The 288,358-nt window shown below is 42.0% G+C and overlaps 1 protein-coding gene and 1 long non-coding RNA gene across 11 annotated transcripts; one reads left to right on the forward strand and one right to left on the reverse strand.

The window, feature by feature from the left end:
• Positions 1–15,071: 15,071 nt before the first annotated feature.
• On the reverse strand, positions 15,072–108,187 carry ATP2B1 (ATPase plasma membrane Ca2+ transporting 1). 10 transcript variants are annotated; one of them, XM_059726160.1, is made up of 22 exons: positions 108,089–108,187; positions 70,664–71,084; positions 59,109–59,306; positions 57,901–58,155; positions 57,694–57,819; positions 56,143–56,286; positions 50,232–50,270; positions 49,811–49,972; positions 48,317–48,531; positions 45,937–46,179; positions 43,425–43,666; positions 37,043–37,280; positions 35,163–35,342; positions 34,856–34,943; positions 34,303–34,409; positions 28,261–28,452; positions 27,833–28,046; positions 27,437–27,648; positions 25,853–25,960; positions 22,253–22,435; positions 21,817–21,903; positions 15,072–16,547 (listed from the first exon to the last, which is right to left on the reverse strand). In XM_059726160.1, the coding sequence occupies exons 2-22, from the start codon at positions 70,866–70,868 to the stop codon at positions 16,236–16,238; spliced, it is 3,750 nt and encodes a 1,249-aa protein (XP_059582143.1). In that variant the 5' UTR covers positions 70,869–71,084; positions 108,089–108,187; the 3' UTR covers positions 15,072–16,235. The 10 variants fall into 10 exon arrangements, with proteins under 10 accessions (XP_059582143.1, XP_059582144.1, XP_059582146.1 ...); XM_059726161.1 differs by lacking the exon at positions 108,089–108,187 and adding an exon at positions 107,861–107,934; XM_059726163.1 differs by lacking the exon at positions 108,089–108,187 and adding an exon at positions 107,240–107,405.
• A 330-nt stretch (positions 108,188–108,517) lies between these two features.
• LOC109281500 (uncharacterized) lies at positions 108,518–150,863 on the forward strand. Its single transcript, XR_009461642.1, has 4 exons — positions 108,518–112,811; positions 121,639–121,721; positions 145,457–145,578; positions 149,411–150,863. It is a non-coding gene; the product is annotated as an uncharacterized LOC109281500 (long non-coding RNA).
• Positions 150,864–288,358: the final 137,495 nt, after the last annotated feature.

Raw genomic sequence — 288,358 nt, forward strand, 5'->3', positions numbered from 1 at the left:
AAATCAGCAATTAGACGTAAAAAACAAAAAAGGAAGACCATAAATAGCAAGTGATACAAGAAAAAAAAAGGGTAAGATGGAAAGTAGAACTAAAAAGCTCCGGGAAAAAGCTATGACTGTTGAGCTAAGGCCAGTAAGTAAGAGAGAAAAAAAAAAATTCTAGCAATAGTATGGTTCCAATTTTAGATAGATTGCAAATTGTTAGTTCTATAGACAAGGAAAAAAGTCTCCGAAGAATGTTTCTTTTCTGTATCCCAGAAGCAGGATGATTGTGCTTGTTGGTCTATACTGCACATTGCAATATAGTCTGGGTACAGTATCTTTAGTACTAAAGATAGTCTGGTAAAGGTAGTCTGGGTACTTCAATATAAAGCTCTGGGATGGGCAGAACTATCCCTAGGGGTTTGTATGGCCTAGGGCATATCAGCCTGTGCAGGGCCAGGGGGTGGCGACAGCCTGCACAAGCCAGCTGCGGCAGGGCCTGTACGGCACTGTGCACGGGGCCCCCCCAAAGCACAGGGCACCTGGAGCAGTCCCCCTGATTCACACCCCACAGGGATGGCCTTGTGGATGGGCTATTTATCACAGCTTCTCTGTACTGCTGTAATTACCATTTCTAATATTATACCTAGCGACAGTATTTCTGTAGGGCCCTTCACCACAGAGGATGTTAAAGTTATTAGCAGTAAACCTTTTTAAAAATCTGCAAGCCCAGATAACCTAAAATCTTCTTATCTGGCCCACTGATCAATTTACCAAATAAGAACAAAAGAAATTCCCCAATACTAGGAGTGCTAAGATTCTGCAAAGAAGCACAAGTAAATTGGCCTTCCCCTGTGACCTGATGTCAGATGAAACCTATTATTTCAACAAAATGCTTTTTAAAACTATCAAATACAACATTAGACATTGAGCAAAGAGGTACAAGTATGCATACAAAGTCTACATGAACATACTTATCTATGTGCACTGCAGGGGTTATAAAATCATAACCTATGCATAAGTGTCTAAAATGCTATACATGCAGCTAACCCCCCCCCCCCCAAAAAAAAAAACAAAACAAAACTAATCTTTTAGGCATATAAAGTAAAAGAATTCCACTCTTTTTTTGATATTTTGAGGATTTTTTTTTCTTTGCCCAAGAGACTTTTCTAGCTTTCCTTGCAAGCTTGTATCCTCTTCCTCCCATTAAAGGATGGTCCCTTCTTGAATACATTCATAGTCAGTGGATTGCTACAGACCCTGCTGTAGTCTCACCTATTCAATTCAGCATTCCATGAATGGTTCATTATTTGTGAAGTCCAATGATTGCTAATTATGAAGGATATTGACTACACTTTACTGTTTCCTTGTAGTCAGAGCTAGGATACTGGACATCACAAGTCACACTATGTATTTTAAGCACACCAAAACCCAGCTCATTTTAAGCAACATAGAAGTTATTTGGTAGTAAGAAGTGACTTTTCATCCAGGGTTTTCTTTACTAGATAGTTTTATGGGGAGGGGTTTTTTTTGGCTGATTTGCTAGTAGTTAAAAGGCTGATGTTTGTATAAAAAGTTATCCGAGTCTTCTTTTCAGGTATTCCCTTCTGAAACTAGCTAGTGACTGATTTTTTTGAAGTTACCAGTTTTCTTCATAGGTCATACATAGACATTGTTTGTGCTGGGAGAAAGGCTTCTCTCCCAGAATAGAGATGTACAGATGCTCAATAGCTTTCTTCCAAAAGAGAACTGAATCTTCTGTCTAGATTGGTGACTTCCAAGGAATGTTTTCTTCCTCCCTGATCCAACTTGAATACCTGTATGTCTCCTCTTGGGGGAAGACAGCCATACTCTCTCAGTCCACTGTTCTCCTTACCTTCATCCAAGAGGGAAGGAGGGAGAGCACTGGCTCCCTGACAGCTGTCAGATGCCTGGGGGGAGCAGGCCTGCTCCCTGTCCTACCAATCCGCTAATTAGTGAGACAATTCTCTCGGGGCCTTGGGATGGTTCCTACCACAGAAGAATTCACACTGAGGGAGAAGATCCCCGACCTAGCGAGGCCTCCAGTTCCACAGAGGCATGCTAGGCATGGGAGACAGCTATGCCACTGCTGCAAAGTTGCCCAGGCTCAGACAGCTCTGGAGATGCAGGAACTTCCCAGAGATCAGGCTTGGGGAAACTTTAGAAGTCAGGGAGCCAGGACCCGCAGGTGGGTTGGGTGTCCTCAACCACACTTCCCCATACCTCCAGCTTGGGAATTACCCAATGTGCAGCCCATCTGGACTGCACACAAGGCAATTTAAAAAGCAGGAAGGCTGCTTATTGCCAGCCTGGTCTCTTTCTGAAGCAGGGGACAGAACAAGCTTTCAAATAATGGGCTCCCTTAAAGGTGGGGGTGACCCAGGCAGAAGCCCTCTAGCGCTCCCTGGCTGGACAAATTGCTTATGTAGCTCTCTACCCAGGGACTGGAACATGTATGCTCCAGGTCTTGGTCCAATTTTCTACTCCCAAGAAATGAATGTCTGTACCCAGCCATATTCCTGTATAGCAATTTTGGTCCCTACAAGCAACTAACATTGTATTCTACAGTCCAGCAGACTTTTTTTGCCAACACATGGGTATGGATATGGATGAGCCAGATTCAAAACACACTGGGAACTTCTGTAGGGACAAAGTTCCAGCCATCTCCTCTTTCAGGAACAGGGAGAGGAAAACCAAAGAGCTCTTTACATTGCTTGCTCATCATCAACAGCTACCATCTTGTGGCATGAATGCATACTCTTGCCTTTATTGGGACTTAGTCTTTTAACACAGACTCTAAGTGCCATGAGAATACCTTGATCCAGAGAGGAAGGGGAGCCTTACTTTCAGATGCTGAGCCCCCAGTCTGGTATCCTTCGTGGGAGGAATCTATGGACCCTTTCAGCAGTTCCTCTGACTCATGCCTACTTCAGGACTGGTTGGATTGTATCATCCTTGGACTCACTGGTGGCAGCAATCCCTTGGTTTGAGGATGTCTACTACAGCTCACTGATCGGTCTTGAGGTGATTCAGAGTCCAATCCTTGAGCCACAGATCTATCCACAGAAGTTGCAAGTCTTTCTACAAGGAAGAGTAGGCTGCAGGTCAGGATTCCTTTTTCCTTCCTCCACCCGTCTCTGTTTCAAGGCTGAGACACTACCTCCAAACAGCTCCTCCCCAATTCTTGATTTCACAATCAATGTTCTTGATGTATGCTTCAAAGCATTCTTGTAGCATTTCTTCTGGGCACTTCAAGATCGCAGGCCATTACTAAGCTCCATATAAAATGCTTGTTTTGGGAGTTGAGTCAGGCATCAACACACAATGTCCAGTCCAGCAATGTTGGTAACTGAGGATTAATAACTTCACATTGGTAACATTGGCTTCAAAGATGCTGACATGCCTGTGGCAATCTTATTTGAAAAGGGAGGATTTTACAGAGGCAATGCTGGCAATTCCTTTCCTGGCTCCTGAGGTGATGGTAGGTCACCCACATTTTGCATCTGTAAAGGAGTAGAGATGGCTACTGCATTATAAACCTGGATCTGTGAGTCTTTCTGGAGATCGCAATGAATAAAGATGTGTCAAAGAAATTCTCAGAGGAGGCACTTGCACACCCAATCCTATGCTGGATCTCCTCAAAGTTCACTTATAGGTAGCTATCAAGTTAGGGAAATTGCTCAGCTACTTCCAGGGTCTATCCCTCAAAAGGTAATTTGGGAAAGGACAGTCATGGCCCAGAGCAGGCTGGTAGAACACTTTAGTCTTGATGTTGAGAGAGACCTGCCCAAAGTTCAGTAGGCTTCTTTGGAGAGGTCCAGAGCAGGCTGGAAGTTTTTCTCTATAAAAAAAGGCAGGCACAATGCCATCCTTATACTCAAAATGACCCTGAAATAGGCAGAAGCTGGTGATCAGGTTTTTCTGTATTGGAGCCACATCTCAGGAATGAGGAGGGGGTCCTCAGGTTAATTTAAGACACTGGGTTGTGATGCTTGCAAGATAAATCACCCTCTGTCCAGCAGTAAATAATGAATCTTCTCTTGGGTGTGTAAATGTTTCCTCATCTGGGACTACCACTTACTTATCCTAGTGGCTGCAGAACAACTTTGTCATGACTGAAAGGGAGTTGAGTTCAAGAGACAGCACTGTAATAGCAGATCCACATAAAGATACCACCCAGCTTACTGGGAAGAGAGAAAATAAGTTGCTATGGTACAAAAGCAAAATTTATAATTATACAGCAAAATCTTTTCTTCCCATCTCAGTCTAATTACCATAGTGTACAGTGGATAACTGCCCCTTAAACTTTCCATTGTGATGTTTTGCATTTCAGCCTAAAGCAGCTTGAGATCTGCTGCACCATTGTTTTATCTAACCATATTCCTGACTATGAATGTATTCCTGCATGGTCTGCCATTCTTAAAATCAGGTATTACCAGGCATCCTTTGTCTGCTACATTTCATATTCAGGCAGCCAGAGCTTCTATCTCACTGCCAGATCAACAATATTTTTCCATGCTCCCCCCCACTCTCCCCATCATCTTAATGACAGTTTTGTCAACTGGCCACAAACAATTTTCAAATATTTCATTTATAAAAGAAAGTCAGCAGTCTTTGCGCATTGGACTTTTGAAGGTGAACATCTCCCACTTAGATGAGTTTTAATCCCTGCTCTCTGTAGTAGATCTTCAAGGAAGATTCACATCTGTATTGTTTTTGGGTTGTAGCAGACGTGTCCTCTTCAACACCTGAGAAACTGCGACTAGATTCTCAACTAGACAGATGCCTATATTCCCCACATTGTGACACTTGAAAATGTTCCCTCCCCCCGCTACAGAAGGCCATGGGCTGTTTATCAAACTAAATTGCTGTTTGGTTCTATGGAGGAGAACTGACCTGTCTCTATGTTCAGAGAGGTCATTGGTAAAATTACAGACTGTTCATCTTCTTGCTACAGATTGTAATGCTTGTCTACCCCAAAGATGTTAGGCTAATTCAATTTTCAAGAAAAATTAGGCAGGTGGAAGATAACTGGTTGTCCCATCTCCTATCAGTCGTTATTGCAACCTGGTTGCTTAGTTCACAATTGACCAGGACTGGCAATGCCATCTCTTTGTAAAATGGTTTTCAGCAGAGCTAGCAGCTTTTTGACCACCTCAGAACAGCCCACATTTTTCAACCTCAAAACCAGTTAAATGTATTGTGTGGAACCATGGGCTTTTCTGTAAGTTTATACTCATCTGACCAGCCTCTAAAAATACAGGTTTTTCCAAGCCATTACTATATCTTTTTAGAAACTGGCCTGCTCCTCTGACAGGTTTTTGTTAATTTATTTTTAGATTCAAATAACACCTTTTTATTGATGAACACCAAGGTGGACTTTACTTTGACAGGTGATCAGCAAGATAGTGTAGTTGATGCAGTTGCATAAAGTTTTTGTGTATTGCTTTTAAGATTTAAAATTTCAACATTCAGGTATTTTTCACTTTCTTCTACGTATCTTTTGCATATTGTATGTGCTTGATAAAGTGATTATCACAATAAGCTCTGCCACCCATTCTGGAATTTATTTTCCTTCATCCTTCTGACCAGTCCATCTTCTATCAAGAGAAAAAACACTTTTTCCAGCTATGCTGGAGCTTTGATTTCTAGATCTTTGACCAGCTCCTTGTCTTTTGAGCCATCTTCCATGCAAGAGGTCCTGTAAATATTCAACCCACCTCCTGACAGTTTAACGTATATTTAAAATAGTGAGTGTTTCTTTTTGCTATAGTTTAGGCTGATACTTCCTGGAGAAAATAAAGGATGGTCTGCAAGAAGTTAGATACCACAACATAGCTAAAGACTGTCCTCAACAAATCTGAGCTGCAATGTTGACCTTTCCACAGACCTCCTCATATCCTGAGCATGACTGCTTAATAGAATCCTCCTGCATTTAGACTTCTGCTTTTCATTAGCCAGGTAAAGGGCATCTTGATATCTAGGCCTTTGCATCTTCCTTTCTGCTCTGCAACATATCAGTTAGCCAAATACAAGGCTTACTTGACTTTTTCTTAGCTGTTCTTCAGTATTGAGTTCTTGGTAACTCTCTCTTCAGTGCTTCCCTGTTGACCTCAGACTTTGGCATTCTCTCATGTGGTACTTGATTAGCCCTTGCACTTCACACTTCAGATGAGAAGAGATGAAACAGAGCTTGATGTTGCTGAGGACAGATACTGTGATCCAATAAAAATTCTTAGCACCGATACCATATTCCGCATTTATCAAAATAAAGTCAATCCTTGTCAGGGACATGGAGCTTCCAAGGTCCATTTTATACTCTGTGCTTCAATTTTGTATTATATGCATTAAGGCCACACAAACAAGGTAAATGAAAAAAAGTTAACAGAAAAAAAAACCAAAAAAAAGACCCACCAATGTTTCACTAGAGAAAGAAATACGAGGGTGAATTTGTTGCCTAATTTAGCAGTCTTCATAAGATCTCTGAATTACTTAACAACAATTAAAACAATCCTATCCTTCTATAAGCAATCCTTTAGATGAATAGTGCCCAGAAGACAATTCAGTGTATTTGAGTTTTTGGTTTCTTCTTACTAGGGGCATCTACACAAGACATTTACTGCAGAGTAGACTACTAATTAGCTCCACAGTAAACATCTTGTGTCTACATGTGCAGCCCTACTGGGCCACAGGAAACTAATCAACTCAGCAGCGGAGTAGTACTTGTAAATACTATCCTGCTGTGGAGTCGATTTTGTTTTAACTCTGCAGTGCTGCACTTCTGATACAGCTGGCTGAGATGAGGCTACTTCAGTGCAGGGGCTGCCTACTTGCTACCTTTGCACTGCAGCATCCTCAGGCCCAAGCCAGCCCCAGGCTAGCAGGTTGACCCCCTGGGTCCACTGCCAGCTGGGGCTGCTCCAACCCAGTTTATTGATACATGTTAATAGCATGTGTAAACACATACTGCCACTTAAAAGGAACAAAAGGGAAATACTTGTTTCTTCCAAACAAAAGTGTTAAAGAGTTGAGAGTAAGTATTTGAGGTTTGAAGAGTATAATCATTTCAAAGCAAGTTAAGCACTATGGACAGGCTTGACAGAATTAGATTTATTTTTGTAATTGACAGATAGTATTAATTTTCCAGCATTTATTTTGATTTTAGCAATTTAAAAAAAATTCTTAACAAAAAGATCTTCCGCCCCTGGTGTGGCAAAAAGGCGGCCAAGAAAAAAAACCGAACAAACACTAAAAAACTTGTATCCTGAGAGAGACTGAGAGAATCGTGCCTCACCAGTAGGCTGATTTGCCTCCTTTTACAGTCTCTCCCTGCTTCTCTGCAGCTGAATTGTCCCACTCATGTCCAGAATGCCCCCACTGCTACTTCCAGTCTGGCTCAACCCCACCCCCAAAAAACTCTTCTCCCCCCTGCCCTCCTGGGGCTTCAGGCAGGGGTTTAAGTAGCCCATTTTCTCCTTCCAGCCTGCTTTCCATACCTGTGAACAAATACCCAATTACTTAATGCATCATTAGGCTGCCCTCTGTTTTCTTCTTTAAAAAGACTGCCCCACCCCCCCACTGTTTTCTAGCTTGCAACTCCCTTCTGATATTCCCCTCTTTTTGACTGAAATATTTTTTGGCTAGTCTGCAAGGGGGGGGCAGTCAGTCAAAATTGATGTTTACTGATAAAAATCATATCCTACCAAGCCTAGCTATGGAATATGAAGTGACACTTTAAAGAAATCAAACTTTCAATTATAGCACCATTGCTTGGTATTTAGATATATACAAGTAGGTGATACCATGGCTGAAGATCATCCTTGCATTACAAGGTCAAATCATATTTGGCTCCAGAAAAGTATAATTTTAGCCACATACCAATCAAGAAACAATTTGCATAAAGGAAAATTGTAGTTCTTCATCAGAGCACCTAGAACTTTAAGTAGTTTTAAATTAAAAACCAAAATCAGGCAGCCAAGATAGTCATTTCTACTAGAAGGATTAGGTCATAACGGCTTCCTACTTTGTTTTTCAAAAGGAGGCATTCTACAAAATAGGGAAATATTAGTTTTCCTAGTATGAGAAAAATCAATGAAAGTAAAATTTAAGACAAATGCAAGTTTGAAGGGATAAAATTGAGACATTTTATCCAGAATCTTTTTAAGACTTAATATTTAGAACCAGATCTTTTCATTTGTTAGTTTTGCCTTGGAGGTACAACAAAGAACAAAACAGAAGTATGCTTCTATATTCTAAAATCATGCCAAGTTCACCTCTTCCAAATACCTGTTTAACACCACCACCACCCACCCCACCCTATAGACATGTTGCTTGTATATACCCTTTTGCTTCTCCTTCCATCTACTTTTTCTCCGTCACAAACAAGTTGTCTTAATTTAAAATTAAAAAGCCATTTACTGTTTCTCCAATCCATCCATCCTCTCAGTATTAATGGGTAACCTATCATCTTTGATCTGCCCATTGTCCATTTACATTTATTTTAAAGCATCTTCTACTCTGGCAGGATAACCCTTACAACAGCTGCCTCATTGCAACTATAAAAAGAACAAAAAACCCACAAGTGATTGGCACAATTGAGTGCAAGTAGTTTTTTTTTCAAACCAATTTGCAAATCTCTTCCTTTAGCAAAGCCATTCTATAGTAATGCAAACATCATTAGCAATGCAGACCATAATGACTAGGAGTCCTAGTGGGAGACTAGGACTCAACTGTTCTTTTTATAGCAGCCTCATAGTTTGTCAAAATTCCTCCTTTATTTATTAGTAGTTAAGCTTCTGATGTTTAACTACCAGTTAACATGCCTAATAATGTTAACACATTGTCCTTCACCTTCCCCCCACCCCCCTTTCAATATGTTTTTTCATAAAAGAATTGTAAGCTTTTTGGTAGATACACATTCTAATATATAAAATGCATAGCACAGTTGAGCCATGGTCTCTGACCAGGATTCCTAGTCATTATGGTAATGCAAACATTAGCCTTATAATGCTGCATTGCTAAGAATATAGAATGGCTTTGCAATATTTCATAATTAGTTTGAAAAACTTCTCGCACTTGGCTGTGCCCATCATTTGGGTGCTTTTTTGGTTTATTTGTTCTTTTTATAGCTAGAGTTGCATTTCTTGGGAACTGGTAGGTTAAGAGGTACTTTTAAAAATGAAAATGACATGGAAGACTTTATGACAAAAGGTAACTGCAGCAACATAAAACTTCTTCCTTGTCATTCTCTCTTAAGTGCACATCTGAATTATTTGTACAAGTTACATTCCACATGACAGGTAGGTGCGATCAGAGCTTTACTTGGCCTTAAAAACAGCAGACAGTGTAGAGGTCCATACAAGAGTTACAAGAGATGAACATTAAAAAGTCCTTCATAAGGACAGTTGAGGAATTAATCTAGTGTTATGATGGACTTAATCTTTGTACACCAGAAGAGAGAGACCATAGAAGCAAAACCAAAAAAAAAAAGTGACCAAAGAGAGAGGCCTGCATGATTAGTCATACTTCATTGCTTCTCCAAAGCAAGGCTTCTATTTTTGTACCTTGACCCATCAGGAGTTAAATATAATACACATTTTTGAAGTACAAGGCAGAAGAGATGACTAAAAACTTCAAAACCAGGCAGTCTTAGGTCACTGTAGCTTAACCCAAATTGGATCTTCACTGATCATCTGGTTTTACTATAGTCAGTGCAATAGAAGTTAAAGCAAATCAGTGACATCCTCCTTAAGAAGGCAAGCTTGAGCAATGGGCAAGCTTGTTGACTTCTGTGAAAAACAAAACTACAGATTTGTTTGTTGGCAGATAAATTTTAAAAAAAGCCGACCCATTTCTTTTGGGATCTGTTACAACATTATAGAATGCAGCAAATGTGTTTCTCAGGGTGCAAAAACAACCTTTCCGTTTAAGTGTCACTGCACTGTTACTTTAGACATCTGGCAATTCTGGGATTGTGGTTGGCCTGCTGCAATAAAAACAAAACCACATTATTTTCCTGTGTAGTCTAGTTCATTAGATTAAAGGCTGTATTGCGGTTGGGGAGGGAGTAGGAAGGGACCACCATCTGAAATACAAAGCTAAAGCTTCAGAAGCAACAATGGCTGCTCATATCCAAGAGAGGTTTTGCTTTCCCTTCTTGAAAATAAACCTTATCTCGGAAGCAGAATCTTATAGCTTCTGCGCAACCTTCATTGAGAGATCCCTTTCAGGGATCCTAGAGAATCAAACCCTTCTCTCATCCAGGCTGCATTCAGTATGTCCAGGGCTACCAGTAGTTTGATAGCTTTGGGGAAGTTAGTTTGTATGCCAATGTAACTTCGAGGGTGTTAAAAGATCATACAGTTAGCTTTCTCCTGTCCTGCCAACAAAACCCTTCAAAAGGAGGGCATCATTTCCCAGCAAAAAGGAGTCCCAGTATGTGGATTTCTTCAAGGGTAGAAATTCACCATAAACAAAAATCTAGGTCTTAACACAATAGGCACTAAACTGTCAGCTACACAATTCCAAGCACACTCACCTCTATTAATGGCAGTACTCATTAGAGATGCTCAGAGAAAAAAACAACTGAAATTTATTAAAACCTAAATGCTAAACCTCCCCCCCCAAAAGGAACCAAAAGAGATACCAAAAAACAAGAGCAAAAAAAGCCTTACAAAATTAGTAACTTTGCAATAACTAACTTGAGTGCTAAGGCAGTGAACCTCAACCAGGCTACTGCAGCACAGGTGCCGTGAGATTCTTTCAAGGGTGCCACTCACTATTAGCACCATTTGGTGTGTGAACACCTGCACATTATTCACAAGTGAAACTCGGATTCAAATAGTAAATTCACTGTCAAAAAACTTTGACCTACTGTGGTCTCCGAGTTGTTTTCAAGAGAACTGCTCTATTAGTTTCTCGTGGTTAGAAAGTGAGCAAAAGCTAAAGACATGGAATTTTCTGAGAAGTGACTTGAACCCAATGAGCTTGAAAGCCACTGAGCTAAAGAGCTTAGGATAGATATACAACACTGGGAAAGAAAGGGAGTTTAGGAGGGGAACAATTTGTCACCACAAAAATACTGACACTTGTAATTTCTCATTTCGCAATGGAAGAGGGAGTAAAAATTATTTTAAAAATCATTCATACCAGATGTTTAGAAGGGGGAAAAAAAAAAAAAAGTACTTTGTTACCAGATCTTCTAAAATTAGCAAGGTCACATACAAGGTTTCTATAAGTTGCATCAGGCATTACAGGACATACTGGGGAGGAGTTTGCTAAGGGGCATGTTTAATTCCCCCCACCCGACAGCATGTGCATGAACCTACAGATCCTGTTGATGCAAGGAAACATTCGTTCATTGATGGCCTCCTGTCCTGGTTTTGGATGAGGTTGGAATTCTTCAGTGTTCTGTCACTGCTTTTGCCAAGCAAATTTCAGAACATCTTAAAAAAAAAAAAAGGGACAGAAGTAGGCACCCCCCCGGTCTGCTTTCCAAGCAAATAGCTATAGATCCCTTCTCAGTGTAGCAGTTGCCATAAAAAAGGTTGTAGTCAACTTAAAAGCATTAGGAAGGGACAAAACTATGGAAGGTTTCTACAAACAGAGTACATGCTCTTACAATGGGCTTAAGATTTGTGCATTAAAGAATGACATCCTACTAAATCAGGAGACAAAAGGGAAGGTTTTGCAGGATGATCGCACTGCTTCACTGTGTGAAGATATACTGAATCAGGCTGAAGTATTAGTTGTTCAAGCTGCAATACTAGGTTATCATTTGAACCAGGGTAAAATATTCCTTTAGAGATTCTAGACAAAGTTGATTACTGTCTACCTTGATCCAGGGGGAAAAATATCCCTACTTCTTTCATTAGGGGGTGTTAGAGAAATAAAGAGGGCTGCTCCCTATGCAATCTGGGAACCCATAGTTTGAAGGGGAAATAAAAGGAATCAAGCGATTAACACTCCTCCTTTACTTTCTTTGGTTGACAGCAAGAGATGCTGGGGTAATAAGCCCAAAAGCACAAGGGGTTCCTGGAACCCTCACTATGCACCATACATTGTTTCTGGAAGTAGCTATGCAGTGACCCTTTGGATACAGACCAAAAGGGCTTTTCTGAGAGAAGGAGTGGGGGAGAGAAGGAGAGAGATGTTTATATCTTCCAGTAGTCATTTTTCCATTATGACACTTGAGCACAGAGCGGGAAGGGGGAGACGACGGCATGAGTACTAGGAAAGCCGTGCGCGAGACCCCAAGTCACACTGAGGAACGCACTTTACCTTTACTGCTAGGTTTCACTGTCCTCATTTCACTCACTCTAGAGTAGTGTTGCCACAGCTCCTGTAATCTGAGTCAAGTATTGATGTTGTCAGTCTCTGCCTGGGTTTTCAAATCCATCCCAGTTAGCTTGAGCTGAAGGAAAAAATAATGCCTGGCTTAGAAAAGGACCGTATGAGTGGACGAGGCCTTTACATAAGCAGTATGCTTTAGCTACAAGAGATAAAGCCATATTCTTGAGAGTTGTTGGAGCAAACTAAGTTAAAACAAACAAACAAACAAACAAACAAAGAAAAGACCAAAAACCACCCCTGTACTTCCTACACAACATGGAAGACAAAATAAGACAGGAAGACGTGCCAAGAATTCTTTGCAGCAGTTCTGTTGACTAGAAGGCTGAAGAGAAACAATTAGTCCTCCTTGCTCATCAGGGTCACTCAAGAGCTAACTAACTATTCAGACCAATCTCAGAAGGGACTCCAAGCAACAGGAGGATCAGCAGACATACCCCTCAAAAAAGGGGAGGTTCATCAGAAGTAGTTACATTCAAAAAAACACTGCACTTGACATTCTAGTCAGAAACTTCCTTGCCAATGGCTCCAGTTTCTCCAGAACTAAACACGTAACACTTAGTGTTATGACCCTTCAGACAAGCTTCTAACTGTAAATCTCTAACACGGTCTCGAGTCTGCAGAGACTTTTGAACAGTAAACCTGAAGTGATAACTGACAAGTATCAGTAGAGTTTGGCATTAAATTCACTGAATCATTTCAAACATGCTTAGTTCTAGAGGGGAAAAATTGTTCCGCAAGTATTTATTTCTGTTTTGGTGGACTTTAAACACTCCCCAGTATCCCCAATTTCTCTGAAGAGGCTATTCCATAACTTAGATCTTAACGTCAGGGCAAATGTACACAAAAAGCCAGGAGGTCTCATGCAGTCACCAACTCTACTTTTGCCCCAGTTAAATACCAAATTTTAGATCAAATGCAGCTTGCTGTCTTTATATAATTCTTTGCATCCTATTTACAATTATTTAGGTTAGTAACCACTCTTCAGTGAACAAAGATATAAACATTAAAGTAAGTCTTATAAAATGCAAATACAGTACAATATACAGAGTCACTGTTGCTTGATCATGGTACAATTCACATTTTACAGAATAACCAAATTTAAGTTAACATTTCAGATACTTTTAGTAAAGCTATGCATTTCAAAAAATATTACACAGTACTGTATTTGACATTCAGATATTCCAGTCCCCATTCAGACTGAGATGAACAGCACATTTATTTTATTTACAAATGAGCAAGACAAGTAAACCTTACAATCAGAAAGGTAATGAAGGGCTCAGCAGTCAAGTGATAACTATTTTTTCTTTTAAAATAACCTTAATAACATATTATGGTTTGTTGAAATCACAGCAGTAAAAAAGGAATTAGACTCCCTTTTAAGCAAGTACCCAATTTTAGGTTTCACTTATACTTGCTAGTGTTCATGTCCTGCATGTTAAACAGACTCAGACAGGATCACTGTGTACAAGGCCTACACAGCTGTGTTTTCCTCAAAAGGCATACGTGTACAATCCAGTCTTAAACAGTGTTTAACAACCATGACTATTAGACAGGGAGAAGTTACTTAGCAATACTATTAAGCAGTCATGTTCAAATGACATGATATTTGAGAGGTCAAAACAGCTTTTTTCCAGTTTAAGTTCATCACTTCAGGGGGAATTTTTGAAAGGCTCAGAAGACATTGCCAGATAAAAAGAGTACAAATCCCATGCCTGGAAAGGAAGGCTCTCTTTCCAAGTTAGATGCATTTAGTTGACTTAAAGTAAGTTGAAGGAGTGGTTGACAGTGGGATACAGTGGCTGAAGCCCCAGGATGAATGCAAAATTGCCCACTCAAGGTCTCCAAACCCAAGCTTATACACATTACCCATAGGAGCAATTGTCTTCTCACTCTTAAGTTTAAAGCCTACTAAAATGGCTTCTGCAGCATGTTTTAAGTTTCTTTCTTCCCCCAATAATTAAGTTAAATCATTCAAGGCTATCTTCAAGGCTTGGGCAAAAGATGTCCTTTGTGCGGCTAGTTTAGCTACTACAGAAGTCTACAATGGTTGACAAAGCTGAATCAAGCGTGAACTCCTATTGTACCTGTTTCCATGGATCTGCAAATGAAAGAGGAGAGAGGTGGGGAGGAGATGAAGAGGTAAAACTCAAAAAAGGTTCTCTTCCACTTGTCCACATCAAATGAAAATTGACAATTATCTGAGCTAATGAATATCACTAGAATTCAGAATGATTGGTTTCCCCAACAAAAACAAGCCTAGAGTACAAGGTAACTGTTACAGACAGAAAAAGCTAGGAAGAAATAAGATTATTCAAATATCCAATTGGTGCAGACGATGACAACTGTGGTGCTACTGAGACCAGATCAGGTTTTGGTGTCAAGGTTACTGATCAACTAAACATGCAAAAATACTAGTCAGATAGCTGCAGCCACATTAGTTAACCCAGTTCATCTGATATTGAGGAGTGCAATACACAACAATGCATTAAGTCTCTAGATACATTTTTTCAGTCAGAACTATTCACCAGAAGTATCCTTTTAGTTCAAAAGAAGATTTTTGGGACATCTTAAATTTACTTCCATCCTGTAGGGCAGCCACCAGCATGCCAGTTTCAAAGTACTACTTTTGATGGGGCTGTTACCATCTTGAAATTCAATTTACCAGTAATATAAAAAAGTAGTCTTTCAAGAAATTCCAGTGAAGGAGCTCAGAAAAATCTGTTAGAAACCATTGCTGCATATTTATTTTAATAAAAGGGCAGATTTATTCATGTTTACAAACAGTTCGAAAACAAAAAAAACAAAACAAAAAACCCCTATGTAAGCTATCCACTAATAGCCTTTCAAAATGCCAACAGCCCTCATGCAGTATGAAAGGTTCTAGAGGATTAGGAAAAAAAAAAAATCATCACAGTTCCACTCACAGTTCAAAAGACAGCACTAAGCTAACACGTTTAAACAAAAACAAAAAGGACTAAGTTTCTGATGTATTTTGATTTAATCCATTTTGCCTGAGATAACAAAAAGTATTTCAAGCAAGTTCCATCACACTGATGTCCTGCATTAAACAATCCTACTAAGTTCGAAACAAAAGTTATTCAGTAAGTTTCTCAAAATTTTTAAAAATTAAGCAGTTGTTGTTTCAAAACCATTAAGTAGTAAATGTATTTAAGAAACTAATTAGGACAGAGGCCATAACTTCATTAGAACACCACTGCTCATGTTTTTACAAAGCATTAGTGTCATCTATTTGGCTATTAGTATCAGCAATTTATCTACAATATTTAACAAGGTAAATTGCAGGCAAAATTTAGTACAGTTTCAATAGAAACACCCTTTTCCTGAAAATACAGCAGTATTTGAAGGACTATTTTTTTCTTCTTTTCTCTGCATCATTTATAAGGAAGCTTCCCATCTATGAACAGGAACAAAAAAGTATCTACAAACCTTGTAAACAGATCTGCATCATTTATAAACATAAATAATCCAAGTTATTAACAGCCAACAGCAGAAATTAAAGTATTAATTCAATGATCCAGGGCCTCCTTGCCCTTCCCAGCCCCCCGCCCCCCTTCAAAAGGATCAAGATAAACTAAAGCCCTGCTAACACACTGTTCAGGACCATTCTTAAGTACAACTGATGATCCGCAGGTCACTTATGCCGAGTTACTGTTTCTGTCAAAGTTCATTATTACCCCCACCCCCAAAAAAGCACCCTCCAGTCTGGCAGAAAGCTTCTTTAAAAAAATAAATCTACATTCATACAAGTGTCTTCTGTTGAAGTCCAGGACAAGAATACAATCTTGTCCATCACAATGTGTGAAAAGACCCAGTTTCAATTTCTTTACAATGCAGCTAGTGTGTTAACATTCAGCTTACAATCAGAGTGATGTTTCCAAACTATGTAGCGGGCTCCCTGGGGATGAAGAGGTAGCAGACTTGTTCATGTCTGTTGTAAGGTGAATTCCACTGTCAACCGCATTGTTATTTTTATTGGGAGAGGGTGGGGGAGTAGAGTTGCGTTTCGTTGGAGCATCATCTTCAGCATCAGTATCATCAATGAGGGGAATATGAGGCTCGGAATCTTCTATTCTAAACTCAGGATGTGTCATAAAATTGTGAATTGAACTTCGTGTCTCAGGCTTTTCTAAACCTTCATATAGGGAACTACGAAATGCATTCACCACTCGGATCTGTAAAGACAGGAAAACTCTATTAGTGGTCTGCAGGTTTGCTAGCAAAGAGCGGGGTTCTTATGAGTCTGAATCCACAAACAGCTAGACATGAGTGAATCGAATTTGTATGTGATGCAGTGGAACTTGCAATAAACTGTAAAAAATGAAGAGCGTTTCAGTAGAGCACTGCCAGTCTACTACAGGAATAAAAATTGTGTAAGTGTACTGTAAAAAATTAAAGAATCTAAAAATTCAAATTAGCACTAAAATTGCTGCATTACTTGATATGGGCCAAGACTTTTTTTTTTTTAAAATTACTCATTCTCCAATTTTTTTTGTTTTGGTACTTATTCACAAATTCAACAAGCTTTAAAGAACATTACTGAACATTAGGGAAGGGGGAGCTAAAATAAGTTAGAGCACACAGGGTTGCTATTTCTCATGCTAGGAATCACGTCACCAACTATGAAAAAGCCAAGCAAGTGTAAGCTGAATGTCACAATGATTGGACATTTACTCAAGTGTCATGCAAGCAATTCTACAACAGTTGTAAATATTCGAGTATATACCCGTTTACCACAAGAGACTCTTTCAATATTGATTAGCAATGTATTCTACAGTTTAACAAATATTTAGCTTGAGAGTTACACAATGGACAATGTAAGCATTTTCCCTTATGCACAGAAGTTTTTCTTGATGCTTTCTGGAAAGTCAAGTCAAGTCAGTCATCTGAAAGGCCTCCACAGAAGCCAGGCAGTATACATTTTCTTCTTGAGGATTTTTCATCTCTCAAGAATTCATCCACATGGATTACTGCATACACTATTAAAGCTACCGTAAGAAACAGATATACAAAGCAAGAATACAAAAGGAAAAAAAACAGGGGAAAAAAAGTGTCCAAGCAATCCTGGCTAAGAAAGTATGTCTATACATGGACACAGTCTTTTCCTCAGAAGTCAGTCTGCGAGAGATGTACACAAGTCCAAAAAGTATCACAAAGTGAGAACATACAACAACTTGTAGGTTGTGTTACGCTGAAGTGCATCAAATTGCATTTCACCATAAAAACCATGGTGAAAGTCATTTCCACCAATCATTTGATAAATTGAAAAACCTGAACACATTACACGCACATTTTCTTAATAGGTCACAACAATCATGGGTAACCCATGTTAAAATTCCAGAAGTTAGCCCTTGCATTCAGAAATAGAGTTTGAAATTGTTTTAACATTGCAATAAGTTGTTATACCCAAGGTTAGTGCAAAACTGGTAACCTTAGCTAGTAAGTGAAAAAAGTACAATAAGATTCTCATTAAGATCAAATGCTAAATCACACAGATAGAAGGCAGATACGTACGAAAAAAAAGTATTAGGAAATCTCCACACTTGAATTGTTTATTGAGGCTCTCTAAATACTGTAATAAGAGCTGGGTATTAACCTCACTTTATTGGCCAAAAACCCCAAAAAGCCTGAGGAACATCAGTTAAGCAATCTGTTTAGGACTACACAATAACATGTAGAATTTTTGAAGACCGAACATCTGCCCAACCCCAAGTCCACTGAATTCACCAGTACTGTCCAAGGATTTATGGCAAAACTACTGAATTGCTGTTATGCACTTTGAAGTCTCCCCCTCCCCCACCCAAGTTTAAAGACTTCAGCATCTGTAACTTTGCTCATGAACAAATTCCACTTAAGCATATTATTCTATTCTTTTCTTTGATGTTAGTAGTAATTCAGTAGTAACTTCCATCCCCTCCATTTGATTTGTTTTAATGTAACAAACCCAAACAAACAACCACTACTCCAGCTGTACAAGTAAAATTATACCTGTAGAACCCAAGACACAACTAGTGAAGTTGGCTAAATTTAAGAACTTTTGCCCAAATTGTTTTTTGAAATTGAATCTGAAAATAGATACCGGTTTAAAAATCTAATTGAAATTCTCAGAGGGAGAAAGTTTGGAAAAAGTGTCAAAATGCAATACTGACTACTTCTAAACTAGATTGTTTTGCCTGTGTCAAAGAGACTTTATATTATTTCAGTAAAAAAATTAAAGTTCAAAACCAAAAATTTTACCAACCCAAACAAGTTTTTGGATTTTGAGCTTACCAAAAGTTTAAAGCAGGACCTTTTTAAATTCAGGGAGCTTTTCAAGGTTAAATTTCTGTAGGATAGAACTAGCTTTAGAGGCACTGAAGAAATGCATGCATGAAAAGTCATTTTCTAAAGGACAAACACATGGGCAAGACTGACATTTCTTGCCCAGTATTATGCTCCATCTAGTTAATACTAAAAAAGGATTTTTACCTAACTAGAACAAAGATTTTCAGACAGCTTACCATCAAGTGACAGTATCAGTAAAAGCTTCAGGTAAAACCTTCCACCATTCAGTGAAGCTTTATTATTGAAAATTAAGGTATCAGGGCCCTTGAGATTCCTGTTACAAAAGCTTTAAGGAAAAAAAATCTGAGTATTTAAAACCAAGAGGCCAAAGACTGGAAAACACATTAATGATATGCCAAAATGAAACCTAGATAATTAAAAAAGAAAAGCATACACTATGGTATACCTCAAAAATAGCCCAAACATTTTTACAGTGTGATAATACATTTGAATAGAGGCAACAGTAGTGTTGCACACTGCCCGTGTTGAAACAAATGAAAAATATTGAACATGCTCCGTTTTAGGCTGAGGATTAATGCAGCTTCAAAACAAAAAAGGTCCTTTTGACAGTGACCTTTTCTTTCAGCTGCTGGGCCTAGATGGGGTTTTCAGATTGCAGTGTAACAATTAAAGAAGGGCCAAAGAAATATGCTGCCCCTTTATTTACCAGCTGATAAGGCCACACTAAAGGAGATGAAAGAAATGTTTGGCTATATGTAATGTAACTGGACCTAGATGTTACAATAACAATATTCAAAGTGGATGGGATACCTTTACAAGGCAACCTCTTTGCCACAATAAAACCCATAAATGTGAAAATAATCTTCTGACCTAGATATCAACATATTGTAAACATTTTTACATTGATCCAAGGTGTAGCAGAAAATTATAAAGCATTTAAGCATGATGGTACAAATCAGAGAAGATGTCAACACCTTCCTAAGGAAAAAATGGAATTTTGTACAGGCATGAATTGCCCAGATATAAAAGGTTGTTTACTTATGGAGGTATAGCTTACTTGAGAAGCATTTCAACACAAAGGGTTTCTGGGGGAACCAAATGCATCTCAGGCAGATTTCTGAGAGACATGCTGGAAGTAGTTGAATGCTGACTTCTCCATCCTTTAAGATGTAAAAGCTATCAATAGCTTACTGGAGGAAGTGCACTATACTCCTTAAGGGTATTGTAGGAAGGGATTTTTTTTTTTGGAACAAACAGAAAAGGTGTGTGTGTTCATCAACTAAAACACTACTCTGACAAAGCAAAGGTCAGCTTCCCCACACTATCACATACCCTAAAGTTACTTCATTATGTGAAATAAGAGGTTTTACCTGGCTAATAGACTAGAATCAAAGAACATTATAGTTATCCACTAACATTCTAAATAGCAAAGAGCAATCCTGCAGATCCCAATCCCCAAAAAAGTTAGGATTATACTTTATATAGCACCTTGTGAAAAGACCACTTTTTGAAACACTAAATCCATGATTTAAGCCTCACAACACCCCTGTGAGGTAGGGAATTAGCCTCATTTTACAGATGGCAGGTAACCCAGGCTCACATAGGAAGGCTGTGGCTGAACCAACGAAGCCAGAATAACAACCTTCTAAGACAACTCCTAAAAGCCTTTAAAAACAGTGGTTCTCAGCCTTTTCAGACTTGAAGTACCCCTCAAAGATGCCAGCTCTTAAAATTTTTTACACTTTTTTTATTGTTACAGAACCAAAGCAATTCTTCTGTTGCAAACAACTCAGAAAGACCACATCAGATCAGAATATTTTTAATACTATAAAAACCTATTTGAAGTATCTGGGTTTCTCTTATAAATTATGTTTGCACACTTAACAGTGCTAACTGTGTGGCACCCTTGAAAGGATCAAGACACCCTAAGGTGCCATGGCACACACTGAGAATCACTGCTTTAAAAAGATACCTTTCCATGAGTTTCACTATTAAACTGCTCCACTATAAAAGATACTTGGCTAACTAGCCACAATGATCATTTAGCCAGACTGTCTTAAAGTGACACTTTGTTTAAAAACATTAAGGTTAAATCATTAGGATGGAAACAATTCCTCCTCATACCCTCTGCCTGCCCCCCCACCTTTTCTTTTTTTTTTTAAATATACACACAGTTGTGTAAAATTTTTATACTATTTTATAGGCACAAAAAAGTTTGTAACAGTTGTATATCTTCAATTCCCCAAACTTCTAGATATTAGAGATTAAAATTAATGCGTTTTGTCTTAACTGAGGAAGGCTGAAACCACAGTGCCACTTGGTTATGACAAACATCGTTTCTCACTGCTGCTGAAAGAGCCTGGAGAAGAAGTCACTAAAAGTCTGAAGAAGGTTTTACCATGCAATGCTTGACATTTCTTAAAATGGTTTAATACATCCATAGTTTTGCACCAAGTTTGTAATTTGTACTACTGTTTTTAAGCATGCAGAGCAGGCATTTTACCAACCAAGCCCTGGAATTTCTTAAAATGTTTGTATCTAGTTAGAAAATCACACCCAACAAAAGCAAGCCACCATCCAGGAACAATTTTGATAGGATTTGCTCTTTTAGAATTCTTTAAAATATTGTCTATAGTAGTGTTATAAGCTTCAAATCAAATTTAAATCATAGCAAAAGTAGGAAAAGTTAATATTGTATGCATATTTTTTCGTGTTAGTTACAGATGCTATTGCTTACTTTTGTTGGCTCAGTTATGTTCCATCAGGTATAAACATTTTAAAATAATCATCATTAAAAGGCATATACTCGAAAATTTACAACAGTTTTCCTACTTTGTTTTTAAAACATCCCCCGTACACAAATGGGTGAAGGCACAGTATATGCAGGCTCACAGCTTTCATATTTAAGTCTTTTGTTGCAACTGTTCCACCTGTTCTCTAGCCCTCTAAGAAAAAGAATCTTGAGGACTCCACTTTGTGAAAAGAAAGCTTTATGAAAAGCCTGAACGATGAATACTAAGGAGAAAATGAGAAACGTTAGGTGCGTGAATTAGGAAATGTTAATTTCATGCACTTTAGGAACACACACTCACACCCCACAGTAGTAGAAGTAGTAGTAGAGGAAAACACTACATGTGTAGGGGTAGAAATATTTGTTACATCATGATGCTGGCTGGCGATGGAGGGTTGCCGCCTTAGAGCCCCCTGAATGGTACTTCCACTCTGGAAAGCATTCACTACATCCATCTGCAAGGAATCAGAGATTGTGACAGCTTGCTCAGCAAGAGAGAGAGAACAAGAGAAAGGACCATCCCATCTATGACACACAAAAAGTAAAAGAGAAAAGGCACTTTTTACAGAGTAGATATACAGGCAAGGAGTTTTATTTAGAGCTGAAGAAAGTGAAAAGAGAGCTTGAGGGATTACAGAGCCATCCATACCCAATCTTGAGGAGAAAAAGAAAGTCACATAGTTTAAAAGTCACCTTACTGGGTGAAAAGGAGGGAGGGGGCAGGTTTTTTTTTTTTTTGGTTTTTTTTTTGTTTTTTAAAGAAGTCCCTCAACCCCCAGGTCCTACCTTTTTCCAAGACCATACCTGAGTCTGTATCCTGTTCAGGCCCCTAAACCACAAGATCTGACCACGACGCAATTCTCTTTCAGCATGATCAATCTCTTCTACATCTTCTGCTAACTCTTCCTCAGGAATCTCATCCTTGTGTGTTCCGTGGCCAGCTTCTTTAAGGAATTTCAACCGGCTGGTTGGAATTGTTGAAATCAACTTAAGAGGGAAAGATGCATAAAGTAGTAAAACATTTTTTCCTTCAATTTAGTTATATCATAAAAAGTTGATTCAAGTTATACTGAAGATTACTTCACTTTTAAAGGCTTTGCTTGAAAAGATGCAGCTAGTTATAATATAAAAAGCTAACAGCTCAATACTATTTATTCAACATTGCTGTAAACCCTCCAGAGAGCTGTAAAGCTTATGACAGAGTGAGTTAAGCGTGTGAGAAAGCCACAAATCAGCTTGTGTGCAAGATCTTCCCTGACTTTCCCTGCATTTCAGTTTCTCATATTACTACATTAGCTTAGCATACAGCTGCATTCCCTGTTTTTACTGCAAGTGACCAAAGGCTAAAATATTAGATTCTACAGGTTGCACATGTTGGTTCATTTAATCTGGGGGTGGGGCTCATTTAAAGAGTGACACACAGGAAGTTTCTGGCAAGTGGTAGCTCCCTTCCCCCCCCTTTTTTTTTCCAACATGAAAGCTCCCCCTCCCCCCATTTAACATGAAAGCTCTAGTAGGGGGTAGTAAAGGAACCATACAATTAAAAAAAAAAAAAAAAAAAGATTTTCATTCCTCTGTAAACAGTTCAGAAGGTACTGAGGAAGCGAGACGCACATACAAGTTCCACTGAGAATTTGCAAGACATGACAGAGCCCAAAAGCACGGAACAGCCAGAATGGCTGTCCCCAGGTAGACTGTGGTCCACAGCAGGATTTGTATCAGATAGCATCCTGGCTGAATTGGACAGAGTCAGGAAACCAACTGACAGGGTGCTCTTGGCTTCTTTCCCTGCCCCAGACTCCCTCCTTGGACAGCTGTAAGTCTAGGAAGAGCCAGATAAAAATTCAGCCTGCTCTACTCTAGGCTCCCAAGCTCAGAAAGGCATGAGGCAGCCAGATGCTCCTTTCCTTTGCCATTGAGCTCTTCAGATATTGCACCAGACAATGCGACAACAGCTACCAGAACGTTTCCAACTCGCACTAAAACTGCAAGAGGACAATGGGCGATAGCTGGGAATGTAATACACTTACCTTTCCATAGGAATATTGGTGGGAAAAGTGATATGGGAAGAAGAGGTGACTCAAGTTTCAGTTAAGTGTTTCAAGGCACTCAAGAGAACAAGTTCACATTTGTAAATTGAGTACAAGTCACTCAAAAGCCACAATTTGATCAAGAAATTTAAGGCTTTGGTTAGACATGACTTTAAAAGTTGTACTAGTTACAAAGTTACTTTCAAGCAGATAGAATGCTCGTGTAGGCCAATTTTATAAAAAGATAATTATGTTCAAATTTGGCTGAATAGTTTTTGCTTTATGCACGTTTGCAAGTATCATTGGTAAATAATCAGTTTTGTTATTTCTGCTCAGACTCTGGACTACGAGCGCATTAGCCCCTTCTTGAAAAAACTGATGCAATTGTGCTACATGAGGTAAATCTTCATATCTCCACCCACTCAGTGTCAGCCAAGTAGCATCTATTGCCATTTCTTCCAGAAGTGGGCAAATGTAGTTCTCCCACGACCTCTGAAGAGCCCAGGGGGTGATGGAGTTCAAAGCCAAAAGTGTCTTGCAAGACGTAAGGTATACAGATCACTAAACCTAGGACGAGAAAAGGCTGAAGTGTCCAGAACCTTCATCCACAGCCACCATTCAAGCCCCAGGAGTGCCAGTTTATTATATGGGTCTTGTCAAGCTCATTCATATACAAGATCCTGTTTTGCTGCATGGGAATTAAGTTCTATGCTTTAAATGCAAGGGCAAGCCATTTGTTTCCACATCATGATTGTTCATGTACAATATATATATATATATATATATATATATATATATATATATATATATATATATATATATATATATATATGCACAGTTTTAATACTCAAGCACAAGTCTGTTGTGTGTGAAAGCGTCCCTCGCAAAATGTGATCAAAGACCTGATGAAGAATGTCTTGCATGACTAGTGGGGTTAGAGTTGTAGCTGTGATGTCTAGGACATGTAGAAGAGGCAAGATTTGTGATGCTTTTTAAATTTCACCAACCAGATAGTTGGGCAAGTCAGACAATAATCCTTTGGACATTTCTCCCAAACTATGCAGTTGGTTCAATAAAGATCACAAAAACCCTCACTTCTAATATATGGGTAGTGAAAAGTAGAAAAGATTTTCCAAGTCCAAAGTGTAGGTCACAATTGCAGTATGATGAGGGGAGGACAATTAGATAGGGCAAGTTTGCTCCGTCTCTCAAGTGAATTTATGGATATGTATGCACCATAAGAAAGCCATCTCTTCATTAAACATTTTGCTCATGCAAGAAGCTTCCAAGTACTTCATGTTGTTTATAGGTTTCAGTCCTTATAGCTGTTCCTGAAGTGCTGAAAGTTATTTTAGTTAATCATAGGAAACAAATTTTGAAAAAACAGTATCTGGCTATAAGCCAACTAAATTGTGTTGATATTTCCAGTTTAAACTATTCCTAATATCAGCACAGTCCCTTGATACCAGAGGATGGTGGTCTTGTAGTAGACAGAAGAGTAGTCCGAATTGATAGAGGACTAGGGAGACTAATCAAAGACCCGCATGTTAGGAGTGTACACATGGCAAGTAGTTCTGGAAGAGGCACAGAACCTGGTAATGTCTGGCTGCAGATTCCTTCCCTTTGTCTCTCCATAGTGATGAGAGAAGTTTGCTTGAAGTGATCATTGCTGCACCATAGGAGATAATTTGGTTCCCGAGTCTCACAACATTAATTCATATTGACTTTCAAGGCATCCTCTTTTTCCCACCTCCAGAGCAGTGACCATTGGCGAGTTGGGAGCATCTTTATGACATGTCCTGTCTAATGGAGCTGGTGCCATATGAACATATCCACATCTTGGTGGTGTTTGCTTAATCCAGAATACTGGTGTTAATTTTTCTGTTCTTCCAAAAAAAATGCTGATAGTAACATCTAAAAGCTTTCAGGTGTTTCCATGCCAGTCATGTTTTTAATATCACCCACTGTTAACTGGTATTGCCATTGGTTTTGCACACCCACTGATTACATTTACATACCTTGAAGCTTTGGTTCCTATATATTAAAGCTGTTCTAATATTTTTAGTAAATTTCAGACGTTATTTGAGCAAGACACTACAACCGAGAGGCACACTGTTCTAATCTGGCACTGGTAAAATTATGCTTAACTTAATACTTCAACTGTAACTAAAAAATTGCCATTTCTTCGCTCCAAGGCTATGTATATGTAAATGCATACAGTCTACTGCATTCCATGCAACAAGCTTTAGTTTTGTTTAGATGCATTGATGCTGTGCTTATATGCAGGATAACAACCTAAACATGTTTATAAAATAAAGTTAAAATTTAGTGACTTTTATTCTACCAGGATAGTTAGCTTGTACTAAAGGTTTACCTGGCCCCAGAGTAGTGTTCCCATACCCAGGAAAATGGACCACAGCCACTGTTCTACTGTAAGTTCTGAGCAACTAAAAGGTTTCCCACCAAACTGTACAATGATTATCTGTGGGGGGGAAAAGGCATAGTAAGAGACCATTTGTAGAATACTGGGAATCAGTAAATCTATGCAAGTGTTTTAAACAATGTCCAAAACTTTTTACATTAAAGTATTTGGAACCTTACCGCCAATACCATCTTCAAATGAAAAAACTTAAGTTTCTTAAGCTAAAAGATAAAATAATTCTCCTTCCTGTTACTTGTACTTTTAGTTAGTTTATTTACTTTACTATTTCAAATTAAAAGTATTTTTCTTCAGTCCTACATTTAGAAACAGTTAGTGGCCAACCACCACCAGATTTTAGGCAAGCAAAAGCCTTGTGATCAGTTTTTGTTCTTCATTTCTAACGTGACAGATTTATAGCACAGAACACAAGTTGACTCTTCTTTATATAAAATGGACTGTAGAGTGGACTTTGTTACTGTTACTTAGAATGAAACTGGTCTGGCTAGTTTACAATACCAGTCATAGTCCATAGGCAAGTACAAGCACTCAAACATCATTTCTGAATCTCAAACTTGAAGCTTACTGTCACTACACATGTACAAAAGGTTAAGGAGTTGGTCAAAAAGCAGTGGCAAACCAGAAACGTGAACTGTGGTAGTTATTCATGCATTGTTTAGTAAGGGCAGCCAAATGTTTTTGCTTTAACTAAATTTTCTACAAGTCCCTAAAGTGACAAAGATCAACATTTGCTCAACTGGAGTATCAGCATTTAGTTTTCCCAAATACCCTTATTTTCCCCCCTTAATCCTCAAATTTTAATTAAAAAAAAAATTACTGCATTTCAAAATCTTAAATTGCTAAAGAAAAAACATGAAATCATAGAATGATGAATCAAGAGAAGAGCAAGCCAGTTTTGGCCTTTTTTACTGTTACATGTATTAGTTTGGAAAGAACACATGGGACTTAGATGAAAATGTATTAAGATGACCCATGATAAAAATCTGACCAGTTCTCTATACAAATTTGTTCCACATACAAAAAATGCCTGTCATCATAAAGACCAGACTAAATTAACAGTGCTTACTATAACTGCAAGACACTGATTCAAATTTTCATCTTGGCTGGGTAATTTGGTTACCATTTATCAGAGGTGGTAAATAAAAAAAACTGCACATAAAAAGGTTGGATTTCAGCATTGTTCTACATAAAGACAATAGCCATAACCTGCCATTAAGGATCTACAATATGTAAAATTCTTGCGATTTACAAGAACACAACTAAGGCCTGAAATTACAACATTTCATTAAAAGGAATAAGTGGTTTTGGACAAAAACTCCATGAGAAAAAAAAAAAAAAAAGGGGCAGGGTCATTTATTCAAGGAAGCATTTGATACTAGCTTTCTTTCAAGTATTATAAAATTGGATATTGCATAAAATAGACACCTATAAACCTGAACAGTTTACCTTGGAAATATTAATGAATTTAAGTAACAATCAAATTGAAACATTAGCAATAAACTCTTTAAAATGACCTACCTGTACAATAAACGTGCCGAGAACAATAATACAGAAGATAGCATTGTTGAAAATTCCTTCAAACACATTTCTTTCACCATGGATTTTTCGAGCATTAATTTCATTAAAAAGCTGCATCATAACAAATGTATTAAACACAATAGTGTAATGCTCTGAAGGAGGAGCATGAAGAGGTGCATTTCTTCCACTATCAATATCAAACATTTTCTCACCTGTTTATATAAAAAACAGTATTGGAATTCAGGTGCACAAGTACACACACAATACTAGGACGTAACTGTCAAAAAATTGAGGTTCCAGAACAAGAGCTACACACCTAGTTTTTAGTATTGAGATAATCTAACAGCTTTAACCTATGGAAAGTTAAACCTTTACAAAAGAAAAAAATATTCTTACCAGCAAACAGAAGAGTAAAGACTACCACAAGTTGATAGAACGCATGACCCAAAATATTCTTCATCATCGTACGAGAAATCAGAGGTTTATTTCTACCATACGGTTTCCGGAGCAAGAGAGATTCAGTGGGTGGTTCCGTTGCCAAAGCAAGAGAAGCCAATGTGTCCATTATCAGATTTACCCACAACATCTGCACAGCTTTAAGTGGAGAATCCTATAAAAATATAAAGTTTCCTAATGGATAATAAATATCCTGAAAACAAACATGTTACAAGCAAAGACATTTACTAGAGAGAAGTTTGGTGGTATGCTTTTAGAAGAAAAGCATTCTTCAGTACAACACTCAAAAAAAAGGCAGTTTCAGTAGGAAAGTCTTAACTACCTAGTTATAATCTTTAAAATTATTTCAAACTACCATCAATACCTACTTGTGTTATACATGCTCCTGTGAAAGCAACAATTACTGCTACTACATTGACAGTAAGCTGGAACTGAAGGAATTTGGAGATACTGTCATATACATTTCGTCCCCACATAACTGCTTTAACAATGCTTGTGAAGTTGTCATCCGTAAGAATAATATCAGAAGCTTCTTTAGCTACATCTGTTCCAGCAATACCCTGTTAGGAAGAAGATACACAACATTGTTCCGTGTGTTGTCAATCAGCATGATTACATGCATTATTATTATTATTATTAAACTGCAATTTAACAAGAATGATATACTCATGCAGGCACTACATATACAAGAAATGAAGAATGTGTTGTAAAGAGAATCAGACTCAAGATCCAGAAAAGCTGAAAACTGTTAGTGTTCATATAGCATATCATGTTAAAAAGGAAATAAATTTGAACTTGATGAAGATTGAGGCAATCAACCTTTAACTGATTTACAGCCAGACTAAGGTCTGTAAGTAAATCCCCATTTTAGGCAACTTCAGGTGCTCAGAGTCATTAAATATTGTAACATGGCCCTAATGCATGTTCGGGGGGGGGGGGGGGGGGGGGGGGGGGAATGTACTTTATAAGTCTACTTCCCCCAACTGCTAAAGCAATGAAAAGGAAATAAAAAATTCTCTACCAAGATTCAGTACAAAGCAAACCTTACTTCAAGATTTAGTAAACACTTATTTTAAAAGTCAGTCTTCAGCATGTATGCCAGCACAAGTTTTCAAACAGGGATGACCAGTTAACAGTTTAGAACTACTGAAGAATCTTCAAACACCAAAAAAACCAACGAACTAAAAAACAAAACAAAAAAACCCCCAATATTACATCTTCAATTTACTGTCAATGAATTCACACGCTAAAAACAAAGTGTCTTTACAAATTCTAGATTTACCCTACAGCACTTTTATCAGGCAGATGCTATTGAGGTTTTGCAGTAACAATTACGTCGCTCCCATTCCTACTGTGCTATCCCTTTGAAGCATGGCATTACAAACTAGTTTAGCACAGTGATTCTCAACCACGATGTTGCTGCCAGACACTTCTATGATGCTGCACTGCTCCCACTCCCAGGTCACACTGTCCTGCTGCACCTCTATTCCTAGAAGACATGGAGCAAAGCTAGAGTAGGAATCTGCTGCTGCAATTCTGTGGACAGAATTGTCACTTTAGGCAAGCATTTCCCACAAGTCCTCTTCCTTTCTTGTAATAGGTTAAAAAGAGTTATGGCTGTGAAGGTAAGAATGGCAGGAGCTCTCAGCTAGGGAACCTGGCCTTTCTTCTCCTGCGTCCCAGGGAAGGCTGGGGGTCCTGCTACAAGGAAGTTCTTCTCAAAAAGGATTGTGACAAACTGTGCTGGATAGCATGGAGCTACACCACACCAGCTCAACCCTTCCCACAAGAGGGATTCTGTCACTCTGCAAAAGCACCACCATCCTGCAAGGAGAAGCATTCCCACCCCACCCCCCCACCCCCTTTCCCTTCTCCCACCCTTCCCTTCTCCCTCTTCAGGCAATATGTTGAAAATGAGCAATTTCCAACAAGTTGGGGAAGCCTGTGATCTTAACAAGTCTTAAAAGCATGATTGTTTACAAAGCCCTTTTTCCTAGACAATCATTTTGCATTAAAAAAAGGATCAAGATTTTTAGACCACACAGACTCATGATTGTATTTCACTCTGTCTAAATATCAATGTGATCCTTAGTCTCTGCTCATACTATTACTTAGCCTCAGGGTACTGCTCCACAGATAAATACATTACAGATCTGGGGTGTTCAGACACCATAACAGTATCTCTGTCCAGACCAATTATTTTCAACTGGGGCACTGTCAGTCAAGTGTCACGTTAATTTTAAGATAATTCATGTATTCTTCGCCCCAGACAGTTAATCAGAAAAATTATGGAGGGGTGCATGCTTGGGTCTTAAAAGGTCAAGAACTACTGGGTTAGCAGCTTAAAGTATACTATAATCCACCTGTGTGTAATACTGTAGGGGAGCACCTTTTAAGCATCAATGGGTAAAATGGCTACATTAAACTCAGAGCAGGCTTTCACTACTCTTTGATTCTAAAGAATGGAAAAAAGTAGTGATTTTTCTTCACAATATTAATTGATATTAAGAGCAATGTTCCTTATTGAGAAAATATTAATGTGTAACATAAGCGTACAGTTTCAATAACTTGCTAGTTGGTTAGCTATAGAAGTATAGTAACAGCATTTTAATAGCTGTTTAAAAGCCACCAGATGGTGCAATACCACAATGTAGACTGTGCTCTAAATCTGCTTATATGGGTCACAAGACATTAACTCCACGTAACCACGACAGGATCCTTTGGAATACAAGCTTGTGTTACTGCAACAAAACTGTTTAATGCAACCCAATACAAAATTTCATCTTTAAAACTCATACTACTCAAACTCAGAGGTTTGCAAAATTTTAAAGCTAGGGGTTTATATAGAAAAGACCATAGTTACTTGAATGCCATAACGGCATATGGGATTTCTGGCATCAACATTCAGTGACCTGTATTTGTACTTTTCCCAGATAAACTCTAGGTCAAGAGATTAAGTACGTAGATTACTATTTGTGCAGTCTAACAGATTGGAACATTTTTTAAAGTTCACGTACATGAAGCTGTAGAAACTAGGTTGTACCAGAAACCCATTATGTACAGGTTAACTATTTTTTAGTCAAAAAGAACCAAAATCTCATATGATCAATGCAATATTGAAAGCAATGATGAAAACAAAGGGAGGCCAATTAAAATGTACAAGCCTTTCCTTGCTCTTTAATAGAAAAACACTGCTCAAGTATCTCCTCTTCTGGGAGAGAGGTGATGATACTTTCAGCATTTGAAAAAAAATTAAAAGGTAAGAAAGCCCCAGGATCATGTAAATGATCCACTGATACCAAATTCTACAGACAGGTACAAAGATAAAGCAGTATACATTCTCATCTTTAAAAGGTGGTGTCAGGATTCTACTATAACAAGTAGCTAGAAAGACCTGAGTTCAAGTTTCTTCCAAGTACTTACAGAGTATCAGTTTTGCATGGTCCACATCTCATGGGGGTGAAAGGGGAGTACATGTGCTAGTTACACACACACACACACACACACACACACACTTAAGCCTTTATGCCCCTAAAAATTTCAAGTGCAGGAATAGCAAATATCCTATGCTTAAGATGTTCAGCAAGCCTTCCCTCCAAAACTTTTACAGCCTGCCTGCTTTCAGGACAATGACTATATTCCAAGTTATTTAGAAAAAGAAATGTAAAATATTTCATTTAAATGGAAGTTCATTATAAATTAACATAGCTGGAAGCCAATTAAAAGGAAACTTAACAAAGAAGGCATGGTGCCAGACAAGAGCAGGATGTTATTCCACAGTCAGACATTAGAAGTTCTATATCTAAAAGTTGAAGTGACTTTCTTCCTATGTAAGCACATTTAGTGTAGCTTTAGCTAAGAGGTATTAATTGACAGTCCTGGAAGTTAACACATTTGATCTACTGACAGAGCAGGTACAATGTCAAGCAGACCAAGTGCAGGTTTCTGTTCCAATGTTCCTTAAAATTAGAAGAGTAAGGCTTGCCTACAGGACAGGTAATTAGATCTGAATGGGTGCAAACTGAACTTTTTTTGCCAGGGTAACAGACTAGGACCAAAAATAGTTTTCAAAAAAAATATTATAACCAAAAGGTAAAGTGAAATTTAGCAGATCAGAACTACCCGCTTATTTGTCAACTAGGCCTAGCTCTACTCCACCCACAACGGGCAAACACCCAAAGATCAAAACTATCAAGGACTCAGCATGCACCAGGCAGCAATACAAATCCCATTCATTAACACAAGATAGAACTAAGATTCAATAATGTATGACTAATAGCTAATCCTCAAAGACCTTAAAAATCAGTATTTAAAAATTGGAATGGGCCTTAATTCCCGATCTTAGTATAAAATTGGTTATAGTCAGTTCATCTTAAGGAATTCAAGCCAAAAGAAAAAGAAGAGACAGTCTCTTATTCAGGGACAAACAGGTACAGACACCCACTTCTAATTAGTAAAAATGCACTGATACATTGTTATCATATTGGATCAGCACCAATAAAATGAAATTAACATCATCAGCTATTGGCTTTTTTTGGCTAGTGTAGCCAATAATGTACCAATAAGTATAATGTGCCTTCTGGCGGGGGCCCCGGACACCACATGCGTGCATGCAGCCACAGCATGCCTGTGGTCAAGGCGGCAGCTGGGCAGCCTGGAGAGCAGTGCCCTGCAGGTAAGTCTGTGGAGGGGATGGGGGAGGGGAAAATCAAGGTTCCCACTGGGAGGAAGTTGGGCAGGGAGCACTACCTAGGCAAGATGGTGAATGGGACCCAGGGCTGGGGCAGGGAGTGGGACAGAGCCACAGGCAGTGGCTCCTGACTGCTGCTCACACCCCTTGGTGAGCCATGGGGGACATGCGCCATCCTAGATTTGTGCAAGGGATGAAGGTAGATGTGGGCTGCCTGCTAAGGGCAAGGGATGAAGGTAGATGTGGGCTGCCTGCTAAGGGCTCGGGGCTCTCTGCCCTGCTGCCTTTACCCCAGGAGCTACGCATTAACCTACCCACCCAGCAGCAGGAGGCACAAGTTGCTGTTGCTATGGGTGCTGAACAGGTAGGGGAGGGCAGAGGCAGCAGGGTGGAGAGCCCCGAGTCCACAGCAAGCAGCCTGCATTCGCCCTTGCCCCACTCTGGTTAGAAGCATCCACACATAAAAAGGTGGCAGCAGTGCTTAAACTAAAGCTCATTTGACAAGCTTTAGTTCAAGTGCCCCCACTGCCATTTAAGTGCCAGGACACTGATTCCCTGGACGAGCCATCTGCACTTCCATCCTGCTCCCTGCCCTGGGCACAGGGTCTCATCTACCACCTGGGCTGGAGAGACCCCCAGCCTCAGCCTTACTCCCTCCCTCACCATGGGGGCTTTGATCTGCACCCCCAATGCCCCTTGCCTCCCCCACAGGGCACTACTCTCCAGTGCCCAGCTGTCCTTCTGTAAAAATCAGTTATCAGATCTGTATTAGCTGATTTTATTCACCAGGCACAGTGGCCATCTGTATCAGCCAGGAAAAAACTTTAAAAATAAGTGTACCCCTACTAATAAGGATGCTCTGAGTTGGAAGATTAAATCTCTCCCCTCCCACCTTCAAAAAGACACCAACATGAGTAACATAATTATTCTGATGTCACAAATTGCTATCAATCTGGCAATTCATACTCTTCCCCCCCTGTAAGAGCAGGTTATTTAGACAAGCCTGCAATTCAGCACAGAGCAGAGGTAGCTGCATTCAGTTCCTCACTTAAAACAAGCTTAAAAACAAGACAGTCCAGTTACTGAATCTCAAGTAAGGTGACAGGACACTAACATTATGTTTCAAGTTTTCCTCATGCCAAGTACTTTGTATTGCTCCACTTTGCCAATGACTGCAATCCAACCAACTTTCAGTTCACTATTTCAGGATGCTAACTATGAATTTTATAGCCAAGGTAAGCACAGTATTTAAAAGCTAGAAATATTACAACATCTGATTACTGAAAGAACTAGTCTTAAGGACCAGCTCAGGCTTTTGTTTTTTTTTTTTTTGGTGTGTTTGTTTTTTTACATTCATAAGCCGCACTATAGTATCAGAAGTTTTCATAACACAGCAGAAAGTAGTCGTGAACTTCTACCTAACAACACCTGACCTGCAATGACTAACCGACGATTGCAAGCATGGCATTAAGCAGGATGTCATTTCTCAGGTCAGTGCCACAGACCACACATCCACTTTCTCTGGGAATGAAAGCCTGACCTTCAGGTGGGAAAGGTCAGAAAGACTGAAAGGAAAAAAATGGAGTAAGAACTATGGGAAATGGCAACTAGGAACTTCTAGATCAGTGGGCTTCTAAAAGCTGAAAGCAAGTTCTGTTTTAGCTTAGTCAAATTATATTCATTAGGTTACTGTGAATACCGAAGGCAAAGAAATCCCTACCATAGCAAAGCCAACATCTGCTTTCTTCAGTGCTGGACCATCGTTTGTACCATCACCTGTTACTGCCACAACTTGCCTCTGTTCTGAGACAGTGCTGTCAATTATGCCTAAAAAGTAAAACAAATTTTCAATACTGAATTTCGTAAGTTTATGAGCTAGTTTAGATGATAATGCTCCATATGCTTTAGGTTGAATTTAGCATTGTTTCACCCTTCCTAGACCCTCCCCAATCCTAAAAATCTCTACTGGAGCTAAAAACCATGTGCCCTGAACCTCCAGGTTGGTGGTAATAATAATAATAATAATAATAATAATAATAATAATAATAATAATAGACATTAAAGCCAATACAATCAGCTATTGGCTTTTGTAGCTAAAAATCAGAAATAGTATTGATAGATACCCCAAACCCTTACCCTTGGATCAACGGGCTGTGAAATGGGATTAACTAGTGAACTCAAGACTTCAAGCAGATTACTGATGCTAAAAAGGGCAAGCTTAGCTTTATAGAAATGTAGGCTTTAAGTTACTTTGACTGATACACCACATTTACCTTTTACCAATGTATGTTTGTCAGTGGGGGATGATCTTGCAAGCACACGCAGCTTTGGCCAAATTTTATCTATTCTCTCTTGCTCTATCTGTACCCAAAAAAAAAAAAAAAAGTTACTTATTCCCGAGCTACAGATTAAGACAGGACAAAAGCCATCTTAAAAGAAAGAAAGAAAGAAAGAAAGAAAGAAAGAAAGAAAGAAAGAAAGAAAGAAAGAAAGAAAGAAAGAAAGAAAGAAAGAAAGAAAGAAAGAAAGAAAGAAAGAAAGAAAGAAAGAAAGAAAGAAAGAAAGAAAAAAAAGTGTCACCTCTCCTTTTTCGTTCCGTATTCGCCTATTAAAATCTTTGCCCTCTAAACATAGAAAATCTTCACCCGGATTCAAAATGCCACATTTTAATGCAATAGCGCGAGCAGTGTTAATGTTATCACCAGTGACCATACGAACAGTTATACCAGCACGCTGACATTTTTTTATTGCATCGGGTACCTGTTTATGCAAAAAAAAACAAAACAAAACAAATGACAGGTATGTTTTTAAGGTTCACATTTACCTTGCATTTGTTTTAGCACAACTAAAAGAAGCACTGTACTTAACATTTCCCTTAAAAAAATAAATTATTATTGACAACAGATGTCCTGAACTTCTGACATGACCCATGGCAAGCTTAACTTTTTACTCATTCAGTCCTAGAGGAGAACAAAGTTAGCACTATGCAACTGAGCTAATGGAATTGACCCTTTAGCACAAGCAAGACAGGTATAACTTTCTAAAAATTCAAAGGGAATTAGTTCAGTCCAAGAGATGACCTACCCAGAAGTATTCCATCATTAGAAATTTATCCATAGAGTCCTGTCCATACACCCTACCCCTATGAAAACCAAGTGAAGTGCTTCTCCCCACAAAAAACTTTCCCATTAGTTGCCAAGCTGGCAAGTTTTTAAGTACTGCAGTCTATGAAATGAATTTCATTACACTGGGCATAAGGAGCTTCATTGCAGATTGACACCCCTGACTGGAACTTAATGTTGTTGCTTAAAGATGCAAGCAATGGGCAGGAGCCATATCATCCAGAATGGCATTGCCCAATACATTCAGCTTTACACTGGCTCTAGCCCTGGGCACTGCATGCAGTGCAGAGACCATGTGCCACAGACTGTATGAAGGACATGGGGCTGGTCTGGGACTTTTACTGCATGTGGTGCCCACACTAGACCAACCCTGCACACTGGATCCAAGGCTCGTCCAGATCGGGTCCACAAACAAGACCTGCATCCTGGATCTGGTCTGCTGTGGGCATTGCATGGAGCATACACACCAGAACAGCTCCATGTGTCATGTCAGGCTAGAGCTGACATGACATGCAGTGTGTAGGGCCAGTCTGGAACATGTGGTGCCTACACAAGCACAGCCTTGTGAGCTGGATCTGGGGCCAGTGGAGATCAAGTCTGTAGACTGGCTCTGGATGCCATGCCAGTTCCAGTGCACAGGGCTGGTTTAGTGTAGATGCCACATGCAGTGTACCCCAGACCAACCCTGCACACTGCAAGTGGCAAGTGCAGCAAGCAGCACCCATGCTAGACCAATCTTATGGTCCCCATGGGGCCAGATGAATTGAACACCTCTCGTTTAGACCAATACCTGGTTCACATTTCAGGAAGTCATCACCCCAGTTGTCAGAATGCTGCAGCTTGTTACACCCACTTTCCAAAGAGGTAGATTCAATTCCCACATTGGAGTTGGTCTCCTACACAGTATCTACCACTTCATGCTACAGGAGACAGTCACACTACATTTTGGATTGACTATCTTATCTTTTTTCACCTTTTGCACTCTCCCCAGGTGACAGACCCCATACAATTAAATACAGGTCATTACTACTGTAGGCAATAATATTGCCTAAAGAGATGCTTCTAGTGTTTTAGCTAATGTACTAGCAGTATTTAGGTCATTCATGTGTATAGTGTTCTAACACAAAAACAGGACTAAAAAAAAAAAAAAAAAAGGATTTTTTTTTGTAACTAGCAGGCTTAAACTAGGTTCCTTGTATTGCTTGTGCTAAAGAGGTAAGTGTTAAATCCATACTAGTTATAAGAATGCCAACAAATTTGGACTGCTAACAAACTTAAGTGAAGATTTACTTTACATTAAGCTGTAAGCTTTTTATTTCAATTACTGGTTTTCCTTACCTCAGGCCTCACAGGATCTTCAATTCCTACAACAGCAATGCATGTAAGACCAGTAACAATATCATTTTCATTGTCCCATTCTGGCTCTGGTTCTCCAGCTGGGAAATCCCTGAATGCTAGACAAATGGTCCTGAGCCCCTCAGAGGCCATAGGTTCAATTACAGTTTTTACAATGTCATCACGATCTCTAGGTCTGAATACTTTTGGTTCACCATTAGCACTCAATATTTTGAAGCACCTGAAAAGCAAGAACAAAATTTAAGAGGCAGTTAAACTAGATAAAAAGCCACAGATTCAGCCACAGGAATTGAAAGACACTCGAGAGAGTGAAGCTAGTACTCAAACTAAAGCCAAGCAATTTCCTCAGTGTTCTTTCCCTTCAGTTTCCTTAAAAAAAAAAAGGATCAAGGTAAAGTCATGTTGGCTTCATTAAAAAAAAAAAAAAAAGTTCCATCCAACTACTCAGTACTGTGCAGGCCCTTAAGAACAAAATGTATTATTTGTGCATTTATAGCATAATGTACCTCTGGTTGTAGGTTCCACGCTTGCATATAAAAAAAATTGCAGAAAGTTAGGGTTGGACTAGATGACCTCCTGAGGCCCCCTACTCAAAGCAGGACCAGCCCCAACTAGATCATCCCAGCCACAGCTTTTTTCTAGCCAGGTCTTAAAACCCTCTAGAGGATAGAGAGTTCATAACCTCTCTGGGCAACATATTCTAGTGCATTACTGCCATCCTTGTGAAAAGTTTCTCTGAATGTATCTAGCCTAACCTTTCCTTGCTGCAGCTTGAGACTGTTGCTCCTGGTTCTGTCATCCACCACCACTGAGAACAGTCCAGCTCCATCCTCTTTGGAACCAGCCCTCAGGCACTTAAAAGCTACTAACAAATCCCCTCTCGGTCTTCTCTTCTGCATACTAGCAAGCCCAGTCCTCTCAGCCTCTTCTCAATTCATATGCCCCAGCCCCCTAGCCATTTTTGTTCCCCTCTGCTGCACTCTCCCCAATTTGCCCACAACTGGACACAATACTCCAGAAGGTGGCCTCAGTGTTGAACAGAGGGGAAGAATTATATTCCTCAATCTGTTAGCCACATGCCTATTAGTGCAGCCCAGTATGCTGTTAGTCTTCTTGACAACAAGGGCACACTGTTGGCTCATATTCAGCTTCTTGTCTACTGTAACTCCCCAGGTTCTTTTCTGAACAGCTGCTGCTTAGCCAGTCAGTTGCCAGTCGGAACAAAAAAGTCCCATGCATTAGTACAAAGTAGAGGACTTTGCACCTGTCCTTACTAAACCTCACGAGATCTCTTCTAGTCCATCCTCCAATTTGTCTAGGTCTCTGGCCACATCTACATGAGCGGCAGACTGTGCAGTCATTTAGTACTTGCATAACCAAGTACTAAATGACTGCATAGTAACCAGCATTATTGTGCGGTAGTGTTCCTGCACAGTTTCCACACCCCCTTCCCCCAACACTACTGTGCAGTACCTCATTGCTACGGTGCTCTAGTGTCTCGTGTAGACACGGCCTCCGAATCATAGCCCTACCCTCCAGCGTATCTACTAGTCCCCTCCACACTTGGTGTCATCTGCAAACTTGCTGAGGGAGCACTTCATCCCACCTTCCAAGTCTTTGACTACTGAACAAAACCAATGCCAGGACCAACCCCTGGGGCACTCCACTTTATACTGGCTGCCAGCTAGACAGAGCCATTGATTACTATCCTTTGAGCCCGACAATCCAGTCAGTTTTCTATCTAATTTTGTAGCCCATTCATGCAAACCATACTTCCTTAGCTTGCTTGCAAGAATGTTTAGCAAGAACAGTCTCTCTCAAGTCAAAGTAAACTGTAGCCACTGGTCTCCCTGCATCCACCAAGCCAGTCATCTTATTATAGAAGGCAATCGGGTTGGTCAGGCATGACCTGACCTTGGTGAATCCATGCTGACTGTTCCTAAAAATCACCTTCTTCAAGTTCTTAGAAATGTATTCTTTACCCTCTCCACAATCTTTCCAGGGACTGAGGCGAGGCCAACTGGTCTGCAGTTCCTTGGCTCCTTCTTCCCTTTCTTAAAGTTGGACACTATACTTGCCCTTTTCCAATCATCCAGGGTCTCTCCCAACCACCACAAGTTTTCAAAAGTTAATGGCCAAAACCTCTGCAAATCACATTGGTTAACTTCCTTAGCACCCTTGGGTACACTGCATCCAGCCGCATGGACTTTTACATGTCTGCCTTTTCTAAAAAGGTCCTAAACCTTTTCTTTCACCACTGTCAGCTGCTCCCCTCCTTCCCAAACTGCTGCTGGATGCAGCAGTCTGGAAGTTGACCTTGCCTGGGAAGACAGATTTAAAAAAAAAAATAAAAAAATGCAGAGTACTTCAGACTTTCACATTTGTCACTAGGTTGCCTCCCCCACTCAGTAAGGGACGCACACCTTTCTGGATCTCTTGTTGCTGACATACTTGTAGAAGCCCTTGTCACCCTTCAAGTCCCTTTCTGGGTGCAACTCCAATTGTGCTTTGGCCGTCCAAATTTCAGTTGTGCACCTGACGAATACTCTGAAACTCCTTCTTAGTTATTTGTCCAAGTATCTACTACTTGTAAAACTTCCCTTTGCGTGTTTCAGTTCACTGAAGGAGTTCCCTACTAAACCAAGCTGGTCTTCTTCCATACTTGCTAGCCTTCCTGCACATCAGAAGGGTTTGTTTCTGCACCCTCAATAAAGATTTCAAAGTTTGACTGGCTCTCCTGGCCCCCTCCCCCCCAAAACAAGCCTCCCAGAGAATCATGCCTATCAGTTCCCTGAGGGAGTCAAAGTCTGCTAGTCTAAAGGCCAGGGTCCTTACTTTGCTGCTCTCCTTCCTTCCCCTCTGAATCCTGAATACAAATCATCCTATCATTGCTGCTGCTCAAGTTGCCAACCTCTTCTACATTCCCCACCAGTTCTTCCGTATTTATGAGCACCGAGTCAAGAAAAAAGCATTGCCCCCAGTTGACCCCTCCAACACTTACACCAGGTATTTGTCCACAACACTAAAAAAAAAACAAACAAAAAACTTCCTGGATTGCCTGTGTACTACTGCAATACCCTCCCACTAGATGTTAAGGTGACTTAAGTCCCCCATGAGAACTAGGACCTATGGATCTAGAAAAACTTCTGCTAGCTGTTTGGAAACAAAAAAAACCCCCAAACAAACAAAAAAAAAAATCTTCTCATCCTGGTCTGGTAGTCTATAGAAGGTACCTACCCACAAACCCCGCTTCTTGCTCTCCCCTCCAACCTTAACCCAGAAAGTTTCAAAAGGCCTATTTCAAGTTTCCTACTGGAACTCTGAACAATCATATGGTTTTTACATAAAAAACAACTGTTCTCCCCTACCTGTCCTTCCTGAACAGCTTGCATCTAGTTATGTGAACTATCCTACTAAGTCTGCTATTTCAATCACGTCAATTTCATGACTGTGCAAGGACTTAATGCTTCCTGCTTGTTTCCCAGGCTCCGTGCATTCACAGAGCCCAGAGTTCACTAGAACACTGCCCTAGTTTCTAAGGAAGAATGAGAAGGCCTCACCTGTTGCCCTTACTTACTGAACACAGCAAAAGATGCCAGTTAATTATGACTGAGTGCAGGAGCCATTACTAGGGACCTACCGAGATCACAGGAGAAGTTAGCGATGCAGCAGCGCTTTTAAGCCTTGCTCTTCTCAAAAAACACATGCCTTCCCTTCCCTGCACTCCATGTCAAAGGCAAAAACCATGGTATTAATTACCTCTCTGCCACTCAGCAGTGAATTGGGGGGGGGGGGGGGGGGGGGGGGCGCACAAGGGCATAGCAAACAGTAGGATTAAGGGTGCCACCAACTTCTGCTACAATTGAACTATTACCAAAATATGAAAACCTGCTTTAACCCGATTTAGATTGGCCTGGTTGGTTTAAAAAAAAAAAAAAAAAGTCAAACCAGATGATGCAGAAATTCAAGCAGTCAACTGTGTTTATCAACTTGGTCTGACAAAAAGCATTTCAGGCAGGGCAGATCACTAGATTACCTGAAGCCTGAAATAAGAGTATGCAGTCACAAGGTCACAAATAGTTTAAGAGTTTTACATCAGAAAAGCAATAAGATGATATTTCCAGTATCCCTTTGAAGGAGTTTTGTTGGTTTGTTTTAGTTAAATGCTGCTGCCTGAAACTTTTTTCAGCCTAACCAAGGAAAACAAAAAATTAACGCATGACCTCAAATACACATTGCCTGCACTGCAAGATGCAAGGTATCCTTTCAAAGCCTAGAAGCTTAAATTGTCGACTTAAAAAACCAACATACAATATTTGGTATAAAGAACCCAGATCTTTCATATATGGGTCGTTTGCAACCTGCTTCATGTAGTGTCTGGCCAAATTAGGGAGGACTCTCTCAGCTGTTTGTAGTGGCTTTTACTCAAGAGGTCACCACTTTTCTACTCATCTGAAATTCATCAGCAGTCCCAAGCAACTAATTAGAAAACCAAATCAGTGCCCTTAAAAAAAAAAAAAAGAGGCCATAGCAAATAGCTGAAGCACTTAAACTCTCATTTTGGAGTTTTAGGTTCCTCAGCCCCACCCCTATCCTTCCACTCATGAAGTTACCTCGGTTTGCTCTCACTTCCAGAAGGTTAACCCAACTACATGTCAGTTCAATAGATGGTCTGCTCAAAATGAAGTAAGGTAAAAAAAAACAAGATACAAGAATATTCCAAGTCAAATGTTCTTTTAAAAGCATGTGGAAACTGCAAACTATACTCTTTGGGAATGTAGTCAACACCTCATTTAAAAACTTGACAGTTGCTACTGAACGTGGAGAAATTTGCAGGTCTCAACAAATGGTAAAAAATTTAAGCTTCAGTTAAATTGTTCCTCCTCTCTTCCTGTTAAAGTCTTCAAATACAACAACATATTTAAAAAAGGTACAGAACGCATTTTCTTACTTGCATTAAAGCTGTGAATCAATTAAATCCCATTTTAACTTTTTTTCAGAAATAAGAAAAAAAAGTTTAGCTCAGTGAAATTTACAATAATCACAGAAGGAAAAAAAATATTGAGTGGTTAAGTGCTGACAGAGAATCAAGTTTGTAAGAAAAAAAGTCATAGCAGAGTAGGCAGTCACCAACATAGAGCAATTAGATCCACATCTAGCACAGCCAATGGCTTTTCCTACCCATTTGCTTGTTACTTTTTCTACCTGCCCAGACAGTGGGGTAATTTTAGATTTTCAGCTACTTCAACATCCAAGTTTTGATGCTCTTACCAGAAGGCCCTGCCCCGTCAGTCGCATTTAAAGAAAAACAAGCAAGTACAATAAATTTTGGTGAGGAGTGACGAAGCTACCCGATTTCAAAAAAAGTTTGATAGATGTAAATGCTGGTAAACTAGCAGAGAAAGTACTGCAGTTGTTCAACAAGGAAGAGTCAGAAGCAAGCAAACATCTGAAAAAAAAACACAAAACACTTCATCTGTGTTAGCATTCAAAGTAGCTATGAGTTTGCAATACTTCAAATGGAAAAATTAAGTCATGTGTGTCAAACAAAGCCATGTAAATTGATACTTCCCCCCATTCTGTCAAAATGAGAGAAAAAGATGTTTTTGATGTTATTGACCCTGCAGTAACTGGAGAAAAGGATCTTGGTTTTATCTTTCACTATGAGAAATCTGGACCAATTACAGGAATACCATGCTGACCTGTTTATTCACACAACTACCCTGAGACGACAACAGCTTAGTCTGAACATCGAGACTATCCTGATCTAGCACCAACATGACAATAAGAATATTATCTGGGTCCCTAGAATAAGCAAGATTAAAGAGCCAATAGTAGAATAAAACTGCTAAAATCAGACTTGCTTTTCTCTTTAAAAAAAAAAAACAAAAAACAAAACCAAACAAACAAAACCTGGCAACAAACTCAATTTTCCTCTTCTAGTACAGAGAGCTCAGAATCTGCTAAGAAGTTCCAGAAAAAACCCCTACTTAAAAAGGTATTTACTGAGGCTATATGCACAAAGTACCTGGACATGAAACCAGTTTAGAAAAAAACTATTTAAAAAGTTCTGCTCACCTGTTCTGCTGAAAGGAGGAAACAAATATGCACCTACCACAGACCTCAGTTCTCAGAAGAATATGGAGTTTGTTACTATCTTGGCTAATAAGTGTAACCCACAATCTGCACTGGTGGCAGCCAATACAGAAAAGTCAGTCATTTTGCACTGTATAGCTAGTAGTTTGTCTTCTCCAAAAGCAAGGCAAAAACTGTCATTATATTAATTAGTTTGCTATTTATTTGGACAGTTTAATACATCTGCAACTTGTGACTAATAAGAACACAACTTTTGGATTACTCTTACTTTTTAAGTACTATCTCAGAGGCACCCTTGCTGAATATCCGGAAGCTGCCATCAGAGTTTTTTAATACGGTACTCATTGATTTTCTAACAGAGTTGAAGGTGTATACTTTGTATAGCGCCTCTTCCGGTATCTCATTTCTTACATCCTGATAATCCCGTTTTAAATCCAAAAGCCATCCCAACAAGGCACATTCAGTTTTATTACCAACATGACGTGGTAGGCCACCTTCTTTCTCAGGAGGCTGTAAACAAAAAAACAAAACAAAAAAAAAATATCTTTTAGGAGGAATTGTTTCAGTTTGCAAAGTACAGTCCTCCAATATTCAAAAACTGAAAGAAGGGCCAGCACTAAAAACTTACTCCCCATCTTTCTTTAATATCCAGGTACATATTCTTGAATAAATCTGAGAGCAGGTCATATTCCATAGGGAGAAAAAAACCTAGAAGCCAGTGACCCAACATCAAGGACTGTACAACCTGTTTGACCACCTTGGCACAGGGTCAAGAACTTCAACAAGTTTATTATTCAGTAAAGTTATGATTCAATATTTGTAATGGTATTTATTATCCAGTTATTTCAAAGTTCATCTTACCTTCCTCTTCCCAACCACAATCTTACTAAGCCTTTCTTCTACCAACTTAAAGCCCACTCCTACAAGGTGTCCTCCCCATAAAGAGGTGCTTCTAGACTATGATCATCTGCGAATCTTCTCTTGGAGAATGTACTTAGAAGTCCCATCATAAACCTGTTTTCCAAACCTTGACCTAGTTAGTATTTTAAAGCCCCTTTTTATTATTCTAGCATTTTTTGAATTGACATTTCAAGTGGATTCAGTGTTGCATTCCATTACTAGTCTCTTTGGGCATAAGCAATAGCCCTTCATTCACACTAAGAATATTGGAGAAGCACTAGTCTGCCCTCTTCAGCACTGCACTGTGAATAAGCTTTTATGCCATGATCCTTAAATACTTTGAATCATTGCTTTAGGTCTGGGCTGTAAGTGGGCTCCATTTTGTTGGTTCCCAAGGTCTTGTATTCAAGACATGAACATTATTCCAACCCCCCTTTAGGAAAGAAACCATGCCTTCCTTTGTAAGTGAGGGAAACCAAATCTGCATCAACATGTCAAATTTTTAACCAGTTGTATGTCTGCTATTCACCAACACCAACATTAAGTTGTGCTGAGAAAAAGATCACTTGGAAGTCCTTTAAGGTATGCATGCATTCAGTGCATGAAGACTGCATCTCCCTGTAACCACTTAAATGCAAAAAAGATTTAAATTTTGCTTAAGGCTATTTCTTACAACATTCAAGTCTGAGCTGGAAAATGTTTTAAGTGAATGAAGTGTAAGAGACTGGTTTTAAAAATTTTAGAGCTGCTCTCAAAGATTAAGGCAATGCCTCTAGTAGGTTAGAGAATACCGTTTACTTCTTGTAGTTTGACATCTGGCTATAAAGTTTCTCAGAGCCTCTGACAACTACCAAAATCAGAGCACTTTAAATACAGCATTTTTTTTTTTAAAGGACGTATATACACTATCCATAACTTAGTTTTCTACATCAGTGTAGAAAATGTTAATGTATAAGCTCCTGAATCATTCATACAAGACAGACTTGAAGCAATATACATTGCTGTACAATGTACAAGTTGAGGACCAAATGTGCTCACTTGATCTCTCTCTCATAGCAGTTATCATTTATTTCTAAAAATGTTTAAAAAATTCTTCCTACACAAAGTTTGCAGCATACTTCTAGATGGCCTTAATTCAAAAGTGGAGTTTAACATAGGAATACTGATACAACTGAAGTAATTATTAGAATAGTCAAGAAAAGCTATAAGTGCCAGCAGACTTCACTTTGTTGACTTAAGAGGGACACAAATTCTATATAGTATTGTGTAAAATGAGTCCAAGATGTCTGTATCCATCAGAAAAAGCACACTTTAGGCAAAGCAAATATAGTACAGCATTTATTCATGAGTTACATAATAAATTATGCCCCACACTATAAAAAGCTTCAATTAAACAGTAAAACTATTAACCCTGAAATACAGTATTAACACCTGGGAATAAAAAGAAAGAGGCACTATTTGTACTTGCATTTTTCATTACATTCTAGTAAACACTAAACTGCTCTCACATTTTTATATTGCAGTAGCACCCAAAATGCACTAAATTCTTTTCAAAACAGAGAAAGCCCTTAGCTAATTCTTGGATACAATCATGAATTTTGTTTTTTTACAGGCTTTTTATAGAAGAATTTAAGCATAATTTTGGCTATTCAGAAACATCAGGAAGTTAACTGCAAAACTAATATTTGCATTTTAAAGTCTGACTTCACACTTACCAAATTGGGCATTAACATTACAGTAGACTCAAGGTTCCCTAATTTCACTTCATTTCATGAAAATAAAAAAAAAAAAGGGACAAGTTTCTGCCATATGACCACAGGCTTATTTTTTGTACTGTATAACTAGAAACAACTTATAAAAAGTGAGGAAGGTCTACTTACCAGTATTTTGGAAGTATAAGCACAATTAACAGAAATTCCTGTTACAAGATAAGCCATGGAGTTTTCAGGAATAGCTTCTGGTTCTGGAATTTTTTTATAATGTTTTTCATTGATGTAAGCCTGGACTACTGTCATTCTGTTCATGGTCAATGTTCCAGTTTTATCTGAGCAAATAGCTGTTGCATTACCCATCGTTTCACAAGCATCCAAATGCCTCACCAAATTATTATCTTTCATCATTTTCTAAAAAGATAAAAGCAAATATGAACTAGCTATTACCCAGGCTTTAATTTTCAGAAAAACTTTCCAGACTTGGCTGCTTATCTTTGGGCACCTTAGACCCCACCATTTCATGATGTGGCTACCTGGCCGTTTCCAAATGTGATGCATGCACACACTGTGCACAGATGAACTGCATTTTGAAAACCTTCACTAACTCGTCTCCTGCAACTGTGCATCAAGACCATGCAGGTATACAAACAAGTCAGTGGCCCATATATTAGCAGATTACTAAACATGTTAAAAGAGGCTAGCTTCAGCTGGTTAAGCAGTGACTGAACATCTAAAAAATGGTGCCACCCTGGCCCAAGTGGTTCAGAGACATGAACTCTGTAGCATCTGAAAAAGTAAGTTATTGCCACCCTGCCCTACCTTCTGCCCAACTTTAGATTAAATAACCACCTCTCTGCTAGATTAGCCTAGTCTAGGGATGGTCTGCTCAATATTCAATGGTTCCCAACTGCAAGGAGAAATTCCCATTCCAGTTAAACTTAAAATGTCTCCCACCTAATCTTGTAAACCCTACTTGCACTAACATTTGTATGTCACATTTTGCTTTAGCTGATATTATATGCACTGCATCATTGGACAAAAGAGCAGGCATTTATTGCATGTTCCAGTTTTAAGACCCTACTTCTGACATGATATACTTATTTTGGGCACCTAAATAAGTGGAATTTAAATTCCAGTTCTTGGAAGATTCTGCAATATTGGACTTCTGGCCAAGGGTGCCTGGGTAGTGTAGTGTAAAAACCTGTCATTTGAGACATGGTTTTAAAAAAAAAAAAAAATCAAGCTTGGAACATTATCCTAACCTCCAAGGTGGCAGTTGAACAAGCCCACAAAAAAAAAAAAAAAAAAAAAAAAAAAATGGATTTGCAGCAGCCTTACTCTTATGTATTAGCAGAAGTGTAAGGAAGCAGCATACAAAGCTGTTAACTGTTGCAACCAAATTTCAAACTAAAGTGTCCAGTCCAAAAAATCCAAAAGAACTGCCAAGAAGTTTGATATTTTGAAATTGATCAGGAGTAAGACACCCCATGCCAAAACTGTAGGCTCTAGATATTCTGAAATATCAACTCAGATAGTAAAGGATTCAAATAAGATGCCTCTTCAAACACTGAAGGATTATCCTGCAACCGTTTGCCTAAATTTAGTTGTGGTTGTACAAGTATTAGTCATGGGAGAGAGTTCAGTGGACAACTTGCCTAGCTCAGTTTATAAAAACCTTGCATTACATAACACTTCTAAAAAAATTAATAAGGTAAAGCTATGTTATTTAAGTTACCAATAATATAGTTGTAGTATTACGTAAGCATACTAAAGTATTACACATTGGAATATGATTTTATCATCCTTGTACAAAAAAGAAAAATAAAATAAATCAGAGAATGTATTAGAGACATTTTGTCTCCAGCCTGCTGAAGTCTACATTGCCCTGCCCAAGACATTCATATGGTCAGGAATTTCAAGCAAATTAGATACCAGGACCATGTCCAGAGAAGTGCAGAGGTGTGGTATGTGGCACTACAGACCTGTGTGCAGCGCTATACACTGCACATGCAGGTGTAACATGGAGAGGGGATGACGCCAGGAGATTCCAGGGTCAAAACCCGCCCCCATGCCAAAAAAAGAAGAGCAGGGCGGCACATGTGGCAGTAGTATGTACAACCCAAAATCAGAACCTGGCTGGTTGGGGCCATGCTCTGGGTGCAAGCCAGAATCCCTGCTGCAGATGCAGCTCCAAAAAGGCCCCCAGATAAGAGTGCTGGGACCAACAGTTACTAGCCCCAGCCTCTCCTACCCCACCCAGAATAACCTGCTGCATACCAGGATGCATGGGGCATGGGCATTCCCTGGGGACAAGCAGCAGCATTACAAGGCGGGTTGCTGCTGCGACTTGTCCACAGAGAAACAGTATCCAAACTTGTGTGGACATGGCCCAGGTCCACAATGCTTCTCTGAACAACAAGCGAGAAGAGGATTTTTTTTAATTTTTTTTTTGTATTAGAAAAAAAGTAACCTACTGGGCACATTTTTAGCTGTTGCATTTGTACATGCCTGCCTTTATTCATGCTCGTGTTCCCCACCACACACCTACCTTTACAGAGTAAGCCAGGGATATAGTGACTGCAAGTGGAAGACCTTCTGGTACTGCCACCACCAGGACTGTAACTCCAATAATGAAGAACTTTACAAAGTACTGAATATAAATTGGTGTGCATTCAGCAAGCCAAGGTTGCTTCTTAATGCAGAAGGTATCAATTACAAAATACAATACAAGGATAATGACCGTGATTGCAGACATCAACAAACCTTTTGTTAAAAAAAAGAAAAGAGAGAAGCAATTTTTTAAAAACAGAAAAAGCTAAAAAGCATTCTTGTTTATAGTACACATGCTTAAAGTTAAATTTTCCTAAAATCCTAGTCTCAGTTTCCAAAAAGAACATGCAAGAGGTAATGTTTAAAAAACGAAAAAATACAATTGTATGGTTAAGAAACTGAATAGGAAGAGGCTTGTAGCTGATGTAGTTAAACTATGATTCAAAAATACCATTTATGTATTCAGGAACAAAAAGCTAGCTTTTCACATTGATAAAAAAAAAGTTTAGTTAAGGCTATTATGCTGAACAGCAAGATAATTTTAACATAATTAGTCTTCTGTTCCTAAATCTATCAAGATTAACTGGTAAATGCAGATTGATCAGGTAACTTAATGTGGGAGTGGCTGAAAAACACTGGTTAACACTTTCAGTGGACAGAAGAGAAGCCAGAATATAAGGGATTATGGCAATGATTAGGCATTAGGAGCAAGATGCACTCAAATTCAACCCTCTATTGTGTGGAAGACTGGAGTTTCTTTCAGGTGTGAAAGGGACTAATACTAGTGGAGGTGACATGCAATTATGAAAAGGAAGGTCCCAAAATAAAATTTAAAAAAAAGGAACATGCAGGTATACGAGCCAAAGAGGCTAACTGGCTAGCTGACGGCCTCAGAAAGATCAGGTAAAAACGTACCTAGAACATGAAACATTAGTATCTCTGTATGTGCCCACAATATACTCCCCTGAAGAGTAAGGAATTCCAGTTCCTTTCCCTATATTTCAGAAAACCAGCAACCATGAAAGCATGCTCTTCTCCAAAAACAACTTTTTGTGGGTTTGACCTTCAAAACAGTGGTACAGTAAAAGCTCTGTTATCCAGCATCCCCCATTCCTGGGGGATGTCAGATAACAAAATATGCTGGTTAACTGAGCGGCCCAGGCCGCCGCTTCTCCTGCAGAGTCTGGAGCATCCCTCTGCCCCGTGGGTCCTGCAGGACAGGAAGGCGGGCCCCGCACAGCCCGTTATGCCCCCGGGCTGTGAGGGCTTGGAGAAACCAGAAGTGCCACGGTGGACACTTTCGGTTGTACTTTATCTTACAAGCCGGAATGCCGGTTAATTGAGCATGCCAGCTTGCAAGATGTCGGATAAACAGAACTTTTACTGTACTTTACTAGTATCAATTTGTTGAAGTAGTATTTTCAGCTACCTTCTAAGTTACTTTAGAGCATAAAACACCAAATTTCTCCAGTGCACAGGAATGAAGTAATACCTGCTTTGCCAATCTGAACTGCCAGCTTAGTAAGTTTGCCTTGTAGAACTGATTTTTCTTTTTTTGGCAAATTAGCTCTCTTCTTGTCTTTCTCATCTCCATCTCCACCATCTTCACTCTTCAAAGGTTGCATTTCCATGGCTGCACCATCTTGAGCTTTTGCTACGTATAGAAATACAGAACACAGAAGTTTAAAATTAGCAGTCTCACCAAGATTACAAGGCAAAAGTCAGTAACCAACTGGAATGCAGTAAATACCCATGTGACATGTTTTTAAAACGCATGTACTTATTTGAATTTATCTGGGTTCTGCCTACATTTGCCTAGAAATCCTTTGTTTAGGTGTCGTGTCAACTCGGTCTTAAGTCATAATTTTCAGACACCCAAATTATTATTTTTAGTTTCGTATTCCTACATTTACCTTTGTTACGGTTCTCTAAAGCTCCGTCTTGTTTTTTACCTACAAGACAAAAAAAATAAAGTCTCTAAATGCATATAAAAAGAATTAAATATTCATGCCCCCCCCAAGCTTTATATATTCCCCATACAATTTAGTTTTTATTAGGGAAACTACCAAGTTGACAAGGACTAGCTTGTTTATCTTAAAAAAGATGTTACTTAGGTACAGGGGCATTAGTTTATTCTTAAAAAAAGTGGAGAGATTTATATTTACAGTGAACTTTTTGAAGTCAAGTTTTCTCTTGCAGTACTGCTGCAAAAAGCTGGCAAGGCAAAATGTCAAAAACCAAAGCTACAAGCTTTGGGAGATTTCTAGAAGTCTTCCTGAGAAGGGAAGTGTAGGTATTCCAGCCTGCAGTCACCTCTTCACCCTGCCGCCCCAGAATGGAATCATCCCAGGTTGGGGAACTTATTGGGAGCCTTTCCTTACTGCTCAGCTCCTCCTGCTCCTGGGAGAGGTTGAGCTGCCACTGCTACCCATGCATCCCCTTATCCTAGTCCTGGGAGGAGTCATTTGAGACTTTTCTCCAGGATTCAGTACATTTCCTGCAAGAGAAACTGCATAAGTACTTGTATACTTTCCATTTCAAGAGACTGGCCGTCTTCCCACTACAAAATATAATGCCTATCCATACTCCTATGGATGTTTTAACATGGAGGTAAAAATAAAAATCTACAAAAAAAAACAACTGCTAGTTTTGCACGTGTCAGTTCCCAGCCAAAGTAGTAAATGTCAGAAGTTAAATATCTGAGTCTTCACAAATGAAGTAATTAAAGAATAAAAGCCAAGACAACTTCATATGTGCAGGGCGGGGGGAAGAGCGAGTGAGGAGGGGCAGCTTTCGTTTACTTCATTTTTATAAGTTAAGGCTGCCAGCATAGCTAGACTGCAGATTCCAAAACCAACATGTCTTACTGTAAAAGCTGACCATGAAACTGTACAAGTTTTGCATTTAATACTTCTCTAATCAAAATTTTATGAGAACTACTACATTTAAGGATCTCTGAAAGATTCTGCATCATTCCAGACAAAGGGATCAGTGAGATCTATGGAGAGCAAGATGTATTGAGAGAAATCCAGTCTTGGAAATGCTTTTAACCCCAGCTTTTGAGAACCCCCATAAGACAGGGTGACCATATGTCCCTATTTGGCCAGAACAGTCCGATTCCATAGACTGTCCCAGTGCCCCAGACAGCGGGTAAGGACTGAAGCAGAAGTCCTGGACTGGTAAGGATTAGCCAAGGTAGGGAGAGCGTGCTGCTGCGAGCTTGGGCAGCTTACATGTACATGTCATCCCAGGGAGGGGCAGAGGAGGTGGTGGTTAGGGGTGTTTGAACCCCTGCCCTGAGGACAGCAAGGATCCCTCCCCACTCTGGTTGCTGGAAGGTACCCATTTGGGGGAGCGGGTGGCTCTGGACTCTATCCTGGGACTGCAAGCTGGGCCAAGTGACAGTGGCCACCATAGCAGCAACCACCTCACTGGCTGCACCTGCTGCCACATCAGGTACTTGCAAGCACTGCCTGCACAAGACAGGCATGGGGGCAGAGCTGTGTGCCTGACTATGATGCTTGTTGGGGTGTTATGCACCCAGGTCTGTATGGAGCCTGATGCCTCCTGCGTACCAGTTCCCACCTCCTTCTAGAAACTTCAGGTCAGGAACCAAGAGAGGTGCTGGACAGGTCCATGCCAGGCAAGAGGGTGCATGCATGCACTGGGATGGGGGAGGGGGGGGGGGCAGGGGGAAGAGAAAAGTTAGAAATCACAGAAGTCTGGGGGACAACCCAACAGGGAGACAGAGCAGCATGGTATGTGCCAAGCAGGTAGGCACCACTGCTGACTGCTGCAATATGCTTCTGTCTCTACCTCTGCCTGTAGTAGCACTGCCAAGCAAGGGGGGGGGGGGGGGGGGGGGGGTTGGTTGCAGTATCCCTTGATTTCCCATGTAGTCACCCTACCCATAAAATCAATGGTGCATTTATTTGCCAAAACCAGTTTCATGCAACTTAAATAAATATTTTCATTCCCAAGAAGGAAAAAAGATTTCTACCCCCTCCCCAGTGTTAGACCACAAGAGTTCAGGATTTAAGGATGCCCTCCCTTTTTTCAGACATGCCTTTGATAATGTATTTCCCATGATTAAAGAATGCCATTTTCAAACAGGTGGGCATCAAGATACAGAAAGCAAAGAATAAATCTGCTCTCCTAATTAAAGATGTTTATTGCAGCTTCCATTTGCTCGCTGCCATCCCAAGACAGAAGATCCAGTTCAGCAAGGCTTTTCTTACTTATGCTGTCATCAACTGCAAATTGAAGTGAAGTGTTTACAGAATTGATCACTCCAATTCTTAAGCTGTTTTTAACCAGTCTACAATTCTCTTTTCCCTAATTGCTGTTCTTTATGTAGTTCCTTTTAGCTGAGTAGTGCACAGCCACTGCTTTTGGAAGTTAAAGGCTACAGTAATGTGTACAAGTCAGCTCCAGTCTTAAGTGGAAGTACAATAATAGCTTCTAATGAGGATACATTCTTGCCGAAGAATGAAACAGATTAACTAAATTATTTGTGGTCTTGTTTGTTCTTTGAAGCAGTAAAGAGGAAGTGGTTCTCGTCATTAATGGAAAATTTAAGTAATGCACTAATAAAGAGAAGACAATATTACTTTTTTCTTTATGCACCATTACACAGCATGTTCAATTTTACTGCTGTTTTAAGTAGTAGATTGTGCAATTTTACTATGATTTTCACCAACAGCCACAAGTTAGGTAATTTATTTCAATTGTTAATGCTAATATATCATTTTAGCAACAGTTGTAAATAAACTACCATTAGAAATTGCTGGCTTTATGATGGTCATATGTACAGGCAGTCCTCAATTTACAACATTTCACGTTGAATTTGCACTTACAATGTTTATAAATTTGACATCAGTTTTTACTTTACAATGCTTGATCTGATGCCATGCCGGTGAACAACTTCACTGTTGCCCATCTCTCTGGAGAACCTGTCCAAAATTCCTTGGACAATTTTAAGAAAGCAGACAAAACTCCAGCAAATCTTGCAGCCAAGAATAAGATGACTCCAGCCGAGAACCCTTCAAAAAGTCCAGCAAAGTCACTTCAAAGAAGTCCTTCCAAATCAATGATTGCTATTTACAATATAAATGCATTAAAATGTAGCTACTACTCATTTATAAAATTGATAGAGTACAAAAATTCTGGGTTATTTTTGGTGTAAATAGGGTATCGGGCCTTGGTTCAGGAACCAATCCTGTATTTATAACATTGTTTCCTATGAGGGGAAGGGAGGAGGGGGAGAAATCTATTCCAAGTTACAATGTTTCAACTTAAAACTTGGTTTTCAGGAACCCAATTGTGTTGTAAATCTGATGACAGCATGTACTTAAAATCTTAAGGTTCTAGGATGCTGCTATCAAATCTTAGCAAGTTTATATACCAAGTCTTGCCAATTCATAACCACAGTTCTTCAGAAATGCAGAAAGTAATGACCAAAGTTATCCTGTTACAAGACAATTTTAGAAACTAAAGTTACTCCTCATGTTTCACCTATGTTTCTTGTATCTTTCGTCTTGTGAAGATTTAACATTAGCACTGTGATTATGGTTACAAAGGAGGTTGAAAAGTTAGTTTGTATAAGCACTGGAAGAGGGAGAAATGGAATTCTCTCATTTACTATGCTCAACAAGCTAGCTCAGACTCCAGGAATGAAATGAAGTACTTCCTATTGTTGCCCCCCCAAAAGCTTTGATGATCCACTTTATGAATTTAAAGACTGACTAGCCTTTACTCTGCCAAGTTCCAGGAGAAGCTAAGTTTGAATGAGCAAGTGCTGCAAACCTGTTGGCCAGATCTACTAGGTAAATTTATCCCTCAAACCTTTTCTCTGCAAGTACCATTGGAAAAATGTTTGTTTGTTTTTTAAAATGCAGGGAAAAAAAACAAAAAAAAGAAGTCAGACACTACCCTACTTGAGATCTTTGATTGTGGTGCCTACTCCTTCAATAATTTTCTTCTACTCTGACTTGTGGCAAGAGTAGGGATTAGACTCGTACACCAAGATAGAGGGACAAGAGTCATTGTATTTATTCTTATTCTAGAGCAATGGAATCCCGGTGTTGAGGCCTAAAGCAAGACATGTTCTTTAACAATTATACCCTACCTTAAAAAGTCTAACAAAAACAGCACTCAGGACTTGTCTACACAGATTCAAGATGGCAACTATTAAATCAATCATTAAAATGTATTAAAAACAATTTAAAAACTATAAATTTAAAACTTGGCAGCATCCAAAAGTCTAGGAGAGTCAGCTTTCCTCAGTTACCTGTCAACAAGTTTCCTCAGTCAACAAGTACAAGTCTAAAACTAGGACTGTCCAAACAACTGGATGCCTTTTTTTTTTTTTTTTTTTTAAATTTGCTTTCCAAAGTCATGCTGCCTTTTCAAAGGTTTGTTAAGTTTGTACTTAAGGCTTCAAGGATTTGAGTACATTTCTTGTACCAGCTGCTCTTACTTGCTTCCTTTCCCTCTTACTTTTGTTACAACGATGCAACTCTTGGTTTGCTCTCAGTACTGTGCCCCTTCTCAGCTAGGTCTCCTTGCCCTCTTTTAATGGGTCACCATTTAAAATTAAAACCTTTTCTGGATTAAGACAGAAGAGAAAAAGACTATGGGTCTCTGGTAGTTTGCACTCAACTATCTACTGTAGCTGAAGCCATTTTGGATATGAACCAGAGGAAAAACTTTTGAGTCAAGAGAAGTTTCCTGCTGTAGATATGGAAGTACACATCTCAAAAAAAAAAAAAAAAAAAAAAAAAATTAAAAATGGAATTCAAAACCAAGTATGCTTTCTGCCAGAGATTTCCAGCTAAAGTGGTATTTACATTAAAAAACTAAAAAAGATTCTTCCCACAGATTTCTGGAAAGACTATTTGGGTTTTCCACACACTTTCAACTGGTTGGGATCACATTTATTAGCTTAGTCCTTACATTTATATATCTGGCAGTTGGTTAACTGAATCAAGTAGTGCAAGACCTAGTTATGGCTCCGGGAAAATCATAAAAAAAAAAAAAGATTAAAAAAAAAGCTTCCTCCAAAGTTATTCTGTATTCAGTTTGCCATGAGTCTTGAGACTCCATTTTCCAAACCATCTTGTCCACAAAAACATTACAATATATTATCTATGTTTTGCAGAAGCCATGACAATGGCATGCCTTACTTATCAGAACTAATAGGATAATAAAAACTGATATTTGAGGATAGCTGGTAGACAGTGGGGAAAAAAAAAAACCTCATCTTGATCAGCACTTGGGTTGTTACCCAATAAAAGAAGAAGATTAAGCTGTCCCTCACCATGTTAAGTGAAGCACTCAGCTAAAGATTGAAGATCAGGAGGTTTTCCTTTCTAAGCACGCAACTGTGAATCACTGCACAATATTTCACTGCAAACCGGGCGGAACTAGAAGTTGTAAGCTTGAAGTAGGAAAAGGTAGAGAAATGTGTTATGATCGGTTCTTACTTCAAGACTGAAGACCCCATAGGGGAAGACTCTAAAAAGCACTAAAGAAAAAAAACTAATGCTCAAATTATCTGCAGCTATAACTCTAATTGTATCAATCTACTTTACTTGGCAGAATGAAGTTTATATCTATTATATAAAATTGAAGGAGTTGTTCAATCAGATTAATTGTGTATAGCCTTACTTCTGAAAGAGAATCAAGCTAGTGCCCAAAAATGGACAAGGCTTAAGAGGTCTTAAAACAAGGAAACATGAGGTCCAAAAAGTTCTGTAAATATGGAACTTAATTCCCAAAAGGCTTTATTATTGTAGTTGAGCAACTTAAAGTTTGTATGCCTACTTTTCTTGTCCTTTTTCTCTCTTTCCTTTTCTTTCTCTTCTTCTTCTCCTCCAGCCCCAAGTAAGGTAAAGATGATTCCAGTTTGAGAGTTCACGCCTACAGCAGTAACTACCATTCTTCCAGAGCCTTCCATCACATGGGTACCTGGGGTGAGGGGGGGGGGGGAAAAAAAGTGCACTTTTGTTTTCCTCTCAGAAGTGTCAAAGTGGCTAGCAGACTGAGACTAGCCCACCAGAGGAAGTTTCTAAAACTAGGACCTTCTCTAAAACCAAGCAGTCAAGAGTCACTCCGGTTCTTGGAACATGGGTTCATTATTGTGATAATCAATGAAAACTAGTCAACAGTTACTGCAAAGTAAAGAATGGGAACAGAGCACATGGAAAAAACAAAACAAAAGCCTATGATTAGTTTTTTTCCCCAAAAAGACTAGAAATGTTTGACTAGAGGCAGCTCACAAAAAGTTAACAAAAAAAGTTTAATTTCATCCCAAAACATTCAGTTAGAACAAGTTTGAAGAGATTAGATTTTCCTGAATTTTTTTTCCTACTATTCAAATAATGTAAATTAAAACAAGTGTTCTTCTCCAAACTGGTCTACAGCAATTTTAGTAATAGGTGTAAGCTGCACTACTACTGGGGAGCACACAAGCAGTTCAGAAGACTCTTGAAAGCAAAAAGTGCAGTCTATCCTGGGATCAAAGAGTCCTCTTAAAAAGGAAACTGAAATGGACAGTGCATATGTTAGTTGAGCAAGATACTATTAATTTTCTGAACAGTTAAGGTAAGGATGTATAGAAATTAAAGAGATCTATCCCCACTCATATCCTCCTTATGCTTACATACATTTCTCACACGTTACTACCATTTGCACTCAGTGACTTTAATCCAAGCAATCCAGTAATTATTTTCAATAGTAAGGGAGACCAATGTTGAGTAATTTGGCAAAATAACTCTCAGATCTGTGAATCCAGGCATTTTCCAATAGTCTGGAGTGAAATAATTTCTGTTCCCCTGGTGACCACCCTGGAATGACACTACTGCAATTTAAAATGATCAAAGTTAGTTATTACTACTGTTCTGTAACAAGGTAAAAATATTTGTAACTATAAGAAAGGTGAACATGTACTTATGAAACAAAGGAAGCTGTTCCAGATGAAGGACATTAAAGCTCCCATATCTATGTCATTAGGATATTATGCCTCAAACACTGTGGACCACAAAACCAAGAAGTCAGACCAAGTTTGAAACTACTGGCATCTCAAAAGTAAGCTAGTGTTCAAAAGGGTGCCTTTTCTATTGCAAGTGATAACAAGACTTAAGAAAAGAGAAGTTTCTTACAGGTCATTCTGAAGGTGAAACAGCACTAATAGCCAACACGTTGCCTCAGGTGGTACACACACACACACACACACACACACACACACACACACACACACACCCCCAACACTATATCCTGAGAGCTTGTGCTATAATAAGAAACCTTTAAAACTTCTGTATTTCAATTATAACCCATTGAAAAAATGTCCATTCTATGAAATACTAAGCCACACACCTGACAGCAGCATAGGATCTTTATCCAAAGACTTTTTAACATGATCAGATTCTCCAGTTAGTGAGCTTTCATCAATTTTAAGGTCATTTCCTTGAATAAGTACCCCATCAGCTGGCAGAAGATCACCTAAATTAAGAACATCAACATCTGTAAACTCAGATACTCATAAAAGTCAAAGAATTTTGCAAGTTGAAAATCCATACTTACCGTATTTTACTTGTGCAATATCCCCAACAATTATGTCGGCTACTGGTATTTGGATGACTTGGCCACCCCTGATGACAGTGAACTTCTGTTCTTGTTCAATGCGGCTTTGCAACCCCCTAAATTGTTTTTCTTTACTCCAGTCATTGAAAGCTGTTACTAGAACTACACAAACTACTGACAGAAGGATTGCAGCTCCTTCAATCCAACCTGTTTCACCTTCTTCCTCTTCTTCACCAACATTCACTACTCCACATACTGTAAGAGAAAATTTAGAGCTCAAACCAACTTATTAACCTTCATTAAAAACACAAACAAACAAAAAAAGGGGAAAAAAAAAAAATCAGCATCTCAGACTGAAAAAAAACAGTGTAAAAAGATTTCCTAAAAAAAGGTTCAATTTAGAAGCCGGTCAAAATGTTTAAAAAGGTCGTAAGAATGCACAAGATCAAGAAAGCAATTTTGAAGAGTAGCTGGGGAAACTCAGGACAGATTGGGAAACTAGAAGTTATGAATAAGATTTAAAAAGTTATTATGCCCATGTATAGGCATTTGTCTTGGCTTATGGAGGATTTCAGCTGTTCTTTGAAGGGCTGTGCAAGTTGCTACCAACTAGTAAACAGAATGAAATGTAAGAGCACCAAATTGTGGGCACTTCCTTGCATGTTGTCACAAGTCACCCTCAAGGAACAAAGCACAAGGGACCACATTAAAGAAAACGTAACTGGATGCACAGCAAGCCACCTTTTTTTTTAAAAAAAGGGGATCAGTGCAAAATTAAGATGTTTACAGGAAAGAAACAAATATGTCGCATCCCAATTGAAAATGGCATGGCAAACCCCAATTTAAGAAACCCAATCTGTTTACACAAAGTTTTTGAACACAGAGCTAGATTCATGTGAAAGTATATATTGCATTGTTTATAAAAAAAAAAGCAAGAGTTCCTGCTGCTTTTGACTTACTTGAAGCACAAGATTTTGTATACAGTATTTCAATCAATTGCCAAAATTTGACAACCTACTCTAGAAAAAACTGGTGCTGCCATTTAGGATGCAATCCTAACAATATTATCAGAGTAGGGAAGGAACACACAAATAAGGCAACCATACAATTTGGAGGCAGCTCTGAATGTCACCACCTGCTGGTTAAAAACTAAGTTTATACGGCTGAGTTCTGAAAACTGGCAATGCAATAATACGAGTTTTACTTACATGCTTCATTCCCTCCTGGAGGTTGGTAAAAAGAAAGGCCCAATGATACTATGGCTGCAATTTCTAGTATAATTAGTGTAACATCCTGTAGTGCTTCCCATACTAACTGAAGAAATGTTTTTGGCTTTTTAGGAGGTATAAAGTTCTTCCCAAACACTGTTTCTCTCCTCTCAATATCTGCTGGATTTCCACTTAAACCTAGAAAGAAAGGATCAGTGATGTTATGCTACATGAATATTTGCCTGCGTTTTACAGAAGTGAAACTTCCCATTCGTTAGGGTCAAAGAAGTTCATCAATGGCCCCACAGGTAGTATAAAGTAAGATGAAGCCAACACCATATTACTTACCTCCAAGTAGCAGAAGTTCACATTTGCAAGTGGGGCTCATTTATAACTGAACCAAAATAACCCCAGATCAAGTGGAGACAATCCCTTAAATCCCACTATACACCAAGATATTTGCTCCCAACTCGCCCAAATATGCACTCATTAACATTCAAGTGCAAAACAGTTTATTACAACAGTCACAAAAAACAAGGCAATTTCTGGAGATCAGTTATACTTGGAAGGCAACACAACCTATAGATGTTAATATCTGGTAAAAACAAAGAGCAGAAATATACATAATCTGCAGAGCCCTTCCCCTAAAGTTGTCTTTAGGAGCCAAACTTCTCAGAAATACTGGGCAGAAGCGGACCTAAACAGTACAAGCACTTATGCAGACCAGTGGCAACTTCTGGATAATCACTGAACAGCTGTTTTGGAAGTCGAGATCAATTTGAAACCTGCCACAGGAAAAAAGGAAGTTTATTTTATTGTGCATCACAATGTGGTCTATTGCTCTACATTAAAAAAAAAAAAAAAAAAAAAGGAAGTGCAGTGTGATGGGATACAACCAGTGACTTGTGCACTTCTCAGCTGCTTGGGTCTGAGAAACTGGCAACTGTTCCTCCAATTGATGTCTTAGCCTTTCTACAGGTGTAAACTACATTTGACAGCTATCAGCAATAGGACCCAATTTGTCCAACCACTTAGGCACATGGTAACCAGCATTTTCCAGCATTGGAGTTATCCTGTTATTTAGACATCTACCCTCCAGTCATAGAAAATTAGGGTTGGAAGGGACCTCAGGAGTTTATCTAGTCCAACCCCCTGGCTCAAAACAGGACCATCCCCAACTAGATCATCCCAGCCAGAGCTTTGTTGGGCCATGCCTTAAAAGCCTCCAAGGACAGAGGTTTCACCACCTTTTTAGGTAATCCATTCTAGTGCTTCACCACCCTCCTAGTGAAAAAGTTTTTCCCCCAATATCCAACCCAACTTCCCTTGCTGCAACTTGAGACCATTGCTCACTGTTCTATCATTTGCCACCACTGAGGACAGTCCAGCCCCATCCCCTTTGGAACCACCCTTCAGGCAGTTAAAGGCTGCTATTAAATCCCCTCTCAGTCTCTCTTCTGAAGACTAAATAAGCCCAGTTCTCTCAGCCTCTCCTCAGAAGTCCTGTCCCTCGGCCCCCTTGCCCTTTTCATTGCCTTCCCCCAGGCTCCCTCCAAATTTGTCCACATCCTCTGTAGTAGGGGACCCAAAACCAAACACAGTACTGCAGATGTGGCCTCACCAGTGCTGAATAGAGGGAAAGAATCACTTCCCTTCATGTGCTGGCAATGTTCCTTCTAATGCAGCCCAGTATGCCATTAGCCATCTTAGCAAAAGGTACATCAACTTGTAATTCAGTCCCATTTACTGTAACTCCCAGGTCTGTTTCAACTGGCTAAGAAGCAGCTCTGCAGGTCCCAAGCCTGGAACAATCCCATGTATTGGTACATCTCAAGCACAAGATTTGGTACTTGTCCTTGTTGAATCTCATGAGATCTTTTGATCCAATCCTTTAGTTTGTCTAGCTCACTCTGAATCCTAGCCCTACCCTCCAGCATATCCACTACTCCCCCCCAGCTTGGCATCACTCAAACTTGCTTAGGGTGCAATCTATCCCATCATCCAGATGGTTAATGAAAATATTAAAAAAAAAAAAAGCAGCCCCAGGACCGACCCCTGGGGCACTCCACTTGATACCAGCTAGGGTTGCACCAAAAGAGATTTTTGGGGCCGATACTGACATCTAATACAGATCTGATTTCTGATACAGCTGCTTCCAATTGGTAAGTCTGGTGTGGTGGGGGAGGGGGGGAGGCAAGGCCCCAAGCCTCACGCAGCCCCAGCTGCAGCCCACCCCACCCTGTGCAGATCCAGGGGGCCCATTCCTACCCCCCCCCCTCCCCACACAGGTGCAAGCAGCAGCAGCAGCTGTCCCCCACTCCCCTCCAAGCCATGCCTCTGCCTGCCTTGGGCAGCACCTGCACCTGCCCCCACACCTCAGTGTGGGGGGCACTGCCCCCTCCCCCCCCATGCCAGACTTATCGGCTGGAGGCAGTTCTCCATGCTGCTCAGTGCTGTACTGAGGCTGTGTGCAGCACGGGCATTTAGATCAGCCAAATTACTGGCCCCATCAGGCCAATATCCAATACAGCCAATTTTCTTTATAAATGGTACTGATCCAATAGTTGGACTGATGTATTGGTACACCTCTGGGGGGCAGATCAAGGGCCCTATGGTGAAAGGGGAGAGTGGGGCTGGGGCTAGCACTGCCCAGCCAGGGTAGTGTAGGGTATGGGACAGAATGGCAAGTGGCTCATCTCAGGGGGCATGTGCCCCCCAGATCTGTGCAGGGCAGGGTGGACTGTGTCAGGCTGGCTGCAACTACCCCCAAATTTGCTATAGCTGCTTAGACCCCCTCCCCCTAGCGCTGCGGCTGCGCACCTCAAGTGCAGCCCCCACCAGGAAGAGCCTCTCACTTCAGGGAGCCTTGATCTGTCCTCCCTCACTGCCCCCATGCCCCTCCCCCCCCCCCCCCCCCCACACAGACTTACCAGTTGCATGCAGTTCTCCAAGGTGCCAGGATGTGCTCCTTGCCACCTATGTCCTATGTGGTGGCTGCACGCATGCACGAGTTTTTGGTTTGTTTTTTTTTGTGGCTGGTTTAAAAAAAAAACAAACAAACAAACAAACAAACAACACCCCCCAACCCAGCACATCAGGCTGATTTCTGATAGTTTTCTTTATATCGATGCCGATCTGATATCAGATCAATGCACTGGTGCACCTCTAATAGAGGCTGCCTACTAGACAAAGTCATCAATCACTACCTGTTGTGCCCAATAATCCAAGCAGCTTTCTATCCACCTTACCAGTCCATTCATCCAACTCTTACTTCCTCAGCTTGCTTGCAAGAATGCTGTGGGAGACTATCAAAAGCCTTGCTAAAGTCTAGGTATAGTCGTGTCTACAGCTTTTCCCACATCCACAGAGCCAGTAATCTCATCATAGAAGGCAATCATGTTAGTCAGGCATGACTTGCCCTTGCAGAATCCATGCCAACTGTTCCCAATTGCCTCCTTCTCCTCTAAGTCCCTAGAAATGGATTCCTTGAGCACCTGCTTCATGATTTCTCTGGGGACTGAGGTTCACCTGGCTGTGTAGGCTCTGGCTCTTTAGGTGGGCATGAGTCTGCACAAATGCAAGTTACTGTGGAACAGTGACATTATAATTCTCCATCCTCTCAACTCATACTTTAAGGACAAATCACAAAGCATTAGACAGATCCTCAAAAGCAATACTTTAATATGAGCATCTCTTCTATGCATACTTTTTGGGGTTCCTGGTAATGATGTACCACCCTGTCCCTTTTTCAAACTCATGAAAGAAGCTCCTGAAATTCCCCCTGCTCATATGGCAACATTTGCCACTTTCCTAGCCATATGTATAAACAATCCAAGTAATTCTCCCTCTCCAACCTTTTGTCTCCCAAGTGACCAGGGTTTACAGGACCAGGTAGAATTCTATTATGTGTTGCTATTTCTCAACTATCACCCTAGCACAAGGGTAAGCATCCCCTGGCATGGGTGCCAGAGTATGGTATGTAAGAGGTATTTTGCTTGGTACATGTGGCTCAGGGTGGCCAGTGGGGAAGGGGCTTTGCTACTACAAGAAGGATCGAGCCTCTTAAAGCTTCCTTGCTGTCCACCCCCAGCACACCAACATCTTACAAGCTGAAGTTGTGGGAGGGTTTGGCACTCTGCCCAAAAACACTACTAACTCCTGCCCTAGAATTTAGTCAGAAGTAAAGTGGTTGGTTACTCAACAAAAAGTTGTACAGGAAGTGCCAGTGTTGCTCCTAAATGAAATCTGGAAAGTTTAAAACTTAACTGGGTTAGAGAGTGTGAACTAGCAATTAAGCAAAGAAGTTCATTTTTGCTGCCTTTCCCAAAACAAAATAAGGACTAGAATAGCAGTTCCCAATCTGTTACGCGTACCACCAGTGGTACACATTAACAGATTTATTATAATTATTTCATATGACAAATCCTTGCTGATGGTACTTAAGGTTGTATCATTTTAAATTGGTGGTGATTCTGTCAGTTTGGAAGCCGCTGGACTAGAGTACTTTTGCTAAAACCTGTAACAGTTAATTTTTAGAAGGATATATTGATTCCTTCCACTCTAATTATATGCTTATTTGAACCCATTTCTAAATTAGTTCCTGCAGTTTGAGAGGGTGGTGATTTATTACGTTAGTACTCTGTGCATAGGTTACTGCAGATTCATAATCTCCACAATAGCTTGGCCCCTTTCACTGAAGGCAGAAGGGGCACCCACAGTTGAGAGCATCAAGTAACTGACAGTACACTACAACCCATGCCTTGTTCCACCCTCTCCCTTTTTATATCTTGCAGTACTTAGTTTGTCTGCCTATAATCTTAAGAGTTAACTGGTCTTCTGTTTGTGAAGAAAAAAAAAAGCTAATGTTTTCCTAAGTTAGGAAATAATGGAGCAAAGTCCTGTCAAAATTAAGGCGTTACTTATTATGCATTTGTATATACAGGGCAGAACTGTTCAAAAGTCTTTACAAGAAGTCCAATGAAAGTCAGCAGTATTAAGTGCCAATGAGAAAATGATTGGTTCAGAGAACAATGACATGCTTCAAGTCAACACCTAAATTGAGGCAACTACAACAGCTATTACAGGAGCAATTTAGAAACTCCATTTTGGACTGCAAAATTTATCAAGTTCTTTAAAGCCAAACTGAAGAGTATAAATGTCTGTGCTTTAAAAAAAAAAAAATACAATCAACTGATTATTAGAAATTCATATTCAAATACAATTAGTCTTCCTCTTTAAAACTTGAATTCACTGCTTTTTTTTTTATTATTAAAGAAAAGAGCAAAATAAGTGTTTTAGGTAGCTAGTGATTTTGGATTATAGTACAGTTCCAACAACTGAAATGCCTAGTGACACTGCACATCTTTAGATGCCCATCATTTTAAAATATGGGCAAGCAGCATCAGATGACCTGATCTTCCACAGATCACAGAAGTTTGATATTAAAATGAAGAAGTGTCATTTGCTTGTGCATGGACAGTTATTCCCTGTAAAGACAGGAAGTGGTGGGAAGAGAAAGAACTGGATCAAATAGACAGTGTCATTTTGCTTAGTAACTATCCATTGTGCAGATTTATTTTTCATTCACCAAAAATATTAAGTCACTAGTGCAAGAGGTAGGGTCCTACCACAGAATTTATACCCAAGTTGCTGCATGGTACACTTCAGGATCATAGGCTGAAAAGGACCCCAAAAAGTTACCAGCATGGATCAAGGTTTTCCATTTCCCTACAGAAAGGCGGAATAAAACAGTGGATTTCACCTCTTACTAGAGGCAAATACGGGTTTCTCATTTTACCAGAGAAACCTGCAGATTTTGCAGTTGTGATGAGTCCTCTACAGGCTGGCAGAATTCCAGCCACCAGGGGGCAGGGGAAAGTGGGAAGAGGGTGGTTAGGCAGGGGGTACCATGTGTGCCTATATGCATGTGGCCACCAGGCAGCCTAGACAGCAGCTCCCACCAAATAAGCCAGGGCTATGGGGCCAGGGACAACTGAGGGCCCCCTTTGGCAGGGCTGGGGGAACAGAAGCTGTGGGTGGGAGGTGAGGGGCACCAATAGGGCTGGGGGGGGAGATTTCATTTTAAAAAACAACCCCCCACAAAATCTGGGATTTTAAGTCAGAGATTTTGTGATTTCTTGAGAGAGAGAGAGAGAGAAAAAAAAAATCAGGGAAAACCAAGATCCTGGGTCATCAAGTCCATCCCCCTGTTCAAGTCAGTCAGAAGGATCCCTGACAATCATCTCAGGGAAGTGTCTGCCTGCCTTGCTCTTGAAAGACTTTCAAGGATGAATATTCCAGTTTTTCTGGGTAAAAAATTTCTAGTATTTATGGTTAAGTCAGAAGGTTCTTCCTAATCTCCAATTTAAGAGGAGTTTCCCCTGCTATAGCTTGAGGCCACTGCTCCTAGTCTAGTCACCTACAGCCACAGAGAACATCCCTTCTCCATAATCACTCTTCAGATATTTGAAAGACATTTTCAATTTCATCCTCAGTCCCTTCTCCAGACTAAATAACCCTAGTTCTTTCAGCCTTTCCTTGCAAGTCTTACCTCATTTTTGCTGCTCTCCTATGGACTTTCCACATCCTCCCTGAAGCATGGGTCCCAAAACCGAATAGGAACAGAAGACTGGCTTCCCGAGTGACCCCCCGTTGATACAATCTAGTATGCTGTTGTCTTTTTTTTGCAACAAGAATGTACTGTTGGTTCTTATTCAGCTTATGGTCTACTGTAACCCCCCCAGGTCCTTCTCTGCAGTACTATGATCTAACCAGCCATTCCTCATTTTGTATCTGTGCATACAATCATACCATCCCAAGTGTGGGTCTTTGTAGGTAGGGCTAGGATCCAGAATGGCCTGGATAGACCATGCTTCCACTCTACAGTCAGATGAGATTCAACATGGACAAGTGCAGAGAGCGTCCATCCAACTTGGTGTCATCAGCAAGTTTGCTAAGCACACACAACCCCAACATCCATGTTAAACAATATTGAATCCAGGAAAGACCTTACTTAATACTTCCTCTGAACTGGACATTGAGCTGTTAAATTACTACTTGTTGAACATAAGGATCCAAGTAGTTTTGTATTTACAAATATTACATTTTAAAGTATTACAGTAGTTTCATCTAGTGTATTTCCTTAGTCTCCCATCATAGTTTTCTCCCAAGATGTCACACTTCTACTTGAGCAAGGATTTTAAATAACATCCATTGCTCTTCCCCCAACCACAGTGTCACCTTATGGAAGGAAGTCTGGTTGGTCAGACATGACTTGTTCTTGGTACCTTCAGTTATTAACTTCACCCAATAATAAAAAAGTTAAAATCAATCATTTAGTGCCAAACTAAAGCCAAGTCACATGTTAAGCCAGGTGTCATTGACATGTTTGGAAAGAAGAAATCGGAAAACCCCTCAACTATACCAGAGTCCCTTTAGGTTGTGGAACCATTCAGTATGAACTGTGGTGGTTATTTTTTGGAGATAAGTTTACTACCATGATCAGTATTTCTGACGTACTCTAATCCACGGCCATATGAGCACTGTCTAGGAGGTCAATTATTGAAATTGTGCCATCACAAATGTTACAATGGAAGATTATACCTGTATTGTAGAGAAACTGTTTGCAGCAGAACAAAGGATAGGTATACTCCATAGTATAATTAAAAAAAGTAAATGCAAGAGTAGTAAGAATATGGCTAGTTCAATTACCTGCTGAAGCAAGCCGAATTCCTTTGTTAGCCTGATTTCCATTAAAAGAAAAGGCTTCATACAAACCACCCACTTGACTAAGAAATTATAGGAATTAGCTGTATATTGGCTACCAAGGCTCTACTAATTATGCAGGACAACACAGCACGGCAAAGCTTCAATATGGAAATACACTGAATGTGTACCTCCAGACAGTCTGTCAAAATTCTTTATTCACCTTGGAGGCTTGTTTCACAATATTTAACACCTCTTCCTCCTCCCCAGTATTCTACCTTCTCTTTACCTTCCCATTTAGTGTGCATAATGGGAAATAACACTCTCCTTTACATCAATTGTACTCTACATTACTTCACAATCCAAACTACTGTTAAGTTATGCCTGATCTTTCAATAAACCCATTGGCAATGAAATAAGTATCAGAACCAGAAAACAAGCAAAAAGCAACAGGGAAAGGAGACCGCTTCCCTTAAAATGTACGTGTAGAAAGCCAATGCAGCAGAAACTTGTTTGGGAATTATGACATGCCAAATCTTGTGCCACATTAAGCTACATTCCCAGATTTACCAAGGGTTGATAAGTTCTGCCTTGAATTCAGTAGTTGATAAAAAACCTAATAGAACCTTAAGTGAGCTACCTTACCAAGACTAGAGAAAAAAAAACCACAAAACCTGAATTAGTCAAAACTGTGTGCAATAAGGACTCTTTCATACTTTTGAAAAAGAAGAATTTCAGTGCTTTAAAAAGTGGGTTTGAAACTGCTTATTCCTCTCTTAAAAACAAAACCAAAGAGTTTGGTGTGGGAGGCAATTAAACCATACTACTTTCATGAAGCCAGGAAAAATACTGTCCAGATGAAGGTACTTGAAAAACGTGAGTATGTAATTATTGGCATTAAAAAATGCAAATAAAAAAAAAAAAAGCAAGCCAGTGCCTATTCTGAGGACGATGCTTAAAACTTGGAGGTATGAAAAAAGGTTTTGGGTCCAAGCCAAAAAGTGACCATTACAATTAGCAGTAGTGTGAATACACAGGATGAAGTTCATTCATGGATAAGGCGTTGTTCATAGAAAGAAAAGAGCACAAATACAAAAACGAGTGCCCTGGGAACAGTACTGAAGAAGGACACCAAGATACTGCATAGCAAGCAAGGAGCAAGTCACTATTAAAAAAAAACAAAAACAGAACGCTGAGAAAAACTCAACAAGCATATAAAATGCCTGTCAGGGTAAGCAATTTATTCTGTGTTAGTACACTGGAGGCACATGGCTTACAGGCACAATGCATGCCTGTAAGCCATGAAGTTTTGGGCACTGCACTTCATGAGATGTGGACAGTTATTGGACGCCTAGAAAATCTGACAAGAGGTTTAGTTCCTTTTCCAGACAACTAAAAAAGGGAGGACCTGATAGGCCTTTTAAAATGGCCATTATGAAGAGTATCATCAATTACTGTTTCTTGTCCTGTGAACATAGGCTTAAAAATTGCAAAGGAGAAGCAGATTTGATATTAGAAAAAAAAAAATCTTAACTGATGGTAGTTTAGTAGTAGAATAGTTTATGTAAGAGATTGTGGGCTCACATTTGGTCTTCTAGAAGACAGACAGTTAAACAGCTGTGGAATACTTAGAGACGATGATCCTTTCCTGAACAGAAAACTGGACTAAGATGACCTCCAGAGGTCCCTCCCTACCAGGCTTTCTACAGTTCTTCAGCCATTGACTTTACAGGAACTACTACTACCACCACTGCAAGTGTTGTGGGTTGTCCTGATTTCAAGATGTCCAACAGCACTGGTGTCCTACCATAATATACACTGGCTTACTTTAAGCTTACTGGAAAGCTTAAAGCAAGGGGCATAAGACCGTTGTAGCCACACTTCCAAAAGGTAGAAGCCTTTTACATTAAAAAAAATATTTCAGTTTATTTTGCATGCAGGTAGTGTGCCTTGCCATACAACTCCCTAGCAAGTGTGCCCCAGCCTGATGTCTCGTCTATAGCTCAATTACTTGAGCAAAAAGAGGTCAACTTCACATTTTAGTTGCATTTAGCCAGGGTTTGATTCTATTTTCAGAAGACTACAGTTTGTTTCATGGAAGAAATTCAGTTCAGTTCTGGTGAAAAGCTTTAGGATGGGTGTCTGATTTCAATTCAACATCTTCCAATAGATTATACAACATCCCCATGGAGAACTGCTCACAGGTTAAATGGCACATTGTGTAAGAAAGCCTTATTTTAACCTCAGACTAGCTTCACTTCTGAACAAACAGTTCATCCTTATGTAGAGCTTCTTTGCTCAGATATATACTTCCTGTTTTACTTGCTTGCTCCCTATATCGGACTCCCATCACACAATTAGCAGTGGCTAGGTACAAGCATTCAAAAAGCCCAATACAGAATTGATCCAAGTTATGCACCTGCTGGGGGTCTTAGACTGGGTTCCACCATTTTTAAAACTAGTCTGTGCACACCAAAGCTTCTGTCCTCTGTTACAACTATAGACCTATTGTGCGCCAAACTTTTGTTCCATTAAAGATCAGTTTTCGATCACTTATACTAGTAAGAGTGAAGTGTCTATACCTCGCCAGTAATTTTAGTTTGTTCTTTGGTTCCTATTAGTAATATCAATAATTAAATCTCAGTTAATTATAAAGATTGCAATGTCTAATATGAAGTTACCTATAATTTTAATTGAACAGAACATGGCAGCTAAAAACTGTATAGGAGTATTCATATTCAAAGCCCCGCTTCTCCCCCTCCCCCCAACCTGCAGTCATGCACTTAGTGATGCTCTAAAATGAAACTATGCATAAATTGAATTATTTACGCAAAAAAAGAAATCTTGACTGACAGTTGCTGCTTAAATATACTATCAAGTTACATAAGACGAATATGCCCATTAATATTAAGAGTTGCAACATTCATCTAACTCCCCTTCCCCCCTGGTGAGACAACAGCTGATAAGAATTTAATTTTTTTAGTTTGTTTAGTTATGCAACTATGCTACAAAAAGTGTTCTTACTCTAGACAGATCATGTTAATCTTGTGATGGCAGCTCACATTGAGTTTATAAGCCTCATCAAGGTTCTACAAAACCTGCTTAAAACAGTTAAGTGGCAATGAAAAAAAAAGTAAAAGATCTGGACTCACCATTTTTAAGCGACTCTAAAATCATCTCACAAAAGCACAAACAGATATTTACTAGCTACAAAGTCAGTACCAGATACAACATTTGAAACTACAATTTGAGGAGTTGCCAATAGCAAGTGGACTTTAAGAAGCTACATCTGTTAATTAAGAATTTGATCTTATGTTTTGAATCAATACACCTCTTCAGTATGCTTCAAATGAAGGAGGTCCTTTTTCAAAAGTGTAGACAACACACAATGCATGCCTGTAAGCCAAAAACAACTAGATGGCAATACAGAGAACATTACTAGTAAGCACAGCATCAGAACAAAAAGTAGAGTTTGTGATTTATACTGCATAAGATTGAACCAAGTTATGAAATGCTGGTTACTTCTCTAAAAGCAGAAGCATAGGTTTGCACTTTGAATAAGAACCTTCACCACATGGTGTTTGACGAAAAACTATCCCATAAGTGTGGAAACACCAAAAACCTTGACTAGAGTATTCCTCCTAAAATTTCTCAAAAGCTATGTTTTGCAATAGTTGCATTTAATACAGAAATTGATGTCGTTAACCAACCTTACTATTCACTGTATGCTGGGCAGTAAGCCTGCTCCGAGAGCATTATGAACAAGAAAATGAAGTTACTTCTTAATTACCTCTTTCCCATGTGGAAGAAATCAAATCTTTTGGACCAATGTTGGTCATAATCACACTTACCTTCATTTGGAGAAGTTTTCAATCTTGTACAGATACCATAAACATCTCCATAACATTCTTGGATTTTATGCAATGCATCTGTAGCTCGCAGTTCCATAAGGTCACGAAGCTCAGCAAGTGTGATTCCAAAATCTCCATGATTAGCCTCTTTTACAGCATTTTTTACACCACTATATGCAACTGAGTTGTTAGCCATATCGCCCATTATGTATTCAATCCTTAATGTGAGGAGACCGTTTCCAAAAAGGAACAAAGTTTCTACTTGAAGTATTTCCAAATGGAAAAAGGAAAATAATCCTTTAGATATAAAGACAGTCAGAGTAAATGCATATCACCCGAAGAGAAGATCCTTTTCAGAGAGGTATCTTGAATGTTGTCCCATGGTGAGCTCCTTTTCTCTTTAGGATACAAGGTGTACAGTCTGGGAAAAGAAGGAGAAAAATCAGCTATTTATTATTCTAATAACTTTAATCCATTTAACTTTATTAAAACTTAATATTAAAGTTAAAATATACAGGAAGGAAAGCGTTGCTCAAGATCAGGTTTTACTGGTGCATCCACATGTGCTATTAGTGCAATTCAGTAAACTGTGGTGCAGTCTGAATTGGAGTCAACTGCTCCTGGGTGCAGTATCTACATGTGCACCTGGGACTGCAGAAGTTTGAGCCAGGGCAGGGCTGGCAACAGGCTTGGAGAAGGGAGAGAGGGTCAGCCCCAGGCCATTGTGTCAGAGGTACCGGAGTGCCCAACAGAGCAGAGTTGTGTAGCTAGGCAGCAGGCAGGTGTCTGGCCCCCTGGTGCCTCAGCTAACTGGGTGCAATTTATGCCCAGGTCAGTGTTTACAAGTGCATTTAGGCACAGTTAAATTTTGATTGCCGTAAGATAGTACCGTCCATAAAATATAGTGCTGTACTTATAATGGTAAAAATCAGTCTGCTGCAGTCTAATAGCACTGCATGCATAGGCTGTAATATTTTATACTGCAGCAAAATAAGTCTACTGCCCAGTTAAGCACATGTGTAGATGTACCCACAGATGTCACAAATGTACACAGCTTTGACTTGATCCTTTAGATCAGGAGTCACACTACAACTTGGTATTTCTCTTAAAAATAGTCATCAGTAATGACCAGCAAACTGGCCAAGAAGTCACTAGCTCCCTCTTCAGCACTTAAAGATTTGTGTACTCATACCCTGAAATTCTTATAAACTTGGCCCTAATTTTAAGTAACAAATAAGGGTGGTAGAAAAATTAAGTCAAACTCTTCCATTTTGTTTAAAGATAAAAGCACTCAAATCTCACCTTTTCCAGGACATCAATATAAAACACCAGAATGCAGACCAACCAGAAGTGTAATGAAAAGTTCTCATGGTACCCCTAAAACCACCATCTTTCACATAAGAGAAGTGTTCAAGTCTCAAATTAAAGCAAAAGTTCTCTTTGATTATTGACCGATCCTCAAATTTTGAGAGTAAGACCCACTAGTGATAAATATGCACTCTTCTCTACCACATACACTCCTGTGCATTTGTCCTTTCAACATTCAGTAATTTCCTTTAGGGCCATCAAATTTTGCAAGATTAAAATGCAACTTGCTTAGAGGGTGGGTATGTAATAAAACCTGGTGCTGCACTTAAGGCACACTTCTATCTCTGGCATAAGCAAGCTAGAGCCCAATCAAATCTACAAGACCATTTTCTAGCTCATAGGCACTGAACATTTGTTTTCCCTTCTATACAGTAGTCTAAGCACAAATTATATTTTATTTGTTCAATTAAAAGTGGGTCCAATTATTTTACTTTCGTATGACTATACTGTTTTCCTTGGTAAAGTTTTCTACAGTAAAAAAAATATTAGATATACTAAAGCTAAGCAACAGCAATCTAGACACAAGGGATAGCCTCAATACGTGTAGGCCCTTTACCTTACCTACCCCACCCCTTTGAGAATAAAAACAGAACTGCAACTAGATTAAAAAAAAGATGAAATCATGCATTCCAGAAATCAGATGTAAAAAACACCCCAGGCATTCCCTAATGCAGGCCACTGATCATATTTATAAAAAGGGTCTCTGGTATCAAAGTCACACCTTAAAATGTAGCTTAGAAGTCCAATCGAGCTCCCACTCACAACAGCAACTGACAAACAAATATTGCTCTGACATGACAGCCCTCTATTCAAATGGCCACACTCCCATTCATCATATACCCAATTAAAAAAAAAAAAAGGACAAAAAACAAAACAAAACACACCAACAACTTACAAAACTTCAAAAGTTTGTTTTGAAGTCAGGCAAGCACTAGTTTCCCATTTGCAGAGGGAAAAGTGAAATGGTGCAATTTGACCAAAGTAGCAGACATTGGCGTTTTCTAAAGTAGTAGACCCAAGGACTTCGGTCTACATGTTCTTATGGATTACAATGATCTACTCTCACCGTTGTTTGTTTTGTTTTTTAGAAACAAAAGATAACTGAAGGGTCCTTTTTTCTTTAGGAGGATTCAAGATGCTAGAGAACAAAACTGAAAACAAAAGAGAAGCACATGGTTTCTGCAATCTGGAGTAGCATTCATGGCAGCATTGAGAGCTTTACCCTTACAAAGAACTGAAGCAATTAAAAATTTTCTGTATTAAGAGAGATTCTAGTAACTTGTGGACCCTATGATTAGCCATTAGGCCCATGCAAAGCAGCAAGTATTTGCTTTGGATTTGTCCAATTCGGAGCAACAGCAATTCAAATCATTGTCCCAATTCAAATTGACCGATTTGGAGATTTGGCCATAGGACTAAAAAAAAAAAAAAATTAATAAAATACCTATAAAAAAAAAACCCTGTCATTTTTTTGCAAGATTCAGAGGAATAACAGCAGGGATGGTAGCCCTTTCTGAGGGCAGCCTTTTCCATGTATGGAAGATCACCCCAACCCCCTCCCTTTTCTCAGCTTGTTTGCTGCAAGCCTTCAGAATCTATTCAGAGACTTCTGATTTGATCTGGACCTTTTAACAGATCTCCGAATCAAATCAGGAGACTCGGCGGCCAAATCCCCTCCAAATAAATCAGCTCCTAAAGTTTTGCACAACCCTATTAGCCATATTAAAGCTACGGCTCCCCACTATGCCTGCCTATAAGCATCCCCTTTACCTCCCAACCTACACCAGCTATTAGAATAGGAGTCTGCATGCATACATTTTCACTGCACAGTTGGGTTGCTATGCAACAGCTGGTGACTGCCCATGTATGATCCTGGCATCCACACTGACAGAAAAAGCAACTAGACAAGTAATAAGGTATTTGTTGTAATCAAGTGCTCTAATAAAATAGAAAACTGATTATGAAATACCCAGAAGTACATTATTAAAAAAAAACAAAACAAAAAACAAAACACTAAGAAGTTTCAGCCTCTGTAGTCCCAATCCAGAACAGCAGAAAGATGTCGGATGCTTGTGTTTTACAGGTACTGCCGTTACTGTTTAGACAAAGTTATGCCCTCTTCCCCCTGCCCCCAAGCAGTGTTAACATGGCATTGTAGCCTCTACCAAGTAGCCAGTCTATGTCCAGCATTGGTCTTCTCAATTATGCCTTTAGTGCAGAATTAGCCCTGGTTGGCCTACAGAGGTAAGATGTCTCCACTTTAGTGACTCTGTACGGGCAGAGCTCTGAACTAGTGTGCTTTTTCTTTAGCTGATATCCCATTGTCTATGATGCATTAGGTCTTTCTGATGCATTAAAAATAGCTGTTCTTAAATTTGTTGTTGCAGTCTGCTGTAGGAGAATTAGCTTGTACGTACAAGTGCTCCGAGTCTCACCAATAAGAAACTACCTTCTGGCAACACAGGATTGGATTATCTCTGTTCAAAATCTATGGTAATGCCTTGATTCCAAGTAGACAAATATGGGGCAACAGTGCTATGCAGAAAAAAAGTTAAGCAAAATTACTGTTAAACTGGAATCGATGTAAAAAGTAATGATTTAAAATAGGGGTTGGCACTCTTTTGCTAGTGTGGGCCACCCTCTATGACCTAGCTCTTGCTGCAGGTGACAAGTATCTGCCCCTTGGAGCAACCAGCTGCCTGTACTTATCACCACCGATCCATCTCCTCTGCAGCAAGGGTAAGTGCAGATATTCAAGAACAGCAGGTTCTGTGACACAGGAGATGGACAGCATGGTGTCAATCCATGCTAAATCTCCTGTGCTCAGACAGAACCTCTGCAGGCTGGATCTGGCCCAGACTGTAGGGTGCCAGACCCTGCTTTAGAAAGTACTTGTTAATAGAAGTAGTAAGTTAATTAAAATTCATATTTTGGACACTCAAAGACACAGGTCTATAAAAAGGATCAAAGTTTTACCTGTGTAAAGACTGGAACAGACTGCCATACAGGATCAGTACCATTTAGTCCAGTACATGAAATAGGTTAACCAGATGTTATGGAGAACAGCCTAGGACTCTGAAGTAGACTTGGCATAGTCTGTTCCCACATCAGACCGGGAGAAGAACCAAGCATTAAAGCTCCATTCTGTGACATTTCACTCTTCCAAAGATGATTTTAGATGATTAAATCCTGACTCTAATCCTTGCCAAGTTTAGCCACAATATCTTCCTATGCCAAGGGCAGGCAAAGTGGTGGATCTGGTCAGCAGCTGGACTCCATTTCCCAGCAGCCCCTGCCCACATGGCTCAAACTGGTTTCCATGGAGACCCCATCAGCCGCACTGTGATAGCACAGGGGTTTCTATGGAGACTGGCCTCAGCAGTGCTGGCAGGGTGGGGTGCTACTCTGTGGCCAGGCTTGGATCTTGCAGCACTGACAGCGTGGTCCAGAACCAAGGAAGACCCACTGTCTACTGCCTGCATACCCCTACCTGGGAGCACACAGGCCACAGATCATGGCTCTGCCTCAGCTCCAGATCATACCTGTCACCACTGCAAGATGCCAGCCTGGCCCCAGAGTAGCTCCCCACCCTGCCGCATGCCCTGCCAGAGCTGCTGGGGCCAGTCTCTATAGAAACCCCAGCCCTGCACTATCACAGTGCAGCTGCTGCTAGAGTCTCCATGGAAACTGGCCCCACCCATGCAGGCAAGGGTTGTTGTGAAACAGAGTCCACTGCCAGCCAGATCCATCCCCTTCCCCTGAATCCTGTTTTTTGCAAGATATAAAATGGGTTCACAGCTGTTTTCTTGGGATAGTCTAATATTACCTTCCCCAAGTTTAACTTAGAGAGTCACCACTAAAAAACAGTTTTGCCTCAAACTAGTATCTGCAGATTTGTTTGGAACTATGCTATGCATCTTAATACCACACATTGGTAAAAATGCACCCCAACCCAAACTGAAGTAGAAATATTTTCATGTCAGTTGACTGAACCATGACTACCATTGTACAGCTAATTCTATATTTTAGTTATTGTTAGCATTCCTGCTCTACTACTATAATTTAGCATACATTTCTAGATCTTGTTACTTTCCAAAACAACCTAAACCTCTGAAGATTCAGAGATGAGCAGTAATCATTGAGAAAATGAAGAGGAATCTTCAATGAGAAAAAATGTCCTGTGGAAGTACCATGCACAAGCGAGGAAAGATTAAAAATACAGGATTTAATCTTTGCCATCATCTGACTGACTTTTCAACCATGGAATAAAGTTGAAATGGTGAATAATTATATACGAAAATTGGTTTTTAAGGAGTTTTGTCAACTTGAATATTTTATATAAAAGCATCCCTTAATTCTAGTCAAACTTATGGCTATGGGTACTAGATTAATAAATGTAACAAAATCAGATGTTAGAAATACCATACATACTAGGAGGGCTTATTAGGCAGCATGGTAAAAGCCAAAAGCCCAGAGTCAGTCATCTATCACAGCCCAAGTTGCATGAATGTAAAAAAACACCACCTTTCACCTTAAAAGCCAGGGGTTCCAAAACACAGTTATATAACCGAGTTCCCTGAAGCCACAGTAATATTTCTGTATTAAGGAGCAAAGCAGCAAGGACAATCCTAAAGAGACAGGAAGGCAGAATTCAGATTTGCTTTTTCAAATTGAAGTATAGCACTCTAGACAGGATTCCCTATAAACAACAGCATTTTGAGGCCATTCAAATGTGCCTCCATAGGGAGTATCTACTAGATATAAATTGCGAAAAAGAGTAGGTCTACTTTGAAAGTCATCAGAAAACTTCCTTTCCAGGCAAGTTTAACACTATTACTTATATTTGAAGGCAAAACTATGATCTGTCCCACATTTGTCAAGTTTACAGTGCTATGCTGCTCTGATCAACTGTTTAAGTACATAATTTTGTAAGAGATGCAAGTAAACTAGAAGACTACTTCTGTATACATGATACAGTGCTAGAATTTTATCCACCATAATGCTTTGATGACCAATCTTTTTTGCCCCTCAAAAGTATTTGCAGTGTGCTTAGAAAAGATCCACACACCTGACTACACATAACATTTGATTCAATGCAACATGTCAGGCTCAATGTCAATACATACACACCGAGGAAAAGGACAAATTTCAGATAAGTTCACTGGATCACCTCATGCACCTTGAAATAAGGAAGGAAGAGCTTGTTTTCTTTGCAATTGTGAATTAAAAAGTTAAGTGACTGAAATAGTTCAATTACTTAGATTTTAAGCTTTGGCTGGTGCTCTGTGCAAATGCATTTGACCTTCAACTGCACATTATCAGCAGCACAAGCTTCAACATGGGGGAAAAGCTCCCAAAGTGATTATCTCAGGAAAGCCTCTGCTTAATCCAATTAGTTCAATGAAGACTGGACAAATCTACAAACCAACAGGTTGCAGTCTAACAATTGCTTCTAGACATTAATTCACTTGCCATCACCACTTGTTTTGAAGGCTGCTTTGAATACTGTACCCAATTCTGGTCCACACACCTCAGAAAAGATATAAAAGAACTAGAGAAGTTACACAGAAGGGCAGCTAGGATGATTAATGGTATGGAGGGATTTCCATATGAGGAGAAACTAAAGAGACTAGGCCTATTCAGTTAAAAAGGGATGCTAGTTATTGAAGACAGCTACATATACCTCATCTATTAGGTTAGTTTTCCCGACAGGACCAGTTCTCAGGATGCTTTTGATATACTTGTTTCAGTGATCATCTAGATACTTCCATAATGCATTCCGTGTAAGGGTTACTCTACTAATATATATATTATATAAAAATTAAAATAAATAAATAAATAAATATCCTTCAAGTCAACAGTGTCCTCTTTAATATAGTAGAGTAACCGGAAGCATCTAGATGATCACTGAAACAAGTATTTTATATATATATATATATATATATATATATATATATATATATATATATATATATAAAAACTGTTCTTTAAATTTTTTTTTAAATATATATTTATGGACACTAATGTAAAACGGGATGTGTGGGGTGGAGTGATGGGGGGCAGGGGTGGGGAATCTGGCAAGAGCAAAGACGCTCCATTTTATTTTAAAAGCTGGAGTTTATTATGGGTCCTCAAAAGCTCCTGGTAAGCATACAGAAGCATTTAAAACCAGCAGACCATGCAAGGAGATTCATAAGTAATATGGAGCATACTCAACTGAAGTCACCAACAACATTTTGTTTTGGTAAAAATTTTAAGAAAAAAAAAAATCTAATGCTGCAGCCTTATTTTTACACACTGCTTTTGAAGGAACTTGCTTAAGAGGAACCAGTGAAGAGGAGAAACTAAGATGCCTGGTCTATATAACTTTAAAGTGGGAGTGAGCATCTCTCAGGCCTGAAAGGTGGTTACTGAAATCAGCAGTTTATAAAAAAAACTGTTCTAATTAAAACATGGAAAAATTGGTAGAGTTGTGTTATATATGCAGTTCAGTTGCATATTTCTCCAATATTTTTGCCTGGAATGGAGACTCCTTTAGTGCATCAAGAATCAGAAAGATGCATTTAAAGAGTTCTCATGCTTTAGACAGAAGTCTGTTACCAAGCAAGTTGGAGGGGCCCAGACAATATGCTCAGGGTCTGCAGTTTATGCAAATTAAAGAAGGGAATTTCCTCCATTAAATATTTACTTTGCTAAATATAGATTTAATAGTATAAAGTTCCCCCCTCCCCTCAAACAAAAGCACCCTTATTCATTAGCTCCTTGTTTAGCAAGCCAGCAAGATGTGCAGGAAAAGAAATCTCATTGGACTTCTCCCCCCCCCCCCCGCCAAATCTACCATCGTGATAGTAAGAGGTTCAAATGATAGGTATAAAAAAAACAAAAACAAAACACCACCTGCTCCCCCTCCCCACCCTAAGTAAATCTCAGATAAAAAGGCGAGTATTAAAAAACACTGATGTTTTGTTTGTGTGTTCAATCCAGAAGCTCTACAAATGTGCAAGGTTTGGGGAAGGTAGTATCCAAATATTTCTTCCTAATCCTCCTAACCCTCAACCCTACCTTTGTGTGTTACAAAGCAGCGGCACAGAAGGAGAGGGGGTTGGGAGGGGAGGTGAAGAGAAGGTGGTCAACAGGGGCAACCACAGCAAGCAGCTGTATGTGCTTACACTGTTGCTACAGAGGTGTTATTTTCAGTGAATTAGTTCTTGCATGGGTGCTACAGCACCCATGTGCCACAAGATGCCCAAAACAAATTTACTGGTCATTAACAGCTCTTCAAAAAAAAAAGCAGAAGCAAGGAAAAACAAAAGACAAAAAACCAGAAGCACTTCAGTTCAGACCAGCTCTGCAAGGTCTGTATAGAGATCTGGGTGCTTCAGCAGGGCTTTTGGCACTTTATCCAATAGCCAATTGAATCAGTTTTAGAAAAAAAAAAAAAGTGCCAAAAAGCCTCACTACAGCACCTGATCTATACGCATGTTGGGAAAGCCAGATGCAACCAATGTGCAGTCTCTTCCAGGCATCCATTGGGTACAGCAAAGGAGCATGACAAGTTTAAAAAAGGTACCCTTTTTTCTTTTTCACCCTACATCTGCAAGTGACTTATGTCTCTCTCTCCGCGCCCCCCCCCCCCCTCCCCCTCCCTCTCCTGGAGCAATTCTACAATTGGGAAACACCCACACAGTGTTAGGTCTTATAGGAAAGCCACATATCTGCTGTAGTAAGTACCTGTACTGGAATAAGCTATAGCTGGAAAAAATAAATAAATAAAAATTCACCCTACTTCAGCTTGAGAGATACCAATACAAGCTTAAAACTGTTAGAGATGTTGCTCCAGCTAATGACATGCATACCACACTTGGTAGACTTGAGACATTAGACCAATTTTTGTTGTTGATACTGCTACTCTCCAGAACTGCTTTCAAACATTTGGTTGCACACATGTATCCTAGAGACTAACTGTACAGTACTACATTCCATATTCTGCTTTTGAGTCTTTGGTGACATCTTCATATATTGCTACTGCTCTGATATGGAATAGGTTTTAGTAGAGAAGGCAAGTCTATATCAAAACTGAAGCTTTGACCACTAAAGTTGTTTACTGCCTGCCTGCTTTGCGAAAACTGGCAAGGTACTGCAACATTAGTTTTTAGAATGCTTTTGCCCTGGTATTAGATTCTGTTAGTTAAGACCAGAGTTAACCTCACTGCATTCTATCCAAAAAAATTACTGTTCTCAGTCTTAACACCATGTTGTGCAATGGTGGGTTGTCCTTGTTCATACTACTATTTGTTGCTTCCTATTCAGTGAGACCATTAAAGTATGTTTACATGGTTTACTATATAATCTGGCTACAATGTGGTATACTATTTCTGATAGTTATGCACCATCATGGAAACTGAGTCCTTTATGTGGTGGCTGACTGAGTCAGCCATCTTCAGATCTTGGTCAAGAGAAAATAGCAGTGTAAAAATCCAGACTGATTTTAGTTCTGCCATCTTGGATGGACTCTAGCATTCACCCTAGCCAACCTCACAGCTAGAACGTTGAATGTACTTTAAGTTGACACAATGAGGGAATGCTAATGGCAAAATCAACTCCGTTAACTCAAATCAACTCAATTAACTCCCTATTAGAATTAATGGGAGCGCCTCATGAACCTCCATCTTACTGGCAGGGAGCCAATATGCCTCTGTTACCAGCACATATGCTGCCAACTCTTGAGGCTGCTGATGAAACCAAGGAGGAATTCCTATCAATGCCCTTTCTAATGTTCCAGAGGGAGACAGACTTATTCTTCTCAGTGATGTCAATGCCAGAGCTAGAAAGGATTCCAACCTCTGGAATGGAACCATCAGCAAGGAAGGAGTAGGAAAGGTCAACTCCAATGGCATCCTCTTCTTGAGAAACTGCGGAAAGTGGACTCCCCATCACCACCACATTTGTTCTGCCATAAAAAGGCACAAGGTATCATGGCAACACCCAAGGTCGAAGTATTGGCACCTGACTGACTGTCATCCTCCATGTCAGCGATCACAAAATAGTGTCTGCATTACTTGCTGTATACTAGGAGCTGATGTTTGCTGGAGTGATCACTGACTCATCTGTTCAGTTATGTCACTCAAACTGGCTCCCAAACAGTGGCTGCAGTAGAAGCAATGCTTATGGAAGATCAACTTTGAGGGACCCAAGTGAGACTACTTCCACCCGTGTCTCAAAAAACCTCGTGAATTCCAAATCAATAGTGGGGAACTAAATCAGCCTAACCTTCATTCCAGGGAAAATCCTGGGGAAAAAAAGTCATTAAAGAATTTATGTGCAATACGCTCATTGACGTAAGATTCTGAGCGACAGCCAACATGGCTTCGCCACTGGTAAGACAAGACCTACCCATCTCATCTCCTTCTATGAACAGGTCTCTCAACACCTGGACATGGGAAAGAAGGTTGACATTATATACCTAGACTTCCAAAAGGCTTTTGATCTAGTATCCCATGATATCCTTGTGGAAAAAAACAAACAAACAAAAAACTTGGATGATTGTGAGCTTAACTGCTCAACAGTTCAGCGAGTGGAAAACTGGCTGCATGGTAGGACCAAGAGTTCTCATGAATGGATGCGTCATCCTGGCAAGAAGTGGCCAGTGGTGTCCCTCAGGGGTCCGTGCTTGGACTGGTGCTTTTCAATGTTTTTTACCCCCCATACCCAAATCATTGATAAGCTCACTGGCCAAGTTTGCAGATGACACCAAGTTATGGGGGAGCATGGTCACGCCAGAAAATAGGTTGCAGATACAGACGGACCTGGACAGGCTGGAGAGTTGGGCGGACTGAAACCAGATAAAAGTTCACCACTCACAAGTGTAAGGTGCTCCATCTGAAGGCAAAACAATCCCCCCCCAACATGCCTACAGGCTCAGTGGCAACAATTTGACTTGTACCACAGCTGAAAGGGACTGAGCAGTTCATGCCATGGTCGATCACTACATGATGGGACAGTGTGATGCTGTGGCCAGCACGGTAAACACCACACTGGCATGCATTAACTGTTGCAGCTCATGCAAGACTAAGGAAGTGATACTCCCACTGTACTCTGCACTGGTGAAACTCCAGCTGGAGTACTGTGTTCAGTTCTGGGCACCACACTTCAACAATGATGCAGAAAAGCTTGAGAGAAGTCACCTGTATGATCAGGGACTTGCAAGACAAGCCATACAAGGAGAGGCTAAGGGACTTAGGCTGCAGGGGCCCATGGAAGAGAAGGCTGAGAGGAGACTTTGTAGCAGCTTACCACTACAATCGGGGGAAGTACATCAAAACTCTGGACAGCTGTTCAACAGAGCACCTCTGGAAAAGACTACAAGCAATGGATACAAGCTCCTGGAAGGCCACTTCAGGATCAAATTCCAGGAAGAACTCCTATATAAATCAGGGTGTCCAGACTGTGGAATAAATTCCCACCAGAGGTGGTACAATCACCCACCCTGGAAATCTTCAAAAGGAGACTGGACAGTCACCTTGCTTGGGTCTTTTGACCCCTGTTGTCTTTTCTTGCCTAATGCAGGGGGACTGGACCCGATGATCTACACAGGTCCCTTCCAGCCCCTAACAATCTATGAATCTATGACCGTCAGCAGCATGTGGGGTGCCCTCAAGATCACAGGCAACAGCACTTGTGAAGAGAGACCTGGATTCTATCAGTCAACATCAAGACTGATTTGATAAGAATGATCAGGAGATCTAAGAGCGTTGACAGACTGCAAGCACAAGGCCTTGTGCGATTGGCAAATTTCCACCAACTCCAAGCAAAAGGAACTGAAATCTCCCAACAAGCCAAGGCAGAGATGCATAAGAACAAACGGTGGAGAGACATGGCTAAAGGGGACCCTAGCATACTGTACTGAACAGGAATTCAGAGTACCTCACTATTATACATGGTTATTATGACTTGATATACTTATGTAAATATTTGCTTACTAGGTTGATGAAGCAAAGAGTGCCAAGAGAATATAGTTCTGTACTGTGCTTTTTGAGTTCTAGCTCAATGCTTATATCCTTAGACCAAAGATAAGTGTATCATAGAAAGGCAGCATATCAAGCTCAGTTTCTCTCAATAACTGTAACAATAGGATTTAGTCAAGACTATTCTTTATACTTGTACATCAATTTTACTCCAGATTTGCCCTGTAGCCAGATTTTCACCTAGTTGCATTTATTTAACTGAGCAAGATTTAGTTAGACCATTCAATTTTGTAGTCCAAAATGTAAAGCCCACTGCTCTTACCAAGTGAAGAAAAACAAAAAATCCACACACAAAAACTAAGCATGTGTGCACTTTCCCAGAACAGATTTTTCTTACACTAATCTAATAAAACCTTGAGGGGCCAACATGTCTACCATATAAACATTTCACAAAAAAAAAAAAGTGAGATGTAATAAGAAATTTATCACTACCCCCCTTCCTATATTCAAGCTAGTTTTTTTTGTTTGTTTGTTTTTTTAAAGGCCAGTGAAGAAATAAAAACCCCTTCCTAGTTTCAATTACTAGAAACTCCCCCCTTCAACCTTAGGTTATTTCTTACTGAAAGTGGAAAGTAAATAAATTCAGGTTAGAGCACAGAAATTAGGAGCTTTTTTGCTTCCCCTCCCCCACTCATAGTATTCTAGGCCATTTAAAAGGCTAATCCAGTGTTGGCTATTTAATCTTACTGCCACTTGACCTTGACTCCACAGCTTTCCAACAGGAACCAACAAAGAATAGAGTGTGTGTTCCTGAGGACAAGTGAGGGGGCAGGGAGAAGGAACAATGAAGTGTCCCAATCACCATCCAGTTGGGAAGGAAGGGGGCAATGGGGGAGAAGACCCCCTCCCCCCACCTTATACCAGATGCCTAAATAGGCATAACTGAAGTTTTCTTGACTGTAGCACAGCACTGCAAGATCCTCAGGATTTGGAAAACTAATCCTCAGGGTGTGGGAACCTTGAACATCTTTATACCACACAAAGCTTTTTCTTCAAAGCTTGTAAGATCACATCCCTAGGTTGATGATACAGTTCAAGTGACTTCATTGGAGGCCACCAACATGGAGCCATTTGAAGTAAAGGCTGAAATAGAGGGAAACAAATAGTAGATAGTTCAAAACCTTCTATTTTCCAAGAGAAAGTAGAAGAAAGTACAGGGCTGAAATGTGAAAATTCTCAAATTTTTGCCCTACTGAATGTTTCCCCGAAGTTACAGATCCAATAAGCCGTGGTTTTCCTTCTTGCTATTTTACATTTTAGTTCACTCTTCTCAGTTCTGTACTGGTTACAACTTTCAGTTGTAAGGATACAAGAAAGGCAGATTCTTAAAATATCTCCTTTTTTAAATAAAGGGGGCAAGCCTTTCACATCAAAGATTTGTTACAGAGCTGTATAGAGTCAATATAGCACTATTTTAGAAAGAGTAATATAGGCTGCAAAGGAATAGGTCTTATTGAAGCTATTAGAAGTAGGAATCAAAGCCTAGGAGTATCCCTCTATCACCAAGCTATAGTCAGTCAGGACAGTCTCTTGCTTGGTTTCCCCTACTGGCTCCAAAAGCTTTCCTCCCTCTGTAGTGGCCCAGCTTCAAACATGAATACAGCTTACCCATGAATTAGCATAACAATTAAAGCACTGTGCTACTAAATGGAAGATGTAGGATTTGAGTAATTCAAGCTAAAGGAAGCCTAAAAACAGAGGTCTCATTTCTTGGGGAAGTACAAGATAGCCACCACTATAAATCATTCACTTGGGAGAGGAATCTTAGGCTTGACAGTACATGGAGGCTGGAGACTGAATCTTCTTCTCATGTGCTCAAGTCCAGGACAGGGCTTTCTTCTTATTCTTTAGTGCCTGCAATGCTTTCATAATATTTAAGTCAATTTAAAGAATGGAAAAGTTACTCATCTCTATTTCCATCATGAAGCTGCAATTCCAAAAATTTAGGTGTGGCAATGTTGATCAAGTAAAACTAATGTTCCTTCTTCCATCTCCTCCACCAATTCCCCCACTATCATGGGGAAAGAAGATGGAGGGGCAGGGGAAGCCCCAACACAGCTAGGAGCAGCAGCAGGTGACAAGTCTTCCTTCTCATCCCACACTAACCAGAAACAAACCCTGGTGAAAGAGGGGAGGGAATCTGGCTTATTTCAGCAACTCAAGTTTAAGTTACCAGCAGCTGCTGACAGGGCAAGGTCTGTTTGCCCAGGGGCTTCAGCTACCCCTGAGGCACTGGTAGCATCTCTTGCACCCCTCTTTGAATTCCTAGATCTGCCCATGGCCCCTGCCACCATCACAGCCCTGTCCCTTGCCTGGCAGCCTCAACGTAGTCTGGCCAAAATAAGGGAGTCAGCTTTCCCGCCCCACCCCCCACCCCCCCCTGAAGTGTAGGGTTATATTAATGTGCGTCTGGGCAAGACAAAGTTGCCATTTCAAATCTGCTACTTTGTTGCAAATTAACTGGTTTTATGGTACAAGTGTGACCATTCACAATCTTCATACTCATCTTGCACGTGAAACAGCATATGCCAACTGCCTGACACTCCTCTAGTAGTTTGGAAAAAAAGAAGTGAGCACTTCTACAAGAAGTTTGAGAGCCTGAGACTGCTTCTGATCCAAGGTCTTGCCCTACCACCAGATACACCCAGAGTGAATGCTACTTGGGCAGGAAGATGAGACAGGAAAGTATTGCAAGAAAGTCAAAATAAAAAAAAATGTGGACCTGCTAGGTAATTCCAGAATTATTACAACCGAAAATGCAGATGAAAATAAAGGCCTGTGTCTGCCAACTGTTTAAAATAACTTTTTCCTCATCTTTCCTACTCATTCTCATCCCTTCCCTGGTCCCCTTTGGTTGGTCTATATCTTCCCACCAAATACTTTTCTGCACCCTAAGAGCAAAACTGCTATCTCCATTTCTATTGAAAAAGGTAGGTACCTCATCTCTTCCTAAAGTAGCCTTAATCCTCTCCTGAACATTATAGGAAAGTGGCCATCTTAACTGAATTCAACTTAGTCTTGTTTTATAGAAGACAGGAAGCCGTTCTCATTTTTTTTTTTGTGCATCAAAAAGCAGTCACTTTCATGAGACTGTTGAACGACTTATCTGCCAGCTGCACCCAGTCTTTCAGTTGTGAAAAGCACATTAATATTAAGCCTTTCCAGAAAGGACTTATTGCATCAGATCAAAGTTTCTGATCTCAGGTTAGTATAGATAGACAGTAGGAATTTCTGACTACTGTCCCCACCAAGACAGTCAGTTTTAAAAGCCCACTAGAATTTTACAGTCTTGGACAGGCCAAGACAAGTTTATTCTTGGTTTAAAGTTTCATTCTGAAGTTAGTAAAAATATTCAGCAACTGGACTGTGCACAAGTCCATAGTCTTTTTAATAAGCACTGTTTGAAACATGTTCATTTGCAGCTTCTGTGATCACTAAACAGCAATCCTAAATTCAATTTAGGATCAAGTACAAATTAGTCACATTTATTGTTTAAAAAAAAAAAAACCCCAAAACTGCTAGTCTATAAACCCCTCATTTGGTTTCCTGTAAAGCATCAGTACAGGCACAGCATCTTACTTTGCTACAAGTTTCCTACCGAGTCAGCGTTCATCCTCTTCAAACAGTTTTAGTTACTGCCATTAACTACAGCCCATCCATAGTAAGTACACTGGGCAAAATGCCAGGAGAATCACGACTGAGTTTCCAGAATCTTAGCCTACTTAACATTACATCTCCTTAACACTTTAATAGTTTAAAGAGGTAAAAACCAAAATATAGAATTCGGACTTGGCCTTCTGCACAAGCTACGCAAAGTGAGCATGGTTAATAACTTCATATTTTTCTTCTAGTCTCACTTTGAAAGTCAACCTTCCTTACAAGTTCAGCTTACCTGACAAAGAACTTCCATTAAGTTACTAAAAAACAAAAGACACTTCTTTTGTCCTGGTGTGTTTGTTTTATGTTGGTTCATTTCAGCCATGATCCAGGGAAAGTGTTTATTTAGCTTTATTAGCATCACATAGCTCTCTACTTTTCTATAGAAAAAATAGCATCAGTGACCCCAGATTCCCAAGTACAGGCTAGATATAGGAATATCATCTATGTTTATTTGCTTAATCCCTGGAGTCTTGCAAGGATTTGGGCCAATTCCTTCAGTCAAGAAAGTGCGCGTTATCTTCATTTTTTTTTAAATATAAAAAGGACATTGCTTTATAAACTAAAGATCAATGAAGATCCAGAAGCACCTTGTATTAAAAATTAACAGCTGGTGGTCCAGCAAGTAAAATAGATTACTTCCAAAATTACTTATGTAATCAACTACAGCAATCACAAGTGGAAAGAGTGGATAGAACAAGTCTTCTCCAGAAGCCACAAGATGGAGTCACAGTTCTTAGAAACTGTGTGCTAGTATAAATTGATACTGCATCAACAGTTTGCAGGTAGGAAGGAAGTTTCTTATCAAGATTCCATTAGTACAGTAGAAGCCAGGCTTTTCATATAGGGATGATTTGCAATGCACTTAATAGGTTGTGAAAATGTTATTCGGTTACAGACCAGACATTTCAAAAAGACACTTTTCCAGTAAACTGTAGCAAACCTCCAGTCCCATGTAATCAAGAGATTGTGAGCACAAAGGAGGTGGTGCACTTCTGCAGTCCCATGCAGCTGTTTATATCTGTAGCTATGTATAGACACTGCGAGTTTCCAAATCCTTATTTCAGAGTATAGTTAGGAGCTTACCCATACAAAACCTGACAGAGCATGCAAGTGCTTAGTATACCAAGCCTTGGTCATTGTCAAATTTGTGGGGGCCTACTCAATAAAGGGTTAAGTGGGCATCATTCTACCAGTGTGTCAATGAACACTAGCTGGAGACTCCATTTCCAGCCTTACTCCCTTCCCCCATTGTGGGGGGGAAAGGAGGCACACAAATTTTATTTCTGCTACCTAAAGTATGTTATTCTGAAAAGTCAAAGATAGTGTTTAGATGTTAACTATAATATACCTAGACTTGTTACAGTTTCACCAATTAAGATAATTAATTTACCTTCAAGACAGAAAGTCAATTAGTTTTTTTTCCATTTTATTGTTCAGTGTTAGTACTGCCCCTCTAAACCAATCCTATTTTTCTTTAACAAGTTTTTTCTCCTTCTATTCACTGCTGGAGAGAAGTGCATTGATAGACAGCTCTTACAAAAGCAAGTCTGTACCCATCCTACCTCCAACCTATTTTGGGGTAAACAAACTGGTTATGTTTAGAAATATGGTTCCACAGGCATTCACACAGGAGATGAAGTACTTAAGGCAGTTGCAGGAGACACCCGCAGCAACATGAAAAAGTGTAAAGAAGTTTTGTAGCTGAAGTTGATTAGCTAACAACTTGGTAGCTTCAGGTGACACCATAGATCATCACCACATCACAGCTCCAAGGTATGGCACCCTATGCATGCATTAAAAGCTGATGATTAGTTTGAGTCAAGTGCTTTTAGACCAGTATAACTTTTTTAAAGGTTCATGGTTACCAACATTAGTGGGAAAAAGCCATTGGGAACCAAAAGTCAGCACTCATTCTTGTAAATAGGAAGAAATGCTTTAGACCGCTTGGAGAAAGAGGAGAATGGTTGTGATAACATCATAAAACACACAAATCTCACTCTTGAAAAGCCTGCAAGACCTCCATTTGTTCCCAATGATGAAAACAGCATGCATTTCATGCTAGACTTTCCTAGAAATGTAGTGGTAGGATTCTTCTATGAATTGAAGGCTTGCAACTGCCTTGAACTGAAGGATTAGAGTCAAAGCAGGAGTCCAACTATATTATGCAGGTCAGCAAGTTCTGATCCTCACCATTAACATAGTCTGTGACCCAATTAACATGGCTATAGCAGTTTTACCTGTAAAATGTACATGCCACTTTCATCTGCAAGTCTCAATATGGCCTGGGTTAAAAAAAAAAAAAGTCAACTCCAGGAGGAATCCTTCATTTTCTTCTATTACTGAGAGGTGCTTAAGGTAAACTAACATATTGTGAACTCTTAAGGTAAGACATACAATAGTTCACAATGGAAGACTGATATAGCCAAGATGCACAGAAACTGAAACACTTTAGAGCACTTATGTAGAATCCCATAAAGGTATGTTGGCATTTGCCAGCTCAGTCTTACCTAATTAATTTTATTAAGAACAACTTGTTTAGTCCAGAGAATGGTAACAAGGTTAGAATAAAAAGCAAGTTATCATGAGTCCTCTGTCATTTGTAAGGATACTGCCAGCTCAGGGGCTCTGGGTATTTGTTTCCCCCTCTCACAATCAGGCTTCTGGACTAGCAAATACAGAGCCAGGAAAATAAATCCTTGGGTGAGCTCCAGCATCTTTATTAGAAACTCAAGTGGGAGGAACAGCAGTGCTGAACACAGAATCTAAAGTCCATTTTCATTTCAGACAGGGTTAAGGGAAAAGGGCTGACTGAAGAACTGCAGAAGGATCTCTTAAAATTAAAGTGAATGGATAAGCTTGATGCCAATTCCATTTTAATACAAGTACAAAGTGATGTAAGGGGTGGGGGGCAGGAAAAGAGGCAAGAGGAAAGAGTGGTAGGGCTCAGCCCCTACCACTAAATTTTTAGGAAGGTCTACCATGAAATGCATGCTGTTTTCATCATCAGGAACAAATGGAGGTCTTGCAGGCTTCTCATGAGTGAGATTTGCAAGTTTATATTGTCACAATAGATATGTATTAGGAATGTGGGGGGGGGTGGAGGAGAGAGAGGGGGAGAGGAGCCACACTGCCCCAGCAGGACCAGCAAGGCAGGCAGAAGGGAAGAATTAAGAGGAGGGACAGGTGCCTACAACTAGGCTCTGCAGACCCCTGTGCAGCCACCTACACCATGCCACGAGCAGTCTAGCCTCTGGGCAGGCCCCTGCCACATGTCAGAATGCCACAGAGCCCAGGCTGCTTGCAGCAAGCAGTGCTGCAAGAAGCTGCACCAGGGTCTGCAGAGCCTAGCTAGAGTTAAGTGCCCCTGCCACACTTCACTCCTCCCTGCCCTGCAGCCTTCTAGTTCGTGCTGTGGCATCTGTGGCTCAGCCCCACAGCAAAATTCCATGCACGGCTGGGCCCAAAGAGGACTTGTCTGCCCCCCTTGTCATGAGGAACAGCCCTGAGAAGCCACCAAGTCCCCACCGCACCCTGAAGGGGCAGAGGCAGAGCTCAAAGTACCTTGTTCGTACAGGGCCAAGCCGGGGCGCTACATAGGCCAGGCTGGAAGTTGCCATGCTGATTAATCATTTAACTGTTCTATGTTAAAAAAAAAAAAACAAAAAACAAAAAAACAAAAACCACACAACACTACACAAAAAACCCAGTATTTTACACAATGATGGGTTCTGCAGTAGCTGTTACTGCTCAAAGCAGATCTTGGCATTTTTGTGGATAGATCTCTAGAAACAGCCCAGTGTTCAGGAGCAGTCAATGGGGTAAACAACATTAATTATTAACTTTAAAACCAAAACAGAAAAAAACATTATATTATTGTATAAAGCAATTGTAGTTCTACATCTTAAGTATTGCACAAAATCTTTCAAGAAAGAAGATTCACTAGTGGTAGAAGGTACAAAAGGAGGCAACAAGAATGATCAGGGGTATAAAGAAGCTTCTACACACACAAGACAAGATTTTCTTCTCTTCTCTAGTTCGCTGGGGGGGGGGGGAGGAGGAAGAGAAGGGAAGAGGAGGAAAGAAGAAGAAGAACTACCCCAAGGGAACAAGGTCTAAAAATAAAAAAACAAAAAAAAAACCCCACACCGCAGATCATGAATGGGGTGAAGAATAATAGGAATTTTTGAAAAGTGGATTGGCCAAATTCTTGCTGTGTGTCAAACATGGTAAATAGAGCTACAATGTCCAAAGTGAAGACTTCAAGGTCTTTAATGCTGGAAGCTGTAAGGGGAGAGGGGGAAAAGAGGAGCAGAGAACAGCTCAGTTTGGACAAGCACCACTGTTCTCCTTCACATCCAACCATGTCACTGTGAAATACAGGATACTAAAAGGGCTAAAAGGACATGTGATGCAATCAAGTATAGCATTTACATTCACTTTCCTGCCTTGCCTCCTCTCATGGAGGAGAATTCTTAAAGAACATCCATTCTTGAAAAGTGGGAATGTGGAAGCAGGTCGTAACAACCTCAGCTCACCTGGAAGCTTCTGAGAAGGAAAAAAGCAAACACCCACATACCACAACCATTTCTACCTTCTTACATCTGCCTTCCAGGACAATGGAACAATCGTATCAGTAGCTCAATGACACCTATACAGGCTGGTGGGATGCCTATGTAGCAGAACTGCCAGAACTTTGACCCCACTTTATTCAGGGATCAAGACGGGGGGGGGGGGGGGGGGAGGGGAAGCAGCATGTGGTGGGGAGCTCCATAACTGCCCCCCCACAACCCAAACACATGCCCTTACAGACCACCCCCCCAACCCACCCTTCCAACCATACCCCATACACAGGAATAAAATTTTATTTTGAACTATTATTATGCAAATCACCTCTACATACACTATGCAAAACAGTTAAATCAGGACAGATAACTTAAAAAAAAATTTTTTTTTAAGTTAATGTTATAGTAGGGGTTTGATTTTTAGTAAAAAAAAATTTCTGGTTCCAAGATAGCAAACTCCCCAGAAGTACTTCTGGGGACAAAGGAAGGGATGTCAGGTAGCACATGTCAGGCATTAGGGGTGGGACTTGAAGTCTTAAAATGATTGGGTGGCAAGGCACTTGTCAAGGGTTGGGGCTACCTTATGGCCCTCAAGAGCTCACCAAAAAGTTGCTAAGCAGCCCTCCAGCCAAAATAAAAGTTGCCTACCTCTAATATAGATGCTGGAGGGCTGGGTCAAAGTAGTGCACTGCTGCTTCCTGTAGTGTCCGTCTCCTCCACCACCCCATCTGTCAGTACCCAAGATAACTGCAAGCTGTTGAGAAACTACTTGGCCAATTATTTAATGTCACCTCAGGCCAGAGACCCAGAAGATTCCCCATGGAGCTTGACAGTGAGGCAGATATTAGGGAAGCTACAGAATTTGAATATCCTCTTATAAGATGTTATCACCGATTTCTACTTTAGTCTATACTAGTTAACCAACTTTTAATTAAAAAAAAAAAAAAAAAAGCTACACTACAACTCATTTTCAGCAATACATGCAACCCATTTTCTTTGCTACTCAAAACTGTTTTTAGAAGATCAGAATTTAATTTTTCCCCATTGATTTTAATACTTCATATCAGAGGCTGTCACCAACCCCCTCAGCATAGTGATTAGTTTTTATATGCATTTGAGGTTCTCAATGTCTGAAAGCAAACACACAAGCAGAAGAAAGGACATCCCAGAACAAGCCCATTTAAAAAAAGAGCCTCAACCTCAAGCTTTGGATTTCTAGAACTGCACTTGAAGGGCTTGGAATGAAGCCCTTCCTCCTGCATCAACACACAGTATACAAAAGTAGCAACTCAGAGCACTTCTTGCAACCAAGAATTATGAAGGCACCTTTTAAAAATGTTAAGTGTTCCCTAACTGTAGAGTAGCATGAACAAAATTAGGAGTCTAGCCAATGATGCACTGCAGGCAAGATGGGAGTCCAGGAAAGATGGTTGTTTCTAAAGGAAGCGATCCTTTGGGCACAGAGGAAGACTATACCAGAGTGAGAGAAAAGGGGGAAAGGAGCCAAAAAGCTTCCTTGGCTAAACAGGGGAGCCTACAGTCAAAAAAAAGAAGGCATATAGGCAGTGGAAGCAGAGGGAAGCTACCAAGGAGGAGTATACCTACTTGGCCTGCACTTGCAGGGAGGCAGTTAGTTAGAAAGGCCAAAGCAACTGCAGAGCTGAGGCTGGCAACACAAATTAAAGACAAAAAGAAGGTGTTGGGTTTTTTTTTGTTTGTTGTTGTTTTTTTTAGGTATGTAGGAAGTAAAAGGAAGACAAGGCAGCATAGGACCCCTACTGAACAAGCACGAGCAATTAGTGACAGACAGGGGGGGAAAAAAACGCTGAGCTCCTCAATGAGTTTTTTGCCTCTATTCCTGAATAGGGGTCAAGATAAATCTCCTAATGGGTTTTCAGATGGGCAGAGAGAAACCAGCCCAGCAACTGTCAACACTGACTTGGTGCAGAGTCACTTGGATGAACTGGATGTGTTCAAGTCAGCAGGCCCAGATGAGCTGCATCCAGGGGTACTGAAGGAATTGGCCAGTGTCATAGGAGAACCACTGGCACGGCTGTTTGAGTGCTTGTGGTTCTCGGGTCAGGTCCCAAAGGACTGGAAAAAGGGCCAGTGAGATCCCTATTTTCAAGAAGGGGAGGAAGGAGGATCCAAGTAACTATAGGCCAGTCAGTCACTCTCCCCTCCATCCTTGGAAAGGTCTTTGAGAAGATTGTGAAGGATCATACCTGTGCAAGTCCAGCAGAAAAAATAATGCAGCAGGGCAACCAGCATGGATTCGTAGGAGGTAGATCATGCCTGACCAATCTGGCTTTGTTTTATGACCAGGTCACAAAACACTTAAACACAGGAGTAGAGGTGGATGTTGTTTTCTTGGATTTTAGGCAGGCCTTCAACACAGTATCTCATCCCATTCTCATAATGAAATTAAGAGGCTGTGACATAGATGCTTACACCGTTCAGTGGGTGGCAAATTGGCTTAGCAGTTGCTCCCAGAGAGTGGTAGTAGATGGGACGATATTGACCTGGAAGGATGTGGGTAGTGGGGTCCTGTAGGGTTGAGTCCTTGGACCTGTACTCTTCAATATTCTCATCAGTGACTTGGATGTGGGCGTGAGGTATACTCTGCCCAAGTTTGTGGATGATACTAAGTTGTGGGGCAAAGTACACACTCCAGAGGGTAGAGAACGGGTTGCAGGCAGACCTGGACAGGTTGGAAAAGGGGCAATACACAACAGGATGCAGTATAAAAGACAAATGCAGAGTGCTGCACCTACGGCACAAAAATATCCAGCTCACTTTCTGGCTGGGAAGTGACTTTTTCTCAGCAGCATAGAAGCGGAAAGGGATCTCGGAGACATAGTGTATTCCAAGATGAACTTGAGTTCTCAGTGTGAGAACATCATCAGCAAAACTAAACACACTTTATCATGCATCGGCAGATAAATGACAAATAGAACAAATAGAAACAAGAAGGTGATGCTCCTCTATGTAGCATTGGTCAGATCGCAGTTGGAGTACTGTGTCCAGTTTTGGGCACCATACTTCAAGAAGGATGTTGATAGACTCGAGGGGGTCCAGGAAGAAGGCCATTCATATAGTTAGGGGCTTACAGGACAAGCCCTATGAGGAGAGACTGAGGGACCTGGACCTCTTCAGCCTCTGCAAGAGAAGGCTGAGGGATGATCTTGTAGCTGCCTACAAATTTGTTAGGGTGACACAGCAAGGAATCAGAGATGTTCTGTTCACCAGGGTGCCTCCTGGGGTAACAAGGAACAATGGTCACAAAACAGAGAGAGCAGATTTCAGGAAAAACTTCATGGTAAGGGTGGCCATAGTTTGGATTGGGCTTCCAAGAAAGATGGTACTTTCACCTACCTTGGGGGTCTTTAAGAGAAGGCTGGACAGGCATCTGGCTGGAGTCATCCAACCCCAGCACTCTTTCCTGCCCAGGCAGGGGGCCAGGGGGGGGGGGGGGGGGGGTGTCAGACTTGATGATCTGTTGAGGTCCCTTCCAACCCTAGCATCTATGAATGTGTTCAAAAAAAAAAAAAAAAAAGTGTTAAAAATTGAGCTGTATCCAGTTGAAAACGATGTGTTCAATCCAGAACAGCTTCTTTTGAAGAAAAGAATTCCTCAGTATTATTTAAAAGCTGGAATCTAGTTAAAAAAAAAAAAAAGGAACATAGTGATTAAGGGGAAAAGCACAAAAATAGCTCGTTTTAGGCTTGAAAACTGCAATCTTATGCCAGATGACAAAAGCCACACAAATTAGTTGGTTAACAGCAGAAGTAGCACATCAGTAACAAAGTCTAATTATACCACTGCAACTTTTCCAAAGTTAGACCAACCTCAACATTTACCTGAAGTACTACAGAGACAAGAGTCCTGCTGGGAAGCTAAAATAAACAAACATCACCAAAAAAATAAAATAAGTTTTGCTCTGCCATGAATTAAGTAGATCCCTAGTTGTTGGGGTACTGGCAGAATGACTCCTCAGTACTGGGAGAGGCAGTCATTGGTCCCCTTGTAGATTAGGAAAAAAACCCAAAAGCTATTACAACCAACCCCACTCCTCCAGTAAAGAAAAAATGCAAAAAAGCCTTGGTCTCTACGTCCTCAACCCTGGCTAAAGTGACTGAGACAGCTGAAACTGACACATTAAAAGAGCAAAGACAAGTTCTAGCAATACTACGTGTTAAGTTCTCTCCCAACGCAGTATCCATCCTACACTTAACAAGTTCATCAAACTGTTTGGCTAATGAGCAGCTGGTGTGCTGGCCCAAACTATGCTCAAGTTTCAGTTATCAACCTAGAAGTTGATGGGGGAGGGAAAAGAGGGGGTAGAAATATATAGGAGGCTTCAATGCTATGGTTAGAGGTAGGCATTTGATAATCATTCCTTTGAAGGGAAGTTAAAAGAAAGTATTGAATTTTTTTGTGTTTGGTAGCAAACTGGCATACCACAGAATCCACTAGTGTCAAGTTTAATCTTTCAGTCTTTTAGATTGTTTGCTATGCAAGTAAGGAGCGCATTCTTAGGCATGTGCTGGTAGAACAGGTAACAAGATCCTTCTTCCTTGCACATAATAAGCAATCTTCCCAATCACTGTTGTATTAGTTATGATGCATCTTTGTTTTTTTTTGGGGGGGGGGGGGGGGGGAGGGTGTTATTTGCTTAAAAAAAAAAAAAGAGAGACTTCAATTGCACTCTGTGGGACCAGGAACACAGTTTGCACAATACAATCCCAGTTCTTACCTGGGCTTTTAATATTGCAGTACAAACAATATTGTTGAGTTGGGTATTAAAGGTATTTGTGCAACATGAAGTGGAGATGAATTTACAGCATTTATTAACAGTGTAGGGATGCCATTTAAATTTCTCTTGATTTAGTTCTTCCCATAACCTTAACTCCAGATTGCCACAGAATTAGAATATGGTTATCATAGGTAACAGCTAGGGTCCCTCTGCCACCCCACTGAATATTTAGGAGACATCCAGCAAGTTAAAATAAAATGGTATTTAAATTTAATTTATAAAACAACATTTCCTATTAGCTGCAATTTATTACCCATTTCATTCAGGGATAAACTATTAGGTCCCCTTTACTGTGGCAGACAGAAGGGACAGACAAATCTATTGCAACTCCCTCGGTAGCAAGACAATCTTCCTCCCTTCACACACGCATACATTCTAGAGTGGCATTACTCAGCCTGTACCCTGAGAGATTTTAAATTTGAGTTAATGCTTTTTGATAAAATCCTATGCAAGTAGGTTCTATCATTGCCTACAGCTTATAAAGAAAGATATACATCCTGTTGCTAACTGACTGTGGTGAACCAACCATTCATTCATAAAATTAGTGCAAACTGTGCAGATTTGAATTAATGCTGCCTCCTCTGCATTTTCAAAGTGTCTCTGCCAACCACACAGCACCTTAGGCTGATATGATCTAGCCTAAAGTTAAGGGAAAGTCTCAATAATTGTGGGTAAAATTCCTGCCCATTTGCAACTTGGATGAAGATCAATAGCCATGAAAAAAAATTCAGTTTAATAGAACTGGAATATTTTAATTTAAGAAAAGTTGTGCATATGGCATTATTGTGGCTCTGGTTTAAAACACCATTTGATTTAAGCTTTGCTTAGTCTAGTACAAGTAACAGATCAAAATGGCAGAGTGCAGACATGGGTTACTGTAGGTTAAGTATGTTTGAGAAGTGAGATGATGCAACTTTACAAACAGACAGGCATATAATATATCAAGGCAATTTGAAAGCCCCACGTACCTTTCAAACCGAGTTCAGTCTTCGGAGAAGAAAGTGTCAACTTTCTTCAAAGCCAAGTACTTTTTATGCACAATAGTTTTCTAACCAGCATACCATATACATCAATGCATTACAAAACGCCAATCATGAGCTGGTAGAGTTTTATGCAGATTGGTCTGATAGCATGGTAAACAACATGCATTAAGCCAGTGGGGGGCAACCTTTTTGGCAGACGTGCCAAATCAATCCTGTACCCTCCTTAAGTGACACTCTAAATCGCTTCTCCTGCCTGATCCACTGCTCTTTCTGCTCCCTGGCCTGAACTTCCACCCTGATCCAATCTGCTGCATTCTGCCCTGCCACCATGCTGACCGTCTCCTCCCCAATCTGCTGCATGCCACAGACACTGCCCATGCTACATGACAGCCACCCTCACAATGAGCTATGGAACTACTTATTTCCATTGACATCAAACACACAGGCATACTTTACCATGTTCCCAACTTAAGTTATTCTTCTTATTCCATACCTAAAAAACAACAGTTAGGAACTGTGTGCTGCAAACTTCCATAATATCCTTGCTTTAAGAGCACTTCAGGTATGGTTTATGCTGCACTGCACTCATGGGTTGCGAAATAAAACTGTAGTGAGTACAGCATAACTTCAGCAATAAAACTGTCTATATTGCTAGACATGAAAAAAAATTATGGAAGATGCCTTTGTCAGCTTCTGAACTATTAGTAGGGTTCGTTCTACTGTGTTAAGAGTTGCAAACAGTTTGTGGGGTTTTTTGTTTTTGTTTGGCTTTTTGAGATTTCTTTAACATGGTCAGTAGGAGTTAATTGGTCTTCATAGCCTTGCAGTAATAATTTTGCTTGTTTGGTTACATTTAAAAAAAATGTTAGATTGGTTCCTCAGCAAGCAAACAGTCAAATTAGACTGCAGTCTAGTTAAATAATACATCACCACCTTGATACTCTTATGTTTATTTAATTTGTTACGTTAAAAATCTATTTTATGTACCCAAGCTTTATTAAATTTAGAAACTACTCTCCCTCTCCAGTTGGACTCAAGATTAGTCTTCCCCCCAACAAAGATTAAAAAAAAAATGCTACATCAATATGAAATCCATGCTTCAGCTGTAGATTTTTTATAGTCAGAACACAACGCTGACTACATTAGAGTTCTCATCAAGGATTCTAGACACTTTTTCCCATACAGTATTTAATCATTCCATAACATGAACTCAACTGCTTATTTAATCTGCTTGATATATTTGCAAAGATGCACCCTTGCCACAGACCAGCTCCCAGTATATTCTTCCCTCAGCTAAACAACATACTGAAGGATAAAGGCTTGGGTCTATTTTAGGTTAGACACGTACGGGGAGAAAGAGGTCAGAAGCAAATTTTGCCGCCCCACCTTAAAGATCGGATAGGTCCAGCTGCTCAAAAGATGCTGGAAGAAGTCTGAATAGCACACAAAAGCAAGTTAGTCCCAAACTATATGGGCGTGTGTGCGCGCGCGCTGCAAGGGGGGGGGGGGGGGGGAGGAGGGGGGAAATGGACAGACAACACTTTACAGTGGCTCCAGGAGCCACTGTAATGAAAGCGCACAGAGCATTTCATGTACAAGAGTCTGTGCTTAAAAAATGGCAGCAGTGGTGCTTTATCATCTGAAGATCACTGAACAAGCTTTAGATAGTGCCCCCACCACCATTTTTCAGTGCAGGAATGCTCATACACAAGACTCTGGAGTACAGTAGTTGCCATGCTTCAGCAGACTCAATTAATCAAGTAAATACAGCACATTGGAGCAGCCTCACTACTTGCGTATAGGTGCCCTTTGGTCCTTAATAGACTTTAGTGTCATCAGTCTAAGAATACCTGAAAATGGTGGTACAGCTAAGGGAGATGTCAGTTCAGCAACTTGCTGGTCATGACATGACACCACCAGCGTCACTTTAAAAGTTGATTTAGGATGCATTACCTTGATCATTGTTTGCAGTTGATGATTCCCCCCCTCAAATCCAGACTACTTTACATATCTTCCTAGGTTCCAAAAAGCTTTCATTTATCCCCAACATGGAGTTAAACACTTGCATATTTAAGAATTTCCTATTCAATATACAAGAGTTAGAAGAAGTTGGGGGAATCCAAGTTTTAGGCAGTCAACATTCCCTCCCCACACATTTCTTTAATACTAGTTAAAAGCATTTATTGGTTCACATTTGATTCAATATGGAATTGACAGAAGTTCTGCATCCTCTCTATTCTGCCATCGCAGCAGTTTAAAAGTAAAGGTGATTAAAGCATGGATCATTGTACCAACACCACTCATTCAAGATATATCTGGGTATACAGATAATTAAAAAAGGCTTTAATATTTATATAGTAGGCCCTAAAGCAGGGATGGGCAAAATATGGCCCTTGGGTCAGATCAACCCATGAACTGACTGGATCCAACCTGTAGCTATCTTGTGGTACTCCGCTTGGGGCCAAGCCTGTCTCCTCCTCCTGCTGCAGCTTCTCCCCTGCCAAGAATAGCAAAGCCAGGTGGATTCTATCCCACCACACGAGGCCTAATGTGGCTGATAAGAGGCCCGTGCATGTGCACAGCCACAGCACAGCACACAGGTGGTGAGGAGCACAGCATGGCAGCTTGGAGAGCTGCATGCAGCTGGTGAGTCTGGTGTGGTGGAAGGGGAGGGGGAAGGCAGATCAAAGAACCCTTCCACAGTGAGGGAGGAGTGGGGCTGGGGCAAGTGCTGCCTCCCTGGGACAGGGGGGCAGGCACAGCTCCCACCACTCAAAGGAGGGCGGGCGGGAGCACATGCCCCAGATCTGCCTGGGGTAGGGGAGAGGTGGGCTAGGGCCAAGGCTGCGCAGGGCTCTTCCTGGCCCGCCCTGCCCCGAATTGAATCAGAAGACCCATTAATCTCTCTGAATCAAAAACAGAGGCTTCAAAGCCAATTCAGAGAGAGATTCGACAAAACCGGCCATAGGAAACAAAGTAGAAAGCTGCGATTACGTACCTTGGCATACCTGGCCCGGCTCGTGAAAGCAGAGATGGTGGGGTGGATGGAGTGCCCCAGCATCCAGTTCTGGTCCACTTCTGGGTCCCCCACACTCCCGTGAAACACTCCATCTCAGCCTTCACGAGCCATACCTGGTACTTCGAGGTACATAAGAAAAAAAAAAAAAACCTATAAAAGCTGTGTCTAAGAATCAGCGATTTCCCTGAATCTGAAGGTTTGATTCGGATTCAAGCCAAAACAAACCAAAGGTGATCCAAATTAGTAAATCAAATCACTGTCCCCCCAAAAATTGGGCCAAATCCGAATCAAATACTGCCCACTTCGCACACCCCTAGTGACTGGGTCGGGCAAAATAAAGAGTTGCATTTATCTACAGCCTCCTTACCAGTGCTCAAACTCTTATGCACTGTTAAGGGTGGTACAACTGAACCTTCCAGACAAGAGATTATATGCTCAATCCTCAAATTTGGGGTAATTAGAAGCAACTTTCAGATGAAGCAATCCTTTCCAGAAGACCAACAACTTTTACCCAAGACTGGAATTGCCTTTACTTTCACCACTATTGCTTTACCATTGCCACCTACACCAGTTCCATTAATTATTTTAGGAGTTACCTCATACCAATCATCTAAAGGGGGAGAGTTATTCCAAATCTTAGAGTCAGCTTCAGATGCAATACAACAGCACCCTCAAGAACAAACAATGATCTCAGCAGGCAGTTTAAATGGGTGGCTATTAGCCCTGTTGTGCTAGTGTCAGTTCACCAAACTAGTCAGTCCACCTAACTACTGCTTATCTGCTCCTGGGTACAAGCAGCAGCCCAGCATGCTTGAAGCACACTGTTTGACACAGTACCTTACCGACACAATCTGCAAAGTGCTACAGAAAAAACAATCTATTAATTTAGAATATTAGGAGTCTGAGTAGTACGTTTTTAAATTAAGATGCATGCCACAATGAAAACTCTAAATGTGTTGAAGCTTACCTGATATTCCAGTTTAGTAACTGACCATTTTTAGGAGGACTGTCCCTTTTAATTTTAATTGGCAAGGGCTGTAAAATATCTAGAATACTGTTAAAACTTGAATTGGCAGCAAGCTACATAGCAACAGTTCTGTGCCAATTGACCAAGCCACCCCAAATACATTTCTATGCATTTCTGCCCTAGAGAAAAAAAAAAAGTTACCTGTCCATTCTTAACTGTATGCAGCAATGATCTCATGAACCACCACCAGGGGAAAAAGAAAACAAAAACAAACCACCAAACCAACCCTCCCAAAAAACACCACAAATAAGACAACTGTCCAGATACAAGATGCACCAAAACCGCAGCTGTGACTCTTTTGGTTACTTTAAAAAATAATTCTGCTTTATATTGTAAAGAGGAGTTCAAGATGCTTGGAGCTTCCCTATTTGTGTTACAATAGCACTGTACTATGGTCTTGACCTAGACAGCATCACAGAACATACGTATACCTTTTTTGCTATATAAAAAAAAAAAACTTCAAGCCAACTTGCAAAAAAGTTGCAGTATTAACTGGATAAGTTAAAAGCCTTACTGTCTAGGCAGCTGGACAAAGCTACACTAAGCAAATTTTTAGTGTATTAATGGATAGTTCTTTTGACTTTGTCTTAAAATATATGGGTTGGGGTACTCATTTAACTATGGCATTTACTTCTGAAGAGCACCTGAAGTCCAGAGGAGCCACAACAGTTATTTAAGCTAAACTAGCATAGGCCTCTTGCACCAAAGTTCTCCCAAACCTGAAAGAGGCTATAATATTTTGTTAGTTGAACTTTGTGTCAGTGGAATAAGCAACTTGAAGTCTCATGGAAGACTAAAGTAATTATGACAAAAATCCAGTCAGTTTATAGAGACAGGTTAATAAAGATTTGTCCATGTTTTCTGTACAGTATATGGTACTGAAAGCTACCACTTCAGAGATAAGATACTGTACACCAGGTAACCAGGACTGAATAATGTAGCATTCCCTCCAGCTACCTTATCTTTCAGTGAATAAGGGCACAAGCTATGGTAGCAGATTACAAAAGATAGATTCTACAGAAGCGTGTTTGCAGGACAGCCACGTTTCCTGCGCTTGTCATTGTGACATGGGCAGGCATTCCTCCTGTAGGCGACAGCATTGAAGAAGGTACAGGACTCCGATATCTGGGTGGAGGGGAAAATTTCCAACTGTTCCAATTTTATAGGGTCAGGGTCATATATAAAAGAGTTAAATTTTGAACAGCATAGCTTAGAAGCTCTTCAAGAACTTGTTCCAAGGATCATAAATGGAGAATAACAGGAGTAAGCTTCAGTATCTATACTCACTGGAAGCTATTTTTGCCAGTGCATTCAATAATGAATGGAAGTCTGTTTAGTGTGCAAGTGTGCACTAAATAGTTCTGTAAGGTATTCAACCCTTTAAAAATGTGAAATTATGTATCAAGATCTGTCCCTTAAAAAGGAGGGTTGACAAAGCAAGTCCCATGTTGATTAAACTAATTTGCAGTTTGTCAAAAAGACTGAATATTTACGCACCTTCTCTAGTATCTCTAGATCACATAGTAGTTGCAAATGTCATTAAGTACTACCCTGGTCAGAATTTCAATAATATTAAAGAAATTAGCATTTCAAGTCAGCAATAAGCCAATACATCACTCTCATGTACTAAGTAGTCTTCTTTAAAGTGTCAAGCTTCTTGCCAAGGGGCAAGTTGTGCTCAATAAGGGTCACTTGGCCAGTGTATGAATTCACAAGTGCACCTCCTCCCAGGATGGAGGATGTCAGCAAGGGGACTGTGCTGTCCTAAAGATGCTCCCCACAAACTTGCCTGTTTGGACAATTTAGATGGGAGGCTGTCCTCAGGTTTTTGTCAAGACATTTAGCTCACCAATGAAGTGTGAAGAAAGGGTTTTCTGCACAAGTCAAATCAAAGAAGTCTCATTTGGAGAAACAGACCTTGGGTGCCATTCATGATTTCTGCACCAAAAAGGAAAAAAAGGAAACCCACCAAACCACTTGCTTCTTACCTCATGTCTTCATGTCCAGTTCTGAGGGAAGGGGGAAGGGTTTGATGTGTACACATGAATAGAGCTTGTTTTACATATACAAGAGTCACAGGAATAGGGATGTTTTGACATTTGCACATTTATTTGTTACCTCTTATCAGGAGACAGAAATCAAAATTCCTCAGTCATTCTCTGGTTTACTCTGCTCTATCTCCAGACCTCAACCCTGTGAGCTCCACACCCATGCCATTACCTGTGATTAAGTTATTGACAGCATGTCATTTGTCATTAAGAATTAGATTTAGAAACAATGGTAGAGGTTACATTCTGTTAGGCAACCTTAAATAATCATTTATTCAAATCGATGATGCCATTGTTCACATGCCACAGACCCTACCCAATGTTGATGAAATCATAAGAACTAAAAAACAATTTCTACAAAGCTTTTATTCCCCTCTGACAGTGTTAGACCAACTAAAGTGAGACAGATCAGGTCCACATTTCTGATTTAAATGAAATGTCTCAGGCAAAAAAAAATTCTAATTTAAAGCCCAAGATGAATTACAAACTCTACTCCAAGTCTTCCTGACTGCTACCTCCACTGCACATGTATTCCCCCCCCTCCACACACACACACTTTAAGCCTGAGCTTCTGTACAATACTACCATGCTCTGCTGATCAGTTGCTGGGTTTCAAAAAATACTGAAACTCCTATTTCTAAGACAGTGATTCTCAACCAGGAAACTGGGATACCTGGGAGAGGGAAAGGGGGTGGAGCCAAGTGATCCTTTGAAGGGTGATCCAGGAAGTATGAGGACATAAGCAGGCAAGGGCTGGCTCAGGCTGTCTCTACTTGGCTGCTCCCCTACTTTTTATAAAAGGGGCAGGCAGTAAGGGTAAGCCCTGTAATAAAGTAATTTTTTTTAAATGGGGTGCACCACAATTTAATGAAGTTATATAGGAGTTTTCCCAAGTCTAAAAAAGGTTCCAAAAAAGGCAGTTTAAAAAAAGGGATATAGGTTTAAAATTCTTATTTCACCAACTCTCCCCCCTCTCCAAGATATTCATATAGCTATTTACCCCTATTATAGCGCCCCCCCCCCCTCCCCCAGTACTCTTCCTTAATGTTATTTACTGAAGGCACTAATAAGCAGTTAAAATAGCAACGGCTGCCTCATTCCTGGGTTATTCCAGTGACAAAGTAGCAGAAGAAAAGTCCAAAAAACCCACAACTTTCAGTTGTGTTGACTATAGGAAATAGTCAGCTACAGTAAAGGCAAATAGCCATATGAATGGCTTGTAAATAATGGAATAGAATGAATATTTAACTTAAACCAACTACTGTACATCTTCCAAGCCAATATCCACCTATATATTAGTTTTCTGACTAGACAAGTGGCTTCTAGTATGCAGCAGCACTTATTTCATTGTAAAACCAAGAGGACAAAGTATGCCCTATTAGATATCACACTTGAAGCCAATAAAGATAACCCTTTCAAGAGTTAACTAAGATCCTAGATTAGTGCAACAAGCCTATGCTTTCTCCAATATACACAGCTCTGTACCAACTACAGCCAATTAGAGACTTTTTACTTTGTAGGTGGACAACAGTTGAGCTTTTAATCAAAAGCTCAAGGACTAGGAAAGGAAAGTTTGATTAAGAAATACCAATTCAATTGGTCTGGTAAACCCATAATACTTAAAAGGAAATTCTGAAGATTGCTCAACATCATTTTAATTAAAGTTAAGTTTCAATAGGATGTGTTGATTACTTTTGCAGCAAAAGAAAGTTACCAAACACTTCAATTGCAGTGATCAGGAATCATACATTGTCTCTAAGTTATCATAAGAAGGTTACATTACGTTCCCAAATAAGTCTACACCCATTAAAAAAAAAAAGCTGCCAGCAATTTTCAGTCAGCAAAAATAAAAATCCATCTCCTTGTACATCTCATGTTGTGCCATTTCTGCGGACAGACTAGTTCACAGGCAAAAAGATAGCAGCACCAAGGTTACATTGAGCTGTGTAAAGAATACCCAAGTACCATTTATATGTACTGTTAATAGCAACAGAAATAATAGTTAGAAACAATTTTACATAATCTTGTCCATCCACCTATGGAAAAATGCCTACTCCATTTTGAACCGATTCTGACAGCATCCAGCAGTTCCCACAAAAAAGACAAACACACACCAAAATCTCCATTCCAAGCTTAGAAGTTTTCTAAAAAAGTTATTCATCTGTATATAATTTCCCCCATAACTTAAGAGAGTCTTAAAGAATTTTAGAAGCTTAAGACATCTTTTAGTTACACAGAAAATACAAAGACAGTGACATTAGACCAATCTGCTTTAAAAGTTAAATCATCCAAAGTTAGAAAATGTCAGCTCTAGATGCCTTACACAAGTCCCTGCAAAACAAGACACGACCATAGCTCAGGATTCCCACCCATTAGAAGCGAGTATTCAGTTTGTAATCCCAGGCATCCACAGAAGAGAATGACTGATATTTCATGCTCAGTAGGATTTTCATTACTGTGAACATTGTAGTTCAGACTATCAAGGTGGCAGTACTGGTGGGGTGGGGGCAATTCCAAGTGCTTTCATCCATGCCAACAGTAGCTTGGACACAGACTACTCAAGCTAAAAGCCTCAAAGTCACCACCACAGTAGAAAGAAAGGAGCAGGAGGCGAGCAAGAACCACCCCCCCCCCCATGCCAGTCCAGATCTGCAATTTGACATTTTAAAAAGGTTTAATTATTTTTTACTGAACTATTCAGTGACCACTTTTCCATTTGCACACTAAACAAGTTTCCATTCATTATGCCCCAAGGATTTAAGTTCTAGTACACTGGAAGCTATTTCTAACAGCAAAGTCAATGCTTTAAGATACTCAAATTTACTTTAGTTAAAAGGCTGCATTTGTGGTCCCTGGAATGAGTTCCTCAAGAGCTTAAAAGCTACAATGCCAGTTCAAAATGTAATGGCCTTATTATATAGCTAGTGTAAATTAAAGATGGTAGTAAGCTAAACAAGCAAAAAAAAAAAAAAAAAAAATTCAAGTCAACCTGTCAAGGTATTTTTCAAGTCAGAAGCCATTTTAAAAAGAGCCTCCTTAAACCCACTTCATACCTGTAACACTTTAAACATATACAGCAATGCCCCCTTCCTCCCCAAAGATTTGCAATGCCATGCTCCTTCATACAACACAATATTAATGGAAGATACTACTCTTTACACCAAGGGTATACTTTGCTTACACTTCCAAGTCTTAAGCTATGTTTTATAGCTCTAAGGGGCATCACTTCAACTTCCTAACTGAATCCTGCAAATTCATTACTTTAAGCCAAATACATTTATTTCTCCCTCCCACACTGAAATCATAGGAGCTTTGGACTACAGATCATGCATTTTTATGAAAAGGAAACAATTAAGCTTTTAAAAATTTCCAGCAGCACTTAAGAAAGCTCAAAATCAAGTTGCATATTGAAGGCAGGACACAAAAGGTCAGTGCCAGGGAACTCTAGCATCACCTCAAATAATCATCCTTCGGCCCCAGAAGAGATCCTTCAAAGAAGACTTATGGTACGCCTTATTCCTCTTCACAAGTTTACAAAAAATTAAACTGAAGCAATGAAACCAGGTGAAGGAGTAACTGGAACATTATCCTCAAGACTCATTCCCTGCTATGAATGTCATTTACCTCAACAGCTAGTCAGATGAATGCCATGGGAGACTAGCGCCACTTAACCATAAATCTTCTAGCTTCGGAAAAATTAAAGCAGATGCTTCTTGTTAGCTCAACAGCAGCCACTTACGTTGCTAGCGAATACCGCGCTAAATGAAATGCCTCCCAAGATCGTGAGCACAAGCACTGCAGACTGGATTTCTGAGGAGAAGCCTTCTTCCCAAAAAGCTAACAGAAGCTCCTCCGGTTTCTGGGCTCTGACACTGGCGGGGAAAAGAAAACTGCTCTTTGAACAGCAAAGGCAGGCAACAGCAGAGGTATTCCCGCAGTCACCATCTTCTGGATGCTTCCCCCACCCTTGCAGGCGCAATCGCTCCCTAGCGCACCAGCAGCCAGCGCTCCCTCGGGCAACTGTTAGCGCTCGGAGGCCCCCCGCACTCAGGCCTCTCCAGCAACTCACGTGGTGCAGCATCCAAAGGTTACACACCCCGTCTGGCGGAGAGTGACAGTGTCAGCACGGCCAGGGCGGGAGACGCTTCCTGCTCTGCAGCGGGGCCAGCCCGCCGCCACCGGCTTCCAGGAGCTGCTGCCGACGCCTGCGGCGGCCCTCGCCCCATCCCGGGGGCACCGCAGGCCCGGGGGAGCGCACCCCGCCCCGGGATAAAGCGGCGCGAGGCGGAGCGCGGGGAGGGAGGGACGCACGCACGCACGCGGGCGAGGAGACACCCTCCGCCACCAGCTGCGGCTTCGGCTCCCGACGCAGCCCGGCGGGGGGCGACCGGCTCCCTTCCTCGCCGCCTGCAGGGGAGGATGCCGCGCAGCAGCCGCCGCCTAATCCCGGCGATTTAACCCGGCAGGGGCCCGGAGCCACCTGCATCTCCGGGCTGCCCGAGGGGCGCCCGGCGCCTCCTACCCGGGGGGGGGGGAGAGGAAATGAAGCCGCCTGCGGCCCCCGCAGCGGCTCCCCTCAAGGTCACGGCCGCCAGGTGCGCACTGCACGGGGCCTCCCCGGGCACCTGCCGGCGCGGCCCCGCGCCAGGATAGGGGGAGGGGAGAGGAGCGGGGGGCCGCAGCACCTTACCTCGGTGCAGCCCCGCTGCAAGGAGCCGCCGGCCCGACCGCCAGTCCCGGCGCTGCCCGCCCCGCCCCGCCCCGCGCCGCGCCGCCCGCCGGAGGGAAGCGGCGCCCTGCGCGCAGGGGAGGGGACACACGCAGGGGCGGGCTCCCCTCGCCTCGCCCCGCCCCGCCCCGCCCCGCCCCACGCCCGGCGGCTCCTCACGACGCCCACAGCACCCCCGCCCGCACTCACCTGCCGCCGGGCCGCAACCGCCAGCGGGCCCCAGCCGCGCTCACGTGACAGACCCGACTCGCAGGCAGGAAGGCGGCGGGGAGCGCTGCGCACCGCCTTCAATGGGGGGGCGGGGGCGGGGCCTGTGATTGGCACCGGCGCCGAGCGGGCGGGGCCCCGCCCCCTGCCGCGCTCTCCCATTGGCTGCGCCCTCTGACGTGCTTGTTTCCATGACGCGGGGGGCGGGCCTAGGCGTTTGATGGGGCCCGGCGGGTTCGCGCGCGCTGACTTTGCCAGGAGCGGGGGGCGCTGCCCCGCCCCTCCCCCGCGGGGCCCGGCTCTGAGGGGCCCGGGCCCCGGCCCGGCCCGGCCGCGCGCGGCGGGGGGGGGCGGGGACTCGCTGGGCGCCGGCGTGGTGCTGCAGTGCGGGGGGGGGCTGCGGCCGCGCGGGCTTCGTGTCGCCGCCTGCCCGGGAGCCCGCGCGCGTGTCGGGAGCGCCGCCCTCCCGGGCCCGGCCTCGCCTGTGAGCGGGCGGGGGACCCCAGCGGGGCGGGAGGCTGGGGTGAAGGCCCGGCCCCACGAGAAACTGCAGGTGTTCAGCCCCTGCCTGCGGGAGGGGGAATCGCCAACCTCAGAGGTTGTGAAGACCCGGCTAGACAAAGCCCTGGCGGGGGTGATAGGGCTGGGGATGGCCCTGTTGTCAGCAGCGGTTGGACTAGAGCAGCGGGTGTCAACCTTTTTTGTACTAGGACCCTTTTGTAAATTTAATGTCCGGTCCCTCGCTCCCAATCTGTTGCCCCTGCTGTGAGGGTCACGGGGGCCCAAGCAGCCCCTGGCAGGCTGGAGCTCTGCCAGCCAGCAAGGGGGAACCCAGTTTCCCGTGTTTTTCTCCTTCAAAGGATCCATTTTTTAAGTTTGTTCACAACCCTTGCATATATTCTCACGACCCACTTTTGGGTTAGGTTGAGAAACGATGGACTAGACCTACTGACGTCATTGCTAGCCCTCATTTTCTGTGAAGGCAAAGGCAGGCCCCCACCCTTTAGGCCTGAACCGTTTGTCAGTGGCGGTTGTGGCACCCAAGGGTTGAGAACACAGTGCAGAAGTGCTGGTTCCCACTCCCATTTCTGACACGGATCAGCCCTGTTTTGGTGAGAAACTGCCAGCTGTAAGGCACAACTGTGCTGGATGCTCTTGGTTTGGTCCTTGGAAGTCTTGTTTTTGACACAAGCGTGTCTACTCAGGAAGGCACTTCATTGGAACGGATGGCCAGCTGTGCTCCAGGCCCTCAGCCCATCATAAATACCCCGCCTTGCCATTGTTGGTGCTCAAGTCCCAGAACTGTTAAAGCCAGCACTGTAAAGACATAGGGAAGCTGGTATAACACTCAGAGCATGAGCCTGAGGCAAGTAACTGAGCCTAGAGGGTTAAGGCAACACAGTGAAGTCAGTATAAACCAGTCTAGGAGCCCCAGCAGATAAATAAATCATTCTGACTACCTTATCATCACTGCTTGCTTGTGCCTCATTGTAGCTTCCTCTTTTCTCACCTGAATCTCTTTCATCTTTCTCCTCATTCAAGTGAAACAATCAAAAAATAAATGCTAACAGTAATTGGCTCCTGCCCATTTTGAATGCCAGCAAAAAATATTACCTTACCCCACATACCTGGAGGTCATTTGAGAAATCAGAACAATGAAACACAAATCTTGCAGAGTAGTTGATCAAGAATCTTTCTTGACTTTCTTCCCAGAAGAAAATAAAATCTCTAACCACATACACCAGAAGAAATTCTCTCACTGCAACTCAGTATCCTCAGCTGCACTGATGCATTGTGGCTTAGCTAGACTTCCCCAGACACTTGAAAATTTCATTTCTGAATACAGCTTTATGAGACTGACAGATGTGTTCTGCACACTTCTGTCATGGCTCTTAGGAAGACAAAATTAGCTTTGGTAGAGCCAAGAAAGGGTGAGCTTCTGGTTAAGGCACAAGGGTCTCATTCATTTCTGGATCTGCCACAGATTTCTTGTGTGACCTTGAGAAGGTCAGCCAGTCCTGCTGGGCTTCTGTTTTCTATTCATAAAATGGGAATAATTATATTTCCACATCTTAAAGGGATGATGAGACTTAATTCTTGTGAGGTGCTTGGATACTGTAGTGAGGGAGGCCGTAAGATTGGATACATTTTTCACAAACAGACAAAATATTAGGCTGTCACTGTTACAGTTATTGCAGTGTTAACATTCATTCTACAGTTGCATCCCAGAACAATGTAAAAGTATGCAACAAAAAAAGGTGGAAATAAAAAGTTAATTTCCACAGCTACTTCTCTGAGAGGTTTTCAAAATGCTTCAGAAATTAATTTTCAGAACTAGAGTGTTCTCTACTATTTTCCCGACAGACTTGATTTCACAAAAGATTTTGTAAGACATTCCTCTTTCCAAAGGTTAGCATTTCTGATAGGGTAACAAAAACATATCGTCTCATTTAGGTCACAAACCTTAAATTCTCCATGCACAAAGGCATACTTCTACAAACATTAACAGTTAGGAAAAATGACTATCAAGAGAATACACATTGGTCTGCAGACAGTTTTGACAAATTGATTGGTTGTAGTAAATTAACTTTGTGTACAACACTATTAGGGTCTAGGTGTCACACCTTTTTACAAATGGAGAAAGTGTTGTGCAGAGAAGTCAGATGAATTTCCAAGGTTCCCACAGCTGTATCAGCATTTCCACATGCATTTAAACACCTGGAATGCTTGTACAACATTTGGGCCAAAAATTATTAAAGTGATCAGTGATTCTAGGGACCTCAGTTTATGGGTACCCAGCTTAGTATTTCATAAGAACTGGAGGACTTGCTGGATAATTACTGGAGGGCTTACTGGATAATTGATTTTCCAGTAATTTCTCCAAATTGGGAACACAGAGAGCAGAGAACCCTGCTCTAGAATGGTCCAAGAAGGAACTTTCTAAGACCCTGGGTACAAAGCAAACCAGTGCAGACATATTTTTTTTAAGTTCTTGCTGCTACTGAGAAAATTGAAACTGGGCCACAACACAAATAAGTGTGAACAAGACTTTGTTGAACTTGGTGCAACTGTAAGTATTAGGACAGTTTGTGAAACGTCAGGAGCATTTTTGCTTGTGGACATCGAGCTAAAATTTGCCTAAAGAGGCTACGAATTTTCAGACGTTCCCCAACCAACTACATTAAATTCAAAGTCTTGTAAATGTTTTGCCTACACTGATTCACATAGTGCACAGAGGAAGCAGTGACATTCATTTTATGCCAGTTCAGTTGATTTTCTCAACTCAGTCCAACATATTCTTGCCTGCTATTCAAACATCATTCTAGACAAGAGTCCTTTTCTTTCTGTAAAGCTGGCTGAAGTTATCTTTTAGAGTAATTTTCCAAGAAGCCTCTAGCTACTTATAATTCCCTTGTTTCACCTTTGGAAATTGGGTATGCCTTTCACTACTAGCATCCTCTGTAAAAATATTCAGCTTTTTAATTTGACATGGGATAATACCTTTCCACAAAACGTTTACAATCAATTATCCATTTTTTTAAATTTGAAATACAAAATTAACTGAAGAATTGATTTCTAGAATGTTTCCCCGAGCTCTAGTTTTGTTCTGTTTTGGTCCTTTAATTTCCTGTACTTTACATCTTCTTTGCTTTTCTTCTCTGTTTTTCTCCTCTGCTGGCTTCTCTGATTCGATGTTGTTTTTGGTAAAAAATGTGCATTGTTATCCTTTTTAGCCCACACAATTAACACAAACTTGTGGCTCTGTAGGTTCCTTCCACTGGGAAAAGAAGCATGACTGAGTAATCTTTGGTTTAATAATGTTTGTTTGCAAAGAATGTACAAACTAGGCACATCTACACGTGCAATTGATGCAACTGAATATACTCCTGTTCAGCTTGAGCTGGAGTTGGAGTAAACTAATCCCAATGTCACCGTCTACATGTGTTTAAGCATAGTAATCTACTGCACTGCCAGACATCACTTGTATCTCATGGGACTGTCTGGCAGTTCAGTAAATTAATCTACTGTGCCGTATTTGCCATGCACATGTAGATGGTGATGCTTTACTGTGCAGCAAATTAGTGGGGTGGGACACCAGGCCATGAGAGGAGCCAGAGGCTACGAGATGAGCCCCAACTGCCCTGGAGAGGGGAACATGAATTGCTGGGGAAAGCGGGCCCCACAGGGGAGGTGATTTCTGGGGGAAGAGTACTCCACTGGGGAGCCAGCAAATAAAGGCCCCAGTCCCAGCATTGGCCCAAGAAGGAGGGCACTGGGCCCCTATTGTTGCTATTGAGAGTTTTGCTAGGGCCTGTGATCTCTGGAGAAGGGGACCCTAGCTTCCAATTTGTCTATGCTTCCAGAATAGGGTTGGTATGCGCCTAATGTTTTGGAGGTTGCTCTGTATATTGTCTATACCATTTCTAAACAAATTTTTTATTGTTATGTTTTACCATATATATATATATATATTCTTGTTTAGCTGCTACTTTCTCTGTGTGTGAACTTACCCTTCCACTGCCATATTCTATTTACTGTCCCATTGGATTCCTGGTTATTCACCTGCTGTGTTGATTTACCTGCGCTTACCTATTTCAGGATCCATCACTCCTCTGTGCCTGGGTTGACTAGAGGAGTCACCGTGCTTGTTGCTTATAGGGTTCCCATATCGGGTTTTGTGCTGAGGGTGACACCCCAGTGGAAGGTCAGTTCCCAGACCACCAATTATTTTGGAGTATTGTTTATTGTCTATATTTTGTGAATATTTATTCTCCTGTTTCAGGTGTATTTTATATATTTATATTCTGAATCAATAAATTGTATATAGTTAAGTAACATTTGCCTGTCCTGTAACCTTATGACCAGGTCACGAAACGCCTGGACACAGGAGGAGGGGTGGATGTCGTATACTTAGACTTCAGGAAGGCCTTTGATACGGTATCCCACCGCATACTGGTGAACAAGTTAAGAGGCTGTGACTTGGATGACTACACAGTCTGGTGGGCGGCAAATTAGCTGGAGGGTCGCACCCAGAGAGTCGTGGTGGATGGGTTGGCTTTGACCTGGATGGGTGTGGGCAGTGGGGTCCCGCAGGGCTCGGTCCTTGGACCGATACTCCTTAATGTCTTAATCAGCGACTTGGACAAGGGAGTGAAATGTACTCTGTCCAAGTTTGCAGATGACACAAAGCTATGGGGAGAAGTGGACACGCCGGAGGGCAGGGAACAGCTGCAAGCAGACCTGGACAGGTTGGACAAGTGGGTAGAAAACAACAGGATGCAGTTCAACAAAGAGAAATGCAAAGTGCTGCACCTAGGGAGGAAAAATGTCCGGCACACCTACAGCCTAGGGAATGACCTGCTGGGCGGCACGGAAGTGGAAAGGGATCTTGGAGTCCTAGTGGACTCCAAGATGAACATGAGTCAGCAGTGTGACGAAGCCATCAGAAAAGCCAATGGCACTTTATCGTGCATCAGCAGATGCATAATGAATAGGTCCAAGGAGGTGATATTTCCCCTCTATCGGGCGCTGGTCAGACCGCAGTTGGAGTACTGCGTGCAATTCTGGGTGCCACAATTCAAGAGGGATGCGGATAACCTGGAGAGGGTCCAGAGAAGGGCCACTCGTATGGTTAAGGGCCTGCAGACCAAACCCTATGAGGAGAGACTAGAGAAACTGGACCTTTTCAGCCTCCGCAAGAGAAGGTTGAGAGGCGACCTTGTGGCTGCCTATAAGTTCATCACGGGGGCACAGAAGGGAATTGGTGAGTATTTATTCACCAAGGCGCCCCCGGGGGTTACAAAAAATAATGGCCACAAGCTAGCAGAGAGCAGATTTAGATTGGACATTAGGAGGAACTTCTTCACAGTTCGAGTGGCCAAGGTCTGGAACGGGCTCCCAAGGGAGGTGATGCTCTCCCCTACACTGGGGGTCTTCAAGAGGAGGTTAGATAACCATCTAGCTGGGATCATCTAGACCCTGCACTCTTTCCTGCCTATGCAGGGGGTCGGACTCGATGATCTATTGAGGTCCCTTCCGACCCTAACATCTATGAATCTATGAATCTATGGCTCTATAGCAGACAGAGGGATTTGAACCCAAGTGACAACCTCCCTCTCAGCACACTATTGCTGGTCCACCTATTCCACAATTGGGTGTACCCGGGTTACAACCAAAAGAAAAAAAAGAACAAAAGGTATCATATTCCTGGAACTAGAGATGAACAGGAAGTTTGAGTTGGTAGAGGACCTGGATCAGGAGTGAAAAAGTAAACAGGAAAGATGAATAAAGGAGGATGACCCCTTCAGACTATTATCACGAGTAGCAAAGAATACATTCAGACAGCACCTTAGGAGGCAAGCAGTTCTTGAAGGCAGGAGTGGAATGTGCAAAGGGAACAAGGCCATGTCCTTTTGCTGGATGATGGAGAATACATGGAGCATTAATGTTGGTTATTTCCCTGGGAACAGTGTCCCGGTATGGTGAGGCATTGCCTAGCCTAAGCACTCCAACCCTAACTCCAGGTTCTTTTCTTCCATGAGATTTCACCCCCTGGAATGTCTCTCTTCTAAGCTTCATATCTCACACAGCTTAAACTTCAACATTAATGCCCAGCTTCCAGAAAGATGGTAAAAGTTCCAAATATTGTAATGTCCTTCCCACACACCTAGTTATTTTTACCAATGTACAAAGGAACTTTTTGTGTTTTTTTGTAGCAGTACCTTGAGCCCTGAAAGACAATATAATATATTGAATAGTTTTGGTTCAGGATTGTTTTGTGCTCTTTCTGATGTTTTCAGTTGTGATAGTTTTTAAGGGTTTTTTCCATCAATGCTGCATGTTGGTGTTCTTATTTTTAAGATCATATTTTCAGGATAGTGTAAATTAATATAGTTACATTGATTTCACTAATTTCATGCAACTATGCCAATTCATGCCAGCTGAGGATCCAGACCTTAACGCTGAATGTTTGCTATGTTGTTTTGTTCTATGATCAATATACATGTGTTCAGTGTATTCTTCTGTTCCCCACCTCCAAAACCAATAAACACCACAGAAGCAATTGTAGCTAGTTCTCTCTGAGACTAGCGTCAACATCACTGATCATACTGAGTCATTCTCCTGACTCACAGAAATAAATATTAGGAAAAGTAAATATATCCCCCCAGCCCTTCTCTTTCATCTGTGCAGGGTAATTGTTTTCAGTGGGACAATAAATTGTCTCTTACTAATGTTGCTTCAAAGTACTTTGGATAAGAAAACAGATAGTTCAGTTAAGCTTAAGGTTCCTTTAGCAAATGTTAGCATTTTCACCCCCTGGTAGCTGCTCAAGAATGTTTTGAAACATTTAAACATCATTATAGCTCATAGTTCCCATTCTGGTTTTCCTTCAAGGAGAGGTGTCAGAAGAAATCACAATTATGCCTCTATTTTAATCAAGAGTTAAGCATTCCAATTATAAGTGTTCATTATAAGACAACTAAGTAAATGAACTGTTTTGTTTTGTTAGAGGGGCAAGGCTTTCTTTGGGTGATATCTTTTATTGGACCAGCTGCTGGGATAGAATTAGACAAGCTTTCAAACGCAAGAAATTCTTGTTAGCTAATTGCAGCCCCAAATTGTAATGCCTGTTTGTAAGATATTGAGGATATGAAAAAAAAATTGTATTTAGAGATTAAATTATAAGTATAATAATTGCATATTTTGCATGCAAAGTAACATTTAGAATTCTGGCTGCCACTTACTAACAATCTTGTTCTTCAGGATCTCAGATGGGGGATAGGTGTCATGTCTACATCAGTATCTATGGGGCCCCACAGACATGTGGGGAGCCTGCTCCAACACATTGGAAATCCAGCATGTTGGAGCAGACTCAATTAATTGAGTCTGCTGGAGCATGGAAATTGACGTTCTCTGGCAACTTTCCATGTCAAGTGTATCAGTGTTCTTGGGCTGAAAAAATGGCAGTGGGGCACTTTGAAGTAAAACACATTCGATGAGCTCTAGTTCAAAGTGCCCTGCCGCAATTTTTCAGCGCGGGGATGCTGATACACGTGATGCACAGGTGCTTTCAATTAGCGTGGCTCGCTAATTAAAGCACCTGGCGTCGCCTCCCAGACCACATGTAAAAATGTCCTATATATCTGTATCTAGAAGTATGATGTAGCTATATGGCAATCATATAATATTAAATTCTATTGTGGGTAACTCTTAATTCACACAGTTGTTACTTTTTAATTCAACTCCTAATTGTTATTAATTACCCCAAAGCAAGGCACTGAAGCATAAATTGAAATAATTTGCTTTTATGAAAGTAGTGAAAATCTAAGCCTAAATAACAGAGGCAGAACATAGGTACCTAATATGTAGGGACCACTATATTTCACGTACCAGTGAGGGGAAAAGCAGATATCCTGGAGGCTCACCAGAGCCAATTTTCAGCATTTTTCAGGGTGGGCTTTCCCATGCTGCTTATTGGCCTGCCATGGGTCTGATCACCATTTAACAGCAGCTCACAAGCTGTTCTTCAGCTGTTTGAAAAAAGTAAAACTTACCACTTATTAAACAACAACTTCTAAGTAAAGCTCACCACTTAGAATTCTTAATGAAACCATAATAAATAAATTTAGAATAATAGAAAATGAGGTTTGGAAGGGACATCAGGAGGTCATCTATTCCAACCCCCTGCTCAAAGCAGGATCAACCCAAATACATCGTCCTAGCCAAGGCTTTGCTTAGCTGGCTGGATGTGGGGTGAATAGGGTGAAGCTTGGAGGGAGGGAGGGAGTTCCATCCTTCTGGGTGCCTGCCCCCATAGCTAGATGTTGGGTAGGGGCTTTCCCTGGCCTGGCACAGGGTCTCCTGAGTCCCGGTTTGCTGCTGTGCAGGAGAGGAGGGGATTTTCTCCCTCTCCTTCTGTGTACAGTGGGGCACAGTGGGGCTCAGGAGACTCTGTACTGGGCCTGGGAAACTCCTGCCCCACATTTGGCAGTGAGGGCAGGCACCTGACACAGCCCCCATAGTTGGGCACGGGGTGCAGGGTGCCCCCACTGCAGGGGCCTCCCCCCTGCCTAGCACACCTCCCCCGAGCCCCCATGCTGTTTCCAAGGCTCTGCTGCCTTCTTCTCAGTTCTTCAGGTAAGTCTTTTTTTTTTAATATATATATTATAAAAAAAAGTATATATATATACTTTTTTCATGCCCTCCTTCTCTCCCATGGTTTTAGGCTATTTCCAGCCAAATTGCAGTTTTCTGGGGCTTCAGGGGAAATGTTAAATTTTGGAGTTTCCCCTGAAGCTGAAATTACATCAGTCCCTACTAATAGGTCACAAAGAATTATTCAAATTGACCTTACTTAATGTCTGCAAAACTTTCTTTATCTCCTGAATTCACTAGATCTCTCTCTGTTTTGATCCAGAAAGATTCCTAGATGACTAGATTTGGGCAACTGAGCATGCTCAGAAGTGATGTACCTCTCTTGTGCCTAAGCTCCATTACAATACAAATGAGCATTGGGAGGTATCAAAAATTGAATGAACTACTCAGGTTCTTAGGCAAAATTAGAGCTTACCTTGTGACCATTTGTGAAAGCTGAGTGCCACTACATGTGAAATTAATTCAATGCAATAAAACTACATTGAAGTTTATTGCTCCCAGTTGCAGCATTTACACATGTGCCCGGTACCACAGCGAAGTGAGCTGGGCTGGCACAGTCCTGGCTGGCAGGGGGCCTCAGGAGACAGCCTGCCAGACTGGGGCTGCTCTGACCCAGCTCAACATGCTGTGGAGGGGCTGGCTGGGGCAGGAAGGTACTACAGTGCAGGCCTAGTTGGCAGGCAGCCCCACACTGTAACACCCTCCTGCCCCAGCCAGCCCCCGTCAGTGTCTCACATGTGCACTGCAGTGAAGTAAATAACTCCACTGTAGGTGGTACTTGTGTTGGGAAATATTATCCTATGGTGGAGTTATTTAGTTTACTCCAGCCTAATAGCACAATGGCACGTGTAAATGGTGATGCTTTACTGTGGAGCAAATCCTACAGAAAAACATGTGGACAAATTGGAGAGAGTCCAGCAGAGAGCAACAAAAATGGTGAGGGGGCTGGGGGACATGACTTATGAGGAGAGGCTGAAGGGACTGGGCTTATTTAGTTTACAGAAGAGAAAACTGAGAAGGAATTAATAGCAGCCTTCAACTACTTGAAGGGTAATTCCAAAGAGGATGGAGCTAGACTGGTCTCAGCGGTGGCAGATGACAGAACAACAGGCAGAGGTCTCAAGTTGCACCAAGGGAAGTTTAGATTAGATATTAGGAAGAGCCTTCTTACTGGGAGGGTAGTAAAACACTGGAACAGGTTACCCAGAGAGGTTGTGGAATCTCCATCCTTGAAAGGTTTTTAAGACCTGGCTAGACAAAGCCCTGGTTAGAATGATCTAGTTGGGGATGGTCTTGCTTTGAGCAATGGATTGGAGTAGATGACCTCCTGAGGTCCCTTCAAACTCTAATTTTCTATTATTTTAATCAGATCTGCAGTAAACTTCTTGTGTAGATGTGCCTGCTTGCATGCAACTCAGTAAAAATGAAGAGATGTCATTTATCTTTTGCCTAGTAGCTGTATGGTTAGAATATTTGGCTACAAAATCAGAGATCCAGTCCTATACAATTTCACCTCTAGGGAATTCAAACCCATATATTGTATTTCACAGGTATGTGCCATAACCACCATGCTACAGATTTAATTTGAGGAATAGGGAAGGATTTGCCACTCCTTTAGTTGAAGCTGATCTCCAGCACAGCTAAGAATGCAAAATTAAAGGGATTGGAAGGAGAGGAAGCAAGCAAGACTATGTGCCTGTTACCACATGGTTACAGTCCTCTCTGAAAGGTGAGGGGAGTCCTAGATTAGGATTGTGCAACTGGTGACTCACAGGTCACACAGCCTGCAAGGGGTTAACCTGTGGCCCTCCAGGCTCCTATCTGGCCCATCATTCTGGCTATAGCTGCAGTCAAGTGCTCTGGGCTTTTTTTTTGGCTTCCTCCTCCAGTGCCTGCCCTCGGCATGCAGGAGCTCACAGTAGGGGGGACCACTTAGCCACCCACACAGTGAAATGGTGGAGGCAACTGCCTGTGCATGTAGTGGAGCAAGGGAGGAGGTGGCTCACACCCACCAAGCAGCAGTGGGGGAATCTGTCTAGGTAGTCATTTGGCTCCCATTATTATGGCCCACACGAGGTGCATCTCCCCTGTTGCAGGCCATGTGGGGTGCGGCCCCCAGCTGCTGAGAACTTGGACAGCCCTGTCCTAGGTAAAGTGTAAAATGGATAATGAATCCTAGCAGCAGATACCAGAACCCAGGACTCATCCCAGGGGAGTGTTTGCTTTACCAGGGTACAACATCACACTCCCTCTGGTTGCCTTCTTGGATTGTTGATGCGTTTTATATTAAATGTTCCGATGGTTAACCATCAGAGGTGGTTCAAGCACCTACATTGAACACCTTCAAGAGAAAATTGGATGTTTATCTTGCTGGGATCCTATGACCCCAGCTGACTTCCTGACCTTGGGGGGGGGGCGCTGAACTTGATGATCTTCCAAGGTCCCTTCCAGCCCTAATGTCTATGAAATCTATGATTGCAAACAAATAGCCCTAGCAGTGGGGGGTGGGGGGGGGATTGTTGGAAATCTCTCCCATACCTGGTAGCCCAGTCAGACTCCATGGGGCCATGTCCACTTTTGGGGGCATGGAAGTCCCTGGGTGGGTGTGTGGGAGCCAGAGTTGGGCTCCATGGGGCTGTGCCCACTCACAGGGGTTTTGCTGGGCTCAGTGTCAGGTGTGTGTGTACATTGTGGGGTGCTTCATGATAGGGTTTATAGAGACATAGACAACTCCCTTCCCTGCCCCTGTGCTGACTGCCTGTGGCTGACAGATGATGTGGAAGCGGGAAGAGGCATGATTACCTATGTCTGGTAGCTCATCAGGGGTGGCCTGAGCCTCCTGCCAGTCTCTGGCAGGCCAAGGAGCCCATGGGCATGTTGGAAGGCATGCAGGGCACAGTGGGGCCATGCAGGGAAACTGCGTGCTGCTGTAAGCTCTGCGCTGCCCTGGCTATGTGTTCACTGAATGCATGGCTGAAGCAGGGGTGGTGGCGTGGGGTTGTGCCCCTTGCTACTGCCATGCATGCAGGGGACAACTTGTCAGGGCAGCGTGGAGCTTGCAGAGGCAAGGAGATCCCTGTGAGGCCCCGCTGTGCCCTGCAGCGCCAGGTTGCACTTGGTGGGCTTGGAGGCCCCAGGGGAGGGCAGTAGGGGAGCAGCCCAAGCCCGCAGCAGGCAGCCCACCCCCATCCCATGCACAGATCTAGGGGGCACGGGTCCCCCCTGCCACTTGGGAGTGTATGCAGCAGTGGGGAGCTGCTGCCCGCACCTGAACCTGCAGCAGCAGGGGGGGAGCTGGGCTCCACTCCACTGAAGCAGCTGCTGCTGCCTCCTGCCAGGGGCAGGGGGCTGTGAACCCGGGTCCCTGGCTCCATAGCCCTGGCAGCTAGAGGCCCCCTCTGGCAGGGCTGATGGAGGCAGGGGGAGCAGGTAGTGAGGGGCAGCAGCCAGACTGGAGGGGTTTGGCAGGGGGGGAGTAAGGGGCACTAGCAGGGCCGGGGGAGCTGTGGAGGGGAGTGAGGGGCCTTTCACTTTAATCATGGATTTCGGGGGGTTTTATCAAAGAATTTGCAATTTTTTATCAGGGAAAACCAGGACCCCTGAAGATAAAATTTACTATGGTCCTATCTGTTTGATTGTGTGGAGACCATGCAAAATGCAGCATCTGCAGCTTAGTTTCACTATGAGGGTTTTAGGTTCATAAGAAAGCAGAACTCCGAGGACGTGAACCCATGAGAACTGAAACTAAAAGAAGTTAACGAAACTCTCTGCAAAATGAAACTGTGTGGCAAAGGGAAGATTTTTTCTTGTGTTTTCCCCGTTTCTAAATTAACGTTCAAAGATGAGCTAAACCAGGGGTGGGCAAAATGTGGCCCAGGGGCTGGATACAGCCCGCCAGGCCATTCTATCCAGCCTGCAGGACCCCTAAAAAATTTAGAATATTAATATTTATCTGCCTTGGGCTGCCTGTCATGCGGCCCTTGATGGCTTGCCAAAACTCAGTAAGCAGCCCTCTGCCCAAAATAATTGCCTGCCCCTGAGCTAAACTAAGATAATGCAGCTGCCTTAATAGCTGGGAAATTCAGCATTCTTATCCTATCCTGCAGTACTTTTAGTATGTAAGAGAGACTGTTGAGAGACTCCTGCAGTATCTAGACACAATTTAGATGGGTAATATCAGAGTTTTAACCTTCTCTTCAAATTTCTTTAATTTTGTAGGTTAAAATCAGCCTCTTATGTATTCTTATTTTATTTTTCCTAATTATGATTGAGATCATTTGGAAACAAATAAAAGGGTTGGTGAGGAAATAACTGAAATATTATGTATCTGGTTGTATTAAATCTTAGCCGCACTTTTTGAATTCCTCTTTTCACAGCATATGTGTGTCTATAACTAAAGCAGAGCATGTGGATAAATCTTGGTAGAATTCAGACACAAGCAGTTCCATAAAGCAAAAAGGTAGGAGATATCTTTTATGAAAATTACTGTGGTTTACATATTTGTATGCTTGCATCTCTTTAGAAATTCCTCTGCATATCCAGTTTTTTAAAAATGTAACTATCAAAAAATAATAAATCTGGATTGTAGTTTTTCCAGTCCAGTCCCCTGCAAAAATACATTTCAACATATGAATTTAATTTTCAAGATGAACACATGAAAGTCTCTACAGCCAATACATTTAATTTTTTGTACATTCAGGACAGGTAACACAACTTATCTTATCTGAAACTCTGTAGTGCATGACATTTTCAGCTGAGCTACAAATATCTAAAAATAGGGTTTCGTATAAGAAACTCTGACAAGGGCCAACTTACCACCTAATTCAACCTTGCTTGGATTTTGCCTCTGGTCACTGGAGGAAAAGGAAGGCTATATTTTCTCTCCAGTTACCCTGTTGTTTGCCAGCAACAGGGCCAGGAGAGGGTGAACGGAAGCTGTGGAAGTGGGAGGGGCATGACAATGTATAAATTGTTCCTTAATAAAGGTGGAAGAGATTTACTTCTGCCTCAGAGTAAAAGAGAAATGAGAAAGGAACTGGATTCTTGAGTTACAGTGCCTCTTGGGGTGGTTCAATTCATACAAGTTTATTCAAGGTCATGCTTATAAAGGCATAATTGACCTACATTTATAAACAATTCGTTTTACAGAAAAGGAAGTCTATTTGGGCATTAAATATAAGTGATTAATTGTCTGAAATTCGTATTATCTGTGCTCCAGGACTTGCCTTCCATATTTCAAAACCTTGAACCAACTGTTAAAAGACATGTACAGTAAAATGAGAAGTTAAATACAAATAATATAGTTTAAAATGATTATTTTAAATTATTTTGCATTATTTCCACTATTATCTATCTAAAAGTGGATACATTGCTGTTTTTTGACATCGGCTTTAATCACATGAGTTGTGCTAGGTATTTCTTTTTTAAGTACTGACTCATGAGGTCTTTCTATGCTTCTTATACAATATTTTTTCCTTCCTGACAATTTGTTCTCTATTTTTGGCTTCTTGTGCGTTGTTATCTCTAAATTATATAAACTTTGCTCTTGACTGCAGGGGCTATTTAATTAATACAACTATTCAGCATAGTTAGGTGAACTGTAATATATTAAATGTCCTAGTTTTTCAGTCTCTAATCACTATCATTTATTGTGTGTGGGATACTAGACTCTATCTATTTAATGCTTCTACTGGGTGACTTTGCAACACTCCAAAAGATAGTGATACAAATCATGTGATACAAGGCACATGATTATATGGTTACTAAGCCAAAAATCTGGGCATGATAAAATCAAGACTTATTGATGGAAAAGAAGTGTCCGTATCACAAAAACGAACATGGCAATTCACTGAAATTTACACCCCATATGACTCTTTAGGGCCCTGACACAAGTTAATTTAAAGGTGCCATGGGATCTGAGTCCAGATCCCAACAATCACATCTCCTTCCATGCCATATTTGCATGACAGAAGGCATGATTTTGGGATCAGGAATTAGATCTCAGCTATACCCTTTCTAGTTGCCAGTGCAGGGGGAGCCCAAGATCATGATTCTCAGCTCCCCCTGCAACAGCGAGTTTGAAAATAAAGGAAAAAAGCCCTCACTCCCTGGGTGCTGCTGGGTGGAGGGCAATCTCTGCTGCCCCCTCTCCCCCATGCTGTGTAGGGGGCTCTGCATGGGCCCCCCAGCCCTCCCCCCACTGTCCCAGGGCCCCCCTGGCTGCCCCATCTGCCCCAGCTTTGGCACTTTAAGAACCACCCCCCCAAAATCCTAAACTCATCAGTTCTTGCCCAGCAGGGGGTGATCTCTGCTGCCCCCCACTGCCCTGCACCATGTGGGGGGGGGCTCTCCATAAGCCCCATAAAGGCCCAAGACTGCTGCAGGAGCTGGTGAGTCCTGAAGTTTTTTCATTTTTTTTCTTAAAGGGCTGGAGCTGGGGTGGGCAGGGCAGCCATGGGGGGGCTGGGAGAAGGAGAATGAGTCAGGGGGCTCGTTCAGAGTCCCCAGTGCAGCGTGGGGCAGTGGGGGGGCAGTAGGGATCATCTCCCCCCACCAGGCAGCACTCAGTGAGTGAGGGCTTTTTTTTAAAGCACTGGGAACTGGGTCAGGCGGGGCAGCCATGGCGGGGGCTGGGGGAGCAGGAGGAGGTTGGGGGGGCTGGGGGAGCAGGCAGGGGTTGGGGCCTGACAGGGGTCCCCCCATGTTCCCCTCCCTTCTCTGCCAGCCCCCCTCCCACCACTGTCTACTTACCAGCTCTGAGTCCAGCTCCAGCTCTGTGCTGCAGCCACTGGGGATTGCATGAATTATCGAAGCTCTCCAAATCTTTTCCTAAGATTTGGAGAACTTCAAATCAATTTGGACCTTTTTATTGGTCCTCTGATTCAATTCAGACTTGGGGATTCAGCTACCGAATTGGGTCGAATCTCCTTTGAATCGAATCAGCACCTGAAGCTTCGCACAGCCCTACTGGGGAGCTCTTTAGTGTTGCTGCTCAGGCTGAACCTGTAAAATGAACCCACAAAGTGCTTCAGTCTTATACATTATTACTACAGTAGGTTTCACTCCCACTATATTGGTCAAATTGGGCCTATTCAATGCGATGACTCACACAGTAAAGTATTACTCTGCATGAGCAAAGATGGCAGAATCTATCTGTGCCCGCCTTTGCTCTACTAGGTGTTCTCGAGCTGCCTTTGCCCGGGCGGTCGATATGGTTTGTCCCGGGCCTGCGAGCAGACCACAAAGGGTACCTCAGCTGATGTCAGGGGATCCCCTTAACTCATCTGCCACGACTTTGAATGGATCCTCAGTGGAGGGGTTCCCCTTTGAGGAAGCCTCCAGGGTCGTCATGCCTCTCGGCGGGCACTCACGGGGCTCCGACCTCCCCTACACCCTGGCCAAATGCCACCTTCTGCCACGAGTCCTCAAGCCTCTCTTTGTCTCTGGCCCCTACCGGTTTCTTCTCCTGGGCCTCCTGTCGCTCTCCAGCCATGGGCCCTGGTGTCCTGGGCCGGGCTCTGGCATGAAAGCTAACAGGCCCCTCAGTTTCTGGCTCAACTATCCCATGTCACTAGCCTCAGTCTCCTCCAACAGTGACTCCCTATGCGCCCCTTCCACTGACCTGAGAGCTCTAGGGACCTCTCATAACAAGACGTACCTTGTCCCTTGCCCCTATTCTAACATCCGCCGTGACACAACGCACAATACCCACCACCGTGACGGCTAGAGAGGTGCGACTGCTGTGCAAGGAGGCCACAAAGGGAAATAGAGTGCCCCAGCCTGTGGGCCCTGTGCTTCCCTGGTGCCTCAGTGTCTCCAGGCCCAGTCGCTTGCCCCAATTGGGGCTCTTCTCTCTCCCCTAGGCTCGGCCTCTATCCGGGGATGTAGTTCCAGTCACCTGAGGTCCTATGGGCACTGCAGGCTCCTCTTGGAGACACTGTGGGCCTCTCTGCTGGCACCCTTACTCCGCTGGCCTTCCCTGTTCGGCATTTCCTGCTGCTTCCCCTGCAGCTATCACAGGTGGGGATCCCGGAGGTCTCTCTCCCGTCACCTTCACTCTCCACTGTTCCTCAGCTTTGGGCTTCCCCGTAGCTACTCTGACTTCCCCGACACTCGCTGCTTCCGCTGTTTTCTCTACTCATGCTGTTTTCTCTATTCTTGCTACTTCCTCTGCCGGCTTCTCCTCCAGCTCCTCTGCCGGCTTCTCTACCGGCTTCTCCACCGGCTTCTCTACCAGCTCCTCTGTCACTCTCACTGCTGCCTCAGCTGCAGCTGCCCACACTGCCTCAGGCTGTCAGACTCCGCGGCTGCGCGTCTCTGGCCTTGGGTTTCCCTGCGGACTCTCTGCTTGGCAGCCCCCCCCTGCGCCCTCAGGGCTGCCTTTTGTCTCCACCGGGTGGTGTCTCCTGCTGACGTCACCCAGCCCCAGCTGAATATGAGCACGGCTAACAAACCGCGTGGGCGGTTTCTCAGAGCGCTCTCCCCTGCTCCTTCTGGCCCCTGTGAACCGTAACTTGGGGCTTTCTCTCCTTCTGTTTTGGCCTGGGGTTCTCCTGTAACCCCGGCGCCCCCCTCTTCCAAACCGGTGTCCCTGGGACACTATCTCTGAATAGTTTAAAGTGTTATTAGAAGAAAATAATCATTTGTATGCTCTTCCATCTGTGTCTGCCTTGCTTCCCTCTGAAATGTAGGTTTAATATAACTATAAAGATACTATTTTTAGACATAAATCATAATACGGGAGAAGAGAGATCCCCTCCCTCCCCCCCCCCCCCGATTTACCATATACAAGATTAATTTGCACTCTATACTTTGTGACAGGTAAGGATTTCTTAGGGTCATATTTGTTATGAGACTTACTGCATAGTTGGGATAGAGCTAGACGAACTTTCAAATGCAAGACATTCTTCATCAGGTCATTTGGCTAACTCTAACACAACTACCTAGTTGTTCCCATGAAAGATATCACCCTAAGAAATCCCTGCCTCTCCCATAATTTCAGGACTATCACAGCTAAGAGACTACTCTTACACAACCACTCTATGCTTTAAAATTCTCATTATTTTTTGAAACTTTTACATCCTTTATAGCTTAAAGGTAAAGTATAATATTGGAGGATACATCTGTTAAACTTTTATTTAACAATACTAAAAACTTATACTTAAATCAGCTTATCCATATAAAAACCTCCAACATATTTTGTATTATGCCTCTCTCTTGTTCTGCTGAATTGCAGCCACTTCTAAACTCCCAACATGTTTCCATCATGCTGCTTTTCCTTTGGCCCATATTTCTGTGTTCTGAACTCTGGCTGTTTGATATAGAGTACATTTGGTATCTGTTGCTGGGGATACAGGATTTGAGACTTTTGATTTGTCGGTTGATATCAACCAGAGAAAGAAAAAATACTAGAAGAAATGATGTTGCCTTTAAAGACATTAATAGGAAATATATTGTCCTTCATAACCAGTGTAAATCTATTAGTGGTTATGTTTCACCAGAATAATAGTGGAAATCTTAAAAGGAGAACAGTTCAAGTTTCAGTTTTTGATCTTTAAATTCAGGGAATGAACACATTTAATAATTATATGACTACGACTATTTATAAAGAAGCTTCCCTTTATTTATATCCAATCAACAGGCTATACCTTCGCACACTATAACAAATATTATGTTTGTGTACTATATCTATAATATGTATTTTAAGGATTCCCCTCCAAAGTATGTTGTCTGATCATACAATGTCCAATCATACATTCATGACTTGAAGCTCTCTGGAGCAATCAAGCTTGTATCTCAGTAGTACTATCAACCTAATATATGTTGTACCAAGAAGATTTTTCTCTATGGCTTGGGATTTGTTTTTCAGACATCCTCCCTGCCATTTGTCTGGTTAATGGATCTGAGCAGCTCCACTCATAATAAACTGTTTTCCTCTCAGATAACATGCCTCTGAAGACGCTCTGAAAGGATGCCCCTTAAAATAGGAGACACTTGCACAAAATTATAATTATAGCACTGATCAACACTTCACCAGATAAAGCTCACTCAGCATAGAAAACACGACGTTAAAATGAAGTTACAGAAACTGTATTTGTAAATATTATTCTTATTCTTAAGATGTAAGTTATTGGAAATTTTGGCTCAGGAAAAACTAAAGATTAATTTAATGAAACTTAAGTAATTCATTTTAGAAACCAAATACTAATATCTCTCAGTAATTTGGGAGGAGCCATTCAAGTTTGGCCTCTGCCTTATCTCCTCTGCATTTTTTCCTTGTATAGAGGTCTGAAGTAAAGCTTGTCTGTATTTCTGTCTGACCATTCTGATTGGTTTAGCCACAAATCTTTACCTTTTTCCATATACCTATTTATAGTGCTGTCGCTAATTTGGTTCAAGTTGAAGACAGGGTAAAGGTCCATTTCTATTCCACCTTCTGCCTGACTTCAGAACTACTTCTCTCTGTTAAATGAGTTCAACAAGCACTTGGGATAGTACAGTACATGCAGACCTCACACACTACATGAGATTTTAGAGTCCAAGCTTATTGCTGAATCTTGTTAATGGAGTTATACCTTTTCTTCAGTTCAGCTTTCACATCAAGTGCTTTACAATAGATCCAGATTTGGTAATATAAGACAGCACTTCAGCCAAATGGCCTGTATGAGTAAGGCAGAAACATTTTTTTTTAATTTTCTAGGGCAGTTAATTAGACAACCACACTTTCACTCCCACTCTTAAATTAATCTCCATATGTTCAGTTATCATAGGGAAAAATTAAAAGGGAAAAAACATTACAAGCAAAACTCATAACCATGTTCCTGTAACATTTACTCAGACACCTAACTTTCTGTCAACATATTTGGACTTCATAACCTCATTAATATATGCTTACCTAATCTGCACACCTCATAATTTGCATGAAAACAATGGCCTCTTCTCTTCTCATCAAATATTTAGAGACAGAACAAAATGAAGTCTCAATATTAATCAGATTTCATTACTTTTACAAAGTATACTATAGGACATTTACTATTAAGCTGTGACATATTGCCTACAATTGCAACTTAACTGCACTTGTCAAATTATTTGCTTTGTAATGAATTGTCATGAGTTCGTTTCATTATTTCATTTACTCGTTAATTGACAAAATGAGTAATTTTTCAGTTGTTAATGCAAATTGCCTAAGGTTAATGCATCTTATTGGAAATCCTTCTAAATCTCTTCCAAAATGAAGTAGTGTGCCTAATGGGTATGTTTAGTGCCAGGAGCGCAAAGCAAATCTGAATTACTCAGCCACCCTAAAACACACAAAGTGACATTTAAAAATCCATCCATTAATAGTGTACATGTCACTGGCATGTTGTATTTGTTTACACTGTGGATGTTCCCCAGTGTTTTAAGGAAAGAAGACAAAATATTTTCTTGTGGCATATAGGACAGAATCTGATTGGTCATTAGTACAGAGGACAAGTGCAGCCTGGGTATACCCAGGGGGGCATGCCCTGTCCTCCAGCGACAGTGGAGGTCAGGGCAAGGTGCTGATGGAGGGGCCATCTGCTAGAGTAGTTCCCTCTCCTTTCTATAGAACCAGGCCGAGACTGAGTGCTTAAGTATATACAATTTATTACTATAATAAATACTTAAGATAAAACATGAAATATTTACAATAAAGCTTATATATCAGTACACATAATATCCCATAATTCACATAAACCATATAACTTACAGCAGATATAATAAATACATTGAATAAGATAGTTAAGGTTACAACACAATAAACACATATGGGGACTCAACTTATATAACCCAAATAAGCTAATAATATTTCCTAGACCTACCAAATAACAATACAAATATACATATTAACACATTAAGAACATATAAACCATATAAACTTTCTTAAAGAGTACCTATAGCTATATAGACCTCGACACAATAACAATCACCCAAAATAGAGAGTGCACTCAGTACCTCCCTGAGGGGTTTCCTTGGAGCCCCACCCCCTTAGGGCCCTGGGATGTGGACATGCCTCTCCCGCACTGGAGAGCAGAGGTGGCAGACCCTCCTGTCCTGTGCCTGCCTCCCCTGTGGGGCCCACTTCCCCAGCAACTCATGCTTCCTCTCTGAAGCAGCCAATGCTCATCCCCTGGAGGCCGATCCTGTGAGAGCCTCTCTCCAGCGGTGCCTGCGGCTCTCCTCAATAGCCTGGTGCCCCACACTGGGCAGCCCAGGGCTCTCTCTCTCTCTCCCGGGAGCTAAACCCTTACAGGCTCTGGTTCCCCAGTCTCACACCAGGGGCCCTCCCTTTCCTGGGCCCTGCTCTGGGCACCTGGGTTCTTTTAGTTACAGGCAGAGCCACGCTGCAGAGCTAAGTCCAGGGCTAACTTGAGCAGCCGCAAGCTGCTCCCAGGGCCAGGTCTCTGTGTGCTGATCTGCACACTGACTGCCCAGCCACTTCCCAGGTTTGCAGGCGCAAGCCTCCTCGAGTGGCTCCTACAGCCTGATCCCCATGAGCCAATTTGCACACCGCTGAAGCTCAAGTGGGGTCCTGAGGACAGCCATCTCTGGAGCTCCTCTCTCATCACTGTCCCTTGTCATCACTCCCCAGCTTGCTGAGCAAGCTTCCCTTTTCTACTGTTCAGGGGCTCCACCCCTGAAGTTTTCTGGACCTGGCTGGTGCAGTTTTGATTCAGGTCCGGCTGCTCATTGCCCCCTTCCTTCAGAAAAGGGCAGGGCATTGCTTCCCTTGTACTGCCTCCAGACTGGTGGGTGGGCTCCACCAATCAAACAGCAGACCCTTGATCCTGGGACTCAATCCAAGCTCCAAAAAGGTAAGCCTGCTACACAAGTTTGTACCCTACAAGTGCCAATATTCCCAAGTTTGTGATCTCTCTTCATGCACAAGCCTGGCTTTTTTCCAGGTTGTGATCCTGTTTGTAAGTGACATGACCCCTATATGGGTGCATGACTTACCTGTTTGAAGTGTTAGCAGAATTTGCAGGTATTATCAGGTATTACCTGACAGTGGTTGCAACATGAACACTTCAGCTATGACTCCAAGGATAAAACAATAAAGACAAACGGAAGATATGAGACACCCTCTGTACAACCATCCTGCAGAACACAAACAACTTAAGTCATGCAGGAGCTTCTTCATCAGTACCCAATCTCTTGATGCCACACCCAAGGAGACATGACTACAGATATGGGACGAGAGGGGAAACAGATACCTGACAGCACAAAAATGGACATACCAGTGGCCAAGTCCCTACCACCAAGGGGTGATGAACCATGGCAAAAGTAGCGATATCTCAACACACTGAATTTGGATGCTTCAAGGAACGAATGAAGAAGTGGAGCTATACCATTAGTTCAACCACCTATGACTATGGCACAGAACCTCAGACTATGCAACACCTGCTACAATGCTCGCTGCTTGAAGACACAGGTACAATGAAAGATTTTGCAAAATACAGTAAATGAGTACAAGCATGAATAACAAAATGGTCAAATGTGGTGTAGAGACATGAGAAGAAGGACCAGATAGGTATAACTCAGCACTGGGGCAGGGCCCAACTCCTTCTAAAGAAAGTAGTGGCCTTTTCTTTTTTTCCAGTGCAGATAGGATGTACAGGCTTTTATTTCATTTACTCATTAATTGACAAAAATCAGTAATTTTTCCCCCCCAGCTTTTTGGAATGTCACCATCTACCTCCTTTGATGAGCTGATGTGGAAGATGGATCCCATCTCTCCCCAACTCCTTTTGGGATCACCAGAGGCATGAAAAATGGTTCTGAGTTTTTTTGATGTAGTCCTATGTTCAGACTTCAATATCTACCTCTCAACACTATTATTGTCATTACTTACATATAGCACCACAAGGAGTATTGGCATTATCAATGTAAAATGTAAAGTTCCCTGCTCCCCAAGTGAAGTTGCTGTAATTTAAGTAAACAAAAACAGACTAGGAAAGGAGAAAGAGAAGAAAACATGTACACAGATGATTTAGGTAATTTGGCATGTTAAACTCACAAGTTTTATGTTTTATTTCATGTCCTCAAACCCTCTTCCTATTTCATTTCATGTTTTCCTCCAGCTGCTGTTCACGTATTCACCATTTTCTAACCAGACCACTCTTCCTTCAGCCTGATTTAGTAGAGAAAAGACTGCTTAGTTAGATTTACCCCTGAATATTAGTTAACTTCCCACCATGATTTCCAGCATCTGTCTAAGCCGTACAAAATCTCTTGCAAAATCCAGAACTATGTGAGCACTTACTCCTACAACTCTGAAACCACTGCTCCCTGTTAATCCCCATAGCTGCTACATCTGAATATCTCCCTTATGTCTTTTGTTTTTTTCCCATAAATACAGTAGTACAATTCAGGATTTTAATGAGATTTCTTAACAGACAGTAACTATAAAATCAACTATTAAATGACTTTTCATTGCTAGTAAGAACAATGAAAATCCGAGTTGGTGAAAACCAGCTAGATATACAGCTATATCTCTATCTATAGAATGTACTAAACATTACTGATACATTTTGAAAAAAAAAGAGAACAATTTTTATTGCTAGCATGAAAGGTCTAAACAGTGTACTTTTCATCTGGTGTGGAAATGGGTCATTCTGTGATCTTCTACTATCCCTTATCTTTATTTAAGGTGCATTTCCATTTACCAACCTGCTCGTCTAAAACCTATTATAAAGTTACGTGTTCTGCAATTAGATATGGGGCATGTCTACAGAAGACATTTACTATGGAGTTGTCTAATTAGCTCTGCAGCAAATATCTCCTTGTTTATATGGGAAGCTCTATTAGGCTGCAGGAAATGAATAAACTCCACTGCTGGTTACTATTTGTAAATACAAGCACTACCCTGCTATAGAGTTTTTTTCATGCACAGCAACACGTGTACGGACAGGCCCGGCTGGCTGGAGCACAAGGGTGCTTCAATGAGAGGATTGCCTGCTGGCTAGCCCCGCACTGAAGCACCCTCATTTCCCTGCCAGCCCCTCCACAGCATGTTGAGCTGGAGCAGAGCAGCCCTGGGCCATCAGGCTGACTCCTGGGATGCCCTGCCATCTGGGGCTGTTCTGACCCAGCTCAACATGCTGAGGACCTGGATATACATGTAAATGCAGTACCCAAGAGCAATAAATAAGAGCTTATTGCTGCCCATTAATATGCACGCGTAGATGCTCACATAGGGGTTATAAAAACAAAGTGGACTTTTTGGTGCATTTGATGGCTTGCTAATTCCCAGACTGTTCTTTCACATAATTGCTATTTTATAGCAATGCTGAAATCAGGCCTCCGGGAACAGAGCAAAAAGCTTGGGTGTGCTTGAGTATGCAGTCTTTTCTATAGAAAGAAGGCTGTCCCCACTTTTACCTTTCATACATTTTTGCAAGATAGGAGTGATTGAAAGTTATTTTAAAAAGTACAATATAATGGCTAAATTAGACATGTAGTGCTCTTTTGTGAGAGCTACTCACTATCAGATGTATGGTGCTTACTCTTTTATTGAGCTGATAAAATTTCATTTTGGATTTCAGTTTCTATCAGAGTCTCTAATCCAATGAGTATTAATATAGTTTTTACATTGTTTTAGATTCTGTTTGTGGTTATGGATTCTGTATCATTCTGCATCAGATTCTGTTTTAATTATAATGATGAACTTTCCCTTTCCCTTGTTTTTCACTAAGTATCTTGGTCCAAAATTCCTCAGGGATACTGCAACAGGACTATTAATTTAGGAATTCTGTACCATTGAAATGCAGTAAAGTAGCTACTAGCTTTAAGCAATAAACTAGCTACTAGCAAGTAGAAACATGCTGTCTGGGGGAAGTTCACTTGGCAATAAAGTCACCTGACAGGGTCTGTCATTACCTGAAGGGATTCACCTGACAGAAGACCTTGAAAATGTAAAAAGGCAGGTGTGCTACTTCTCTTTTGGCCAGTTTCAGTCATTCAGGCTGAGGGACAGCTGTTTAGAGTAGCTATCAAATAAGAAAGGCAAGAACTCTGTCTTTTTTAAGTCTTTCTTAAGTCCCTTTGGGATTTTTAAAGGAGAGGTGAGCTGGACTGAAACGTATTGTGTCTAGCATGTTTGCCTCTCTTCCAGACTAAATACAGACCGTCAAAAAGTCTGAGGCTGAATCAATTCAGTCACTGCAGGTTAGTTTAAACTGCAGAGATTAAATTGAGAAACAACTGGACACAGATTCACTTTTTGATTCAGGAAATGCAGTCACATGCCTGCAGTGGCTTGGGCCAGGAGATGCTAAAGCATGACTGTGTATTCATTTCCTCTTTCTGCTGCCCCCGTGGTCTCTGGGATTTTCAATCCAGAATCACAGAAACAGGACTCTGCCGGGTTGCTCACCACTTCCTCTTCCTGCTTCCAGGTGCCTCTGTGATTTGTAGTTCACAGTTGGAGTCAGCAGTAACTTTCAGTAAATTTAGCAGGGCAATTCTGTACTTGGAGGAAGGGGGGTTTAACACAAGGAAGTGGGATTTAACCCCCCTCCCTGGCCCCAGACCCTAGCCAGGGTTTGCTTGGGATGGGGAGTGGTTCCTGTCTTTTCCCTTCCCCCTGACCAACCGTTCTTTGCTGGAGCAGACAGCCCAGCCCAGCCCAGCCCAGCCCAGGGCTGGAAAGCATGCTGGGACACTGGGGGACTGTGATTTAACTTAAACCAGGAAGGGGTCTGGGAGAGAAGTTTCATAAACTGGCTTGACCTAAATCAGTTAAGTCTGATATACTACTTTCAATGAAGTTTATCTAACCAGTTTTAGTCATTTTGAAATTGGTTCATATGCACTGAAATTCTGTTCTGTTACAGGTTTAAACCAGTGTCTGATGACTTAAACCAGTTTACATGTAACTTCTGTCCCTAATCCTAATGATCTGTACAAACTTGTGTTTTGACCTTTGAGTACAAGAAGTGGTGCTTTTAGAAACCCTGTGCAAAGCCTGTCTCTAGCCCATGCTGCTTGAGGAATTAAACTGTAAAGCAGAAGGCTCATTAGACTTCTGGAGACAGTTTGGGGGTGTCCCAACAAGTGCATACATGTGGTATGTGCCACCGCAGACCTTTCTGTGGTGCCGTATTGTACTGCATGTGCAGGCATTCCCCACCCTGCTAATTTGCAGCATGGGGGGCTTTTGACACTAGGAGATCCTAGTGTCAAAAAAAACCTTTGCCTAAAAAATATGTGGCATTGCACATGGTGATAGCATGTGCCACATGAAACCGGAGCCTGGCCAGCCAGAGCCATGCTTTGGCTGCCAGCCAGGCTCCCTGCTGTCATTACCACAACTGCAGCCTTCCTGCCCCCTCCCCCACAAGACCCCCAGGTAAGGCTGCTGGGGCTAGCCCAGGTTCTGACCCCAGTCTCTCCCACCCCATCAGGAGCAACGTACTGTGCAACAGAGCATGTGTGCACGAGTGTTCCCCAGGGACAAGTTGCAGTGGCATATTATGCTGTTGCTGTTTGTCCCTAGGGAAATGCACTTTCCCACTCATGGGGAATATGTCTGGTGTGATAAAACTATGGGAGCCTGAGGAATTTGGTCTGGACTTTAGTGGCAGGTAGTTAGACTAGGGCCTGTGAGAACTCTGGAGGCCAGGAACAGCTAGGTACAGGGTTTTTTTGCTTTCCTTGGTTTACTCACTTTTGGACATAAGAATTAGAGTGTTCTGAACTTGGGGATCCAGTGCATCTGTACTCCTTCCCTTATCTTGGCTCTCATTGGCTCTGGGTTGGACTGGGTTTTACTTTTTATGAAGGCTGTTGGCACTGGTGGGGTATATGGAGAGGTCCCAGAACTGAGGAACAGCACCTGAACTCAGACCTGAGTCTAAAGGCTGAACTTGTGGGGATACATTGACTCAGTTCTCTCACAGTTATTTGGTGAGTGCCCAACAGGGGGTGCTTTATTGGATGCTATGATAACAATAACATTGTGTTTCCTTCCAAGAAAATGTAGTGTTTCAGTGTATTAACCTAGGTCCTGACCCCAAAGGGTATTTGTACACATGCTTGCGCCACAACACCAGGCACTTTTAACAGCGCCTGGCACAGCATCACATGCAGTTGTATAAGTGGCAAAATGCACACCAGCACTGAGAAAATGGTGGTGGCATGCTTTTGAACTAAAACAACTCAAAGGCATTTTAGTTCAAAAGCTCACAACCTCCATTTTCTGCACACTGACATGCATTTTGCCACTTATACAATTGTATTTGACACAGCGTAATGTGTGTCAGGTCGTGTGCAGAGCAGACTTAATCAAGTCAGCTCCAACCTACTGGATCTCCAGCGCATTGTGGGATGAAAAGATATGTGTATAAATACCCAAAAAGGCTTATGCACTCCTTTAATTTTACATGTGCAGATGGCTTCATTGACTTCAACAGAACTATGAATGTTCTGTGTAAACTAGGTTACTCATCTGAGAATATAGTCTCATATGCCTAAGATCTCATTCTCAAACGTTGATTTGAGTGATTCAGTCCTGAGAAGTTCTGTGCCTTTCACTATGAAGTTGAAGTCAGTGAACCTACATGCACATGTAAAGCAGCCTTTTGGCATCAGAGCCTAAGTTAACAAATTGAGATATTAGATTTTCTTGGAAGGAAACAGATGCTATACTGATTTTATCACTTGGCTTTTAAAATGGAAAATAAAGAGGGCTAGAAGATGATGGTCCTGGGATTCATAAGTACAGGGCACATCAACACAAGATGTTTACTGCACCGTTGACTAATTATTGTGCAGTAAATATCTTGGCATCTACATGCGCAACCCTATTAGAGTGAATGAAACTAATAAACTTTGTGGCAGAATAGTCTTGTAAAATATAAGAACTACCCCGCTGTGGAGTTCTTTCATGCACAGTAGTGCATGTATAATTGTTGCCCTGGCTAATTTGGGCACAGAGTCCACCCTTTGCCCCAGCGAGCCCTCCTGTAGTACATGGAGCCTGGTTGGAGCAGCCTTGGGCTGGCAGGCTGACCCCCTGGTTTCCCTGGTGGCCTGGACTGCGACTGGGCTCAATGGACACGTCCAAATGAGTGTGGACATTTGTTTCCCTGGGAAACATCTGTGTCACGCAGGCTTTGGTGTGTGGCAGGTTACCCCAAGTGGGGTAGAGGTGGCTGGGGCCAGCAACTGTGCTGGCCCCAGCAGCTTTACCTGGAGGCCTTCTGGGGCTGTAGCTGCCGTAGGAAGCCTTGCTGGCACTGGGAACATGGCTCCAGCTGGCCTGGCTCTGCTTTTGGGTGGCACATGTGCCTGCCCGCTTTTTTTCCACATGGGTTTTTTTGACCCAGGGATCTCCCGCGGTCAAAAACAAACCCTGCACTGCAAGATAGCAGCATGGGGAACAACTGCATGAACAGTGTGTGATGCTGAACACAGGTCTGAGGAGCCATATATCACATATCCGTGCTCATCTGGACTCAGCCCATGTGTGCACATGAATAAAGTCCGGAGCAATTTGCTCTGGAGCTTTTTGATCCCAGGTGCACATTCAAATGGTCCTCCTGGGAACAAAAAACTCCACAGCAGTAAGCTCTGGAATTTATTGGTCCACATTAAATGCATGTGTAGATACACCCACAGAATTATAATCTTTCTGAAGAAGTAAATTGAGAACAATTTACGAAGTAAGACTCCTATTCCTGTAGGCATTTCTTTTACCTAAGGTTTTATATACTTAATAGATTTATTTTCTGCTGAGGGGAACAATAGGAAGTAAAGATGGATTCATGGGCTGGATCCAGATGTGCAGGCATGTGTGGTCTGCGGATCTGCAAACCTCTTTGCAGCATCACAAAACATATGAGTTGCACCTTAATCAGTGTGCAGCATTGCCAATTTGCAGCACCAGGGCAAATTTTGCTAGTGAGATTTCCTGATAGCAAAAAAGAAAAAATCTGGAAAAAAAAAAAAAAGTTGAACAAACCATGCCAAAGTAGTGGGTGCTGGGACAAATGCAGAGATGGGGAAGCAGGCAGCCCTGGGCTGGCTGCTCCCCTGTCTCCTTGTGCCTCAGTGCATGGACTCCACTGCAGAGCTGCCTGATCCTTTATCCCCATGTGCTGCTCTCCAGCTGGCCGCGGCACAGGGTGCCTCAGTGCAGAGGATGGCTAGCCCCTGCTGAGGCACCTTGGGTGCAGACAGAAACAATTTTCACTGGATCTGGCTACAGAAAGCAGTTTATATCTGTGACCAAACACAAGTGCACAGCTGCAGACAGCTTAAAAAAATGGCTGTTTGGGTGAAAATCTGACCCCTCATTGCATGAGGTACTAGATAAAGATGTTACAAAATGTAGCCTCTTTTGTGACTTGTGCCTGTGAGCTTCCCAGTCTGTTACTGTTTTTAGAATGGGAGGGGGAAAGGGAGCAGAGGGAGTTCAGTCTGGGGTTTTTTAGCTCCACCGCCCCCCCTCCCCCGAGGGTGAGCCAGGTGTATTGCAGCCCCTCAAGGTGGGGGGGCCTCCAATTCACCCACCCCACCCTTCTGCACCAACTAGGGCACCCCAAGAATGAGCTCCATCTGCTGTCTTTCCTCCCTCTCATTCTGAAAACAGGGATCACTGGCATAGAGCCCTGGCCATTGGTATGGGAACCTGGCTGCAGGTTCCCCGCCCCAACTAGATTCCCTTCTCCTCTGGAACCAACAGTGAACTTCTGTTTGGTCTGGGATAATGTTGTACTGTAACTCAAAATGCTTTAAAAAAATTGTCTGAGTTACAGCTGGGAGCTGCACTTCTGTCTGCACCCCCTGTGCCTCAGCCAGCTTCTCCCTGCAGCACATGAAGCAGTGGGACAATGTGTTCCACTGCAAAGTGCAAGGGCAGGGGTATGCACTATGGCACAAAGTAACAGCACAAATTTGTTCTGCTACTATTTGTGCTGCTGCAAAGGCATGCCCCTGCTCGCTTGGATGGGGAGATGGGCTGTGTCCCCAGGAGCAGGAATGTGTGCTTTGCAGTGCCTTAAAGGCTTTTAAGGTGTTGCAAAATGCACACAGTGCACATGAATAGGTTCACTGAGATGCATTTTCACAGCACAGAGCCAAAATCAGATACTGGGAGCTCTTGGTATATATATAAAAAAAAAAAAGTGTAAAAAAAACCTGACATGGTGTATGTGGCTTAATGTACCTGGATTGCTGCCACTGTAGCTCTTGGAGGCTCCTAGAACACCAGATAAGGGTGCTGGCCCCAGCCTCCCTACCTTACCTGGGGCAATTTGCCACACACCAGAGTGCATGTGCCAGGGCACTCCCTGGGGACAACTAGTAGCCACACAAATATGTGCTGCTGCTATGTGTTCTGGAGGAAATGCATGTGCACAATTTTGGGGATGCACCCATGCAAAGCAAGGGAGAGAGAGAATCCTTCATTATTTGTTTCCTTAATGCACCAGAGCTGCTTGGAGGAGAGAAAAGCGCTTATTATAGGGAAGTTTGAGAGAGGATGAACATAATAGTCCAGGTCCTTGACTCTATGAAATCTGCTTTGTACCACTACAGAAGTGCAAAGGAAACCTAAACCTGGCTGAAGTGGAAACTGAAGATTTTCCCCAACAGAAGGAAATTTCCAGGTGGTGTTAGGGTAGCAAACTGCCTTCTTTTCTATTAACAATGCCTTAGGACTTGTGTTGGAGGTAAAGGAGCTCATCCAAAATATTTTTATATTCTGACAAAATTGCTGCTGGCTAGTGTAAAATGGAAAAGGTTGTTCTATTTAATCTTAGTATGTAAAATGCTCTTAGGCTGTTATACCTTGCGTCATGACTGGGGCCAGAGTTTGATTTTCCATATGGCTGTTGTTTTTCTGATGATAATACTTTACCTAGGTATTCTGGAAAATATTTACCCTCTTGACTGAGTCATCCCACAGGATACATTTGTGGAGGATCCTGAACTTTTGCAAAATTTCTTGCAAATTTAATGTTGTACAAACCTCTTGTGATTTCCACCCCATACTCCCCTCCAGTAAATCACCTGTATCGGGGTTAATGGTGGTCTTATGTAGATTATAGATTGTATAGGATGGTTTGGATAGGGATGATCCTGCCTCAGGGAGGAGGCTGGACTGGCGTAGATGACCTCTAGAGGTCCTTTCCATGATTCTCTATGATTCTATGTAATTGTAGCAAGACTTTGCATATATAGTTGATTGTACACGGTGTGACAATGGTAGAGGTGATATGTAGTAATGAGTACAGAGATATAAGGCCTTGGTGAACACTAAAGGCACCAGCTTTATTTAAAGCGCCCCCACCACCATTTTTCAGCATGGAGACACTGGTACATGTGACGCTCTGGGCGCTTTGATTAGAGTCGCTCTTGGAGCTGCTTTAATTAAAGTGCCTTCCCCCCACCCTTCCCAGAGCATGTGTCAGTGAGGGGAAGTTATTTATATTTAGCTGGAAACATTTTCTGACTGCAGAAAACTATTTGGATGCATAAGTGCAAGCAGACTGCTCATGTATGAACCTGATTTCCAAACTTAGATTCTTAAAATCCCTGTTCAGCTGTTATCTAGCCCTGAGGTACCCACTTTTCTACCAGTAAAGTTCCTTGTTGGGCTGGAGGCCTGCTCCCTTGAATACCCACAGACACTCACATTTTAATACTGCTGAATTGCTAAAGATCTTGTTCAGGCCTAAGCACATTTTGGATGCAAAAACTAGCCATTGCCTTAGCGGTGTTACCAGTATTGCCAATCCCACTGTGCCAAAAAGCATGACACAAGCTCTTTAAAAAAAATCAGGAGATTGGCATCTAAATCATGAGATGCTATTTTTTAAGTGTGTGTGTGTGTGGTGGGGGGGGATTCTTTGTGAAGGTGTGGGGTGCTATGGGTGTGTGTGTGGGGTTTGAAGCTGGGGGGGGGGTCCCCGCACACCCTGGTAGGATGCAGGGTACTGTGGGCCAAGAGTGGGAGGCAGCAGCAGGGCTGGGGGCGGGCTGTGACTTGGGAGTTAGGAGCGTGCACACACACACACACACACACACACACACACACACACACAGCATCCAGCTGGTAAATGGAGGGGAAGAGGTGGGGGGGAGAGCAGATTGAGGCCCCCATGGTGAGGGAGGGGAGTGGGGCAGGAGCAGGGTCTAGGGTGAATGGGGCCCTGGGGCCAGGGCAGGTTGTCCAGAGATGCGGTGGGGGGGGGGGGGTGCGGCTCCCTGCAGCAGCACACACTCCCTGGGGAGGCATGGGGGCCATGTGCCCTCCACAGAGCAGAGGTGGGCTGCCTGCTGTGGGCTTGGGCTCTGTGGCCTGCTGCCTTTGCCCCAGGAGCTCAGCCGCATGACTGGAAGCACACTGGCATCATGTGGCTGAGCTCCCGGGGCAAAGGCAGCAGGGCACAGAGCCCCAAGCCCTGAGGAGGCAGTCTGCTTCTGCCCCGTGGGGAGCATGTGCCATCCATACCTCTCTGGGGGTGCATGCTGCTGCAGGGAGTCACCCCCCCCCCATGCCTCTGGACAACTTGCCCTGGCCCCGGGACCCCATTCACCCCAGCCCCTGCCGCACTCCCTCCCTCACCATGGGGGCTTTGATCTGCCAGGCTCAATCCAGTAGGCATTCTCAGGGCACCCCAAATGGATCTGACCCCACATGAAACTTGGGTAATGGTGATGTTGGAAACTCCATTTATCTGTTGTAGTATCTGTTGTAGTATTTCAGGCACGCACCTGGGAAAGGGCAGGTTCAATTCCTTCCCCTGTCTCAGGGAATTTAAGCCTTCATGTCCTGTATGAAAACTCTAGTAACTTGGCTATTCTGGGAGGGATATTTGAGTCTTTCATTATGAATCTTGTCTACTTTTTGTGGAACAAAGGAAAATTCACTGTGGGAAGAGTAGGGGAGGGGAAAAGGGAGAGAAATGTGGTGGTTAAGGGAGAGAACAGTGCCTGTTCCAACTTGTTCTTGAAAACGTATACTGATTCTCCCTCTAGCTGAGGATGGCAGAACCCAATGCCTTCTGGAGACCATCTGTGCTGATCCAGTTCTTCAACTAAATATGGCTTTCCAAAATTATGGGAGACTTCCACCTCTGTTTCCCTGGAGCAGAACTGGTTGTCTCTTCAGTTCTCATAAGAAAGGAAAAGTATTCTCTTTCCTTCTGTAGTACTTCAACATGTAACTGTTTTGAAATTTGTTCTTTGTTTCTATACGCAAATCATTACCGTCATTCAAGCACCATGTAAGATTGAGGGCAGATATAATTTAAAGGGAAAGGGTCTGCAGTCTTAAAGAATCAGTATTATGTTTGGTCTCTTCAGAGCTGATTGCAGGTGTTACTCGACAAAGAAAGGTCAAGCATTTCAAGAGCTTTAAGTCTTGACTGTACTAGGAAAACTTTGCAATATTTCCCGCTATTGCTAACAGCAGTCTGTTTGCTCAGCATAAACAGGCTGCCAATGTTTTAAGTATTCTGTTGTATATTCAGAGCAGATCAAATCAACACTGTGCTTAAAATGCCAGTAGCAATTAGTGGCCTGTTAACACTATAACTCCCAACTTTGCTAGTAGGAGAGCTGAACCAGTCAACACTTTAGCATACTGCCATATGCTGATATTCATGTAACCTGAGAACATGGTGTTAGACAAAGCAATAATTACAGGTCATTCTGTTTTACTGAGCTATAAGGCCAAATAATCAAATAAAGAAAGCTAGCTCCATAGACTTTGTAGCTTTATGCCTATTAAGAATTTGGCCCTCAGGATGCAATTACAATATTTTAATATAGACATTATATATGATGATTCAAATCTTCTTGATGCATAACAGCCTCTCACTAAACCAGATTTTTATTGTAAGTTTGTTTATTGTAACCAGATTTTTATTCATCATTTGTTCTTCTAAATGTAACTTGTGGATAGGCATAGTTGCATTGCAAAATTTAACCAAATATTTCTGAGTTATGGGAGTAGGATGATATTTGGTGTAAAACAGCTGAAAATCTTTAACACTTATGCCTTCTCTGAAATGAAGAATACCTACAGGGTTAGTACACAGCATGATGTTTTAAGCAGTGGTTTATAGGGGGGTGTTTTTATGCTCAAAAAGCCCAAGGCTGAATTGATTCAATCTTCACAGGTTAGTCTAAGCTGCATAAATTGAACCAATAAGCAAGTGAACTAGACAGTTTGGGCCAAGGCTAGCCCACCCACACTGTGAAGGATGGGGGTGGGTTATGTGGGAGGTGCAAAGCATCCTGGAATGCTGGGGGACTGGTGAGTTAGCTTGAATCCGGAGGGGATCTAAGACAGAAGTACAATAAACCAATTTAACCTAAATCAATTAAACCCGGATAAATCTAGTATCAGATTTATCTTAAACTGGTTTTGACCATTTTGAAAGGGGTTTACACAGACTGAACTTCTGTTGTGTTGCAGATTTGAACCAGTTTCCAATCACTTACACCAGTTGATGTGTAATTTCTCTCCTTAGCCTGACTCTGCTTTTTATTATAAAGCTTTACTCACTTTGTTTTTGTTTTTAACATAAGAAGTACCATACTGGGTCAGACAAATGGTCCATTTAGCCCAGTGTCCAGTCTCTGACAGTGGCAAACAGTAGGTGCTTGACAGGGAGAGTATGCGTGTACAGGATATGTCTGATGTAATCGATCCACTGTTGTACTCTTCCTGGCATCCACTATCATTGGTTCAAGGCTTTCAGAGGATACTGCTCTATTTAGTAGGTATCAATGGGCCTGTTCCTCACATGGATTTGTCTAATCACTTTTGAACCTGGTTATACTATCTGCTTTTACAATCTCCTGTAGTAGCTAGTTCCACAGGTTAACTAGGTGCTATAAGAAGTATTTCATTTTGCTTGTTTTAACCCTGTTGCCTATTAATTCAAGTAGGTACTTCCTAGTTATTGTATTCTTGGACTTGGCGTATAACAGTCCTCTAGTTACTTTATTGAACTCTGTCATATCCTCCATGGGCTTTTCCTTTCCAAACTGGAGTCCTAGGGTTTCTAGGCCAGAAATATTTGTTGCCAAATGAAGCAGATCTGCTGTGCCCTAATGTGTCTTAAGCCTCCAGGACACCTGCTCATGGTGGTAGGAGAGTACAAGCAGGTCAGGCTGCTTGTTCCCTTCTGCCACTTTATTGTGGCAGAGGTCTATTGCCACCTTTTATTGCACCGTGGATTTTTCTTTTTGTTCCACAAAGGGTGTTGATGTCTATTTGCTCAGCATTTGTGCTGCCATAAAACATTTTACGGCGGCAGAAATAAGATGTCAGATGACGTCGGTTTCCATTCTTGTCTCTCCTGGTATGATACTAGCTAAATACTTTCCTGCCTCTGCCTCTTAAGGTCAATGTTTTAAGCTCTTTCCATATATTTACACCTTTTTAACTTCACATCAATAGCACTTTGTTATGGAATTTTTAGGATCCCTTTTAAAGACAGCATGTTGCACTTCTATTCATGATTACCACATGCAATTCTTGGATAAAATCAAAATTAATTGTGAATAGTGTTTTATTGTCAGGTTTTAAGATGGAATTACTAGTAATAGTGTGTGAAAAGGGCAAAGAAATTTATTGTTGCCCCCTTAAATTGCTGTACTACGAAGGTACAAGTATTGTAGGTTCCTATATTAAAACTTTAAATTGGCATCTGATTCATTAGACTACCAAATGTGGTATCTTAGTTATTGATTACATTTTATGTTTTTCTTACTGCATTTACTCTAATGATTTTCTTACTGCATTTACTCTAATGATTAAAAACACAAGTGTTCTAAGCATACCTTGTAGAATACTAAAGCAACATTTCATTTCTGGTGACACTCTGGTATACTATTTTAATAGCACCATAAAGTATACTTCATAGTTGCAGTCCAGAATTTACCCTCTGATGTAGGCAAAAGGAAACAAGGTGATATCTATGGGCCTTGTTACACAGACATTTTTAGGTGGCTTCTGGAGCTCTTAACCCCTGGATTGGCTGCACATTAACACTTTAAGTAGCTTTGGCTTAAAGTTACGCCACTCCAGGGCATTCATTCTTTGGCTTAAAGTTACGCCACTCCAGGGCAGAATTATCTCTAATCCACCTAATTTTATTCATGTTCCAGTAAAGTGTGGCTATTTCCCACAGCTATTCCATTCAAGTTGAAGTACTCCAGCATCCCAGAATGCAGTGGGCCTTTCCGAGTCAGGGTGAGCGGGGATGCAACGGGGCCAGGCATGATGCCTTGCTCCCCAGGGATGTTGGGCAGAGTGAGTGCCATAGAGCACCTGGTGGCCGCAGTGCCCTCTACCACTTCCTGGATGACCTTGCTGCTCCTTGGTGGTGATGGTGTCAGGAGGGTTAGCTCTGGAGAAAAAAGGTTGGGGCCTCTCCAGAGCTTGTCCTCCTACCTACACTGCTGCCAGCTGGCTGGGTGCCACCTGAACTCCAAGATGCCTGATCCTTTTTTTTTTTCTCCAGAGTTCAGGCATCACCCAGCCAACTGGCAGTGTGGCTGGTGGTGGCACAGTGAAGTGCAAGCTCTGGAGGAAAAAAAAAAGGCTCAAGGCCCTCAGAGCTTAGGTGGTACAGGGTGTGTGTTTGGGGAGAGGGTAGTGAGCTGTGGAGGGGCCCAATTCCTTTTTTTTTCCAGAGCTCACCGGAGCTCCCGGGTTAAAAGGATCAGAGCTCAGATGACGTCTTGTTGGCTGAAGCATAGGGGGCAAGTTTCAGCAAGACTGGAGCCCCGGGGAACTTGTGGTAGGACCAGAGAGACCTGGAGAAACAACAGACACAGTGGCTCTGGGTTGAGAGTGGGGCCAGCAGGCTTGAAGATGCTTCCCTGGGCCTCTCTGGTCTCGCTCCAACTGACATGGTGGTGGATTGGCTCTGCCTGGTGGGAGCAACCCCCTAGGTCCTAGTCCTACTCCTGCTCACCAAGCTTCTAGTGGCAAATCACAGCTGTGCAGGTGAAGGACAGTCAGAGTAGGTTTTTCACCTTACGGTGTACCTACCCTACTAAGTCAATCAACACTAAGTCAATTACCATTTGTATGGCTTCCAGCACAAGGTGTAACAATGCCCTATGTCTTGTGAGGTTGTGGGTCCAGGTGACATTAATAGTAGCCTCTCTTCCTTTAATTTATGTAAATATTTTATTTCCTCCCTTCAGTTGTCAGAAGGACCTCCTATCAAGTTTTCACTTGTCCACATGGAATAACTGAAAAGAAATGGGAATGGAAAAGATTGTGGAATGGTGGATTGTGGCCTGGACTGTCAGACCAAATGAAGGAAGTAAGTTGTACTATGTCGCAGAGCACTGAGGTGCCCTGCTCCTAAAGAGGGGAAACTGCTAGGGAAAGAGCCCTAGCAGTGAAGAAGGAGCCCAACTGTTGGTTGCCAGGGCAACTGGAGCTAGCAAGCGACCCACACCTTCCAGCGGTCAGCTGACTGAAAGGGGCAGGGCCTGGCTCCCTTAAACCCTAGGGCAGAGCTTTCCAAACTTTTCATGTTGGTGACACACTTTTTAGACATGCATCATTTCGCGACACAGTAATGCAGTTCCGGGGGAGGGGCCAAGGGAAGCAGATGCGAGTAAGGGAGCTCCGTGGTGCCCTTCCGCAAAATTTTCTGCATTTCGCACGACACACCTACAGACTGTCGCCGACACACTAATGTGTCACAGCACACAGTTTGGAAAGCTCTGCCCTAGGGGCTGAGGCCAGGCTGGCAGTTCCCTACCAGCAGCCAGAGGGGGAAGGAGCTTCCCCGGAGCAAAGCTGAGAGGAGAGGCCTGACCGCAGGTACAGCCTGAGCTGGGTAAAGGATGGAGAATCCATAGGGGGTTTTGAGTAACGTTGTTATAGCCGGGCGGCTTCAGTTTGTTATAGCCCAGGGGCTTGTGCTGTGTTACTGTTTAATACTGGTGGTTTGGGTGAGGCTATAAGGGGTTAGAGGAGGCCTCATAGGGGACCCACAGCAGTGTGGGGACCCCAGCGCCAGTGAGGGTGCAGCATTTGGGGGGCACTGACCCCAGCCCCAGAAAGGGGGGCAGTTGAGAAGCCCCAGAGAGGGGATGTTGAGGAGAAGCCCCAGTGTGGGTGTGGTGAGTCCCAGGAGAGGGGGCAGCATGTGAAGAAGCCCCAGGAGAGGGGCAGCGCTGTGAGGAGCCCCAGAGAGAAGAGGGCAGCACTGTGAGACAGGGCCGTGGAGAGCCCTAGCACCAGAGAGGGTGCAGATCGACAGAGGCAGAGCCCGGAGAGGACAAGGAGGCCAAATTATAAACAAGGCCCAGACTGAACAACATCTATTCCATTTGCGAGGCTTGGGGTGTGGTAAAGGGGTGATTGGAGCCACACATAGCCCATAAGGCTAGGGTGTCCCTGAAGCACCCATTGCAGAGCGGGACCCACAAGGGGTCCAGGAGTCCACGGGGTAAGATATTGCAACAGACCGTGTCCAAGAGGACATAAGGTAGCCTCCCATATATTTATTCTCCATCAAAGACGTGGCGGGTGAGAAGTGAGAGTGCCCTTTGGGCCAACTTGGCATGGGAAAGGGGCCTTGGGGAGATCACGGCCATCCCACAAGACCCTGCGCCATGACATACTACTTCTAAGGTGGTAGCAGTTTACATTTCTCTTTTTCCAGCCCTCCATCTACACAACCAAATTACTCAGGTAAGCCATCTCTGAGGCAGAAAGCTCCTTAGGGGACCCCTGCAGTCTCCCAGAAGGCTAAAGTCTAGTGCTTTGCAAAATGGGAATAAAACCTGTGCTAAGGACTTTGCTATCTGCTACAGACAAGCAAACATGAAGTGTTTTCTCAGGAAAGAGAGGAAATGGAAAAATAATTGGGGTTTGGGGAACTCAGTAAAGGAACAGTATGAAGCAATAATTGGTGAGGAGATCAGTATAGGAAAGATGCAATGGAGTTAGTGGGTTTTGAGGAGAGATTTGAAAGCAGAGAGGTGTGTTTTGCTGACAGTGAGTGGGAGGCTTCCAAACATAGGAGGCAGCTTTAAAGAAAGTATAAAACTGAGAGCGGGAGAAAGAGATGAGAAATGAGGAAATAAGTATGAGCTGATAGTGGGGAGGAAGGGGCCATTGGAGTTTTTCTATCTCTTTGCAATGATTTTATTTTCTCTAGTTCCTTATTTTCCTTAGGCCAGTGTTTCTCAACCCCTGGGTCGCAACCCAAAAGTGGGTCGCAAGAATATATGAAAGGGTCTCAACCAAACTAAAAATGGATTCCCCTTTAAAAGAGAAAAACATGGGAAACTGGCTTTTCCCTTGCAGGCTGGCAGAGCTCCAGCTTGTGAGGGGCTGCTTGAAGCCCCTCTGTACCACACATCTACCCCCTACCCCATATATTGGGGGGCTGAGGCCTGGGGGTGGGGGGCAGCAGGTCGGGAGTGTGGGGCACTGGTAGGGCCAAGGGGCTTTTTTCTACTATTTACTGGTTTGGGACAGGCCATTAGTGTTTACAGCTGGGTCCTGGCACAAAAAAGGTTGAGAACCACTGCCTTAGGCAATCGTTTTTCTTTCTCGTTACCCATGGAAATGCATTAAATAGTGCTAAATTTTATCCCCATCACTGTAGCTTTGTGTCCTCCCCCCCATTTGAATAGCACAGCTTAAAGTGGTACTATAGGAGAACTTTTAGGACAGTTTTTCCATCTGGACAAGAAGCCAGAACTAGTAAGATTGAGATCTGAGCCTTGTTCCTCAGTGCTGGATAGCAACTCTTTAAACTGGAAAAAATGCATTGATCTAAGACTTGACTAGATGGGTTTTACATTTTCATTAAATATTGATCCTTAAACATCTTTGTTTACACTACATGTTGCTTCCTTTAGGTCTTCTCAAGAAATGAGGTGGGTTTTTGTATGCTGTGCACCAGTCAGTGTTCCTAAAGATTTTAGTCAGTGATGTGTGAGAAGTGGGTTGGCAAGGTTAGCTATATACATGCGAATGATTTGGTTTTATAGAGAATTTGTGAATGATGGAAAGCAGTCCTTTTTCATATCAGATGTCCTCTAAATCATATATAATTAAGTAATTAGAGCTATAATGGTGCACAAAATTATTAGCTTAAATAACATAATGGGTCACAGTCAACACAATATTCTGTAAGTAGTAAACTCTTAAAAAGAGATCATCAGGATCTGAATTTTATTATGTGTTGTTCTAGTTTATATATGTTGAATCAATTTTCTAGTGAAATAATGCCCTACTGATACAAATCACTGTGTGTATAGTTCTGTGCTTCAGGGACAACATTTTCAATGTAGTAGTGCATTTATATTTTGTTCAGAAACTGGAACTATTGAATCAGCACTATGGAGAAGCTGTTAAGACTAGCTGATTAAATGTAAGATTTTATTTGTTTGCTTACCAGCAATACTGTCATGTGCTGCTAATTTTTTTAGCATGACTAGATCCAAAATTACACCCAGGTCCTTAACCCTATGAGTTATTATGGCACTTTTAGTGAAATCAGAGTAAGATACCACCTTTGGTTGTCCATACTGTCAGAGTTCTGATTGTTCATGTGAGTCAGCTTTAAATTTAAGGTTACAAACTCAATTCAAGAGAAATCAGGAAAGTCAGGAGAGACATGCTAGTAAAATTACTCTGTCGCTAGGGGAATGGATGTTAGTCATTGAAATTTGCCTAGTGTTAGAATGGGAGGGTAGAGTCATAACAGGAAAATCTACCAACTGGGCGATGTAAGATTACATGAGAGCACTGTTAGAAGGTATAGAGTAGCTTTATCTTAAGTCTTCTAACATCCTCCTGTCAGTAGCTTTTCATGCTACAGCTCTGTTCTTCCACTCCCTCAGTATGTAAGTTAACCCCACTTTCACTTATGCTGAACTAGCCCAAGTGTAACTATCAGCACCAGTAATACCTGTTCTACACTGCCTTCACATCACATACAAGCAGTACCATCTCTCATCTATCCACGGATGTGGCCAAATTCAGCAAATAAGAAAGCTGGCTGAAACTGGGAAAGGTCTGAGGTGATACAAATTCAGAACAGCTCACAGTCCATCTCTCTAATGTTACCCTTAATGAGTGTGTTCACACTCAGTAATGCAATTCTACCTCTTGGTTCTTCCAAGGTCTGAATCTCTTGCTGGACATCCTAAGTCATTGACAGCAGTGCAAAGTGGATGTAAAATGTAACCTGATCACAGAGCCAAGAAGATCCAAGAAGTGGAAATTGCAGTAAGACAAACCCTGACTAGAAACGAAGAATGCACTTGTAAATAAGTTGTCTTTGCAAAAAAGAAGTAGAAGATTCTCTTTCATTTCAAATCTGTAAAGACTAAATTTTTCCCTAAAATTATGCTGTAGCTTAATCAGAAGTTCTGGGTTTGACACTAGAATTGCTTGGTAAAACTGCATGGCCTGTATAAGAAGGTTGTCAGATTAGACTATTAGAATTATTCTTTTTTTGCCTGAATCTATTCATCTATTTATTTTGCAAGTAAAAACAGTCAGAGTGCCTTTCTTGCATCAAGCTGAAGAAAGTAGTGGGCTTTAAATGCAAATAATGCAGTCCAAGGGAAACTGAATCTCTTCTCTCAAATGTTAATTTGGAGTTATTGCATTAGTCATTGTAGTCGTGTAGCTGATACTGGGTGTGTCTACATATAAAATTAATTTGATGCAATAAACTCTGGTGCAGTTCATACCAGAGTTTATTGCTCCTGGTCACAGCATTTACACGTGCTCCCGGGACTACAGCATGTTGACCTGAGGTGGAGAAGCTCCAGCTGGCAGGGGGCCCCATGGGTCAGCTTGCTAGCCTGGGGCTGCTCCGACCCATCTCAATGTACTGTGGAGGGGCTGGCTGTGGCACAAGGGTGCTACAGTGTGGGGCTAGCTGGCAGGCAGCCCCACACGATGGCACCCTCATGCTCCAGTCAGCCTTGGTCAGTGTCTACACATGTGTTCCAGTGGAGTAAATAAGTCTGATGTAGGTTAGTACTTGTGTTGGGTAGTACTATTCTACAGTGGAGTTAATTAGTTTACTCCAGCCTAGTAGCGGTGCACATGTAGACGCTGATACTTTACTGTGGAGCTAAATAGCCAGCTCTGCAGTAAATGTCTTGTGTAGATGCACCCACTTATGTAGGTGAAAAGAGAATCAGAATGAATAATAATTTTCAATATGTGTTTATTTGGCAGTTCAGCAATTTAAATCAAGCATAGAGGTGAGTTGCTATCTCTGATTCACTATGTTTGTCATAGTGATGACTCTGTATACTGATTGTTTCAAATTTCCCTATGCAAGTTTTTTTTCCCATTGTATCTTGTGTCTGTGCATAAACATCAAAGATGCAATAAGGAGTTATAAGATGGATTTTGAAACTACATAAAGCTGCCAAGTTCAATAGTGTGTATATGAATGTGACTCCTATTGCTTCATTTGAGGTTGTACTTCCTTTTTCTATCGTCTACAAGCTCTCTGCTGTAATAAAGCACATCCATGTATAAGAGATGAGGCTGTAAACTCCATCACCTCCTTTTTGAAAGAAACCTAGCATCTGAAGGCAAATAATGTTGGTAAACCGATATGGGAAAATAAAATAAAATTCTTAATGAATCTGACCATGGCTTGGGTTATGAGAAGAGGGCACTGACTGGATGTAGTTTGACAATTGTTGTTTTCCAAAACACAGAATGGTTCTCTGCAAGAAAACAAGCACTCAAAGGTGGCAGATGACAAAACTGAAAGGGAACAAATTATTCTGTCATTAAAATCAGTGGATTAAGTAACAATATAGCTAATGCACTGGAGAATACCATAATCACATACTGTTTTTGGGTGGGACAGGTATTTTACAGGCTACCTGGGCCAGTTTGCCTCTGCAGCTGTTTATGCCTGTCTTATTTGTCAACTAATATTAAATGAAAAAAATGCTTAATTAGAAAATCCATAGCATAATGTTATGCTATGGATTTGCTAATTAGACATTTTTTATTCATTAATATTAACATTGTGAAATAGCTATACATGACTTCCTATAAACTGCAGACTCAGCAGCACAACTTTCTATGTGCTTTTCTAAAACTTTAAACAGCATAACTCATTCATTTCTGCAAACAAGTAAGAGTTTAATAATAATCTTTCTTACACTAGTTCAACTCCAGTCTCTGATTTCGACCTGGTAGAAAATAGCATAAAGGTAGTCTCTCTTTCTTTCTTTTTTCCACACTCCCCTCCACCCCCTCTCCAGCCTATCCAGCTGAAAGCAGGTAGCACCAATTTGCTGCTGACGAGGAAGGAAAATAAAAATGAAATAGAAGCATTTTCCAGTGACCTAAAATAGCCATGAAATTAACTGATGGGTCAAAATGAGTTTATAGCTGCTTTGCATTGCCAGGTTAGTATAAGGAAGTTAGACTCAAAATAATAAATGAAGAACTGAAGATAACTTTGACAAGGTCTTGCAATGGATGGAATCTCTGGTCTATCCTACTGTGGGTTTATTACCTTGTTGACCATATGTTTTTCAGCTCTTAAACTTTCATCCTATCTTACATTTCTGGACAATGTGACAATGGAGGCCTGATTGTGTGCATTTTTCAAGAGATTCTAAAATGTGTTTAGACTTGGAGAAGAGATGTGTTGGTAGGATGAGAAGAAACAGCAAAATTGAGACTATGACAAAAATAATCTCTGCAGCTGCTACAACTTGTCTGGCTTTGGTTGCTTCTAAGTAACCTCTAATATGGAGGTGTCTTGTTTCTGTCTTGTTAAGTTTTTTTTAAATACCATAACAAATTCCCAAGAAGTGAAGGGGGCCTGCTTGGTGCACACAAGTGAATGGACTCTGTAACCTGTTCAACCTATTCTGGTTAGACATTGTCTCCAACCTATAGAGTAGGCTAAATTCAGCCTGGCAGAAGGTGAAGCAGCTTCCAATGACTTTACTGACAAGGGTAACTGATAACATTGAGGTAAAAAAGCAGAGGCATAGCTGGGCAGCTCTGTGCAGCAGTGGCACACAGTGACAGCAGCTGCAGATGAAAAACCTGTTAAGGGTCTTAGATAAAAGAGCGCAAGTATGCTTGGCTACAAGCTTTTGCAGCAAAGGCCTGTGAATTCTCTCATCTGAAGAAACAAACTTCAGTTCAATCAGTTTGTTCGTCAGTTTTAACCATATCTTTCCTGTTTTCTGCAAAGCTAAAATCTAAATGAAGACCCTTTTGTTCCATGGTTATAGGCTGTAAGCATACAACAGCTATTGCTGCTAATACATTTGTAATAGCATCAACATAGCAAGCTTTATGGGGCTGCCTGTCTATGGGGCTTGCTACACATTAATTTTAGGTGACTCCTGGAGCTCTTAATCCCTGGAATGTCCACACACTAACACCTAAAACATTGTAAGCACACTGTAGGCAGCTTAGAGTTATGCAACTTCAGGGCAGGTTTATCTCTGATTCATGTTACCCAGCTCGTGTTCCATTGTGTGGCCATTCCCCACAAATGAGTTGTCTCAGTTGCAATCCTCCAGCGTCTCAGGATGCAGTGTCCCTTCTGCCACCTCCTGTTCTGTGTGGACAAACTTTGCACCGCCTGAACTCTACTGCCTAGGGAGCAGTTCTGGCACCAAGCCAGCTCCCCCTCCTGCCCTGCAGATGTGACCTTCTCATCTGCAGGTGTGCAACCCTGTTCAAACAGCCCGCAGAGAACATGCCATCTAGCCAGGTCACAGCACATGAACAGGTCCAAGAGTGGGGTGGGGGAAGAAGTAAGGTAGGGGGCTGGATTGGGTCCCCGTGAACTGGGGCCTCCTTCTGAAGGCAGAGGCATCAGCTTCCCCAAAAAGGCCTGCCTTCACTGCTCCTAGCCACCCCAGGAGGCATGACCAGTACCCCAACACCTCTGTCACAAATCCCAATTTATTAAAACAAGATATTTCTTTAATTTACTTCCTCTTTATTTCTTTTCAAATTCTTTTTTTTAACTTCTTATTTTATCCTTCAGTGGCTGACTTCCTTCATTTCACCACCCTTCCCCTTCCCCATTTCATTACCCAACCCCATCCCATTAACTCTTTGCCTCCCAGCTTCGTGTTCCTACTCCTTCCCCCCCCATCCCAACCCATCTCTCTCACACCCCACCTAGAGCAAGGATAGATGCCTGTTCTGGCTCACCAGCCCTGCAGTGGCAACTCACCCCATAGTTCCTAACTGGGCCCCTGCTTACCAGCTCTCTAGGGGCATGTCACAGCTGTGTAGGTCGGGGACAGTCAGAGAAGGTTTTTAACCTTTAGGTGCAACTGCTCCAAACTCAAGCTTGCACTAAAACGGATCAACATTTGAGAAGTTTAAAGTGCCATGTTTAACAAGGCCTTACAATACAAGACATTATGGTTGGGTCAACAGATAGTTAATTAAAGCCCCAATTAGTTTTTAAATCAGCATTAGCTGTAATGTGGCCTAAAAGCTTCTGAAAAAATAGCCTGGAATAATAATGATCTAAATTTTGTAGCTTTAAACGGACATCATTGAATTCAAAGTGCATTTTACTGGATGGTTATGGGATTTGCCTCCAAATTGTTTTTGGGAGGTATAATATAATGCCAACTGCACAGTGATGTACAGCATAAGGCTCTTCCTAAGTATTATAATTCTGTTGGGGCTTTCTGAGGGAAGCTTCTGTGGCAGGGTGGGAATTTGCAGTGCACCATAACTTTGCACTCACTCCCAAGTTGATGCTCTTACAGCATAGTTAGCTCAGTTAGCTTGGCAGTGCAACTAAGGCTTGGCAAATGTAGAGGGGATGCCAGAATGGAGGTCCCCAAGGAGTGCATGCTAGAGCAGCAGCAACAGCTTCTGCCACAGGAGCAGTATCTTGTGTGCAGGAAGCTCTCACTCTGGTGACAGTAGCAGCAGCCCCTGTTGTAGCAGTGGCTCACTTGCAGGCATGTACCACTCTAGGACACACCAGTGCTTGAAGAGTTTCTTAGTTATGCCTCTGAGGACTTTGTTTAATTTTCAAAAAATTGCTTGTTTTCCAAGTGGAGGACGTTGCTTTGCCTTGCTGTGCAATACCAGTGTACAGGTGGGAAACTAGATAGGTATACCTAGTGTACCCTAAACTTGCACTCTGATTCACTCAAATCTTATCACATAGATAAGTCCTTAGTTTTAAAAGGTTGACAAGCAATTTTCAATAAAATAAATATTTGAATTGTTTCTGGGTTTTAGCTTCTCTAGAACTGAATAGCATAAAGAATTTTGCTTATGACTTTAGTGGAGCCAGGGAACCTCAAACTTTGAGGTGAATGGGAATCATTAAGATATAAGCTTAGCTAACCTATGTAAACATGTTTAGGGCTTTTTTAGGATCCTTGCCTTCGTCATTCATTCACTGTTCCATTTTGTCATTTAACACACATTCTTATTGCATTTTTTTGTAGTTTAAATTCTTTTAGGCAGGGACCATATTTACCTGTGTGTTCATGCAGGGACTAAATCCTTTTCCATCTATGAGGTGCCTAAGTACAGCCCTATTTCACCTTGCTTGAATTTCTGAAAAACTTTTACCATGTATAATATAATATAACATCACCATAGTCTTAAGACAAGTTACAAAAAGCAATGAGGAGAAAGATCCATGTACCTCTTACTTTAACTATTTCAGGCACTTGAGAAGGTTGGAATAAGATTTTATGTAGGCACCTAAGTTCATTTTCCACCTATTAAGAACTTACCTAATTTCTTGTCTCTAGCACAATTCAACCCTGATTCTCACTCCATATTTTTTTTTTTTTTGTGATTAAAATATAAAATTTAAGAACCCTTCAAACTGATCTTTTTATAGGAAAATGTTCCTCCAACTGAATTGGAAAAAGGCCAAGTAACTTTTAAGAAGGTTTTTTTTCTTTTTATTACATGCAGGTGGGAAAAAATCTGACATTTTAAGACTTATGAAATTCATTTTAGAAATACATGAATATATTGGCTGCTAAAATGTTTGGTAAAAGATGGGCCAATAGCAAAATGATATATTAGATGATAATTAAAACCAGCTGACTGCTACATTAAGAACACTTGATATTTTACCATCTACTAACATTTATCAGCATTGTGACTCAGATGGCACGTAATTTGCTCTTAAAAGTATTCTCCACCAGACCCGGGATCTTCAGAAGCCATTAAAAGGAATTGGCAACAAAAAGCCTGGAGATCAGTCCTAGACTCCAAATAGCTGAGCATGAATCTTCAAAACTTATTAAGATAAAGAGTTTATTATGAATATCCTCCTGCAATTATGCTGAGGTGAACATCAAACCTAATGGTGTGTTTCCATTGCGATAGATTTTTGTGTGCAAAATCATTACCTCTACTATATGTGCGTGTGTATGTGTTTATCTCTAGATGCACAGACTAATGCATAAGATGTGGTAAAACAATATGAAGGGGAAGAGAAGGAAACTCCCCCTGCCCCCTTTTGTCCTCTTGCTGCTGGTAGGAAATGTATCTTTTTCAAAATTCTTTCACCTCTAGGGAGGGGAGGAAGCATGCTAACCCTAACGCCTAAACCCTGCCTCTGTGCTGCTGACTCCTGGAGGGGGGAGCTTGCCCTGCTGTCCCCTCCATCCCCCTCTGCTAGCACCCCGCACCACCCCTGCCTCCAAGGAGCAGGAGCAGGGCTGTTCCATTCCCTTCGTCCCCACCATCACGACAGTGCTCTGCCGCACCACAGCCTGTCTGTAATGCTCTTGGAACACTCTGATTGGTTGTTTCAGTGACCAATCGGAGTACTCCAAGAGCGTTATGGGCAGAGAGACAGATGGACTAAGCCCTTTATTATATTTGAATATTTATATACCAATCTTATGCCTGTTGAATCTATAAAACAAAAGACAAGAAAAATACTTGGCATACAGGAGTTTTCTGGGAAGGTAGGTTAGAGTGCATAATGCTAGTAAAGTAAGCTCACATTGTTTATGTCCACAACATATGGCTTGTATAAACAGAGTGCTTGAATACTAAGTGTCTTATTTTTTATCATACATTCTCTCTCTCTCTCTCTCTCTCTCATTCACACTTCTTTGTTGATTATTTTCCATTAATGTCAACAGCAGTATCTATTGATCAGAGCAAGCATAGGCAGATTTATTTACAGTGCTCATTTGTTACTGATTTTTATTTTTCATTGCTAACCAACCAAGAACTAGTTGAAAATTTTGTCTCCCCTTGTTTATGTGAATAGAAATTCTTTGAGCAAAAGTAATTTCTGGCTTCAGTGGAATTGTATCAAAGATCAGTTTGCCCTATCCAGTTAAGAGGAAAATCTAGAGCAATGAGTGGAAGTTCTAATGGGTTAGACTTGGTCTGGTCTGGCAACAAATTATGAGCTATGTAGCACATCTACATGAGATGTGTTACTGCACAGTAGAGCTAATGACTGCACAGTAAGTGTCCACATCTACACATGCAGATGCTTACTGTGCAGCAACTGGCTCTAATCAGGAGTAAATCTGCTACCTGCAAATGCAAGTACTAAATTAACTTGCAAGTAGTTACTGCGCAGTAGTGCATGTATAGACACCTGACTGGGAGCAAATGGGCTCCTGGTCAGCCAGGCAGCAGTAGAGGGGAGATTGCTTCCTGCCCCTGGGAGCTGCCTGCTGCTGGGGCAGGCTCTGCCACCAGAGCCTGGGTGGGGACAATGTCAAGACATTAACTAAGACACTGATATATAAAATACAAAAACTACATTACAGCATAGCTTTATTTTTGGCACTTTCATCCTTATAAATCCCAAAATGAAGAGCTCCAGGGTTTTCTGATAAGTTATGCAATAATAAATAATGGTAATGCAATAAATAAAATAATTATAGTAAAAATCCTGTTCCCTGTAGGTGACCTTAAGCCATCCACTGCTGAAATCATGGTTAGTTATGGACTCAGCAAGAAGATTCAGTTCAAAACCGTTCATTCTGTGGGAGTTGGGGCAGGATATTTGACCTTCCTGTAACTTGTGCTCTATCTGCTTACTAACTGAAATCAAAATTAAGTCAGTTTTATTTTAGGGCAAGTCTGTTTCTGTTTGGTACTCTCTCTTTCATTGCAGATTATTTCTGTTCTAGTTTGCTTCAGTTAACCTAGCTGTTACACAGGCTAAAATGTGCACTCAGCTGAAATACATGCTACAGGTGAGTTGACTATAAGCTGCTGCAGGGATGTCAGCTTTATTTGCCCCCATGGGCTGGAAGAGCAATGTGGGGTTGGTCCACAGGCCAGATCAGGCCAATGGGTCCTGAATGCTTTCATCCACCCCCAACTTATGCTGGATCCAATGCCCACAAAGTCTGCTTCAGCCACTCCAGGATCTCGCTGCATGCATTACACATCCTAGAGTAGCCAGGGTGAATGCTGCAGACCATGCAGTTAAGTTGGGGCAGGTGCTGCATATAGCATGGATCCCAGACCATCCAAAGTGAGCACCACACTACATGTGGCACTGGCCTCAGCTGGATCCTGCTGCATGTAGACTTTGTTCCAGAATTTGCACTGCATGAGACACCCCTGGCAGTTGGTCTGGGACTACGCTGTATGAGCCACTTGCTCTAGCTGGTCTGGGAGCCATGCTGTATATGGTACCTGTGGATGCCACATGAAGTGGGAGTCCTGGACCGGCTGTAGCAGGCACCATGTGGGGTGCATACTAGAGGTGTGCAAAGTGGGCGGTATTCAATTTGGATTTGGCCTGATTCGGGGGACAGTGATTCGATTTGCTGATTCAGATCACTGTCCCAATTCGATTCGGCCGAATCTGAATCTGAAGATTTGATTCTGATTTGGAGAATCAGCCATAGATGCAGCTTTATATGTTTTCTGTACATATCTCAAGGTACCAGATGCGGCTTGTGAATGCTGAGATGGTGGGGCAGATGGAGTGTCCCATGGGAGCATGGGGTGGCAGGGTCCCCCTTGTGCTCAGCAGCGGACGCAAAAGTGGACCAGAAATACTCCAGTCCACTTCTGGGTCCACTACTGAGCATGTGGGGGAGCCCCCCGCCCATGGGAGAGCGGGGAGGGGGTTCCCCATGTGCTCGGCAGTGGACCCAGAAGTGGACCAGAAATACTTCTGGTCCACTTCTGGGTCCGCCGCTGAATGAGCGGGGGACCTCCCCTTGTTCCCGTGGGACGCTCCATCTGCCCCACCATCTCAGTGTTCATGAGCCACGCCTGGTACCTCAAGGTATGTAGAAAAAATATATAAAGCTGTGTCTATGGCTGAATCATCGAATTTCTCTGAATAGACTCAGAGGCTTCCGATTCAGAGAGATTAATGGGTCTCCTGATTCAATTCGGATTCGGAGATTCGGCTGCCGAATTGGGCTGAACCTCCTCCGAATTGAATCAGCAACTGAAGCTTTGCATAGCCCTAGTGTATACCTTGGAGTGCCCAAGGCAAGCACCAAATGTGGTGCAATTCCCAGAGCAGCTGGAATGGGTGTTGTATGTGGCTTATGTGTCCCAGGCCTTGCCCACGGGTCTGGTCCAAGTCAATTCAGACCTGGGGCAATTTAGGGGCAGAGGGGTCAGATAATGGCTCCCATTGTTTGACACTCCAAGCTAATGGGTAATGTACAAGGGAAAATATCCATCAGCTAATCATATAGGTTTACAACATTTCAGCTTATTTCTGCACTTACAGGACAGGAATGAAAAGGAAAGTTAGTAGTTTACATGCCTTTGTAAAGCTACGAGTCAATGACATTACTACATACCTTCTTTCAAATGACAAAAACAGTGTCCGTATCTTTATCTTTGTATGCTTTGGTGGTTTTGTCAATTCGAGAGCTCTTGGCCATCAGAGATGTTACCAGGGATCACTACGTGGAAGTGGCTCTCGTCAATCCCTACTACATACCTAAAAATGACAGCTGATTTGACCAACAAATTTCAATGACTGTATTTACTCAAATATAAGATGACCTTGAACATAAAAGGACACCCCCACACACTAATAATTAGATTCTGTATGTGGAAAATTTATAAATTTTGTTGTAATTTTCCAGACATAGAGTCTAAGTATTGGAGGACCATCTTGATTCCCCTCCAAAATTGCTACAGATGGGAAAGAAGTGCTGGGGGTGGGTCAGGTGGCCCCCTTGCCCTTTGCCTCACCTACTTCTTCTCCCTGCCACCTGCACCCACACACAGTCCTCCCAGTTTCTGCCTCTTTTTCTCCCCCTAGCTCTCCCCCCTTACCTGTCAGACACTGCTTGGGCTGCTCCGGTCTAGAGCACAGCACATGGAAGCTAAGCCCTTGCCTGGCCATGCAGCAGTGTTGACATTGCTGATTGGCCAGGCAGGAAATGCAGCAGTGTCAGTGCCACTGATTGGCCAGGCAGGGCAAGGAGTTTCTATGTACTCTGTGCCTGAGAAAGACCTTAGTCCAAGAGGGAGCTGAGTTACACTGGACAGTAAGGTAGTGGGTGGGAGGGGGCAGAAATCAGAGGGGAAGTTGAGGTGGGGCAGGAGGCTGCTGTGGGTCTGACTTTGGACCCAACCTGGGCTCAAGGCCAGAGTCAGAGCCGCAGCAGCCACCTGCTACTCCCTTGGCTTCAAAAGCAAATACAGGAAAAGAGGCTTTTTTCCCCATGCTGAGTGTATGTAGGGGAAAACCTCATTTTATATTTGAACACATACAGTATGTAAATGACCAACATAATGTTACCTAAGAATAAAATATTTTTCTGGTGACAGATAATTGTACCTTCATTAGTGATGAATGAAATGTGTCTTGTTATGTTTGCTACTAAATAATGTCTTTGAAACTTCACTGTTTCATCTTCATAAGAGAAGTGAATCAGGCCCATATATGCATATAATATTTATATACAAGATGATGAAGAGAGGGATGCTGCTTCTTGTAAGATAAAGATAGTCATTTTACACTACTGAATACAAAAATGGATGTAAAAATATACAGAAATAGCTAAAGATACAAGTTTACTTCATTTTCACAAGTCCGGAGTAACACATCAGTTTAGTTGCAGGGTGAAGAACAGATGGGATAAGTTTTTTTGGATCGTTCTGAACACATGAAAATAGGCTTATTTTCTTTTAACTCTTCTAAGTGAATTTTGTTCACAAACGAGAAGATCCAGATTCACTTCAAGGTGTAACAGGGAAGCTCTCTGCTCCGGGCACCCCTGCAGCAACTATTTTTGCACCCTTGTCCCCAAAAGTAGTGCTTAGGGCTGCTGTGTTCAACACCCTCCCCCCTCCGTTACATTACCTTTATTCACCTTCATTGTTTGCCTTTATTGTACAGCTATAACAAATCCCATTTTAAGCACTTGGCTATTGTACAGTATCATGCAAAGATACAAACATGCTTTTAGAGCTATTTATTATTTATCTAAGTGATTTTTAGGAAGGAGTGTGTGTGCGTGTGTGTGTGCATGCGCACATGCGTGTGTTCATGTGTTTGCTGTGCAATAACTTAGTTATTGACATAGAAATGACATAACAATCTTGTGATTAAAACATCACTAGATGTATTTAACGCCATTCTAAGACGTAATCTTATCTCAGCTTCAGGAAGCTCTTTTTTCTGACATCCAGAATCTTGACATCCCCTGAATTTGTGGGGGTGGTAGAGCCGCACAGTATCTGAAGGTATAGGGTTAATGATTGTGGACTTATTTTACTCTTCTGGCTCCATACTCTGAAGTAGTGTGGGAGTCTCCTTGGATTTAGCAGTGCTGAAATTTTCACAAATACCCAACGGTTATTCTGGCAGCTGAGTCTATCTAAAATGCCCAGATATTCTGGCCATAAAACCTCCTACAAACAGACTTGCAGTTCTATGCCTCTGGGGCAATGGTTTTCAACCTGTGGTCTGTGAACTCATGGGGGTCTGCAGACTATATGTAAGGGGTTCTTGAAAGATGATTATGATCAATCAAAATTACGTGAATACCTACACTCACAATTCAAAGTGTTCCGCACCTCCATTCAAAATTGTTTAGGGGTCTGCAAATGAAAAAAGATTGAAAACCACTGCTCTAGAGGAATTTCGAGCTCTCAGATCTGTTGGGTTGCAAAGAAACTTTGAAGCCAGAAGAGAGGCCTAGGAAGATGGTCTGTCTATAGCATGTCTCCTTTGCTCCCAAGAAGCAATGCTCTTTTGCATGCTTTTCCCAGATGTTTCCACTTCCACATGCCAAACAGAAAGTGTCATCAGATCTGCTCTGGAGGCACCTCCTGCTGCCACTGTTGATCTACATGGGTTGCTTGCGAGTAGGGTAGGTGTACCTCAAGTGCTCAGACTAGTTATTCTTTATTTCTCAGGGCTTTTGCGACCCTAACCACACTGTAAAAATAACCCTGGTAGACTGCTAGGATTCATCTGTCTTTCCCTGAGGATATTGGGCAAGATACACATGTACCCTGGATCTCAAGTAGAAGATTCCCAAAATGGAGTATGTTTCAGTAATCCTGTCTGCTAATCACTCATCAAAACTGCAGCTGATGAAAGTGTACAATGTGTTGCTTGGTTGTAACTCAAGATCTTGCTTGAGTTCAGTCCAAAATATCACTATTTATTACTTCTATTGCAGTAGAACTTGTGGACTGTGTGCCAATTTAGTGCCTCATTGTGAATAGATATAAACACATGGGAAGAGACCCCTTTTGTTGTGAATAGCTGAACAGTCCCTTTACATATCCAGCAATTAGGGAGCTAACTGTCAACATAGGATGTCTATACTTCAGTTCATTTGGAGCTCCTAATTCAATAGCTAACTTTCCTTGGAGGTGCCATTTCAAAGAGGACTTTGTGTCCATGAACCAACAAATAAGCCATGCTGATCTCTGTGTGTTGCTTCATGACAGATTGAAAAATAGTATTCATTTTACTTCAGCACCTCAGAACACCATCTGTGAGAGAACATGACAGAATGGAAATTGTTCATACAAGATGTGAGAGGGAGTTGCAAAATTTAACATTGTGGACTGTGCCTGATGGTATGTCTACAGTGTAGTTGCAGCAGTGACTGTAGTATAGTATGTGGATACTCAAGCTAACCTCCAACCAGTTACCTTGGGTACTGATATCAGTCAAGCTGTGGTAACAGAGTTCAACACTGGGTGGCTTATCCAGTTGAGCTTGTGTTGTCCCCCTGACACTGCAGCTACACAGGTATTAGCGGCATCTCAGCTACTGAGTTCAAATTGTGTGGCTATCTGTACCCTATGCTTCGGTCACTTCTTTGACTGCAGTTTACACAAATTGGGTGCTCACAGATGTAACCTCCATCCCTCCAAACGGAACTTTAAACTCAATGTGTTCCCGCACCAAGCCCCACACGTGTCCAGAAGAGGCAGTGCATTATTTCAACCCGGCTCTGCAGCATCTGTAAAGATCGGGCACTTTAGTGGGGCTTTTTTGGTGCTTTTATCTAGTAGCTGATTGAATCAGCTTTAGCTAAAAGCATCAAAGAGGCCCTCTGAAGCATCTGATCTTTACAGATGCTGCAGAGCCAAGTTGAAGTAACATGCTGCTGCTTCCAGTAAAGCACATGTTTTTGTTTTGTTTTGTTTTTTTAATATCTGAAAGCAGCCACTCTGAGTGAGGCTAATGCAATGTCAGATAATAATCCAAAAAATCAGATACTGCTGCCTTTTTCCTCCCTTTACAAAATGTTGCAGTCTCAGCTGAAGAGTAATGCAATGCATAATTAAGCGGCAGTTGCAACGCATCAGTGACCTCTAGTTGTTAGGACCTCATTTACAAAAATACGTTCAACTTAACTTTTACATTTGTATTCACAATAATATGCAACTAGATATAAATTCCTGCATATCAGGCTGTGAGCAGATTGGGTACGTAATTTGGTTTGTACAAGCAATTAATACAGAGATGCATTTTAGAGTCTCTCTGAACATCTCTCAAGCAAAAGGGTAATGCTGAGCGTTGTCTCAATTATCCTAATACGTTTCCCTGTGTGGTGGTTTTTCACACGATCATACTCTGTGTTTGTACAGTATGGCCTTCTACTCCAAGATGATTCAGTTTCATTTCACTGAGTAGAATGATTCTAGAGATTACTTTGAGTGCTTTCTGCAATCTTTATATAAAAATTATTATACAGGCTGAACGTGAGCATCCAAGAAGGGTGCTATAGTCTGAAGGAATAATAAAATCCTTGAACATATAAACAAGGTTTAGGATTTTGGATGGTACATTAACTATGTATTTGACATTCTTGCTACTGCTTTTCAGTAGCATAACAATGGATGGCTTAGTGGTACACAAGCCCTAGGTGGTGCCTAAAGGAGGAGTGTTGAAATGGAGCTAGGGTGGCAACTCATTGTACTGTTCCCGTCTACTTTCATCTGCTTGATTTCTGGCAGCAGAGAGAACAGAGAAAGGATGGTGGGGTGGGGTGGGGTGCAGGAACAGCGGCTGGAGGCTGCTGCTGCTGGGGGTAATGTCAAACTAGTTTTGAGGGGCAAGAAAGGTGTGGTGTGTTTTTGATTGTTTAACATGCATGGCATCTCCTCCACACCTGCTGCTGCTCTGCATTTCCTGCTTCTGGAGCTGGGCGCTGGGTGCTGTGGTATACAGTTCTACCCAGAGTGCAATATTGGTCAGTTAAGTCGCTGCTGATATTGGAATAATACTGTGTCCAGTTCAAGAAGGATGTTGATATTTTACATGGTACAGAGAAGAGGCAGGAGAATTACTTAGGGATTGGAACATATACCTCAGAATGTGAAGCTTGAAGAGCTCAATCACTTAGGCTTTCAAAGACAAAGTAGGGGGCTAGCTTGATGGTAAGAACTCTTCCATTTAGCAGGCAAAGGCTAAAGCAAAGCCCAATGAATTTGAAGCTAAACAAATTCACCCTTTGACTAAGGCACAACTTTTTAATAGAGAAGGTAATTAACCTGAGATATACTCTCCATCACTGAAAATTTTTAATTCTAGATTCAACCTTTTTTTTTTTCCCTAAAAGATTTTGTAGGTCAAATAAGAATTATGTTGTTATGCCTGTGTTGTTGTAGTTCAAACTAGACCACAACGGTCACTTCTGGCCTTCTATTCATCTATAAAAAATGTTGACCTCATTTGCCAAATAAATTGTATTGCTAGATTGTATACAATCTTTTAATAGTTCTATGGAGAAATGGCAAGCAAAACTTAGATGTATTTGTCCTATCCCTGTCTGCTGTACTGGCCCTGCAAGGCAAACTGGCAGTGAAAAATAAATGAGGGAAAAGAAACTTCAGACATTAATTACTATCTCATAACTATTGTCAAGTCTTATGACTTCATTATAAGTTTTAGAGATAGTTACTATTTTTTCCCCTAAAGTTTTAGGTCTTGAATGTAGATAATTTTAAAGTCTTACTATTTTGATTTGATTTTCTTGTCTAGGAAATAAATAGCAGATTTCACTCTGAAATGCTCAAAGCAGGGATATATTAAAATATTTCAAATTATTTTAAAATAAAAGTTCTCATGAGACTAGCTTAAATATCATGACTTCCATGCTTGGCATTGGCAATACTACCTCTCGTTCATTACTAATAGCCTGCTTGTATAACCTAGTGGCCCATGTATGATGTTCATTGCTTTGTGTCTCATCAGACAATGTTTTGTCTCCCAGCTGGTGAGACTAAATTTTTTTTCTAGATACAAGTCTTCACTTCAAATCCATAAAGTTATGCTTGGTGCTGTATGACACCCAACAGTCTTCAATGTATTGAAGATTGATACACAATGGGCATGTCTACACAATTTGCCTTACTGCATAGTAGACTAACCTACTGTGTAGTAAAGCATCACTGTCTACATGTGTGCACCACTTACTGCATAATAAATTAGTCTATTGTGCAGTTAGCTACTAATTATACAGTAGATACTGTGCAGTAGTGCATGTGTAGATGCTAACTGGAAGCAAATTTGCTCCTGGTCAGCCCCAATACCAAGGTACCATAGGGGATGGGAAACTCCCCCAGTCCTGGCACTGCTCAGCTCCCAGCTTCCCCCACTGTGCACAGGGTGTGTCCCCATGTGCACGAGGCCAGGAGAGCTATGTAGCAGGGGACACCTCCCGATGTGCATGAGGCCAGGAGACTGCTGCCACTGCTGCTGGCAGAGCTCTGCTGGCCAATTAGCATTGAGACTGGCCCCCATGCTCCCTGCCATCCCCCACGCTAGCACCCTGGAGGAGCCTGGAGCTTCCCCTGGCTGCTATGGGGGTCCAGAGCAGAGTAGGAGCAGATTCACTCCCAACAGGGAGCACACATAGATGTGCTCCCAGGGAAGACTTACTGCACAGTATTTTACTACTCAGCAAGCCTAAAATTTATACCATTAATAGCATGTACAGATGCACCTAATATATACTAAAAACTAGGCTCTAGGCTTCCTGCCGGGGGCGGGGATGGACCTGATGATCTGCAAGGTCCCTTCCAGCCCCTAACAATCTATGAATGTATATTTTAGATGCCTTGTTTATTCAGTAATTTTATTTTCAATCCATCTATCCAGTATAATCATGAGGTCCCCCAAACTGCAGTTTTTAAAATGGTTTTTATATCTTTCTTTTTTCCCAGAAACAAAGTCTTTGTTTCAAGCCTGTCACTGTGATGCTATGAGTTTATACTCAACATTTGATGGAGATATCACACAAAGTAAGTGGAAAAATTCCTGGTTGCTAACTTTAGTGAAAATGAGTTCTAGTGTTTAAGTCCAATACCAATACATCCTAGAAGTCCAAAAGAATGTTAAGGCTGTGTATTGGTAAAATAATACAGAAGACAGTGGTCCTCTCTAGTGGAGGATGCTATGGCTTTCAGCTAGTTGAGAAAGCTGGAAGATAGCACTGCTTAGATTAAACAAAGTTAATAGTCAATTTGCTGCTTCCATTTCAGTGCTCATCTCATTAACTGTCAAAGGCTTTGTAAAATATGGAAAGGAGGGTTGGAATTCTAAAGATATGGGCTCTATTTTATATGAATTACAGACTTGTTTCTTGTAGAAACCTTCAGGATTTTAAGAGGAAATTGTTGATTAGGCTAGAACAGCTTCCAAAACTAGTACTTTTTATTCCCTTTAAAGAGAATATTCATAACCTTAAGTCATCCATGTGGTTAAAGCAAGCAACTCAAGATTGTTCTTGCTTCAAGGTCCCTCTTGATACTAACTTTTTTTTAACCTGCTCTCACAAACCTATTAATTTTCAAACAGGACAGTACAAGTGCTTCTGGAGAAAAAGCTTCTTATCTTATTTATCTTACAACTGTAGACTTCCACGTAAAAAGTATTATTCTGGTGAATTTTTCTTGTTGGGTGGCTATTAATCAGGTGTGTGTGTGCATGTGTTTTCCAGATCATTTTGCCATTTGAAAGTGAATTCAGTTTTTCTATACTTGAGGAACTGTGCATATATTATGGTGTGAGTACTATAAAATGTGAGGATAACATTTTCAATTACTTTAATGCATATATTCCTATTATAAAAACATATTGATATTTTACATAAATGGTAAATGAATGTGCAGTTGTAAATGCTATCTCTTCCTGGTTACCTGTAGGTAAAAAACCTTTGACAGATAAGTGATAGCACTGGAGCATCTCCGTAAATGTAAACATATCTTTATTACAAGTCAACTAATTTCTCTTACAGGCAGAGCTTAATATCTTTAAAGTATGTGAAGTGAAAAAATACCACCTTTGCAGTAAAGCACAATGATGTGTCTTTGAAAAGGGAAACAGTATATTTGCATGGGGTAATAACAATTCAGGACGTTTGCCCACCCAAAGGGCTAGACTCCTGTTCCCTGTTCCACTTGCATTGCCTTGCTCCAGCAGTCCAAAGAAACCAAAAATCTGTCATGGCATAACCAAAGGGATTCACTTGCTATATAAGAATCTTCCAGGCAAGGTTAGCTACCTTTTATACTGCCTGCTCCTGAAGCACTGGCTAGGTGATTTCTTAAGGATGGGTGGAGGTTCATATGGGAGGCTGGACCATAGCACCATATGCTCCAGCCGCTCTCAGCTGGCATATCCTTATAGTATTAGCTGCAGCTAGCCTAATTATAGAAATTTGCTCTTAAGTTTGACCAGGGTCATCTTAACCCTTGGGCCCCAAATTAAGAGATCATAAAGGAGGCTTAACCATTCCTACCTGTACCCCATTCCTCAGTTGTTCCAAGCTCAGAGAAGCTGAGGATTTGGTTCTAGTTTGTTGCTTTCTTTTCCTGCCTGTTTGTAGCTTAGGACCTGATCATACCGGGGGAACTTGGCACCCGCATTTTCCATTGCACCATCAGGATCAGGCTCTATCTTCATAAAACATAGTATTTTTGGTTCTGATTAATTTGAATATCATCTGGATTAACATTGCTTTGCCTTTTCACTTTCCAATTACATAGTGATGTGTATGAATAAAAGGTCTGAAATTATTATTATGAACAGAGCACCCCCCTTCCTCTTCACATTTTAAAAGTTGGTCTAGAGAAAGAAATTAGTTGGTTGTGTGGGAAGAATCAGATTGAGGCATCTCAGTATATTGGAGGCAAAAAAGATTCTTCACATGCTTTCTTGTACAGCCTGCTTGATTTAAAGACGCTTCATCAGGCAAGAATTACTTCAGTCACACAGTCTGTTGCTAGCACCAGATGACTGACTCTTACCTTCTCCTTCTACTTTGCAAGCAGCTTTTTTACAGAAGTATGAGAAATACCTTTGTCTAACTTCATGTATTACCATAAAACTCTGTATAAAGTCAGCTCTTCCACTTACGACATTTTGGCCACAATTAAGCAGGGTATTGGAGAGTCCGGTTGTCAAATACATGGGTGTTTTCCTTGTAGGACAGATATGCTGAATTTGGATATTCAGACCAGCATATGTGTGTATGTATATGCATACAAGTCTGTTAAAGCATTTTGATACTATTGCTATGTGGGTGGTACAAGAATCTATATAGAAAAGAACAGAACTCAATGTACCTAAATGCTTATCTGAATATCTAATGCAGAACTTACAAACTCCCACTAAGGAGCTCACATTTAACAATTGGGTCCAATGTGCTCATCAATCAATTAACTCTTTCATAACTAAAGCATTAGAAAAGACAAAGTTTCTCAAAAGTAACTAACAATTTTTATTGCCTTGATTTTTTTTTTTTTTTTGGAGGTGCCCAACCTGAGTCATTTTATGTAGGTGTCATTTTTCTAAGTGTGTATTCAGTATTTCTTGAAAAATAAGGCACACGTAAGATGTCTCTGATTGGACATCCAACATTGAGACACTCATAATAGCCAGTCATTTTTGTGAATCTTGGCCACAGCAAGTCCCCAGAAGCATTTCAGACAGTAAAGCATAATGAATTATTCAGGAGGCTAAAAGCAATGCACACAGTGTAGCCTGTAATAGAAATGAATGATTTCAAAATATACAATGAGCTTTGTGTCTCCCAATTTTTTCACTTGTTTGCTTTTGACATATAATATCTAAATAAGATTCTATTGGTTCTAATGCCCAGATGTCAAATAGATTAATATCACTGTGCCTTTATACTTTCATCAAAAAAGTCAGCATTCACAAGCAATTCTATATCTAAATTGCCTTATTTGCACAATAGTTGACTGAATTAATTATCCAGTCAAATTCAACTGCAAGAAAAAGTAAGCATTCTTTGAAGCTTTTATGGATGAATAAGATGAACCATCACAGTTGATGGTTGAAGTGAGCAAATGGAAATTGCATTATAATTCTATAATGGTAATGTTTTAAAGGAACAGATTTTTAAATATCAAGGGTCAGGTTAGTTTTACAGTTGGTGCTTGGAAGTCAGTACTGTAAAATGAACATGTGATAGCCTTAAGGTGTGCTGATTGAAAGAACGAAAGCTTCTGTTAAAGTTTAAAAATTTCAACTATAAAAATTGTAATAACTCTTACACTGGAAAAATTTGGTAAGATGCTGTTTATAGATTACTTATTTCCTGGAAAGCGACTAAAGCTGTTTGACAAAGTTCAAACAACAAATTTCCTTTTGGGGAAAAATGTGGTTTTATTGAAAATAAAAACTTCTGTGGGAATAACTCCGAATCGAATCAAGAGACCAATAAAAAGGTCCAAATCAATTCAGAAAAGATTCGGAGAGCTTCGGAGATTCAGGCAGTCTCTGCTTGCCACTATAGGGAGCTAGACTGGGACTCCACGCTGGTAAGTAGGGGTCAGGAGAGAGAGCTCGCTGAATCTTTTCTGAATCAATTTGGACCTTTTTATTGGTCTCTTGATTCAATTCAGAGATTCAGCTGCTGAATCAAGCCAAATCTCCTCTGAATCGAATCAGCGCCTGAATTTTTTTTTTTTTTTAAAGGGTCGGGAGCTGGGGCCAGTTGGGGTAGCCATTGATGGGGCTGGGGGAGTGGGCAGGGGATGGGGCCTGTCTGATTCAGAGATTCAGCAGATTTGGCAGCAGCCAAACCTCCAAATCAGATTTGGCTGAATAGATTTGGGACAGTGATTCGAATCACCGAACTGAATCGCTGTACCCCGAATAGGCTAAATCCAAAGCGAATACTAGCTGCTTCACACAGGCCTAGTATGTATGTTATCCTAGAACCAGTTAAATGTTTCCAAAACATGATTTCCCCTGAAGTATGCTATGAACTTTATAGAGGTATAATCACTATTCATAGTGTAAACCAGCAACTCGCTGCCTGTAGTTACTGGGCACAGGGCATGGGGAGAGAGTTCTACACTTCCCTGGTTGTGAAGTTGTTTCCCATCTGACTCAGAAACTATCTTCTTTTCACCCCTGAATCCTGAATCAAATCTATTAGAACTAGTACCAGTTTCTTCATGTCAGGAGGGAGGAATCTCCTTAATGTTTTGTGTCTAGAAGAAAGTCTTCTTCTCAAGATCTGCACTGATCTGCAATCTGAAAAGTAATGTGTACTAGTGTACTTAATCTGCAGCAAACTACCTCAAAAATCATCCAGCATGTTATTTCATAAGAAATCCCTGACTTCATGTTTAGTGAAATCATGAAGCGTGAACATTTTGAAAAGCAAGTAAAAGAACAGAATCCCTATTTACTGATTCTCTTGAGAAAAGGCTATAAATTTCAATCCCACTGCTTTTGTCTAATGTCATGCTTAGCCCATACACCTCAGGATTTCTAATGAGATGGGTCATAAAAGAATAATCATTTCTGCACAGTGAAATATCAAATAAAGTAGATAACTCCACTTCCCTTGATCGGGGCAGAAGGAGAACCTTACACAAACATCAGCATTCCAGTGTTCTCTGTGCTGATGCATGTCTTCACAAAATGAGATTTCCCAATGATTGAATGGTGGCTGACCTGCAGGATTTATATCTGGATTCAAACTTCTCCAAATACACAGATATTTTTATTAAAGTTCATTACTAATCATAAGCAACTTAAACCTTTTTCCCCATCAAGTTTCTCAAGCTAAATTTGACTGCCATAGGTGATATGCTGCCTTGTGGGACAATGCCAGTAAGTTTATCATTTAGCATGTTTTTTTTGTGTGGATTATAATGTTAATGGATATATTTAGTGCCTGGCATGTTAGTGTATTTGGGTCCTTGAACACAACCCCCCAAATTCTGTATTTCAATATATCCTCCTCATCTGTGGGTAAAAGGAGCTGCAGCTCAGGTTCAAATGAAGCCTTTCAAGAATTACTGAAGGTTTACAGAAGTCATGTAACATTACTGTAACATAGAAAAAAAAAAAGAAAAGAAACCACTTCTGAGCCAATCTTTATATGCCAGAGAGAAGCTTGCAGTTAACATTTTTTATTTCCATCTCAAGCCCCACCTTTCAGGATCATGTTAAATCATCCAGAGAAAAGCAGAAGGCAATTGGTTAAAAACTGCCTGATTAAAAACATTTTAACATTTGTCTTATCTTTTCCTGTTTTGTGATCCAGCCAAAGAATTTATATCTTTTTTTTTTTAATGCAACAAGGATGTTCTGAACTGTTGCCATACCAATAACTAGGAAAAAAAAATCTCTCCTTCACATGGACTACCCACAGACTGCACAATTTGTGCAATGCCTTTGGAATAAGATACAGTGCTGGTGGTGGTGATGATCTACTGCCACAGTAGGATCTGGAGCTGCTGTAAATAAAAAATAATGGGAGCCATCTAGATTTTCGCCTGCTCATGCTTTGACCCACAGAGCCTCTCTTCTACTTCTGAATGCCCTCTTCCTTCCCACCCCATTCAATCATTTACATAGGAGATGAGTTATAGAGACTGGTACTGTGTCCCTGACTAATTGCCCAGGCGGTTAAACCTGCCAGAGGCTCTGCCTTGTAGGCCCACCCTGTCTGATGAACCAGCTGGCCACCACTAGAACATTTTGGTTAGCTGCTGGGGTTATCAGCCTTCTCATTTTAAGTCCACCTGTGGCAACAGACTGCTGTCCAGCAAACAGTTCTGTCTGAATACTCTCTAGATCTTGGTTTTGGTTTTATGGCTTCTGACCCTACTCAGATCTGCATCTGGACACTGGCTTTTGGGGACTCTACTTGGCTTTGGTACCTGAGTACTTGGGCTGGCTAAGAAATGTGCTGTTTCTAAAGGATATCCTTTGTATAGTAAATAAGTGCCAGTACCTAACCTGCACAAACTCTGCAGTCCTGTAGGCAGCAATGTTCAGGGTTTTGCTCCTGGAAGCCAAATAAATGGTGTGGGGCCAGCCCATGGGCTGGGCCCTGCATCACCTCCATCTGGCTGGGATTAGATTATAAGGGACCTGTGCCACCTCTGCCAGGCCCCTGTGTGCTGGGATCAGGCCCTGCATTACCTTGTGCATCTTATCTAGCAGACAGGGTCACAGCTCATGGGGCAGCCTGTACTGCAGATATGAGGAGCACACCTGCTTTGTAGATGCTATAATTTCTGAGGCCTTGTTCAGTTTGTTTCTGTGACCTTGAGCTTCTAAAAGTAAAAATGGTGCCCAGATGCATCAGTTTTCCAAGATGTGCATGCATAACTATGTTTGAATTTGAAGGGAATTGCACAGATTATCCTGAGGACTGAAATGGATCCAAAAATGTATTTCAAAGAGCTACTTGAAATATTGTTATTTCCTTGTGACTGGCTATGATATATGATCTGTATGTTATGCAGGAGATTAGACTTTTGAATCAATGAATCTTAAAAGTCCCAATATAAATTGTGCTTAAGTGTGTAGAAAAACTTTTTGTATCAGATGTTGAAGAGAGGCTGCAGTTCCTGTTCTAGACCAGGTATAATGGTCATTGGTATGTGCAGATCAACTCTTTATGTATGTCTCATATTTGAGGTGAATATAACTTTCCTGGGTCTTTCCCTTTAGACCTGTATAAAAGCAATTTTTGTTTGGCTTTCTGTAGGAAAAGCAAGTTTCAGCTACCACAGAGGTGTAAGTTGTTCATTTAGCAGTTAACCCAGAGTAGGTTTCGTCGTGTCTGTTTGCTGCCCCAGGAACAGCCAAAGGATGGATCCAAAAGACAGTATTCAGGACACCCCATTTCTTCACTGTTCCCTCCTTGTTCCCAGTATCATGATATGCTACTTGCCCGTTATCAAGATCTTACTAACTCCCCCTTTCTTTCCCACTTGTACCTCAGCTGTGCTGTGCAGGTCATTAGTAGACTGGAACTAAGGCTTAACCAATTCCATGTTGTTTCTCCCCCCTGCCAACCTTTTGGGGGGAGTTGGGAGTAGTAGGGATGTTGTTTCTTTTGTGCTTTTGATATGATAAGACTGCATATTGTTGCTCTAATGCCTTTGTGCAAACTTGTACGTTGGGCTACCATGCAACTCAAACCCTAAATAAACTTTAAGCACTAATACAAAAACCCCACCTTTTTCAGTTAAAACAACAGGACAGCTGCCAGCTTGTAAGTATCTCCCTTTTTAAAGAAAGTTTTATTAAGGAGCTTTAGATTCTTTCACGACTTTGTAGGTGATCCCTTGAAATCCTAGGCTCAGTATTGTATAATATATGCTAAAACTCTTTCATACTGACTTTCCATTTACTTAATAGAAAGCTCTTTAGGTTTTGGAACTTTACAAATTTTGGCCCATGTACAGCAAGCCACCCTGCTTTATTAAATTCATGACTGAAGGAAATTACTTTAAGCCTAATAAGATTTGTGTGTTTCCATTCAAAGTCAGCAGGTAGTCAGATTAAATTGAGGCTGAAGTTCTCAACTGCATTCTAGCCCTTGATCAAGCTACTCAAGCTTCAGTTTGAGAAGTATGACAAGGTGATTAGATGATTTGAATAAGCCAGGGCACATCTACATGAGATGCAACGTTGCTGTAGCAACACACTATGGCAATGAAGCATCGTCGGTGGGCACAAATCGCGATGCTGCAGCTACATCGCCATAGCAATGTGCTGCCTTGCTATAGTGCATTGCTATAGCGACATCACAGCTAAAAATAACTGTGCTGCTGGCACAGCAGAGTACAGGCTGTTACTAAAAGATGGTGCAGTAACAACAGTGCTGTAGGGGCATGTGTAGGTGTGCCCCTTGTACTTTTAGAGAGAGCTGCAGTTTTTACAGTGTAATTTAACAAAAAGTTGGTTATTCAAATTTTGCAACAAAATGGTTTCATGAAAAGAATTTGCTTTATTTCCTTTAGTTTAATTTATATACCTACGTAATAGTTACTGCTATTACCATCGCGACATTAATACTAAGGTCTTATGTAGTGTTTTAGATATCAAAGAGCTTTAAGAAAGAGGTCATTACCTTGGTTTCCCAGATTGAGAATAAAGGAATTTTTATTATTATTTTTTTCTTTAACACATTTTGTTAGCTAGCAGGTACCATATGGTTTCAAAGACTGTGTTGGTTATAAAGGATTATGGATTCATTATATTTCAAGATCTCATACTGAATTATGTTCCATAACTTAACAACTAGAGTTTAGGTACCCCTGAAAAAAGAGGGACTGGGGATAGGAATGCAATTAGAAAGTATAAAACTTTAGATAGCCATTTTTAATGTTAGAATAACTCTGGCCTAAGTCTCAAATTCCACAAACTGCTTAGGCCATCTCCAGGTAGAGTGAAACAGCCACAGGCCTCTTTATTATATCTTGATCCAAGTTCAAGTTTTACATTTTTCAAAGCCATCTAGTGGACTTATAAAGGCATCTTTATTTAATTCTAATGAAATTAGAGTAGCTTGAAGACGCTCTTGCTTTATGCAGAATAGGCACAGCTTTCAGGTTTCTGGCAAACTGCCCAAGCAACCTTTGGAAAAGGAAAATGTGGATGACCTCGTTCTAATGTGCTGCATCTACTAAAAATATTAAAAATCAGTCACCTGTGGTTTTGCTAAAGTAGTATCCTTTTGTTTTCAAAGGTATACAGTTTTTTTATAATAAAACAAAACCAGGATAGTTTGTAGCCATTCTGGGAACTGCCTATTGATCCATAATTTACACTTAGTTGACTCACTTGCTTTAATTTTAAAAGGTTTGCAATGCATCAGATAAAATCATGGGTGTCTAGTACTCAACCTCACCCCTCAAGGTACCAAATTTCATTACCAAGTTGTCTTTTTTTTAAATGTATGTCTTTGCTTGTATGAGTTGAATTAATTTTAATTGTTCTCTAGATTAGCAATGCATACAACCTATTTCACGGCCTCACCAATCAGGCTTTGGATGGATGCATGAATCGCATTCAAATGTTGCAATAGGGCTGTTTTTTAGCACTCACCGAGTGCATCTACATGAGATGCTTTACTGCTCAGTAGCATACTTTACTATGCAGTAAGCATGTGCGTCTACATGTTAATAAACTTACTGTGCAGTAAACCTCACTAATCCCAAGTAAATTTGCTTCTTGCAAACGTAGGTAACAAATTTACTTGCAATTACTTACTGTGCAGTAGCGCTCATGTAGAAACCTAACTGGGAGCAAATTTGCTTCTGATCACCTGGACACCAGTGGGCAGAAGATTACTCCATGCCCCCAGGAGCTACCTGCTGCTGAGGTGGGCTCCACCACCAGGGCCCAGATGGGGACTATGCCCCCCTGCACCGGCAGCAGGGAGTTCCAATCCCCCTGCTCCAAGATTGTGATCGGAGAGTTGGGGGCTGGGAAATCCTTATATCCCAATGCCTGCTCCGTGACAACAGGGCGAGCACTGGGATATCCTTATCTCCATGCCCCAAATCTGCAGTTGTGAGGCTTGGGCTGGGAGACGCTTGTCTCCAAGCACCAGATCTGCAACCATGGGGCTGGTTCTGGAAGATAAGGGTCTCCCAGCACTGGCCCTGCAGTTGCAAAACTGGTGCTGGGAGCTCCCTGCTGACAGGGGCTGGGGAATAGGGATATGCAAAGTGGGCCCTATTCAATTTGGATTCAGATTTGGCCCAAATCAGGGACAGCGATTTGATTAGTTGATTTGGATCACTGTCCCTAATTCGATTCAGCCGAATCTGAATCTGAAGATTTGATGCTGATTTGGAGAATCAGCAATTTGGACATAGACACAGCTTTAAATGTTTTTTTCTACACACCTTGAGGCACCAGCATGGCTTGTGAATGCTGCGGTACTGGGGCAGATGGAGCGTCCCACAAGAGCGTGGTGGTGGTGGGGGAGCCCTCCATGTGCTTGGAGGCAAACCTGGAAGTGGACCGGAAGTACTTCCAGTCCACTTCTGGGTCGGCTGAGAGGCCCCCCTGCACTGCCCTGGCTTTGTAATCAGCTGCAGGGGGACCCCAGGTGCCCTCCCTCCAGACCCAGGATGCAACAGTTGCTGAGCTGGGGGGACATGGGGGGGACTCCCAGCATGCTCCCCAGCAGACTTGGAAGTGGACTGGAAGTGCTTCTAGTCCACTTCCAGGTCTGTTGCCAAGCACCCTGGGGGGGCCTCTACACTTCTGTGGGACACTCCATGTGCCCCAGCATCGCAACATTCATGAGCCACCTGCTACCTAGAGGTATGTAGGAAAAAACATTTAAAGCTGTGTCTATGTCCGAATCACCAATTTTTTCTGAATCTCCCCTAATTGATTCAGAGGATTTTGATTCAATTTGGAGAGGATTAAAGTGGCTTCTGATTCAATTCAGATTCAGAGATTCGGCCACTGAATCAGGCCAAATCTCTGCCAAATCAAATCGGGGACTGAAGCTTCTCACAGCCCTGCTGGGGAGCCTGTTCCCTGCCTAGCTTCATGATCACAGAGCTGGATAGGGAACAGGCTGAGGAGTCTGTTCCTTGCTCAGCTCCGTCATTGTGGAGTTGAGTGGGGAACAGGCTCTCCAGCATCCACCCTACAATCAGGGAATAGGAGCTGGGAGCTGTTCTGGTCAGGGCCAGGTCCCAGCCTCATGCCCTGATCAGGTGATTGAGGCATTGGGCTTAGAAAGAGCTGTAGGGGTGGGTTAGGTCGTAGCCTCCCTACCCCAAATGGCTGGTGGGGCAGCTAGCAGTGAGCTAGCAGCTAGCTGTCCCACCAGTGGATGATTGGGGCAGGGGGTTGGGACCTACCCCCATGCAGTTTTTTCCAAGTCTCCTGCCCCTAATCGGGGATCCAGGGCCAGGAGCTCCCTGTTGCCAGGGCAAGAGGACTTTGTCCCTGGCCCAGCAGTAGGCTGCCCCCCTGGGGGCAGGGTGAAATGTCCCAGCCTGGGTCAGGAGACAGTCTGTCTCCTGACCTGGGGCTCCATGTCAGCCCCTGGGCAAACACCCAGGGGGAGTCTAGATCTCCCCTGGTGGCAGCAGTGGGCATTGAAGGGCCTCAAGAAGCAGGAGCAGTTTGCTGCCATTAGCAGCAAATCTGTTCCTGCTTCCCTGCACATGTAGACATCTTCCCAGGAGTATTTATTCATGAGTAGTTTACTCATGAGTAAACTGCTCCCACATTAAATGCATGTGTAGCCACACTGACTGCTTCTTAATTTAATGGTAGTCAATAGTATTCCATAGGATATTTAGCACAAAAAGTAAAGTATGTTTAAACATCGTATTAGAAACTTGGCACCTTCCTATATCAGATCTCAGGCAGATATTAAGGGTGGGTACAGATGTTACACTTAATAGGCTTTAAATGCGTAGAAAGCACTTTATAGCTATAACAGAACAGACATTCATAGCACATAAAGCACTTTAAAATGGCAGATCCTGCTCTAAGTTAGTGCTTTAGGTTAGTACACATCCATGCAGGGTTATCTGTTAGAGCACTTTATCAATGTCTGTACCAGATTCCATTGAAGGTTAACTTAAAGCACAATTGCCACCATCCCAGGTGGTGTTGTGCAGGGCTGAGCAAGCCTCGGGCAGCTCTTCTGTGCTCTGCTTGAGTGCAGGGTTGGCTCTGCTTTCTTGGTTGTCACTAACCCAAGTCAGTGACATCTTCTGATCCCAAACCTTTGCACAGCTGGTGGAATGGGAACTAGGGTTGGGGAAGGGGAGTTTCTGCCTGGCCTGGGCTGCTGCAGGGGGTATGGGGAAAACCCCAGAGCTGTTCTCCCACGGCAGCTCTAGCCAGGGCTGCCTGCTGGAGCTACTGCAGAGGAAGGGCTTTGGAGTCTCCTGCACCCTGCGGTCAGGATGTGAGCCCTCCCACCAAACAATGAATGTCTGTTCGGTTGGCTCCTCCTCTTATGCCACACTGAGTAAATGCGATAAGTTCAAAGCACTTCCACTATTGGCTTTTTGAACATCTGTACTTAGCCTAAGACCCCTGCTCTAATGATCGACTATGTATTCTGCATACTGGTGGAGTTCCCTTCAACCTACGATCTGACAGGAAACTTATTCCTGTCCTGCATAGCAGCCTGAGGTGTAATGGATGGTCATTCCCATGAGGACAGATCATATAATTTTGGTTATTTCTGGACCTGCTAGGTTAAGCCACAGCAAAGCTGTGAATATTGTAGAAATCTGAAGCACAGCACCTTGAAAACCTTCAAGATGAGTATTTTCACTTGGTTCTTCACAAAGTGATAGCAGAGAACTTCCCTTGTTTCAGGTCACTGAAGACTATTTTCCCCTTAATAAAACTTAAAAATAAAATTAGTGATGCACAAATGGACAAATGTATTCTTTGGCCAATATCACTCAAGGCTGTGTAGTCAAGGATCCTTTATCAGCCTACAACCTTTTGCTTCATTAAAAACTGTCAGTCTCACTCTATCGTTTTTTGCAAGTTTGATGTACAATATGTTATCATATAATATGCTATATTTCTGGAACGTTAATATATCAAGATAAGAACTTTCGATCCTTTTCCCCAGTCAGATAAATCTACTGGCAGTCTTAAATATAAACTCCCTTCCAAATTCAAAGATCTGTGATACTGAACGTTTGGTTTTATTAATACGGATTATAAACATTTTGGATAATGCAGTAGTCAGAACAAAAAAACCCAACTAATGCATTGCACAGTAACTGTAGTTGACTGCATACTAACCACCTAACTGCAGCAGCTTGGCCATATGTTGCATATTGTTTCGGCATTTTAAATAGAGATATCTCAAAATATTTAAATAAAAATTCTTTATGAGATGCAAGCATATGTGAATAACCTATTCCAAATAAAGGAAGCAAAGAAAGAGAACCTTTACTTTGTAAATATTAAAATATTATGTGTTGCTGGGGGGGAAGCTTGAAGAATAATGGGGTAAATTTTTAAAGAAAACTAATTTCTCTTTGTGATTAAATCCAATAAGGAAGCATTCTGGTTTCAGCAAACCCATCCAAACAGCTGATAAAAGTTATAAACACTGTAAGCTATTGACCACAAAACCAAGTGCTTATGCATGTATTTTGTAACATACTGGAGTTTCATGATCATGCAATATCTGCTTAATGAAGAAAGCAGTGTATGTGAGTTTTACTACTTCTGGGGTGTGTCTACATGTGCCCCTCATGGTATAGTTGTTACTGCACCATCATTTAATACTTGCTTTAGGAAGTACTAAATAATGGTGCAGTAACAGCCACTACTGTGCTGTCCTGGAGGTGCCTGATTATTTTTAGCAGCTATGCTGCCATAGTGAGACACTGTAGTGACATAGCTTGTCCTATGGCAATGTAGCATTGGCATCATAGTTTCTGTCTGCCCATGCTACGTTGCTGTAGTGACAAGCTATGTCTTTGTTGTGCGTCACTACGGCAATGTAGCATCACATGTAGATGCGCCCGTGATGTGAAAAACCACTGCAAGGCATTTCAGACCACTGTCCAGGTTAATTGAGCTTTGATAAAAGCTTTATCTGAACTGGGGCACACCCTAAGCTGACTGCCTGCAAATGCCACCTGCAGTTGCATGACATTCTGCTCAACATGTGTAGCTGGCATAGAAGAAACAAGCTAGCAGCCAGGAGCTCACAGTGCTGAAGCACTTCACGTAGGTGTGAAATACTGTGTGGGGCAACATTTCATGCATCAGAAATGAGGAAGAATTGGAAAAAGTTATTTAAGGAGGTAAAAGCATGCATGCAAGAATGAGACAAATATACAAAATTAAGGCAGTGTTAAGTCACCAGGATATTTTCTACATTGGAGGCATTTGTGTTCCCTCTGACAAAAAAGCAACATTCCTTAAAACCAGATTTATAACTTGGACAGCATGACTGTGTTCAAAGAAGCAAGAAGGAATGTCCTTTCCGACCACTCCTCATATAAAGGTTGTCCAGTCTGTGTACATGGGGTGTAGGTGTTAATAGTTGCTGTTTGTCTGTCTACTCCCTGTACCCTGACCCCCATCAGGAAGTGGGTAAAATTTAGTGAGGAGGGCAGGCAACACCCTTAATTCTGGCATTTCCTAACTTTTTAGTGCTATATCTTGTAACTCTAATTCTAATCTTCTTTAACATAGATTTTTTTTTTACATGTGTAATAAACGTTAGTATATGCCTTTATTTTGTCTGATACTATCACTTTGATGGTATGACCCTGAGTAACTAGTTTGGATTACCACCCTCTCCTGTTAGAGGTTGAATGTCATTTACTGAGGTATATTGTCTGACTGATTATAGTTAAGGGAGTATGTGAAATAATTTAATGGTCTTAGCCTCAACCCTAGTGAATTAATCACTTATTACTTTGTAATGTCTGAGTAAGGACCTAATTAACTGTTAAGACCCCATTGTGTTCAGTACTGTGCAAATAAATAGCATGAAGGCAGCTACTATTTGCAAGAGTTCACAATTTAGCCTATAGGATATGAAAGGCAGGTGAAAACAAACATGGAGGGATAGGTGAGATAGTAAGTGGGAGGAAAAGATAACAGCAAAACAAGCAAATATTGCTTTGCAGGCACTTACTTTTGGCTCACCAACTGTCTAGAAGTTAGTTAAATGTGCCAGTTTATGGTGGATGTTTACCAACAATGAGCAAAGATGTCAAGAACTGAGTGGGCTTGGGGACTGAATTACCCTCTCACACAGAGCTCTTCATGGTGTTGAGGGCCATCATAGGCACTCCTAAGTAGACAATCAGCCTAATAATAGATAACATAGAAAATCCTTGCCTCTTGTGCATTTCCTGGACTGTCACAGCTACCTTTCTGATCCTACTAAAATCTTGCTCATGTATAAATGCAAATGAGGCAAATTATCAAAATAAATAAGATACTGAGATATTCTATATAACTTTCATTTCAATGTCATTAAATTCTTTGCAATTCTGTGGGAGTCTGTCAGCTGCTGCTTTTTCTTTCACAATGTATCCTTTAATGAAGCACCAAACTGCCAAAATAATAAAATGAGTATCAAGAATCAAAGAGCCCTATGCCGAAGTTTAAAAAATTATTGCCTATAGAATGGTTAAAGTAACTGATTACAGATACTAAATTAATGTAATCAAATTAACTTCTAAAGAAATAGATGTCAATATCAAATGCATTTACAACGCAATACTGAAAAGTTATCCAATAATATGCAATACTTTATCTTTCAAAAGTCATCACTTGCTTTTCTTTCCTCTCTAGATGCATCTACATCAGGAAAGGTATTACTGTATTCCAGCAACTGCCTGCAATATTGCAGCCTCACTGATGGTAAATAAATAGATTGAGAAGTTAAAGTCACCTGAGCCTCATCTACACTAGCAGTTAATCTGTTGTTCCCTCCAGCACAAATGTCCAGTTGATGACAGGTCAGGTATGTGTACTTTTGCCCTCTGCAACAAAGACAACATGAATCATGGTATCCATAGTAATACAACCCAAGGGTAAGGAAAAAGTTGTGGAGATCTTAATGTAGCTATCTATGTGGCATTGAAATAGGAGTGTAGATGGCTTCAGCAAACTGGGGGCCAAAGCTTCACTGGGCACAAATCAACATTGGCCCATTGTCTTCAGCTATCAGATGTAGGTCTGGTGCTTGGTGTGCAAGGAGACGCTCACAGGTGAGGAAATATCAGATTGCATGTTCTGCAAGATTTAGCACAGCATGCACAAACCCATGCCAATATGCATCTCAAGTTTGCAGTGGCATGTAAAGCGAGAAATGGGTGTGTTGTCAGTGGGTATGTTCAGTGATAAGTTCTTCACTCTTTAGCCATAGAGCCAAATGCAATTTGTTATAATGATTTATTTGAAAATGAGTGGAATGTGAGTATTTGCAGAAGAGAGTTCAGACAGAACTGAAAAGGATGGAGAATGCTGCAAATAAATGTGAACATTTTAAATAGTTTTGATCCATCACTGGCTACTGAGTTGATGTTGAATGTTTATACCTCTAAGTGTATGTTCCAGGCTGCCTGCAGACCCAGGCAATTTAAATATCCCTATTAACCTTCAAAATGCCATCTTTCTTCATCACAAAAATGGCTAGAAATTTCCTTAAAGAAAAAAAAAATAAAGATTCTGGAGTACATGACAACTTTATCAAACTGTCAGGTAACTGATGCACTGTGAGCCAGATCAATTCAACTCAATGTTAAATCTGGGCTGAAAAGCTATCATTCTAAGCTGTGCTAGAAACATTACCTGTATGTTCAAGAAATAAAAATGGTTAAATGTAAATTTGAAACTGTAGGAAAGAAGCAAGGCAGAAAAGCAACTTCAATTTTAAGGTTGTATGCATATACTATCATCCTACAATTGAGCAATGCTTCACTCCAAAAGCTTTTTTTATACAAATCAATGACACTGCTCAATGTGAAGTACTACTCCATGTAAGTAATGGTGCTAGAATCTGTCCTTTAGACCTTAAGCAGGATGCCAGGAACACAGTATACTGTAACAAAAAGCCGCATGTAATTTTTGATTACTGTATGTGGTTAGGACTCCAGTTTTTATTAAGTCTAAGGGAAGACACCTGCAGCAGCATCTTGGGGGATTAATTTACCACTGAGTCAGAGGCAGGACTGTGACTCATAACATCTCCTAGAAAAGTTTAGAAAAGTTTCCTTGGAAACTTTTCATCTGAGTATTGACCCCCCCCCACACACATTGTATTTAGTGCATGACATCTGAGAGACTGGAGTCTGTGCAAAATACAGAATATTGTACACAGGATAGGATCAGAGAGAACTGATTGTTAAATGAATGGCTTAGTCTGTGTGGTGTATTTAAAAGTGTTTAATTTGGGCATATTTAATTTGCATTTGACTTAAACACCATAGGTGTTAAGTAACAGATGCAACATACGTTATGTATTTTATACTTTTCCTTCTATTAGGGGAGAAAAACATGCTGAAGTAAATAGGAATAGCCAAGTATAACAGGTAATTACAGTTGTATTTGGTAAGAAAAGATCACAAAGTACAACTTGTTCTTTGCTATCCAGCTACCTGAAATTTGCAGTAGTTAGTTACTGTGCCTGCCTGAAAGCTTGAAATGAATCTTCTCATAGAGAGTAGAGGCAGTGTCAGGTTGCCACTGTGGAGTGGTACTCAGTTGATTATCAGCGGATTGACAATGATCAATGACTCAGTGTTGCTCATTGTTAATACAGCCCACTGGTTGTACTGCCTTGTGGGAAGCAAATCTAAGCATACGCACAGGAAGAAGTTCAATGCTATTTTACTGGCAGCGCTCCAGCAGCCTGCTTCACAATGAAACAACAGCTCATGTGCTGCCCACTGATTCTTTCCTCAGTAGGATCAGTTTCTAGCTATATGATTGCTTTTTAAAGGGATACACTGTTGGCTTGTTAACCACATAATTTCCCAAATGCTGGAAAAAGACAAAACTGATTTAAATTTTAATATGATATATGATGGCTATAGATTGATAGAAGCCATCTTATACCTATGATCACTTATTCAGAATCCAGATTATGTGACAATACCTTTTTAGGGTCCTACTAAATACAAAAGGTAAAGTACACTTTTTAAGAAATCACTAATAAACTTGCACTGAGCAGGAATAGATGCATATTTCTTGGAATAGAAGTTTTTTTTAGTACTTTAAAACTATACAAGAGCTTATCATTAACTCAATTGTTCAGTGTTATAAAATTCTTTTTGAGCAAAAGAACAGCTCTGAGGGGAGAGGGGTGTCTTTACTCATCTGACTCTTCTCTTCATTCCAGACATTGTCACACTGAACAGTTGCTTCACTGAGCTGTTTGTCCTTGGCAAACAGAGTAAAGTCTGTTTGCAATAGACCTACATCTTGAACAAACACTATGGATATGTTTACACGGCTCAGTGCAGCCCTGGGTAATGATACCTATGCTAGCTCAAAACAAACAAGCTCTAGAACTGGAAGCAGTATTGCTGCATGGGCTTGGAACTCTGCTAGGGCTAATTTGCCCTTCTAGACAGTCCAGGCTAACTATACCATGTGGAGTGCTATGATCATGTGATTATACTGGTTCCTAATCAGGGTTAGTGCTGCTGCAGAGTACTGTACAGACCACAAGTTCTCAATCTTTTGGGTCACATACTCCTTTTTGAGTTATACGACTATGAACCCTAATAATTCTATTACCAATAATAAAATTAACGCTTCTGACAACCTAAGAGTTGTCATAGCACTTTTTTATTTTCTCTTCTCCTTTCCAATTCCTTTCTCTTGTGTGCTTTCAAAGTTCACCATGTTACCACATTTTGGCAGACATTGGTATAGACATGCTGGTTGCTTAAAGCAAGCCCAAGTATCCCTACATTGCTCTCTTCCACTGTGAAGACACCCACTATGGGTGCATCCACACAAGTACGTACATGCCTTTTGCAGTTTCTCAAACCCCTTTGAAACGCTGCAAAACACACATGTGGGAACAAAAAAACCTCCCTGTGCCGCAAATTTGATTGGGGGTGTGCAGGGGGGGGGGGCAGGTGGAGGGTGATCGGGGGGGTATTAGTGGGAGTGAGTGGGGGGCAGATTGGGGGTGGGGCTGGGAGTGAGGGGGTGCGGGGATCTGGTGGAAGGCATGTAGGTCCTGCGTGGCAGGGTTCAGTAGCCCCTGCAGGGGTCATGTGGCCCCTGTTGGGGGCAGTCCATGAGCTCTGCAGGGAGGCTGCACCCTGCTGGGGGCAGGAGACCCACCTCTCCTGAGCAGTGCCCCATACACCACCCACACCCCCAAACCACCCCCACAAACCTCTCACCCACATACATGACCCTGGGGGTGAGGAGTGAGGGGACTGGGGTGGGGAGCAGGCTGTGGGTTGGGAGTGAGGGGCAAGGGCAGAGGCCAGGCACTGGCATATCAGTGCTGCACATCGTAATGAACAAAGGGGGTAAGGGCAGCTCTGACTTTTCTATGATAAAAAGCCAAACATCAATGCCAAACTGTATAGGTATTTAGAATTTATTTTATTATGATGAGAGAGGCACTGGCAGGCTTTCAAATCGCTTAAAAATTGTAAATATATCAATAAAACATTGCCCAAGTGATTTGAGATTGCTCCTTCCCTCTCTCTCTCTCTCTCTATATATATAATCTATAAATCTAGTGGTCTTTTGTTTTACTTGTGGAAGAATTTGGATTTGGGGATATTTTAAAGAGTGACTTTGGGATGTCTTAAATCAGGGCTTTTGTAGTTTTTAAATAGGGAACACCAGAATTCCTGCTAATGAGCCAAGTGGCAGGACCCAGGCAGAGGAGCCTGCTCAGAGCTGGCACCTGGGACCCAGCTGCAGTTGGCTGACTTCCTGGGCCAGAAGGACACGCTTTGAAAGTTCAAAGCATGCCACCACACTTAGAAAATCTTCTGGGCGATAGCTGCCCAGATGGCTGGGTGGTGGCACACATGGCAGCTGTGTTGCACAGGGGCCAACCGTGCAGCCACAGTCCACTGGCAGGTGGCCCAGAGGTGCAGATGCCTCTAATGGCCATGAAGTCTTCATCTGGGTCTGGCAGGTGCACAGCCTTGAGGCCACATGCTGTCATAGGTGGCAGCAGGTCACAGCTCCCACTGCCAGACTGCTGTGGGGTAGAGGGTGCAGGGAACTCTCAGGGCTGCTTCAGCAGTCCAGATGGCACAAAGGGTAGTGTCCCCAGGTTCCAATTTGCCAGGATCCAGAAGCTCATGACAGTGAGTAGCTCTGAGTTACTTGCCAGGGCAGCTTTTTATACTGCTGGGGACAGCACAGGTGTTGGCCTCAGCCCCTAGCTCCCCCCGGCTGCAGATCCAGGAGGAGCCAGGCAGAGTTATTTTGCCCCAACTGGCACAATTTGCCCCATTCCAATGTGCATGTCCGGGCACGTGTGCTGAGGCAAAAAGCCCCGGCTCAAGTTTGCGCTGCTTCTATTTGAACTGCTGCAGGCACACATGTCTGCATGTGTGGATGTGCCCTAGTGTTCATAATTTGATTAAATGACATCTACACTGTTTCATATACCTGACCCCACATTTATTGTAGTATTAGAGTGATGTTATAGCTGTGATGGTGCAGAAAGTACACAACAGGAAAGGATTTCTTAGCATGATGACTTGTATTGGACCAAAATGGGACAAAGTCTTGCTCTAGCAAGAAATTGTTAACCTGTCAACACATCTCCATTGCTACTACAGTCAATGCCTGCCCTCCCCCCTACCCCAAAACAAAAAATAATCTGAATCCATGACTCCTAGACACACCTTTCCCAAACTAAGATATATCTGCTCCAATGTATCAAATGCCCACATGGCAAGTACATGGGTGAAACTAAATACACACCAGAATGAGCTATCTCAGAAAAAAATATACAGGATACATACACCACTAGGAGCACATTTTTTCACACAACAACCACTGCCTCTTTGACTTCAATACCCTTGTGCTTAAGGGAAACCTACCTAACACTTTTTTAAAAGGTAAACTTGGGAACAAAAAATTCATAAAGGGGCTGGACACTAAGAACCAAGGACTAATCATTGACATTGGTTTTATGGCACATTGTAAACTACCTGATTTTTCAATTTGTTCCACACATGAAAGGTTGTAATGACCCTCTTCCCTTAGGTCTCAATCTCCCAGTAATCAGCTTCTTTCTTCTGCTAATGGTGTGTTTGCTACCCCTGGAAATGTTTCTCTCTCCACTCTTACAGCTGTCTTTTACTATGCTCTATTGGCTTTTACTGCTCAGACCTGATGAAGTATGTCTTGCATGCGAAAAGTTGTCTAACTTTATCCCAATTGTGCAGTTGGTCCAATAAAATATATTGCCCTAAGAAATCCTTGTCTCCCACATTTATTAGCATATTGGGGCTCACATGTCCCCTTTTGGTCCAGAGTCCCATTTCCTCCCTCCCAAGCAGGGTCTTCTTTGTATTAATGCCTGGGCCTTATGGGTTTGCTATAGTGGTAAAATAGCTCATGCCCTTCACCCCTTCTTTTGCTAAAGCTCATGTCCCCACATGTATTATAGCCAAGACTCCTGGAATCTAATTTTCTTTCCACAAATATGTCCTCTCAAGTATGTTTTTAAAACACACATATCTGTATGTTGATTGTTTGTTTGTCCCCTGCTCTGCAGTTCCTGATTATCTTCAATCCCAGGGGTTTAAGAATCTTGAGCTATTTGTTTTTTTGGCATAAACTATGCATCGTTCTCTTCTAGCATTGCTCCATATAAAACATTCCTAGATTACAAACCATATACATTTTCTCTATAAGCATGCTAACACATGCTGTCATTTGCTCCAGTTAAAAACAGGGTCAAAATGCCTGTTGGAGTCAATGGGAGCATGGATAAGCCCACACCCCAGATGGTGCCTGCTAACCTTGCACTTAAAACATCTGATATATTTTTATTCTAATTATTTGTCTGGTATGACGCCTGAGACTTGCAGAGACCTTAAGAAATTCCGAAGTGCAATATAAATAACCAGAATATTATAATCTTTTATAAGATAAACAGAGACTAGTATTAGAGTACATGCAATTTATGATGCAGAATAGAGTGGACAGCTGTTTTAGTGCAAATTTAAAGTATGCAGAGAAAAACTGTGCCTGATGTCTAGACAGTACCTGGCCATACCAACTTATTTATACTGGCAAGGTACTTTGCATTTTGGTGAGTGACTAAGGAATATCAGGGTTGACATCTGTGTTGTGTGTGTGCTATTTGCTTTTACTATTCTTTTTATTCAGGTTTATGTCATCTGCTGTCATTGTGTCATCATTGTATTGAAGATGTAATGCTATCTTCATTTTTACAGTGTGAATTCAAAATTCAAATATGTGACAAGGATTCTTGTTAGCAAACAGAAGAACTTATTAGCTATAACATGGTAGCTCAATACATAGCCTGTACAGTTAAAGTACTTTTTGAAATAAAGAGGCTATGGCAGAGTATCATTAGAGTTCCTAATAGATATTGTTACCTGTTATCTATTCATTTCAATTTTAAATATGTCCCAAACCTCAGGTAGATGACTAAAATTTTAATATTACATGGCAGTGGACAGGATTTATCTGTTATGAAACAAGCTTACTGTTTTATGTCACCTTGACTTTGAGCAAATGTGTCATATTGTAACTGAAATTGTTCAGAGTACAATAGAGCATAAAAGAGAAATGATTCTGAAAGGCACAGGCACAAGTTGACTTTCATACTTCCTAAGGACAGAGACAAAAGTAGAGCGTGAAACATCATCTTTGTTGATTTGCTTTTATTCCCTAGAATGGTTCTGGGAGCCTTCCAAGGATTATGAATTAGATTGAAGTGGACTGAAATAGTGTAAGGCACACTGTCTGCAGTCATAGAAAAGATACCAAAACCAGAAAATACCTTCCCCAAATTTTCTTGCATTATAGTTATAACATTGGAAGGCTTATTTAGCTGAGCCAATCTTAAGGTAAAGACAATATGTGAAAGGAAATTAATCTCTATTACCATTTAATGATTTCTATCCAGGATTTTTCCTATTTTGAATATCATTTTATGAAATAAGAACATTTTATGGAGGGGAGCAAAGATAGTTATGCAATATCTGTTTCATTTTAATAGTCACTTACTTGAGTAACTTTAATATAATCTATCCTGCTCATGTTAATATGTGTCTATGTTGTACAGGTAAATATGTATCTTGAATAGTGTATATTAGGTAAATATATATTTTGAACAGTTCTTTAACTTCCACTCTATTTTAACAATTTTCCACTCTGTTAAGCCTATTATTCAGAGTTAATGTAAATGTTGCCTAAGTTATTATTTCAGAGTCTGCTAGAAACACAGGTGGTGATAGTTAATGTTTTAGGAAATGTCATGTTTGTTTGTTCCAGTTCATATGCTTACTTTAACTGATTTAGTCTTAGACAAGTTTTACAGAGAATTAGCTAAATGATTAGTTTATCTAATCAACTTGGATATTCCACTTAATGTTCAGTTGTACACTGGTTACTTGCCCTACAAAAAGAAGCTGACCTCTAGCATAGGATTTCAGGGGCAGTCTTATCCAGCATGCCAAAACATGTCACCTTAAGCCACCAGCCAATTTTAACCTTTACTATTTATCATACTGAACAGAGAAAATGATTTAGACTAACTACCCTAAGGATACTGGAGAGACACCGATATCACTTCTAGTACATTCTGGTAGATAAGGTTTCATTTCCTTCTCTGGTATGGGAAGATGTTAAGACCTTAATGGTACAATATAGAAAATGCTTATTTCTTCTGCTTTCATTTGACAAAATGTTAAATCAGGTCATGGACCGAAGGTGAGTGGGGTTCAGTTACTAAAAATACTTCATTTTATACACTGTTATACTATTAATTTTAAATTTATTGATTTACTTTTTTTAATGGATGGCTGAGCTAACTCTTAGTATTTATCACTGAAGTAGTAATTAGTAATTTGAGAAAGACTGAAGGTTGTTTGAAAGACTTAGTCCTTCTTACTTTTAAGATGGGTTTGAACAAACTCTGCATGTGGTTTACCATACTTCTCTATATACTTTAAAATATCTAAATGTGAACACTGAGTTAGTCTTTGAGTTGCTTCTAATATTTATGATTACAAAACATCCACCTTTGACTTAAAAGTTAATGTTAATCAGTAATCAACTATGTGAGAACATGTACAGCTAAATAACAACACATTAGCATATTTCCTGAAGCCAAGTAGTACATATATTTATGATTCTACATGATATAAACTTATTTCTATGAAGTAATCTCTAATATTCTCTGGTAAGTACAATGAATTTAGAACCTACATTTTCATTTATTTCCCTCTTTATGATGGATGGACTTTAACTTTGTAACATAATAGAATTTTTAGCAGCAGAACAGGAATTAATAGAGCAACACATGTAAGTTTCATAACATGTTGAATAGACCCTTAATAGGCCTTGCCTATCTATTTCAAGTTTCAAGAAAGGTGGTAGGTGTTAATTGATGGTAATTAATTGGCTACAATAGCTAGGTCCTGTGTATTGAGCTGGTCCCTGAGTGAATCATGATTGATTGGTAACTGGTAACACAGTAGCTTAGCAGCCAGGCTGCACTCGTGTCTCCTATGCCCCAAGACAGAGACAGTCAGTTGCACAAGCACCCATGGCATGAGTTTTGCCTGTCAGCAGCCAGATGTGCAGGACCCCTGCACTGATCTCCTTGACAGCTGGCAGGCTTTATGGCCACAGCAGGGGTCACCATCCTTGCAGCTTTCAGTCTGCTGCGCCTTAACATGCACAGTGCTTCCCATGTTACGAGTTTTACTTGTTGGCAGCTTGAGGGGCAGTTCCCCCCCAAACCCATTCACTGATCTTGAAACTTGGCAGGCTTTGTGGCCTCACCAGAAGTCCCCACCCTTGCAGTTTTGACCCCCCTGTGTTGTAACACATACATGTGTGTATGTGTGTTTGGGGTACAGTTCCTCCCAAATCCCTACACTGATCTTCTTGAAACTTGACAGGATTTGTGGCCTCTGCCAAGGCCACCATCCCTGCTATTTTCACCCCCCTGTAATGTAACACATACACGTGACATCACTTTTGCTTTCAAGAATTTGGGGTGCAATTCCCCTGAACCCCTGCACCTATCTTCTTGAAACTTGGCAGGCTTCATGATCTCAGCAGAGAATACAATCCCTGAAAATTTCATCTAAATCAGACAAAAATATGTCCAGAGAATAGGTTAGTTTTGATATATGTATATAAACACTTTGACATCAAAGTAGATCAAAACTTGTGTTCCTTTGGTCTTTCTATGCTTTGAGCCATGTCTCGAAGCATACATGTTAGATATTTCATTGTTTCCCCATTATACCCTATGGCCAGATCTCCGAGGTTGCTCTGAAGCTTTTCCAAAGCACTTCGGAAGCTCCGAACTGCTTTGGAAAGCCTAACAAAGCCAGCCCTTTGATCCAGATATGCTGCTTTGGACGCTGAAGCATCCGAAGCTTCTCCAGATATGAAGCTCTGTCTGAAGCCTCACACAGCCCTACTATACATATGTTTCTGTATCAAGTAACTAATTAATGAAGGCTGAAACTGAACTTAATTGGTGGTGAGAAATGAGATAAACTTATCTATCCATGCATCTTTTATATTAACTGAATAAACAGTCAACTCAAGAACACTGTGTAGTATATCAAAAGCCTATAGAATCCAAGTTCTTCTTTTGTTTTAGGTGTATCATAGTACTGGATTTAAACTCTGACCATCAGAAACTTTCTACATTTTTAATTTTAATTAATCAAAGTTAAATTACCTAACATCTCAATAGCAATTTCCTGAACGGGAGGAATTAAGACTCCTATCTATTCAGAAGTGATACATTCCTGAATGAAAATAGTGACTGAATTTATTTTTAAAAATGACCAATAGTATCATTCTTATTGGAGACATGTGAAAAAAAATCTGAGATTTAGGTTCTGAAGGGTCTTAGCTACCATTCAAAGTAAGCAGTAGTTGACTGTGCTTAGTATAGCTCTCCCTGGTTTTTGAACTTGCAGAAAATGGGATTGTTCCTATTTCTACTTCTTTAGATTTTTAAGAAAACCTAATCTTGTTATTAAAAGCAAACTTTCCCAGGAGCATCTGGACTTCCCAAATGTTTAGCATGTGGATGACTCACTAGCTTTATACTAAGATGCCATGCTGTTATTTTAAAACCAAAATATCAGCCTTGACATTTTCATGTTACACTGATATTCTTAATCTTTCTCATTATTAAATATTAGTTTGGATTTTAGATTTCTAAGCAGAAGCTTGGATTAACATGATGTTGATCTTTAAATGTAGAAAATTCTTGTAAAAAGATCTTTCTTTAAAAAACTGTAGGTTACAGCTGATAATTACTTTACAAAAATTGCATTAGTTTTTCTTAGAGGGGGCAAATCCCCAGGGACAACTGAACTGTAGTAGGAACAGGGTTCAAGATGGGGGAGGGTTGGGAGGGCTGAGATCCTCCCCCTGCATAAGAGATGAGAGCCCCTGGCCCACCCAATGCCTTTCTAAGCAGCTCAGGCAGCAATGGCAATGGCTCCTTCTGACTCCTTCTAGCTTGTGGGCATGGGGGGTCTGCCACCACCACAGACCTCCCCCCCTGGCTCCCCAAGAATCGAAGTATAATTTGAATTTTGAGTAGGGACAGGATCTGAAGTGGAAGAAGTTCTATCTCTTTCAGTCTATTGTTCCTAGGACCTTTGATGATGGATGAACTTTCTCATCTGTTTTACTATCTTTTCTTCAAAAGGTCTTTTGGAAGGTGTTTCACAGGGAGGTCTTTGGAAAGTGTTTCACAGTTGCAGCTCCTATGCAACAAGGGCCCATATAGACATTCAGTTTATCCTGGCAGAGTTGCTGCTTTCTGAGGAGAAATCAGGAGTGTATAGATTTTTAGGCTCTCTCACAGGGTAAAAATGGCTGCTCCAGGACTAAAATAATCTGGGAACAACACAGGTTAAAGCACTCTCAGGAGTTTCTCCTGGGAGAGTCAATATTGGTGTATCCTGTGGCTTCTCTCAGAAGCAAACTTAGTTCTCCAGACTCCCCCGTCCCCTCCAGGAGATGGTATCTCTCACTGGACCCTGCTGTTCCATCAGGGAGAAAAACATGGACCCTTTATAATCCCTACTTTGTTCTGCAGGGGAACAGGCTGACCATGTGCAGTCTGGGTCAGCCAATTGAAGCTGCCCTATGTACTGCTGCCACCTTTCACCAGACAGACTAAGGAAGCCTGCAGAGCATGCTGAAACATGTTCACAGAGGACCCCTCTGACTGCACAGTGTTAGCACTGCAATCTCTTCACTCCTCAGCCTTAGCAATTGAATGTCTGTATATGTGGCTCTGAGTAAGTTTTTCTACCAGTAGACCAAACCAGGGAGAATTCTCCCAAATTATTTGAATGTGTGTACACAGCCAAAGTATAGCTACAGAAAAAGGATCCAAGTTAAGCATCCCATATAGAAGCACCTAGAAGCCTGTGGAAGAGACTAATACTAACAGACTAGCATCTGGGCAGCCTCTTGAAGCTACTATTGTACTTGAACATGAAAAACCTTTCTTTCATTTATAAAAATAGAAACGACTTTGAGAAAAATCATGGAAGAACTAACAAATCAAACTTTTCCCATGATACGTAGAGTTCTTTCTCAAGCTGCTGAGAGCTATCGTTTATACATCTTCCTGTTTTTGTCTCCATTTAGAGGGAAGGCTTCTTCTAAGGAGACAGATTACCTCATATTTTAGGGTGTAAAGAGATGTTTTCTTGGTGCTATGATAAAAATTTTTATGGCAGCACGAAGGCCAAACAAACAGGGATCCATGCTCCTTGCAGTACCATAAATGCCCCAAACTTGGCGCCAGAACATAGGTGGCATCATTTTTGTACCACTAATTTGTGGCTGATGTCTGTTTGCTTTAAGGTGGGAGTGTGCAGGCAATTTGGAGCCCAGACAGGCCCCTGAAGCCCTGGGAGTGCCTGCTTGGCTTCCACTGTTTGGGATTCCCTGGGCGTATGTTGACATATTGATGCAGTCTTGGGGTTCAGATCACCAGTCATCTGATTTGGTGGTCCCAGCCCTAGGACTGCACTGGAGCTGCCTTTTTCTGCTTATAAAGATGTACCATGGAGATTCCCTGGGGCACCTCCCTGCAAGTAGGCAACACATGGCCCATTGTTCTGCAGGATCAACAGGCAGGACAATGGGCAATGTGTGTATCACCCAATGAAGTGTATCAGTTGTGCTTGGACACATCCCAGCACAGCTGACGGGGTTTATTTAGCAATGTCTATTTATACCCTTATTATTGTAGTATCTTTCTCTGAAGCAACTGGTGAGGTCGAATGCAAAAGACATAATGCTGAGCTTTAAATGGAGCATGGCTCTGGTTCAGTATGGCAGTTCCCATTATTTTTCTTGCTGCCTTCCCTTCTAGGCCTTAGTCCTAGGTTAGTGATCCTCAACCTTTTTTCTGGCTTCAAAGAGCCTCTTGGATAATGCTAGATCTGATGTTTCATTTGTTTTTTTGACTATGGAAAAATGATATAGCAATTTTTCAGATGCAAAAAACACGGAAAGATCACAGCAGATTTCAAAATGCTTTTGAGTCTATGAATGCTGATTTGAAATCTCTGGGTTTTTCTTATGAATCATGTGTAGGTGCTCATACTGAGCAGCTACCTGTGGCATCCTAGGGTGCCATTGCACTCTGGTTAGGAATTGCCATCCCAGGCATTTGTATTCAGTCATGAAATCTTCGAGGAAACCCAGGCACGGATGAAAGGTAAGTCTGAATGCCTCTCAAAGACTAGCTCTATCTGACACCATTCTTGCAAAGGTTGATGGAACTCGCTAAAAATAGCTCATCATAGTATGAGAGTTCGTAGTAGGCATTACTTTGTATGTGCCATTTTTGCTTGTCTAAAGTTCAATAAAATAGAAAATGAATGAGTGTTCAAATATTATAATGCCATTTCAAACTGGGGAGACTGGTGGAGGTGAGGGGAAGGCAGCAGTCATGCATTTCTTATTCTTTTTAAATCCCATTGCTTTCCCTGCCTTTATCCCTTATGCTCACTTCCAGGCAATGCAGGATACAGTTTCTTCCTAGTGGCTGAGACTTCTTTTCTTAGTAAGTTTGTTTAAGAACATCCACTGGTTAATAAATGATGCTGATTTTGGTCTTGGTCATACTGATGTAAATCTGGAATAAAACCATTGATTACAGTTGAGTTGGCCTGTCTTTATATCAGTAAAAATGCAAGTAGAATTTAAACCCCAACTATTCAAGTTTTCGCCACCTCAAATTGTATCACAGTAATTTAACCCTTTTTCAATACCCAAATAAAATAAAACACCACACCCTGAAATGAGGTGGCAGATTAAAATATCAAGTTGCTTGCTAAACCTTTTCTATATCTCTTTGCACCCTGCAACCTATAGCTTCATTTCTTTTAAACCCTATTTTTCAATAGTTAAGGATTGGAACTGATAACATTGTGCTGATAACTGATAAGATTGCATTACATATTATTATTGGAAGCTTAATACCTTTTCTCTTAAAGAAGGCCCTTGAACTATGTCCTTGAACCAAATGCACTTTATTTTTTTTTACACAGTTCAGGTTTTATACTCAGCTTACAGTCTGATTCATGATCAAAATGAGGCATTTTGATGGAAGAAAGACACACAATGTATTGCAAGCCACTCAGAGGAACAAAGCACTGTTTTGTTCTTGGAAAAAAATACTGCCCAAGGATCCCATGGTCACATCAGTGGTGTCATAATGAGCAGGTTGTTCAGAACTTGTTAGGAATCAAAGGTGAGCCAATGGAAAAAAGACATCAAGAGGACAACAAATGTCAGGTGGCTTACAAGCAATCTAAACTGGAGTCAAACATCTTTCTACCACATCCATTCATTTAGATAATAAGAAAAATATAAATAATTACACACTGCTGAAATTCAGAGCAGCTTCTATTTATAGTAGCTGAAATAACCAGAGAGCATAAAGTAAAAATGTTAAACCTAAGATGGAGGTACCAAAAATGCTGGGATTTCAACCTTGATTCAAGACTAATTCAGCCCCAAAATCTTTCCTTAGACTGCACTAGAATTTTGGCAGGATGATGAAGAGTGGAAGCAAGAACAATGATGTACTAATGCTACGGGACAGAAGCACTGCCTCTCTCACCTCCCTAATATATGTGTTTTTGGACAATGGAAACTGAGTTATTCTGAAGCAGCATCAGGATAAAGACAACTATTAATGCTGATATTGTTCTGGAGTTAATAATCTCTATTCTTGGCTGACTGGTGTAACAAATACAGAAAGTAAAAGCAAATAGAAAAAATCTAAAGTACTTTCTAACTAAAGGGTAAAAGGCATACACTATACTGCAGAACACATTTTCAAAATAAAAAAGCTATTAAAGAACAGATTTGCCAACTAGAATTCTACTAGATTATAGGAAAAATTTGTGATGGTCAAAACCATGGCATAGGACATACAAATCAGCCACAAAAGTGTTTGACATTATATGTAGAATATCTTTTGTGGCTGGTTTGTCATTGTGCTCACACATTTTTGGCTGTACATGTGGCAAGCCACAATTTATGGTGTGAGTAACTTTTCATACCATGAGAAGCTACGGTGAGTAAGCCATACCATAAAGGTAACATCTGTCAGGGCCCTAGATACCTGACAGCTTCACGAGGCAGTTAGTGAGAGAAGTTTTATGCATCCCCCTGGTAGTGAGCTTATTTTGTCATGACATGGTAGGTGGCCCAATCAATATGACATTTCCTGAATGCCACATAGTCTAAAACCACAAAACAGGTATAAGGATTCACTAAAGAGCTCAGTCCAGGGAATAGGTTAATTCTGATATATGTATATAAACACATTGACATCAAAGTAGATCAAGCCTTGTGTACCTTTGGTCTTTCTATGCTTTGAGCCATGTCCTGAGGCATACATGTTCTCTATCTGCAACATACCAATTTTTTCTGTCTCTTTATTCACTTGGGAGTAAAGTAGCACAAATGTGAAGGGCTTGGAATGGAGTTAAATTTAGTATAGTTGTAAACACCCTAGTTTAAAGAATATAAGCAAGCAGAAGTGTTGAATCCTATCCATGGTAGCCGCTGCTCACCCCAGCTCTGCGATGCATGCACCATGTGCTTACTGTGGCACATGATGGTGATGGGAAGTGTGTGCATAATCAAAGCCTTAATTTTTCCTGACTGCTAGATCACTCTGATCCCCATAAATTCTTTTTGTTGCCCTGATGCAGGTGCCCTCAAATTTCCTTACCTTCCTGATAATGGAATGCCTAGATTTATTTACAGTAAAACAGACATGTTTGCACTGGAGAGGAAGTATTACTGAACTGCTCTGATATCAAGCTTGTGAGTACACAGTTCAAAGCTGTACTGGCTCTTTTCTGATGCCATGAGTATGTCTGTATTACAATCACTACTGTGACTGCAGCTTGTGTAGACACTGACAAGCTAGTTTTAATTGTCCTGTCTACAGAAGGGCCCAGCTTCAAGGTGTGGGGTGGGCTGTGGAGAATGCCCCTGTTCCAGGCTATAGATTGGTAGGCAGAGTACTTTCCTGAGAGGTGGGTGCTTGCATCCCTAGTGGGAACTTGGGTTCAAAAGAGGAGTGATGGCACACTACTATTCTTTTAAAAGAAGAAAAAAAAAGTTAGTTACTTGTATATGAAGGCAAGTATTTAGATGCAGAGGTCCAGTTCAGAATTTGGGATTGTGCACCCAATTTTACACGGGTGCCTAAATGCAGGAGATTTCAGAGGAGGGACTTCAGACACACTGCTCTTTAGCGTTTTCTGTTAGGTGCCTTGGTTGTTTCATACTCTGTATGTGTAATGCTGTAAATTCTCAGTTTGAGACATCTACCTCTGCCCGTGTAAAGCACAGACAACTTCAACATGTAACTTGAGTTGTGGATTCCACTTTTGGATCATTTACCAGGCAGCTCCTTGTTAGTATAGTGGTAAGTATCTCCACTTATCACGTGGGAGACCAGGGTTTGATTCCCTGATGGGGAGAGTCTAAGACCTTTGGGGGTTGGACTTGATGACCTATTGAGGTCCCTTCTGACCCTAACATCTATGAATCTAACTACTGAGCATAAGAAGGCCCTTTGCAAATCTCACTTAAGTGACTTGCCTGAGTTTACGGAGAGATTCTGTGCTGAAACAGAGAAAGGGATCCTGAGATCTGGCTACTGCCTAAACTATGTCCCATTCTTCCTGATCCTTTAGTCTCTCTCCATGAGCTTAGTTGCCCTTCTGTGGTAATCCTTCAGAAGCAGTTTCTTCCTTGTTTGCCTAGGTTACTATTATTTTCATTCCGCCTCCTTTCTGGGTTCAGAGTTATGAATCCTCTCTTCCTTCCTAAGTTCCCCTTTACTCTGAACAGTCCCACATCTTTTCTGACAGGATCTGTATGAATCTATCCTTTGGGCCTTTAATGAGTGTTATATATTATTCTTAGTATGGCCATCAGAAATTGAGGATCTAGCCTGGATTCTCTAGATTTTTCCCATATTTTTCCCATAGCTGAATATTTGTTGACCATAAAACTGAAAGGAAGAGAGGAAAAATGAAAGCAGTTTGGCATTCCCCTGTATGCCTCTGTGGAAAACTATTCTCATTCTGCTCACAGAAGCCAGGTGCAGACATTACACTTTTTTTGGTTTAGGTGGTCAGAAACTAATTTATACCTGTAACAGAACAAAAGTTTGGGGCACATAGACCGGGTTCTGCCATTTTGAAACTGGTCTAAATTGGACCAAGATGCATAGGTGCTGACTTCGGGTGTTCTGGGGCTCAAGCACCCACTGGAAAAAAAATTAATGGGTGCTCAGTACCCACAAGCCACAGCTGTTCTGGTTTTACATGTTAAATTGCTGCTTGCAGACACTGAAAAAACAAAACAAAAATGTGCTTAACCAGAAGAAGCAGTGCATTACTTCAGCCTGGTTTCATTGGGGCTTTGAGGCACTTTTAGCTAACACTGATTCAATCAGTTTTCAGATAAGTGTCCAAAAAGCCCCACTAAAGCACCTGATCTTTACAGATGCTGCAGAGTTGGGTTAAAGTAATGTGCTGCCTCTTCTGGGCATGCCTGGGACTCAGTGTGGCAATGCACTGAGTTTAAAGTAAGGTGCCAATTGTTTTGGGGTCCCCCCCGTTTGTTTCTTTTACATCAGCAAGCACTCACCAGCAAAAACCAAAGTTGGCACCTATGTCTAGATGGAAGTAATATCAGACTTAACTGATTTGTTAAGCCCTGGTTTTCATGGGGGACTCCAAGCACCCTGACATCTGCTGAGAGGGCAATACAGCAGTGTGCAAGCAATCCAGGAAGTTTCTGGAGAGTGTTGGGGACAACTTCCTAGTGTATGTGCTGGAGCAGCCAACTAGGAGCCATGCTCTTCTTGACCTGCTGCTCACAAACAGGGAAGAATTGATGAGGAATGTATAGTGGATGGCAACTTGGGCAGCAGTGACCATGAGATGATTGAGTTCAGGATCCTGAGGAAAGTAAGGATGGAGAGCAGTCGAGTAAGGACCTTGGGCCATAGGCGATGGCTGGGGGGGGGGGGGCACAGGGGGGTGTCCCTCCTGAGATTGGCCGCTGATGAAGGCGTTGCCAGCTTCTGCAGGTGATAGTCACCCCCCACCTCACTGTTGACATGGCTGCCGGGAGCTGTAGGTGGTCCCCACTCACCACTGCCAAAAGTGCAGATGGTGGCTGCAGGTGGTCCCTGCTCTCCACTCACCACCCTCCCCTCCTTGCTGCTGACATTGCTGCAGCCACCTGTGGGTGGTCCCCACTCGGTCTGCCCTCACCGCCGACATTACCATGGCTGCCTGTGGGTGGTCCCTGCTCACCACAGATGCTGCTGCCTGCAGGCAGTTGCCATGCCCCTGCTCACTGGGGCACACGTCATTTATGCCCTGGGCTTTAGAAAAGCATACTCAGGGAACTCATGGGCAGGATCCCCTGGGATGCCAGACTGAGTGGGAGAGGAGTAGGACAGCTGGCTGTACTTTAAATAAGCCGTACTGAGAGTCCAGGGAAAAAAAAATCCCAATTCACAGGAAGACTAGCAAGTATGGCAGAAGACCAGCTTGGCTTAGCAGGGAACTTTTCAGTAAACTAAGTTACAAAAAGGAAGCTTATAAGTGGAAACTTGGGCAAATAAATAGGGAGGAGTATAAAAGCTCAGGCATGCAGGGATGAAGTCAGGAAGGCCAAAGCACAATTGGAGTTGCAACTAGCAAGGGATGTGAAGGGTAACAAGAAGGGTTTCTACAAATATGTTGGTAGCAAGAGGAGGATCAGGGAAAGTGTGGGTCCCTTACTGAATGGGGGAGGCAACCTGGTGACAGAGGATGCAGAAAAAGCTGAAATTCTCAATGCTTTTTTTCCCTCAGTCTTCACAGGCAAGGTCAGCTTCCAGACTAGTGCACCAGGCAGCACATTTTGGGGAGGAAGTGAGCAGTGGCGAACGAACAGGTTAGGGACTATTTAGAAAAGCTGTATATAGAAGTCAATGGGGATGGATGGAATGCACTTGAAGGTGCTCAGGGAGTTGGCTGATGCAATTGCAGAGCCACAGCCATCATCTTTGAAAACTCATGGTGATCAAGAAAGGTCCCAAATAATTGAAAAAGGGAAAACATAATGCCCATATTTAAGAAAGGGAAAAGGAGGTGTGGCGGATCCAGGGAATTACAGACCAGTCAGCCCTATCTCAGTCTCGGAAAAATCATGGAGCAGATCCTCAAGGAATCCCTCTCAAAGCACTTGGTGCTCCAGGAAGTGGTGATTAGGAACAGTCAAAGGTGATTAGGAACTCAGTGGATTCACCAGGGGCAAGTCATGGCTGACCAGCCTGATTGCCTTCTAAGATGAGTTGACTGGCTATGGGGATGGGGGGAGACTGGTGGATATGATGCATCTTGATTTTTAGCAAGGCTTTTGATATGGTCTCACACAACATGTAATGTGCTGCCTCTTGGAAAAAATCATCAAAGAAACCATCAACAACCGGCTAATGGAAAGTAACAATCTGGGAGATAGCCAATGTGGCTTCGTTGCAGGTAGGTCTTGCCTGACCAATATCCTTTCCTTCTGTGACCAGGTGATGCAACACCTGGACAAAGGAGAAGAGGTTGATGTCCTATATTTAGTTTAAAAAAAGCCTTTGACCTGGTGTCCCTTTGTGTCCTCATGGTAACATTGGGGAACTGCAGCCTTGACAATCTCATGGTCTGATGGCTGGGGAACTGGCTCCATGGTCAGACCCAGAGAGTGATAGTTGATGGAATTGAGTCAACATGGCACATAGTGACAAGTGGCGTCCCCCAAGGCTCAGTACTCAGACCAGCACTCTTTTAAATATATTCATAAATTATCTGGATTCAGGTGTCAAAAGTGGACTGGCTAAGTTCATGGATGACACCAAATTATGGGGAAATGCGGTCACTCTAGAGGATAGGCTAGCAATTCAGGCTGATCTGGACTGGCTCACAAGGTGGGCAGATCAAAACCTGACAACATTCAACATAGAGACATGCACGGTGCTCCATCTCAGGAGAAAAAACCCACATCATACTTATAGGCTTGGCAGTGCTACACTCACTAGCACCATGACCAAAAGAGACTTGGGGGTCGTGATTGACCACAATATGAACATGAGCTACCTATGTGATACTGCAGCCAGCAAAGCAAATAAAACTCTGGCTTGCATCTATGCATCTCAAGCAAGATCCAAGAAGTCATCCTCCCGCTTTACTAGGCCTTGGTGAATTCACAGCTGGAGTACTGCATCCATTTCTAGGTTCCACACTTCAGAAAGGAGGTGGAGAAGCTTGAGAGAGAGTCCAGAGGAGAGCTCCATGCATGATTACAAGTCAAGAGAACAGGCCTTATGAGCTGAGGCTGAGAGGCATGTGACTCTTCAGCCTGGAGAAGTAAAGGCTCAGGGGTGACTTGGTGGCAGCCTATAAGTACATAAGGGGTGTGCACCAGGAACAGGGAGAATGTCTGTTCACAAAGGCACCCCAAGGGAAGACAAGGCTTAATGGTCACAAACTGCTGGAAGACCGTTTAAGACTGGACATGAGGAAAAACTTCTTTACTGTCTGAGTCTCCAGAGTCTGGAATAAACTCCCCCCAAAAGTGGTGCAAAAACCTACTGTGGATACCTTTACGAAATGCCTGGATGCTTATCTTGCTGGGGTGATCTGACCCCAGCTGACTTCCTGCCCTTTGGGCAGGGGGGTGAACCTGATGATCTCGTGAGGTCCCTTCCAGCCCTAATGTCTATGAAATCTAAGAAACATTCTTACAGGCAAGCTAAAAAAGTATGGGCTGAATGAATGGTCTATAAGGTGGATAGAAAACTGGCTGGAACATTGGGCTCAGAGGGTAGTAGTCAATGGCTCAGTGTCTAGTTGGTAGCCAGTATCAAGTGGAGTGCCCCAGGGGTCAGTCCTGGGGCTGGTTTTGTTCAATGTCTTTATGCCATCTTCCAGGTTATTAATGAAGTGCACCCTTAGCAAGTTTGCAGATGATACCAAGCTAGGGGGAGTAGTAGATATGCTGGAAGGTAGGTGTAGGATTCACAGTGACGTAGACAAATTGGAGGATTGGGCCAACAAAAATCTCATGAGGTTCAATGAGGTCAAGCGCAAAGTCCTGCATTTAGGATGGAACAATCCCATGCACTAGTATAGGCTGGGAGCTGACTGGCTGGGCAGTAACTCTGCAGAAAGGGATGTGGGGGTTACAGTGTACAATAAGCTGAATATGTGTCAACAGTGTGCCCTTGTTGTCAACAAGACTAACTGCATACTGGGCTGCATTGCATTGGTATGACTGTTGCCAGCTGGTGAAGGGAAGCAATTATTCCCCTCTATTGAGCACTTCTGAGGTCACATCTGGAGTACTGTGTCCAGTTTTGGGCCTCCACTACAGAAAGGATGTGGACAAATTGGAGAGAGACCATCGGAAGGCAACAAAAATGGCGAGGGGGTTGGGAGACATGACTTATGAAGAAAGACTAAGGGAACTGGGCTTATTTAGTCTATAGAAGAGAAACCTGAGAGGGGATTTAATAGCAGCCTTCAACTATCTGAAAGGGGGTTCGAAAGAGGATGGTGTTAGACTGTCCTCAGTGGTGGTGGAAGACAGAACAAGGAGCAATGGTCTCAAGTTGCAGCAAGGGAAGTTTAGTTTAGATATTGGGAACAATTTTCTCACTAGAAGGATAGTAAAACACTGGGAGAGGTTACCCAGAGAGGTGGTGGAAGCTCTATCCTTGGAGGTTTTTAACACCTGGCTAGACAAAGCTTTGACTGGGATGGTCTAGTTTGGGATGGTCCTGCTTTGAGCAGGGGGTTGGACTAGATGACATTCTGAGGTCCCTTCCAACCCTACTTTTCTGTGATTCTATGATGTAGGTTAAACTGGTCTATCAAACCTCTGCCCCAGATCTCACAGTGAATCACACTGGTTTTCTATCCTCTAGCATCCCAGGTGCCCTTTGCAGGGTAGTGTGCTAGTCTTGTCTGGTGCTTGTCTTCTCCAAGTGGGTGCTGAGCCAGACCCACCCCTGGGTTGTCACAGACAGGAGCTAGAAAAGCCTTTGTCTCCTGCCTGCACTGCCTGGCTTGGAGGGGTGAGGGGGCATCTCTTGCCTGTGCCTGTCATCAGTGAGGTCAGGCAGTAGTGGTGCCCCCTGCCGCCCCGTGCTGACTCATGGGTGGGGCTCCCCCTGTACTGGCAAGAACCAGGCCCTATGCACCCTATTTGAGGGGGAACATCACCATTGCAGTGACCTCCTTGTCCTGGGGGTACAGGAAAGCCATGGGTTTGCAGGATCATGCAGGGGTCATCCCCTGACCTCAGGGGTTTCCCACACCCCTGGGGTGGGAGGATCATCCCTGGTGATCTTTCAGCTCCAGGAGTACCCCACACCCAGAGTCCTAGAAATCTCAGCAGCTGTGATCCCCATTGTCTGGGGGTTTCATGCATCCCCAAGTCCTAAGAATTGCGGTTGCTATGATCCCTAAGGCTGGGTGGGGGGTGAGTTTCACTGGGCATGATGCACTGATGGGGGAGGAGATGCCCGTACTGAATGGCCCCACCTCCATTCCCCACCCCCCCAGTGAGCTAGCCAGCACATTTGTGGGGTGTGCTGTCTCCTTGCCCAGCTGCTGCTGACATTTGGCCACTAATGGGTGGAGCTCAAGGGAGGACTGAGCTGGCCAATCATGGGTGATCCAGCTTCTGGGAGGTGTGCTGAAGTGCCCCCAGCTTTCCCCTGTACCACCTCATCCCAAAGGAAGGCTGAATGCCTATTCTGTTCCCTCCTGACCTACCAAGGGCACTTAGAGTAAAGCCCAAAACTTAGAGAGCTTCCCCTCAGGCTTTTTAAACCCCTTTACTTAACTATACTGATATGTTGAAGCAAGCAGCAAATCTTAGTGTATGTTTTGGGTCTGCACTTCTTTTTTCCTGATGAAAGAATGAATTGTAACTACAGGCAGTCCTCGACTTACAACATTTCAACTTACTACGTTTTGCACTTACAACATTTATAAATTGACATGCTGTTTCAACTTCATGACATTAGTTTTAACTTTACAACGCTTGTTCCAATGCGACGCCACACCAGCGACCAAGTTCGCTGCATCGCTTATCTCCCTGGAGAACATTTGTCCAAACTTCCTTTAACGTTTTCTTTAAGAAAGCAGCCAAGACTCCATAAAAACCTGCAGCCAAGAATCCTGAGAAGACTCCAGGCAAGAACCCTTCAAAAAATCCAACTGAGAGCCTTTCAAAATGTACAGCAAGTCACCTCAAAGAAGTCCTTCCAAATCAATATGATTGATATTTACAATATAAATACATTAATGTAGCTATATTACTCATGTATAATTGATCGAGTACAAAATTCTGGGGTATTTTCGGTGAAAATAGGGTATTGGGCCTTGGTTCAGAAACCAATCCCCCATTTGCAATATTGTTTCTTATGAGAAAATTGGTTCCGAGTTACAACGTTTTGACTTAAGACATGGTTTTCAGGAACCAATTGTGTCGTAAGTCCAAGGACTGCCTGTATACATTATTTCATATCCCTGAAAAATACAGTAAAGAAAATTTGATTTTAGGGGGTTCTCATTGCCCTATCAGTCTCTAATAAAAGGATAAAACAACTCAGAGGAGGATACTATGACTGTATTACTAATCCTCATGAATTATTCCTCCTTTCCTGACATAGCATTTATTGTCTAAAAAGTAGATTAACTAAGCATTGGAATGTCCCAAATACTCCATATTTGAGGTATGGATCTCAAACTAAATTTACTTGATATTATTTTTACAGCTTTCTGCAAAGTTAACCACCTGAGTACATAAAAGAGAACTGCTAGTTACTTACAAACTGGGGGAGTTTGAATCATTTGACAGATTCCACAGATACATGAATGACTAATTATAAGCCCATTAGTGATGGCTTAATCTTTCTTTTCCCCAGGCACCAGCTTTGATTAGATATAGAGGGTAGGATAGCATTTCTTTTCTCACTCCAAGTATCCTCCATATTCTTAAATTACAGCAATAAGCATCAGAGTTGCTCTTATGATAAAACAATGTAGATCTGTAATGGGGTAATAGAAAATTTTATTCATACTGATGTAGATTTTCCTTTCCATATATTCAGTAATAGTATGATAAGGAAAATGCTTAGTTTTCCCTTAGTGTTGCATGCAAATCTATTCATGGCTGTAAAAATGAGTATATACTTACGTTATAGAAAGGCTTTGCTTCTATTACCCACAAATTTGCCTAATCAAATTTTTAGATGCTAACATTTATTGTACCATCAAAACACACATACAGATACCCCTCCCTTTTGCAGCTAACGTCAATTGTGTGGAAAATCCATGAAAAACATATCCTGGAGGTAAAAATCTAGGTGAAATGTGAACACTGAAGAAATAGGCCTCACTGAATTCCAGTTTTTATTTAAGAATACAAATACAGCTTTAAAAAAATGTACATAAGAGTCTATTGCTTCTTACAGCTATGCATACAAATAATTTTTCTCACTTAGGGATAGGGACAGACATTACACATAAACTGGTTTAAGTGATCAGAAACTGGTTTAAACCTGTAACAGAACAGATGCTCAGTGCACATAGACCAGTTTGAAAATGGCTGAAACTGGCTTGAGATAAACCAGGTTGTTAGTATCAGACTTAACTGATTTGGGTCAAACCAGTTTATGCAATGTCTGTCCTAGACCCCTTGCCGGTTTAAGATAAATCAGACTCCCCCAGTATCCCAGCATGTTCTCTGGGCTGGGTGGGGCTCTGTGCTCCACTGCAGGGCCAGCCCCTCCCCTCTGCTCCCTGGCTGCAGATCCACTAAGACTGCAGGCTGCTCCCTTCCCTCCCCCTCCCCCTCACCACTGCTGCTTAAGCAGGAATTCCCCCCTCCCCTCTGCCTTGCTGAGGAGGTGTCTGTGTATTAGCTAGCAGACCACAGGTTGGCTATGATCGGTGCTGAATCAACAGGCAGAATCAACAGGTAGTTGGTAATGTCCCTCTGTTGTTTTCTTAATGGGGTTGATAAACACTTATCAATTCCCTGCTGTGCTAATCATAAACTCCTGCCAGGGCCTGGCCATGCCCCCTGTGAGAGGGGAAGTAAAAGTCCCTCAAGAGTGTCCCAGACCCCCTCCCCACAGACCCCAATACTTAATGCAGGAGTCCAAAAGAGCAGTGGCCAAGAAGAAATGCCAATGCAGGCTCTGCAATTCCGGAGCTGCCTTAGCCTGCTTATTGGCAGTTGGTGGGGGTGAGGTTTGAAGAGGCGCGGGCTGCTCAAAAGGCAGCTGGAAACACAGCTGGCTGGCTGGCGGGGGAAGAGCGGGATGCTGGCTGCAGAGCCAGGAAACACAAGCTCTGAGTGCAGGTGAGTAGAGCAGAGCATCTGCTGGAGGACTCCGGCAGACGGGATAAGGAGCACAAGCCTCAGGGACCAAGGAACACCCGGGAAGGACACCATTAGGGAACCCAGGTTTGGTGGCTGGGGACGGCAGCAGGGAGCTGCTAGCCCTCTTGGGCAGCTCAGTGAGGGAGAAGGCACAGCCCTACGTGGGAATTATGAGCCCCTCCAGCTTGCGAAGAATAGGAGATCAGCCGGGACCCAGGGACGATCACACAAGGAAGCCTGACCAGGGTGGGGCATGGAGCAGCTGCCCATCCCCACAACTACTAGTGGGGAAGGAACAGATGAGTTGGGATCCCAGTGGCCTGCCGGCGGAGGCCGGACACTTTCTGTTGGGTTCATTTTTAGTTACAGACATCCCCATGCTGGGGCAGGTTTAGTTACCCAAGCGGGCCTGAAGTTGACCAACCAGTTGCAGGGAAGATTGCATTGGCCAGGAAGACCTGACCTGTTCTGAGTTGGGCAGTCTGGATGAGACGAGATCATCCATGTGAAGAACTGCAGGGTGCAGTGTTTGCCCAAGGCCATGGATGTGGTGAGGGTGGGGTAAAGGGGAGGTTTGGAGCCCCATGAAGAAAGACCAGGGTCGAGACCTCTGTGCTTTGGGGCCATCTGCGGGGAACTGCTTCCCCAGTAAAGAACATCAAAGATGTGGTAAGCGAGTAGGAACAGCACCCAAACCATCTAGTTGGCACCAGAGCCTGATCTCACCCTTATGTCGCTTGGGAGCAAGGCACCTACCAAGAAGGGGCCGAAACCCTACAACACCTACGAGTGATACCACCCGCGCTCCCCCCCCCCAATCAACTCAGTGCTGTGCAAGGAAGGGAGGGTTGCCCTAGTGCCCCTCGGCTTCTAGCCTGAGCCACTGCAGGCATGTGCTGGCATTTCTGAGATGTCTTTGCACTTACAAAGTGATTCAGCCTAGCCAGGTTAGACTAACCTGCAAAGATTGAATCAATTCAGGCTCAGGCTTTTTGAATGTCTGTCCCTAGCTGAGAAGTCTATTGACTTTAATAGGCATTGTCAAAAGAATAGGAATTGTTAAAAGTTCCTCATATATATAAATACCTGTAAGATTTGGACCCTAATTATAAATGTTTTTGTGGCGATGGAAATTGCATCCCATTTTGTAATCAGGAAAGTAAGTCCAACAAGGTAATCAAATGTCAAACAAACCTACACCTAATAAACCAGTATGCCTTTTTTCATGGTTTTCAGTTCTCCTGCCTTCTATTTTACTCCTACATCTGCAGATTTGAATATTCAGGAACAAGGCTGGGAGTAGGAGTGAATTATTTTGGGCTACTGGTATTTAGTTTGAAATTGTCAGTCAGTCCATAATCAGTGTACAATGAAAAAACTTTGGCAAAAGTTTGAAAAGCATTTATTACTGTTACTGTAAATGGATTTGTTATATAATCATAGATTAAATTGTTAGGAACTTGTAAGTTGTATATTAAGTGCTATGTAAATGTCATAAAGTCAATATATTATTAAAACCAACTTTGTATTTTATATCTCTTAAGGTTTTCTCACAGCTGAATAGAATCTTTTCTATTGCAAATAAATATGAATGTGTCTTACTTTTGTCTAGTTTTTTTTTACATTAACGGAAGGATTTAGACTCATCACTATTGTTTTTTTCTGGAGGTCTGAACTGTAAAAGCTGATGTGCGGTACTTGCATTATCTGCATGTGCCCAGTTTGCCAGCTGACTACATTAACTCAAATCTTCAGAAAGTCCCTAGAGATGTAAAGCGGATAACGCCCACCCACAGCCATGTCACTTCAGCAGATTAAACCTGTCACTAACATGAATACAATCAAAAGAAAACAATAGTTTATGACCACATCAAAAACAACTAAACAAAAAAAATACTTAAAACATTCAGTAGGGAGTGTGCGATAAAAACCTGGAAATTAAGGCCCCCACTGCAAAAATACTGATTGCAGGATAGACTGCTCCCATTTTTCCACCAGAAAATTCTGCTTTTTTTTTCTTTTGTTTGTTTCTTTTGAAGAGTAAATATTCTATAGGAACAGGGTGATTTCAGCTACTTCTTCAACTGAATCCAGACAGGTTTTTGATTAAACCAGCCGGGTTTTTTTTGGCAGTTTATTGGAAGCTGCCTGGCTTCCTTGGCTCTTCAGACATGAATGGCAACCATAGTACCTGCCTGTGCTACTGTTCACAGCTCTGTCAAGAAGCAGTGAGTGAAACTAAGGATATCATCTGGTGTACTTCACTGATGCAATTGTTATAGACAGGAACAAACCTGACAACAATTCTCTCACCTCTGGTTCTGATTACTTCTCCATGTGCTTTCTGGCCTGTTAAGCCTCCCAAGTCCTTTGGTTCTGCAGGAGCTCTAACCAAAGGCTCCCCAGTTCCATGGCAATATGCATAGCAGGTTCCTGGAGAGCCAGATGTTAGAAGCTCATGGGAGTTCTTCAAGTCTAACCTCCTGGGAGAGCTAGGATCCTAGAAGTACATTTGCTCAGAAGTGTTTTGAGGATTTTTTTTTTATTTGAAAACTTTAGTTTATAAATATTAACTTTTTGTTAATATAAACTTTTTGTAGAAATATGTGTTTCAGGGATTTTTTTTTTTTTTTTTTTTTTTTTGCAACTACATTCCTTATTCAGCATGGAATGTAGATAGACAGAGGGAGAGAGGGCACTGAGCTAAAACGTTATGCTGTCAGGACTTCCTGTGTCCTTGCCTTTGTTCTGGCTAGAGGGCTACTTTGGGGCAGAGGACATTTGTTTTGTTTTGTTTTGATTTTTGGCAATTTCCATATCTGAAAAAGTTTGAATATTTACTTATTTTCTTTGTCCTGATTTGAGTTTAAAAAAAAAAAAAGGCTAAAATTTCAATCATTCACAGACCTGTACATTTTCCAGGAAGTTCTCATTGCAGCAGCCATATATAGCTACTAATTACCTATGGTAGCATTCAGTATTTTTTTGACAATATTTGGGATGTGCAATTCAAACATCTCTTTAAAATGCCTAACAAATATATATAATCTCTTTAAAACACCTAGCTAGCATATGTGTATGTGTTTTCTCAATAAGATTGCAAGAAATAGTTTAAATGGATTCCAGCATGTTGTAACATCTGAATATTACAATGCATTCTCTAAATTGTAACACTAATGTGTTTATTTTTAATGCAGACATAGGTTCAGGTTCTTAACATCTCTTTAAAAAACCTAATATATATTAGATTCATAGATGTTAGGGTCGGAAGGGACCTCAATAGATCATCGAGTCCGACCCCCTGCATAAGCAGGAAAGAGTGCTGGGTCTAGATGACCTCAGCTAGATACTCATCTAACCTCCTCCTGAAGACCCCCAGGGTAGGGGAGAGCACCACTTCCCTTGGGAGCCCGTTCCAGACCTTGGCCACTTGAACTGTGAAGAAGTTCTTCCTAATGTCCAATCTAAATCTGCTCTCTGCTAGCTTGTGGCCATTGTTTCTTGTAACCCCCGGGGGCACCTTGGTGAATAAAACCTCACCAATTCCCTTCTGTGCCCCCGTGATGAACTTAAAGGCAGCCATAAGGTCGCCTCTCAACCTTCTCTTGTGGAGGCTGAAAAGGTCCAGTTTCTCTAGTTTATCCTCGTAGGGCTTGGTCTGCAGGCCCTTGACCATATGAGTGGCCCTTCTCTGGAGCCTCACCAGGTTATCCGCATCCTTCTTGAAGTGTGGCGCCCAGAATTGCACGCAGTACTCCAACTGCGGTCTGACCAGTGCCCTATAGAGGGGAAGTATCACCTCCTTGGACCTATTGGTCATGCATCTGCTGATGTATGATAAAGTGCCATTGGCTTTTCTGATGGCTTCATCACACTGCCGGCTCATGTTCATCTTGGAGTCCACTAGGACTCCAAGATCCCTTTCCACCTCTGTGCCACCCAGCAGGTCATTCCCTAGGCTGTAGGTGTGCTGGACATTTTTCCTCCCGAGGTGCAGCACTTTGCATTTCTCCTTGTTGAACTGCATCCTGTTGTTTTCTGCCCACTTGTCCAAACTATCCAGGTCTGCCTGCAGCTGTTCCCTGCCCTCCAGTGTGTCCACTTCTCCCCATAGCTTTGTGTCATCTGCAAACTTGGACAGAGTACATTTGACTCCCTCGTCCAAGTCACTGATGAAGACATTAAAGAGTATCGGTCCAAGGACCGAACCCTGCGGGACCCCACTGCCCACACCCTTCCAGGTCGAAACCGACCCATCCACCACGACTCTCTGGGTGCGACCCTCTAGTCAATTCGCCACCCACCGGACTGTGTAGTCATCCACATCACAGCCTCTTAACTTGTTCACCAGTATGGGGTGGGATACCGTATCGAAGGCCTTCCTGAAGTCTAAGTATACAACATCCACCCCTCCTCCTGTGTCCAGGCGTTTCGTAACCTGGTCATAGAAAAAGACTAGATTGGTCAGGCACGATCTGCCCGCCACAAACCCATGCTGGTTTCCCCTCAGCATAATTTGCCCTGCTGGGCTCTCACAAATGTCAGCCTTGATAATTTTTTCAAAGACTTTACCAAGGATGGAGGTGAGACTAACTGGCGTATAGTTGCCCGGGTCCTCCTTCCTCCCCTTTTTGAAAATGGGGACCACGTTAGCCCTTTTCCAGTCCTCCGGGACTTGGCCCGTGCGCCACGAGCATTCGAATATTCCCGCTAGTGGCTCTGCAATGATGTCGGCCAGTGCCTTCAGCACCCTCGGATGGAGGTCATCTGGGCCTGCCGACTTAAAGGCATCCAGTTCTTCCAAGTGACTCTGCACCACCTCAGGATCTACGTATGGAAGTCTGGCGCCTTGCTGCTGCCTCTCTACAACCCCAGTGAGAGACTTGTCGTGCCCCTCACTTAGGAACACTGAGGCAAAGAACTCGTTGAGGAGTTCAGCCTTATCCCCCCTGTCCGTCACCAATTGTTTCTGCCCATTTAGCAGGGGTCCTATTCCTCCCTGGGCCTTCCTTTTACTCCCAATATAGCTAAAAAACAATTTCTTGTTGTCTTTTACTTGGGTTGCCATCCTCAGCTCCATGGTAGCTTTGGCCCGCCTAACTGCCTCCCTACAAGCACGAGCAGAGGAGTTGTATTCATCTTTAGTGATCTCACCTTGTTTCCACTTTTTATGTGCTCCCCTTTTGGCCCTTAGGCTGCCCTGGATTTCTCTGGTCAGCCATGGAAGCCTCCTGGCCCCTTTCCCTCTTTTGCCTCGCTCGGGGGTCGTCTTGCTTTGTGCCTGAAGGATTGTTTCCTTAAGGCACAGCCACCCTTCTTGGGCTCCCATCCCTTCAAAACTCCTGCTCTGCAGTGCGTCCTTGACTAATTGCCTGAGTGCAATGAGATCAGCTTTCCTAAAGTCTAGCACTTTCACCCTACTAGTTACCTTACCCACTCGACGTCTTATGTTGAATTCTATTATTAGGTGATCACTGTCTCCCAAATGGCTACCGATCTGGAGGTCCCCTATCATGTCATCCCCTGTTGCCAATACCAGATCCAGTATGGCATTCCCCCTAGTGGGACCATGCACCTCCTGTTATTATAAGAATATTATAAGAATATTAATTCTTAATATTAGGAGATATTAAGAATGTGTGTGTCTTGTTCACACAAGAGTCAGAGTCTTGTATATATAGTATATGCTTGTTAGTGTGTCTATGAATTTGTAAAATCCCTTCTAGTGTGTAACTGTTCACAGACATAATTTTATTCTCTTTCTATAAGAAATCTAACCCTTAAGGGTAGGGAAAGAAGTTATACATAACCCAGTTTAAGTAATCAGAAACTGGTTTACACCTATAACAGAACAGAAGTTCAGTGCACATAAATCAGTTTCAAAATGACTGAAACTGGTTTAAGGTAAACTCAGTCGAATGTTGTATCAGACTTAACTGATTTGGGTCAAACCAGTTTCTGAAACTTCTGTCCCAGACCCTTTCCTGGTTCAAGTAAATCAGTCCCCCAGTCCCCATCATGCTTTCCAGCCCTGTGCTGTACTGTGCTGTGCTGTCTGCTCCAGCAGAGAAAGGTTGGGGAAGGGGGAGGCAGGGGCTGTCCCCCTCCTCCCCCCCAGGCAATCCCCAACTGGGGTCTGAAACCAGGGAGATGGGGGTTAAACCCACCTTCCCCCAAGTACAGAGCTGCCCTGCTGCTAAACTACTGAAACTTACTGCTGGCTGTGACTGTGGACTACAAATCTCAAAAGCACCTGGAAGCAGGAAGAAGAAGTGATGACCAACCCTGGGGAGTCCTGTTGTTGTGATTCTGGACTGCAAATCCCAGAGACCTTTGGTACAGTAAGAAGAAGAAGCAAACACACAACCCATGCTGATTACATGCTAGAGAGGCATGCTCTACTGTCCGCCCCTCCCATCCATACCCTCCTCCGGCTTCTAGTCTCAGCCACTGCAGGCATGTGGCTGGCTTTCCTGAATCAAAAGTAAATATACGTCCAGTTGTTTCTCAGTTCAATCTCTGCAGTTTAGATTAACCTGCAAAGGCTGAATTGATTCAGCCTCAGGCTTTTTGACTGTCTGTACTTAGCTTAAATGTTTGCAGAATGGTGTCCTGAACCTATTATTGCATTAAAAAAAGTTACTGTTCCAAATTAATGACCCTTTGAGAATGCATTGTGGTGTTCAGATGTTTCAATGTACTGGAATTTATTTAAACTATTTCTTGCAATGTTATTGAGGGAAAACCGTATAATATAATTAGTAGAAACCACCCAGTTCTGTAACATCCATTAGGACCCCTGTTTTATCTTTTCAGATGGCAATGAGTAGGTGATAATAGGCAATCCAGTACAGTGCTATATATGTCATTTTTATTATGCAAGATAACACTGCTAATTATACAGTGAAATCTGTCACAAGCAACCACTCAGAGAAAAAAATATTTGAGAACAGACCTTATCTAATAAAGGTGGAACAGAACCATGCTAATTACATTTCTGGATGCTTTACGGTAGTCTCTTTATTTTATTTATTTTTTGGTTGCCTTGTGTGCAGATATTTTTAAGAAAGGCCATGTAGGGATTGTTGGGGGCAGTGAGGGTGGTAGCTTTTATGCTAAAAAATATTTAGGCATGTTTTGGGATTGTTTAAGAAGGATGGTCTTCTGCAGAACTGTTTCTGTGAATGTGATATTTAAGAGTAAAATCTACATATCTTAATATTATAAGATGCATACTCTTACTACTATCAGTATCTTATATTGGTGTACAGATGCATGCTGGGGTCTACCTGCAGGCAAGATTGTACTTGGAGCCATTTAGAATCACAGAAATTTAGGGTTGGAAGGGATCTCAGGAGGTCATCTAGTCCAGCCCCTGCTCAATGCAGGACTATCACAAACTAGATCATCCCAGCCAAAGCTTTGTAGCTGGGTTTTAAAGGTTTAAGACTTTAAACCAAGGATGGAGACTCCACAGCCTCTCTGTGTAACCTGTTCCAGTGTTTACTACCCTCCTAGTGAGAAATTTTTTTCTAATATCTAACTTCCTTTGCTGCAACTTGAGACCATTACTCCTTGTTCTGTCATCTGCCACCATTGAGAGCAGTTTAGCTGTATCCTCTTTCGAACCCCCATTTAGATAGTTGAAGGCTGCTATTAAATCCCCTCTCACTTTTCTCTTCTCTAGACTAAATAAACCCAGTTCCCTCGGTCTTTCCTTATAAGTCATGTCTCCCAACCCCCTCACCATTTTTGTTGCTTTCCGATGGTCTCTCTCCAATTTGTCCACATCCTTTCTGTAGTGGGGGGCCCAAAAGTGAACACAGTATTCCAGATGTGGCCTCAGCAGTGCTCAGTAGATGGGAATAAATCACTTCCCTGGACCTACTGGCAACACTCCTACCAATGCAGCCCAGTATAGCATTAGCCTTCTTGGCAACAAGGACACACGGCTGGCTCACATTCAGCTTACTGTCCACTGTAAACCCCAGGTTCTTTTCTGCAGAGCTGCTCCCCAGCCATTCAGCCCCCAGCCTGTACTGGTGTATGGGATTATTCTGTCCTAAGTGCAGGACATTGCACTTGTCCTTATTGAACTTCATGAGATTCTTTTGGTCCAGTCCTCCAATTTCTCTAGGTGTCTCTGAATCCTAGGCCTCCAACATATTTATTACTCCCCTCAGCTTTGTGTCATCTGCAGACTTGCTGAGGGTGCACTCTATGCCATCTTCCAAGTTGTTAATGAAGACATTGAACAAAACCAGCCCCAGGACTAACCCCTGGACACTCCACTTGATACTGGCTGTCAACTAGACATTGAGCCATTGACTACTATCCTCTGAGCCCAATGCTCCAGCCAGTTTTCTATCAACCTTATAGTCCACTCATCCAGCTCGTTCCTTAGCTTGCCTGTGAGACTGTTGTGTGTGACCATATCAAAAGCCTTGCTAATATCAAGGTATATCATATCTACTCATCTCCCTGCATCCCCAGAGCCAGTCATCTCATCATAGAAGGGAATCAGGTTGGTCAGGCATGACTCACCCTTGGTGAATCCATGCTGGCTGTTCTTTAATCACCTTCTTCTCCTCAAAACACTTTGAGAGGGATTCCTTGAGGATCTGCTTCATGATTTTTCCAGGGACTAAGGTGAGGGTGTCTGGTCTGTGGTTCCCTGGATCCTCCTTTTTCCCTTTCTTAAATATAGGCACTATGTTTGCCCTTTTCCAGTCATCCAGGACCCTTCAAAGATGATGGCCAGTGGCTCTGGAATCACATCAGCCAACTCCCTCAGCACCCTCGGGTGCATCCTGTCTGGCCCCATGGACTTGTATATATCCAGCTTTTCTAAATAGCCCTTAACCTGTTCTTTTGCCACTGTTGGCTGCTCACCTCCTGCTCAAATTGTGCTGACCAGTGCAGTAGTCTGGGAGCTGACCTTGCCTGTGAAGACTGAAGTAAAATAGGCACTGAGCACTTCCATCTTTTCTGCATCTTTTGTCACTAGGTTGCCTCCATTATTCAGTAAGGGACCTGTACTTATGGAACTTTAATCTAATAATGTATTATTTACAAGTCCAGTAGCACAGCTAGGCATGATAGTGTGGCAATTGTAGACTGCTTATGCTGGAGTATATTTTTGAAAGCAGCTTTCAGGTTTTTAGTGTATTTCAGTCTGGATGCCTGACTTATAACGTTTGAGACATACCTATACCAAGACTAAGACTGCTGCTCAGAATCAACCTCTCCGTACTCCATATGCAACCAATCCTGGCAATATGGCAGAAGAAATGGCTTAAAGGAGTGGTTAAGATTGTAGACACACATACATTTGGAGCTGTTTCAAAACGGCAGCAGTTGTTGCATTCTAATTGTTATGCATTGATAAGCTGGAAATGAAACAAATGTAACAACATTGCTCCAACTTTAACCTTGGATGAAACAGTGTTAAAGTTGGAGTGGTTTTGCTACATATGCATCATTCTCAGCTTGTGTACACGTAACAATGAGAACGTAACCACTCCCATCCCCCTAAAACTTTTTAGACTTGTATGCATAGGCTAGGTACAGGCATTCAAAAAGGCTCAGGTGGAATTGATCTGAGTTATATGATTTTCTTTAAATGGCATAGTTTAGACTGATAGCAAACAGAACACACATTCACCCTTTGTGGGGAGAGAGGGGCTGGTGCTTCCCACCATGGCAGTGGTGCCCCCCACCAGGCACCACACCTGTGGAGGAAAGCACCAGGCCCCCATGCAACTCAGGCAGACTTAGGGGTGGGGTGGGGGGTGGAGGAATCAGGCTTGCTGCTTTTCTTGGGCAGAGTCTGCCTTCCTGGGCTGCTGCAGGGCTTCCTGCAGAGCCGTGGAGCTGCACAGAGCCCATTGATTCTCTCCATGGCTGTAGGGGCAGCAAACTAAAACTCCTTGGAGGAGTTTTCATTTGCTGCACCCCAAGTCATCTAAGGCGCATTACATCATCGAATTTCCTACAGTAGCTGGAATTAATGCACAATATGCTGCTAAGGCATGCAAACACTGATACCATTAAAGCAGTGCAAAAGCATTTAGCCTGCTTTAAAGTGGCATGAACACATGCCCCTCGTTATGTCTCCACATGGCCAAAGTGGCCATAATAACTTACCTGCCTGTGATCTCTTCATACTTAGTACATAACAGCTAGCTATCTGGGAATTGTAAGCTAGACTCAGGAGTGATGATACGACTGGTCCATGGGCCACATTCTGCCCATGGAGCAGTGTCATTCAGGCTGCAGGGCTCCCCATGGGTCTAAAAATTGGGTGGCAGGGGAGCGGGGCAGTATTAATTACTGTTTCCCTACTGCCAAACTTCTGGGGGCCACAATCTGGGGGCTCCTGACCCTAGCTACTATGAAACTATGAAACTATGAATGAACTGGATAAAGCAATGAACTGGATAGCATGGCCCCATGCACTGGATTGGATGTATGTGACAGCACAGTACAGGGCCCAATCCTGCATTCTGACGCCACACAGAACCCAGTCTGTAGGCCAGCCCACATGACTCCTCTGGCCCATGGGGTAGTACTGGTCCAGACATTCAAGTGTGGGTTTAAAGATCTTACTGCACAAAGGCACTTACAACTTTCTTGAGGATGATCACAGACTAATTCTTTCAGTGTCTGAGAACCCTTGGATGCTGTATAGTTGGTTGTACACTACTTGTTCCCTTTCAAGTCACCTAGGAAGTGGACGAGATGTAGGAAACGTCAGAGCCCAATTTGAGGCTAGGGTTGTAACCGGGGGCTGCATTAGCTCTTTGTCTTTTCTAAATTATGCCAGCGTCTGGGTTAGTTCCTAAGTAGCCCCAAATTATGTGGAGATGCAAAGGTAGCCTGAAGCCCCCTTTACCACCCTCACATTTAACCAAAGTGCAGTACAAGGCTGAAAGCCATGGAGACTTAAAAAAAAAATATTAGTGATTGTTTTGTCACAGATCATGTTTTCAGGAGGTTTACATGTTTTTTAGTGCTTCACACCTCTTTGTTTCAAGTGAGACCAAACCTATTACTGCATTAGACCAATATGTACTCACATGGGTGACAGGTGCCACCTTAGTCTGGGGGGCATGTGCCCCCCCCAGCAAACAGTCAGCGACCGGGGTGGGGAGGGGTCCTCCCCATGACCAATCTCACCAGTTGAGTGGGGGGAATTTTCCCATAGCCAATCTTGCTGGTGGCTGCAGGGGCACTCCCCCAATCTCACCAACCATCACGCTGACTGGGAAGTGGCCGCAGTGCTTCATCTAGCACTCCCGCTCCCTGGCTGGTGCTTGCAGGGGAAGCACTGGTGCTCCCACCTGCCCTCCCTGCCCATTGCTTAAGCAGTGAGTGTGGCCTGTCAGGGAGTGCACCAGTGCTTTCAGGGGGTGCACCCCCTACATGTTGCCACTGTGTACTCAGTCTGGTTTACAAGCTGAATAACTTTATGACTAAATTTAGCTAGTATATAAAATTGCATGTAGGAAAGGAGTAACAAGAAGGAATGTTCTTTTTCCTTTGTCCTTTGCATATTGCTTATCTGTTTAGATTGCAAGCTCATTAGGGTAGTGAACTGTCTTAGCCTGTCTGTCATAAAAGCAAGTATATAAATAGTAAATTAATGATACAAGTAGCTGTTTTTGCAAATCCTGTATTTTTAAAATGTCTCAGTGTATACATAAATATAGAATGTACTGATTGTCCTGTGCTGTACTAATCTTTGAAACAGTGAGAAAACAGCCTGGCTAACACTTACAAACATAATTAGTTTTATTTTTTTTTGAGTGCCCAACTTGAGACACTTAGTAAGGGCCTGATGTTCAGAACAAAAACTATGGCTCTCTGATGATCAAGGAACATTTTAAAATGTCTCAAACTGGGAATCCATAAATTGAGGAGTCCCAAGTCACTAAAAACAGTTTACAGCATCCCAAAGAGAAACCAGTCTTGAAAACACTATATTACTTTACTATAAGTATTTTTCAGTAAACATAATATTCCTCACCCCTCTCAATTATAGATTTTGAAGAGCCTTAGGACCAGAGTACATCAACAAAGAGCTGGTAAGTTAATTTAAAAACAATTCTAAGAGGTCCCCAGAAATTCTTTAACTCTGAATTTCTTTGCATTTTTACCTACCAGACTGACCTTTTATGTTGTTTTTAATTAATGGATATGTGGTGAATTTTAATTTTACAAGCTAAAACACATGGCACTAAGCAAACAAACTCATATTTGTGTCATTACACTAATAAACTTAATAACAATAATCCACCAACATCTGCAATCATGAAATAAAAACTTCATTATCATTTCAATACAGTTAATACAAATCCTCAGGTTAGCCAGTACACCAGCTGTGTCCTGGTGCTTTACAACACAAAACAGCAATTCATACAAAATTACCAGTCTTTGTTAGTGACTCCTTCTCCCTGGCTCCAGTCCCAAAATATTCCTGCTGTTCAGGTCTATTGTTTGTTCTCACTGGAAGCCTTTTGTTTCTTGGGAAAACACAAATGATTATCCCTAAGGATGACTGCGCTAACCTTCTCACCTCAGGGGCTAATGCTTTCACCTTTTTATTAGTTTCAATTAACAGTCTCAAGCACCTGGTTAATAGTTTCTTGTAATCCTTATTTCCTTTATGCTGATGTTATTGCTTTAGACATACCACCAACTCATAGCACCTCAACCTTCAAGTGACTAAAGTTCCTTAACTAAAGGACCAAAATAAGATAGCAATAATAAAATTACATTGTATCTTTCATTCAAGGTTTTCAAAGCATGGAAAAACAGTAACACACCTCCTTAAGGTAGAGAAATGTTAATATTGTTTAATACTAGTCATTGAGGTTGCACCTGAGATTAAGGTACAACTATTAGGCACAGGGCAGTCACAAAGTATGACTGCAGACAGGTGTTACATATGAGATGGGGAAAAATACCTTTTTCTTGCTCCAAAAGCTAGTGTAAACATGTTCAAAGAGGTTTTTCATGGAGGACAACTGTCTCTTTTGTGAAAAAAATGAGAACACTTCCAAACAGGAAGTTCTGTCCTCTCCTGTTGGATTGAATGTCTGTCTGCTTCCCTTGGGTTCTTCTTTTCTTTCCCTCTTTTCCTCAACATTGAATCAAACAGGCCCTATCCCCTGCTTGCTCTCCCAGCCTTGTTAATGGTTGCCCCGCCCGGCCCCAGCAGCCTGGCACTTAAAAAAAAAGAAAAGCACCACACTCACTGGCTCCTGCCAGGCAGGGGAGTGATCCCTGCTGCTCCCCACTGCCCCATGCTGCATGGGGATGGGGCTCTGCCACAAGCCCCTATCCCCTGCCTGCTCTCCCAGCACCATCAGTGGCTGCCCCACCTGGCCTCACTGTACCGGTGCTTTAAAAATAAAAGCCCTGTATTCACTGGCTGCCACCAGGCAGGGAGGCAATCCCCCTGGCCCCCCACTGTCGCTCACTGTGTAGATTTAGCTGACTAGACTGGAGCCAATATCAGATTTAACTGATTTGGCTCAAACCAGTTTATGCAATGTTGTCCCAGATCCCTTCCTGGTTTAACTTAAACCAGAGTTCCCCAGCATCCCAGATGCTTTGAAGCCCTGGGTGGTGCTCACAGCTCCACAACAGGGCTGGCCCCACCCCTCTGCTCCCTGGCTAGAGCTCCAGTGGAGACTTACAGGCACAGCAGAGTCTGCCTGGATTTCCCCTACCCCATCCCTGCCTCACCACTCCCTGCTCAAGCAGGGATCCCTCCCTCCTCTCTCCCACAGCACAGACTGTAGCCAGCATGTGGTATGCTAGCTAAGGTTGAGAGGTGTCTGTATAAGGCAGACAGGACAATGGCAAATAGGACAGATAGGATGTCTGCTTAGGGCTTTTTTGAGCTAATCAACAGGTAGCTGGTAATGTCCCTCCATTCCTTCCTTGGAAAAAGTTGTTTAAGAAGAGCTTGAACTAATGAGAGAGGCCTTTGTTTTGCTGATGGGCTGATAAATACTTTGTAACTCCCTGCTGTGTAAGTTAGTGCTGTGTAAATCCCTGCTGGCTGGGGTCAGGGGTGGGGTGGACTCCCTAATCAGAGTGTGCTGCCACACCCCCCCCCCCCCATCTCAGCACTGTGGAAGGGAAGGGAGTGCTGTTCTAGCACCCCCCAGCTTCTACCCTGAGCCACTGCAACCATGTGCCTGCATTTCTGAAACGAAAAGGGAAGGTCTATCCACCTCCAAATCAGTTCAAGCATTGCAGGTTAGACTAACCTGAAACAAATGAATCAATTCAGGTTCAGGCTTTTTGAATGTCTGCCCCTAGCCCTACTGGCTGGAGAGCTCACCTTTGAGGTATGCGTGTAGTAATCCAACCAGAGGGCTAGAATTCCTGTATATTACAATCCTGGCATATTTTTCCAGCACTACAAAATTCTTAACACTGGAACAGAATGCCTGTCCATAGCCTAAGAGATGGCTCTTGCTCTAAAATGCTTGCAATCTAAATAGGAAAGCCAGGCAATGCATGGGAAGGAGGGAAAGACACCCCCCCCCCCTTTGCACAGTGAAGGTGAAGGAGCTTATTCTCATTCACAAAGCATAGAAATGACTAAGCTGAGAACACAACTCCTGACAGGCACTACCAAAGTTTTCAATATTTGACCCATTTCCCAGATGCCTGAAGCACCTCAGACTGCTCAGAACATAATCTGACACTTCATTTTAATAAACAGTTTTCCTGGTAGGCCAGTTAGGTTGCTCTAATCTTCAGATGGTTTAAAATCACTTTCTCTCTGCTAGCCAGCAAACAGCAGTGTTTGCAAATTCTTAAACTCCAGAGAGCATTTATCACGTGTATTCTCCCTATCTATTCTGAATGGACTGATTCCCAAACTGTGTAAAAAGCAAGCATACAGTTCTATAAGAAGTGTGTTCCCTAATATCTTATGATGCTGTTTTCATATCATATTTATGTCTTGCTGGTTCATGTGTTTTGCTATTTCCCACAGTTGTAAATGGTGTCAGAGCAAAAAAAAAAAGCCTGTAGAAACTAAAGCCTCGTACCTGTGGGTTAGGGGTAGGGAGAGTTAACAACTGGAATATTGGGTCACAGCACTGGTCCATCCTACTTAGTATCTTATCTATGAAAATTAACATTTTCCTATTCTGTGGAAATAGGTGCTGGAATCTTCATAGTGGATACTTGTTTTAAAGTCATTCTTTTTTTTGGATCTGTCAAAACTGAACTTAAGCTTCATTGGTAGAACTAGTGGTATTTATGATCTGCCATTTTTCGAGTGTAACCATGCATTATATAAGATGCCCAATCTTCATTGTGTATTTTGACTGGATGCTGAGAATACCAAGGGACAGGGGAACTTCCTCTCTGCAGAAAATGTTTCTGTGTGGCCTCTGTGAATGAGAGCATGGTCAACAGTGAGGAGATGTTTACTGAGAAAGGGAGGAAGGATGAAGATAATATGGGAGGTTGAAACTTAAGCAGCCCTTCTTTGTGTTTGAAGGTTATGTTGGCTACTTATCAGGGGAACTAACTGCTCAGAGTCAGATAGCTGACTAGACTGGAGTTTGCTGATATCCTAACATCACAAGCTCTTTGCTCAGCTGCAGCTCCTTGCCGTTTTAACAGGTCGTGGCTTGATTCTCTACAAATTAAGAGAACTATGACCTAGGGTTTTGAAAGACCTTGAAGCTCATGCTGCTGCTAAGGCACGTTGAAAAACTTGTGGGGTTTTGTGTGTGCACGCGTTTGGTTTTTTTGTGTTTGTTTTTTTTAAAAGCATTCAGCCCAAATGTATAGTTCACATTACATCTATAATAATTTAAATGAACAGGGTTAGAAAAGCTGAAAGTTGGGATGGGTCTTAAATACTTATATTCCAGAAATTAAAGATGGAGACCAGGAGTTTCAAAATCTGTTCACTGCATATGTGGAATTTTATATTTTTTTGGATACAGAGTAATTGATCTAAAAGTCAATTTTGTCTTACCAAAAATGTGAAATTAAATGAAAAATTTAATTTAACTTGGAACTGAAACTTTTACCTAAATCAACATTTGTATAAATAATTTTGACTTTATCAAACTTCCCATTTCAACAGAAAATAAATTCTGGCAAAAGATCTGACCAATTCCCATGTGCAACTTTCAGGAATGTATGACTTATAAATTAATTGGAGAAGAAAATCAATAAGAAAGTTTATGGCATCTTGTATGAAACCAAATTTGGGAGGGTAATATAATTTTTATGTTGATTAGTGGTGGAGTGGGGGAAGGAAAGGAAAAATCATCAGTCAGCAATGGCCTTTGTTAAAAGAGCCAGGTTTTCTGAAGTCGTTTAGGAAGTTCTTGAAATAGTCCTTAGTGCTTCAATCTGGTTTTCTCTTCCATGCTCCCAGCAGTATGCACATATGGTACAAGTTCTTAAGAAATGCCCCAGAGGGGACATATTTTGGTTAAAGCTTTTTGTGATTATTCCCGTTCAACTGGTACAAATTCCACTTCTAAAAATTAGTCCTTCTGCTTCATAATGAAAACAAAATTGGAATTTTATTACTGTTGAGCTGATTCACTCTTCCCTCCTTGAGTCAGATAGAAAAATCCCACCCTGACCTCTCTATGTCATATAGATTAGATTGTACACCACATGTAAGGAGGAATGTGGGCAGACTTTCAACTTCAACTGTGGACACATTGGGAGGAGAAAAACAATCTTGCATCAGCATAACAACACTAAGGAGAATTATTGAGAAGGTATCATTTTCTTAGGGATGGGATGCTTTCTTGGGCCATGTGAAAATGTGGAAGTTCCTCTTTCAGTAAAACTACATTGTGTGGTACAATGACACCTTCTCAATTTATTATGAGGAAAACATCCCATCCCTAAGAAAATGGTACCTCATCAATATTGCTTAACTTATTTAGCCAGTAATTAACACTTTTAAAGAACATACATAAAATAGAATTAGACTCTGGCCATAGAGAAAACTTTGCAAATGACTGTCACTGATGTGACACTGACAAAGATCAGTGTGGCAATGAGACTCAGGAAACCCGTAAGTTGATATTTTCCCCTCCTTAGGCAATGTTTCCATGCAATATCACAGTTCTTGCCTGATGGAAATTACTTAATCTTCAGCTTCATTCCTCTGTCGTACCACTTCAGGCACAGTACACTCCACCAGATATGCTCTGAGCACTGACTGTCATGTTGCATTGCTTCAATACTTCACACTCTCCTCCTCCAGTTTCTGACTGAATCAAATTATTTTACACCAACCAGTGCCTATCACAGAAAATAACACTTCAAAAGGTAATCAGAAAGGGTAACTTGAACCTGCTGTTTAATCACCCCATAAGCAATAAGCTGTCTGGTGACTGTTATAGTTGTGTTATTCTGAGAAATAGGACATGCTTGGGCTTCAAGGTCCTGTTTTAGGATTCAGGAGAGTTCATTGCAGTTCCAAGCTGTGGCACTATACCATCCTATATAATATTGGGCAAATAACTTAACAGTGTGTCTACATTGTCTCAGGATTTCTTAGAGTGCTTCAGGAAAGCATGCCATGCTTAGTCTTCATATGCTATTCCAAAATAGGAAATGTAGCTGCCTTTATGTGTTGCTGGTTGCTCATCAATAAGCTGTCTCAAGAAAGTGAAATTATTGATATGTGTCTAAGGTAGCTTCAATTACACCTCATTAGGGAGAAACTGTGGACAAAATTATGCCATATGGCACTACTGTGGCCCAGACACCATGAAAATGTGCCTTTGTTGTATCCATGCCCCATCAGAGGGGTAACAAATCTGTCCAGTGTTCCAGGAACTGAAAAACGATGGGGGAAATAATAATTTCTCTCAACCAATGAAATATGTCTTGCTCTGAGTGCCTGCTGGGGAAAAGAAATGTAACACAAGTGCATTGGATCCATCTAGCAGGTGGATTCAATCTGGTCTGAGAGCAGCTCTCAGAAGTTTGAATAACTCCAGTAAGATGGTGGATTTTGCATTGGCCCAAGTTTTAGATGCAAATGTCAAGAACTGAGCTTCAAGACCTAAATCAGTGAAGGAGTGCTCAGGGATGGTAAAGCTGGTTGGCAACCTATTTACTGCCAAGGAGCAATATACTGTATATATATTGTAATTTTTCATCTTTTCTTTGAATCGTTTCCATTCATTGTTTGTTATCCACGTACTGTTATAGTAAACAGATAATTTTGGACTTTTTATTCATTATTAGCCACAGAGGAAAATGTAATGCCAAGCACGCCATGCTATGTGCTGTTTGTTTATATTATATATGTTTTTCCTACTTTATTTAGCGCCAGTGAGGCTTCAAATGTAATGCTGCTGTAAAGGTTATGCTATATTAAGTACACAACCCCTCTGGGTTTGCTATGCTATGCTATTATAATATAAAGCATATGTTAAGTACACAACCTCTAGAGATCTACTATCTAAACCACCAACCACCCTATCCAAATTCATTTTCTATCCTATCAGCAAAACTACAGACAACCTTGACACAACCATAGGACATAACCTCCTAATCTGCTACAGGTAAAGCGGGGGGACTATGATGGCTGACAACCTGCTGTGGCAAGGTTAAAATATGCTTGAGAGATCAAAGGAAGAAGGTCATGCCCCCAGTACAGAGGAAGGTAATGCCCCCTTCCACCACAGTCCATACCAGTCTAACCATGGGATAAAATTCTTTCCAGACCTCAACATGGCAATCAGTCTGTCCTTGAGTGGAGGAGCAAGATCTTTTAGTCAGGAATCTCTACATTTAATTCTCCAGTCAAAATCTCCAGACTTGGGTGCAACCAACACCCAATGCTTCTCATGAAGGCAGAACTGCCTACTGCTCCCACCAACAAATGTAGCAGCAGGAGGGGAAAAAAATTCTGGCCCCACGTGGCAGCCAACAAAGCACAGAAGTGTTGGAAATCAGCAGAAGAACATGGGTATAGCTATGCCTAGCTATGCCTATCCCTGACCAATACGTATTCATCTCTTCTTGAATTCCTCCAATGATGGAGAGACCACAACTTCCCTAAGCAGCCTATTCTACTACCTCACTCTAACAGTGAAGAAGTTTTTCCGAATATCCAATCTAAACTTACTTTGCTGCAACTTCAGGCCATTGGTTTGTCCTCTATTCTGCAGCAACAGAGAAAAGGTGTTTTTCCTCTCTATGGCAGCCCTTCAGATATTTGAAGACTGCTATCATGTCCCTTTTTAGGTGCAATTTCTGCAAGCTGAATGTGCCTATTTCCTTCAACCTTTCCTTGTGTGACTTGCCTTTCAAACCATTTATCATTTTTGTTGTCCATCCTAGCTTCTCCATGTCCCTTTTAAAATGTGGAACCCAAAACTGCATGCAATATTCTAGGGCTAGGGGCAGAAATTACACATAAGGTGGTAAAAGTTATCGGACACCGGTTTAAATCTGTAACACAACAAAAGTTCAGTGCATATAAACCACTTTCAAAATGGCTGAAACCAGTTTAAGATAAACCTGTATGGATGAAATATCAGAATGAACTGATTTAGGTTAAAACAGCTTATTGAACTTCTGTCCAAGATCCCCTCCAGATTCAAGTTAACTCACAGTCCCCCAGAATCCCAGGAAGCTTTGTACCTCACCCGCAAACCCCATCTTGCAGGGTGGGTGAGCTAGCTTTGGCTGAAACTGTCTGCTCCAGCTAAGCCTGGTCCAGTGTCCCCTAGGTTCTGATCTGGACCACTGCAGGCATATGACTGCATTTCTGGAATCAAGTGTGCATGTCTGTTTACTTGCTTATTGGTTCAATCTATGCAGCTTAGACTAACCTGCAAGGATTGAATCGATTCAGCCTTGGGCTTTTTGACTGTATGCACTTATCTTAGAGGAAGCCTAATCAGTGCTGAGTAATGGATCACTATCACCTCCTGTGTTTTGCTCCTAATGCTGCTATTGACGCATCCAAAAAACATATTTGCCTTTTGTGTAACTGGGATCACCTACCTATTGCAACTATTACTGTTTGTCTCTTCTCACTGTTGGACCTTAGTTGTAGCTTCTGGGTATTTCCCTGCTTAACCTTCTGTTCTTTTTCATGTTGTTCTTCTTTCTCCTCACTGCTTGCTGGGAGAGGGCTGTCAATATGAAGGGATGCAAACAAGCCATAGTGCCACAGCAGAGCTGGATACAGAATGGGTGTGTATATGACTGTGATACTCCATTTTCATGCTTCTGGTAAGTGACTGGCTCCCACAGACCAAAATGGTATTATATAGGAGGCATTAATAGATATTGCTACAACTTCTCTAGAACCAACCATGTGCCCAGGGACACATTCCTCTTCATTGCTACTCATTTAAAAAGAGGATTTAAAAAATTATTTCTTAGCTTCCTATTTCATATCTTCTCATGTTCCAACACAGTGTTTCAAAAGCTGGCTGAACATTTGTTCCGTGATTCATCCCCCACTCCCCCCCTTCCCATATGCAAGTAAAACTTGATGAGATTGAGTATTTGAGAAAAGGGAACACCAAAAATTGTGGTTTATATATCTGCTTTAATAATAGCCATGTTCATATTTGACCAACTATTAGTAGAATCTGTCTATAATAATTATCTGCTCATGATCAGCAACCATAAGCCATGTATCTTTTACTAGCTAAATATACTACAGCAGACTTCCAGACAGTCAAGGACAATCTGTAAATGGCATTGGCTTATAATGTTATCTTTATCTTTGTCTGAATATTATATTTTATATATACTTATTAGATTATATGCCATCTTTCCCCAAAAAATGTTCAGGGATCCTATGTACATTTTCTGTGGCTGAATATTACTCATGTATGGTGCCTATAAAGAGTGAATGCTGATACTCTGAAGCATTTGCCCTAGAACCGGTACATTTTTTTGCTGGACAAGAAATAACTTGACAGCAGCAGGACAGTGATCCTTTCATTAAAGTTTTGACACAGATACAGGTAAACGGGCCATTCAAGGCTGTGATTGCTACTGGACTCTATCTGTTAATTTATTTGAATGTGAATAATAAGATGAATTCTCCCCACCTGCCTCAAAATCAAGGAATTAAATTATAAACTTCATGGGGTAGGGGCCTGTGCTTTCCATCTTGGGTTCCTGCTCTTTAATTGGGGTTCCTAGGCACTAGGATGATAATGTTTAGGACAATAATACATTTCTCAGTTGCTTGATTTTATTAGGACTAGTATATCAGTTGAGCCCTGAGAGGCCCAGAAAGATAACATTTGACATTTAAAAATATCCTCTAATAATTACACATCCTTTTTCTTCTCCCTAAATTGTTGCTTCTCTCATCAGAGCTCTGAGACTGATATTTGTTCAAGTCTTCTAACAGTAAAAGTTCTGTTCATGGACACCAGTACAGAAAACATATTTCCTTGCTCTTTTGACCAGTCGCAACTAACCAACACAACTCAATTAATTCCTGTTTCCCCTCCAGGAAAAAAAAATCCACCAGCTTCTTGTGCTTAAACTCACCCTATTCAGTACAAATAACAAATTGACTAACAGAAATGTTGATGTACTCAAGAAATGTCTACAACCATGAAAGAGTGTAAATGCATCAAATAAACGATTCACCGTGACTTATTCAATTCTCCTAGGCCTCTTCTTCAGCGTAGCACCTACAGATTTGGGCTCTGTGTAACAGGTTTTCCTAACCACAGTAATGTGATTTATTACAACAGAGCTTTTTCATTGGGTCAGATGGCACACTGCAACTCTACTTACTTTGATTGTGCAGATTCTTTCCCCCAATATGTCTACTTCCTTCCCTCCTTTCCTTCTATATGACAAGGAGGGGAAATGGAACTGGGATTAGCATGAAGACAGTTAGCTGAATGATTTTTAAGGAGTCATGCCTGATCTGCTAAGGCAGCTAGTTGGCAACTATGCAACAAACTCTTTAATTTCTCCCATTTTTTTTTCCTGATCTGCCATTACCTTTCCTGACTTATAAGCTGTTTTAAGTCTCTTGGATCTGTGAAGATCATTAGCTGTATATTAAGAACATTATTATTCTAGGTCTTATCTATCAGTGTAAGTATCTTGGATTAATAGCTACATAGATATCAACAAAAGATGTGACAGGACAAAATATGGAAAAATTATGAATGTTTTAAGATTCCAGAAAGTGTTTTGATTTCAGCTTCCTTGTAAATTGCATTTGTAACAGATGGGAGGAATGTAGGTCAGTTACAGCAGGAGACAAACCTCTCAGCAAACACCTGCTTTACAGTTTCTTTGATCATTTCTGTGTCTCTGCAGTGGTATAAAAAGTGGGTTTAAATCAGCCAGCTATTTTTACAAGAAAATAATTACAGATCATTAACGTCATGACATTGACTAACAATAGCACAGCATTGCAGCACTGAGGAAGACGCACTGTTCTTGACTTATCTCTTGGGTCACATTTATCCCTGGAGTAAGCCTAATGTTGTCAATAGAGTTATATGAGGGTTGAATTTGGACCACTGTCATTAGGTATTGTGGCACATATGGTACGCAAGATCACATACTGAAGCCTTCCCAATCCCAGAGGTTAGCTAAGGACATTATGATAGCCTTAACTTTGAATTTGTTGACCCATATCACACTCTGAATGCTACTTAAACTTAATTTTCTTCATTTGGTTTCTTTTTTTAAACTGCTGTTTAAGAACTAGAAATAAAAAACAATTTTTTTCTGGTAAGACTTACAGCTTCTTATGTAAATATATGTTTAGGACTGTTTAAAGTGAGGCTTTTAAAACAAAGCATCCTTTGGAGATGTTATGGCCTGTTATACAAATCCTTCTTAGTTCATAGACATGACAGATGCAACTACTCTTTTGCAGCTGTAGCAATCTAACATGATAATGCATCTGCTGCAAGGTCCATTCTTATGATGCATGCAAGGCTTTGCCTGTGTTGCTTTATCCTTGCAGGTACTTATAGCGCTGCTTAAAAGATCGGTAGAGATTATTAGTATTTATTTTATTCACTTTTACTTTATTTTATCTGCCAGGTTCCCTTTGACCCCTGTACTATGGATGGGCAGTGGGGGGCAGCAATCAAAAAACCTGAGGAACTGGGCTTAGAGAAGCTCTCTCCAATCCCTCTTTCTGGCCCTGATGGCTTTTAAAGTTCTGTCCCTGTCACTCAGCTCGGTGGCATGGTGGGCAGAAACAGAGCAGTTGCTGCTACTCCTATCACCTCCCCAATCAGTCTGGAGGGCGGGCAGCAGGGCAAAGCCTATAACTCCAGTGTGAGAAGCAGGCAGGGGTTTTGGTTGTAGCCGTGTTGGTCTAAGGACATAATCAGGCAGGGACTTGTGGTGCTGCTGCATCTGCTAGGCTGTCAGTCAGAAGTGCAAGGAGAAAAAATATTTGGGTGGGCTGAGAGTGCACTCATCCCCCCCACCCAATGGGCAAGTCTGTGGGGGAAGGGGCAGGGGGAGAGGGAAGGGCTGTATTTGGGGGGGCAGATTGAGGCCCCCACAGTGAAGGAGGGAGTGGGGCAGGGGTAGGGTCAGGGGCTGGGGTGAATGGGGCCCTGGGGCTAGGGCAGGTTGTAGGAGGTTCGGAGCCTGGGTGGCTCATCCAGAGGTGTGGGGGGGCTCCCACCACTGTGTGCACCTGAGGGAGGCCCAGACCATACGTGCCCCCCTGAGCTGTGCACGGGGCAGAGAAGGGCTGCTGCTATGCACTGGGCTCTGTGCCCCACTGTTGCTGCCTCTGGAGCCACATGATGCCATGTGTGTCCTAAAGCTGGGTGGGCAGGTGACATGGCACAGCCCAATGGCAACAAAAACATGGCATTGTGTAGCTCTGGAGGCAGCTGCAGCAGCAGTGGGGTGCGAAGCCCAGCACACAGCAGCAGCCCACCTTCGCCCCATGCACAGATCAGGGGGGCATGTGCCCCCAGGCCTCCCCTGGAGTACATACAGTAGCAGGAGCCCCCCATGACCCTGGATGAGCCTCTTGGGCTCCAAGCATTCCATAACCCAGCCTGGCCAGGGCCCCATTCACCCCAGCCCCTGCCCCTGTTTGTGCCCCACTCCCTCCCCCAGTGTGGGGGCTTCGATCTGCCCACTCAAACCCCTTCCCCTTCACAGCGTAGACTGATACTTGCCTGCTAGTGTTGGGCAGTGATCCACATGCTGGGCTGCAATCCTGGCTGTGTGTGCATCCCTTTCTACCCCTGCTGCAGCCACCCAGAGCCTATGACTGGGCTACCCTGCAGCCCTACCTGCTGCCCCACATTTGGGGGGCTAAGCCCTGTTAGCCCTGGCCTTCTACCACCTATGCTCTCAGTGCCTGGGAGAGAAGCAGACAGAGCATCATAACCTGAATTGGTGAGGTTTTATTGGGAATTGGTGAGGTTTTATTCACCAAGGCGCCTCCAGGGGTTACAAGAAATAATGGCCACAAGCTAGCAGAGAGCAGAATTAGACTGGACATTAGGAAGAACTTCTTCACAGTTAGAGTGGCCAAGGGAGGTGGTGCTCTCCCCTACCCTGGGGGTCTTCAAGAGGAGGTTGGATATGCATTTAGCTGGGGTCATCTAGACCCAGCACTCTTTCCTGCCTATGCAGGGGGTCAGACTCGATGATCTATTGAGGTCCCTTCCGACCCTAACATCTATGAATCTATGAACCTCCCCCCCACTCCCGCGTAGTTTTCACACCCAAGTCCGTGGAGTGTGAGGAGTCAGCAGGAAACAGCTGGTGGCTTCTCTTCCCCTCCCAATACAGTCTATGGGAAGGGTGGGAACAACTGCTCCCTGTGCCTTCCCCAGACCATGGTGACCCTAGCCTTGGTCCCCAGAAAGAGTTAAGCCAGGAGAAAGTTTACAGATGTTCATTCTCTTGGGCCACATCCACACATCTCTTAGGTTCATTCTCTTGGGCTATATCCACACATGCAGGCACATGCGCGTGCAGCAGCTCAAATAGCAGTGGCACAAATCTGTGCTGGAGATTTGTGCCTCAGCACATGTGCCTGAATATGTACTTTAGTGTGGGGTCAGTTGTGCCATTTGGGGCAAAGTAACCCTGCCCAGTGCTTCCTGTATAAAAAGCTGCCCTGGTGAGCAGTTCAAGGCTGTTTGCCCTCAGGATCTTCTGAGGCCTGGCCAGTTGACATACGGGGACACTAGCCTCCTGTGCCAGTTGGACTGCTGCAGTAGCCCTGATCTACAGTGGCCCCTACACCCTGTACCCACTGCAGTAGTCTGGCAGTGCGGGCTGCTGCCTGGCTATGACCTGCTGCCACCTGTGACAGCACCCAGCCCCTTGGACCTGCAGCCCCATGTCTGCATGCCTGCCAGACCTGGATGGGAACCACACAGCTGCCTGGGGTGTAGCAAGGAGGATGTGCTCATTGAGGTGGCCCACTTTGAACTGGTAAAGCATGCCCTCCTGGCCCCAAATGGCCAGGAACTCAGCCATCTCATTTGTCTTTCATCTGGGTCCCCGGTGCCAGCCCTGGGCAGGCTCCTCTGCCTGGGTCCTTCCACTTGCCTCACTAGCAGGAATCCTGATGTTCCCTGTTTAAAAATTGCAAATTCTCTGATAAAAAATCCCAAGTTCACTGATTTAAGTACCCCAAAATACATGTTCTTCCATGATTAAAATGAAATGCCACTATATATATATATATATATAGAGAGAGAGAGAGAGAGAGAGAGAGAGAGAGAGAGCGAGAGATCAGTTGGGTAATGTTTTATTGATGTATTTACAATTTTAAAGCAGTTTGGAAGCCTGCCAGTGCCTCTATCATCATAATAAAATAAATTCCAAATATCTATATGGTCTGGTGTTTGCTTTTGGGTTTTTTTGTCACAGAAAAGTAAGAGCTCCCTGACCCCTTTACTAACCAGGATGTGGGGACAGCTGCCCCTGCAGCCACAGGTCCCACCAGCAGGTCTCATCCTGTCTGGTGGCTGGGCAAGCAGGATGTGAGATATAGGGGATGTGGGTTTTCAGGAGTGGAGTGGGAAGGGGTGTGGGGTTTTTGGGTGGGTGTGGGTATGGCGGAGATGTGGGGTTTCTGGGTGGGTCAATGTATGGGGTTTGTGGTGGGGTTTGTGGGTGTGGGGTTTGTGGTGGAGTTTAACTGGGGTCTGCCACACTCCTCACCCTCAGCAGCACCAGGGGTGTGTGCCATGGGGGGGGGATGGGTGTGTGGCAGCCCTCCTTCAAATCTCCCCACAAACCCTGCACCCACAAACTGACCCCATATACCCCCCCACAATCTCCACACCCACAATACGCCCCCCACATAAACCCCTCAGTCCACCCACTCCCACATCTTTGCTTACCGGGGACAGAGCCTGGGTCTGAGCAGCTGCTGCAGCCATGACCCTCTAGAGAAACAGAGGTTCACAGCAGCCATAGAGATGCTCTGGTGGGTGCTAGAGTGTCTCCTTAGAGGATCCAGCCTCCAGTTCCTTTAGAGCATGCTCCCAGACTTCCTAGTATCAAATTTAGAGCCAGCACTGCAAATATGCAGCACAGGGAACATTTTTTTCATTTGTGACATGCCTCTTACAGCATCTCAAATCTGCTTTGAGATGCTGCAGCAGGCATGTGCTCACTCATCTGGACACGACCTTGTTGCCCTTTCACTTCAGATTCCCTAATGTTTGTGCTGTTTCTTTCACAGACAGAATATTTTCATGAAACAATAGCCCATATGTGTTTTGAATGTGGCTTTGTTTTATGCAGTGATGAATTCCTGTATTTAGAGTGACATGCTTACATAATAGAGCCTACTGGCTTCTTACTGCTATTGTGAATGAAATGCAGTGGTTGCACTCACAAGTTTCAAAGAGGCTTAGCGCAATGCATAAGAATTCATTTCATTTTGATCTCTTTAGGAATAATTCCTAAGTGAAGAACTGTTCTGTCATCCTTCAGCCTCAAATTGAAATATTTTATATCCATTATTAACCTTGTCTTTACACTGGAAAAATAGACATAGCCATTAAATTACAAAACACAATGATGGATGATTTAGTTCCAGTGTGGCCTTCAGGAAATTCATTGCTGTGGAGGTACCGTATGAAAAATGTTACACCTTGTTTTTGACAATCCCCCGCCCCCCAAATCAGGTATCCCAGTTGGTTAAGAGGCCTTTAAAGTACCTCTTTTAAATATTTTCATTATTATTATTGCTCCTATTAGCAGTATTATAGCAGTGTCTTCGATCTAATTATGGCTCAAAACCTCATCATGCTATGTGCAGTGGTCATTGCTTTCAGATGTCCCAAAGAGCTTAGAGTGTAAGTAACCACAGCGCTATCTATTCTTGACAAAATGGCCTTACAATGGCAATTAAAATTTCTTCAGTGCAACTGCAAATTGCAGTGCCATCTGAACTTGAGATGGAATGGGAATTTGTATCAAGCAGGTATCAAAATCCCTTTGATCAGGACCTACTAATTGAGAATACACTTCACACCAATTGTTCCCCTTCAGACAACAGGGAGAAGAGCTGTATCATATGTTTCTTGATTATTGATAGTGTGAAGAAAATAGTCATGATCTTAAAGACCAATCTCTTATGGATGGGAGTGTATTTGGCCTTGTGGCTTTGTCCAGCCTTGAAAATGTTTACTAGAACTTCAGCCCACAATATCCCTTTACTATTTCTTATTTTTGTAGCCACAACAAAGCAAACACTAATTCTTTTTGCTTTTACTTCAGGTTTTGGTGTTTCACTGAAGAAGTAGCAGTGGCAGGGATGCAGTGGAAGTTACCTGGCCCTAGAGCAGTTCATTTTTCATTGCTTAGTCATGGTGTGAGCCTAGGCAAAGCCCTCAGGCTCTGTGAGCTGCATCTGGATTGTGGGCCATATGTTGTTGAACCCTGCTCTAATAATTTATCAAAAAGCCAGGCTTATGACTTAATTGGGGTATTTTTCAAAATGATGCATTCACACAGTGAAGTACATTTTCAGATCCAGGAGGAGACAGTCTACTTTTGCCTGTGCCTCTAGCTATTTTTATAGTGATCTGGACTCAGTCTGATGACTTGCTGAGCAGTTTGGCCCCAAGCCAGCTGAGCACTTGGATATGTCCATAACAATACACACAATCCCTTATCCACACACTTGCACATGTAGTTTCATGTAAGTACATACTTACCTTGTAATGCAGAGCCCTTGGCATACACACCTCTTTCTTATCACTGTTAACTTTCCCAATACGCCATAGACATAAGCAAGGGCAGAAAGGTCCAGCACTGCCCATCCACATGATATTTTTTATTATATTCAAAAATACCCCTTAAGAAAAGAATGGAAATTATAGCCTGGCAAAGATGACATTTTTCTGGATTGGCTGTCCCCAAAAGGCACCCTGTTGGTTGCAGTTATTGAATCATTAGTTTTATTTTCTGCCAGGCAATTACTGTTCTGAAGAAAGCTTTCCTTTTAGGTGGCAGTGGGAAAAGGTTTCAGGCAGCTGCCTTGTCCTTGAAAAAAATTAACAGCAAAATATATTTCAGATCCACATGCACATACATGCGCATGCTTCAGACTTCAACCACGGTTGTGGTCCCCCCCTCCATACCAGGTGATCCCTGCTTCAAAAAGCTGTCATTCTTAAGACCTGGTCTAGCATATAAATCGATGGAATGACACATTATCAATTGAGTTATGCTAATTCACACCATTCAAGAAGTCTGGGAGTTTTGCCTGAGTAAAGATGCGAAAACTAGTCTTTCTCTCTGATTCACAGACGCTTGTCACAGGGTATTCTCCTTCACTACCCCCTCCCGTCCACATTATTAAGGGGGTGGGTAAGGGACTAGATTTTACCTCAGGGCTTTATTTCACTTGACCTGACAAATAATTATATGTGCAATTTATTAACTGAACACCTCTTTACTGTTCTGACAACATACTGAAGTGGGTCTTCTCATTTGTTCACAGACGCTGCTCACTTCAGTCTCAAATCCAATTCAAACTACTGAGCATTAATAAATTAAGTCAACCGATGAAGCAAATAACCCTCTTGTATAATCTTAAGCTCTAAACGATTTACTGAGTTCTCATATCCGTGGATCTAATGTGACTAGCATAGTTAGAAGCATCTATAAAGACTATTTCTGGAAGATGAGATTTAGATTAAGAGAATCATTACCTCACCACATGAATAGGAGAAGAATCACAGGGGTTGAACTATTTGGACTTTGCTCCAAGCAGCATGCAAAGTGGTAGAAGTAGACCATGAAATCAGACATAGTAAAGTGTATGGTTTTTTTTTTTTCTGTGGCAGCAGCATATGGCTAAGAAAAACACGAGAAGAGGAATATATATATATATATTTTTTTTTTTTTTCTGAACATGACTTTTAATCAGATGTTGTGGTAGTATTGCAGTGATGTTATAGCTATGATGGTCCAAGTAAGAGGTGAGAGGCAAGGATTTTTGTGGTGATAGCTTTTATTGGACCTGTCTGCATGGTTCAGATAGGCACAGACAAGTTTCAAAAGCAGTGCATTCTTCTTCATGTGATCTGAAGAATAATGTACTGTATTCCAAAGCTTGTCTAAGCCTAGCCTGCAGTTGATCCAATAAAGATATCACTCACAAAAATCTTTGCCTCTTGCATATTTAATCAGAGTTGTTCATGAGCACAGAGCATGCATTCTACACCTATGTCTGAGATATTTTTATTTTATGTGTATCTGTGAAAGGAATCTGTGAAAAGTATCCATATGTAGCCCTTTTTTATGACAAAGTCTGAAGTGTTCAGTAGTCTTATATTCCATATTTAGGTCTATATCTTCATAGCTTTTTAGGTTCCTAGCACCCAGTGGCATTTAAATAACTTGGACATTTAGAGCTAAGCAATGAGGGGGTGTGGCTGACCAAACTGCCTTGAATGTGGGCTGCACATAAAGCATTAAGAGATTGACATGAGAAACAGGAATCAATTTGTGTAATCCCAGGATATCCCTGCCATTCTAATGCAAGTGGATTCTCGTGGCAAAATAGCATCAGCATGTTTGGTTGTTATTGTCAATTCATTCCTTCTTTCTCATGTCCTTGTCCTTTTATGAGAAGGTATTTAACAGAATTTGCAGATTTGTTGGAATCTGACATGAGTATGCTGCAAGTGTTTCTGCTATGATCTCAAAGTTGCTACCTTTGGACTACCAACCAGGTACCTTAGTTCCCACACACCACCCCAGCCCACTACTGTGAATTGAAAGCAGGTTTTGAAGTAATCATAATGATGGGCCAGATGCTTAGCTGATGTAAATCAACTGACGTTAGAGAAACTTTCAAGGCAGGGTAGTTATGCACCTTTATAGTCTAACTAACTAAGATCTTTATAGAGGACAAGCTTTCATGAGCTCAAGTTCACTTCATCTGATGCTGTGAAAGAAAAGCATAGAAGCAGAGTATAAATCAGAGTGAATGATAACAAAAGTTTTGGCAGTTTTGACTCTGGCATGAGCTGGAGCATCCTTGGGACTGCTCTAAATCATACCAGCTGTTAATATTCTCCCAAGTACAGGAATACCAGCCTGGAATTGATGGATTCCAACAGCATCATAGTGACAAGTCTCCCTGTGGCCAATGTCACTGTAGCTACAGTGTAGGGACATGGAAGGTAAATGTTGAAGTTTTGACTCCATTCACAGGTAGATTCCTTTATTTCTGTTATTGCAGAAGTGCTGAGGGAGCCAGGGCTGGGGATCTGTCCCTGTGTTTCAAATTCAGTTTCATTTGTAAGTTCATCCACAATTAGAAAACAGTATTCAAAATGGGAACTGGTTCTGTTACATTATTCAGGAGTCCAATGGAGCTGCTTTTTCATTTCCTCAGGATCAAGTCCCTACTTTATTTTCTCTTCCATACATACTGTACCCAGTGGAGCAGTCTGTAGAATAGATGAACCAGTTGCTCAGATAAGCACCAGTGTTTTGCGGCTTGCATGGAATAGCAGGCACTGCCTGTTTTCTATTTACTGGAATACTCTCCAACTAATACATATCCTGTATTAGCTACTGTTTTCTCTAGTGAGCAGTCAGATTTTGCTTTCTCAGTTTCTTTCCTTCTTTGGTATTAGCACATATGTATTTGTAGATATATATTGATTAAGCAGTTACAAAAGGAATTTCAAGTCACATGTAACTCCCAACTATATGGTGTCGTGCTGTTCAGTGATAGCCTTTAAAGGATATTGGGCAAGGGTCAAGAGTATTCTGTTGATTTGGGATTCATATTCAAGTGAACCAGGCAGATGCAACTGATCACCAGTTTATCTAAAATACGTTACAATCTTCCCAGAATACATTATTCTGATGCTATCAGAAGACCATTCTAGTGTCAGATTCAGATCAGAATCTTTTCCCAAGCAGCAGTGCTAAGGGAAACAGGGACATTGCCTATGGTGAACAGCAAAGCAATGCAATTGTCTTTTTTGAACAGCAAAGCAATGCAAGAGTATGATGCAGTCCCAATAATTTGCTAACCATCATGTTATTGCCTGTTGGCATGCATAGACTTCCAGAGAGCAAATCTAGCTCTACAGTGACCTGGAAATGACACTGTGCACCCTTCTGCTAGGATATACTGCCAGACACAGTTGTGTGTGCTACTAGCTGAGCGGTGAAACCTTCTCCCAGCTGGCTGATGGTTTAGTCAGGGATGATTCTGCCTTAAGCAGGAAATTGAACTAGATATGCTCATGAAGTCCCTTCCGGCCCTATTTTCCCATGATTTAATGATTGTACATCTTTAGGCTTTCTTGCCTGGGCAGACGTAAGCAAGTTCCTTCTCCCAGGCTTCTTCTACCCTAAGTTATACTTATAGGCTAGGGAAAGACATTACACATAAAACAGTTTAAGTGATCAGAAACTGGTTTAAACCTATAACAGAACAGAAGTTTGGTGCACATAAACCAGTTTGAAAATGTCTGAGACCAGTTTGAGATAAAACTGGTTGAATGTAGTATCCAAGTTAACTGATTTGGCTTAAACTGGTTTATGCAATGTCTGTTCCAGACCCCTTGCTGGTTTAAGTTAAACCAGACACCCTCAGCATCCCAGCATGCACCACCCCCACCCCTGCCTCAGAGGGCTAGCCTGGGGCTGGAGGCTCTCTCCTCCATAGCAGGGCTGGCCCCTCCCCTCTGCTCCCTGGCTGGAGCTTGGCACAGACTTGCAGGCACAGCAGGGTCTGCTGACTTTCCCATGCCCCTCCTATCACTCCACTCTCACCACTCGCTGCTTAAGCAGAGATCCCTTCCATCTCTCTGCCACAGCAAAGACTGTAGCCAGCATGTGGTATGCTAGCTAATGCTGAGAGGTGTCTGTGTGTGTGTCTCTCTCCAGTTTCACTGGGACAGGCAGACAGAACAGTAACTGCTCAGGGATTCTGGAGCTAATCAACAGGCCAGCCGGTAAGCTGGTTGAGAAGTTTAAAGTAATGTTGAAATAGGTGATTGTTTAGCTAATTGGGTGATAAAGACTGTTATCATCCTCCCTTCTCCCCCCACCCCACTGTCTTGCTTGCCTGTCAGTTTGCTGCAGACAGTATGACGAAGCAGGGAAGGAGATTGAAAAGCTCCGTAGCATCAACAGATGCATGCACTACACCCCCCTCACCCTTGCCTCAGAGTGCTAGCCCAGGGCTGGGGGCTGGCAACATTCCTGTCCCTTGAGCAGCCAAGGGAAAAGCCTGGGACCGTTCAGGTAGACATCCCTAATGAGAGAGTCCTGCCCTCAGCTCATCTCCCTGCAGAAGGGAAGGGAGGGCTGCTGTAGTGCCTCCTGGCTTGTAGCCTGAGCCACTGCAGACATGTGCCTGAATTTCCTCAGTCCAGAGAACGTCTGTCCAGTTTCAAACCAATTTGGCCTAGTCAGGTTAGACTAACCTGCAAAGATTGAATCAATTCAGGCTCAGGCTTTTTGAATGTCTGTCCCTAGCACTTAGGAACCTAGTGCAGGAAGAGCCCTCCTGGGTCATTGAGTCCAGTTCCCTGCTATTGCAGGCAACCATGTCATATAATCCCTTCTTGCTTAAACAGAGCCTGGCTATAGGCCTGAATTTTGCTTCCTTCCAGCATTGATATGAACAATACTTTGCTGATTGAATATTTGCACAAAGTAATCAAAGAGGATGTGAACAGGGTTGAATCAAAATATGATTCAGAATTCATATGTATGCTTAAAAGTGCTTTCCTCTGTTATTTGCACAGTTTTTACAGCGGTAGCAAGGCCTAAAGGACTGAGTGCTGGACTGAGAGTTAAGAGCCTTGCATGCTGTGCTATCTTGAGTGAATCACTTCTTCAGTCTGTAACTTATGCCTCTTGTATTTCCTCTGTCTTGTCTACTAAGACTTTAGGCAGTCTTGGAACAGGGGCTGTCTCTCGCTGTACAGAATCTGGCACAATGGGATTCTGGTGTTTGCTTGAGCCCTCTGTAATACTGGTAAAGATAGAAAAGAAGGTAAAGATAGAGAAGGGGATCAGGAAAGATATAAATGCAGAGATGTCTGGGAAAGAGTAAGGTAGAAGAATTACTGAAAGAGACAAGGGAAGAAAGTCCAGTGAATTTAGTTTTGTTGTAACTATGGGTTTTGTCATAAATGTAAACCCATGTTATACTACATTGAAAAGGAAAGGAAAAATTGGCAATATGTTAACATTCACCAAGTCTCTAGAAGCGGGCCACAAATCCTGAACTTTGCTTTGACTGTGTGGGGAGGATGAACTGCCTGCAGTGAAGCAAATATAAATGATTCATAAACAATAATTATTTTCCTATATATTTTTTAAAAATACCCAGAGGGTAAAGGATTTGAAATGGAAACTTTCCATTGTCACAGAGCTGGTTCAGTGAACTGCAAACTGGATGTGATTGGATTTAAACTAGTTCCAGGTTATGGCCTTTGAAATGAGGCCAGAATAGCTATTGAGCCCATGTCTTACCAGGGTAATAGAAAAATAACCTTTGGTTTATACTCAGACCCCTTGGCTCTGGTGATATCAGGACTGGTGGCAAACTTATTGAGTTAAGCCTTTCTCTCTCAGTTTTTCCCTGAGGGAAGGTGGGTGGGGAAACTGGGAGAGCCGGGAAGGCAGGGGGGAGCCCAAAATGGGAGTGTGTTGGGGGTGGGGGTGGGGTAGGGCACGGGAAGGTGGTGGTGGGGGATCTTACTGTTCAGTCCTCCAGGTCCCTGGTGGCCTGAAACGTAACTACTCAAAACTCAAGGTACCACTAATACCGATCAACATTTGTGTGGCTCACAGTGTAAGGTGTAACAAGGCCCTCAATCTCTTAGAGCATTTGCCTGAAGACTCTTGCCGTGATGAAATACGGAGCTTGGTTCTTTGCACCTGTACAGGCTATTACTCCACCACAGCTGTCTGCTTCCTATTGTTCTGTACCCATTCACTGGTTTACAGTGTTGAGAAGTTGCAATGGGCAGGAAGACACACTCTCAGTAGTTTCCCAGCAGAAGTTCTTGCTTGTCTCTATTCTCTTATTTGCATAGTTGTGTTAGAGCTGGTGACAACACAACTAAGCTTTTAGGGATCTCTTGGCAAAGCTGGAATAGGATGTTTGCTTTAAAAACCTGTTTAACTGAGTTAGCTAGAAAGAGGCGATGAACAAAGAGAGCCAGATTCCATTCTTTGTAATATCAGTGCAAATCTGGGATTACTTCCTATTGACTAGAGTGGAGTTATTTATACTAAGAGTAATTGAGATCAGGAATGAGTCCAAGCTGCAAGGGGCATTCTGATGCCATTTTTACTCAAGCGTAGTTCAGATACATGGATGAACATCAGTAGGTAAGAACAAATATATGGACTTTATATTGTTGAGTAGGGACACTCCAGACGTTCTTCTAGGGATGCTGGTGATGTAGGTTAAATCCTGCAGGAATTAAAAACAATCCTACAGGCAGCCTTTGGTCATTGCTTTCAGAAAGATTGATTCCCATCATTTTATCAGCTGAAGCATATGACTACAGAACTGACTAAGAGAAAGCAGTGCAGTTTCCATAGCTATGACACATAAATGAACAGCAGATAATCTCCAAGAGTACAGAAAGTTGGTGAGCATGCTGGGATTTCAGAATGTGGGGGACATTTTTATTTCTCTTAGTTACACAGATACAAGTCCAAGTGGATGCTATTGACTTATCTGGAGTGACTCTGGATTTACACCACTGTAGCTGAAAGCAGAACATGGCCTAATTTACTTAGATATATCTATGAATAACCCTCTTAATGTGTAGGAAAACTAATGATGGAAAATGTTTCCTATGCATGTATATACATTACAGCTGTGTAAATATATTATAAAACCTCAGTCTTTCAACAAGATTGCTGGCAGGCATGTGAGTGCTTCAACCAGTTCTCTGTATTCCACACAATTTCATTTTTGTTTTATAGATATGCAAACATGAGTGCGCACACACACACATGCACAGTTATAAATGTTATAGCACTAAGGACTACAAGGCTCTTAGAAAATCTAACATTGACAGTTCAGCCTCCTGCCCGCAAATCAAAACGAGCAGTAAGTATTCCATATTACAGAGTGCAGGTTATATGATGTCTTCAGTATGAAACACATTTTATAACATGATGGTAAAACAATTTTGCTGATTGTGAAACTCGACAGTTACTCTGAAAAGAATTTATGGCCAGAAAGAATGGGGTGTCTTTTTTCCTTTTGCACAGGAGAAATGCCATGGTAAGCATAAGCAGGTCTTGAACTGGTGTGAGCAACACCAGAATCAGATCTCAGAAACTCTTCAGTAGAGCTTTCCACCTTGTGGTCTGGTCCCTGTGGCTGTAGTAAGTGGTTTGCAGATTGCATTGGATACATCACCCTTTTCAAGTTTAATTTTGACAGTAAGTGGGCCTGGGGGTCTATGAGAAATTTTGGGAGTGGACAGTTGTTCAAAAATGGTTGGGAAACACTGTTTTAGACATACAGTGTGTTTCTCCCCTAAGACTAGATGGGGACTTGAGGCTTGTGTACACTGCTTTGGTGCTATGTCCAGGAGAGTTACCATGAAGTATGTGCCTTGCACTCATCCCAGTGTATTTTCACACTTAGAAATTGATATTAATTGCAACATATTTTAGATTAGATATTAAAGGCCAAAATTTTGCTCTTATGTGTACTAATATAAATAACTCCACTGGACCTAATTTTTGCAAAACTCTGCAGTACCTTTTGCAAAAATCAGTGCACTGCCTGTCATGTCCAAGGCAAATGGTCACCAAACCCCACAAACAAAGCAGTATAACTGCTGTGCAGCAGTCCTGAGCACATGCTAATCAGCACGCCTGAAGACATTAAGCTCAGAATTACTCCAGCATAGTTACATCACCTCATTTCTGGGATTTGGCACATATGGAGTAGGAGCAAGTGAGTGGGGCGCATTTCATAGGGGTGCTCACAGATTTGGTGTAAACATTACTTTGGACAGCATGCCTGCATGGGGAAGGGATGTAGAGCACAAACTTGCATGGTCTACCTGGTGTTCTGGGGGCTGGGCTGAGCCTGCTTACCCTTTTGTTTGAGCAGGTGGGTGCAGAGTGATTCAGGGAAGAACAATGAATAGACAGGGCTCTGGGTCCTTCCCACTCAAATCATTAACAAGACCACTTGATCTTGTACTGTGCTTGCCATTTGTTGCTCCTGGTAGAGGTCAGTGGTAAAATATTATCATCTTGAAGCAAAGAGAAAGCAAAGAGTATTCCTATGCACCCTTCTGCCTCTTGAGATCACTCCTGGAGCAATGCAGTTTCCAAAATGCCCTTGCTCAGGGTTTTGTCTACACTCCCACACCACCCCATGGCTTTAATAAACTGTGACTTCTGATCCAAACTTCAATGTCCACCTATTTCAGTGGAGAAAAATGGGTGGGGGAGGGTTTGACATATGCTGCCGGTATTTTTAGAAGCAAATACATTGGTTAAATTTCTACAAATCAGTAGTAGTGTTTTTGGCAGAGCTGTTGAGGCATATTTACATCATGCCGTCAGAAAATAAACTTGTTATAAATAAATGATTCTTAGTGACATTAAGAAAATATTGGATGTGTACAAAATGACACCCTTTAAACAATGGGAGTATTTCTGAAGGACTTTAGCATTAGCACAAACCACAGACAAAATATTTTTAGTGGCGTTCCAGCACTCCGTGTTTCAGAGCCATTTACAACAGAGCTCATTATAAGATATTCCTTTCTGCTACAGCCCACAGCTGGGTGTACCAAAAAATAGTCCTTAAAAAAGACTGAAGAAATATTTACCTATCAGAAAGAGTCACAGAACCTGGCTTTATTTTACAAGGCCCACATGTGCACAGACTTAAGGCAAATTTCTCTTCCTCAATCCACCATGTGGATTGGAGAAAAAATGCCTTATGTCTCTAAAACCTCTGTCTCCCACCCCTTCTGAAGAGTGTTATACATCTTCAGTTGCTCCTCTTTCCAGTAGAGTGAAACTTCCAAAAAGAGGCCCCTACAGAACTGCCATAGGGCACAGATGACAGTAAATAGGAGGTCTGAACTTGTAGGATTTAATTTCCTTTTTCTTCTACATGGCAATTGTTCTGAACTCTATTAGAACATATGCAGCGTGGATCTTGACAGTGAGCTATTGTACAGGGCAATAAAGTGAGCTATTTAAATGTCTCATCCACTACAATCTGAGGTATGATACCTAGAGTTCTGCTTAGAAGTAACCACTTGCCAAACTGTAGAGTCTATATTATGGCTGTTACAGCTATGTGATGAGTGTGTGTGTGCACACCTGAAAGAGACAGAAAGAGAGAGAGAAAAAGGATGTTCAGCATCTGAACAAGAGCAGCTGGAATGCCTTCAGCAGTGTCAGAGGGAACAGACTCAGATGAAGCACTTTCCAGACTTTTCAAAAGGTACAGCAGGCATCTTCTGCAGTCTTGGCCTCTAGAAACTGGCTAATTAGCCTGGTGTACAGTGATTACTGACAAGGGCATTGCAGCTTCCTGCTTCTTTTGTGAGCACACTGTATCTCATGGTGGCCCGAGAAGAGCGTTTAAAGGTCTACTATGACCCCCCACCCCCACAACTGTTTCCTTCCTCTCTAGCTATAAAGTCTGTCCCACAGCTCCCAGATCAGTGCTGTTCTCTGACCCACATCACTTTTGCTCCTGCATTATATTGCTTCCTCCTGCAAACAGCCTGACCTCTAGTTCTCCCAAGGGTGCTGGGTTCTTTGTCTTCCTCTCTCTGCCTAGACCACAGGGTTGCTACAGCAGGGTCTTTTCCTTCTTTCCAAGAGGGCTACTTCAGGGAGAGAGAAAGGGGAGGTTGTAAAAACAGAAAAGCCTTTCACTTTTTGCATAGGATGCAATTAGGGAATAGCTACCCTGAAATGGGGTCACGTTCTGTTCCCATCCCCCATTCCTCCAATGAAAACAGCGCAGCTTGCCAAAGAGTGAGGTGACAGTCGTGCCTGCCTCCTGCAGCAATCCTAATTGGATGCTGTTTTCCAGACAGCAGGCTAGCAGGAATAGCAGCCAATCAGGCAGGTTTTCACCAGGCTGTAGGAAATATGACTCTCTCTATGACCCACTGCAGCCCAGCATACCTGAAGCATTGTTATGCCTCTTCCTTTTGGTCATGTACATTTCTAGGGGTACAGTAGCTACAATTTGGCTCTAAATGGAGTAGATCCAGAGACAGGAAAAGAAGGATGCTTTTAACTTACTGCCCATGTCTAACATCAGCTCTCATCTCAGAAATAAAAGATGGAACAGATGCCCTGGATCAAGCTGTTTATCCAGGTGACTATAGGATCCCTCCATGCAATAAGTTTTCAAGTACTTTGCCTAGGGCAGTGTCAGATAATGTAACTACCTACTAAGAAGACCATGCATTCTTCCAGTTTTCCTCAAAAAAATTCCTTGTTGCAGTCACACTGTTCATTTTAGACTTCAATCTTCTTCCATTAAAGTCAATAGGAAAATCACTCAACTTCAACAGGAGTTGGACCAGGCCCAAATCAGTAAAAAATGAGTGTGGTTCCATAATACTAAGCAGTATATGTTTCAGTGATTAAAACTGCATCAGAAGTCAAATTCTCCATTCTGCCAGTGGAACCCCATTTTAGCTGAGATTCTAGCAACACCGGTTGCCTGGTACTATAAATGATTGCACAGCCATTGCCTTCGTCCAGGATTTTTCTAAGGGATTGTTCCAGTGACTTGAAAATTTAATCAAGAAATGAGCTAAATCCATATAGAAAGGTATGCATTATTTTCTTATTGAAAAGTTGACATTACAAGATCCGCAACTCACTTTGACCAGGTATGTTTAGCTATTGCATATTTTCCATATGAGTCATCACAGTGCATTTCGACACTTAGAAATTGATATTAATTGCAACATATTTTAGATTAGATATTGAAGACCAAAATTTTGCTCCTATCTGTACTAATATAAATAACTCCAGTGGACCTGATTTTTGCAAAACTCTGTGGTACCTTTTGCAAATCAGTGCACTGCCTGCCATGTCCAGGGCAAATGGCAAATTAGCAATGATACACAAACTCACTATCATTCCTTGCATTTTTGTTAGATACCAGGTACATTATAGCTCTAAATTTATCAAATATTGTGAAATATTTGGATGAGAAGAGCTATTCAAGGATCTAGTTATGAAAGAAGGGAATGGAATTACTCACTTTCATAAATGTTTGCAGGTCTGGGATTTAAATGCCTAATCCTTCTCAGAAATTTGCCACTACATTCACCTTTTTTTCACAATATCTGGTCTATACAGTCTGATCACTTGCTGAGTAATTAGATCTGCAATATGCCTATATTCCAAGCTGTGAATGTGCTAGAAAAGATCATTTATTTTCACCATGAAAAAACCTTATTAGGCATTATACAATGTTATCACCTGCAGTAATTTGTTCCTGTAAAAACCTTATGTTTTTTCCAGTAACTGAGGGTCAATGTATTGCATTGTTGATGCTCTAAAAGCTGTCAAGGTCTTCCCTCAGGGTAAAAGAGTCTGAAACAATTGTTAATGGAGAAAAATCTTATAGAACGAATCATAGGAGCTTCTATTAAATTTGGCTCCATGTAACAGCTCTTTTTATTCTATTTCACACCATGGAAAGTTTGTTATATAGTCCAAATCAGATTGGTTTTCAATGTTTATACAGTTTATTCAATAAGTGTTCAATTGCTTTGGAGCTTCGCTTAGTTGTCATTCCTATAAATTATCTTTAGGTTGTGTAGTTTAAATACAAGGGGATGGATGCTCTGCTTGAATATACCTTGCCTTTCTTTTTCTTGCCTTTTCTTTCAACCTTGCACAGTTGCCTTTCTTTTCAGCTAGGGGAAAATATGCTTCAGTTTACCTGTGTAAAATGTACCAGGTGCAATTCTTTGCTACCTTTCTCTGTGTGCAATCCAGTTCAAGCTAATGTGGACTATACCAGATGCAATCAAACAGCAAAAAATGATCTATTATCACAGAGCTAGTTCAAACATGAAATGTCTTGAAAAATATACTCTACTTATAACAGTACCGAATGCAGAGAAGCTAAGCAGTTATTCATTTAAGCAGTGGTTCCCAAACTGTGATTTGTGGACAATTGGTCCATGAGGCCTAGTAAGTGTGCAGTAGCTGCTCCATGGATTGCCCCATCTTGCTCTTCGCCATTAAAAGTTTGATCCTAAGGGCTAAGTACAGACAGTCAAGAAGCCTGAGGCTAAATTGATTCAGTGTTTGCAGGTTAGTTTAAGCTGCAAATATTGAACCAATAAGCAAATGAACAGACATTCACTTGTGATTCAGAAAATGCAGCCACATGCCTGTACTGGCTCAGGCCAGAAGCCAGGAGGTACTAGATCATGGCTCTCTGGCATATAGCCAGCACAGGTTGTGTGTTTTCTTCCTCTTCCTGCTGCCCCCAAGGTCTCTGGGATTTGCAGTCCACAATTACAGCAGCAGAACTCTGCAGGGTTGCTCATCATTTCCTCTTCCTGCTTCCAGGGGCCTCTGGGATTTGTAGTCCACAGTTGCAGGCAGCAGTAAGTTTAGCAGGGCAGGGCAGGGCAGGGCAGCTCTGCTCTGTACTTAGGGGAAGGGAAGTTTAACCCCCTTCTTGGCCCCAGACCCTAGCTGGGGTTTACCTAGGGGGAGAGGCGGGCAGTAAGCCATCCAGTGAGGCCAGTGATCCAGCCCTAACTACTCCATCTGGAGAAGACAGCACAGCCCAGGGTTGCAAAATGCTGGGATTCTGGGGGACTCTGATTTAACTTGAACCAGGAAGGGGTCTGGGACAGAAGTTTCATAAACCAGTTTGACCTAAATCTGTTAAGTCTACATTCAACCAGTTTTATCTTAAACCAGTTTCAGCCATTTTGAAACTGGTTTATATGCACTGAACTTCTGTTCTGTTACAGGTTTAAACCAGTTTATGATCACTTAAACTGGTGTATGTATAACTTCTGTCCCTAGCCAAGGTGCATTGTGGTTTGTGTGAACTTCTGAGTGTTGAATAGGGGTCTGTTAGTCTCAAAGATTGGAAAACACTGATTTAATGAAGACCCCTGTTACACCTAAATTAAAAGTTATAGACATGAAAGTAAATAATGAGTTTCTCTTTACCTTTTTATTCTTGTATGAGTCAATAGATTTATGTGGGGTGCAGGAAACCTTCTGATTCCATATCACTGACTGAAGATAGCAATTTGCATGTAGGCCAATTTATCAGTTTCTATTTCAGTGGCCAGTATAAGTGCTGGGGTAGAATCTAGAAATGTGGTTCAGGAATGTTTTTTATAAACTTGGAAGCAGATTTCAGCTTATCAATATATATACCTCTCTTGTTTACTTTCCCATGGATATTGTGCCTGGTTTGTATGAAGGCTGGGGAATGGCTAATCTTCATGGAAATGCCCATATTTGCACATAGCTTGATCATGCAAATATGGCCAAATGCTACAGTGATTAATCAGTCTGGAGTGCCAAATAGGGGCATTTGTTATTAACTGCACAAAAAAATTTTTTGCCTTGGTTTATTTTCATCTACTAGTCAGGCAGCAGGAACAATAGCATGATAGTTAGGTGACTTCTTATAAGTAACAGATAGTGACTGATAGTTTAAAATAATTCACACATAGCATTGTGTTCAGCAATTGTGAATTATGACTAAAATAATCAAAATCTGTTTACAGATCATTTGCAAACAGAAGAATAGATACTTCTGCTGTACATAGAATTATTTACACTAGTTGAGATAGATCAAGGCACAACTGCACTGAAGTTAAGAAATTATTGGTATAGATGGATTGGTTTTGGTCCATCCTTGGAACCAGTGTATTCAGGTTACTTTGTAAAATGCAATCATTTTGAAACTCTTGGAAATTGAAATGTTGAACCTGCTTCTTTCAGTACGGAAATATTCTTCTAGGAACTACACTGGTGTCATGCAGTGGTAAGAAAATCATCTGGCAAACTGTGGCACTGAAAATAAGCCATTATCAATTGCCTACTCTTGAGGACATACTACCTGAATTATCAAGAGCAAAAAGTGTTCACAGTTTGTGATACAAAAGATGAGTTGTGGCATATTGAGCTAGATGAGCCTTCAAGCTCTCCAACAACCTTCGTAACATCCTTTGTAGATGTCACTGGGCAATCCATCCTGCTCCGAGGTGTTCCAGTGTAAACTGAATCAGGTGCTATTGGGGATTTTCAGGAATTAGGGTTGTAGCAGATGGCATTCTTATTGTGGGGGACAGAGATAGTGAGGAAGAGACTCTCCAGAATGATGGTGCTAAGCTAGGACAGCTCCAAAAGGTGTAGATAGCAGAATATTAATTTGAACTTGGACAAACTGAAGTTGAGGAGAACACTGGACACCTTCTGACCTCAGCACGACTCTGACATGACCTTGAGAAATTGAGAGTCATTAGGGAAATGCCCAGCATAAAAGATGTAAAAGGAGTTCAGTGATTTATAGGCATGGCTGGAGACTGTTTTTGATCCGTTCTTGTATGTATGATGGCTTAAAAGGATATTAATGCTAAAATGCCTGTCCTACCCTCCCTGTTTTTTAATCCATTTCCCCCCAAACATTTCCAGACCATCTTTAATGAGAAGCACTTGCATCTATTTATTTATTTATTGACATCCATATTTATAAAACATGTATCCATTGCCCAAACATACGGGTGAATTTACATCCACAAAAAGTCTGATAAATAATTCACAGCATATTAGCAACAACTGGCAAGGAAGAGGCAATCCCCAAACTAATTGCTCATAGTAAGTATGAAGGCACCCTAGAAGCACCTTGCCAAACATATTTCCTACTCAGCTCTTTAAGACGTTAACTACTTTCAATCCAAAAATCTGCTCAGGAAAAAAGCCTAGGTAAAAATTTAGGCTCTACATTGTGCTCAATAGGAGAGCAAGGTCAAAAAAGGGATCTAGAGCTGAGAATGCTCAACATCAAACATTTCTCTTTCAGCCTTTGAAACATGGACTGATAACGGAAATGCCTTAAGTGAACTCAGCAGTGGCAAAGGTACAGATAGTAAAACAGAGTGCCCAGACCATTTATATTACACTGTCTTCCACAAACATAACTTTATAGTGCACCTTCATCAAATATGCAGTGGGAACTAAGAGTAAAATATCTGTGAAGTTTATTTATAAAGCAATAAAAGTAAATTAGTTATGGAGCAATATAAGAAGGTAAAATCAGTTCAGATTTGCTTATTTGAACACTTTACAACCTGGAAAATAAAAGACATAGCAATTTGGAAAAAAAAGTTTTATATCTAGGCAATAAACCCTTTAAGTAGTCATTTGCCCTACATATCAGTTAACAAGAGGAAAATCAGCTTGAAATCTATTTGGAATATTGCAAACCTGGTGTACTCATTGACTTATGTGATAAAGACTGTAGATATGAACGAACCCTACAGGATTCTCTACATGTAGGGTGGATGAATTTCCCCTTGTAGAATCAACTCAAGGGATCTGGCACTGATAATCTCTCTGCAGGTTTGCTTGGAAGGTCAAGTTCTACAATAGTTAAGGTTCCCTTGCATGTACTCCAAGTTCTCATATCCTAACACCCTTTTCTCTTTGGGGGAGGCATTTCCAAACTTTGGAGAAGGTCTCTGGAAGTAGAAAGGAGTTATATGGGGAGAGTACTACGGTGGGTGGAAGGCAGGAGAGGAAGGCAGGCTGGGTGATTTCATCTGTCTAAACCTGAGAAATGTCATTCAGCATAGCTTAGCTTTATGCAAAGCTGTATTTATAAACTACCTGGGAACTTTGAAACTTACCTAGTCTAAACACTATTTAATTAAATCTCTGAACACATGCTATCTGGGAGGGCACGTGAGCACATGCAAAATAGCTCACTTGAAGTAGGAGAGTGCCATGTAACTATTTCAGTTTTGGAGATTCTCTGTACTTATAAATGAATGGCACTGCCAAGGGAACACACATGGACCCCTTATATGTTGATATACTTGTGACAGACCTTGAAGTCTCTTTATTTTGAAGGCACATTCTCATCCCCCAGGTGTACCTAAGATACATTGATAATATTATCATATGAACACATTAGAAGGAATCTCTAGAGAAATTCCACTGGGACTTTAACAACTTCCATCCCTCTGTCAAACTGACTCTTGAATACTCACCCAGTGCATTCATTTCTCAGATACCACTGTAAAACTTTGCAATGGTCACTTCACCACCACAATGTATCAGAAACCAGTTGACCACTACAGCTACCTCCATATCACCGGCTGTCATCTTAAGCACACCACTAGATCCATCATCTACAGCCAAACGCTACATTACAGCTGTATCTGCTCTGATCCCAAGGAGGCAAACCTTAGGGATCTGGAGCAGGGATTCCTTCCATAACATGGAAGTGCCCCTCCACCATAGCATGTATGATAGTCAGGCATACTATCAGCTGTTTATAGTGCCCCCTGAGGTGAGCACAGCTTGCCTTTGCCATGAACTGGAATCCTTGTGGTAGATTTCCACAGGGATATATATATATATATATATATATATATATATATATATATATGTATGTATGTATATATATGTGTATATGTATATGTGTGTCTATATATATATATATGTATGTGTATATATATGTGTGTGTGTGTGTCCTTCTTTATGCCAGAGGTTAGCTTCTAAATCTGCTCACATAAGATCAAGAACAGGGTCTGTTATGTGGTAGACAGACATCTGTCAGACCTATAAGTCCTATGGGAGGGAGGTAAATATAAGAAGAGAGAAAATTCCTGTACAGATCCCTCTGCTGAGTTCTAGTGCATGGCAAAGGTCTCAGGAAAAGGTGACAGGCCCTGCACTCTGACCATCCAACAAATCCAAATTCTCAATAGTTCAGCAGATTGCTACATTCCTGTGTGCTGAGACACTATACACCTAGCAGACATTTTCTTTGGTTTTGATCTAAAGGATTTTTCCTTGCATTTTGGGATTTGTTCTTTTAGTCTTCGATATCAGGATGAATGCCCGCACATGGAAATTACCAAGTAGTGTACAAATAGGCAGGACAGGTCCTGCTCCAATTGAAGCTAAAGTCCATGAAAATAGATCAAACTTCAGTTTATTCACTCAAGAGTCCACAAATATTTATGGTTGGAGGGATTCCAGTAAAACTTGGCATGATGATGAATTTGCACCTGATGCTCAGAGTTGCTGAGCACCCCAAATTCTAGTTGAAATTATGGGTTCTGTGGGTGCCTGGCACCACTGAAAATCAAGAGGACAGCAGCACTTTAAGAATGTACTTATCAATGTATTTCTCACTTGAGATTATGAGAAAACATCTACAAGAATGCAGAAAGCTTTTGCTGATTCTGATTTCAGTGTGCTGTTTGCTCAGGTTAAATAAAACAGAGACCTTTTATGCAAATGGTCTCTCTTTTCATTAGGCTGGGATTTTTACCCTCTAAATTTTTTGGGTGTGGATCAGACAGAATACCTCCCTGTTATTTAATCCAATAAAGAAGGGTTAGATACAGTAATTTAGTCCTCACTGCTGCAGTATTTCTTTAATCAGATCCCTTGCCATTGGAAGTAGAGTCAAATGTTAACCACCATGAGCCAGTAAAGTGATAACGAACAAATATTGCAAGAAGCTTTACAGCTGCAGGACCAAGTCCATGATGATTTCTTTCCTTCTGCCCAGTTCAGTTAAAAGCTTGTAAACAGCCTACATATTTGTAAGATTAGGTAACAAGTTAGAAAAAATAGCTCATGAATGTTTTATACCCTCTCGTGTCATATGTCTGTAGGGTTGTTTTGTTTTTTTTGTTTGTTCCATTGTAGATTAGTGATATACTGTAGTAACCAAGCCAGACAGAACATCCTGAATGTATCCACGCAAATGCATATATTGTTACAAACCAAAGTTGTGCAAGCCAAAATACTGCTGTAAGCAAAAGCAACTGATCCAGTATATCACCCCAGTGACTTAAAATGCATTTGCTTCTCCATTATGCAAATTTGTGTTGTTGGAAGAAAGCAAGTCTGGTTTCCAACATTAACACCTTCAAAGGATTACCTTTCCTGGTACAGACCTTTGGCATCAGAACATATTTTTCACAAGAGAGGTGGTTTTACACGTACTGGATGAAAATTATTTTAGCTTGCCACTTACTATGGTAGTGGACACAACTGCATATGAAATTTCAGCTAGACCTCCAGAGAGTGAAGATACTATTTCAGTAAAGCCCTGAAACTTCTTTTTGTCTTTCTCAGAAACAAGTGCAAACATATGGCAATCACTTAAAGCAAACATAGTTTGCCAGTTAAACCTGTCCAAGTTTTAAATGTGCAGTAGCTACCACTATAAAGTCAAAACAAGTTACTACAGACTAACACAGGAGCTAATGCAGTCTTTTGCCATCTGCAAAATAGACACTAACTACAGTAAGTCAGGTTAGGTAAGGATGTTAAATTTATCATGCTATAAATGCACAGAAAGCGCTTTATAGCTGTAACCAAACAGATGTTCATGGTACATAGAATGCTTTAAAAATGGCGGAACCTGCTCTAGGTAAACCCTGGATGGATGTAGTATCAGACTAAAGATTAGAGGCTTTAGGTTAGATCACTTTATCAAACATCTTTATTAGATCCCATTGTCAAGGTAGGTCACACTCTGCCGGCATCCCAGGGACCACTCGCTGGGAAGCCTGCTAGCCTCAGCCGGTGCTCATCTGCTTCAGAGACAGAAAAGGCTCTGTCTCCTCCCTGTGTGGTCGGCCGGGGGGGGGGGGGGGGGGGCGGAGAACAGAGCCCCCTTGTCGTGCAGACCCAGCTGAGCCCTCGGCAAGTCAAGAAGTTGGGGGGAGGGCTGTACAACAGATGGGGCAATCGGGAGGGCTAGCTGCTTGGCTGGGCTCAGCATTCTCGGCAGCTTTCTGGGAGCTATGCAGGAATGCCCGTAGCCTACTGGCCTCAGTCAGAGCAGGCAGGCTCTAAGTCCCTGCCAACTCAACAGGGAACATTTATTCTGTTTGCTTCCAACCTAATCTAGAGTGCTTTGAGTAAAATGCAATACTTAGAGGGCTTCTGCCTCTGGCTTTTTAAACATTTGTACTTAGCCTCAGAGAACACACTTTGGTAAAAGCTGATCTGTGTAAATAGTGACAGTTGTATGCAGTTTATTCTCAGCTTCTTCCTGCTGTTGATTACATCTTCCTGCAGTAGCAATTGGGTACTTTAATCTATTCATGACTAATGACATCAGAATATTAAGAAGACCCCAAGAAGCAAATGTATAACTTTAGTGATATGACTCTATTTCCATTTAAACAGCAATAAAAACTCATTCATCTCTTTTTTCAGTTCAATATGACTTGTTTATTAAAGTAACCCCTAGCAATATTTGCAAGACAGCAGCAAAGAGAAGTATTTTCATTGGTATTTTCATATGCTTTTCTACGTGAAGATGCAGGGTACACATTTCAAATGTGTTCATGTGACTCATGTAGTTAGGAACCTAGGTCTCATGGAAGGCCAATAGGATTTAGGATCTTAAATGCCTAAATTACTTTTGAAATTATAATATTAAATATAAATATGAAATTGAATATGTAATTCAGACACTTTTGAAAAATGTTACCCATGTACCATTTGCTGTAATATGGCATTGACGGGTATGCCTAAATATCAACCAAACCTTTTAAAATGATGCCCCCACTTTCTCCAAGATCCAGCCCACACATATCCAAAGAACGAAAAATGCTCAGATGCAAAGTAAAGATTCAGTAGCTTCAGACCAGAAGGAAACCTATATTTTTTCTAGGTACCAAGTCTCTGATTTCTTGCAGCGGCCCAAAACAGGTCCTTTCTTGTCTGTTCATAACTGTGCGTATCAGTTTTTATGTTGTATTCCATGTCACCAAGTGAAGATGTGAAAGACCTTTTATCTTATAGTTTGTTTGCCATTATATATTATTTTTGAGTAAATCATTTTCATCAGGTCTGGCCATTTGTTTGTTTTGCTTTGTCCATGAGTTTTCTAGTATCAGCACAAAGTCTTCCCCCCACCTTTCCTTCATTCCTCACCTTGATAGCACTTTAAGTGAGATAATCAGTATGGGTTTGGCATTTACTTTGAGGAACTGCGCCTATTCGCAAGCCAAGGCAATATATTGGCCTCCAGTTTAGAGAAATGCCCTTTACCAATCAGCGGATCTGATTTTCCATAGTCTTACACTCTGGATACTCATTTGCACCTACATTAACAGATGTAAACTGCTTCCAAATCAGCATTTTATATCTTCTTTACATTCCTTTTGAACAGACATAAAAACCTATAAAATGTGCAAGGCAGCAGTGGGCTTCCCACTGTCTTGTTTGTGATCCAGATTTGCTATATAATAGTGTTTAGGTCTCTAGATTTGCTTTTTCTGCAGCACAAAATTGGATGTTAAACAGCACCTCCATTCCCTACAACTGAGGCATGCCTATCCAGGATGACTGTCAATGCTGCTGCCACAATGAACATCTACATTTATTGATAAACTCAACATATTTTTCTTCATCTTACCATAAAGGGAAACTGCTGGCAGGCCTAAAATTAGATCCATCAGCTGTGGTTTTGTTTGTGAATGTGTGTGTGCTTGTCACACAACCCCTCCGTTCTGCCTGTCTGCTTGGTTCTCATAAGTGGGCAGGTACGAAAATATATGGCATAAAATTCTTGCTCCCTGAGTATTCCAGAGAGCAAGATTCTTACATATTTCAGTACCTTGCCTGCTTCCAAAGGCAAAGTTGACAGAAAGAGCTCAGGAAGGTGTGACCTTCAGTGATGAACACAGCAATTATCTGGGTTTGTTGATCACTATCAGGAAGGTTTAATTTTATCAATGCTGTACTTGGTTGCTGGAGGGTCTTGAGAGTCTTTTCAATCTCAATAGGACAGTTGATAAAATTAGCATCTACCAAGGTACTGATGTTTAAGGTTGAGGCTTTTCAGTGTTAGTAATGTCAACTGAAACTTGAACTTAAAGTTTCTCCTGATTTTACATAATATGAAACATCCTCTGTGACAGGCTTGGGAGAAATGAGATTAGCTCTTATATAAATACATATATGACCTTGGCATATGAGAATGAGGAAGACAGCAACAAATTCTAGGAGGGAGGCTGCTTAGAGGAAGAATAACACTGAAAAAAGGAGGATTAGAGGAGATAACTTTCAAGCTTTACACCCGCACTGATAGGCAGATGAAAGAGGCATCTGTCACACAAACGGGTGTGGCATGCTTTAATTTTGTTGGAGAGGAGTGTGTCTTGTCTCTGAATTGGTGCGATTATTAATCACCTTCAAAACCAAGCCATAATCATGGGCAGCGGACTACTGGAATTGGTTGAAAGAAGCAGCAAGACCAGGTGTTGACCTGTATTTGACAGATCTTTTGTAAAATACAGATGGACACACTGACAAGTGTCTCTATTCCCCTTTGTTGCATGGACTGTGGGAAGTAGAGTAGGATTCAACCTTGTACAGACATTAGACTATGCATTTAAAGAAACACTGAAATATATGTGAATCATTCCCCATATACAAGTATGATTTTCTAAAAGTTCTCCAAGAAGAAAATATGACATCTTAGAAAAATTGACAGTATGTTTTTAGCACTCAATGCATTCTGAACCATGAGCATAATTTCCAAACAAGCAATACAGTTAAAAATCTCCATTCTGTGGGATGTGGAGGAAAATCATCAGAGACTGAATGAGATAGATGACAACTTTCCTGCCTTCCTTAGAGAATAGGTAAACCTTGCAAAATGTCTTACTGATTATTTATTAAATTCCTACTTGTGTTAGAGGACAAGAGAAAATTAATCAAATAAAGAAAGTTGAAATGTAGCTCATATTTAGCACTGGACAGCACAGTGAATAATTAAAGTCTTTCTTCTAAAACTAAAATAGCCTGGGTCTTATATTAGGGTACAGTTACTTTTCACACTTAGACTATAGTTACGGCACTTAAAAGGCGAGCACCTGCACATTAAAGTTGATTAACTGGTGCTAAGTGCCCTCTGAGCATCTCAAAGTTATGCTACTTCAGGTGAGAGTTAACTCTGGGCTGTACTATTTAGCTTATGTTAGGGTAACTTCAGTCTGATTCACATAGATAAACAATTTGCATTCCTTCAGCATCCCAGGATGCACTGCTTATGGCCTCCTTCTCCCACCCAGAGCTGGGTAGAGCCCAGGTGTCTTGGCTCCTAGCCACACCCCTATTTGCCAGCCCCCTAGTGTCAAGTTAGAGAGGTGCAGGCAAGAAATGGCATTAACCCTTAATGCGCTACTGCTCACAACTTGTTGTAGCTTTGACATGTCTTAACATTCCACAGATTTAGTATGGTTTAATTGTAGTGTGTATCTTCATCCTTAAAATATTTTTGTTTTGTAAAACAAAACTCTTTATAGTCGAATGAGAGTGATCTTTAATAACCTTACATTACAAACCATCTACCTGTTACTTATACCATTAAGAAAAGCAGTATAATGTGTTTTTCATCATGGGACATTCTCAATATACACCATAAATCTAACAATTTTGTAACCCACTCATCATTGTGTGTTTGTTGCCTGCCAGAGGTCCCTTGTTCTTAGTTTTGTCATGATAATGTCTTTCACAAGAGTAATTCTGTTCCATCTTTCTCACAAGACCACCTCTTTTAAACAACTGAATATTATAAGGCTTTTGAGTAATTGCTTAAGATGGATTCCATTCTAGGCTAACTGATTTGAGAGAATCAGTGAAACTTATGGTAACATCATGGCTGAAATGTTTCAGAGATTCATTTTGCCCCATGCTAGAGATTGAATTGATATAATCAGAGCTGAATGAGTCCCTACAACTTGAATAAAGGAGCCAGACTGTAGCTTAGGTTGTAGCAGATTCACTTTCACTATGAACCAGGCACTAAGGGTGTCAGTAACATACTCTAGTCAGAGGACTATGAAAGGCTATAAGACAAGTAGATACCTCCATACAAAATAGAAAAAGGAAAGTCAGAATAAACACCCAGAATAAGAATGTACAAAGTAATAGTGGTTATTTAGAAAGATTATGGTGTAACTTCCTGACAAAGTGAAATAAATCATCAATATATTTAAATGCTGCTAGAACTGGAGACTAGAGCTAGGTAATGGTCATGGAAGCAAAACCCTCTGTCTGGCACCTGAGGAGTGCAGTCTTATGCCTTTTGAGTTTATGCTCATGTTAAGCAGCAGTTAGACTGTTGTCAACCAGATATTCCATTTTATTTGCCCAAGGAAGGGAAAATGCTGCTCTTTGAAGTGAAATATGACTTTATAGTAGTGCACAGAGATGCTAACATGCTATCCATGATGAAAGAGGACTACCTATTAAATGAATCAAAGGATCAGAGGCATATACCTTCTGCATGTTTGTAGCTACCCAATTCAAACACAACATGCCCAGTTTCCTTCAACAGGATGAAACTAGCCCTAGCTTTCTACATGCTAAATCTCATGTGTAAGGTTGCTGGTTGTGCATTAGAAGTGATATTAGAAAACAAGACACCTTATCCTCATCCCCAGTGTTGTTATAGCTCAGGTGGAGAAGAGTGCAAAAGGAGCAGAAATATGATGTTCGCCCCAAGGAAGCTATCACACAAAGTTTGTAATTACACCAGTAAAAGAATCCACCTTCTGTTGGGCCACTGATAATTGTGCGTAGTCCAGGTCTCAAGATGGTTATATTATCTCAGTATCTCAGTTCAGGTGTGGCATTTGTCTGTATAAGCAGAAACTCTTGGAAACCTTTCCTGGTGTGATGTGCTTTATTTATTTTTTTTAACAGAAAACTCGTCACAGGGAAGAATAGAGTCAAAGCAAAGTCTGAAGTTACTCCCAATATCTATCATGGGGGAAAAAGCTTCTGGACTGAGAGACAAAGCAAATAGTTACTATTGGGGAACTCCAGGGAGAAGTTGCATTATGCCTACACTGTTACAGTTGGGCCGCACTTAACCATGACGTGACCTGCTGTGAGATAAAATTCATCTGGCCTGTTAGGACTCCGCTACCAGAAAGAAAGAGAAAGAGGCCACTACTGGGCATTCTGCATAACTTGGATAACTTCCATTGCACCTGTGAGAGATTATCCAATTCATATCCCTTCTATTGCCTTTAAGAACACCTGATTAAATTCAAATGCAAAGTAAGGACTAGACTGCACTTTTATTCAACAACTTCGAACATTATTGTTCATCTCCTACTCCTTTCCTTGTCCCAGATGCTAAGGAGGGGAGTGATTTGTTTTTTGCACATTAGCATGTATAATAGGGTACTTTTTGCTTTGGATGGCTGGCTTCTCTCTGCTGGCAGGTACTAAGGCCACTGTCTATGTCTGTCAACCTACCTGCTTAGGTTTGGGAAGAATACCAGATATGCAACATCTGCTTTCCCAGTGATGTGGGAGCCCTAATGTGATTATACAGGCTGCATGGGATTACTCCCCTGGTGTTTGTGGCGGAGCACCTTTGGGTGCCTGCCACTGTAAGGGCTTGTGCAGGCTGCAGAGGAGCCTGCAGGTAGGAACAGACCCAATCAGGTGGTCACATGATAGTCAGGAGGCTGCCTGATTGGTGGAGGGTTGGGCACCATGGGTATAAGACCAGGCTGAGGGAGTAGGGCTAACCAGTTGCTGCAGGGAAGCTGCTGGAGTAACGTCATCCAGCTGGAGGAGCCTGCTCCCAAAACATCCAGTGGTCAGGGTAGGAGCTATGGGGAAGGAGAGGTTCCTAGGGACTCAGGGTGGTCCCAAGCCCCAAGGAAATGGCTGTGGGCCTAGAACTGTGGAGTAGGTCAAACTAGAGAGAGAGGTGGTGCACACAAGGGCCTAGGGAAGAGCTAGGTCAACCTAGGAAAAGGGCTTAGAGTTTGTGAGCCTGCTGAGGGGCTAGGTTAGCCCCTGATTAGAACTGGTGGTGAAACCAGTGGAGTAAACGGCTGCTGGGTATAAGATCTCTGGGGCTCTAGGCAAGCCCCAGTGTAAGAGGTGTGCTTTTTGATGGGGCCCACGGGTGGACCCCTGCTGAGGGAGAAGGTCAGTGGCTTCCAGACTGATCCTATGGAATCTCAACTGGTCAATGCAAGGAGGCCAGGACAACAGGCCCACAGCCAAGTAAGCCCACTGCTAGGGCCAAGCCAGGGCTGCGGAGAGCTGCTGGCGTAGAGGCCCTATAGAGGGGACATGGTCTAGGCACATCTACAGATGTCTGAGGCCAAGTTTGGGCCAGAGGCTGATTGCGGCCCAGCAATGGGGCTGGGGGAGTTGGAAGTCATTTTGGATGCCATCTGCAAAGCGTGGGACATAGTAAAGGGAAGGTTGGAGCCAAGTTTTATGCCCTTGGCATCAGGGCATTAAATGGGCAGCCTCTCACCTAGAAACAACTTTTCTTTAGTTACAACAAAGGTGTGGCAGATGAGTCAGGTGGGTAGACTGCCCTAGACAGGTGGGTAGGTTGACATTGTGACTGGCCTCTGGATGGCCCCCAGTTACACTGGCCACATATCAGAAAGCATCTAGTAAATGTGTGTTGGATTTTCAAAACAGCTGAAGGGAGTTAGGCACCGTCTTGTCAAGTTAGACCCTAGGGCTCCTTTGAAAATCCCCATCTAGATTGTTAAAGTAAAAGCTTGAACCCAAGGATCTGACATTTACTGAATATCTTTTTTTTCAGATGAGTCAGTTACACAAGCATTTCCAGAACTATAGTCCTTATGTCTTCGTTCAACCACAGTCTCTGAAAGTGGCTGCAAACCTTTCAGTTTTTTTTATGAGAGGCTGCTTCAGTACTTTCAGTATTCTCTACTAGAGATATTGCTCTTATTAATTATGTGATTGTTTAAATGGTTTGAAAATGCAGAGACTGCTTCTAACTCAGACCTTATTCAAAAACAAGAGTAAAAACAAAGAAACTGCAGTGTGTTGCACAAAATCAACTTCATTGTGAGGCTCTGGTGAGATCATCAAGCACAAGAGTGACTTCCTTCAGTGAAATAGTTTTCTTGCATCTCCCAGAAAACTCTATTTCTCTTCATGGGACAAACTGGAATCCCTATTTAGAAGCAAACCACACAAAACTAGTGAGAGCAAGTTCTGGTCAGTACTTGCTTTACTGCTCTAGCACTACCACTGCTGTTCCTTTTGTGATAATGCTCAGTGAAAAACATTAGTCATGCTTCTGAAGAAGAGAAGGAGGTGATAGCCATCCCACACCTCTGCCCATTCTGGTGGGGGTGTAGTAGATGTGTTGATTGCCTTGACGTGTTATCTGTTGCTTTTCCTTTTTAAGAAAGAGATTAGGGAAGGGAACATTTTCCTTGAGAACCAACTAGAGGGAATCCTTTTCCCTTCCTTTGGATATAGCCATTTTTTCCTAACAATTCTTCCTGTGTCATTTCTAATGAAGTGACATTTACCCCTACCAGTGAGCCTATATCCATTTCCTCGCTGGCCCTATCATCCACCCACCTCCCTGCAAACTGCTTGTGCTTCAGAATTGCTCAATTTAACTTCTGACATAATCCTCCTACTACTGCGGCAGAGACCTTGGTTTCATTGAGCAATCTTAGCTGATGTTGAAAGCGGCTCTAAGTTAAATGTGATTAGCATCTTCCCCCAACCAAAATGATGAAAAAGCAAAAATTGCCTTATGCTGCAAAAATTGCCTTATCCATGGAAATCTGCTTCTCTCTTTTGTCATGTTGCTTTTTCAGTCCTGGGCTCCTCTACCTCACCTGTCTCCTCCAACCTTATCAGCTGGAGTTAAATATTTCTTTTCTAGCAAGGGTCAGATTTCAGCTCACGATGACCCTTTGCACATATGGAAAAAGTACAAACCTAGTTGCTCACTATGGAAGCTGTTATTGTTGATGTCAGAGTAGGAAGTGCTGACAAATCCAGGGCAGACACCATCCTGTTTCTTGTTCACAGTGAACTGCATGTTGGTGGGCTGATAAATGGCTCTTTGCATGAACATGAGCAGTTCATGATAAGGAAAGTGATTCAGTGCCCAAATGCCCTATTATCAAGAACACAATGTGTGAATTAAGTGCCGTGCCCTGGATAGAGATAGTTAAGTTGTCTAAAAGAGTAGAGGAGGGGAGCATGTTGCAATTCATGGCATAGGAGATAATGTAGTTGCTACTCATTCCTTGGGCCGTCAGTTGTAGGATGAAATCTACCTTCTAGCCTATTATATTATTTTCTAAGTCACTTTTATCTGCTTAAAAAATACCCACTAAGAATGATCAGCAAGATAATAATTTTTTGGAGAGATGAGGGTCAAAATAAGCACGCTATAAAGCATGACCTTTCAAAAAGGGGATTACCTATAAATAGCAATGGTTATCCCTCACAGCCTTCTGACATAAGCCTGTCAGTGGTATGAAGAGGAGAACCTCTCCACTAGTCCTTTTAAAATGATTTCAGAGTGGCACATACCACTCGTTGGCCATGAATAGCAGAAAAGAATTCGTAAGGGATCAAGCAAAAAAGCCTCAACAGCTGGCTCTATATCAATTTCCCTTTGGTGTAAAAATTAGCACAGAGCTTCCTCCTCTCTTGAGTGAACAATGGCAGATAGTTAACTAGCAAGGACTATTAAGATTTTATGTCTGAAATCTGTCACTCGGGGAGCTCATTTGTTAAAAAAATTAATCATGGCAATTTTTAAAATTAGCTAAGCACTGTCAGAAGAGTTTGTTCAAGCCCCAGAGGCTATAATATCAGGCTGAAGTTCTCAACTACTGTTTTAACTTCTGCTCCCTGCCATGGATTTATCAAATCCTTTATTCTGAATAAAAAAGAAATGCTATTTTTGTTCCTTCCCTGCCATTAAAATGAAAGAGGTGAGCAAATTAATGTGAAATGATAAAGTCTATTTTTGTTTCTGGTATTCTTTCCCTCCCTGATCCTGTGAGATTACCATAAAATAAAAATCCAGAGTTCATAGCTCAGTGGGAATAAGATACAATAAAATCCCTGGTCAAACTGAAAACAAATGCATAACAATGTTTTGTAAGTAGATGATAATGATTGATAATAAATTATCTATGTATTGCATGCTTTTTAATACACAAGTGTATGCCGGGGGGGTGATGCTGAAATACGTTTCTTGTGCGAGCACAAGTCATTGTCAACCACCCTTAACTAGGTAAAGCTATTATATGCCTTAGGCTCCTTGATGGTTGTGGCCTTCTGTGTATTCAAACCCACTGAAATATAGGGAAACAGACATTTGATTGATTTAGTGTTGTTCAATTTAAAGGCACATTTATAAACATCATTATCATAATTATAAAAGTACCACCTGCAAGCCTCCATCAATATTGGGTCCCATTGTACTGAGGGTTACAGGTTAACAAAGCAAGGGGCAGTCTCTGCCTGAGGAGCTTACAATTTACATAGACAAGGCAGACAAAAATATTATCATCTCCATTTTACAGGTATAACCAAGGGATACAAGGATCTAACTACTTGCTAAGGAGACATGGAGCAGCCAGGAACTGAATCCACATTTCCTGAGTGTCTTAATTGCAGGCCATTGCTCTCAACTCTCCACCAACCTTCTGAGTTTATTAAACTAGTAACTGACAGTTGTTTTTAAGCAACCCCCTTTAAACAAAAGCAAAGGGAAACATCAAAAGCATTTTTTTGTATTCTAGCTTCAATAGTCATGTCTATATTTGCAGCTGATTTCTGTCAAACACATGAAACATCCAAATTCCTGTTAACCCAGGAAGTATTTGTTGCTAAACAGATCTTTGAAGGAGTCTGTTAGGTTCTATTTTGTAGATGTTGCTTTAATGCATTACTGACACATGTTTCTGTGCTTTAATATCATGATTTGGAAGCTGTTCACTAAGCAAGTTTACAGCTGCTTTTGGATTTAAGGGCATTGCTTCTTTCAAGCCTTCTCACAGTTCAGAATTGTTCTTTGAATTTGCTGCTCTGAATCATATCTTTTTCAAAATAAAGGCTCATAAAGAGCTTGATTAGTTTATGAGAAGGATTATATGATGTGATAGTAGGGGACTGGTTTCTATGGCCCAGAAGGTCTCTTCTGGTTCGGTGTTCTTTCCTGTGAAATAATAAAGTATCCATGACAGACAATGAAGCTCCTGTACTGCATATTGCATAAATAGCTGCAATAGATTTATTCATTAATCGTCACTGCTATCCATTGTCACTTATTTATTTTTATTGCAAGAGCACACAGATGGCCCAGGGACATATTAGGGTCCTCTTGTGTTAGGTGCTGTATAAACAGAGCCAAAAGGTAGTCCCTGCTCCCATCTAATGGAAAATGTCATTAGATCCTAATTTAGAATTTATATTCTTTACTTTCATTTTCATTATGAAATTAGGAATAGGTTTATCATGCAACTGTTTTGCCATTTTGCACTAACTGCAGGTTGTTTTTCAAATGTGATTTATAACATGGATCCTGTTTCCCTGTTCAGGCACTTTTGGATTACAGCTTGATATTTGAATGTGTCTAAATAAAGAGAATACACTGGTGGTGCTGCCTGGGAGGTGGGGATTATTTTAAAGCTTTCAGGGCACTCCAAGCAGTGCTACAGTAGTCAAGGGATTTTCATGGGCACACAGGCACAAAGTAACCCCTCTAATCCCTTTCTGACTGGTTTACAGCCGCTGAAGAAGCTTAATAATTAAAGAAGAATACAGCCAAAGTGTTTTTAAGGACATATGTGCAGCAGCTTATTTTAGGCATTTCCAAGCGGCGAATGCATTGTCAGAGTCTCAAAAAGGGAAATGGGTATGACTTCTCCTTCCCCTCTTTGCTTGAGAATAATGATTTGCGCTCATTTCAACATGATACTTGGGGGGGGGGGGGGGAAGGGCTGGACATATATTTCTTGTACTGTAGGAACCTGAATATATAAACTTCCCTTTCTCCCTGATCTATTAACTCCTTTAAGGTCACCCCTCTGAAGGTGGCCTGAATTTTATGAATTCCACTGAAGCGTTCAAAATAGATTCCTCCACACAAAGGGGAATTTCACTTTATCTAAAAATATTTGATGTTGCCTAGATAGCTCAGATAATTGGGATTCTGCTGTATATAAATCTAGATGCATGTACTGGGTGTGCATATGCAACATGACTCAAGGAACTCTGTATTAATGCTGAGCTCTTGGTTTCATATATAAACCATTTTTGGAATAATCTTTGCCTGGAGGGGGAAAACTGTGGTGGTAATTTTTTATCATGGGAAAGTGAATTCTTGTTTCAGCTTTGCAGAACTCAGCTCTTATGAAATGGATTTTCCCTGATCCTTCCAAAAAAGTCACCTTCCATCTAGAAAAATGTTAGCAACAGGATGAATTTTTTCAGTGTCAAGATCTAGTGAAAATAGGCATTTTTAATTATAATAATTCTACAATGCTTTTCATAATTTCTGAATTATGTTATGACCATTTGGGCTATAAACTATTGTATACATCCGGTGCTTTGTATCGCATTATTACTATGAACTTTAAAAGTGGTCAAAGTTTCATTTAATTGTTTCAGGCTGTCTGATCAGTAGTTGGATCTAGGAAAGGGAACTCAAAGAAATTTCCTTTTCAAGTATGCATGGTAAATTTTGTGAGTTTTACATAAATAGAAATAAAAATGTGAAGTAAGATTTCATTGCAGCTGCCCAGGAGTTCCCTTTTCCAACTGTTCTCCTTCCTTCCCCATCAAAAAACCTGAGACCAATTTCTGCTTGGGAACATAAGCACACTTAAATTACAAAAAAATTGCAATCTGAACTATTTATTTATATATCTATATATTTTAGTCACGTGTTGAAATCTTCCTTCCTATTATCTTCAACTCCTTGTTCAGAAAATTGACTCTGCTTTGAGCAGCCATGTTTCCACCAAAGAAATGACTGTGTGATCCTATCCTTTCTTGCATGTAGGCTATTTGTGAGTTAATTGGGTCACAGAAATCCATTCCCAGTCTTGGTCTGGGGTCACCAGGCTAAAATAGTAACAATATCATTTCTGCGGTGTTTTGAGGACATTCGGTTAGTTCTGTGCAAACCTGGAGCTACGCCTTACTCAGCTCCAGTCAACTCCCCTTGCTCGCCTGGGATCTGTGGGGTTGCTGTGGAAACCTTATTTATGCCATTCTGAGAATGTAGTTGTTCTGCATTTGAACTGATGATTTCTCACTCAACTACCGAATTGGATTTCAAATTCATATGAAGGGCATTTCACTGGTCCTTTCAACCTTGAGTGAATTGCATTGGTTGGTTGAATGTGTTCTGAAGTTTTTGGCATGAACCAGTTTATCTAAGTATATGATGATCATCATCTCCTTCTCCTCCTTCACAACAACAGTAACAATAATAATAATGCCACTATATGTTCCACAGAAATTGTACATAATATAGTGAACAATACCATACAAACTCTGATTCATCCAAACTTGCTCACAGATTCACAGAAGTTTGGGGCTGGAAGGGACCTCATGAGATCATTAGGGCCAGCCCCACTGCTCTGGGCAGGAAAGACTGATGGGGTCAAATAACACCAGCAAGGTGTGAATCCCATCTCCTTTTGAAGATCTCCAGGGTAGGTGCCTGCACCAGCCCCTCTGGGAGTCTATTCCAGAGCCTGGTCACATGAACTATGAAGAAGTTTCTCCTTATATCCAGTCTGAAACCTTCTTTTAGGAGTTTATGACCTTTGCTCCTGGTTTTCCCCTAGGGTGCTTTGGTGAATAGTTGTTTGCCTAGCTCCTGATGCTCTCACCTGATATATTTGTATGCTGTCACTAAATCCCCACAAAGTCTTCTCTTTTCTAGGCTAAACAGTTCCATGAATTGAACTACATTGAAAAGTAGTTTCTTACAGAGCTAGTCCCATTGGTTTCAGTGGAATTACTTCCTACTCAGTACTGGGAGTATCTACACACACAACTAGTGCACCCAAATAAACTCCAGTGCAGTTCAGGCCAGTGTTTATTGCTCTCAGGTGCAGTGTTTACATTTGCGCCTAGGACAATAGTATGTTGAGTTGGGGCAGTGCAGCCCTGGCTGGCAGGGAACCTGGGGGGTCAGCCTGCTGCTCTACCCTGGCTCAATGTGCTATGGAGTGGCTGGCTGGGGCATGAATGTGCTACAGTGCAGAGCTAGCTGGCAGGCGACTCTGCACTGTAGCACCCTCGTGCCCGAGCCAGCCCTGTCACCATCTACACATATGCTGTGGCAGAGTAAATAATTCTGCTGTAGGATAGTACTTGTGTTAGGTGTTAATCCTATGGTGGAGTTAATTAGTTTACTCCAGACTAATAATGATGCATGTGTAGATGGTAACTCTTTACTGTGGTGCTAATTAGTCAACTACACATGCAGTAAAGTACATGTGTAGATGCACTCTGTGTGAACAAAGGTAGCAGAATCTAGGCCTTGGCATTTATACCTAGAGTTACTAGTTATAATATGCCAGAGATTTGTTCCTTTGACGGAATGAATCCATGATGTTGGCTATGATCAGTCCTTGTGCCTTTGAATACTGCCAGAAAAGGAGACTTCCTGAGCAGAAGAGACATGAAAGATCAGGAAAGTGACTAATAATATGGAAATCATAATTGTTGTTAAGAAGTTAGAGCATTGCAGATTGTGGTATGAGTAACAAACCAAGCTGTTTAACACAGTGACTTTAGGCTATTGTTAAACTAATGACTGAGACTTTTCTATAATTAGTCTATAACGAGAGGAATGCAAAAATGGGAAAGGGATTTTAGAGAGTGGAGATTAAAACCCACCATTGATCTTCTTATAAAAATGCGTTTAAATCCACAAATAAACAATGGGACTAATTCATCCCAGGTGTAAGCCAAAAAAGTCAGCCGAGTGTCTTAGACAAATTTAGTCCAAGAAGCTTAATGAAAAGGAAGTGTTCTTTGGAAATAATTATCTGATCATCTGTTGCTGTTTGCAAAAATGTTATCCCCCTCCCCATCAGTTGTAAAGGGAAGGGAAGGGTAGAGGTAGTGTTTCTTGGTAAGATGAGCACAGGCATTTTCAATGGAAGTTCTCTGGTTGGTGACAAGCCCTCATATTAAAAATATTAGTCCATAAATGCATCTATTGTTGTAATATCTATGTGTCCCAGGATTCCTCACAGAGGGGTCTCACAGGATAGAAAGAAAACAATTCAAAGGCAGCATCACATTGAAATATTGATGAACAGATGTTAGTAGGAAGAGGCATGTATATTTAATAATGTACTTAGATGGTTTTCATGTACACATGTGCCATCAGATCTCTCAAGCTAAGCAGGGTTAGGCAAGGTCAGTTCTTGGAGGGGAGGGTTCTAATGAATGAACACTGAGGTCCTCTTGTACCCGATTCATAGGTGGCTGCCTTCCCTATGAGTGCCTCAGGGAGGGGGAGAGGGAAGATGATGGCCTGGATCTAAGTTTTCACCCACAAGTTGTGCATTGTGAAGCTGCACTACACTACCCCACAATGACTCAGGAGGCTCAGTTCCTTGCTGAGTATCTCATGACACAAAGGCAGTGCTTTGAGATGGCACACTGTACCTCACTATAGCCCAGGATGGGAACTGGCCTGGCCTCCTCCCTGACCACTTCATGTTGGACTGTGTTCCAGGGGAAGGTTGGAGGTGATAAGATTTGTGTTTCCTCATGTGAACTGCCTCATAACCAGGGATCCTGGTTTTCTCTGTTTAAAAATTGCAAATTTTCTGATAACCACCCCCACCCGCCCCAAAAACCGCGATTAAAATGAAATGCCACTATGAAATGCCACTATATATGTAGAGATCAGCCGAGCACAATGTTTTACCAATATATCTACACATTTAAGGCAATTTGAAGCCTACCAATGCCCCAATCACTATAATAAAATAAATTCTAAATACCTATACATTTTGGTATTTGATTTTGGGTTTTTTAAGTAAATCAAAGAAAAAATTGTGTGCACAAACTTGTGTCTGTGCTTTGCAGGTGCAAACTGCAAACAGCTGCTAAGTTTTCAAACTTTTGTACTTTTAAGTCAGTTTTGTATGCACAATTGACCACCTCCAAACAGCAAAACTCATTGGTCTTAGTGTTCAATTACTTAAAAGGCATGTACAAGTGTTTTCACGTGCATTTTGCAGGAACAGAGTTTATATATCTTTTTGGTTAGGAACCCACTGCTGTCTGTGCATTTTCATTTGTTTATTTTCCAGTTCCTTTCCAACAGCTCACACATCATACACTGTGTACGAGTAATAAAACAAGCTTATTTATCCCAACAAAGACAATTTCATATGTTTGACCTTTGAAATTGCAAATGTTGATGGAAATCAAAATTTTCCATTACATAATCATATATTTTTATATATTTATAACCCAATTAACAACTTAATATAAAACTACATTTCAACATTGTGTTGAAGTTTAGCTTTTGGTGTCTAAAGTAAAATAAAAATGCTATAAATTTTATAGACATCTTAAACAGTGGCTTTTGTGATTCCATCACAAATGTGCGTGTTTTCTTCAAATCAGTTGCACGCCTAGTTTCCAAGTTGCAAGTAAAATATATGATCATTTTTAATAACAGCAAGAAATTAGATTTCAGTCATTTCAAAGAAGGAAAGCCTTTGCTTAGGATGCCCAACTTTGGACAAAGATGTAACAAACAAGTAATTATTTGTTATTCAATTACAATCCATTCAATTTTGGGCAATGCCCCCTTGCAAAGCATTAATAGTTGCATGCTTTAAACCAGCCTGATGGTTTCACTGTTAAGGTACTTTGGGTAATGGCATATCACTTTTATGATATGCTCTACTATCACACAGTTACTAACAGTACCTTAAATGGTAAAGTTTGTTATAAAGAATTTTAGGCAAATGTAAAAAATGTTCCTGTTTGGCTTCCATTGGTATACCGCCAATATGCCATTTATAGACTAAGTAAAATTATGTTTGAATCCTATTATAGCTGCTTGTTCATAAAAAAAAAGGTAGTATTTGAACTTCTTTGTCATATAAATGCTTTAAAGTAGTGTTAAAAATCTAAGATTAAATGAAAACAAACTGGAACGTAATCCTGACAACTAACAAGCTTATATAAATATGTCTTTTATCATGACATACATGGGAGTTTGAGTTGAACTGAATCCATAGGAGTAAGTGAAAGTGCAGGACTTTGGAGGAGGAATCCAGTTCCTCAAACCATCAGTCTTGTCCCTGTCCATATACAGAGTAGCAAACAGATTCACAGCCCCTGTGAATGGAGACGAGATGGAATAATAAGGGGCCTCGGCAGTACCTCATCTCATTATTCACAATCTCCTACCTGAACTGATAACTGCAGAGGAGTGAGTACAACCCACACAAAATGCTCTGTCACTACCTGGAGCAGTGTGTTGGTGTCCCTGTAGGCTTTAAATCTTATTTTGGAAATAAAAAATATGGGTGAATGTTTTGAAAACTGTATAGCAACTAGAATGTATACTTTGAAAACTACATTTTGGATGCCCTGCTCCTGTGGCACCCCTTCAGCGGACGTTCTTGCATGGAGTTCCTTTCACCATGTTGCCTCCAAATCATTCTAGTGTGTGTGTGTGTGTGTGTGTGTGTACATGTGTTGGAAGGGGGGATGGGGAAGCATTTACTTGCCATGGAACAGGGAGCAGTTCTTCCCCCAAACCTGGGAATCTTGGAGGAGGCCAAGATGACTTTGGAGGCAATGACTCTGGCTAAGATGATTTTGGAGGAGACCAAGATGACTTATAGGAGTCCTTTCTTCCCATACTTACCTCTATGGTTCACTGTCCTTCTCACTCCTGGGAAGCATGCCTGAGATGCAGCCCCACAGCAAGGCACTCCCAAGCTGGCAGCTGTTCTAGCAGCTACCTTAAATTGAAGTTCTCTGGAATGGAATTTGCAATGTTAGCCCATGTACAGATTTCCGTTGTAAGACTTGGGGAGCGAGTAGGAAGTTAATATATATTTCTGGACACCCTTCCTTGGTTCTGTTTTCTTGAACATCACCTCCTGATGCAAAGGTCAGGTGGCTCAGAGATGCCCCAGCCTAGGTTCCAAAGGTAAGGAGGTGCTTTTTTCTTTGTAGGAAGGATCTAATTTTTACACAGAAGATCCCCTCTACATATGGAGCAGAGGACAAAGATTGACTCCTGTTTATGAACTGAAGAAAGCTCCATTTATATGTCCATGGACTGAATTTTGGACATTGCAGCTTCACAAACCTGAACAGTTTGTGAATTGAACTGGATTCTGAACTAGGCAAAAGATTTCTCAGGCTTGAATACTCATCTGTTTCTCTCCCCCTATAAATAACAAAAAACAGCTGTTCTGAAAGGGTCTGCATTCAATATTAGAAAGTCACACAACTGCACAAATGCTGAGATATGGCATTGCTGGAATGTGACACTCCATATAAGTGTGATGGGTGTTTATAATCCACATTGCAGACAATAAAAAATGATTCTTTTGTCTGTGTTCAAAATAAGAATAGGCCAATAGGCCTTCATTGTTAACCTTATAAGATACAGACTGTCCTTGATGGCTAAAATATCCAGTTCAGCAAGTGGATATTTCAAATGTAAATATTTATATGGATGGATGGCTCTTCTTTGCTCAGCTATTTTGACATTTTCAAATTCCCCAGCTTTACTTTTGTTACAAAGATGATATATTTGTTGAGGAGAAGAACAAAGTTCAGTGGCTAGTTATGCAGAAGTGGTGCTATTATAATAGCAAAATACCACTTCTCCCAACCCACAAAGGTATAATTCCATATGCTTCTACCTCATAACTTGAGCACTGGTGGAAATAACACTCCCCCTCTGGTTGCTATGAGGAAATAATAAAAAAAGAAACAAACCACGACAGAATTTGAGATTCTGATTGGATAGAATTAAGAATTCATCAGCAAGAAATGTTAAGTACATTTACCTTTCATTATAAAAACATTTTCCAGCTGTTGTTATTAACCACTTACTACTTCTTGCAAAACTAAGTGTCTTCTCAAATATGATTGGTATTGCAATTGTTCATTTGTTTAAGGGTGTTTAGTGTTTGGGTTCTGCTTGAGTTCGGGAAGAGGGTTTGGGACAGTTTTATTTTAACTTTAATTATTTGTTCATTCCTAGTAATTTCCAGCATGTTTAAAAACAGCTCCCCATTCCCTTCATTGTCATCTACATAATAGCTTCTTGGATACTTGAAACAGAAATTGCATGTTTACTATGCTACTCCTTGGCAGATACACACATTTATGGTAGGGTTGCTGGACGGCTGGCATATACTTATTTATTGTAAGAAGTTGACTACTAACTCTTTTATTTGGAGAAGATATGCATGTGAAGAATTAGGTGGATTTTTGGTAGCAAAAAAGGATAAATGAGATACAGGACGTGAAGTCTGAGGCTTACCCAGATAGCATGGATTCATCTTAGGGCTGGCAAATAATTAAAAAAAAATAATCGCAATTAATTGTGGGGTTAAAAAAGTAGTAGCAATTAATTGCAATTTTGATTGCAAAGTTAAACAATAATAGAATACCGATTTTTTAATGAATATTTTGGATTTTTTTTCTATATTTTCAAATAAATTGATTTCAATTACAGCACAAAATACAAACTGTACAGAACTCACTTAATATTATTATTTTTAATTACAAATAATTGCATTGTAAAAATGGTAAACAAAAAGAGGATTTTTCAATGCACTTTGCTGCGTTTCAGCCAATCGCTTAGACAAACAAGATTGTTTATGTTCTTGGGTGATAATGCTATATGCTTCTTATTTACAATATCACCTGAAAGTGAGAACAGTCATCCACCTGGCACTGTTGTAGCTGGTGTTGCAACATATTTACATGCCAGATGTGTTAAACTTTCATAAGCCCCTTCATGCTTGACTACCATTCCAGAGGACATGCCTCCATGGTGCTGATGGGTTCTGTTTTATAATGATCCAAAGCAGTGCAGACTGACACACCTTCATTTTCATCATCTGAGTCAGATGCCACTAACAGAAGACTGATTTTCTTTTGTGGCGGTTTGGATTCTGTAGTTTCCATGCCAGAGTGCTGCTTTTTTAAGACTTCTCACAACATGATCTACACCTCATCCCTCTCAGATTTTGCAAGGCACTTCAGATTCTTAAACCTTGGGTTAATGTTGTAGCTATTTGTAGACATCTCATTCTGGTACCCTCTTTGCATTTTGTTAAATCTGTAGTGAAAGTATGCTTAAATCGAGTAACAAATCCTGGGTTGTCATCTGAGAGTGCCATAACACCAAATACACGGTAGAGTGCAGGTAAAATCACAGAGCAGGAGACATACAATTCTCCTCCAAGGAGTTCAGTCACAAACCTGCAGGGCTCAAGTAGTATTTCTAGCTTTTGCCGTTTTTCAAAATCACTACCTGTCAGCACTGATAGATTGTGCTTTTGAAGAGCTGAGTGCTACTGTGATGGATTGTTGCAGACTGTGAGAGATGCATGTCATATGTTCAAAAGTCAAACGACTGGCTACTGCTATCACATTACATGCACTGTCAGTACTAACTATTGTTACCTTTTCTTGAATATTCCATTCTATCGTAACATCCAAGAAACGCTTTGCACATGTTTCAGCATAATGTCTCTCTTTGGAATGCGTTACTGTTAAAGCAAACAACTGCAGTGTCCATACAACATCAATCAGGTGTGCCATGACTTTAACATAGGTGACACATAGGGAGGACCCGGGGGGGACACATGCCCTCCCTGAGATTGGCCGCCACCACTGGCTTCTACAGGAGGTCACCGATTGCTGTTGCTGGCTTCTGCGGGTACTTGCCACTCACAATCCCCACCCCTACCCCCACCACCAACTTCTGGAGGTGGTCGCCAATTGCCACCCCACCACCAATGCTGCCGCCCACAAATTGTGCCCTCCAGTCTCAGGAGGCACCAGTCATTCATGGACTCCAAGATAGCTGTGATTCCTCAAGGACGTCCAGTGATTGCCAGAAAAAGCAAGAGTTTTGGCATTTTTCAGAAACTCCAACTTAGTAGTCTTCTCGTTGTGATATAGGTCATGTATTCATGATGCCATGGTTCCTCTGGAGGGCAGGGCATATGACCGATTGGCAGATGCAACATGAATAACCTCTCTTAGCCCTCTGTTATTTACAATGTTGAGTTGTCTGTGGTCCATAGCTATCCATTTTGAAATATAATTGGTTAAGCTGTTGTACTTAGTTTGATCCATGGGCTTGTAGTGATTCTGAAACTCAGTAACTGTACTCTGTCATGGCTTGTGGGATTCATTTGCTGTCAGTGGGTTATCTATAGCAAGAGAAATAGCAGCAAAAGTATGTTTAGCATGTAAGTGCGACTGCAGGCTTGAGGTGGTTTGATGATATTGGAACTCAGCCTTGCAATAGCTACAGATAACTGTCTTTTTATCCAGACAACCATCCGCAAGTTTAAAAAAAAAAAATTCCATTCAAAACGCACACACTTTTGCTGCTCTATTCCATTACATTTTTCTGATATTTAATCATTCAGAGTCACAAGAACAGAGTAGAACTGTGTTAATTTCCACCTAGTGATTAAGTGCAGTAGTGAAGAGGGTCAAAACCAAGGGTGGGCAATTATTTGGGCCCATGGGCCACATAGGCGGTTCTGGGGAGATATTGTGGGCCGGTCAGCAACCCTACTCCCCCAGCAGCCTGGAGCCCATGCACCCTGCGTCTCCTTCCCACCACCACCAACAGCACACAGCCTCAATTCCAACCCTGGCCCACCCTGCATCTGCTCCACACTGCCCACCTACACTGAACAGTTGTGGCGGCTGGGCAGAAGCTGCTGCTAGGCGTGGAGGAAAAGTGACCTCTCCCCGTCCTCCTTCTTCCTGCAGCCACCTGGAACCCAGACCTAGGCTGTCCTATGGCTCCTCTCTGCTGTCATTGCCACTGCATCTGGGTGGCAGTGCAGAGGATTTAATAGATTTCATAGACATTAGGGCTGGAACGGACCTTGCAAGATCATCAGGTCCAGCCCCCTGCCCAAAGAGCAGGCAGTCAGCAGGGGTCAAATGATCCCAGCAAGATAGGCATCCAAGTGTTTCTTAAAGGAATTCAGGGTAGGTGCCTGCATCACCTCTGGGGCAAGTCTATTCCAGGCCTTGGGGACCCAGACAGTAAAGAAGTGTTTTATGGTGCCCTGGTGAACAGACATTGTCCCAGTTCCTGGTGCACAGGGCTGCCACCAAGTCCCCTCTGAGTCTACACTTTTCCACTTCCCCATAGTTTGGTGTCAGGAAAAGTAGCCAGTCCACTTATAACACCTCAGTCCAGATCATTTATAAACACATTTAAGAGTACAGGTCCAAAAATGGAGCCCTGGAAGACGCCACTGGTTACAGTGTCTCAAGTTGATTCGGTTCCATCAACTAGCACTCTTTGGGTCCTCCCATGGAGCCAGTCCCCCAGCCATCGGACCGTGAAATTGTCTAGGCCACAATTTCCCAATTTTTCCATGAGGACATAATGGGATACCAGGTCAAAGGCTTTCTTGAAGTCCAAAAACAAAATATTCACCTCTTCTCCTTTGTCCTTTGAAGGAAATCAGATTGTTCAGATGAGATCTACCCACCACAGAGCCATGTTGTGTCTCTCTCACAATATTACCTTCTGTTAGGATGTTGGTAATGGTTTCCTTGATTATTTTTTTCCAAGATCTATCCAGGGATTGAGGTCAAGCTAATTGGCCTGTAGTTTCCTGGATCTTCTCTTCTCCTTGTGCCCGCCTGGCCTCAAGCAGCTGTTCGTGTGCTGCCTTGGCCTGTACAGTCAGTAATGGGCATGCCAGTGTTTCTTGTAGACCCTGAGGTAGATACCTATCATCTAGGTGGCCACCCCCAGACTAGCTTGCCATGACTTTGAATGTAATTTCAGTGGGAGGGTAAACTGCCAGGGGTTCCTCAGTGGTTGGTAGTCCACTAGCCAGCCGTCCGTGGAGCTCCACCTCCCCTACACCCCAATCTCATGTCAACCTTCGGCAGGTCACTAGATCTTGAGTTGACTGTTCCTCCAATACAGCTGTGCCCTTGACCCCGACACTCTCTTGGGTCTCGTGTCCTGAGTGTTTTCTCCTACAGTGCTCCAACTGGTCTACCACGTAGCCTAAGCTGGGCCTCTTCCTGCCCAGAGCTACCTCAAACTGAAAAAAACAACAACAAAAAAAGGAACGGAAGGAAGCTGCCCTGCTGGCACCCCTATGCTGCACTCTATTCCCCTAACCGAAACTTCTTCCCCGCTAGGGGACTTAGCTCACCTGAGCTGCTTATCCCACCACCACAACCCCTCCAAAAGGGGGGAAAAAAAGAACAAAACAAAATTATGAATTGGGGAGGGTCTGCTCGGTTCCCTCCCTGGCCCTACTGTTAGGACACGGTGGTGCCTCCTCATCACTCTCCCTGGGATTTCTTCGCCCTCGTCCCCGCCAGTCAGTCCTCCGTACCTGGTACCTGGAAACGCTCAGGGCAATGACCCATCGTCTGGCCTGGGGTGGCTAAGGCTCCTCTTCCTAAGCTGTTGTTCCCCTCACGTTGCCAAATGCGGCTTGTGAAGCCTCTCTCCCTTGACGTCGTCTGTGGCATTCTGCTCCCAGCGCCCTGTGGTCCTTCAGACTCTGGTCCACCGCTGCCTGTGCTGCGAGCTGCTGCCATGTTTGTCACTGCCCCCTTCCGGGCTCTCCTTCTTGCTGCACACACCAGCCTCCACCGGTATAGAGAACCTCCACCGGTTCTCCTTCCTCCTGGGCACACCAGCCTCCACCAGTGCAGAGAGCCTCCACTGGCTCTCCTTCCTCCCGGGCACACCAGTCGTCGTTGGTGCAGAGAGCCTCCACTGGCTCTCCCCTATCCTGGGTATGCCTGTTGCTGCCGGTGCAGAGAGCCTCCACAGACTCTCCTTCTCCCTGCATACCCCAACCTCTGCTGGCAATCCTTTTTGTTCCCACTGGCCGATGATTGCTGATGATGGCACTGGCTGGGCTCAGCTGTATAAAAGCACAGCTTATGACCTGCGCATGTTCCTCTCTTCACTCTTGCAGCTCCATGGTCCCTGTTATAGGTAAGTGATCTTCTTATATTTTTTTCTCTTGTGCATGGCCCCTGCCCTCGGAGCCCCCAGGGTGTGATTTAGGTCTCTTTTGATTGATCGCCCCTGGGACACTCCCTTTCTTGAAGATAGGCATCACATTGGCCCTCTTCCAATCATCAGGCACCTCACCCAAGTACAATGAGTTCTCAAATATCCTCGCCATAGGCTGTGCTATAATGTCAGATAGTTCCTTTAGCACTCTTGGGTGCATTCCATCTGGGCCAGCTGATTTTTGGGTTTCCAGCCCTCAAGCTGTTCTCTTACAAGATTAGTGGTAATGATGGGCACAGGTCTGCCCTTCCTCTGGGGATCCTGCCTCTTGTCAGGCAGGGTGATCCCACTGGGCTGATGGAAGACTGATGCAAAGTAATCATTAGAGAGACTGACTTTTTCCTGGGTGTCAGTTATCAGCTGCCCCACTTGTTTTAGTAAGGGTCCAATGTTACCCTTGTTCTTTTTCTGACTTCCCACATATTTGAAGAGGGACTTTTTGTTATCCTGGATTTAAGTGGCCAGTTTGAGCTCGGTTTCAACCTTGGCTTCCCTAGTTTGCTCCCTACAGGTGTGGGCTAGTGCTGAGTATTCCTCCTTAGTGGTGTTTCCCATCTTCCATCATTTATAAGCTTCTTTTATTAGGTGCAAGAGGTCCTTGAGTTCTCTATTGAGCCAAGGGGTTCGTCCAGCCCTTTTGCTACTTTTTCTGCGGGTAGGAATGGACTTTTCTTGTGCCTCAAGGATTGCATTCTTGAGGAACAACCATTCATCAGGGACATTCCTCTGTGTCAATTGTGGTTTCTCAGGTCCTGAACAACTAGCCTCCTAAGCTAGAGAAAGTTGGCCTTCCTAAAGTCAAGGACTTCTGTATTGCTGACTGACTTGCCAGCTTTATGGTGAATAGAGAAAGTGATCAACTCATGGTCACAGTCTCCCAACTTCCCTTCGATTCTCAGGTTGCTGAGGGTGTGGGTTCCACATGGCTGCAGGAAGAAGGGCCCAGCAGCAGTGAGGGGAAGGGTCTTCTTTTCTCTCATACCTAACAGCAACTTCTGCTCAGCCACAGCTCATGCTGCCACTGCTCAGTGTTGGTGAATGAGTATGGAGCAGGCATAGGGCAGGCTGGAGTTGGGGTTCTGCATGTGGGTTCTGGCTGGTCCAGAGCTGGTCTGCTCCACTGGGCTGAGTCCCAGGCAACCAGGGGGGCTGGAGTTGAGGCTGTGTGTGTGGGTTCCCACCAGTATGAGAGGGCTGGGGCCAGCAGTGGCAGGCAGCAGCCAGAAGGAGTTGCTACTGCCTGGGCTGTCTAGAAAGGCAGTCCAGCTGCAGAGCCACCCCAACCCCACTGCATGCCCAGGGGATGGTGGAATGCGCCATGGGCCAGACAGTGCCTGGGCTAGGCAGGGCTAAGGGACCCACCATGGGCTAGACAAAGTCCTCTATAAGCTGGATCTGGCCTGTGGACACAATTTTGCCCACCCCGGTCAAAACGGATGTGTGCAATTCATTCTCATTGAAAAAATTAATGTGTTAATTTGTTTTGCATTAATCATGTGCATTACCTATGATTAACTGACAGGCCTAAATAATTTTGATCTCATTTGCAATCTTAAGAGTCTACCTGAGTATCTGTGCTTCATGCTATTTATTCTTTGACTTAATTTTTTATGAGAGTAAAGTTGAGGTGTCAGCAACTGTACCAGTTATTGTCAAATGTAAGGGAAGTCTTGAGATAACTTCTGTACTAAGACACAGACTGTGACCAATTGGTGATTTCTAGGTGTCCAGGTTTCCAGCTGGAATAGATTGCCACTTAATCTGAGAATTTTATAATACACTGGAATTCTAAAACTTTATTGCACTCATTGACTTAGGGAGATTTGACATGATGACTTCATTTGTGAGAGCACCTTCTTAATCCTGAGTTGGAGCAGATCTTAATATTATACTGTGTGACAGGAGGCTGTCACAAGGCCAGTCACAACATCAGCCTGCCCATTTGTGTAGGGCAGTCTGCCCTGCCTTGTCTGGCACATTTTGCTGCTTTAAGAACTGTTATAAAAATATGCGAGGCTATCCATTAAGTGCCCTGATGCCTAGGGCATTACACATGGCTCCAACCTTCCCTATACCATGTCCCTATACCATCCAAGATGGCATCCAAAATACTAGGCTCTACTGGCCCAAACTATCCACTTTTTACTACCCCCAGCTCCCTTACTGAGCCATATCACTTTGCCTCTATCCCAAATGTGGCCCCAGGCATCTGTAGACTTACCTTGGCCACTCTGCCCCATCCCTGGGCCTATAACTCATGCCCTCTCACTAGGGCCTTCAGTTATGTTATCACTCTTGTGGGGCTGCCCCTTTGTGCAGTCCTTTAGGCCCCACCATGAACCTTACTCTGTGTGGGCCTCTACACACACTTCTGCTCCCTCGCTGGTGCCACTTTCTGCCCCCTTGCTGGGGCCATCAGGGTCTTGCACCCCATGGGGCTCAGGTTCCTGGCTTCCATGCCTGTCCCTACAGCTGGATTACCCACCAGGTTCTGTGGGGCTGAGGCTATAAGGCACCTCATACTTGCTTTTTACTAGGGAGACAACTGGTGTGGCATTGCCTGGGGACCACCCTGCCACAGGCAGCCCCATTACATCTTCCTACCCTAGCAGGTCATACCCCAGGACCAGGAACCTCCTATCATCCCCAATAGTTCCTGCCCTGTACCTCCAAGATGTTGTGAGCATCAGCTCCAGGTGGGTGATGTTCTCCTTATGGCTGCAGACAGCAAACTGCTGGCTTCCCTGCTCAGGCCTGCTCTTATTGTCAGCAGCTGAGCCCTCTTCCCCAATCAGGCAGTCCCCTGCCAGCCACGTGACTCCTGACTGGGGAGTGCAGCCACCTGCAGTCTGTTTTGCTGCTTGATCTTAGCCCTTAAAGTGGCAGGCACAAAAGGAGCTCTGCCACATACTGCCTGGTTGGATGAATCTCCTCTATTGATGGTAGTATGGTAGAAGAGAGCTCAACAATTGGACATTGCTACTCTGGCCAAACTGAAACTTCCTCAAGCATAGTCTCTCCAAGTCACCCAGAAGCTTATGTTCCAAGTTGCATTGTTTCAATCTATATCTATGTTTACATATACTTGTATATAGTGGCTTGTGGGTATACATGCACATAGACATTTTGGCCTCCTAGTTTACAAACAGGCACATATTTGGTTTGAAGTTTGATAGTCCTGATTTAACCTAAGAGACAACATATCTCCTTGCCGGTTCCATGGGCCATGCCATCCTTGTATCACTAACCTTTTTTAAAATGGTTTTTCCTGAGGTATAAGAATGAAGACCCTGTATCTATGGCTTGTGCTTATGTGTGGATGGAATCCTTCAGGCAGACCTTAGACTAATATTCCTATGCCAGTTTGGTTTCTGCTTCATCTCATATAGTGTGCTGCTGTCAGATTATGTTTTAGTTTATGCCTAAATTAAAGCATCATTTGGTTTTACAGTGACCTGCTCCCTTTGATTCAGTGGACTGACATTGAAATCCTATCCTTTAGGCTCAAAAGGACTTAAATGGTCCACACCCTGCATTCCTTCACGGTCTGCTGATATTTAAAGTAGAAGGAATTTTTTATACATTCAATGCTGGTGCTCATGTCAGCGTGATTTGGAACACATCTTTGTTTTGGTATGGGTCACATCTTGAGAACAGTTTGCCTAGTGATGTTCCTTCTGTCACATCTGCCTATATAATTAAATAAAAGTCAGATTCTTTTCAATAAAACTTCTTGGTTCTTTGGCCACATGTATCTCATTATTTTGGAACAATTTGCTCAGTGCAGTTCCTCCTGTTTTGTTTGTCACTGATATTGGCTTTTTCTTTTACATATTGTGTGGTGAGAGCTTTAAAATGTGCAGTGCACAGTAAATTCTCTATATATAGATTGATAGTGAGGGCATGGTAAAACTTCTTGATCAAGGGCTCTGCACTCACACAGAAGGTTCCACATGAACCTGTCACTTTGCACACTTCACCGATTTGGATGGACTGAAATTAGTGAAATAAATCTTTTTTATTAGGACAATGTAAACTGTTGTTAAAACCACTATGCAGTAATTCTGAAAGATATTACTTCCATACAAGGACCTGTAGCTCATGATCTCAACCCTTGCTATCAAACTGGCAGGGGGAACATTAGCCATATGTGCCATTTGGCCACAATGTTCAGCTTCAGAATAGTTCTCTAGAGCTCCTACACACATGCAGGGAAGCTGCTCAGATGTGCTGTAATTACAGCGTGTCAGAGAAGACTTGATTAATCTAGTCTGCTGGAGTGTGGTAATTACTGTGCTCCAGCATCACGTGTATCAGTGTCCCTGCACTGAAAAATGAAAGCAGGTGCTTTTAACTAAAGCTGGTTTGATGAGCTTTAGTTCAAAGCACCCTGCTGCCATTTTTCAGTGCAGGGACACTGATACACGTGACAGTCCTGGCGCTTTTAATTAGCGCAGCTTTGGAGCTGTGTTAATTAAAGTGTCCCCCACCTCCTGGAGCATGTCTATAAACACCCTTAGATGTTTGCTTAACTAATACACTTCTAAAATAACTTGTGTCTTAAAATTATATAAAAAATCCATAAGATAACAAACACACAGTTCACCAAAATAAAGTTTAAAATCTGGCCCTTTTGAATTAGGTTGCAAAGTTCCCTTTGACTTCTGTGGGGCCAGAATTTTCCTGAACATGCTGGACTCCTACCCACAGCATCTCCCTGCCAATCGCATGGCCCTTTTTGTTGAATATCAGACTTTTCCTCTCAATATGACAGGAATTCTTTTCCTACTATGTGGAGCTGCAAAATGTTGTCATTCACTTTGTGTCTTATAAAGCAATTCCTATCCATTGATATGTCAATCCTTTAAAAAATGGGACTGATAGCTATGCCTGGCTTCCCTTTAGAAACAGATGTTACTTAAAGTGACCAGTCTCCATCCTCTTGCACCCACTGCCACCTCAGCTCCCCTGAAATACCTCTTGATACTGGTTAAACACTTGTGTTTTCTTCTACAAACACTCCTAAAGAAGGCAGGGTTTGTAATTTTCCTTCCAACTAAAAGCTGACAACTGAACAGAAAGTAAAAGGGAAAGTAGCATTTCTGAGCCATGGCAGCTGATAATTACCTTGCTCTACACAGGGCTCTATATAACCCAGGCATTGTAAGAAGCGTACTTGATTACAGTGCTTTAAGACCAGCTAAGCACAAGAGTTCTGCTTCATTAGGAAAATAGAACTGCAGTATTTTAACTGATTTCCTTTCCATCTCCATTTTTGGTCTGGCAAGATCTAAGATACCTTTGTGCCCAAGCAGTCGATAATCTCTTGTGCTAGGAGAGAACTATAAGTAAATACATGGACGCAAAATAAACAGAAAATATTAAGGAGCATAATTCAGTTCAGCAGGAGGACCACCCAGGATTTAATGTGACAGAAAGAATGCAGCTGAGAGAGGCTCTGCTTGGCAAATATTTCATGCCATTTGAATGGGTTTCTGTGTTTAATCTCTGAAAAAGAAGGACATCCCACAAAGAAAGTATAAAATTCACCACCTCTCCTGTAGGCATCATCATCAGCAATCCCTTGCAGTGGAGGATGATTGTCTTCTATGATTGCTTTATCTGTGGGTCCAATCTGAGATGGCCAGGTTTTATTGCAACTTGGGCACATGTTTCCGTGTGTGGTGGTGGCTCTGGATTCTTGGTTTGGTCCATGACACACTGTTCCTGCATCTCCCACTGTCAGGGGACCCAGGCCAAGTGGCTTTACCAGGATGGGGCCTGTGTGCCTCACACTCAGCAGACAAGGTTCTTTGGGTGAATCTGATATCTTTTATTAGACCAACTTAAATAGTTGGAAAAAAAAATTCTTTGTAAGCTTTTAGGTTTAAAAACCCTTCATCAGGCTAAGAAAGCCTCTGCAGTTTGTGCGTGCTCTTTCTGGATGGAATGAATAGTAAAGAAACCAGAGGCTGTGCTGGTATGCATACAAGACAGGCAGTGACTGACTGTTGATGTTCAGCGAAGTTGATGTTGGATGATCATCACCTCGATGCCTGTGGTGTTTGCTTGTGAGAGGATGCTGATGCTGGTACGTCTGTCTTGCCACTGGATTTGAAGGATCTTCTGCAGGAAGCACTGGTAGTACTTCTCCGTCAACTTGAGGTATCTCCTGTATACCATGCACGTCTCAGCTTTATACAGTAAAGTAGAGATCATGACTGCTTGATAAACCATGAGCTTGGTTTCAAATCTGATGTTACGATCTTTGAGCACCCATTTCTTCAGGTGTGCAAAGGCTGCACTTGCACATTTAAGGTTATGTTGGATTTCTTCATTGATGTCATCCTCCTGCAAGAGATGGCTTCTGAGATATGGGAAACAATGTTCTACAAAGTCTCACCATGAATCTGAATTGCCAGAGCTGGGGACTGGTCATTAAGGCTTATTGATGGAGGACCTTAGTCTTCTGAATGTTAAGCATCAGTCCCATTTTCTTATAAGCCTCATAAAGATGTCAACGATTGCCTGAAGAGCTGTTTCTGAGTGAGTTAACACTACAGCATCATCAGTGTACTGGTGCTTGATGATTGAGGTTGGGGTAATCTTGGTTTTGGCTCAGAGTCAGCTGAGATTAAACAGTTTGCCCTCCATACAGTAGTTTAGCTCCACTCCAACTGGAAGTATGTTGATGATTAGATGTAGCATCGCAGTAAGGAATATCGAGAAGAGTGTTGGAGTGATTACACACTCTTGCTTAACCGTTGTCTTAACCTCAAAGGGACTTATGATAGATTCATTATTGACAACCACTGCTTGTGTACTATCATGGAGCAGAGGCAAAGAATGGTGACGAATTTCATTAAGCCGTTTGTACGGTCGATGGTATTTCTTTCATTCCCTGTCCAAACTTGAAGTGTCTTCACTTGCCATTTTCAATTGCTGTGCCAATGCTGGGTGATCTTTCCACACTGCTTTCACTGTATTAAGCTGCTTGAGACTCAATGTATTGTAAAAAGTTGACCAATTTTTAAATATTCAGTTTGAGATCGGCTGCAGCTTCATGAAGGAATTGTGTGTTCTTTGGTGCCTGATGATACAGAGCGTAGAGTTTTGAAATAAAAAATTTGAAGTGGTTGCAGCCTGTAACAGCTTAAGGGAGTCTTGTACCACAAGTTCAAGCCAGTGTGAAAGGCAATGGACTGATTTTAGCAAGGGGAAATCTTTCTTTAGCAGAGTACTGAATCCTGTTTCCTTACCGGTTGTTACCAATGCTCCATCTGTGGCAACACTGATCAGGTATCTTTTCAAATACTCATCATCCAAATCTGATTTGTGAAGACTGTCTTTCAGAAACGTATATACTGCCTCTGCAGTTGTGCCATGATGAAGCTCCACCAAGTCCAGAAAAATATTTTTTCACCATTGCCAGTTACATCAGATCTCTGGTAAACAATTAGGTAGTTTAGGCCATACAAGCTGATTTCAACAAGTGTGATGCTGACACTGTGCTTTTCAATGCTGAGGTCCTTTTCTTTTTCATTTTGTGGGCTGTGTGTTCAATAATGTTTGCACAAGAGTGGTCTGAGCTGTGTGAGGAGCCCATTTCTGCACAATTCATATCTTGATAAAAGACAGCCTTTCTTTTGCAATTAGATACTTAACTCTGGAACCGTGTTCAAAAGCACACTGTTCACCCGTATGCTGGCAATACTGACAGCCTTTTGATGAGCAGCGCTATCTCTGTGTCTGTAATTTTTTTTTCACTTTTGTTTTGCAACGGATGTGCTCACTGTGCCACTCACCCATTCTTCTGATAGCTGAACTCCTTTTTCAGACAGAAGAAGTCATTTAGCTTCTCTGGAGACTGTACATCCTAAATTTCCTTCATTACAAAACAACCATGGATTATGTTCCTTCCATTCCTCCCACTGTTTAGTGTTCTAAATATTATTTGGAATTGATGTAGTGCAAGTGGGGTTTTCAGTGTAACTGTTGGTGGCTTTTTCTGTTGCCAAATTTTCACTCAAACTGTCCAGTGAAGCTTCTTGTCAGGTTCAAATCAGTTACCACAGCCTGACTTTTGCTATGATCAGACTCTTTATTTATCGTAGGTTTCCCTGGGAGACCAAAATTAGATAAATCCGTTTGTTTTCTTTTAGAAATTTTTAAACGAAACAATATAAGAAGTTTGATAAACCCGCAGGATAACACAGTCAACTGTTATGATCCGCCACACCAATTACTTCTGATATTAGACCATGTCAAGTAAGTTAAAAAAAATATGGCTGAAACCTCCTCTGAAATGTGCAAAATCTATGTAGCGCCACATGTGGTGTGTCTGATTAACATATGCTAACACAGGGATTGGCAACCCCTGGCACGCATGCCAGAGCATGGCATCGAGACTATTTTCCTCAGCCTGCCATACCTGGCCTGGGCTCTGACTGCTCGCAGCAGGCAGCTGGGAGGCTGCAAGCAGCCTGGGCTCTGTGGCAGGCAGCAGCTGCCCAGAGCCCAGGCCGGCTGCAGCTGGGAGGCTATAAACATCTGTGCTGTGCTTCACAGCCCCAGCATCCCCAGCATAGGCTCTGTGGCTTCAGCAGCTGCACGTGTGGCTCCAGCGCATGGCCAGGAAGGGACCTGAAGGCAGTGCAACCCTGGCCCCACTCCTGCTGTCTGCCCGGAAGCACATGTGCAGCCACTACTGCTGCAGAGCCAGTGCTGGGTGCTGCAGAGTCCAGTGCCACTGTTTGTAGCCTGCCTGCTGCAGTGGCCCAGAGCCCAGGCTGGATGTGGCAGACAGCAGGGAGGTTGCAGACTGCTGCACTGAGTTCCCTGACCTGGCTTCATGGTGGCAGCAGCTGCACATGCACCTTGGGATTGACAGCAGGGGAAGGACTAGGGTTGTGCTGCCCCAGGCCCCTTCCTGGTTGTGTGCCCAGAGGCACACATGCAGCCACCACCATGGAGTTGGTCTCAGGACTCTGGAGCTTGGCATAGCTGTTTGCAGCCTCCTGGCTGCCTGCCACAGGTGGCCCAGGCTCTGGGCAGCTACAGCAGGCAGTGGGCAGGCTGCAAACAGCTGTGCCAGGCTCCAGAGCCCCAGCCCCTGATTCATGGCAGCAGCAGGTGCACACATGCCTAGCAGTGCATGGTGATGATGGTAATGAGGATTGGGCCTCTCACAGCTTCCCTGCCTCTGGCACACCAAGCCAAGGCATGCATGGAGGACAGTTTGGATTGTTTTAGGCACTCTAGCCAAAATTGTTGCAGACCCCTGTGCTAACACATGCCATTGCTTCTGACTCAGTACATTGGGCACTTTTAATTAGCAATCTGTGCTAATGAAAAGTGTCTGGCAGTACATCAGGTGCAGGTGTATAAGTGGCACAGTGTGCATCAGCGCTGAGAAAATGTCGGCATGTGCTTTGAAATAAAGCACATCAAATGTGTTTTAGTTCAAAGCGCGCTGACCATCATTTTCTCAGTGCTGCTGCGCACTGTGCCACTTATACACCTGCAAGCTGTACCCAACACAGTGCTGGGTATATCAATTATGTGCTCCAGTAGACTCATAATTGAGTTTGCATCAATATGCTGGATTTCTGGCGCATCAGAGCAGGCTCAGGGTATGCGTGTAAGGTTTCTTTTCGGAGACCCCCCACCAAGTCATGATTTTCAAACCTCATGGGGGAGCTCTCATCTTTTATGTGGAGGGAGGGGGGGGGGGCTCAGCCCCTCCCAGCCCCCTGAATTCTCCCATAATTCGAACCCTGATTGCAGCCTGGGATAGCCTGATTCACAGCTACCATCTTGGCTGAAATGTCTCACTAGCCAGCCCTGGACAGGATTGAGATGCAGTTGCCATGCTTTCACATTGGGCTTTCAGTCACCCAGCACATGGGGCAGAATCTCACCCTCATAGCCACGCTCTTCTTTTGGTGCTCATAGCAGATTATGCTGTTGAGTGGAAGGCAGCTGAGGTGGGCCCAATGGATGAAAGTGTCAAGTAGTTGTTGACATCCTTGGAGTCCCTCAACTTTGTCCTGGTTGGGATTTGCCTTCAGGTTACTGATATACTTGGCTTGTATGTCAAGAATCTCTCCAGGCAGGTCCAGACTTGAGGAGTAACAACTGTGGTTGGCAGCTCCTGCTGCTCCTTGCACAATGCCCAGCAGCAGTGCATGCACTTCCTGCAGTGCCATGCCATGGGTTTGGCTTCACAGGAAGATTAGTTTGCCTGAACTGGCCCTCCAGCAACCCTCTCAGGATTGTGGCGAGGTCCTTACTGGATGGTGGCAGAGCTGTGCTGCTACCCAGCACATCCACAGGTGGTGGGTAATGGAATAACCTTCAACGAAGGTTAGCTTTGAAATAGGCAAGGATAATTCTGACGAATAAGCAGTCATGGACCAAGCAGCAGCACCACTAGGATGTGGTGGGGACAGCAGATGGCAAAGCTCTCCCTCTTGGAAAGCCACATATATCCTCTCCTATAGTAGGCAGAAACTAAATATGATAGTGATGATTAGTGCCTTTTTTAATTTGAAAATGTGGGTGTAATGACCCTGGGATTCTCCATAGTGGCTTCAGCTGGTGGGGAGGAGCACAAGGAAGGTGTGGAAAGAGCTTATTTTCTCTACATCACCTCCTGGCTGTGCCATGCATATTAAGTCCTGCAACAGGTATAATATAGCCATTTTAGCACAGTGCTGGGTTCTTGTCAGTAAATGTGTTTGAGAGAGAGAGAGAGAGAGAGAGTTTGTTGGCATG

The sequence above is a fragment of the Alligator mississippiensis genome, chromosome 4, assembly GCF_030867095.1.
Source record: "Alligator mississippiensis isolate rAllMis1 chromosome 4, rAllMis1, whole genome shotgun sequence".
Classification (NCBI taxonomy): Eukaryota; Metazoa; Chordata; order Crocodylia; family Alligatoridae; genus Alligator; species Alligator mississippiensis.

Bases quoted from the DNA above. Each gene is read 5' to 3' on its own strand.
- ATP2B1 (XM_059726160.1), bottom strand. From the start codon at position 70,868: ATGGGCGATATGGCTAACAACTCAGTTGCATATAGTGGTGTAAAAAAT. The intron at 37,281-43,424 runs GTAAGAGTAATC...CTTGCTTTTCAG, and splicing joins TCTGAGATAGTACTTAAAAA to GTGCTTCAAAATATTGAGTG. The intron at 35,343-37,042 runs GTAAGGAAAACC...TTGCATAAACAG, and splicing joins AAGATCCTGTGAGGCCTGAG to GTACCCGATGCAATAAAAAA.